General features: G+C 39.2%; 7 protein-coding genes across 22 annotated transcripts; 3 read left to right on the top strand and 4 right to left on the bottom strand.

The window, feature by feature from the left end:
- The first annotated feature begins 10,957 nt into the window (after positions 1–10,957).
- FAS (Fas cell surface death receptor) lies at positions 10,958–23,727 on the top strand. The gene is made up of 9 exons (XM_050305453.1): positions 10,958–11,206; positions 16,913–17,066; positions 17,625–17,759; positions 19,751–19,859; positions 20,349–20,413; positions 20,776–20,853; positions 20,997–21,070; positions 21,550–21,574; positions 22,389–23,727. The coding sequence occupies exons 1-9, from the start codon at positions 11,177–11,179 to the stop codon at positions 22,805–22,807; spliced, it is 1,089 nt and encodes a 362-aa protein (XP_050161410.1). The 5' UTR covers positions 10,958–11,176; the 3' UTR covers positions 22,808–23,727.
- Positions 23,728–85,576: 61,849 nt separating this feature from the next.
- Positions 85,577–88,744, bottom strand: CH25H (cholesterol 25-hydroxylase). Its single transcript, XM_050338752.1, has one exon. It carries the CDS (start codon positions 86,960–86,962, stop codon positions 86,138–86,140), a length of 825 nt encoding a protein of 274 aa, XP_050194709.1. The 5' UTR covers positions 86,963–88,744; the 3' UTR covers positions 85,577–86,137.
- Positions 88,745–92,014: 3,270 nt separating this feature from the next.
- On the bottom strand, positions 92,015–105,596 carry LOC126653260 (putative lysosomal acid lipase/cholesteryl ester hydrolase). Its single transcript, XM_050340811.1, has 9 exons — positions 105,398–105,596; positions 103,751–103,871; positions 99,781–99,979; positions 99,325–99,434; positions 98,530–98,666; positions 96,962–97,108; positions 95,677–95,748; positions 94,576–94,647; positions 92,015–93,934 (listed from the first exon to the last, which is right to left on the bottom strand). The coding sequence occupies exons 1-9, from the start codon at positions 105,500–105,502 to the stop codon at positions 93,701–93,703; spliced, it is 1,197 nt and encodes a 398-aa protein (XP_050196768.1). The 5' UTR covers positions 105,503–105,596; the 3' UTR covers positions 92,015–93,700.
- Positions 105,597–110,275: 4,679 nt separating this feature from the next.
- On the top strand, positions 110,276–114,506 carry LOC126651765 (interferon-induced protein with tetratricopeptide repeats 5-like). Its single transcript, XM_050338030.1, is given in 3 exon segments — positions 110,276–110,323; positions 110,325–110,359; positions 112,600–114,506. Coding segments are annotated over 3 exon segments (1,518 nt in total). The 3' UTR covers positions 114,035–114,506.
- Positions 114,507–118,404: 3,898 nt separating this feature from the next.
- SLC16A12 (solute carrier family 16 member 12) lies at positions 118,405–158,086 on the bottom strand. Of its 8 annotated transcripts, none has more exons than XM_050338043.1 (10): positions 157,511–158,086; positions 152,203–152,382; positions 151,556–151,649; positions 150,793–151,013; positions 128,485–128,693; positions 126,450–126,553; positions 125,284–125,427; positions 122,310–122,901; positions 120,981–121,240; positions 118,405–120,303 (listed from the first exon to the last, which is right to left on the bottom strand). In XM_050338043.1, the coding sequence occupies exons 5-10, from the start codon at positions 128,592–128,594 to the stop codon at positions 120,041–120,043; spliced, it is 1,473 nt and encodes a 490-aa protein (XP_050194000.1). In that variant the 5' UTR covers positions 128,595–128,693; positions 150,793–151,013; positions 151,556–151,649; positions 152,203–152,382; positions 157,511–158,086; the 3' UTR covers positions 118,405–120,040. The 8 variants fall into 8 exon arrangements, with proteins under 8 accessions (XP_050194000.1, XP_050194027.1, XP_050194043.1 ...); XM_050338070.1 differs by having other exon boundaries at positions 150,797–151,013; XM_050338086.1 differs by lacking the exon at positions 150,793–151,013.
- A 4,679-nt stretch (positions 158,087–162,765) lies between these two features.
- Positions 162,766–205,046, bottom strand: PANK1 (pantothenate kinase 1). 8 transcript variants are annotated; one of them, XM_050334611.1, is made up of 10 exons: positions 204,921–205,045; positions 203,360–203,478; positions 198,435–198,565; positions 193,635–193,747; positions 179,660–180,012; positions 172,602–172,855; positions 170,184–170,360; positions 169,655–169,778; positions 164,885–165,010; positions 162,766–164,253 (listed from the first exon to the last, which is right to left on the bottom strand). In XM_050334611.1, the coding sequence occupies exons 5-10, from the start codon at positions 179,993–179,995 to the stop codon at positions 164,194–164,196; spliced, it is 1,077 nt and encodes a 358-aa protein (XP_050190568.1). In that variant the 5' UTR covers positions 179,996–180,012; positions 193,635–193,747; positions 198,435–198,565; positions 203,360–203,478; positions 204,921–205,045; the 3' UTR covers positions 162,766–164,193. The 8 variants fall into 8 exon arrangements, with proteins under 8 accessions (XP_050190568.1, XP_050190589.1, XP_050190573.1 ...); XM_050334632.1 differs by lacking the exon at positions 179,660–180,012 and having other exon boundaries at positions 204,921–205,046; XM_050334616.1 differs by lacking the exons at positions 203,360–203,478; positions 204,921–205,045 and having other exon boundaries at positions 198,435–198,981.
- Positions 205,043–243,246, top strand: KIF20B (kinesin family member 20B). 2 transcript variants are annotated; one of them, XM_050334578.1, is made up of 33 exons: positions 205,043–205,320; positions 207,643–207,799; positions 208,286–208,372; positions 208,541–208,657; positions 208,857–208,995; positions 211,107–211,291; positions 213,306–213,354; positions 214,047–214,241; positions 215,253–215,364; positions 215,793–215,864; positions 216,316–216,462; positions 218,236–218,398; positions 219,404–219,664; positions 220,409–220,548; positions 221,166–221,316; positions 222,199–222,424; positions 223,005–223,066; positions 223,263–223,382; positions 224,892–225,057; positions 228,078–229,263; positions 229,629–229,767; positions 230,855–230,977; positions 231,377–231,437; positions 232,044–232,169; positions 232,410–232,546; positions 233,527–233,682; positions 234,744–234,920; positions 235,478–235,642; positions 238,468–238,671; positions 239,056–239,133; positions 239,885–240,032; positions 241,348–241,490; positions 243,020–243,246. In XM_050334578.1, the coding sequence occupies exons 2-33, from the start codon at positions 207,644–207,646 to the stop codon at positions 243,095–243,097; spliced, it is 5,469 nt and encodes a 1,822-aa protein (XP_050190535.1). In that variant the 5' UTR covers positions 205,043–205,320; position 207,643; the 3' UTR covers positions 243,098–243,246. The 2 variants fall into 2 exon arrangements, with proteins under 2 accessions (XP_050190535.1, XP_050190541.1); XM_050334584.1 differs by lacking the exon at positions 239,056–239,133.
- The last annotated feature ends 41,895 nt before the right edge of the window (positions 243,247–285,141 follow it).

Raw genomic sequence — 285,141 nt, 5'->3', positions numbered from 1 at the left:
GATGTTCAAGAGCTAGAGGAGCCAGTGTTTGCCTCCTGGGCCTCTTGGTGGTGATGAAGAATGCTAGTTCACAACCTTCCTTCACCTTCTTGACAAGGTATCTTTCTCCATGGTAATGTGGTAGTTATCCTTCATTCAAAATCAAAGGAACACATTCGAAGTAAAAATGAGATAATGGCTCTCTCCTCATTCCTTCTTAGATAAATAAACAGAACATAAGTACAAGCCCTGCTGGGTCAGGCTGATATCCATATAGCTCAGTGTCCCGTCTCTCAGATTTCCTGACAGCAGATCTCAGGAAAGAAATAGGACTTCTACAGTGGTGATTTTTTTCCTATCACCTTTCTCCTTTCATATATACAGCAGAAAGGTTTTTTGAGACAGGAGTTTGTACCTATGTCTTCATGTATAATAGATGCAGACAGATTTTTCCACCATACATTTGCATAATTTTAAACACATAATTTTGAAAGTCCTTGACAATTTTTTTTTTTTTTTTTGGTAGAAATAAGCTGTACATTTTGTCTGCAAGGCATCATCCACAATTCACACTCCAGCTGGTACAGACATACCTAATATTAGAAAGAAAACGTCAAAGACATCAGAAACATAGTCAAAGGAACACTGTCTATACCAAGAGCTGCAAATCCACCAGAGATCCTGGATAAGCCCTCAGGCCACTGGCCAAGGCCAAGCTCTGCCCCACTGTGCAAACTATCAGCAGCACCTCAGTAGCTTGTTCTCAGTTCATGATGGCATATCTGTCTGAAATTACACTGTAGATAAGGCTTCACAATAATGTTACATTGGCACATCTCCCAAGAGTTACAGGAGAACAGCTTCCCCTAGACAATTATCAGAACCTCTTCAGTAACATGCTATCTAAATTTGTCAAAATGTAAATGAAATCTTCCCACTGTGGAAGACACGTCCTGTACTTCTAAGGAAGTCAGACCTACACTACATGTGCGTGGGACAGGCAGAGCACAGGGCTCCTTCCTCCACAATGACTTCCAAGCTCCCCAACCAACACATTCCCAGACTGACAGCAACAAGGAGACCACTTCCCAGCATATTTTTGCAATAACAGTTTTCCTGTTATTATTTCACCAAGAGCAAAGTTTCAAGGTGAGCTTGCACAATATAACAAATCAGATGGTTCCCATGAGAGAAATTTGTTGGAATCGAGTTTCATGGGGCTGTTACAGATCAAACCTGTGGGCTCTGCATGCCTACCTATATCACAAGGCCTCACAAACTCAATGCCTGTATCAGCTAATTTGGCTGGCCCTCCAGCAAACCATAAGGAAAAGGACCTCTACAAGGTCATCTCTTTCACTAGCAAATTTAATAATTAGCTGGAGTGCCAGAGTTTAACTTTTTGTAATCAACACATCTTCTTTGCCCATAGGCTCTGGATTATGACAAACTGCAGAGTCACTCTCACCACAAATGTCACCAAGCCGGTACCTGCCTCTCCCAAGGGGTTCATCTCTGGTCTCCAGCCTCTTTTTCCTGGCACCTGGGTTAGAGCACTCGGAGCAGTTAGGTGTCGCTGCTGGGCAGGACAAGGAGATATGGCCCTGCTGCAGCTTCCTCATCTTCTGTATGAGTCACTCAGCACAACCTGCAAACAACTGAGAGCACAGCTGAATTATTTTTTTTTAAATCTACATAAGAATGATTGTATCACAGTGAAGGAATGAGCATTAAGTGGCAATAAAAACAAGAACGCACAAAATATACAAGCGGAAATCTACCACCTGTGTGACTAAAGTGAACATATCCTTTTAAAAATACCTTAAGATAAAAAGGAAACCTATTTTTGGAAGTGGGATGCCATTATAGGAAAGTATATGTTGTTATGTGCAAGAGTAAAAAGTACTGTGGCAAATGCAAACATATTTAATAAACGTGCATTTTCTGTACCAGGAGAGAAAAAAAAAAAAAAAAGGCCAGAAGTCAATTCAAAGAATTGCAAAACTGTTTGTGGCTTTTTTTTTTTTAATTTAAAATCTACTGCAAGACGGTGCTATAAGAGCAGTAAAGTTGGGTATGCACATTGCAGCAGGTATGAACAGCTTGCATCCACACAGGTGTTCCAAAGAACAGGCCAAAGTGCCTCTAGAACAATTAACACTTATTTTCATTAGCCCTTGAAAATGCTTGAGGGGTTTTCCCCAGAAAGAAAGGCAGTTCAACAAAAATTTCAAGCATGTAATGAAAAGAAGTAGCTAACTACAAACTTGCAGATGAACACACCACTCTAAGTCAACCTATCAGAGCTGCCAATACAGAATTCAAATAATAAAAAATAAAATGAGACAATATAATAAACGTTGATGAATTAGGCTTTATAAAAATGGCTTATTGTTAACCTTCCTTAGAGGAATATTATAAACACATTTGTAAAAGCCCACCAAAGTCTTTTATTTTCTAAAGCATTAAATAATTACAAATAAAGCAAATGCAGATCCAACATATGCAGAGTAGCAAGAGAACTGTCCCTTAAGCTGAAGCCTTTCAGCACAGCACAGGGAAATCACTGCTGAGTGAGTGTGTTTCTGTGGAACCTTCCCTACCTATCACTGGCCTTCATCAGTGATCTAAACAATAACATAAGTTACAGAAAAAGTCACAGATAAAATGTGTTTTTATAATTTGCTACAACCTACACTATAGATCTAAGATAAAACAGAGCTCTCCCCAACAGAATCCTGCTTATAATATGAAGCCTTGAGAAGACTCTTTGCATCTCTCATCTGTACAAAAGGATCCCTGCCCCTCCTTACTCCCATAGAACTTTTGCTCAGTGTCATATTGATTAATGAAAACAAGGTGAAGACAAACACACCTTGCAAAGTGGTGCCTAACACTGCAGCCTGCAGGAAGAACAGGACTTCACCGGTGCTCTACTCTGCCTCATGAGCAGTGTCACCCTGCCTCTGTCACACCTTCCTGCACACATCCTGGCTGCTGCTTGGGCCTGGAAGACCATCCTGCTACCTAGTATGGTGCCCCAAAAGACTGACAGCTGACAATTGTTAGTCACTTAGCCAGGAGGAACTTAGCACACAGCTATTATTCATGTTCTAACATATTCAGCTTATAAACCACTCCCCAAACAACGCTAAAGGCTCACAAGAAAACTGAAGCAGGCAGGTTTTTGGTTTTTGCTTTGGAGATGCATCTTGGTTCATAAGGTAGTTTCTTCTTCCTCTTTCTTACAGGCAGTTGTAAGAACTATGGAAAAGTTCAGATAACATGCTATTTTTGTTTAATAATTTGGTTGGTTTTCTGAAAGTGTACTAACGCTTTCCAGTCAAACTCAGGGTTTTCTTTTCCTCTTCCACAAAATGTGTTTTACATGCCCAGCTTTAACTGTTTGATCAAATTCCCCGTCAGGCAAAATAACAGTTTTGTTCTTTCCGTTTTATGACTGTAAGGAAGACTTAGATACACAATTCTGAAACAAACATAACCATCTTTCAGAAATACAGAAAAACTCAGAATTTGGCAAAGCTGTTCCTCATTCTAGCCCGCTTCAAGACCAATTGTTGTACCACTGGTGTCATGGGGTATGAAAACTGTCAGGACTCAAGTCTAATCTGTCTATAGCTCAGTGGGAGATTTCTGCAACCTCAACTGCTTTTTGATCCATTTCTTAATCTGGACAAGATCATATATACTGTCCAGTATTACACACACCCATACAGTGTTTCCATAGGGATTGGTACAGATACAGCTCTCCATTCCACAGACAGAAAGCTAACATTTCCAAGTACCTTCAGGAAGAAAATACTAAAGCCTGCTGATTCATATTCTGTTCTTCCTATGAGTCAGTAACAGCACTGAAAGAAAAAAAAAAGGTAAAGTCTCAGAATTACAGTTTCTAGCATATTGTCAGTCCTGTAAGTACTTCCCAAGTTTCTCTCTCTCTCGGTTCCTTGCTAGTAACTTGTTGAAAAGATGTAGTAACTCCTTTCACTGCTGCAAAATACTTTTGTCCAAGGATCTTGAAAATGCCTGGATAGTTTCCACATCAGGATACCAGAACTACACAACTCTTCCAGTTTCTTAATTAGAGCCTGTTACTTACTGTATTGTATTTAGCTCTCTCTGGAAATTCATTTACAAGGTCAAATGCTCAGACCTCTTCAAAACAATATAAATCATTTCCCTGCACACTGATTAGTCTCTGCTACACAGCATGAACACATTGTTTAATACAAGGAGAAAATTACGCAACTAGCAGATCTTCCGCATAAATACATTCCCCTTTCTGAATTGCTTTTAAATAAAATAGTGTTGGTAGAGTGCCACTTGAACTGCAAATGGCCAGGCCTTCTCAGAAAAATGGGTTGGGAGAAACAGGCGACAACTACACTTGAGAAAAAGGTCTAACATCTGTCTTCTTTTATTCTGCATACACAATATAAACTACTGTTTGTGTAAGGGCTAAACCTTCCCTATTGCCTATATTTTAGTAAATTATAGTTGTTCTTCTGTAAATTATTTTTGTAAGATCCTGTTTTTCAGTAGGCCCCCTGAAAAGAAAACATGCAGGTTTTCTACCAGGTCACTCAGGAATAGTGGAACAGTAGCTGGGAGGGCAAGGAACAAATTCCACGTATCAACAGCCTTTCACTGCACCAAGATGAGACACCCATGCCGTGTGGTTATTGCAGGGCAGACTGGGCTACCCCTTCAGCAAGTTGATGAAGAAGGGATTGGCGGCCAGCACTGCCTTCCAGAAAGAGGGAAGTCCCCAGATCTCAATATAGCATATCTTTACATATGCTTTGTGCATGTGTAGTGAAATCTTACCATCAAACAAGACAACATCAAAATAACCACTGGTCTCAAGTAAAACCATGGTTCACTGAAGTGATGAAATGAAAGCTAAGAATTCAGTCCAAAAACCTCTACTTACTTCAAGAAGGTAAGACAATCTCCCTATATTATTACAGCAAGTGGATGTGAGTCCCTCTTCATTTCTCACATGAAACTGAGGAACCGCTCTCCTCTCAGCTCGCTACCTCCAGGCAGAGAGGCTTCTGAGCATCCCTGAGCTGGGAGAAACACATGGGAAACCTGTGGCTGTTAAAGCTGTGGCCTGCACTGGCACTAGACTCTCCTGTCTATCCCAGGGAACCAGAAATGCACATTCTGCTGTCCGTCCCCCTTCAGTCCCTCATCCAGTTTCCTATTCCTGCATCTGAGCTGGCTGACAGCAGGAGAGGCAGCTACTGTGCAGTGTGAAAAGGCTACCTCTTTTAAAATACTTGTCTTCCAGAAGTGTTTGATAAATGATTCAGCTGAAAAATATCACAAATATCTTATCTGGGAATTTAGCAGACTGCTTCAGACAGAAAACATGAATGTATCCCTTCTTATTATGACCACCCTTAGAGACACACAGCTTTCTAAGCCTATTACTTAACTGCTGATGAGAACCACTGACAGAAAACAACCAACTGCATCTTGAAAGAAACATGAATCAGTCTGTATTATATACTCAATTAATTTGCTACAGTTCATAAAAGCTTACTACGCAGTGGGCTGTGCAGCTGAACAGAGAAGATGACTCACTCCCGTAGCTGCATAAGCTACCCAGGCCTCTCTGCTGTTTGTGCAGATGTGTGGTAGAAATGGGTGAGTAGGTGAAGGCAGGGAACAGCCATAGCCCCTCACCTCCAAACTTTGTTCCTATCACAACAACCTCTCTCTACCAGGATTTAGCTGTTAAACATCTACCTGAAGTTCAAGCCCTGGTTCAAAGCACACAAGCAGTGCCCAGGAGATAAACATTCAGAGCAAGATCATGGCATCCTGTTCTCGCTCTGAAGAATGTTTGATGTCACAGAGGATGCTGAACTACATCTGAGATATCAGTGGGAGGGATAAAACTTTTCACATCAGTGTCATGTCCCCACCACCCCCAAAGAATTTCAAAGGTTAAGCGATATCAAAAGAAACCAAAACAAGACTGTTTGGAGTCTCAGCCACAAGGCTTTGCTTTATCTAGTTTCACTCATCAGACGATATCCCAGAAAGAGAAGCATGACAGTGCAAAGCAAAACAGTGGAACTGAATCCCAAAGACATAATATTTCTTACAATCTCAGAAACTACACTATGCTAAGATCCTTTAAAATGTATCCTTTAGCTTCTCCTCCCCACTACCTTAAATAAAATGTGTCTTAGTTTACTTTCAAATTATAATGAGAACTGTTTTCCTTGAAGGGTAGCTGTTTGGGTGTCACTTATTCAACATCAGAAATAAAGTCACCTGGTACACCTGTTACTGTCATCTTCAGATTAGATGTTAAAAGCAGACCTAAAGATCTCCTTTTACTCACATTTACCTTTTAACTCCGGACATTTCTCTACAGATCTTCCTTCTCTCATCCTTGGTACAAGGATTCAGTCTTGGATTTAACTCACAAATTAAAAAAGCAGTGCTCTGCCCAGGCAGTGCCTGAAGGGAAAAGGTTTGAACACTTCCTCACCCTTGGAGAACATCTAGCATCCCTAGCACATTATCTCAAAATCTTTTACAGCTCATCTATTACATGTTTAACAGTTAGCATTTGCTGTACATCAAGCTTCAAAAGTCCAAAGCATAATCTTAGCAATAGCATCCTTCAAAAAACAACTGAGACCAATTAGCTTGAAAAAAGAGAGAACACCAGCCAGCCTCTGAAGCTAAGCTGCCTGCTGCAAGATCTGGAGACAGAGCTCTGCAAAACAATTAAAAGAGATGCATTTACAGTCTATAAAGTCACATAGTCAAATTTGAGTGAGCTCACTTAAGTGAGCCCATGTGATGTGCAAAATACTTGCTAAATAATGCAGCATTCAGTATCTCAGCACTCCCTGGTACAGTGCACACACAGAGGACTGGGACGGGATGGTCCCATGGCTAAAATAAAGTCAATAATCAACTCTAAGATAGAAACACATCTACATTTATGGTAAGGTTATAGTGATTGGCTGTAGGAGCCACCAGGCATACAGCCAATTTGCTTTTCCAGTCTAAGGAAATGCTCGGTTTGTTTGAAAAAAAATTTTTTTTTCCTCTGCTGTGAAGAATGCGTTGACGTCATCTGAACTGGGTCTGTTGAACAAAAGCATGGGTCCAGAGTTGTGTCAGGAAGTTGAATTATGAGAAAAAGGACATCCGTCTTTTTCAGCTTTCTTTTAGAGGGCCAGGGACTATGCCCAGTTCTCCTTTATCACCTTCTCCAGAGAAGAAATGCTAAAGGGGAAAAGGTACTTGCTACAAGTTTCAGTTTCCACTGTTTTGTTCTAGTTTGGTTATTTTTGTTTCCACTCTGTTTTCTTGCTTGTGTGGGATTTTCTTTTTAGATAAACACTAGCATCTATGGCTCCGCAGGCGGGTGTATCAGACCTCTCTTATTTTTAAAATAAACATGCTGCGTGTCAGAACTTCCTGATCTGATTTGATGTAACACCATGCGGCACCCTCATGAAAAAGCCCACAGGGTCTTCACAAACCTCTCGGCTCACACCCCACTTTCCCACTTCTATGCTGTCATATCAGCTTCTCCACACACAAAACAGGGTGTTTGGTCTACCTCATCATCTGACCAAGAACCTTTCAGTATACCACAAACCCAGATGATTCTAACTGTAATGAAAAAAGGGAGAAGGGTAACCTCCAATTGTCAGAATGTGGCCACACCAAAATGCAACACAGAAGCCAATAGTTACAGTGGTTACAAATCTTTTCTGGTCTACTAGACCTTAGAGCAGAGTGCAGCTGATGGCTGGAGCAAGGTCACTGTTTTAATGTTTCAAAGAAGATCTGGAAAACAGTAAAACCATTATAAAACTACACTGAGTAAGAACGGAGTATTTAAGGACTGATGCCACTCCAGTCATTTCCCAATAATATAGGCTGGTGTTTGAGATGAGAGTCACATAACAGATGAGGTTTGAATCAAGGATGAAGGAGATGCAACAGAGCTGCACAAGTAATGGGTTGCTCACTCTAGTACTTAAACAGAGGGAGGGGAGAGGCAAAACAGAAAAGCAAACTAAACCAAAAGGCCAACAGAAAGTGTAACAAACAAATAAGCAAAATAAAACAAAAACCTTGGGTCCAATTATTAAGTGTTTGAGCTTTATCTTCCTTCTCTTTAAACTTCAGGGTATTCAGAAAACATGAATCACATAACAAAATGTATAATTTTAAGTATCTCTAAAATGTACATTCTGCATTCTCTATTATTTTCCTCCCTTTCCAGCCAAATCAAGTTGCCCAAATACAAAAGTTGTGTACCCTAATCCACATTTTAAGGCAAACTTATTATCTACTAAAAGACAAGGGAATAAGTCCATATATACAAGAAAAGAAAAAGCAAAGTTTACAGGAAGATAAATGTAGTAGGGATTCTCCACATTAATTATATTAAGGTATCTCAGTGTAAGTCTTCTGTTCAATAGTAATCTTCTAATGCATATTTTAGTCAAAGAAGAATTTAAGTTTGACATAACTACTTTGGTTAAATTATACTACATTAATCTAATTGTCCAGTCTTAATACAAAAGAAGTGCTAAAAATTACCAATATGCCAAAACAAATCTAAACAAAATATTAAAAAAGAAAAATTAAAAAAATAAAAATCTGTAACAATTTAACAGAGAAGCAAGTAGTAGAAAGCAAGTCAGATCTTATGCTTCCTCCCCTGTTATTTTCCTTCTGGAATATAAAACTGGATTCAACATTCTGAGATGAGATCAATACAATGCAAAGGGCTCTGGGCCCTCAGTTACATTTTATTGCACCTTGACAATTTTTTATTCACCTGGAGAGACTACTTAAGTTAACCCTCTCAAAAACTTAGCAATTCACAATATCATAATACCCCAACAGAGTTAGTTTCTCTAGGTGCAAGTAAGTTTCTGGAGAGGAAAGAAAAGGTTTGATGTCAGTTAAGGCATGAATACAGATCCCAACTTAGTAACTCTAATAGTCAGAATAATGTGATCATGTGTATTCAGAATTATTCCTTGGGTGTTTTTGTAGCTATCTTGAACATAATTTCCTATGGCCAGTGTACATATGTGGATATAGGACAACAATAACAAGGAAAAAGCAAAACAACAACAAAAACAACAAATCCAACCAGCACGGTAAAATAAAATGAAACAAAAATACAAAATTTCATTTTAATTCCAGGACCTCGCATTTTTAAAGGTGGAATTGCAAAAGAGCTAAAAAGTGTGTGTTAACTATTCCTCGGGATGCAACTCGTCCCCGCCTGATCCCTCTTCCGCGCGTTAGGAGAGGCGCAAGGCCATCTGCTGGCAAGAGAAATACCGCAACGCCTGCACTGCCTAACATGCCTCTGCTGACACCCGAATTAAGCTTTAGATGAAGGCTGAGTAAAGACAAAAGTCAACGATACAACTTTTACCAGCTGCTGCAAACCAATGAACACAGAAAAGAGCAAAACACTGACCTTCTAATGCTCACTGATACCAGCTCAGGATAGTCTAACGACAACCAAAAAAAATCCTCCAAACGCATTTCTCTTTCTTCATTATATATATATAAAACCCTCTAAGAGCTACGTAAGGTATGACTGCAAGCCACATTCAGGCACTGCTGTTTTGACATGAATGTGGTGGCTTCTCAAATGTCTCTCAAAACTGCCTATGAAGACAAAAAAACTCCACCACAAAACAGCTACATGCACACAGTCATCACACCCCCGGGGGGGCAGGGAGGAGTGCAAACCACATGCACCTAAGAGACATTAGCTACATTAGCGGAAGATATTGGATAATTAGGGCAGAGGACATATCGAGGTGTTACCCAACACTAAGCAATGCCCGCTGAGGGCCCAGCCGCGTTTGGTTTTGCTTTTAGGACAAAACATGATCCCCCGAGTGATGAATTTGGAAATAATTTTACCAAGCTTTCTGCTGCAGCAACCATTCAGATACAGACAACATTGCTTGCAGTCCCTACTCCACCCCTACTCACACTCAAACTTCCGCTAAAAGTAGCAGCATAAGTACACACTGATTTGGCTTTGCCCAGTAAGAGCTACAAACATGTAACCCAGGCACTACACCCAAGAGAGGTGCCTCTCGTTCTTTATATTCCACGCTGCCACTGGGAAGGCAAAAAGTTGATGGTTCAAGGATACTCCAAAGGCAGCATCTCTAAAAGTGTGTCAGCAGTACATTTCAGTTTATCCGGAAGTGGTTAAAAAGCCCGAAATATTTAAAACAGCAGCTATTTTTTGGTGTTATGAACCCAGCTTATCTGTATGGCAGCTAAGACCCATACCAGCAGAAAAGCTGAAGAGTTTCTGAAAATCTGAGTCATAAACCACTGAAAAATGGTGTTTAAAATGAAAACGCTAGCTCGATTGCAACCATGTCTTCCCAAGGCAACAGCATCATGTCAAAACCTGAAAGATTAAAATACATATCAATAACTCACAATGTCACGTTATTTCTAACTCTGCAAAGGAGGCCAGACTACCAGCATTTCAAACCACTGAAATGCTTGCATGAAAAACACAAGTGACTAGAAAGCTACAAAATGTCACAGGCTTGAGCAAGTCTTTCAACACGACAGCAAAGGGTAGCTGGTTTAGCCTGTTCTGAGAGACTGCTCCACTCCTAGTGATTCGGGACTCCCTGCCCCAAGCCTGTCCTTTATCAATACCGCAAAAGCGGAGTTCCTGCCCTCGGTGGAGAGGAAATTGCTTTCCCCAGCAGCTAGGACATGAAGTAAACTCCTCAATTCCCAGCCCAAAGTCCGTTGGCTTCGTCACGTCGGGGCTGTGCTTGGCATTCGCAGGCTGCCGAGTGGGTGTGCCTGACGAACAGCCGCGATCCCCGCGGAGCTCAGGACAGCCGCCGTGCCCTCGCTCCGTGTGACCGCGGGGCCGTGCCCACGGGCTCATCCGCCGGAGGGGACCCTGCCCGGGGCCGCTTCACCGCGCCGGGCACCTGCGGGGGAGCGACAGCGCTCCCCGGTACCGCTGCCAGCCCCCCCCGCGCCGGGGCCGGGCCGGGCGCTATTTGCCAGGGGATGGGAGGAGCCCGGTGGGCAGGGCTCGCTGCCCTGCCGGGACGGGCGGGCTGTGCTCTCTGCCGGAAGGTGCGGGGCAGCGCTGGGCAGCGCTGGGATGGCTCGGGGGCTCCTTCCCATGCTCCTCGTAAGTGTCCGTGCGGGCAGCGGGCCGGGCGGCGGGGCGGTGTCGGGGCGGGCTGCTCGGCGGCGGGACCAGCCCGGGCGGGGGCAGCGGGGCCGGGCGGGGTCGCGGCACAGCCGGGCGATAAGCGCTGCCCGGGTGCTGCTCGCCGCACGCAGCGACAGGCTTCTTGCCAAGATTCCAGCTGATTAGTTTAGGCCATGTTTTAAAGGGAAAAAGAAACTCCCCACTTTCAGGTTCAGGCACTTTATGATGTTACAGCCACTTCTGAGGGTGCAGGGCGAGGGGAAGTGGGTGTTGGAGAAAAGCGGACGGAAGAAAAGGGGGATGGATGCAGGTGGCTGTCGGGGACACCGGGTCGTGTGCTGGACGTGGGAGGACCCCGGGACAGCTGTGGCTGGCCTCGCTCCGCAGCTATCAGTGCTGTGCGGAGACGCTGGAAGGCAGGTCGAGCGTCCCGCACCGCCAGCACGGTGAGACCCGGCACCTGCCCGTGCTGAAACCACGATGGTGGGAGCTGTCTTGCACTGCACCTCGGAGCATCCGCAACACAGCAATCTGGTAAAGCAACATAAAAGCGAATAGCCGTGGGGGAGGAGTCTGAACCACTATGACAGTGGCCCAGGAAAAACTAGAGGAATAGTCCAAGCCCGGCGGCATGGTGTGCAGCATTTACTGGAAGCAGTGGGGCAGGGCCTTCCCCTCTTGCCTGAATCATCCCTTGTGCACACAGTATGTGTCCCTGCAGCTTCAGAGCTTTAGTCTCATGTCTCACTTTCATTGGTTCAGTTACCTTCACAAACACCCATTTTGAAGGGCTACTGTCAACAAGAAAGGTAAGGAGGTGTGTCAGTGCCCAGCCCAGGGATCTCCACTAGTGCAGGTGCCTTAGCCCAAAGAGCTGTAGTGGCAACAAGCTCCAGGACAGGAGACTTAGGGACACATGGATGCCCTGGCTCAGCCTGCACTCTGCTAGAGCCACCCGCAGGCAGTCCTGCTCCTGGAGCCTGGAGGTGGGATAGTGGAGATGAGGCAGGTGACAGTGAGCCCTGCTGCAAAGCAGAGCCTCCACCTGCCTGGAAGTGTGGATGCAGTACACATTGCTTCCCCAGTCCCAATTTTCACTTGTTCCAGAGACAATTCACTGCAGCTGACATTTAAAGTCTCTTCACAGTGTGGTTACACTGCTAGCAAATGCAGTTTGCCTTGCGGTTTGTTGGGTTAAAATCAAGTCTTAATGTATAAACCATTCAGATTCTGATCTGATTTACTATATAACAGGTAATAAACTATCTAAAATGTTTCAGAAAGTTCTATCCATGCCCCTGCACAAATCACCAGAGCATAGTTATATACAAAGAAGGATTTTCATCTGCTGGCAGAAGGGTGTATTATCTGTTCCTCTACAGGAGCAGCAAACCACTGGCAGAACTATCAGTTTGGCTTGCTGTGTTGTAACCATTCAGAATATGTATTAAGGTTAAAAGTACTTTCTATCTTATCTCATTGCTCCCAAAGAATATATAATTTATATTCCTATTTTCCAGTTGTTTCCATATTTCAGTACCCCTTAGAAAGACCATAACACTACTAAATACATTTTTTTTTTTGTAATTAGCATGTTGTTCCACTTGTTCCACTGCTTATGAATCAGTAAACCTGATCAGGCACGTTGTTTTGGTTAAACCAGAACATGAAAGCAGTTTGTTGAATGAGACCTCAATTTTGCAAGGAGCTCTATGCTGCACTAAAGTCACAGGGATAGTCGTGCAAAAACAGCAATGTTCTGTGTAGTTGGAAAAATCTAAGTGCTCCTTGTAAAGAAAACCACAAAACTACGTACTACTCAGAGACACTCTAAAGGAACAGAACTAAAAGAACTCCGAAGAAAGTGAAGTGTTATGTAAATATTTTATCTGGAATATTTTTCATCTGATATGACTACAGAGCAGGAAGTTTTCTGGAAATTCAGAAGACAAACCTTTGAAAACAGGCCTCCTACATTACAGTGCTGATGCTTCTTTCTTATTTTATGGGAAACTAATACACACATTTACACGTACATGCATAAACAGCCATAAAATAATAGGATGACGCAGGATTCAAGTGAAAAGTATAAGGGCCCCAATTCTGAAAACATGTCTGGACATGTTCCCACAGCTAACTGCCTTTATCTTTGTGGTAACTCACTGAGAAAAGAGAAAGTCACAATAAGAAAACCTTATTATTTACAAAAGCAAAAAAGGAAACAGTTGCTAAAGTTCTATGCTGTCAAGCTCTTATTCATCCTTAACCACAACATCACAGTGAGTTGAGAGCTTTTAATATTATTCCAGCTCTCCCAAATTGTATTTACTTGGTGTTCAATAGTACAGTACTCCTGAAAAACAAAATTAAAAACCAAAACCCAACAAAATAACAAACCATACAACTCTCAGCCCCAATGTATTGCTGTAATTTGCACATGAATTAGCTGAGATGTGAAATAGTAATGAATTGAATTTGGACAGTGATTTTTTTAAGAAACCGGACAGTAGCTGAGGCTTCTTGCTTTCACAGGCCCTGAACACGTGCCTTTTCAAAACTTCAGAAGCTCAGGATGCTTCTAATGGTGGAGAAATACCAACTTTCATTGCTGGGCTCCAGAAAATCGAACTGGTTTCTTTTTGTCCTTCCCGTAAAAGATTTTAGAATGTGCAATACTATTTTTAGAGGTTATTTTGGTGCTAACTATGAACTGCAGCCTTGGTGGGATAAAAAATAAAGAGTTGGAGGGAAAATGATACTGGAGATTTTGGAAGCAGAAATTACTTGTCATAGCAAAAGAATTGGAGTAGAGAATCTTCTTAACAATACTCCTTGACTGAAATTATTCTTTGAAAAAGCTATCCTGAAAGAGTTAATACAAGGGAGATTAATTACAGAGAAAAGTATATTAAGATGGAGCTAACTCTAGCAACCCAATTTCCACTAGGCAAAAAAAAAAAAAAAAAAAACCACAAGAAAAATCTCCTCCCCTTTTTTTTAGCACTTAGAAAGCCCCTGGTGAGCTCGTGCACCTTACTCTATGTAACAAATGTGTAGTGGAAAAAAAAACGCCACCAAGTTCTGAAGGCATCATCCTTCTCGTTCACTGGCATCTATGGGTTAGAAAGGAGAGAAGTGGTTTCCTAAAAATAAAAGGTATTGTAAAGGTAACAGGAGAAAGCAGAGACAATTTTTTTTCTCATTTGTAAAGTTTTAAAAAGTCCTGTATGCAAATTAAACATTCACAGACTTAGAAAGATGGGATTACATGCTTATAAACTATGTCTGCAGAAGCTTTTCAGTTGAAGTGGGTTGACATGTTACGAAGAATACTCTGATAAAGGAAGAATTGGAGGCCTGAAAATCCCAAAATGACATGAATATTCAAAGAAACTAAAGTTCTTGCCACTCTGCCCTCAGAATGCAGATGAAAACAGGTTTTATAAGTCTCCTTAGCACATAGCTGTTGGGGAAAGCATTTTGGAGGACTCAGTTGGAATAAAGGAGAGGGAGCAGGTAGAAAACTCTCTTCATTGCCTGGGCAATGCAAATGGAAAGAAACCAGAAAATCTGGGCTCACATGATAATTTTTATGGATTCTGTTGAGGTTAGGTGTCCCTGACTGATTGAACTTCTTCCCATTGACTGCTAAGTCAGTGTTCAATCTAAGTCTTCAGTTTAGATATGAAAATTACTTTTTTTTTTTTTTAGGTTAAGATGAGAGACTTAAAAGAGAGCCTCTGTGAGTCATTTTAGGCTGAGAACACCCAGCTGCTGCTTGAGTGTACAGGTCACGAAAAAGCACCTATCATCCCTGCCTGTATAAAAGCCCCTAAAGTGCTTCCCTTCTGATATTAGTGTTACCGCTCACTGACAACAAAAAAAGCAACTAAGGTGTGTACAGGAAGCGAAATGACTATTGACTGTTTTTTTTTTTTCCTATAAGAAACACTGAAATTTTTATACACAAAGTGGATTGTCTTTAAGCAGGTGAGAAAAGGAGAAAAAATGTTTGAAAAAATTAGGGTGTTGCCTTGAAAAAAATCTTCACAGTTTTATTGTTATTCCTTCTATAGAATGCCGTTGTAAGATGCCTCTGCAAGCAGAACCAATATAGGTGTTTGGTGCTGCTTTAGTGTCAGATTCTGAGAAGTGACCCCCACTTCTTGTAAGTGTACCAGGAAGTTCATCTCTGTGAGCAAGAGCAGAGGGCTTCCATCTAAAAGTTTATGACTCTGTAGCCCTTCACTGTACCAACATAGCTCACTTGCATAAGGGCATAAACAAGAGGCAGAGAGGTTTGTTTATGTGAGGTAAGATGTGTCTCTGCACACATCGTGTTTGCAGGCATTTGGTAAACACACCAAAAAAATCAGCTAAGTTTTGCTGATATTAGTAATTTAGAGACATGTTTCTTTCTTTCATTATATCCCATTTCCTGCATGACTTTCTGGACATTTTCTTCATACTGCTTTAGGGAAAGCCAAACCAGAAAGGTTGTACGGCCCTGGCTACATTTTAGTAATTATTTTTTAATTGGACTTTCTAACCCAGTATTTAGTAAGACAGTTCTCCCAGGCTAAAGGAAAACAAATCACACTAATTTGACACATCCAATTGAAAGCTCCTGTTAAGGCCTAACATTGGCTTTAAACTTTTGACAGCATTAAACTGGGATTCAGAGAAGAACTCCCTGAAAGCTTTGACAGCAAAGGAAGAGAGAGCATTGATCAGAGGAAGTGATGGGCTGAGCATCTATACCCACGATTTCTCAAGTACTAAACTGCTCTTTTAGCTGTTGAAGCTTCTCCTCCAGGTGCACAGAAAGGTCTTCTTAATTTCAACCTAACAAATAATATTATAAACATTTTTAAACAGATGGGTGCCAAGGAAATAAAATGCTTTCCACCTTCCCGTCTCTCAATAGACTAGAGGATCAAAAGAAGTGGCTACTTTTAGAAGTGCAAACAATGCTCATATTGCTTCCATCAGTTATGCAACAGATAACACTTCCTTCACTTGAGAGCCCAGTTTGATATCCAAATCCATTTTTCAGTAAGTTAACATAAAGAGTGTTCTGAATCTAACTAATGGTCAGCATCCAAGCAGTACACAGCTCCCTTATACAGATATCTCATATTTAGTGCATGCAGAGTATATACAGAATTCCCCAGAAACTATTGCTGAGAGGAAGGCAAACTATAGCAGATTATCCTTTTCATTTTCCCATCTTACTCCAAAAAAAAAAAAAAAAAAAAAATGGAATGGTTTGACCTTTGGTCCACAGTGCTTTGTTATTATCATGAAAAGAGGCAGAGCAGGGACTATTAATAAGGCTCCTACTGACTAGTAAGAGAAAAAAAACACAAACAAACAAACAAACCCAAGCAGTATGCAATTGAACTTGTCATTGCATTCAGAGAAGTTCAGAGAAATGGATCAGTTGTAAATTAATTTGAAAGGAGTGCCTGTAGAGGTAGGTTTCATGGCTTTTAGTCTAGTATGTGTTCTCATTGTCCATTACATCATCTAAAGTAATGAACAGTTTTAATAAACAGGTGCATATCAATATGTTTAGCTATAGAGTTTAGCTATATAACACTTCTGATGTGACTGCTAGTATTAAAACACACCTATAGTCCTTGATAGCTTTTTGTCTAATTTGCTGTTCTTCTCCTCTAGGTGGCTGTCTTAATTATTGAAGCACAGTGCAAAAATGATACTGAAGATCTAATGCACATAGATTACAACAGAAGGATCATTGCCAGGAGGGAAATTAATTGTAAACAGGATGAATACAATTTAGATGGTCAGTGTTGTAAGAAATGTAAAAGTGGTGAGTATCATTGTAAGATTGTATTTGAGAAGTCATTAACAGCAGAAACCATAGCATGGACAATTGCTTTGTGCTGGGATAAGTGGCATGAGGTGGTTTCCTAGATGCAGTTCTTCATTCTAGCTGTATCTTTCTTTGTTACCAGACATCAACCACTTCAAAAGTATTGAGCTCAGTGCACCAATAATTTCTCACTACAGATAGTAGTTCTCAGATAACGTGGTTGTTACAAAAGAGACAAGAATTACATGTATTTGAAAGAGGTTAAAAAAGTGAAAACACGCGTGCTTTTGCCGACAAGATTCCGTATATTCATGGTTGTTCCAATTTTGCATGTACAGTTTTGTCTGGTGAGTTCTCCTTCAGTCCTAAATTGAAGAAAAAGGGGGAATAATCAGGTCTTACATATACTACGTTCCTGAAGTACACATACATATGCATAAAGAATATAGATTCCATATTTAGAATCAAAAAGTGTTAGGGAATAAAAATAGAATTTTGATGAAAGTCTTATAACTGGTGGCTTCTGTCCATATTCTTGTTTTTCTTTCTCTACAGGTTTTGTTAAAAATATCACCTGCCCAACAGATATTAGCAAACACTGTGCTCAGTGTGAAAGTGGAAAGGAGTACATAGATCACCTCAATGATTTGACTGAGTGTAGGAGATGCTCTTCGTGCGACAGCGTATTTGGTATGTCTGTAGAAATGGCAACTAGTAATGACTCTTCTGTGATACAGGATCTCACTGAAAAGTCTCCACAATCCCTGAATAATGAGTAGCATGCAGATTCAAAACTTTTAGTGATAGAACGTGAATGATTTCACAAGAAAGTAATGTTTATCCTCCAGTTCCCATTCATCAAGCACAAAGTAGGAAGAAGAATAGTCGGTCCATTATTTATCCTTATATCTGCCTTTGCTTAGCCACAGTCAAAGTCCTTGCAAAGCAGAAGCCATACGAACTGGTTAGAGGCCAGGAAGAGAAGCCCTCCCTCTTCTTCGCTTTCTATTTAAAAAGGGCATGTGAGAAGCAATGATGGGAGAATTCCCAATGGTTTGTTTTGTAGTCTTCCATGTAATCAATTATATTATTTAAAATTGCTGGAGCGGATGGATTGTTGTCTTTTATACATTCAAGATGCTGTGTCGGACATAGGGTCAAATTACGAGACTACCAGGCATGCCTTACTGGATCAGACCAGTGGCCCACCTACCCCAGTATTCTGCATTCAGCAGTGGAGGCAAGAGGTGCTATTTAGAAATAACACAAGCACTTTCCACTTTCTATTGTCTGTTCCCTGCAAAGTCTATCAGCATCCACAATTGTGGGAAAGGATGTTAGAAGATCCATTCCTACCTGGTCATTTTAGTGTCTATTTATGAGCCCTTTGTGCATGAACCTGCTGGGCGACACCAGGTTCCAGAAATTCACTTCCCGTTGCATAAATACTCATCACAGTTGTTTTTTTTTTCGAAATCCATTAAGCTTACTTCCTACCAATTCTACCAGGTGTCCTCTAGATCTAGTGTACCAGGATTTAGGAAATGATAGTTCTTCATTCCTCATATACAAAATCAAGTTTAGCGAGTGGAGAGGCAGCTCTTAATTCCAGTATGGTTGTATTCAGATCACCTGCTGGAATATCAATCTCCAGTGCTCTCCTCTTCCTGTAAGACCTCAATATGGATAGAAAATTTTCCTCTCATTTACTACTATAAATAAGCATTTTTGCATGGGTAATGAAGTTGACTAGAGCTAAACAACTCAGTATTTTGTACAGTGCCACAAAGGACTGAAGGGATTTAAACTGAAGGGAGGAAAAGGGTAGTGGGATGGCTAGTCACAATGTTCCATGATCAATAATGTAGTTGAAGAAAAGTCAGTAGAAAAACTTAGGCAAGAGGAAAATTACCACTGAAGTTCCATGAGAACCATTCTTAGGATTATTCATGTTTACTATTTTCATGAGTTGCTTCAGCACTGGTTTCACAACTTCATCAAATTTTTAAATACAACATGGTTTCCCATTAGAGGGAATATAGCCCATTCAGGGCACTGAATGTAGTAATTAAATTTTTTTTTTCTGGTTTTATATGCCTAAGAAAATAGTTTTCATAGTAGGTATATACTTACAGTAATTTTTAATGCAGAAATATTTTTTCATAGATAGAGATGCATTATCATATACACTGAGGATAGGAGAAAATTAATTCATTTGTTTTGATATTTATGCAGAATATTTCTTAAGAATATGTTAGCTAAAAAGAGAGAGTGGAATTCCTCATCACTGGAGGTCCTCAAGAAAAGATAAAACTTGTTGTCTGTAATGGAAAGTAAATAACCCATCTTCAACATTAAGTGAGGAGATGGGTTATGTGTTTTTTTGAGTTTCCTTCTGTCTTTACACTTCTGAATGGGAAAAAGAAGTTGGGATTTAGCAGAATGAGTTCTCTTCTGGCAGGAACTTTATCGTGGGATCAGTTTTCTGAGCTCTCGGCCAGCAGAGGTCACTCTGCCAGCTCTGAATTCCCAGGGCTCAGGCAGCCCAGCTCCTCATAAAAGCTGTGTATGCTTGTTCTAAAGTTAAGCCTCGCCAGTGCCAGTAGAGCTAACAGCACTTATGATCTCGTGAGCAGAAACATGCTTTTTCAAACTAATACACTTTGAGAAATTTATTTTAGGTTTGGAGGTGGTAAAGAGCTGTACCCCAGAAGAGAACACAGAATGTGCCTGTGTAAAGAACCATTTTTGCAGTTCTGTAGCATGTACGGAGTGCAGTGCATGTACCGTGTAAGTTCATGCCTTCATCAGTACATATGAAATTGTTAATATAATATGTTATCACACTTTTTCCCAGCTATTTTTAAGACAGAGGCTAAGGTAGTCTATCACCTAAGGGAAAGCATGCTAGTTTTCCTTTGCATGTAAGACAGAGTAGTTCAGTCAGCTCAATTTGCATCCACAGAGGTTTTCCAAAGGGATGCAGAAAAACTTACATGTCCACCAAGACTGTATATAATTTTCAAAACAGGTAATAAAATAGCTTTCCAGTTGTCCTTGTGTGCCCTACTGTTACATTCAGAAAATAATTACACACCTCCCCCACCTTTCCATGCTATTTTCATACCTTTCGTTTTAACTTCTAAACTCCAAGACTTTGATGTATGAAATATTTAGCTAATAAAAAGTGTTAGAAGATAGTGATTTGTTCTTTTGACTATTTATAAAGAGAGAAAAAAAATCCCATAATAATTTTTGTTTATGTTTTCCGTTATGCAGATGTGAAAGTGGCGTGATTGAAAAACAATGTACTTCAACTTCAGACACTGTGTGTGGAATAAAAGGTACCGTTTTAAAACCAAACAAGGTCTAGTATCTGCTGTATTTTGAGAGGCTATTGCAATTGTAGTTTCTACACACTGGTCTGCAGTGAATTGTGACAGCTAAGGGCACGATACCTCCTGGACCCTGTACTGACCTGCGGAGTATGATTTTCCCTTCATCATGGTGCAGATGTAGGAGCTATTAATCCTTTTCAGGGGCAACTCATGATTAACTTAGTCTTTAACTAAGAGGTAGCTTTTGCCATTAGGAAACAACAGGAAGGTTTTTCAAATCTCACACAGTCTTGTTTAAAATTTAGAGTGTGTTGCTATATTGAATTTCTTGAGTTAACTTTCATGTGAATTTTCCAATGTTCCAACAGAAACAGGAATGCCGCTGTGGCTCATTGCTTTGCTAGTTGTGCTAGCACTACTAGCAATAGTTGGACCAGTGTTCTGGTGTAAGTGATTTCCTATTCCTTATTCCTATCATACTCTCAATAAGATATTCAGCTGCTTCCTCAGATGTAATTTTATATTTGTGAAGTCTAATGGATAGATATACTGTCCTTGATTTTAAAAATGCCCTTTTTTTTTGTTTCAGGGAAGAGAAAACAGAAGGGTCCTACAACCAAAGATAACCTAAGTGCAGTAGTATTCAAAGTAGAGCCTTCTTGTGTAAGTACTGTGTAGATCACAAAAAACTCAGCTTTATGCAAGGAACTCTGTTCCATTTCAATTACATTGGGACTCCCCAAGTGTGTGTGTGTGCCTCCCTTCAGTGACATTAATGAAGTAAATTTCACCATGAGAACTCTTTTAGGAGTAGTAAGAAAACCCTTTATTATCTCTTCAGGATTTGTTGGCATGCCTCCTAAGTTATGTGGCCAAGATCAAAACTTCATAAATTATCAGGCCTCCACTGACCCAGGGTATCTGTGCCCATGCATAATTTTAGGCAATAGCAATTGTGAGCTGATTCTCCAAGCTTACTCAAGTCAAAAGAGGTCTCTCTGTCTGATCTGATTCCATCAAAAATAAGATGGGGGAATAATGGACAAAACTAAAAGAAAATTAAAGAAGTGTCATGAAACGTATTTATCCTTTGTGTTTACAAAATGTGTTTCTACTCATTTCTCTCTTCCCTCTCTTTTCAGGAGAGTGTACCTCTGATAGACACAGGTAAGAGACAAGTAATTTCTCAAAATTCAGTAGGAAAAAAAAAGAGATACAGATATGTAAATCCTATGCTAAAAAAAAAAGAGCATTTTTGTGTAGACTGCTCCTGTCCAGACCTGTCATTCTAGCACAACAGTGAACACTTACTAGAGAAACACCGGCTCATATTGTGCTCATTAAGGCATTTAGTGGTATCATGAAAGTTTTGCCTCGGGAGGAATTTCTGTTGTATAGGAAGCAGTTACTCATTGTCAGCAGGTGAATTTCAGTTCTGCATGGGGACATGGGCAGAAAAACTAGGAGAAAGCAAGATGCATTTCTAGAATCATGGATAATTACGATAAGGGAGTAGTCCCACACACAACAGTGAGATTGCAGAATCACAAACCTACATTATGTTCAAGGGCACAGTAGTAATACACAATAGGAAAAGAACATAAGCTCCAAAACCGTATCACAGCAAGAGACCTGTCCTGTTCCAGGACCTCTCCCAACACTATTTTGAGAAAAACAAGGACATGAGGGGTGACCAGACTTCAGTGATAGGGACAGAATAGGTTACAGAGGGAACTGATATTCTAAGTGATATAAAGCAATGTGGATGCAACCCTAAATCTTTGAAGTACGTAGCATTTGGTAGGAACATGGAAAGGAAGACCTGATATGTATTGTAAAAAATTACATATAAAACATACTGAATCATGAATACCTGAAACTTAATCTGGTTGGGATAGGAGAAGTATCAGCTCTGAGTGCAGGTGATAAAACCCCGTAAGATATAAGTAGCAAGTGCATTAATTTTGTTTTATGCTCCCAGATGCTGACCTGAGCAGTCATATTGCTGGTATTGTGGAGGAGATGACATTCCAACAAGTCTTGACATTTATTCGTCATCACCGTGTACCAGAACCTGCCATAGATCAAGCTATTCGGGACTGTCCTGGTGATACATCTGAACAGAAGATTAGGCTGTTTCGAACCTGGTATCAACGTCATGGGATAAAAGGAGCCTATGGAACCCTAGTAAGCAGTCTAAGACAGTTAAAAATGTGTGCTGCAGCTGATAAAATCGAGGAAAAACTGAAGGCGGCTGTTTCCAGCTGTCAGGAGGGGAGACAGTCTCATAATGGTGACACTGAGCAAAGCAAAACCTGCACTCAGGAAGATAGAAATTCTTACAATGATAGTGCTGAGCAAAGTAAAACATATGCTGGTAGTTTGGAAGAGACAGCATAGAGTAACTTGAAAATTATTTCTAATTTAAAATAGTAGTTTTCTAATAATATAAGTAACAAAGCTTTAAAATGGCATTTTCATTGATTTCCTGATTGACTCAAGGAAGTTACTACAGGAACAAGGAAGAATTATGATTTTTGTAGCAATATCTTTCCTTTAAAAAAAGTTTTGGCTTTTTTTGGTTGGTAAGAACTGGAAGTTTTATGACTTGTGCACTAAAAGGTACAATATAAGACTGCAGCTATAGGATTCTCTACAAGAAGAAAAAAGTAGTCATTATTTGAAGAAAAGGTAGTGTTTAAATGTATGGTTCTGCATTACTTAATCAATGTAATGCTTTGCTTACATTAGAAGTGTGGGATGTTGTATTTCTTGAAGTGAAAACTCAGGTGTTATGAGTCTACAAAGTGTACCAGGAAGAACACTTGAAAAAAAAGAAGTTACCTATTATACCCCTGATTAATTTGGAATAGGTGTTGCTGTGTAGATTCTATGCTGTTGCAAACAGGATGTCTACCTTGTATAAAAGCACCTCTCTTTGTGTGTTGTATATGTGTATGTATATACGTGCAAGTTTTCTATTCAAAAGCTCCCAATTCTAAGTAAAAATTATTATTTATGATGTTGTCTGCAATGTTTGTAAGCCTGTTCTAATGTTAAAACCCTTCAAAGAAGTAGGAGCTGAAACAGCACAACAGAACCATGATTTTTGGAAGGCAGCCTGCAGAAGGTATGAAGTTTTTCTAATGCAGAAATTGGTACAGTAAAAACATCTTTATAGTTAAAAAAAAAAAATCTGCATAATGCATAACTTCTGTCTTTCTTATTGTGCAACATAAAGATGTCACATTTGGGTTTTCTTTTACTCAGTTTAGTGAATCACAAAAAAAGGAGATCACTCTCATAAAAAATCCACCTCAACTTTCTTCCATTCCAAAGCGCAGAGGACTCAGCTCCTAAATTCAAAGAACAAGTATAGTGCTGGCAGCTTTGCCCTGAGGCCTTTCCCTCTCACACACCTATTTGTGCAAAGTCTCCCAAAATCTTTCAAGAGAAGAGGAGACCTTGCTGGAAAGGTTTGATTTTTCCAGGTCCCACAGTAGGAAAGATGACTTTCTTTGTCTCTGCCATCAGTCATCTGGAGAAAATCTCCAGCCAGTATCAAGACTCAGCCAAAGTGGGAGGACACCTGCCTGGGCTTGCTCCCACCTGCCAACCAGTGCAGGGGTGTGTGGAATAGGGTCCCATGGCTGCTACCTGGTCCCAGGGCCTGGAGAGGCAGGGCAGGACTGGGTGCAGGATGCCAGGGGCTAGCAATCAACCCCTGGCAATGATGGGTGCCCACAGCCATGTGGCATTCCTCCCAAAGGCCACTTTGCTGGAAGTGGGATTCCTAGGAAGGCAGTACATAGCCCTTGAGAACTTCAAGCTTCTGCAGTCAGATAGCCCTGCACCAGATCTGTGCACTCATGCACTGATTAAGACTTAGCATTGTATAAATGACTTGTGTCTCTGCACAGGTTTGACATGCTGTGATGTTGTGTTGCTCCTTGCTGTGTTTTGTCCAGGCTCCACATATAGAGGAGAATAAAATACCTGCCTTTCAGAAAAGCAGCACAGCAGTGGTGTAGGCTGTGCCATCTTTCCTAGGATGCAATTGTGTAGAAGCATAGGGAGGGAGGGAGGAAGGGAGGGAAGAGGGAAAGGAAAGGAGAGGGAAAAGGAAAAGGAAAGGGGAAGGGGAAGGGAAGGGAGAAGGCTCCATGCTCTCAACAAGCCCTGGTAGACAGGCTGCTCCCTGTACCATGTCCCACCCAGGAAAGCATGAATGTAGCTTAAAGGTATGTTGGCACGTGCTTGACTTGAACTTTGGCTTCTGGCTTTATGTCTTAAGAGTGAGGCACCTGGTGAGCAGAAATGAAGGTAGTCCACCTCTCGTGGTTTCAGTGGTTCAGTATAATCAATCTGAACTGTGTAGATCTTAAAATGGAAGCACCAAACCTTGTAAATTTGTGACAGTGAAATAAAATGAGAATTTTTTCTTTCATCACACCGGAATTCCCCAACCTCAGTATAACAAGGATGGTTAAAAAAAAGTCCCTGAGCAATGAGTCACATTTTCTTTAGGAGATGTCTGCTGAACTCAAGACTGCCATTAACTCTAGTGGTTAGCACACATCATAATTTTTTCCCCTACCTGGAACACAGTGCATCAAATAATACGATTGATATATTGTGCAGTTGTTTTTACAAAGGAGGGCATATGTGTCTACATTGCAGTCAGCCATGCAGGGTAGATTTTGATCACACTTGAAGTACCTGGACGAGGGACTGAAAGCGATTTAGTTCTGCTGATCTGCAGTAAAACAAACAGCTTTCCACTGTCTCCAGTTTCTGACATGATTTTTAAACTAGGGCTGCATAGGCAAAAAAACCCTAAACCAAATCTCTCCTGTTTTATGGAAACTCAGTATCAGAAAAGCAAGTGAAAACTGAAACAGAAGCTTGCCCAGGGAATGACTTGTCACGTTTTTAAAAGCAGATTACAAAGGAGAAGCTCCCTCTTCAGGAATCCAAGACTTTTCAAAACAATTGCATTTGTTATTTAAATAGGAAAACCAAAACAATTGTTATTTACAAATAATTACAATAGAAGAACAGGAACGTAGGAAAAAAAGGCCAGAGATATGATCTTACTTCGATTCCTTGCAAATTGAAAGTGACCACAAGTGTGAGGGGTCTGTTCAGAAATTCCATGGGCTGTTTTGCTGTGCACACCCACTCCAGCTGCTCCCCCATGCTGTAAATTGTAGAATAGTTCCTGCTGCCCTGCAAGCGAACCAAATACCAGCCAGATGACAGAAACAAGATCAGTATTACAGTGTGGTACCAGCAGAACCCAGGAAGTATACAGGACCGCAGCAATATGAAATAAATTATTTTCAAAGTTATTCTGCAGGCTGCCAGTTCTTGAAAAGATATGTCTGAAAAATGAAGTGCTGAGACTCTGTGCAAAGACTGTGAAGCGCTTCTGTACAGATAGTATGACAAGCATATTAAAGTGTGAGAGAGCCATGAGGCTTATTTCCTGTATGGAGAAGAGAAAAGGAAAACAATACTGACAAATTCATGAGAAGAACAAAACTGTATTGGGAAAAGTTTTCTTGTTTTGTGGGAAGATATAACCTCAAAACTCACATCCCCATTTTACTGTTTGTCCAATACTTTGGTTCTGGACTTGAAAGGGAAGCTTGCATTCCTGCTATCCCACTGCTAGGAAGAGCAAAAATACCCACCATGTGTATCTAGCCTCTAGTGCAGAGTTGTGGTTGAGAATCATGAGGGATGTGGGAACAGTCACAAAACAATGTACAGTCAGTGTTTTCTGAATAGCTTTTTGGTGGCTTTTGTTCAAGTTCTTTTCCAAACTAAAAGGAAGATTTTAAGGCTTTTAGAGTTCTAGAGAGCCCTTTTTTGTCACTTTCCACAGAGCTCTCTTGCTCCCCCAATAAATCTGCAACTATGACAAAGTGCTATTTATTTTCAACCTAGTGGGGAATCGGCAAAAAATGTCTGTGATCAAAGGAGTGCTGGAAGGAAGGTCCTGAACAAACACAGGAAAGGAATTAATGATGAAAAGCAATGGCAGGAGGAAGCCAAAGGTGCATTCCCTGGAGGGACAGCACTGAGCATTCCACACCCCAGAGGAATACAGGACACAGAGGTCACTGACCCTGCCTCCAATACACCTTCCCACAGTGGTGTCCATAGACTGGCTGCCTACAGGAGAGGATAAAGCTACCTGTGTATGTGTGTCATTGGGATATGAACAAGAACTGATGAGACAGAAGTACCCAGTTTCATTTCCTGCATAGTTATCCTACAGTCAGCAATGGGATTAATATATTCTCTAGACTACAAGTGTCTGAAGATATCTCTGGGATAGCTGAAGCTGCAGGGAAACACTATGAAACTCCTCGAATCACTGTGATGCACAGTGAGACCCCTGGCATGCCAGTCTCCATCCCTGCTGGGGCTGGCTCTGCTCTGGCACCTCTGCTTTGCTGGGTGGGGATCACAGCTGTCACTGCAGCTCATGGGAAGGATGGCCATGATCTGGGCTACATCAAGGGGTCTTGAGGTTCAGGGTCTAAGACGTGAGGACAACACCTACTCCTGAAATCTGGGGGGTTGGGGGGCCAACTAAATTTGTACCTCACAGCGTCCCCTCATTTATCCAAGAATGGATAGTGGTCACTAAAGAGTTCCGTATTTTCAAACCTCTCAATCAAATCTCTTCAGATTCTAATTCCGTTAAACTTGTTTAAACAATAGCTCTGGGGGCTGGTGGTTTTGGGGCGCAGGGTGCAGCAGGCAGAGCCTGCCTCGCCGTTGGCGGAGCTCACCAAGCGCTGCAGGCTGCCTTTGCCTGTCCCCGCTGGCAGGTGGCACCCTGTCCCCGTGTGTCCCCAGGCTGCCCCCGGGCTGGCTTAGCAGGGACGGACCGCCTGCCAGAGCTCCCTCCCTGTCGCTGCCTCCCCCGGCTCCTTCCCAGGCCCGCGGGCTGGCTGGCTCTCGGGGGATGAATTATTCTCACGGGGAAACGAGCTCGCACACGAAGCGAGCCGCAGACTGGCTTGACAAGAGAACGAAGCCTTGCTCTGGTAGAGCTCAGCCTGTCGTCGTGCTGAGCCAGTGCCAGCTCTAATTTTACATGGAATTCCTCAAGTCATATTCCAGAAGACTTAAAATGACACCTACAATGTCATAAAATGCTGCTTTTGTAACACTCCTCACATTTGAGGATGAGCACCGCCTGACTCCCTTCAACTAGTCCTAGGATTAGGCGGCTCAAGAAAGTCCCACGCTGCAATGCCAAACTCCACTGCAGCATCACTAGTTTTAAATTTAATACCACATGGAAAAACTGTGTCATAATAACACATCCCGGCTGCAAACTGAGCTCTGAAATCTGGAATTGGCACTGTGACTGAAGTACGTGCAACAGTACCTGTGCCAACATGAACAGGCATTGCAGTAAAATTTTAATAAATATTCACAAAAAACCCAAGTCAGCTGAGACTTAGACGTTCATTTTGATTCTTACTTCCGCAACTGACAAAATACCAATCAAAGGTAGGTGTTAGCTGTGGTTGTGAGAGTCTAGGAAAGACAGAATGGCTGTCCTGAAATTTGGCCCTCTGAAAGGCAGTCTTTGTGTCACCATAATCAAGTGAAAAAACAACTGGTGAAGCTGGGGGAAGAGAAGGGGTGGGTGGTAACAGCTTAGAGGCTTCCTGGAGGAACTGGTTTATAAATGATACCCTTAATTGCTACAACATGCTATTGTCCTCTTTCTCTTCCAGGCTCATAAGTTAGCCTATCATTTTAAATAACTATACATTAAATGCAGTTTTGACTTCTGTTTTAGCTACAGATATGTTGGGAATAGCCACCTCAGGAAGTTTGTTGCCAATTTTTTTTTTAATCTCACAAAATCTATGGCTGTTGCTCCCATCAGAAAAACTGGAGTGAGTGCTTGAAAATACATAATCCTGTACCACGAGACATCAGAGGTTGCAAAGTACTCCATACATTGTGGGCTTTTTTTCTTAGCTCTGTTTATGTATCTTTAGCAAACAGTAAATTGGCAACTGGCAGTGCAAGGTACACAGCTCCTTTACTGAGATGCCTCTCCTGAGAAAGCACCTTATTGTAGGAGCTTTATTCAGATCTCCCTACAGCACTCAAAAGCCTTTCTCTGACATCAGACACATTGGTGTAAGGAACTTCCAAAGAGCAATCCATAAAGATACTGTGAGAAAAACAATGAGCAGTGTTACTCAGTGCAACCTAAGTAGTAATAATAGGTTACATGGACAGGTACTCACAGGCACCCTTAGGGATCCTGGGGTAAGCAGTTTGATGAACAGTTACACCAACAGGTACTTCCAAGGATTCCTGAGCTGTGGCACCACTGCAAGGTACTTAGGGCCCAACACCTATGGACCACAGGACAGAGTTAGATTCACCTGGTGACTTAGGGAATAGCAACAAGACGCATTGAAAATTTGCAGGGTTGTATGTCCTCTTATCAGTGCTTGCCTTTACAGTTTTAAGATTCTATTAACCTCCTGTCAGTGCAACCTTTTAAGCTCTCTTTTTATTTGTAAATGAAAACAGATGAGTAAATCCACAAGCTGAAATTGGGGGGCTAGGCACAAGATAAAAGATCTGTTCTGTGCAAGGGCTGGAGTCAAGAGTCCAGTCTTTCAGAGACCAGCTTCCTTCTCCCTCATCCAAATGCACTCCTACATACATCACAATAAAAATGCACAGATCTTCCAGGAAATGCAGTTTTTAACATCCCCTAACTTATCCAAGTATAAACTAAATACCAACAGAAAATGCAAAAGCATTTCTCAAAAAGAAATACTGTTTTCCTACTTTCTTCTCTCAGTCGTGGACTCATTTCAAAGAAAGATAGTCATCTATTGACTTTTTTTCTTAAATAGAAGAAATGGTTCTTCCAAATGTAACTGAAAATATTGCTGTTTAAATTAAGTCGATACATTATGTTTGGACAGTATCCAGATCCAGAAAATTTTAGCAAAGCAAGTGTTAGAAGCTGTAAGTAGTTCAAAATAGGACTTCAAGTGAAATCCTGCTCTACTTGGATTCAAGTTAGCTATTAGGATTGAAGAGGTAAACTATAATCAGAAAGCAAGGAGAATTCTTCTTTTCTAGGCAGCCTTCCACTTGAGGAATCTAATCAGTTATCAGCCTATGCCCTCTACTTAACAAATCTGGGCAGACAACCGTAGTATGGACAGGTCCATGGGGTATCCATGACAGAGTCAAAAAGCAAAACAGACTTCTAAAATCTAAAAATACTAGAACAGCCTTCTTAGAGCTAAAGGCATGACTTAAAATGAAATTATGCCTATCTTTTTGGTGTCTTGCCACACTATCAAACACAGAAATGCAAGTTCCTCTTTCTTCCACTCCGAACTCATACTCATGTGGTAGATGTTAACATTGACATGAGCTGTGGCAGAACTTGGCTGGAATAACCCTCTCTGGTCTGGAGCAGAAAGTTGCATGCGAGTCTCCCACCTTCCAGAAGCACAAGTCTGGGCTATTTGAGGACATCTCTTTCCTCATCACTCTGTTGAACCTGTTCCACTTCAATATTCATTGCTGTGTAAGTTTGAGCTTGATTCTCTCTGTTCCAGGGTACATCTAAATTATTAGGTTAGTCCCATTAGTTATCTGGTGGACCAATGCCACTGGAAAGGCAAACAAGGAATTGTCATTTGTGAACCCAGTAAATGCACAGGGGCTCAGCACTGAGAACTCACTTATAGACACTGGCATCTACTGAGATATTAGATACATAAATGCTTCTGTGGGACTAATTTGGGTTAGATTGCAGCAGTTCACAAGAATAAAAAAATGTGCTGTGAAGATGGTTTTACACTATAAAGTTATTTACTTAGTCACACCACACTGTCCTTTGGGAATTTTTTTTGTATTGTTCTTTTTTCCTAATAAGGTATCTGGGACTTTCTTTTTTGAAGATACAGTACTGTTTATAATATCAAACAGGAAATTAAGTCTTCCCACTAAGGTGAAACCCAGGAATTTTTCCAGTTGAACAATGGACTCCAGAGAGAGTTCCTATTTAGATAAGCAAGGGCTGGAAATTCCAGCCACCTTAAAATAGATGAACAAAAGTCTTTCTACTTTAAAAGCTACTGGTTACTTTCTGAGACTCTAAGACTAGAAGGGACTTTGAAAGGTCATTTATGCCAGTCCTTTGTCCTGCCAGTCCTTTGCCCTAAGGCAGGATTAACTAAATGTTTTTATCCTATTTCAGAGATGGAGACTCCAAAATTCCCTAGGTCATTTATACTGATATTTCACAACCTCTACTCTTTAGAAGTCTGTCTTAATATCAAAATTAACTCGGTGCATTTCCAGGCTTCTACATCTTGCCATACACACTATGACGTGGAGAAGAGATTTCTCCCTCCCTTTTTAAAACAGCAACCTGTTCCATACTTGAACATCATTACCATGCTTTTTTTCTCTCCCCCCCCCCTTTTTTTTTCTCCTTTAGACTACACAGCACCAGTTTGTCCAGCCTTTCTTTGAGAGCCACATCTTGTGCACAATGACAAGCACACAAAAACGAAAGGAACATTTTTTCCCCCTTTTTCACGTGATCACATTAGCATGATTAAGCATGCTAATTCAGTTACCCTTGAATTTCCCTATGGTTATCTACCTCTGAAACGTACTAATTAGTCTCCAAAGTAAAAGTATACTTTTAGATGTACACATTTCTGTGTACTTTGCAACCCACAGATAAAAACAGATTCTCCCTCATGTGGCAGGATACAGGATTAGGGGTATATAATGTCTAATCCAGGATTCTTTTTGAAAATCTTATACTCAATTATTTTAATTCAATCCTTCTAGTTCTCCTGTTTTCATTACCACCTCATGCAAGGAAGCAGAATTTATGCAGATAGTGCTTTAGTTCCCTAAATACTTGGCAAAAATGTAACACCTGAAATTAATTTCCTTGGCTCCTAACCAGGCACGTTTTGCTAGTGTGAAGGTATTTTGCACATGACCAGGTTTGCTGTCACAACCAGACCTTGGCCTATTCTGGTTCTTTTTTTCACTATCCTCTAAATGGTGCTCTGTGAGAAGCCCATTGAGTTGGGCTCTGTACAAAATTGTTGGGTATTACAATGATCTGGATTTCATTTCCGGAGAAAATGTTGTTTTCATCAGGATGAAGTTTGTATTCACCTAGTTAAGCTATATGATATAAAAGAGCTCTGTGCATCTGTTTCCTTTATTGTGCTTTCGTGCTAAGGGTCTGTTAAGGAATTCTCTCTTTCCTGACTCATCCTTATTGTAACAAGGCCACAAATATTCAGTTTATTTCTTTAAATAAGAGACACCTTTTCTTTAAATAAGACACCTTTTTCTGTTACTGTGTCAGGTCCTAAATAAATTTCTTAACTTTTTATGGGATCATTAAATCACTGGAAATGTTAGGATTTATCTCTTTAAAACTACAAGAACAAGACTTTAATATTTCATGCTAACCAGAGTCCTTTAACCCCTGCCCCTTGCTGTCACAGTTTAGTTGCTTTACCCATTTTCTCAATATTTAGTTACAAGATATAGCCAGACCATTACCAGGGAAATTACTGTAATTGTGACCCATCAAAAATTAGTTTTTTCCTGGAATTAGTCTTTAAAATTTAATTTCAACTTAGCTCTTATCCTCCTTGTGACTGTAGCTCTTTCTGAATCATTGTAGTGGCTTTCTGAATCAACCCTTTTTCCACTGTTGGGACATTGCAGGCAGTCAGAGAAAGTTCTGATTCATTGTTTTAAGACATAACTCTTGGTGTGCTCTACCTTGGCTGCTGTCCCTACAGGGCAGCCAACACTCCATGCTCTACCACACATCATTACTCTGTGGGCAACAGATAACAGTACATGAGACAGAAGAACAGATGAAATCTTTAGATTCCAAACTAAATTTTCCTCTTGAATATCAGTAAAAAATGGTTAACCTCCTGGGAAAGAACCCTAAGCACAACACAAATTCAGGCATTCATTCAGAGCAGGTTTTAGGATGTGTGTAGATAGAAACTCCATCAAGAACACTGCTCAGTGCCAGAGGAAATTCTTTTTAAAATACGTTATTGCTAAAATAAAATCTGAAATTAAATTAGATAATTGGATATTGATAATACTAAATGCATTAAACCAAGCAAGGAAATAATTATTTGTATCCCCAATTCAAAGGCATAACTTTATATATAAACATATAAATATATAATGGGTTATGAGAACACGTGCAATAATTTAGTTGAACAAAATAATAGTGAGAAACAGACATCATGTGCCCTAAATCCTACATATCCATGTGTCCTGCATGCCATCCATTACTGCTGGGATTCCTTTCACATCAGGGGTTGTCAACATCATTGGTGTATAGATCACACAACTAAGATCCTACAGATGTGATTATTTTGTAGTCCATCACTGCCCTGAAGACCAGTTTTCAGATGACAGCAGTGAACCAGTTTATTACCAGTTTAAGTTAGGATTTCAAATAATTTTTAGACCTTGAACCTATTAGCTATTTGGATCTACATCCTTAGAGATGCTACATGACTTACAGCTTGGAGGGAAGCTCTATGATCCAAACTGGGCACCGGCTCTTTTGGACCTTTCCCTACACGAGCAGACAGACTTGCTGCATTCTGATGAAGTGAGAAGGAAAAGAAAAAGAAATACGGAAAATGTGTAGCAGAAAGCCCATTTGAACATAAATAAAGTAAACAGCATGTGCCACACAACAGATAAATGTTTGGAAGAACACACTGCTAGAGGGCTGCCAGCGGTCACATAGCTAAAACACTTCCAGGATCTGGGACATCAGTCACTGTGTTTATCACAAGCCAAAACAGAGGCAGATTCAGCAAACCAGTCAAGCACTGAACATGACCAACACCTAAAAAGTCATTCTGAGGCCTCACAGGTGTATTGCCACTTATGATATAATAGTATCTGACAGACGTTGATCTCAGCAGCCTCTCTGCACACCCACTAACCTGCCAAAGCTGGTTAGTGGCATCTGAACATCCATGTTAAAATACACAGAGCACTCCTTGTTATGCACTGTAATTGCAGACATATAGATATGTCATATTTTGTCCTTTACGTGCAATCATTTTAGGGGCCATAGTGGTACAGATGTTCAGAATATAAGCAACAGATGTCAAAATTCACTTTCATCTTCAAAAAATATGTGGTTTTTTTCCATCTGCATATCTGTTACTTTTAGTTATGCCAGATAACAAAAAACTAGGGGCACCTTCAGAATGAAAGCAACAAAGCAACAAAGACAGTGTACACCACAATGGTGCAAACACCTTCATTGGTAGCACAACAGCAACATAATGCTTTCCTGCCTCCCCTTGGGATTAGCAGCACTGGTGACAGCCATGCAGACAAATGGCAAGTTTCTCTCCGAGTATTCAAAACTGCATTATCATAGAGCAGATATAGGATAAACTATAAATAAAATAAACTGTAAATACTTGATAGGAACCCAAGTAGTAATCACAACTGATTGCATATTGGATGCAAGCAGAAACCTAAGATGAAGCAGGAAAGGACTTGGCAAGAAACCAAGCCGAGAAGAAGACATACAGGAGAGGGGAGTTCCAACACATGCCCAAAAGAGGTCTATATTTTCCTGGGAACACAATCTGCTTAGAGATTGGAAGTGCTGACTAAACTGAAACAGGAATTTGTGAAGGTGCCACACTACAACCCCACCCCACTCCAGAACCACAAATTCATTTCTCCTTGACATCAGAGCCAGACAATAGCACTTTGACCTCCAGGAGAGTCTCCTCTACATCTACACTGCTACCTTCTGCAAGGAGAGTATAAGGATTGACTTGAGCATCATGGTGTTTGGCTCCATGCAGCTAAGAGGCAGATATCAGGATCTCAGGGCCTTGGCAAGTACCCAGAGCAGTACTCTAGCTGCAGGTACCATCAGGCTTATTCTGCACTAAGGCAGACTTTTCAGTATCCTAATCATGGCAGCACTACATGCACCAGTCTCATTACACTTTAGTATATCTAGGGAGGCTCCATCTTGAGTGCCAAGAGGGTGAAGAGGAGTAGTTACCCTGCCAGGAGAAATTAGGGACAAGTAGGTCATCTGGAGAGCAAAGCAGGTTCGGTGTGAGTACCTAGCAGCTTTGAAATGTGGCAGAAAATTGTAGATATTGGTGAAGGCTCCATATGCTGGTATCTGGTCCATGGTAAAATGAAGACTTTATGAGGAGAAAACCATAGGTAAATAGGTAACTTACTTATATTAAAAAAATGAAACTGTAAATTAAAGGAAGAAGGTAAGGGATGCTACCAAAGCACAAAAGACCCCCAGGTCTTATGGCTGCCTGCATATTAATTTGCCACTTTTTCTGCCTTGGCCTGACCAATGTCAGTATAAGGTGTTTCCCATGCCATAGCTGTAGGTAACACAGCTAAACACAGCTCATTTTGGATATGTAGCTACAATCAAAGAAAGTGCTTCCTTGTTTTCAATTGTCACTAAATCAAGTCTAAGCCTGTTAGAAGAGTCCCTTGGAAATTAACAGATTGAATTTTCCTCACATTTAGATGGCTGACAAAACTCATTCATTTCCACAGAATTACTTCTAATTTTTACCAATGTAAGTTAGAGTGGAATTGCAAGAGGGTGATGTGTCCTTACTGCAGGATTCAGACTAGACCTTCCAGACAGCTGGTCTGGAAGGCTGCCTGTCACATTGTGCAATGGCTGCAGAAACTTTCAGTTCCATCCATGTGTGGAAAGAATAAAAATAGAGAACTGAAGAAGAGTCTGGTTTTGAGATGTGTAGGAAAAAGCCCAAACCAAGGGCTATGGTGTGTTTGCATTATGGTAAATCACAGTAAGAGGACTTACTATTACCTAATATAGAGGAAGAAAGGAAAAGGAGCTATAATACATACAAGTTCAATGCTTAATAAGATGTTGATTCAAAATAATTCTGGGACCTAAATTTAAATAGAAAGGTATATTTGGGGTTTGCTTTTATTAACTGGATAAAAATCAAGATTCAGTTTTGGCATTTTCAAGTAAAAAAAAAAAAAAGTGAAATAACATAAAGGTTTAACTGTCTTTCAGAAAGCTAGGCTGTTGCAGCAGCTGCAGCCATACCACTTCAAGTGGAATATAAAACTTTTGTGTGACAAGCAATGTGACAGTGGCTCCACATAGGCTACATCTGCAAAAATGTGGTTTTCCTCCTTCACTGTTAAATAAAGGTGTCAAGAATAATAATCAAACCGCATAAATAGCCACATATCTTTCTTCCTATCCATCACATTCCTATCCATTCTTAAAACTTAAGCTATCTCCTTTCTTGGGTTGTACTAAAATTTCTGTCATGGCCTCTGGCATCCTCAGCGATGAGGACAGAAATACACCAGAATATCTAAACTTTTTTGGTCAGTGCTACAAAGGGGTCATCAATTCAGTTGTACCTTAAAGCCCACAAAGTTCTATGCTAGCCTTGTGCCTTTTCCTTAAGGTGCAGTTGTCTAGTCCTCAGTTTCCTTGCCATACCTTTCTTGGGGCAGTGGGATCAATGGCCCTGTACATCACTATGTAGCACAGCAGTGCCCAGCTTGTTCCCTTAGCCCTCTACAGTAAGTTACATATGCAGCTTTTCTTTGTCACACAACTGCACATGGAACAGCACAGCCTATTTCTACAAGGACAGGGGGTCTGCTGCTGCTGCAAAAAAAAATGGATTTGCTGCACACATACAGACTGGGTGTACAATGCACACCCTGTCAGTGTGATGCTCCTTGAAAGCAGTGGAGCTACGGGGTGGTGCACCACCCAGTGAAGCGTGTGCGTGTCTGGGGAGGGCACCAGCAAGGAACAGGTTGCCACTGCCAGAGTATTTCCTGCAAGCTGCTGCCAGCCACCTTCTTCCTCAGGAATAACCTGAGAACATACAGGGACTGAGTCAAAGAATTGTTCTGGCAACAGAAACAGCTTGAACTTGGCCACCCTGAGCTCCTAGTCCCTCCAATCTGATATATACCCATCTTTTTCTAGCTTGGAAACCACCATGTCTCTTTGCCTGTCATCCCGAACTGCACAGTTCCCAGTTTTGTTCCCACAGCCTGCTAATGTATACCTGAGGCAATCAGGAAGAAGAATGTTGGATGCTTTGCCTGGTCTTGAGGGCATCTGCTTCTCACCTGGCAGTGATGCATCCTTGCCAAGGATCTTGTTCTGTGCAGAAACTTTCCACTGATCATGTAAGACTGCCCCTGGAAGAAGAGGAATTTTATCAGTCTTTCCTTGAGGTTCTTAATTTTCTCTCCTCCATCACATGTATGTTCTAGGACAGTGACAGGGACGGAAAAGCTGTGAGCTTAGTAGAAGTGTATTTTCTACTAATCACCCAGCTTTTCTGTTCTAGTTAGCAGAAGGAATCGGAAGTCCTTTCAGGACTTGATCCTGCTTGCAGTGCTGGATTCTTCTCATAGCATTCACCCTTACCAACTGAAATAGCCCACATTTCAAGCACCTTTGTGGAGCATTTCAAGATATTTGCTGTTCCACTGTGACAAGCTAGTGTGCCTCTTTGCTCTCTTCCCCCAGGGAAAGGCAGTGACACTCCGTGCATGGCAAATTTACCATGACATATGCCACCATGCATCTCCTAAAAAACACTTCACAAAAAGAGCTTATTCCCAATGCTGTTATCCAGAGTGAAAGAAGAAGAGTGGAGAAGAAACTATAGGCTATTTCCATAGTGTTATAACTACCTTGTTTCCTGCCTTCTCAGTACAGAACTCTTAAGACTGCTTTACTGTGTGGGAGCAACAAGGCTAGCACCAGTGAGATGGAAAAAAAGACATATCCAGGACATGTCTGTGAAGGAGCTAAAGTTTATGGCATCAGCTGAAATAAGGACAGAGAAAGCATGCTGAAACAGAGAAAGCATGAAACAGAGATGAGAGCAAATTATTTGAGTGAACAACAAAAGAAGATGACTGATTGTGCCATGTTTCTGTGCCAGTAGCTAACAGAGATGCTGTAGAAATGGATATGCCTGCAAGAAGGAGGAGCAGCTATACCCCTTGACTGGGGCAGTTCTAGAGCATGTAGACCTCTCTGCCATCCTGACCAAAAGCTCTGCAATGCTGTGTGTTCTCGTTTTGCCAACAAGATGTAGAGTGTTCACCCATTAAGCAGCAGCATCAGACATGTTTATTCTCCTTCCGTCATTATTTCATGAAGGGGAAGATATGGATTTCAGCCCAAGCTCCTCCATTGCTCATCTGACCCACCAGTTCAACTTCCTCTTCCTTAAAAAGATGCAGGAAGGATTTTCCACCTCTGTCCCTTAAAAAACCAAGCATCTGGTCAGTCTAACCAGAGCTAGCTCAGTGCTGCTATCTTCCCACTCTACCACTTCTCACTTCCCCTCTGGAACAGCATTTTATAATTGTCTCTGTTCCACAGAGCTGGTGGTAAAGCCTCTTCCGCCCCCAGATATTCCACTTGATATGACCAAAAAGGAAAGAGAAGATGTCTCACGTGGAATCACTGTATGAACATCTCATGTGATGTTTCTTCCTCCAAACTTAGAATGGCATACTGGCTACAGTTTCCGGGAGTGTTTACATGGAAGTGGTTTGGTTTTGCCTGCCTGCTTAGTTGTCATTTGCTTGCACTGTTTATCTGTTTTCTCCACTCTAGATACTCATACTAAGCAAAATTTTGTTGTAGTGGTGTACAGATCCTTTTCTGACCACTATAAAATCATGCACATGCTGCATCCCCTTCCTCTCCAGTCTGGGCTCTCCTAAAGTCAGGTGCAAATCTGAACATTAATACATCGTGGCACAGGGTCATCTCAGTGTTACAGGAAGGTGGGGGTTTTTTTGTTTGCTTTTGGGCTTTTTGGGTTTTTTGGTGTTTTATTTGGTTTTGTTTTTTTAAACTGGCCTTGGATAAGGACATTCAAAATCAGGGAATGGTTGTTTTATTTCTTCCCACCCACTAAGCAAGACTTCTTTCATTTTCTTGCAGGGTGTGCCAGCTCCCTGCCCCAGATGCTGCCAGAGCCCCCGGCATGGCAAACCCTACAAAGGCTGCTTGTCATGAAGGTGCTGGCACTGATGGGCCTCCAGCTCTGGCTCAGTGACTCAGCAAGCAGCTGCCAACAGAACAGATGCAGTTTCCCTCAAGGCCCTCTAGCTTTCCTTGCCTTAGGCCTGGTGTTGTCCTCCCACCATAAACTGGGGTACCAAGACCTCCCCAAGATCACAGGCAGAAGCTGCATGTCTGAAAGCACAGCTTTTCACCACACAGACCCAGAGAGACTGTGGCTGCCAGCTGGGCAGTGGATCTACATCTGTACATAGAACACAGAAGAACAAAACTATGTAGACATCACTGAAAAAAAAAAAATCAGCAATTACAGAAGTAATTACTGATATGCAAGTTTTAATCTCATATGCAGTTTGAGTTCACGGTGAAATCAATGAGATTTCCCCACCAATCAAGAGAAGAAAAAAATCCCCAAACCAACTCAAAGTTTTCAAGATTCAGAAAAATCTTAATTCCCAGCTGGTTAAATGGGAGAAGTTGTGCTGAATTCAATACATCCACACTGATGCATAAGAAAACTTTCTGCCCATATTGCTTAAATCTGTGGGGTGAGACCTATCTAAATCATTGAGATCTAAATGTAAATTTGTTCTCCGGCCACTGATGAGAACATTCTAGTTCTCAGTGCCAACTCTTAACAGATCTCCAGATCAAACCCAGTGATCACTACAAAAGCTGCAACAAGCATTCATTCACAGGCGGTTGGACTTTCACAATGTAGAGATGTTTTCCTACCTCAGAAACTCAAAACCAACTTTTGGTAACACATTAAAGTCAGAAATTTTCTTTGATGATTAATTTGACAATTCATCTTGTCATAACAAGAGAACTCTCATAAGGATTAAGAACAGTCCCTGAGGGTGGTAAATAAACCAGCCAAACAACAAAAAGACCAAACATAATCCTTGTTAAAAAATTAGTCCCATCTGAAATTCTGTGTCTGTTTAATGCTAATAAGAAAACTATTAGAACATTTGTTAAAAAGTCAGGAAACAACAGGGGCTACTCAGGAACTTTGCCATAGCAAATTAATAGATTCAAATGGAAACATGACTCGAAAGTAAGTTTTTCGTCTCAAATAAAATCACCTGACCAGGAAGTCTCATCAAAACCAAAAATGTTCTACAGCCTAAAACAACCACCCAGGCGAGTCTGATCCTGCACACACAGAACACAATGAGAGCAATTCTAGTAGGTTCCCTGGAAGTATATCAAACCTACCCTGACTAATTATAAGTACAAATAAAACTTTTTTAGTGAAGAACAATTGTTTGAACAGGATGCATTAAATTTTACAAATTTTCACAAAACATTCAAAAGCCTGTAGAAAGGAAATTTTTATCTCTCCTCACCAAAACAAAAATAATTCCCAGTTTTGCACCTATGAGGATTCCCTTGGCACTCATTGCTTGGAGCACACCCGAAGAAATACCCAAGTTTACTTTTGGACCATAAATCACTCACCATTTACATAAGCACTCAATTTTACTGAGTTATAGTCAAGTCTCCTCCAGCTCCCAGAACATGAATAGGGCTTACACAGCCCACAGCCCAGAATTTTACCTTTAGACCTTCCTGAAGCTATTGTGCAGCCAAGATCATTTGAATGTCTGCAAATGTTCATGCATGTAACAGGGTGCTCACACTTGGCAGGGTCTTTAACTTGCATTGTTTCCTTCTTAAAATTTTGTTTCAGCAAGTTGCTCTGGAAAGAACATTCAAATTAGAAGAAGAACCACAAATATTTTTCTTCTAAGGTGCCCTTAATGCCATCTAACTTAACTTGCAACAGCATCAATGATGTTATATAAGGGTGATAAACCCTCCTATTTGCCAGCAGAAAATTCATTAGGCATAAGGTATTTTCCTAACCACCAAATTGTGAAACTTCTCCTCAATTTCTATTCAGCCTCTTTGAAGAGGATGTGCCTGTGGTGTTGGCAGGTTGTTGCTCTGTGTGCTATTCCTGGTCTGTGAAGCTTTCCATGGATCTGTTGTGCATATAAATGCACATTTACAAGGAACTATAGAGAAGGAATCAGATGATACAAAGTCACTCAAAAAATTGGTGGAATAGGAAACAATTTCTACGTACCACATTGCCTTTTCGATTACTGCCATCAGGAAAGTTCTAACCAGTGTTTCACTTTTACTAATCTCATGCAAATTAAGCAACACAGAGGATTGGAACACGTTATGAAGAGAAGCCAGCAGAGTCCTGTGAATTCAGAGTTGTCACAAGGGCTAGACTAGAGTTATATAACAGAATGGAGTCTGGATTTTTCCACTTTACCCAAATTAAATCCAGTTAAATACTAGCAATGTACTCTTTAATCTCAAAGGAAAACATCAAGAGCTAAGAAGGAGCAGACATTGAGAATGGCTGCGCTCATGCTGCTCATGAAGGACCCGATCCTGTGGCTGCATTCCCAAGGCAAGGGTTTCTGGGGATGAAGAAATTCCATGAATTGACCTTTAATTTCTTGATTTCTGGAAAGAGACAGAGGCAAAAGCCAGCAGACTTGTCCAGCTCTAACTTTCCTCTTCTTTATAGCAACAAGGGTTTAAGTGTTCCTTCCCTCCTGCAGATGAAAGCTCCACAGTACTTGGAGGCCTCCCCAGAAGCAGAAAGACACAATACCCTGTGCCATTTGGATAGTTGGGGCACTGCTTCTGCAGCCCAAAGCAGTGACTTACTCAAGGGGTTTATGACAAAGACTACTTGCCATTGTCACAAGCAGGCAGTTCACAAGTGCCACTGTCTGCTGAGGTGGAGAAAGCTCTCCAAAGCAGGTTTTGTACAAACTAGAGAACACCCCACCATCATTTCCTCTACTCCCCTCTGCCTCCCTTTCCTGCCATCACAGGGCAGTAAAACTGCCATTTTCAACCTGAAGTTTTATGTGATCACTCCCATAGTGTATGAAAGTCTCTTTGTCTTTCATGTTATTGCCTCATTTTCCCAATAGCTTTACATGTTCTGGCCAGCCTCAAGCAAATCTGACAATAGGATACCAGCCACAGCAAAAGCTTTCTCCAGGTTACAGAAAAACAGATGGGGAGGCAGATTTTGTAGTGAAGAAAGGGCTACACTGGGGATGCCACTGTAATTAAATACTGGGGAATACAGGTACGAGCCATGACTCCACAATACTGGCATGCCATTAACTCTGCTGCTTGTGCAACACTTCGTCAGTCATGCCCACAGGAACATTCACTCCTTTGGATATTTATCAGGGGAAAGTGGGTATGTCACCAGTACAGGAAGTCAAAATCAGTTCTTTACAAAACCATGTTTTCACACCTGGAGCAATTTGCTGTCCTTAAGACTATGAAGGCAGGCAAAGGCTGGGTGGAAAGTTACTGGGAAAAGGAAGAAAGTAGATAGCTGACAACTCTATTAGTCACTAACATAATTCTGTTTAGACAAAGATTACCAAAATATAACAAAAGTAATTGGTAAAAAATAAAGCTAGTTCTGGAAGTGCTTACTTATGAAGCAGCTTATATAAACACAGAACTTTCTCAAACATTAATTTAATGGAGATTATACAATTTTCAGGGCAGTATAAGTTTCTTATGCAAGCAGAAGATTGTTCTAGACTTCTCTGTTTTAAACATGACAGCATTAGGGAAAGACTTAGACAAAGGCTAATACAAGATCAAAGAAATCTTGAATTGCACTCTGTAGAAAATTTCTACTTGTCAGGCTCCTGTTTCATGCTACTGGAGCTTCCACTGCCAGTTGGATCATCATTACTGTTTTTGCTAAGAGATGCAGACACGAGAGGCACAGCCCCAGTAACACCTTACTGAGCAGCAGTTTATGACATGGATGCAGTATATACCAAGACAGACAGCCCTCACTAGCCCTCTGGGGACACTTTTCTTTGTTCACATTGCCTGGACCCATCTGCTCTTGTCCTGGGCAAGAACAGGTGCTGTATTAAGCAAGTCTGCAAAAAGGCAGTTGTGGAACCTTCTTTCTCCATTGCATCAGACTCCCCTAGTACTTGGATCTCATCAGTCCATCCTACTCACACAAGAGGTCCAGGCTGAGGATCACAGTACCACTATAGCTACAGTGAAACCACTCCTGTTACAGAAGAGCAGCATTCGCTTTCGCCCAGACATGCTACATTACTGGGTCAGCACAATTCTGGACTGTTCAGTAAGTGCCAACAACCTCAAAAGACAGCCCAGGCAGAGAACTGCAGTACTTTAAACAAATTAGTAGAATAAAGAGTCAATGGGGAGAAAATTACAGGTTTTGTTTTCTCATTTCAGGAGTGCTACAATCTCAGACAAAGCTGGATGACCACTAGTGGCTAATCTCTAGCCACAGAGCCCAGGCACAGAGACTTGACTGGAAGCCACTTCTCTTGGACCATGATGTGGACTGAGTATTCTGTGTCTGCCTGAATCAGAAGCACATGACAAATGCACATAAGCATCACACAAAAGCAGAGTAATACTGGGCAAGACAGTGCTGAAGGTTGATGTAGTGCAGTGATAAGATCACCCCTACAGCAGTGACCTCCTACCTCTCCAAGACTTGTAGTTATCTCTGTCCCATGCAACCAGCCCCTCCAGCACACACATAACAGGACAACGCATAACAGGACCCATGATGTGGCAGACCAAGAGCGGACTGCAAAACATACCTTGTGTCTAATCATCCATGATTTAATCCAGTACTGTCACTCAGCAATCTTTCTGTATTGCATTCTGCCTAACACTGAAGGAAGCCAAAAGACAACAACATATTTCTCTCTGCACAGAGGCTGCAGAAGCTTAGCCAAGCCAAGATTCATGCTGCAAGGCTTGCTGCAGCATTCCTTGGTAATTCTTGGTAGGAGGCTAAAGGAGAACATTACTTTCACAATGATAAGTTACAAATAATGACTAGCTCTGACATTTCTTGCTGTTTTAGCCTTCTGTTTCTCGGGTCATTTACTTTCTTGGGAAGCAACTTTTCCAAGCAAACTGCTCCAAAATCCCCATAAGGGAACAAACCTTATATCAGAAAATCAGTGATACAACACATCCCTAAGTCATGCCAGCACAAAACCAATACTTTTCAAATTATCTTCATATGATCCAGTTACAACCACACCTTAAACTGTCTCAAAACTTTTCAACTGACAGATTTGCCATGGAGACATTTTAAGTGCTCCTAAGAGCATGTCTCACCGATGTCTGGACCTACCTCCACATGGTATGCAGATCCTATCACATCTTCTTCCAGTTACTCTTTCTCAACTTCTTCAAGACAATTAACCATTTAGTGAGTGTTCTCTTTATCCCTCCAGGAACTGAGTTGCAAATCAGATCATGGTATTTTATGATGGTTCAACCTGCATTAACAGGCAGGAATTCCAAAAAAGAATGCTTAGGTTTGCCAGGAATACTACCACAGTCATCAGAACAGTCACTGTCCTTCTTCTGTGACTCTTCTGCCCTTCAAGCATAGCTTTCAAAGCCATGGAGCCTCTATCACAGGATATTTCTGCTTGATGACCTCTTTTGGTCAAGTAGAAGGGCTTGTTCCTCGATGTCAGCCAGTTTTGGAAGGGTATTTGTATTGTCTCAGTTCTCTGATACAACACAATACAGTAGATGGATGACCAAACCGAGGGTATTTAAGTAATGAATGGGTCAATATTATCTCCTAAGGTTGTTACCAGAACATTATCACAGCATACTTACCCAACTTTTGCCATTTTGAGATGTAGAGATTGGCAACTTGTGATAGTTGCACCCAGTTAATTTTTTACTTTTTTTAAACATAATTCTGGGGCAATGAGAGGATCTAGGTAGGAAGAAGAGTTAGCAAAAAGGTATTCCACCTTTTATGTTCCCCTTTGGCATTCAAGTGCTAAGTCGACAGATTGTTTAGCTACTAAACATGTAAGTAATTTATTTCAGTGAATGTGTAAGGGCTTAAGTTCCTTTGTTTGACTCAGCTGAGCTTTTTAAAACAGACCAATCTCATTATTTTACCAAATGCTACAAGAATAAGGGTACAAGACTAAGTGGCAGTGAAGCACAGGAAGGAAAGGCAATGACAGAAGGGCGGGTAAAGTTTATAACTAACTAGAGTCTTAGCAAAGCAAAGAAAGATGGTGCAGAATGTGACACATGGATCGAAACCAAACATTATAGTTGTTAAAGTAAGAACCTAAAAGTTTAGAAATTATCAGTCTGGCTCATCTGCATGTGGGCAGCAGGAAGGGCTTTGCAATCCTTGCTGTCCAAGCATGCACACCAGCACTGAGCTGCACACTGATGAGTTTCCAGTATATCCCAGGCCACCCCTAATCCACAAAGCTTACAAGGATTCAACCACTTATAGGCTGGTGAATGCACCAGAGAAAGCTGGCAGCCGTTGAGATCAGGCCATGTCTCAGCTCATCAGTTCCCTAAACAGATGGATGAGGAAAGCCTTCCTGCTGGTTAAAACCTTAAATTCTGAGTCACTTTAAACCTATACTAAAGACTAAAGATAAAATGCAGGTAAAAGACCATTTGTTCATCACACCTAAGAAAGACGTAAATTTGTAGATTTTACAGAAATTACTGAGGAAATCAGAAAATTCTTGTCCTGATATTCAGATTATTTGGTTTTCACACATGTTTAAAGTATACTGGCCTTGACTGAGACCAGACGTGACCAGCCAGTTCAAGATGATCATTAGTTTAGGATGACTGTCCCCCACAATCTTTAAAACATGCTATACCACACTCATGACATAAGTTCTACACCAAAATTTTTCACAGGCTGGTGGAAAACACCCAGCCTCTCAGGATGCAGAGATAAGGTTTAAAGACAGAGAAAGTGAAAGAATCGGAAGGAAAAAAAAAAAAAAAAGGTATGTTTTTTCTTCTTCCAACTGCAGCCTTACATCTTCATCCTCACTCCTGTGTCTTTTCCCTCCCCACCACCTGGTCTGACTCTTGACTCCCAAGCACTCAAATCAAGCATAGGGAACCACCTCACAATCACTTGCCCTTATGAGTCAGAAAGGACTGAACATGCTCAGCCACAAGAGACCTTCAGAAAATTTTGATCTTCATTTTGAGAAGCTAGTGCTTGTGATGTTTTTCATTAGAAAAGTAACATACTTCTTACAGAGTCAAAGGTCACCATCCTCTTCTGGTAGTTGAGGCTAATGCATAAGGGCAAGAGACCACCTCAAGGAAGGTATCATCAGAATAGTTTTAGCATTGCAAAAAAACTCAGTATCAATCCCTAATGTTAACTTCTCCCTTTTGTTGTCTATTATTGGACTTATTCCACTATCGTTAACTATTCTGTTTTATACTCCTAAACTTGAGGAATGATTGACACTGAAGTATTTGAAGCAGATTTTGTGCAGTGACTCTCATGGGACTGGCTCAGATTTTTTAATTTTTATGGTTTACACCAAAAACAAAGTTGTCCTTTGCAGTGTTGCACAGTATGGCAAAAAGATCATGTATCCAATGTAAAGCTGTGTACAAAGTTACAGAATTTTGGATGTCATTTCTGGCCACACTCTTGCTTTCTTTTGTTAATAGTATGTCATGCTTCTTTGCATAGATATGTGTACATTTTATGAATATATTCTTGCTAATGTACAATTTCTTTCGGTGTGTGGTCTGCAGAGATGAGCTGTTGAAGTCTGGCCTCCATGCAAGCTGTAAAAGCTTCCTGTCAGATAGCAACTATCATAGTAAATGGTCAACTACACAGTCCCTTTTGGCATCAAAGGGTAGTGCCCTAATAGTTTCCTTAAAAGAAATCTGAAGACATTTCCAGCTTTCAACAGAGACTGTTTACGGTATTTGAGTATGAGGAAGGTCAAACAGACTACACTTAGCATTGCTGAGAACTGAAATTTTTTTGAGGAAAATCAAGAAAGGTCACTTTAAAAAAGCAGCTGAAAGATTCCAATTTCTTTACTACATTGGTAACAAAATGAGGTTTCAGAAACACTCATGAGAGAGAACAGGGAATTTCCCAAGATTTCAGGACTTTTTGTCTATCTGTAACTCTGTTCATATTTAAAAGCAAGTACAAATTAGGTAACAGAAGGGAGACAGCTATCTTATATATCATTAGCCAGTAGTGCATTTTGAGCTGAGTAAGATTATAAATGCAGAGAAACAGAAGAAAGCTGCAAAATCCAGCCAGTAGAGAAAATAGCTTAAATTCACTGGAGATCATTGCTTCAATATTTTCAAGTTATATAAAATCTGTGTGCTTAGATCATATTAGTACTCATGTAATACAGCTGGGCTGTTGTCCAACCCACTTGAACTTTCCTTATCTGAAATAGAACTACTAAGTTTCCTGGTTTACTATTAATTCTATTTATAGTCTGTACATGCTTTCTTTTTACACAGAGACAGAGAAGGAGCAGTTCACCAGGAACTGAATAGAGTGAGTGCCCAGAGGATGAAAGCAGAGAGGTAAACGCATGGACAAAGTAGGGAGTGGGGTTTTCTAGCACTGTTCAGGTTAACAGTGAGCTGCTGACAGGGCAGAAAGATGCTCCACACAGCATTTGACAGATCTGTGCCACTGGCCTTAACCAGCAACATGCTTCTGGGTTTTTCCCAGGACTGTACAGAATTGAGCAACAGGAGAACCCTGTTAAGATATATCTGTTAACACTCCCTGTGTTCGGTCAGAATCCGCAATCCATATGGATCCTAATGGATTTCTCTGAACTGCTCTTTCTGATGATGATGACTGAAAACCCACCAGAGAATCATATTCCAGTCTTACATTATCCTTAATGCTCATATGTCTTCCTAGCACATTACATTACTCTAATATCTAACCAAATCTTCCCTTATTGCAGTTAAAACTCATTATTTCGATCCTACTTATAGTAGGTACAGAGAAAAAAAAAAATCTACTTCTTCTACCTTTGAAGGAGCCCTTTGAGGACCAGAATGTCTCCCCTTACTCTTCCTTTTTGATTAAGCAACTTATCTGCCAGGTTTTTTCCATCTTTCCTCGTAGACCATGTATCCTGTAAAACTCCTTATTGCTATTCCTCTTCTCTGAACTATCTCCAATCTGCTGCAGCTAACATTTTGGTAATGTCAAGTGGAAAAGCTTGATGTTCCCTGCAAGATAAGTTTTGTTTATATGACCCAGCACTGTTGATGCATTTTCACCCACTCAATCCTTTTTTCTGCCACTTAACCGCTGATTCCCCACAAAAATGTGTGACAGATGACTTGATCTGTTTTAAAAACACATCCTATTTTTATCAGACCATTTCTTCAATTTATCAATATCATTTTGAATTGTACTGACCTTCAATTTACTGAAGATATTATCAGACACAAGACATGCTCATGAAGCATCTGATTCTTCCACTTCATTCATGATTTATCTACATCATGTTTCCCTGATTTGCTTATCTGAACAACATCAAAAGCCTCAGTAAAATCACAAACATTTGAAACCTACTCTTTCCTGCATGATCACAAGGCCAGTTACAGTGCGCCTTAGAAAGGAAATAGATTCATCTGCTTCGAAATCCTTTCCTAGTTTATTATGATGTGAATTTAAACTAAGCTGATGAGTCTTAGCCTTCAGTTCTTCTTTCCCGCTACTCACTGATACGGAGAAAATACAAAAAGTGTCTGAGCAGAAGACACAAGTGTGTATTCAGCTCAGCTCAGCAGAATTTTGCAGAAGTTGCTGAAGTCATCACTATACTGGGAGATACCAGAAAAAAAATATTACAGGATTAAAAGTAACACTATGATCAGTTTATTGCAGTAACATGGGATCTTCTGGAAGGTCAGAGTCTTCTTCCCAGGCAAGTAGCAAATAGCTGGTGTTCAAAGGGAAATACTAGAAAGCATAATCAAAAGTGCATGAAAATTATTAAAACAATGTAAAGAATTGGTTTAAACTGTAGTCTAGAAGTGAGCATTACATCTTGTCATTTCCAGGAAAAGAGAAAAACCTACTTTAACTTGTTCACATATTTCTGGCAAGAAAAAGTTAAATCAAATTTCCAAATTTCTTTTTAATTAAAATAGCCTGAAAATTCTGAGTGAATACTCAAAAAAACCCAAAAAAACCCAAACCAAAACAAACAGGAAAGCCCAAACCAAAAACATACCCCCAAAAAGAAAAAAAAAGGAGCAAGTACCTTTGTCTCTTAAACAAGATAATTATTTACTAATTAGGCCTGTTCAGAAAAGTGATTATAATTGGCTGAGTATGATCTCTTCCAACTATCTAAAAATGTGCTTCAGACATTACAGCTAGCATGATGATGACAGGTCTTTTTCCACACAGTAAATCCTTCTGTAGTTTTCTAGTGTTCTGACACGGAACATTTTCATCCACTAGATCTCATGAAATCATTGAAGCTAATCAATTGAAAGATCAGTTAACTTATTGATAGAATCAGTAAAGTTGGAGAAGACCTAGGAAGATCATCTACTCCAGCCCCCTGCTCAGGACAGGGACAGCTTTGAAGTCAGACCAAGTTGCTAATGGCCTTGTCCAGTCAAGTTCTGAAAATCTCTAGTTCATATTATATTCCAGAAGTTATCCACCATGGAAGCCTTTCTTGAGGAGTGCTGCTGCAGTTTGCCATATCGGTTGACTTTACCACATGTACTGCCTGTGGTACAGCCTTGGTCCTTTCACACTAGACATGGCCAAAGCCAGCGATGCAGCATCACCACTCTGTACCACATACATTTTATATTTTATTCAAATACACACTCTTAAAGCAAGTGCTACCAGCATATATTACATGGAATGGTTAAGTGGCAACCAATTAATCTGAGGCACTTTTTTCTCCCATGATGTCTTTGTGCTTACAGAATCACCTATAAAAATCTTCCAAAACTTTTTAGAACTACAGTTCCACAAGTTTATGGTATTATTTAGTGTAGGAAGAAATCTTTTGGGGACTAATATAGAATAAGGAAGGAGGATTCGGCATCAGCAAGATATTTGAAAAGATTCACATTTTTTTGTGATCAGAAAGAAGAAGTTGCCTGTCAAATAACCATGCTGTATGGAGCTATGCAAATTGCCCTGTGGTGCACGGATAAGTTCTGGCACACCTCACTGGTGGAATGGAAAGTATGAATGCCTCCAAATGCTGACACACAGAACACGTAGGAGTGCAAAACAATTATAATTCACTTAGTGAAAGCCCACAGGCCTACTTCAGTTCCAACCACCTGACATCACCTAGTATAAACAAGTCTAATACAAGTAGGTCTTCCGGCTGTGGCACAGCTGGAGGAGTGTAGGCACGTAACTATTCTCATTACCAAAATTTCCTTTCACCTATTCAGCTTCAATGGGAATCCCTTATAAATCGAGAGGAATGCTCCCATATTCTTTCCCATGTGTTAGGGCACACAGGTTGGCATAATGCTCAGAGCTCTTGGATTTAATTTACTTCAACTCTTTTCTCAGTCAATCACTTTTAAAGAGGGAGAACCTGATGCATAAGGAAAACTTACAGTTTTTCTGTACATGTTTATTGCAAAAAAATTATGAATTGAAATATACTTTTCTAATCTCACAACTATTTTCAGCCAGTTTGTCTTGTGTACTACAGACTCATAGCAAAAAACAGAAACACTTCAAATAAAGTTAAAATAAAAAAGGAAGAAAATTACAAAAGAAATATCAAAGTTTGAAACTATTATTTTAATTCAGACTCCTTTGAGAAACAATTCTATTTTTAATACGTTTCATCCCTGTTTGATTCTGTCACCATTTTACATGCTGAAAGACAAACAAACACCCTGGAAATAAAACACGTGATCTACCACAAAGTAAATATTCTGGTGGATGTGTTTCCTGGGAGAAAAAGGAAGTTACAGCTTGCTTCAGCTAGTTCAATTCCCACGTGCAGTCATGCTAATTTTTCTTCTTATGTAAAAAAATCAATTCATTCTCACCACTGAACATTCCTGCTATTACTGAAACCAAAAATACATCTATGAGATGCAATGAAGCATCAGCTAAGCTTGCCAAGGCCCAGCTTCCCCTAAAGAGTAAAATGAACTGGCTGATCCTGCTTCCATCAATCCACGTCTGCTTTTTTGCTCTTGTTGTTCCCATGAGCCTGGTTAGATGGATGCACACTGGAACCCTTGGACAGAGTTCTCTTATAACTTTGCCAGTGCTTTCTGGCTGACAAAATATCCCTTATTTCCCCATCCATAGCATTATCCTACAAGTGTTGCAATCATCTTACTTCTCAGTTCATATTTGCCATTTCAGTGCCATCATGTACCAAAGTAAGATTCCCTTCCTGAAAAAGCAGCACTGGCTTTTCCTGTAGATATCAAAGTGTTATTTCAAGATGGTAGGTGGATGCTCCACCCCCAAAATTATCCCAAAATTCACTCCAAATTTTTTTGCCACACACTAGTTCACAGCTGCAGACAATCTCACACAGATACAAGAACTACCAAAGCCTAGGTCAAGTGACAGTTATACAACTTGAGGCCAGTTCTAGGACAATTCAGTTTTCCCCAAAAGATATTCTATTATTATGTCAGGTGGTCTTGTTTGGCCCCCATTTATCTCATCTACCATTAAAGTGATGCTATGTGAATGACATAAAAGAAGAAACTTCATGATCATTGCTACAGATTTCCTTGAAATGCCTCAGCTTTCCCTGCCATACAAATATATGTTTTGCAACATGAATAAGGGGCTTAGAACAAACAAGCTCCACCTAGAGAGGCAGTATGGAAATGAAGAATTGGTCTCAAGATCACCCAAAGTGTTTGACTGCTCTGGGTCTGGCCAGCTCAGGCAGAACATAGACAGAAAGTCTTTGACCATTTGAACAAAGATGCCCACAGGAACCATCTAAGGAATGAAGAAACTGCAAAACTGCTCTGAAGAGAAAGGTAGAAAAGGAATTAAAGAAGTTTCAGGACAAAAAAACCCAACCAGCCAAATGAAAAAAAAAACAATATGGTATGATATTAGTTTATTGGACAAAACCTGTAAGGATTGTATGTGTTTTACCTGTAAAAGTTGAGAGAAGAGGAAGAAAGACCTAAAGGCTTAATGTTAGACACAAAATCTGACACCTGAGAAGTGGTTTGAGCTCCTGAATGCAGGTATCAGATGCACTGCTGGTGAACACTCCTCTAAGGAGAAATGCTGGATTGCTAATACTTAACATGAGGAAACATCTCATTAATAATATGAGAATAAACACTTACCCTGACTCCAAAAGATAGCTCTCTGCTGTGTACATTGCCCTTACTCAGCTCTCACCAAAAAAGGAAACTTTTAGTAGTTTAACAAAGGTTTGAACATCGAAAGAGACAACTTAATGACTCACCAAACACGCTGAGATCCCAAAGAAAAGAGCATGTCCCTAGAGGAAACATCTGGATAGATAAAGGGCTTTTTACCTTGTTTGGTTCTGGGAAACATAATCTTTTAAGCCTAGCTTCTTCCCATAAGTGCTCAAAAGTGTTAGTGGAAGACTAGTTTTCACAAGAAGTACTGATTTAGTTATATTTGTTGAAGAAAATAAATATACTTATTACAATAAGTGAGTGACATGGAGAATCCGTTAGAGATAAACATATTCAAGGGAAATTTTTCTTCATTATCAGAATTAGTTAATCTTAAAAATATATGGTGTTGGGGTTTATACAGTGAAAATTCAAACCAAATTAATAGCATTTTCTAAATCTCAATACTTGCCAAATTGCAGTGTTTCAGCTCTGACTTCAATAAAAGATGGAAAAAACAGCTGTGAGCAGGCTGAATCTTTGAAGACTACAAATTAAGCAAATACACACAAAGTTCTCTGACATCATAGTGTTAGCTTCTCAAATGAAATAGAATTTGGCCTTTACTTACAGCTGCCCCAAATGTTGTTTACACTAGGCTGATCACTCTGCAACCATTTTCTGAGATTAGATCCCACTGATTTTGCTATTTCTCACAAAGCAATCCTACTAACATTTTGGTTCTCCCTGCTGACACTAGGAGATGTCCACTGCTGTCAGTGGAACTGATTGGCACATCAGGGCAGCACCAGGTCCACTTTTGTAGTCATATCAATGAGCACCACTATAGAAAAAAAGTCTTATTCTTACTCTCAGCTTATAAAAGGCTTTTCAGCACACTGTGATGAACAACTAACGATTTTCAGATGCCCTTCCAAGATGATACTAATGTTGATAGGAACTATTTTCTTAAAATACCTCCCTGGCTCTCCCTTTTGACTCCTGACTTTACCCTGTAAATAGCTTGAGATGGAGCATAACCACTTCAAGGACCACTTCAAACTTGAAATGTATCACCTCTACAGTGTACAGTGGAAAGGCATGCATTCAATTGAGTAGCAGAAAGTTTGGAAATGAAGCAGCTGTTCTAACAAGTTGGAAACTGTGGGTTATCCAACTGTATAATAAAAGAACAAAATGTCTGAAACAGCAGCTTTGAAATGCACAGTTGGAGTTCAAAAGTGGATTTGGCTACAACTTTCTCAAGTACTTGCTGTGATTTGGGGAAAGCTTCATCATAGAAATAAGAACATCTATGGTATATAATAAGTTAAAATGTTTAGTCACAACATAGGTCATTGTGTCATGAAGGACTAGATCAAAAAATTGTGGTTATTTACAATCCATATACTTTATAATTCAAATAAAGACATCCAATTGTCAGTAAACATTGCCTTTATAGGAAAATGCAGCAAAGTTTAGCTTTTCCTGTATTTACATAACAGTCTGTTCACGGAGGTTACTTGTTGTTACTGACTTGCCTGAAACCATTAATATTAATAAATCTTGTCTAACTTAAAAATCACGTATTAGTCTTGAATATGTCCATAGTTCTTGCAACAGCACTATCACCAGGGAACAAACATAAAGAAAATGAGCTCTGCAAGGCCCACAAGAAAATGGATACAAGATTCTGTCTGCACCGTAACATTGTAGGCACCTTTGTAAATCAGACAACATTATAGACTGGCACAACACATTTCTGAGGAAGAGTGGTATGCTGTGTCAACATGTTGTCAAGAGGAAAACAAATAGAAGAAAGAATGCTACCAAAACACACCTGAGGTCATGACCCTGAATCCAAAGCTACAGGTCTTGTATGTACCCTAAGTATCATCTGCCCTGGAATTTCCTTATGAAACAGAATAAGGCAGTAGAACAGAATAAGGCAGTAGACAAAGCATTCTGATCATAGTCAGAATGTCACCTGGAGTTCAAAGAAAGAGATCAGCTGTGTCATCTGTAACTGAGAGACTCTTAAATGGAATACTTTTGATGTGGTTAAGTAGGAAAAAATGGAACATGATAAAAATTTAAGAATAAATGTCTGCTACTAAACGTATGCTTTAGTTTTCTTCAAGACTTACTTTTGTCTATTCATTCTGATGGCCACTGATGCAGTCTGCAGAGTCCTTATGTATATTGGGTAAGTTAGTTTAAGGGTAGGGGAGATTCTTCAGGAAACAATGCACATAAATAATATCTGAACTGTTATTAAGCATATGAATACGTCTGCAGTAAGAAATTGCTAATAAAGTAGTGATAGTAATAGTAGTGGCACATTCATTACTAGAAAAATTGCAAAACCAAGCAATATTTTATCATTCAGGAAGATCTTCTAATAAGCTATTCCCTGCAGAGTTGGTTATTTTGAAGTAGATTGCTACTCCAGAAACAAGAGGGGGAAAAGCCTGCTGCTCTCACTACACCTTGCCTTTTCTTGCAAAGGAATACATGAACAAAAACATTGTTCACCCTTTATTTCATAAAGACGCATAAATTGAATGGTCTTTTGAATAGCTCCCAAAATAGAAAACTTTTATGGCATTGGGGTGTTGAGAACATCTGTTATACTTCTCTCAGAGCCAAGAATAAAAACGTTTAAAATGCAGGAACCGATCTGTATGACGAAGTGCCAAATGTCCTGTCTTTTATCCTCTGCCTAATATACCTCTAAATCAAGCTCATGGGGGTTACTTTAACATGTTCATGAAAAGCAGAAAGGTCTACTGTGACATTTAACTCATATTTTTCTCCCCAGAAGTAGAAGTAACTCTCATCTTCCAACCCCCTCAGTTTCCACTGTTCATTTGTCAGAAGTCAAAGACAAGTATGAGGTCCCAAAGCTTTTTGTCCATTACTGTTATGTCCAAATGAGGAAAGAGTAAGCCTGCAAATTCCAGCTGAAAGGCAACAGGCACCATGTCCACACAGGTAAAATTGTCACCCATAAGTGACAATAAGTGACATAAGTACTTCTCCATTATCTTAGGGGTAAGTGATGCTGAGAAACTTAATCAATGTCTGCCTTGAACTAATGTACTTGTTCCTGTGTGTGAACAGAGAAGAGCACATAAACACTCAGATTGCTGTACTGGAGATAATTACTGCAGTTTCCATCATGCGTGTTGGAATGGCCTTAAAATAGTCTGAACCACTGACTGTCCTCTCTCGTGTTCCTCCCAGCTGGCTTTCAGAATGGAAAGGCCAAAGGAGGTGATAAGGAGATGGACCAGAAAGTTTAACTGCTTGAATAATCCACAAAGTAGATTAGAAGCTCTGGCCTAACAGCTCTCCCTAATGTTTAAAAAAACCCAAACCCAACCCCAACCAAAACCAAGACCCAATACTTTATCTACAAAATTATTTTCTCTGGAATAGTTGTTGTGTTGAGGTGAAGCAGAAAAACCAGTTCTCAGTAAAGTCAATGAGAATTTTAACAGGAGTCCTGACAGAAAAGAATTTTTGCAAGTAGCCGTCTCAACACTTTTAAGGGCTGCTTGTGTGGCATATCTAATGACAAACTAAATTTCAGAAGTCTCAAGAAATGCATGAAGTTACCTGTTCAGGTTAGCCATGGTCTTTCCACAAGAGCAGGCAACCTAATTCACTGGTTTCACCGTAAGGAGATTGGAGGCTCAGTGTTGGTGTATTTTCTGAAGAAAGACCTGAGTCCTCCTTGCAGGTCACTGAAACATTTCCAAGATATAGACATTCCTCACTATTCATGGATTCCTTGGAAGTAGAGCTTTAGGCAAAAATCTGTTTAGATCAAGAAACACTGTCTTCTGTGAAGGAAGTGTTCAGCTATTACTAGTGGCAAAAGTTTTGACACAGTAAATGAAATAATTTCCAGCTCTTTCTGGAAAACAAGTCAGACAGATCCCTAATGAGATGGATGCATTCTTATGAAGGATATGCTCAGGTATAAGTTGTACAGACCTCTGCTGAAGGCATGAAGAGGTCAGGTTTCAGGCAACACACACGGCAAAGTTCACATTCTTTTCTTCCAAAAGACAGACTTTCAGTTCTAATAGATTGAAAGAGATTTCTTTCTCCTCAGTTTTTAAATAGCCTTCTAAATAGTCAGAGAATTACTTATATGGATGTAGAGATTCAGATATTTAACAAAAGAGAAAAGAAATACTTTACATAGAGCAGGTATCAAGCCCAGCTGACATGTACAGGTAACTGTGGGCTCGTCATTTGGGTGAACATGGCTCTGACAATATATTCTCAAAATATATTTTGTTGTGTTTCTTCCAGCTCTGCTGCCTGCACTCGACTGAATAAACTCCTGTGACAACTCTGTCTCTGCTTAGGGAAGAGGCCCATGTTATTTGAAGACACAATGTTAAATAAGGGATTGAAGCTATCTGTATCAAAAGAGAATTCCAGTCTGAGTTTCTTTGAATTAGGGTTGGTTTCAATAAGATCAACAATGTGCAAGGCCAGCTTTATACTAGCCATCCCTATCTGAAGTCTGAAAGCAAGTTGGAGCTGACTATTCCATCCTCCAAAGCTTAAATGTTTCTTTCCTCTGCTTGTTTTCTTTTGACCTTAGACAAACAAAAGGTCATAACTTTTTTATTTATGAATCTCCCAGAAAGAAGATGATTCATATTCGTGTCATCATGTGCTTTTCTCTGTTAGGGAGGTGATCCAGGACTTGAATCCAGCATTCAGTCATTTTGAATCCTTAACCACTTGAGATCTTTGTTCTCATTAGGGCCGCTGAAATAATTAGGCCAATCTGACCTCCCATATATCACATTTCTATACATTTTTCATAGGTTGGTGCTAAACAAGAATGTAAGTCCTCTAAGACAACCCTTAAAGTAGGTGCAGAGAACAGGAGAACTCAAGTGTGGTCACTGCTGCTTGAAATGATGGTGGCACCAGGTAGCTGGGGCTGGACAGGCTTGTGTGTGCTGGTAGCAACAAAGGGATCTCAAGGCACAGGGGAGATTGCAGGAAAGGAGACAAAAGTAAAACAGAAAAAGATAACACTGTCTTGATCCAAAATTAACTCTGCTTTTACCTTATTCTCAGAATCCCCTTACTTCCTTTTATTTCATCCCAAACTGCACTTTACTACTCCCAGCCTTCCTTTCCTTTTCCTCTTCTGCTGAATCTCCTTTTGCTACTGCTTAAAAATTGAATTTGAAAACCTCTAACTTTCTCTGCATAGGAACACTGAAATTGGTCTACCCCACTAAAAAAATTTTGGCTGACTCTGTCAACTAGGAGTTTCCCAGCATATAAAGATTTGATTAATGTGAGATTTGAAAGTCAAGTAACATTCATAATTACATTTTCAAAACAGATCTAAAAATAATAACAGAAGTTGTTATTATGTTTCCACAGCAGAAAAATTCCCTAATTTCCCATAATTATAGCTAAGTCCCATGCAGAGAGGGTATAATCAAAATAATAAACCTGTTTGGTGAAACATTCTCTTGGTAGAACTAAAACTGAACTTTTAAGCAAGATGCTTGCTCTTTCTGAAAATTGAAAGTATCAAATCTTTGAACAGGAATATGGCATGAAAATAAATTTGATGCAGTAATGTTAAGTCAGTTTTATATTGGAAATTAACATTTTCTGGAATGCAGAAAGAAGAGCCTATTCCCTGTTAATGTCAGTAAAGACTGAACCTGATTTCAGGCAAAGCTGGTACAAGCTCTCCAACATAAAGAAAACCACTAATAGAAGGTGGCTGCCCTCTCACCTGCGTAGAAATGAATTTGTGCTCTATTATATGAACTGGAAAAAAAATATTTTGCAAATATGCTTGTAACCCTGCTCATGCCCTCTCATATATAATTAATCCCCTGCCCTTACTTTTCAAAAGAACAAATCACATATGCCAAGAATGGATTTGAAATTAGAGATAGATTCTACTGCAGTATATCTAGTTAGGGTCGTTCTCACCTTTATTCAACTCACTTCAAATTATTCCTGAAAATCCTCAAAATGACTGAAAAAATCCCTTGGAGCCCCACTTCAACATCAGAATGCTACTGTCTTCCAAGAGTCTTGGTTAAAGAGATTACAATCATAAATCTTATCATCCCTGATGAGTTGCACAAGTTGGGAAACTTCCTTGTTGTTAAGGAGTTATGTCAGCTTCCATACACTGACAGCCTCTTCTTTCCCTCCCACATAGGCATATACTCACTGAATTAGTCTGCCACTTGCATAGATCCTTCTACAAGTGAAAACATATTCCTACTACTCATATCCCACAAATATGTGGAGGTTTTTTGTGCTGGTGAAATTGTGAAGTCCAAGAAATGTCAAGGCTGACAGGAAACAAACATCATAGTAAGAAAAAACTAGAACTTAAAGTGTTCTTCTGGGAAAAAAGAAACACAACACAAAACCAAATAACCATGCATTCTGAAAATTCACAGAAGGAGAAGTGAGTTACGGACATCAAGAAAACTCAGTCCAGCTCAGAACAAGCTGAGGCAACTCAGTATTCCAGAGTTAACTAAGGTCGTAGGGTTGATGTTCATGTGTGAAGCAGATTGGTTTGATCTTTGTTTAGACATCAGTCATAGTTCTCTTATATGCTATCTGGACTCTCCAGAAAATCTTGGAGATCTAAGGACTTTGAAAGCTCAAATGAAACCTGAGTTAAATTAGGTGCCCATAGTTAAAAAGGAATGATCAGATATCATCCCAACAAAATCCACCAGAGTAACAGATCTTCCCAAACCCTTCCCTTATGCCTTGTACAGCCATCTGCAAGTACCTGAAGTATGACAGGCAACATAGGTTTTCATTTCTCTCTCTGCAGGCACTACACTTTGGGACAGGTAATATAATCTTCTGGGGTCTGCTTGCTTGAAGGCTATTTTTAAACCCAAATCCCACCTTAAACCTTCCTCAGCAGACCCTGAACTCAGCACAGTCTGCACTGGCCATAGAAGCTCTCTCTTGCTGCAGTACCATAAACATTTCATCATGAAACAGCAAGGCCCTTTCTAGGCTTTGTTCTGCAGTTGACTGAGGTAGCACATGATGCTAAAGCTACCTTGCATTTTGGGGACTGGATTTAACATTTGAGAAAGCAATGAAAGCCATTTACTTCCAGAGATATCAATTTTCCTTTGTTTTTCTTCATAGGTATTATGCTTTCTCAAATGCTGTCCCTGAACTCAGTTTTATATACAAATGGCAGATATTTCAACATCTCTGAGAAACAAGTATAAGGTGTTTGTTTCCAGGTGCTTAGGATCACCCTCTACCCGAAAATATCCAACAGAAAAACATCTTTTCTGGGCCTGGGTTTCTTCAGCCACCTCTCTAACCAAAACCCTAATTTACCCATCTCCATAACCAGAGATTAAGCACTTCAGTCACTACCAGACCTAGAGAGAAAATACTTTCTGAAGCAGTCGGTCAGCTCTGTTTCTATAGTTCCCATGAGTAAATGTTCCTGACCATCTCCAACCACCTCAAACACTGAGCCTAATCCCAAAGAACAGGCTATCCCTAGCTCTAACACAGGTATCCAAGCTGGTCATTGAATTCAATGTAAGCCATTCTTTCCCACTGGTACAAGTCCAAAGCCTGTCTTTACAGAAAGTACAGGCTCTGTCCCATGGAGGCAAGACAGGCTTGAGAGAGTAAGTTATACCTGTACAGAATGGACAAAGCCCTCAAGGGTCACATAAGTAACAGCAGCAGATCCAGCTTTCAAGGGTGCCTTTTGAGAGACAAGGCAAGGGACAGGAAAAGGGTTACCTCACACCCTCATACCTCATACAACGATGTCAGTGTTAACTTCAGTCGAATGATGTAAGAATGGTGTCTTGTTCGTGGAAAAAAGGAAAAAGAAATGCTATTCAGAATTTGTATGACAATAATTTCACTTCCTCATTAAGGTTCACTTTGCTGATTACATTTTCCCCATTATATTTGCTGAGCCAAGCTTTTGTATTGCACATGAAAGAAAAGGGTTGAATGAAGGAACATGCATGCTAGGAAACTTCCTGTCAAGTCATTAATGAACAAAACCTTAAAAAACCCTACATAATTTCTGAGAATATGTTTTTTAAAGGTAATTTTTACTACTTTTTATTTCTTTGCCTGTCATAAACGGGTCAGCATAACAGGTTTTTATAACTCTCTTGATGTTTTTCAGGGGTTACTCTGTAAAACATGCCCTTGATACTTTCTGCTCTCACAAAGTCTAGCTGCTAGTAAGTTAATGCTCAGTAAGTGAATAATTCTATCAAAATAAATTTAAATATTAATATTATAAAGTAGAATATTAATATTACTACAATGAAATATTTGCATTTATAGAATTACTATTATAATTAATCTTATTGTATATTAATACATTATTTAAGATGATATAGTAAAATTATAAGTTTAATTTTAAAATAAAATTGACTATGAAATCCACACTATGCCTCATCTAGAAATGTTGAAAAAAATCTTTGTTTCTTAAGTTTTGTAATACTAACACTTTGAGTTGTCTGTAGTTCCAGACCTAAAAATAAAGTCCTAAAATATCGTTTTTGCTACAACTGAAACCAATAACCAATAAGCCAAGAACAGTGTCAAGCAAAGAAGACAATCAGCAAGAATGCTTTTTGGAGGTCAAAGAAAGCTGTTAAGAGTCCCAAAGGTATTAAAAAGTGAGTAAAATCTTTGGTTCTAAGTTTTCATGTAATTTTGATATCAAACTATTACTCTGAAGCAAGGTTTCTTTCTATACTTGAAGGACAAAACCTTCATTTGATATTAACCTCACATTAGATATTTGGGTTTGGAATGTGCTACAAGAAAAAAAGCCAATATTATTTCAGGTAATATGTTCTATTAGTTAATCCAATATTGCTGAAAAAAAAGCAGAGACTTACTCTCCAACAACTTTGGCTGGTTTAGCGAAAGATAGTACAACTTCCTACAAATGCTGTTACTTATTTCTATAATGGTTAAATTACTCTGTAGTCTTCCTGGCTTCCTTCCTTTCTTCCTGGCTAAAATTAGTTGTTCATACAACAATCCATCACCTCCATCCTTCCTGAGCCCAATAGTGACAGCAAGTTTGGATTTAAATTCTCTTCTAAACCAGTATTTCAATGTTTCTCCCTTTTGAGTGCTAGCTGTTTTCCAAGCCCATAAATATGCAATCCTTTCCACTGCTCCATTTATACCTTAGCTCTAGTAAATCATAAGATTTACAAACTCAACTCCCATCTCTAGTTTGACAATTTACAGATCCACCCCTGAACACCAGGAACTTTTGTCCCAACAAAACTTTCTTTCATACACCAAGTATCTTCTTAGGGATGTTAAGATTACATCAGTGAAGTCTGAAAAGAACTCATAATTCCCTTCCAAATACCTTCCATCTTTTTTCACAGGCACAATGGATAAGATGCACTGACATCATTAGAAGGTTCATTTCTGATTTCTGACATTGGTTTGTCCTTAAGTTCTCATAGTGAGGCTATACCTAAGTCTTGCCAGTTCTTTTCATACAACACTACCAAGATATCCTTTCTTAGCCTTTCACATATCTAAAACTTGCTCTTCAGGTAATTATCTCATCACTGTAATGTCCTTGTCCTGAAGAAAGGCATTCTTGCTCTTTTCATACATAGCCTATATGATATTTCAAAGTTAGTTTCTTCCTTCTGTCAGAACTTCTCAGTCCTCTTTGCATCTTTCCTTTGCTGTAGTACAGGAAATATAGACTATTGGTCTTCTCCAAAAGAAAATCTGTTTAAAATAAACAAAATCTGTTTATAGACATCATTTCTTATATAATATCAAGGTCAGATTACAACTTCCACTGTCAGTAATGGTTGCTGCCTAACATTACATTCTACATTTGAAACTTCTGCTGTGTTTACATCCACTTCACACTGGAAACTTGGAAGTTTCTTTCTATTAATATTTACAAAATGAAAATTACTATTCTTCAAGTACCTGATTAAAACCTTTCCCTTGTTGTGATGCTTACAGAATACTGAAAACAATTTGGAATACAATGACCACAGTTTCTCTTCATGATCATTGCTGCCCTATTGTCTCTGCACATCAGTCCTCTGGACACTCGTGTTGTTTTACACTTAAACTGCAACCTTTGTGAAGCAGGAACCTTTTACTTTGTTCTATGGTCAAAACACAATCTTCCTCTGTAAGTACATTTTTCTGACATTGCAATAATACTGGCAGAATATTCACAAATAAAATACAAACCAGAAGGTTTGTGAGCTGGAAAAGAATGAAGTCAGCTGAAGAATAATTCACAAGATATAACTCCATTTATTGAGCTTGAACTAAGTAATAGTTAGTCCCTTTGCATTGAGAAAAATTGGGGTTTTTTCCTGTCTAAATTTCTCAGAATTCCATGGCCAAGAATTTGGATGTGAGGCACAAGGAAGACTCGGAATGCAACCACATTTCTTTAGGAGCTGTTCTATGAGAGCATGGTAAGCCCCCATTTCAAAGTTGTTCATATAAGCAATTATTGATAACAAAGCAGAAGGAAAAATAGATCTGTACAGAACAGAAATAATTTTGGTACTGGAATGGGTGATAGTCTCTAAAATAAGGGGCATTCAGGAGAATTACTTCAGTTATAAAGTTCAATACCCTTTATTGTATACACATCTGAAATCTGATTAAGAGTGAGGAGAATTTTTTCTTAAATGAAAACAGCCTTTGGGGAACAGGGTTCATTTGGTTTACATTTTTTAGCTGTGACCTTACTTGTGAGACACTGTGGTTTCAGCAACTACATTATTGCTACTCTGTTATGGAAATTTTCAACTATTCAGTCTGAAAGGGCTATTTCTGCATTATTTTTATTTTTTCCAAAACCTCAAGAAAACGCTAAGATAGAGGTGATAATGAAGATCCTACTTCACACACCAGGGGCAAATTTTCTGAAACAATAATTTCAAGATAGGAAATGAGTGTGTATGACAGACACTTGCAATACTTTTAGTATCAAGAAGTGTTACAGTATGTCTTCAATACTAACATTAAGGAAGACAACACAAAGATGAAAAGGCATATCTGACAAAAAACTAGAATTGTTGATTGCATCTTTATAGCAAATAACAAATGAATCTTGGGTTTTGCCCCATGTAGATTTTAGAATGAATGCTTAATGAGGAACAAAATAAAAAAAGGATTACTAAAAAGAACTGTTTGTATTCATGAAAGAAAAATGTGTATTTCTTTTCTTAAAAAATGTTGTTTCCAAAATTCAGAATAATCTGACATACATCAGATCAAAATAGGAAAAACAGAACAGAAAGGGAAAAGGTAGTTTTGGTTACATTTTTTCATGCTATATATAACAAAGACTGAAAAACAAGTGAAGACTGGAATTACTAAGACCCCTTTAAGATTGGGAACTGGTGCAATTAAACTAGTCACATTTGCTCTGGCATGCAACACTTGGCCTGTGGTGTCCTACAAGACACGAGATTTTAAACCCCAGGAGATAGATTAGGGTTGCAGCTATGAGATCCATAAGCACTGTTTCCTGCAGGAATTCTTCCAGATTTCCTCCCCTCAAGCTTTGGTTCCATTTTTCAAGGTGCTGTTCTCATACTTAATTACACAGTTGTAATTAATTGGTGGATGAGAGGCTGGACGTGAGCTGGCACTGTGCACACACAGCCCAGAAATCTGACCGTGCCCTGGGCTGCTTCAAAAGCAGCGTGGCCAGAAGGTCAAGGGAGGTGATTCTTCCCCTCTACTCTGCTCTTGTGAGACCTCTCTTGGAATACTGTGTCCAGCTCGAGGACCCCTAATAGAAGAAGGACACAGACCTGTTGGAGGAAGTCCAAAGGAGGGCCATGAAGATGATCAGAATGCTGGAGCACCTCTTCTATGAAGACAAGCTGAGAGAGTTGGGGTTGTTTAGCCTGGAGAAAAGAAGACTCTGGGCAGAACTTACAGCAATTTCCAGTACCAAAAGGGGCTACAAGAGAGCTAGAGAGGAACTTTCTATAATGGCTTGTAGTGGCAGGACAAGGGCTAATGGTTCTAAATGAAAAGAGGATGGGTTCAGGCTACATATAAGGATAAAGGTTTTTACAGTGCGAGTGGTAAAACACTGGAACAGGTTGCACAGAGAGGTGGTAAATGCCCAATTGCTGGAAGCACTCAAAGTCAAGTTGGACAGGGTTCTAAGCAACCTGGTAGTGAAAGATGTCCCTGCTCATTGCAGAGGGGTTGGACTAGGGTTAGGGTAAGATGACCTTCAAAGGTCCCTTCCAACCTAAACCATGCTTTGATTCTATGGTGCCCCCTCTTTGATTTTCCTTAGGCTTTGCTCACCATTTACACCGACACAAACCCCCGCTCTCCTTTCTTCTATCAGGAGTTGACTTCCTGCATAGTTTCTCTGTTGGCCTATTTGTGTCTGACTTCACGATAAGCATATCACTATTTGTGGGTAACTGAAGTGTATGCCTTATTTTGATATAAACAGAACCACAAGCATCCTCCACCTACCCCTGTTTGCATTCATAAGAGGGTGAGAATAACAGTAGGACAAAGTTTGTTTTAATGAAAAGTTAGAATAAACTTGCTGCCACGGGATGCTTCATTCTGTCAAGGAGACCTGTAGCTATGTACATGTACATCGCTTCATGCTTCCCTTTTCCTGCCAATTTGGCCTATTTTTTGGACCAAAAATTTTTAATAGATTCTTCACCAACACAGGATTTTAATATAATAAAACCCTTTAAATACATTCACCTACCCAGAAGACTACACAGTGAGCTTTCTGACAGGTTGGACTGCCAAGACCCACCCCTGCCCATGGTCCCTCACCCCTCTGTACCGTCAGTGAGGGGAAGCACAGCTGGGAAGGGCCAGGGCTCTCCCCCATCACAACCAGTGCAGATGACCTGGAAAAAACCCCACACAGGCTGTGTCCAGAGGTCCTGCAAAAGGAAGAGGACACTGCCAGGTGGAAGCAGGCATAGGGTAAGCTGGAGAGAAGTGGGACAAGGGAGGAAAAGAGGACAGTTTGAACTTGTAATCTCCAGTGGTAACTGGAGATGGTAACATCTCCTATATGTGATGTTCTACTTGACTTGTCTTATTAATGGTCCACTGCATGCCAGTGGCCTAAGACCAGAAAGGCACTGAGATACACCAAGTACTGGTCACTTCTCCAAGATAAACTCCAGTCTTCTGTTAGTGGAGCCCTTATTTTGAGACATGGGTGATAATCTTAGACAAAACAAGGCAAAAAGAAAATTTAACAGCATATCAGGATTAAAGTATATGTAAAACAAGATGAAAGTTCAGGCCCTTTGCAGGTGATTCATTCAAACCCCTGTTCTGAAGAACTGCACTGATCTTGAGATCTCAGGTTCCCTGAGCTAACCAGGACCTCTCCAAGACCTGTCTATGTTAAATGTCTACACAGGAGCCACGGACTTTTTGGCTCCTTGCCTGAGATTGAAACATTCACTCTCACACACAGCGCTGTCCTCACAGCAAAGGCAGTTCCAATCTCCCCTCCCAGAACCTATTAACAATACAGTAACCTATTAAACAATAAACCCAGAACCAAATAACACAAAGAAAAGATAACACTAAAATGAAGGGAAAATTGATCTTGATTACAAAACGTACCTTCCACAGTGCAGGACAAGGAAGTAGGTAATGTTTATGTTGCCAAGGCAGCTCATTTCATGTACTGTGCTTCCCAAGGTGCTCTGATACCAACACACAAACACAAACCATGCAGAGTTGTGCTTACCACAGAGGGGCACCAGGCTGTGAAATTCTGCTCATGAAACAGCCATTCCTCACTGGTTTGGACTGCATACTCTATCTGCAAGTCCAGGCCAGAAGAACTTTTTGATACGTATGAACTACTGGGAATTTTTTCTTAAAAAAACCTCCTACAGCTTGTGCACTCAAGACTATAGCAGGAAATGTGACATAAAAGTAGCACAGTCAGTAAATACTCTAGTCAGGGTAAAAACAAGAAAGAAGAAACTGTTTAGATGTAGTTTTATGAGCTATATCTGCCCAAGTTCCCACATCAGGTTTCATGGGTTTTTGCTCATATTTTCCTATAAAAGGTATTTTCTCCTTTCACTGTAAAGAAGCTACACTGTCATCAGAGGAAGCCAACCAGACAGAGTACTTTCTCTGTAGTCAAGCTCACTCTGAAGTCAAACTGAAAAAAAATTACTTTGATAGTTTGGCTCAGTAATTTCTCCCATTTAGCTTAAAACAAAAACAGGTAATGCAAACTTACATTGTTCCTTGTGGTTGCTGAGCTGATAAAGGTCTCCACTGGGGAAATTGCCAATCTGTATAGAAAATGGCTTTATTTACAACCTGGTTTGTATGAATTGTTCAGAGTTATGTATGAATTGTATCAGAGTTATATATGTTACATATGTTATATATGAATTGCCTAAATATGTCCAAATATGTACTTTGATTTTAACCTTTACCATTGTGAGCTGCTTCTCATTTATATTTTTAATTTTCTAGTTTTGTGTTTCTGTGTGTTGTTCTGCATGAGAACTGGACCCTTTTAAATATCTGATTGGATCAAAATTCAACTCTTGTTACGTGCTTTACACTTAACAGTGCACTTCATTATCATTAAATGAAAATTATACACTCTGGGTCCAGTGCTGACCAGTAAAAAATTTCCCACTGTGAAATCAGCTTCGACTCAGAAGGTTAAATGAAACCTGACTTCCCAGACAGTGAGAGGAGATTGTCCCTCCCTAATCACCAGCCACTTAGAAATGGCAGCAAAAGAATCACCCATGGGACTGCTGAAGTGTGCTCATGTCATTGCTCTGATGAGCTCTGGTCTCCAGCACCGGAAAGGAGGAAATATGTTGCCTTATTTTATTCCCTCATGTCATTGTCCTTCCTTGTATTGTGACTAGACTAACCCACATGACACCCAGAGATGGGAGCCACCTCTCCTGGCAGTTGACTTCTGGGTCGTGAGGGATTAATTACCTGCCTGGCATCTGCAAGCCAGATGAGGGGAAATAAAAGTTTCAGTTTACCTGTGGGTGAGCAGATGTTTTTGTCTCCATACCACTACAGCTCACATGTGCTGCTAGCTCACAAGTTGATCTGTCTACAACACCAGCACATAGTTCAATCGTCAGACTTTCTCAGGGGCTTACAAGGGATTTTCTCATAAGGGAGAATTTACAAACAGTAGTGTAAACATCCCAGCTGCACAGGCCTCTGCATTTCCATCTGTCAGAACTCTAGAAGTTTCTGATGCATCTGGCAAACAAACAATCAAACTTGCAAATCCATTATAAAAGTGAACAAACTTCCAGGGCTACAAGACCTACTTCTATGCTTTGACTGAAACAAATCTTCTTGGAAATGTAACTCTTAGGTTCTAAAACATTGAAAAAAAATAAAAATTAAAAGTTTAATAAAATCACAGTAATTGCCTTTAAATGAAAACCAAGGACTGATGTATTCCCCTCTGATGTATGTTGTGGAGCTGATGCTGAGTATTACAAATACAGGTGGTTCGGACAATGTGCTTAACTCAAGAGAATTCCCTTCAAGCTTCCTGTAGAATAGACAGTTTCCTGTAACAGTATGTTTGTCTGTGAGAAGCTATCATCCTCTCAGCAGTGTGTCTGATGCAGATAAATCCTTGCTGAAGAGAAGCTGAGCCCCACTAAGCAGACAGTGAAAGAGTCATTGTGCCATTCAACACTGACTCGTCCTAGGTTTGACTGATATGTGATAAACTATAAATAGCCTACAGTACCTTTTAACACCCTAATCACTTTCACTTGTTACCTTTGTTCAGATCAAACATAGGGTAACAAAGTGTGATAAAACTAAACTTTAAAAACCCACCTTCTTTAGACTTGCAAGTGAAACCTCAGTGCTGCAAACAAACACCACACATCCTTTTTCAGATTTTGGGGATTTCACAGAAGTACATTTCATTTTGGTTTTGTTCATTACTGGGGATCAGATGGGTCAGTATAGTCCAGAACTCTCTCTTCACCTTAGGACTTGCACTGCTTTTTCTGAACTCTCTCCTCATAATCCACGATCTCTGCTTAGCTCTTCCCTCTGCTTTTCACTTTATCCTCTGTGGAAACACACTAAACACTTGTTACAAAATTAGCCTGCTCATTAGCATACATACTAAACCCTTGACATTTTCTATATTTCTATAAATCAGTATTTTAACCATAGTCTATTTTCAACATACCTGACCTCTTGTATTCCTTTATTCCATCCCTCATTCCTTTTCCTCAGTGCACAAGGCACACCCTGATAACCAGTTTCTGTCCTCTACCTCTAAGTGTTGTTATCTGTTGTCATAATTTTACCAGACAATATAGATAATGGAAGTTTTTTGGCAAGGTACAATCTAATGTACATAAAAACTGAAAAGGGAGTAACATATAACGGAAGAAGGAAATTAGTTCAAAGGCAAGCTCCTAATAAAACCACCTAAGAATGTACCATGCTAGTGTGCAAATGAACTGTAATGTACACCATGACTGTTCAATAAAGAGCTATTAAAAACCTCCTGTAAAATAAGAGCTGAAATGCAACTGTTTACTTTTATCCAGACATGCTTAACTCTTAATCTAAATCAATCCCCTATTTTTCCCCTTGTGCTTTCCATAGCTAGCAACCACTTCCCTGATTAACCCCATGTAAACACTCCAGCTGACCAGTCATATAACATTAAATGTCACAGAAATTGTTTGCTTCCACACTGCAAACTGGCAGCTTCAGTAAAGCTAACTAGAAGTACAAAATTAATTACTGAACTTCTGCTTTTGACAAAAAAAGATGAAACTTTCAGTAAGTAGCTCACCAAATGGCTGATTTAGGCTCAAAAACTGTGAAGGGATAAATGAAGTTCAAATGTCTGTTGAGAAGTGTTCCCACAAAAGCAAAAAAATTTATTATGTTAGCATCTTCAATACAGTTTTTAATTCCTCTTATTCTCCTGTCTCCTCACTTGTAGCTATGCCTTTGTCTACCCAAAACCAAGGGCAGAGACTTGGAGACTGGTATCTCTTTAAGCCTTCAGGTTTAGCCCACAGCTAAATCACAGCAGTTGTTTTTAAGACATTTCCTGCCCCAGCCAGCCAAGCCAAAAATCCTATCCATGTTCTCATCATGTCAAGTATTGCAACATCCTTTTCTTGGGAGTTACCAAGCAATGTCTTGTCTTGCTTAAATTCACCTCAAAAGCAACTCAAAAGATCAACTTTCATCTGTTCTCCATCACATTCTTTCCTTGTTGGCCCCCACACAAAACTGAAGCTCTTTATCCTACCTTTCAAGGCCTTCATTATTTCTGCCTATCTGTCTAGCTGTCTGTATAATAATTAGCTCCCAGCACCATTCAATCTATTCATCACCTCTGTTCATCACAGGAAGGCACCTCTTGCAAAGGAGTTAGACGGAAGCAAGAGCCTTTTACTATCCTTTGTTAAGGATGTACAACCCTTTTTCCATGGTATACTGATAAGAAACTCCCTCTCTTCCCTCCTTCCCACTGCTTGGACCTTTCTGTTATCCCATGCTCTACACCCAGTGCGTACACTGTGATGGAGGGGGTGTGAGAAGGGGAAGGAAGGATGTTGTAGGCACCATATGTTTACACAGTTCCAGCCACAACAGAAGTCTTCATCCATCAGTGCAGTTCCTGGACGCTATAACAATAAACAAACAGCAATAGCACGTCCAGCAGACAGGCTTCTAGATCCAGGCTGCGTATGCTGAATCCCTCTCCAGCACAGCACAAATTTCACAGCTGCTCTCCTTCCAGCTTCATTCCCCTGAAGAAGATGCTCCTGGTGCTCCCGACACTCAGCTCTACTGCCCCTCATCACACAGGACCTGCCAAAGTTGTAAAAAAGCTCCCTGGGCAGCTGGAGGCTTGGAACAGACCTCTGCACTGATGCACCCCAGTTGTTGGCAGGGCCCCTTCCTGGCTGAGTGGGTGTCAGGAGCTCCTGTGCTTGTGGTGAAGAAGGGAAAGCATGACAGCAGCCCCACAGTGATTCACAGCTTCCCAGGAAGCACTTTCCTGTTGAGATGACTGTGCTCACTGCCTTACCCACTCTCCATGACTGACTGCAGACAAGTTCAAAGGGTCAGCGATCCCTCAGCAGACACTGAGGGAAGGCAACCCCCAGAGCCAACTTCAACTACATCACCAAAGAGAGGGAAGCATGGTGCCACCACATCACATTGCAATGGGAGCCAGAAGAAGGGGGTCAGGACTCCTTTCAGGCAGTATCAACTGCCAGTTTTGTTACTCCACACAGAACATTATCAAGGTTTAAAAAAAAGTTTGTCTCTCTGCTAGCTGAAAGTAACATAGAAGCCTCTGCACTTGGGAGGGGGTCCTGCTGGAGTTCATTGTTCCTCTTCCAATTGAGAAGGCTGAGCACAGGTAAGGATGAGAAATACTGGGAGGGGGCAGAAGAAAACTGGAGAAAATTCAGAAGCCAACCATCTCCCCTGGGAAGCAGCAGTGCCTGACACAGAACAACACTCTATGGGCTGCTTCAGGCCCGTATGGAAACAGAGGAAACCATGTAATCCTGGAGGCTTGCAGGAAATTGTAGCGATCACCTAGTCCAGCAGCTCCCGGCAGGGGATTGCACTGACAGACCTCAGGGAGCTCTTGTCTCTGTGCCAACCTCAGAGAGCTCAGGGCCTGAGTTGAAGTCAAATGTTTGTAGTAACTGAAACGGAAGGCACCTTGAACAGGTCTGAACACAACTCATGAATGCCCATAGTGCCACAATCAAAGGGGCTGGGGAGACCTCTACCTTACACACATTTGTTCCTCCACCCTCACTATTGGCTGCAAAGCCAAGCAGCCCCTTCATCTGTGTGCAAGAATAAAAAGACTAAGTGCCAAAAGTCATTTGCACAATGAAGACATTGTGTCACAGACTCCTTCATTATCTGTGCTGCTCGTGAAGGAACAATATCAAAAGCCTCGGTATGGGAAGCATTTGAGTTGACATTCAAACACAAATAGCTTTGCTCTATTAGACTTTCTGCCACCAGAAGTGATTACATCAGTCAGAATTTGCATACACTCTGACCTAGATTTTCAGAAGCCCATAAAGAAGATGGTTATTCTAATCCACTTTCACAGGTATGTATTTACTAAGGATTTGTTGTTCTAATTGCTGAAAAATAAAAGAAGTATTAAAAATCAACATATACATATAGTGGGTTGAGAGTTGGACTTTGGGTGAGGATGAAAATAATCCAAATAGGGAGTGGGAGTAGTAGAATTCTTTTTTTTCCACAGAAATGTCTGGGCATTTATATTTTATATCACTGTTTGAATATCAGCAGGAATGTTGTAAGCTGATCGATCCAACAAAGTCAGTTAATTTCCTGGTCCTGCTGCTAGGTTTGTTATTAGCCAGTGTCAACTAATGTTTTGGCAATGAGTCATCTCATACTTAGTAATGAGTCCTTCTTCCTTGTCATTATTTCTAAGTTTGCCCAAAAAGCAGAGTACAATGTATACCTTACAGAAGCCTTCTGCTGCTTCTTTTGGAAAGTTATCTGGCAGACCTGGGCCTTATGGCAGGTGCTATCAGAGATCTATAGTTATCTTACAATGACTTATGCAACAATACATTAGTGTGGAGCCATAAAAAGCCATATTTCTTATAACATGAAGATTGAAAAGTATCAAAAGTTCTCAAATAAGTAATAAGTCAGAATTTTATGGTAGCAAAGAACTCACAGTTTTTAGTGGAGAGGGCAAATGAGATGATGGTGCTGGTCTATTTTATTTAACAACTTTTAGTATCCTCCTTTAAGTTTTTAAAATACAAGAGGAATGTTTCTAATTAAACTGAGTTGGCAGGGAATTCATCTCTAAGTGAGAAAATGCACTATAAGCACTCAAAAATTACCTGCTGTTGCAATCTATTTTCATTTTCCTTCTTGTGAGTGTCCATGTCACAAGAAGAAGTTATCTTAGGCAATTTAGCAATAAGTGATTCTAAACAACTGCTGCAAGCCTCCTCCCCAGCCTCACTGGGGATACAGCAGTTCACTTTAAGCCATCTTTCTCCTCCATAAACTGCATTGAATTGCCCTGCTATTCAACCTCCTTTTCTTCTGCACCATGCTCAGTTCTACTCCCTGTTCAATATTTCATTCAGTGCCACATTCCCCACTACTCAGCTGGTTTCCCAATCAATAGAAAACATCAGGATTTTGTCTCTTTCCTCCTTAAGGAAAACAATAGCATCTAAAGCTACATAATCTTCCTTCACAGAGGCTTGCTTTTCTTTTTTTTTTTTTTTTTTTTCTTTCTTTTATTTTTGTTTGGGGGGTGGGTTATTTTTGCTTGTAAAGAAAATAAAAGACAATGAGGTTAGAACATAGTGTCTTCCTTCAGTCTCACATCTAAAACATGAGGAAGAATTCATTCATTAGGAATCTCAGCTCTGCTTCTGACCATGCTTTTTGCAGAAAGCAGTGTCTCAGGATGCTGAACTCTGTGTGACTTTTAAGCTCTTTGAAATACAGGCCACCCTTCACTTCAGCCCATTTCCAGCATGCTGAAGTCCTACATCTCTAATCCAGCCCTGCCCAGCATGTTACTGGGAGTTTCTTTGCTCAGTCTCAGCCTCGTTCGTGCGATCCACAGTTAAGGATCACACTGGCCTTCAGAAAAGAACAGAGCTCAACAAAAGAGCTTTGTAGACCAAACTCATACAAGCTTTAGTGGCCTCTTCAGTAAAGAACCAACAATTAGCTTCAATTCTGAATTATATGTGATATTTTCTATGGGATCCAGCACCTATGGTTATGACTCCTGTCAAGTTAGAAGACATACAATCAGAACAGATTAAGCAAGCAGGAATGAAATTGCTTTGTATGTGGCAAAATAATTCTTGGGTATAAAAAAACCCCACAGCAATTAGGGTGAAAAAACCTCAGAGTGTCTGTAAAATAAACACGCAGGGATGATTCAGCTGCAAAATGCAGAATGACCAACTGCTTTTAAGAGTAGCAGTCTGAGGGTTTTGCTCTCACTGACAGAAAACAGAAGCAGCATTTACAGGCTTTCCTTTTAGATAATTTGCAAAGATAAAGAAAGTCTCAAGTGAAATGAGCACCCAGCAGTAGAAATGTCACTATTTTCAGTGTCTGCTTTATGTAAATTTAATCTACAAATTTTGCAAAGCACCTTCAAAATTGACTGCAATTTTCATTCCCTCCTGATATCAAATCCTGCATCCAAATAAATTAAAGGATTAAAATATGCAATAAACCATAATATACATTGTCAGTAGTCCAATGAGGAAGAGTTTACGAGGTTTAGATGAAATATTTGTAATAATTTACAAAAAAAAAAGTCTTGTGTGCATTCCTAGATAAGTGAGAGTAAAGAAATGCAAAGAAAGAAAGGAAAATGGGATTTTTTTAGTTGAAATATGAGAACATATCCTCCAGAAATGATGTCACACATCAGATCATCACATAGGACCTAGGTGATTTTTTTCAGAATAAAACTAAATTTTTATTTGCTGAAAAGATGCATACTTGGATTATAAAAAACAATTAGGAAATCTAATCTAGGTGGGGCTAGAAATCAATTTTTTAAAGTAACACTCCTATATGATTCCTTTCTATTTTTCAAAATTAAATGCTTTTAATTTTTTCCAAATTAAACAAGAATTTTGAATTAATATAATCATTTAAAATACCAAGAAATAGGTTATGTATTTTTCTTTCTTAAAAATGAAACGTAAAATATCCTACTTGGTTTGATTCCAAATTACTGTTTTTCCAAGTGATGCAATTCAAGTCTCAGATAGCTGTGATTTTGACGTTATGTGTGCAGCAGTTTCTGGACAGCTCTGCACATCTGGGTACCTTTCCTGTGTGGCCCCCAGAGGAGGGAGGCCAAGATTCTGCCCCTGCAGAGGCAGGCAGGGACAGCAGAGCACTGTGTTCTGCTCCAGGCCTGATCCTGTGTCCCTTGGGAGCTCCTCTGCTGCTGTGAAGCTGTCTCATGCAGAGACACCACGAGCTATGCCCACACTGTGCTGTGAGTTCAGGAGCTTGAGATAACAAATGGAAGAAGTCAAGGAGGAGAACAAGAGTTTGAGGGTAGAGGAAGAGTCTGTGGAACCAACTAGGAGCAATGTGGAGATGGTATAGGAGAACTTTACATGATGGGATAACATTAAAGAAGATAGGGGAAAAACTCAAACCAAAACAAAGCCCTAAAAGATATTTTTAGCAACTACTTTTGAAACAAAGTGCCAGAGTTTTGCATGCCAATGAAGTCATAACATTGTCTCAGTTTTCACTTCAGAACAAGCTTTACATAGATGTAATTTATCTAAATTCTTAGACAAATTTGATTTATCTAATTCCTTGCAGAATATTTGCATGTCATTAAGCGAATATACTCCAGCATTAATCAGTTTTAATCTCTTAGTCCTCAGCTCACCTAACTAGGAAAGGAGCAAAGAGACAGACTCTCTGTTTCTGCAACCTTATAAAAAAAAGAGGTCAAACTGGATGCTAGGCATATTTCGTGCTCAAACTGCAGCTTCACTGCTTAGATAGAAAGTAAGTCCATCACTAGGTAACCACTTGTGAGTTCCTTTCTTTTCACTCTTTTATTTACACCTCTTGATTTTCCTACACAAGTCACATGTTCTTCATTACAATTCTGGACCATCATAGCAGCAGAAGCACTCAACCCTCTTCGAAGTTCAATTTACACTTTCCTTTCCACCCATGGCCAACCTGCACCCTGTAAAGTAAAACAGATGTAGGCAATACAAGCAGTGGATCTATGCAGAATATATTCAACTAAGATTTAGCAATACAAGCAGTGGATCTATGCAGAATATATTCAACTAAGATTTAGCATTTGTGTTGCTCATTATTTCCAGTAATTAACATTTTCAATCAAATGAAGTCTAGTCACCTAATGGCCTCAGTACAGTTTGAAATTTGCTTCAGTTGTGCAGATCTCCAAGAAAATATTTTATGATCCCAATTTTCAGACAGAAAGTTCCAAAATTATATTACCTATACAAAAATTAAAAAGTATAAATTCACGAGTGAGCCTTTTTCTTAAACTAGACTGACAAGGGTTAACAAGACTATTCCCAAAATCCTGATAGATTAAAATCTTTGGCACACATTATCATATTGTCCTCAGTGTATGATTAAAAGAGTTGTGAACTAGCATCACTTCTGTCTGCTCTCAATTTTCATTCCCTACAAAGGAGGCCCAGTAATAAAGTTGACCAAGAACCCGAAAGCTTTTGAAGGCAAAATTAGCATTCCAGAGTGACGTAGCAATGAAAAGAAGGTTGGGGGGGGAAAAACAACTAATAGAGAGAGAACTGTAAGTACAAAAATATCAATATTCAATGTAGAGTAATCCTCCTTACTGTAAAGGCAGAGATAGTCATTCTCAGCCAGTGTTTGAAGTAGTTATTTCGACAGATTTTGTTCTACTACCTTTTCAGTGCTGCTTGAGGTCTAACCAGGATTTCACATGGACAGGAAACTCCCCATTTGCCACAAGAAAATTCTGCTCTCTCTGTTCTTAAAGACTGTTATTCCCCTTTTGCATTACAAAGTTGAGAAAACCCCAGAAAACATTTCAGATCCTTGTATTTTTGAGTAAGATTTTTCCCCCACCCTTCCATATTCAGATGGTAATTTCGGTTCATGGGAAGCATTGAATAAAAGGAAGTACTGATGAAGACTTCAGCAAAGGGGAGGTTTAATCTTCATTTAATCTTCATCTTGACAGGCTGCAAGCCAAAACCAAGCTTCTACCTGGCGGAAAGGATTAGGGCCCACTCAGTTGTTTTTTTTTTTCCCTCTCATTCTTTCTATTCCAGATGCAAAACAACTTACACCAGCCAGGATGACACAACTTAGATCAATGCAACACCTGCAGGCGAGGCAAAGTGCTTTTAAAGTATTGCCCAAGCAAAGTAAGGCAGCTTGTTTCAACCAATCTCCAAAAGAGGAAGCATCTCTGGAACTGGTGACATGATGCTTTAGACAGCTGTCACTTGGTCAAGCTGACAGCAAAATGCTAAAGGGAAACTAAATTAAGAAAAAAAAAAAGGGAAAGAAAAAGAAAAAGAAAAAGAAAAAGAAAAAGAAAAAGAAAAAGAAAAAGAAAAAGAAAAAGAAAAAGAAAAAGAAAAAGAAAAAGAAAAAGAAAAAGAAAAAGAAAAAGAAAAAGAAAAAGAAAAAGAAAAGAGAAAAAGAAAAAGAAAAAGAAAAGAAAAGAAAAAGAAAAGAAAAAGAAAAAGAAAAGAAAAGAAAAGAAAAAGAAAGAAAAAAGTAAAAAGAAAAAGAAAAGAAAAAGAAAAAGAAAAGAAAAAGAAAAGAAAAAGAAAAGAAAAGAAAAAGAAAAAGAAAAAGAAAAAGAAAAAGAAAAAGAAAAAGAAAAAAAAAAAGGGAAAGAAAAAGAAAAAGAAAAAGAAAAAAGCTTGAGTGTTTTCATTTTCAGATAGGCTACAGGACTTGTTCCCACTCTGAGAATGTACTAAGGAATGTAGGAGCAGGAGAAGGGGAAGGGAAGTATGAGAAAAGAACTGAAACTACCTTGTGCAAGGGAGGCTTTCTAGAGGTGGGGATGCAGAACTGCAGGGAGAACTGGGCTGGATTAGGTGAGGGCTGGTTTTGTCAGAGTGTGGGATTCACAGATTCTTGAACAATCGGGTGTGGAAGGGAGACGACAGCATGTATTAGCACAGTCAAAGAGTCTGGAGGCCAGGGTACTCCATCTGGGACAGATCAATGTGTTTGGATCTAGAGAACGGTTTCCTGTAAGGAGAAAGAACCATATGACCTGAATCTACACATAGCTTCCTGATTAGTCTACTCAGTTTTCAAAGACAAATAAAAGAAATTTGTAATTTCTAAGAAAATTCTTTACATTGATTTCATGTCCACTTAATATGGAGTACCTTTGTTGTCACAAAAGGTTATTTAATTTGATACTTAATGTCTCTACTCCCAGAATTTATAATCGTTTACATAAGTGTAATGCAATCTTGGGTCTTAAGTTCATCTAAACTAGATAAATTAAAAGAGAAGTGATTGACCTAGGAAAAAAGTATACAGTAATGATATCAGAAGCAGTTTTTGGTCAGAGATGCTTAAAAACACAGCATATTACATATCTGTGCAATTAAATCACATTTCTGTGCCTTCACTTAGAGCTGCTACCATTCTGTAGTAAAACATTCTTGTCTACAATTATCAGTCCTAAAATAACGTGGGCTCTGAAGCTAGTTACCTACTAGGATTTACTCCATGCTTCCTACCACTCAGTTTTCTCTGTGGTCAGTCTGACATCGTTCTGTCTCCCACACAACTGACCAAGAGCAAAAAGAGGTCATGGCTCTGGCGTTCACTTTTCTGTGAAGAAGCAGGACAGTGCTGAGCCATCATAGGTCTCTTCTGCAGAAACGCCCAGTTGGGATCACGAGTTGGCTCCTGATTTTATCACTGTTTTCAGTGAAAAAAAAAAGGGGCGTAGTTCAGATCAAAGAAAGTGCTTGAGAGTTGTAAATCCTTGTTTCCCGTGTATTATTGACTTTGTGAGTTACACACTACAACCACAAAAACCACAGAACCTCTGCCCAGTCCTTCTTGACAGAGCAGTATCTCCAGCTACCTCCACATTTTCTATACTGCCCCACAAAACCGTCGCTCCTCTCCCATGTCCCCAAAGCTCACCCCACACACACACCCCCCAAAGCTTGTTTCTCACTTGGCCTGAAGCTAAGGAACAGCCCAGGCTGCAATTAATCCAAAGCCACATGGATTGTGCAGGGCTGTCAGACCACTCTCACACAGAGTGAACCAGGGTTGCTTCCTCCCTAAATGGGTTGTTAAAATGATCTAAATATCTCTTGCTTCTGCCTAGTTAGTCATTTCCATAAAATGTAAGAGCACTTACTATCTTGGGACCTCTCCTGCTCTGCCCCATTCTGTTGTGTAACAAGCCCAGAAATTCCTGGAAGACTTTGACGTTTGTTCAATTGCGTAACTGCTGTTTCCTTCTGAAACTCAGCAAAAAACAACATTATCATCACCATGAAAGTTTCAGCTGTCTTGTTCCCTGTCAGCATGTCTTTACCCGGAAGAAAAACCCTTAGGTTGCTCCTGAGATTGAGCATGCATGTCCACATCCTGTATGAATGCCCATCACTGCTCCCTCATGGTCCTTTTGGGAGGTGTTTGTCTTTAACTAACTACCAGCCATGACTCTGGTTTATTGTCATCTCCAGCTTTCTTACACCATACCTTATCTACCATAGTTTTATAGATAGATAGACAGCAGATATAGATATACCAAAAGAAAAAAGCAATGGGGCATTTACACACACGCACACATATATATATTATATTTCTATATTTGTATATAGAAATAAAATTTATATATATATATATGCACTGCCATGAGCCATATCACCTACTGCTGGACAATCACTAATAATCTCATCCTGGAATTCCCACTCAAGCAGAATGAAAATTCAGTTATACCCTGAGAGCCACTGGCATAGGTAGTTAGACAAAACACCAGCTACCTTTCTGTGACTTGCATCTAAGCTTTGCCTTGAATCCTATGCTGGTTTTCTTATGCTGCTGTGAGGAATTTTGGCATTGAAAGGCAGAAGTACCATAAGTACACAGCTGTAACAGCATAATTATTAGAGACCACTGGATTTTACACCACTGTTCATGTGTATCGCAACAAGCAAAAAAACCTTCTAAATCTCGGTCCTTGCCACAGCCAGCTAGAAGCTTAGTATCTGCTATATCTACATTAAATAATCAAGATTTGTAATAACAATACTGGGAAATAAAAAAAAAAAAACAACACAACAAACATTACTTGTTTTGTTTGAGTGTTAGTGCTTTGTATATAACACATAACCATAAGCTTTTCAGGTATCTCAAAGGGTCAGTCAAATTTAGATATCTGTATTGAGGAAGTTTTGACTAAATCCTTCTAACAAAAAAGCTAATATAGTTTCACAAAATACACGTTGCAGATTTCTTCATCTTGGTTCAAAACTTCACTGTAGCCACCAGGAATAAGTAATTTCTGCATGCAGAAGGTCCATACTATGACTTTAGCCTCCTGGGGAACAAGTCTTTTCCTCTGAGTTTATATAGCTCCTGGCACCTAGAATTTGATCAGGGTTTCACAGTAATATTATAAATAAACAAGAGTAATCAAATCAGTGCTAACTGCAAATATTAGCAACCATCAGTATTACTGACTTCTAGAAACAGTACTGATGCTAGTACATAAGCACTAACTTATCCCATTACCATTAGATTCAGAAGTCGAAAAGAAAAGCAGTGAAGCAGCAAGCTGAAGTTCAATAGACAAAGGAAACAGGGAGTCAGCTTGTTGTGCTGCTATGGCTGAGTGCATGTGCCTTTCCACATGTTACATGCTCTGCTCTTTTGTTCTCTGTCCATAGCTTTCAGAGTGCTCGTCTGCTAGCTGTGCCAAGTGCAGAGGGAAATGGAATTCCTTCTTCTAAAAAAATGGTTCAATTAGTCAAGATACAGATCTAAGTCACAAAAAGAGAAAAAAATGCATACAGCATATTGGCTAAACTATGCAATTAATCTCAAGAAAGAAAAGGAAGCAGAGATGCAGGCTTAGAGCCCAGGTTTAACAGGGGTGGAAGGGGAGTTTTAGTTAAGAACACAGCATCAGGAATTTCTAGAAAGCAGATAAAATAGTAAACTCTCAATCACGGTACTTGCAAAAGAGTGTTGCTACACAGACTAGTTATGTGCCAGCCAGCTGCAAGCTCCAAGACAGATTTTGCTTCAGCTTTCTGGTTTAGGAAATAGGCCTGCTACTTAATACGAAATGGAGATGTCATAAACTGGAAAAGCAATTCTCCACAAGCGAGTCACAAGAAACACCAGACAGTGCTGAATCCAGGATGAGCCATGGTTGTGGGAACAGAGGAAAGACACTGGAAACAATCAAATCCACAGAACAAGTAATTTCATAATCTTTTGCTTTCCTCACCACAATAGTAGCAAAGTTACAAAGCCATTATTAGCTTTGCATTAGCCCTGATCACGCTGGAACTGTGGCTGACAAGAAACTTTGACACCCTCAAGCACTGCATCCTGCAGCTCTACGTCAGCATGGCCCTACTGACCCAACATTCACAGCCTCCCCAGAGCCCCTTCCCCTCACACACCATCAGAATGCTCTGCTTCCTCCCCAGAGGACCTAGCACTTGATTTACACCCAGGGAAGAGACTGCACATGGGAGTATTTGAGCCTCCTCCTGCCACCAGCATACCTGCACAGCAATAAAGTCCAACGTGAGTTCAGGTCACTTCAGTGATCACACTGAGCCAAACCAAGACCTCCCTGGGCTAGGATTCAGGAGGGGAGAGTCTTCCTTCCTGCTCCTTTGAGCTGAGATGAGCTGGGCTAAAGTGAGCTCTAGAGAGGCAGGTGGGAAGGTAGTAGGAGGCTCTCCCACTCCCAGGGGAAAAGACTTTGAGAGAAAACACCTGAAAGGCAAGCCATCCTGCCTGGAGCTGAGTAGAAGAGGAAAAGGGGCAGAGGAAGTGCTTGGCTTCTCACACATAGTTTTCTAGGACAGGTTATGAGGCATAAGCCTCAATTTGCAGCAGGACCTGTGCATGCAACGTGTTATAGGTTCATACCTGGGAGTGATCATCTGACTGCCCAAGGGATTAAACATGGCAAACCTGGCAAAGCAGCTAGCAGGACTTGGCCAGTGTCCTTAGAGGAGGTTCTCAACAGCTGCTCAGGAGAATTATTTTGGGGTTACCAGGAAAAGAGAATACCAGTGCAGAAGATTGTAAGGATAAAAAGAGAGGGAAGGTAGCTGGTAGGCATTTGGTTCTTCTGTAAGATCAACTGAATAGGCCACCTCTCATCCTGCACATTTTGTAAGCTGTAAGTGCCAAAGGAGCATTCTTGTGCAGAATTAAATCATTCCAGCGCTTAACACATATGTATTTCCCATGCTCATTTGTCTTGATAGCTTGACAAATTCCATTGTCTCAGCTATTAAGACCAGGAAGTTTTGTAAATAAATCCCTTAAAAGGGCTGTACAATTACCCATGTTCTTAAGGGTATAATTTTCCACAGCTACTATGAATGACTGAAGAGGTGTGTAAACAGACATAAACACAATTTTGAGCAATGCTTTTCATAATCTTTGGATAAAAGGGTACATCTCACTCACCTTAAAAACAAATTTTCTATAGCTCATCCTAGGCTTTGGACTACTTAATCCCTGAATTGTTTGCTGCTTTGTTCTGAGGACAAATAAAAGTACCTGTCATCTAAACTCTCCCTGGAAGTATAGGTAGCACATCCTTCCATATCCCCCTAAATCATATACCTGTACTATTGAAGTCTCTCTTGATAGACTGAAATCTTTCAGAAGAAAAATCTGAAAAGAAGGATTAAAAATTCAACATCATTTTCCACAGCTAAAGAGCCCTCTGCATTGGTCCTGTTTCCTTTAAAGCCTGGAATGCTTAGCTGGTTGGTTTGGGGGGTTGGGGCTTTTTTTCTGCAAGCAACTTCAAATTTCCATGAATCAGAAACACATTTGAGTTTTGGAAAACAATTGTTTGGCAGTTACTTTTACAAGAAGACCATTCTGTACACACAGCTCCAGACTGTGCTACAAAGACCTTTCAGGTTGGATTGTACTGAGCAATGCAGGACCAGTGTAAATATTTGAGCACACAATGCCAGCGTCTTTGACGCAGTTTATGTGAGTAAATGTGATAGTCGGTTTGCACTGATTAGTTTCTCCTCCAAGGAAATCTGTGAGTAAATCCAGAGGGTGTTCATATTTTGAGACTGTTGAAGACAGCTGATTTTTTTCAGCTACAGAACCATAACTGGTTCAGAAAGGGTTGCATGGATGTAGGCAGGTAATGCAGAAGCTTAATACTTGTGCATGAAAGCAAGATTAAGTAAAACTGCTGAAGTGACTGCTCAGTCCACTAAGATAAAGCCACATCAAAGAGTTATTCACTCCTTCCAATGATATGAAGGGGCAACAGATGACAATTAAGTGTTCAGTCATTACAAATTACTTCAAAACTAATTTAGAGATAGCATAGCCCAAAGAGATGCTATTTTTTCCATGTAATGCAGATAACACTAAATTATTTAGTGACACAAGTCACTAAATCTATTATTGATACAATTTTTCAAAAACATAAAAAAAAATCAAAAGAAATCATACTTGCAGACTGTAGACTGTGTTGGTTTCCCCCTGTAAAGTACTTGCACTTGCTCAACATGAGGGAGAATCAAGCCTTTGCCAGAGCTGAATATTGACTCAGCATGGCTATAAACATCATACACTCACTCCAAAGCACCTGTGGAGTCCACTTTCCAGTGGTGCTGAGAATACACCCACTAAGTAAAAACCTGTCCCTTTGCAGTGGCAGATACTGTTATCTCAAAATTGCCCAAGTGGATATCACTTGAAAGGTAATTTCAGCCTGAATTTCAGGAGAATTATAGTACTAATTGCCAGTGAGAATTTGGGAACTCCTGCAATTCATAAGGTCAGACAAAGAGTTAACCATGTGCCTAAGAACTAAGACACACTTGCAAAGAGAAATGCATAAAAATCTTATTTCTTTGAGATTTATTACATTTTAAGACATAAAGTCAACAATAGCAGCATAAAAAAAAATCTCATTTTATAGCTTCAAGGGTCTCTGCAAACATCCTCCATTTACTCACAAATGACCACAAGTTTAGCTTTCTGCGGATTAAATAGGAAGTCTGTGTGGCACATCGTGTCACATCATAATGAGGAAGGAAGCTAGGAGAATTTTGGAACAGAAGAGAGAAAGTTGGTTTTGGTTTTCTTACATAAACCCTTACAAGTGAGTGTCATGCCTTTCCATTTGTCTGGTCAAAACTTGCGGTAAAGACCATGGGGAAATGCAAATACAGGAAGTAACATCCGTAAAATACTCTTTTCAAATCTCAGCACTATCAATACACAGAACTTGCTGTCCTCTCACATTCGTGGCACAGTATATGCTGAACTTTCAATGAAAACAGGAAGAAAACCAACCCTTATTTGCTTTATCTTCAGTATATGTTTTTGTCTACATTTTGCTTTTCATTGAATTGCAAAGGCCAGAAGTTACATGTTTATTTGGGTCTTCTTTGCGTCATGAGTTTTTCTCATACACCCAGCTAAACCTAGACTATAGTTTACTGTTACAGAAAGCACTTCAAAGTATACACAATATGAAAATGGATTCAATCCCTCAGAGTTTAGAACTTAAGTTACCTTTAAAAGCATTGGAGAAATAGGGACAAGGTAGGATTATGTCTGTCATGATGCCGAAGTAGAGATGCTTTTAGCATGGAAGTCAAAAAAGTCATTTCAGACATATATTAGCCAAATTTTTATTTGACAACCTTTTTTTTTTTTTTTTTTTACTATTCCAAATTATTGCAATAACAAGCCTTTGGCTAGAGTTTAGGTACAGATATAACCTGGGGGAAATTCCATATTTGAGGAAATGCATTCTTGGTGTGTCTGAAGTCACACAACTGTTGAGGATGTGAGGGAGAGAGGAGTAGGCATGATCATCATGTAGTACCTTGTCAGTTTGATCCTCCTCAGTGCTGTTACGCTGCACAGCCAATGCCAAACAAGACTATCATTTCATTTGACTTGATAAGAGCAAGCACAGTTTTGCCTGCAGCTGACTAGAACTCTTTCCAGGAGTAAAGTACTTATTGTATCAACTCTTAGGCTTAATATAAAAAGCAGAATAATGCAATACTCCCCTTGGATTCCGTTACAACCTTTCTTGTGGGTTTTGCTCATAGGCTTCCTACAGCAACATAGCAAAGTACCAGTTAGCCTTAACCTTGCTTACTTAGAGAGTCAATAGCACATGAAACAGACTGTTATAAAGTACAGTTACAATATATGGCATAAGGTATAACTCACTGAAGCCACAGATTATCCTCATCAGATGCTCAGTATTTGCCAAGATGAATTAAATGGGATTTCTAGAACTGAAAGGATAATTTTGGGATACCTCAAAATGGCTGAACAGCTCAAAGAAATCAGAAAATGTATTTTGCCTCGTGTTTTTGGCAGAAAAGAAGGAATACTTCCCTCTCTTGTAAGGTTACAATCATCAGAAATCCTGGGAATTCTTTCTTACAGCTGAATGGATAAATGGCAAAGATTCCAGTTTTGCACTCTTTTAAGTCTCAGTTTTTGCTCTCAGTATGTGTCATGTTCTTACCAGGGAAAAGAGAGGTTGCTCTTCCATGATATCCAGAGAGCAGAGGGAGTAGTTAAGTACTAAGATTGCAGCATTTTGTACTGTTTATGAAGATGCTTATGAAAATTATTTCCTGTTATCAAAAAGACACAGTGTCCAAAAATGACGTTCCTTTTATAAGTTCACATCACTGGAATACTAAGGGTTCTCTCTTCTCCTGAACAAACAGCCTCTGTAAGGTCACACAACCCTCTAGACATAGCATAAGGGCATTTTTGGACGATGATGTGTAAGTGTTCTTTACACACTTTCTACATTATTTGCACTTTCTCTGTTTCCATCATTACTCTGAGAAGTTTATTAGTAATACAGGATAGATGACTATAAGCATTAAAATGTTACGTAGGAGGCATTAGAAGTCCATGTTTATCTCTGCTGAACGAGACATTGAAGACTTGCTTATCTCTTCATGCTTAATTTTTCCAGTGTGACTTCTGTGAGACTGTATTTTTATCTTCTGTTCTAGCAACATGTAGTCATTTTGTTCTATGGTTTAGGATCCTGCAAGGTTTGATTCTATTCCTCTGAAATCTGGTTGAAAGAATCACTTACTTTGTAGAAACCCTGTTTATATTCCTTGGTAGGTTTTTGCATGCATGCAAGTAACAATTAATTGATGTGATTGTGAAGGACCAATGCTCCCTTTTATTTAGGGACTGCCTAATGTTTTGCTTTCACACCATAAATTTAGTGAAAATTACTCAAGGTTCTCGAAAATGTAATAATAAAATTTCACCACAGCTTCTTAAACTGCATTCTTCAATATTACATTTCTACAAAATTAGAAACTATTTTAAAATAACGTGACTCTGGAGAAAAGGTAAATGGTTTGATTTTTAAATAATATTACAATATTTTAATAATAAAAGTCTGCAGCTCTGAAATTGAAGTGGATGTCAGTCTCTTTTCCCAGGTAACAAGGGAAAGGACAAGAGGAAATGGCTTTAAGTTGTGGCAGGGCAGGTTTAGATTAAATATTAAGAAAAATTTCTTCACCAAAAGCATTGTCAAGCATTGGAACAGGCTGCCCAGGGAAGTGGCTCACTAACCATCCCTGGAGATATTTAAAGAATGTGTAAATGTGCCACTCAGGGACATGGTTTAGTGGTGCACTTGGCAGAGTTAGGGTAATGGTTGGACTAGATCTTAGAGGTCTTTTCCAATCTAAACAATTCTAGAATTCTAATAAACGACACCTATGCAAAAGGAATCATATCTGTTCCTAATATGAATAGAGGAATGAATAAAATGAAACATAATATGATTTTAAAAGAATGACCATATTTATTTTCTATTAAAAACAGACAGTATATCAAGGTTGAAAATATAAATATAAAAATTATTGCACAGTTAGCCAACTACCCTGGTTTGGCAGCAATATTTTACAACATCATTGCGCAGTAATATGCTCTGGCAGATTAAACTCTACAAAAATCCATGATGTGTACCTTTTCTGTTTACATCATAAATCATCCTACAACAGTAGATAATTGTTCTGGCGTATGTATAAAACATCATACAGTAATATGATACATGCTTTATGAAAGCTGGAAAGAAGGAAAAAAAGAGAGAATGTCTCTTAATGCTTCCCTTAAACCTTTGACTCAAATTTAAGCAACAGATATTCACCTCCCCATTTGCAGTCATTTAACACAGGCAGTTCCAAGTACACATACAAATACACATATATTAAGAGGATCTGTTATAAATAGCTATTGTTTTAACAGGCAGATTCAAATATACAATCTTCTGTATATCTTTAAAAAAATAATGTCTGTCTAAACTGTCCCAGTTCAGTCTATAAAAAATAAGAGTTCATCCATTCTTAATTAGAATGTGACTTGGTGAATGTCCCGAAGAGTTTGTCCCAGTGGGTGAAGTAAGGAGCATAGTTTGATTTGAACTTCAGATGATGGAGATCATGATGGGGTGCTCCTCCATACAAACCAAAAGGTACAAGTCGGTGAGTTGACCACGGAAGGTCATATCCTGAATGGTCCTCCACTGACAAAAATATGTTTACAAGGAAGAAAATCATTTCTGTCAAAGGATGGCATCCGAGGAGCAGCGGGTTAATAGCAGCAAAAAATCCCAGTGAGAGTAACTCCCATACGCTGGAATACTGTGTAGTAAGGGCAAACGTCGACACATGCTTGTGATGCACCTTGTGGAAGGTCTTGTAGAGCCAAGGCACCTTGTGATGAAGCAAATGCCACAGGAAGTATTCAAAATCAAACAGCAGCAGGCAAACTGTTACTTGCAGCAGGACCTCAGGCAGCTCTGGAGCAATCACTGGCAGATTCATTGGTCTCCAGTACCAGTGGAGAAATGTCACTGGGAAGATCAACACAACGTGGTGATAAACGCTTTGAATGATGCAAGGCACCATCATTCCAAGTGTTGGATAGTTCTGTGGCTGGATTTTGTATTTTCTCAAGTTTGGTAGTTTAACGCTTAAGAAGTCCAGTGCAATATATGGAAGACAGAAAGCCATGTATGCTGTAAAAGAAAACAGCACTGGAAAAAATGGTGACTTGATCAATAGCTCCTTTGCTGTGACAAAGTCCCAAAGAGACTGTAGGCACAGTCTGTCCTGCTGTCCCTCCATCGTGTAGTGGAGCAGCACTCTGTCTGGCAGGCTGCAGTTCATGCTGATTGCAGTCTGAGAGGGCTGTTAATCCCGCAGCCTTTATCTGCTCAAGAAGTAGCTCCGCCCCATCAGAAATCCTCCTTACATAGTAACGCGCCGCTTTAAAGAGGAAGTTCCCTTTTCTGTATACAGAGGTGATATAATGCATTACAATCTCAGAGCACAATCAGCTGGTCAAAGTAATCACAGAGCTCTACAAGAGACTCGCAAAGTAGGAAACACAAGCAGAAGTGCAGAACTCTTAATAGTGGAACTCAAAGGAAGAGCGTTGGAACATTTTCCACTCCACTTAGTGCAAACACTTGAAAAATTGCTGTCTCTTACTAATTTTAAACTGTGTCATCATCCTTCGTTATCTTTTTGCCTTTATAGGTAAGGAAATACAAATAGCTTTTTCTTTTCTTTTTATGTGACTGCTACCTAAGATGTATGGGGTACCTAAACACCTGGTCTGACTTGTGGATATGTGGTCAGTAATGGATGAGTGCAAATATAGGTTTTCTTAATGATCCCTTGGTTATACAACAGGCTTAGTTAAAACCTTAAGGAAACCTACACTATGCTTCCAGTCTAAATGTGGTGGCTGTGACTTGTTTCCACCTACTTTTGAGGCCATGTTCTCCTTTATGCACTTGTACTTGACATGGAAAAATTCTAGAGCAGATGCAAAACTGAGCCAATAACTTTTGCAGAACAAAATATCTCCCTGCTTTGGAGAACAATACAAGGTAACATCTCACTATGCTTCAAGACAGATACTTAGTGACAAGTATTATTGCATGATTACAATATTCACTCCACATCTCAACAGGTCTTTGAGCAAGATGATATGGAAATCATCCTTTACGCGAGCATCAAACTAATGCAAGCAATTAAAAGGTGTGCCAGTTAGACCTATATCCTTTAAAGGATCTTCCTGTGACCACAGGCAAGCACATCACAGACAAAAGCTAGCAGGCTTGACTCCCAACATCTCTAATTTGCTAAAAATATTTTAGGGGTAAATGATGGAGGTTTTGATTTAACCACTAAGACATCACTTCTTTTGTGCTTTTAGAAAAAGAACAACAAAGCTTTGAACACTTAGGGAAACAAAGCTTGCCACCAGCTTCCTATGAACTCACTTCTTTTGTAGGTACAGCATTTATTCTACTGCTGGAAATGAGCTCAACTTCCTGGATGACTTTATTAGCTTGTTCAGATGATTTTAGTTCTTTGCTAATCAGAAAAGAAATCTGATGGGGGAAATGGGAGACAGAATTTCCTTGCTTCTCAATAATTAAGAATGATTAATTAGCATTAATTAGCTTTTCTGAATATGCATGAACTTGTAACACTTGTTTGCTTTCAGTCTCAACAATTTTCTCTTCAACAGATTCTGCTCTTAAGGAAGATTTTGCCCTCTCCTTAGGCTTCAAGGAGTTTGCTGAAATAGTAACATTACCTGTGCTATTATTCAGGCAATCAGAATTTCTTTGTTGGAGACAGGTCTACCTGTCCCATATACATTTTGGAAATAAATTTAGATTCTTTGCTGTTTTGAGACTGGTTTTTTTTAATTAATTCAGACTGTTAATTGTAGTGAAATTAAAACCCAGTAAGAGACATCAATCTAACAGATGAGAATCTATATCCAGGAACTTCATTTCAATCTTCTGACTGTATTTTTTCTTAATCTCTATTTCACAATAAGGACATGAAAAATGCATTTGTAACACAATCATCACCTGAGTCTGAGAATAGTCATGTGATTTCTATTGATTTATATAGCTACAATCAGAATTTAGTCTCCCAGATGGGATACGTGATTCTCTATTTTATTAGAATTATGAAGGGACTAAACTTATTCTATACTGTATTCCAAATCTGCCTAAAGGGAGATTGACAGTAATTGTTCAACCATCTTAAAGACAGTCCTCTGTCTAATCCCTACAACCCTGTGAAGCCTCAGGTTTTAGAACCATTGCTGCCTACAAGCTAAATTTTAAAGAATAGGCATTTTGCCTGCAGTTTAGGTCATAGAAAAATATTCGGAGATCCCTTAAGGAAAAATAACGGAGTTCTGCAGTCCTGTTACTAATCTATCCTGCAACACAAATCCCAAGCAGGGGGCAAGAGAGCAGCACTTACCTGGGAGGCTGGCGCCGCCCAGAGCCGGGTCCGCACCGTGCCCGGAGCCGCGGGAATAGGCTTCGCCGTGGGAATGGGCTCCGCGGGAATGGGCTCAGCCCGGCCCACCCCTCACCGAGCGGCTGCGCTCGGGAGAATGAATCCTCACAAACCCTCATCCTCCAGAAACCGTGTCCAAGGCGTTTGGCTCAGCCACTAAAACGCACTTGCGACACATCTCCGGTACGGTCACTTCAGTCTCTCGGTCAGCGCAAGGTACAACGGGAAGAAAAGACCAACTGCGCACAAATCCTAATTCAGCAACACAAGCCCAGCTTTTTTCATTCAACTTACAATGCTGCCAAACTTTCCCATGTGTTACAAGAATCTAAATGGTTCTCTCAAAAGCTCAAGGCTCCTGCTACAGAGTTTAGGTTGAAGGGCACATAGTTTGGAATGAGGCCCCACAAAGGGTCTTAAATAGATTCCACATGAGCACAAAACGCAAGCACCTACCCCAGGCTGCACTGTTAGGTACAAGCTATAAAGTAAACAGTCAAATACTGCCGTGGGTAGGAAAATGAGGAGAAGTTAGCAGAAAACTAGAATCAACATACTGAAATTAATACAGTAACAGAGGGGAAAATCCTTTTCTTTCCACCTCTTCTCCCTCCCTGTATGGTAGGACTGTTGCTGTACCAGAAGTACGGCAACATCCCAGTGCATGCTGAGCCTTCTAGCGGGAAAAGGGTGCTGGGGAAGAGGGATGGTAGGTCCTCGCTCAGGACCAGTACCAGGGAAGCAGGACAGTCACTAGAGCAGAGGAAGGCAGCGGCAGCCCCTGCTGTCGTTTTAGAGGGAATCGTTACCGTGCTGGGCGCACCCGGTGAGTCCGAGGTGCTCACACCGTGACTCACCTGATCCCGGGGCCGGAGCTCGGGACGCTCCCATCGCGGAGCGGCTCCGGGGGCGGGTCCCGCGGCCCCCCCGCGGCCGCCCTGCCGCACCAGCGCCCCCCAGCGCCGCCCCGCCGCAAACGCACCCCCACCGCTCCCCTTCGGCCAGCGCCGGGACACGCTCCTTCGGTCACGTTTTCAGCGGTAACAAACCCTGCACTGCTTTGCAGCAGGACAAAACGCTGACAGGCACGGCCTTATAGGTGCACGGGGTTGCGGGGAAAGAGGAGCTTGGCGTATTTACCACTTCTAAGCTTTTTCATGGGTTGGACTCAATGATCTTGGAGGTCTTTTCCAACCTAAATGATTCTATGATTCTAACCTATGGTCTCCTTCTATTTAGTTATTCTGTATATTCAAGTGAAGGATCTAGATACAAAGAAGGGACATGAAACTCCTCACATCCCAGGCCAGAAGCTTGAAACCCGAGCCCATGGGGATCCTGAGAATTTGAGGACGAAGAACAAGCATTCCCCTTCAGTTTTGATTAAAAACTGTAGCCTAAACACAAAGTATTTTTCTTAACAGAACTAACCCATTTTCTTTATCAAATTCCTAATCTCCACCTCCCCAACTTAACTCTGTTTTACCATCTCTTCTTATGCTAGGGGCACTTCTGCATTGCTCGAGTTGATGCATATAAACTTCTGTCAGTGTTATCACTAGCCATGGAATCACTAACTAGCATAAAAATGCTCTGCCTGTAACTAGTGCATCCTTCAGTACACTCCATTAACATGCACACACTCTACCATCTTAGGCCTTCTGCATGAAATGAACAGTGTGAATGTACTTGCAGATGACTACAAAAAAATTCTTTACAAGTTCCAAGCACAAACATGAGGACAAAATCACGTGTCTTTACACCTGTGTTAGCCTCATAGGTCCAATTGTTGTACATCTCTACGTCAAAGCCCTGGATTGTGTATTATCTTCAGATGCACACAGGTCTTTGAGTCTGACAATGCATCAGCTGAACAGGGACTACTTTCTTCTGGCTTTCCAGCAAAGTTTGACCATGTCACTAAATGCTGAGACCAATCAGATGAAGGTGTCCGATGCCCTCTGTTAAGCTAATGCACTTTTATATTATCCAAAGCTGATCTCCAGCCAACCTTCAACATTATATATATACACAGACCTGTAACACACAGATGTTTATAAAACAGGCACTAAGTATGTAAGATCTGCTTAGAAAAATGTACCATCCATCGCTGCTGATTCTTATTAGATCAAGCTTCTCAATCTTCTCCTCTGTGTTCAAGGTGTCTTATTTTGCACATTTCTTTCCACTGACACCTCTGCAATCTTATGCCGCACAGTGCTTGAAACTTCAGTGAGCCAGGGAGAGCCCAGCAGCTCACATTTTCACAACCATCCCTGCTCCAGGGAGTGACAGAAGCTCCACAATGGCTTTTATTTCCAGGTACATGTAGGATTTAATACACTCCACTGTCTTGACTGTACAACTATAGTATTCAGAATGTACAGAAGGGTACAGACTCAGAATATTTATTACTGAAGGGGACAAAGGTCAAAAGCTGGTTCAGGTGTGCCATGGCAAAGATTAGTTCCTTGACTTACTGTGTGGTTATATGCTATTTATGAGATTACCACACAGTCTGTTAAGCAATCCAATTACTGAAGGTTTAAGAATATGATACAAGAAGCTTTTCATCCTGTCAGTGGTTTGAAAGAAGCCTCACCTGGAGGCTTAAAAAATTAATCTGTCTCGTGAACAATTATTTACAAGTAGTGCCTTACTTAAAGTCTTCCAGAACAACAAGAACAGCCTTTTAGGTTTGGTTTAGGGAAAAATTCTTTCAAAGAAAAAGTAAAATTAGGCTTACTTGGCTATTTTACTTTTTTATTGTGCTTGTTTTATGGACGAAAAGCTGTGAAAAACACACTTTGCTTTCTGGATTCTGTCCCAAAGATTCACATGCATTCACGAAGCAGGAAGTGAAACACGCCACACCACTGCAAATGCCAAGCAGATCTCATGTTTATTGAAATACCTCAAGCTTAACAAACATGATGCACATGGTTCTTGCCATAACACATACTCTCACAACTGCTAAGTTAGCCACCTTGGATTCCTACAGAAGCTTCCTTTCAGCACAGCAAGGTGAAGCAAATCTAGCTGATACAAATATAAAGCAAACTTAGAGGTCCTGCTAGGAATTGCAACCAAGATATCCTGAACCAGTGAATCACTTTTTCCTTAAACAACACGTGACATCTCCCTGAGTCTGAGTTAGTAATAAAATAAATCGAAACAAATAAGCCCTAATTTATGGCTTATGTATATTTTTGCCTTTTTTTTCCTTTTTTTTCCTTTTTTTTTTTTTAAAAAAAGCGTGGTTCAGTTTAAAATGCACAATTTCCTATACCGTGTAGAAAGGCTCTTTATCCTGTTGGAATTACTGACAGAAATCTGGGTTGAATTCAACCATGGCACAGAAATCACCTGCACTGAGGCAAACAGCTCTGGAGATTTTTCATTTGGCATGGAACTTACAGGCATCTCAGAGAAGCAAAAGTCCTCTGCATAGTCAATAGAAAGACCTCCAAAGTAAGAACTCTGAGGCAGATGTGAATCCTCTTCCCCATTAAATGGGGGCTTAGCCCCAGTTTGAAGTGGAAACTGAGACAAATGGAACTGCTGTTAATACTGTCAGACTTCTCCAGGCTGTTGTACAGTTCTTCAACACACTGGTGGGGAGCACCACATAAACAGTTAAGAAGTAAATTGATCTTCAAAGCAGCACATGATTAAGGGGGAAAGTCCACACAAATGAAGCCACTCAAACTGTGGAATTAATGCTTTGGCTCTTCTCCCACCATTAGTTTACTGGGAGAGCTTGTTTTCTAGTTAGTGGTCAGTGCAAAATGCAAGTATATGTTACATCATTCTCCTTGAAAGCCACGACCTATTGACAAAGTTAACTGAAAGTGGTTTTCTTTGAACCACTACCCTTGTTCCAGTAATCTGTGAGGGCAAATAATGACCTGTATCCATAGCTGGTATGTGAAACATGAAAGGGACACCATTAAATCAAGAAAATGCAGCAATGAATCAGTCCCAAAATAGGAATTTTAACTGACAGTTGTCATCTCTCGCTTCATGATAGTTCTTCTGGGCAGCATTGAAAATGCAAGTAATCTGATGTAGCTAGCTTTCATGTGATGGCTAAAATAATAACACAGCCAAAAGTTACTAAGTGCTTTGTAAAGTGCCAGCACCAAATGGGTCAATGTAGTACACAGAGTACTCATGAAAGGTACTGAGAAATAACAACATACTGGGAAAGGACAGTGTTTTATGCACAATGAAATACTTGTTGTTTTAATTTTCAAGCATCTGATGTGCTGAACGGACTAACTTGTCTTTCAGACATGTCACTAAATTCATGTGCAAGTGACATACTCCTTTTGTGCTACGTCCTACTGCTGTGTTTTGAGTACCATGCCACTGTGTGCAAAATCAGCAGAATATTACGAGGAGAGAGAAATAATACTGAAAAACATCAATGAAATATGAATCCAATTCACTAGTCATTGCTGGCATTTTAAAAATGCATCATACTAAACAATGTAGCATTACTGCCAGAAAAGTGTATTTTTCAAAAAAAAGGCAAATTCTTGTAATACTCTGAAATACTATGCCAGTTTAGAGATGCTTCCTAATCATGTTAATTATTTCATTGTACATGCGGTAAGGTGCATCAAGGCCCCAGATGAAATCCAAATGTTCCCATTCTGGAATATTTTTATGGTAAACCAAATCTGTGATCTGAGTGAGCAGCATAGCAATATCTTTTGGGTCTGCCAGCCAGTCCTGTCCACCAGTCCACACTGCAGTTGGCACAGTCATCTCTTTTATTTTGTAGAAAGGGGGAGTAGACTGAGAAGGAGGAAAGGGAAAACAAAAGCATTAGAAACAGAAAATCTTTTGTATGATTCTACTCTGCAGTGTAACACAGCAGTAACTGCAAGGACGTGCCAGATTCTCATTTTCTCTTTTGGGCAGCTAGAGATGGAGGTGGAGTCCCAACTCAACCAAAAATGTAACTGCAAGTGTCCTGCAATATTACAGCATGCCTAGCAGTAAAGACATGGTTTGAGGAGTTTACAAGACAGTAGGGTAGCAGAAGTCTCAGAGAAGGCATCCTGTTCAAGGTATTGCATGCAGCAAGTTAGAAACAAAAATGCATGAAGGTTAAACAAGCTAAAGACAAGCAATACACATGAACTGACAGTTTATGCCTAATGATGAGAAGTGCAGGGGATCTCACGATTTAGCCTGGTAGGACTCCCCCTCAAGAAACAGTATGCCTCCATACTTCATATCCAAGGATGAGCTCCATATGGAACTAGGGCTACCTCAGAGCTCTACAGAACTTTCCTTTTTTTTTTTAAGTCAGATCTCCAATTTGGTTACTGGGTAACACAAATGGCTCTTTAGCATAAACACAGTACTGAGAGAAGTGCCCAAGGACTATTTTTTTATGATGCTGAAGAATTATATCTGTAAAAGGTGTCTACCTGGTTGTAGTGAGCCATATTTGCAGCCTTGCTTCCCCAGTCATAAGCTTTGAGTTCCCCAGTTTTCACAGCCTAGAAATAAACAAATACACAAAGAACTGCAGCATTACCACAAGAATTACCACGTGTAGGTTGTGTGGACAACTGGCAATGGCAACCAACACAAACAACAGTGGAATGCCAAGTATTAAAAACGACAAGTTTTTGCTTTTGTCACTGCTTTGCCCAATGTCAAAGGAGTGGGAAACACTAACATTCAATACCATTAGACTTTGTTCCTTAAGATTCCAAACTCTCTCATAGCAATGGTAGCAAAGATTACGGAAAACAGTTCAGTGTACCCAAAGCCAGGATGTGGCAACTCCATGCTTACTTCTGATACATTTACCTTGCTGTCTAAATGTGTATTAACACAGCACAGAGATTTCTTAGAAAGTCTGCTCTGCATGATTCACCATCTATTTTTGAGAAACAGATGTCTATATAACAGGGATCTGGAAAAAAAACCCAAATCTTCACAGATTTCTTTCTGAGGCAAGAGTTGAACAGCCTTGTACAGCAAAACACACTGCTTCTGATTAGGTGACCAAGTCCAGCTACAAGATCACATTGATGACTGTTTCATTTGCCAGCCTGCTGAGCAAGCTTCAGGCACAACAGCATCATAGGCATTAAACTGTGCATTGAGATGAAATTCAAAATATACTAATAAAACATAAAATGAAGCCAAACAGAATAGAATAGAAAACCTCCTGCTTTTCACTGGCTAAACATATAGCTTATAACAGGGTTTGCTGAAAGGGAAACAAATATTTGTTACAGCATCTCTGCGAGTTAAGTTATTCTACTGTATTTTTTTTGTTGGCCTGAAGTTCTTAGAGTTAGCATATTTTCAAAGAAATAGGGAAGAGGGGTGAACCACCCTAAGTCCTTACCATGAAAGCAGACAACATCTGCTGTTCTGACAACTGTCACTTCCAAATTTCACTTAGGCTATGCTGCATATATATTTTGGGTATTTTATTCCATTTAAATATCATAGGCATCAATATTCTACAAACAAGCTAGAGTCATGGGCATTTCACGTTCTGCAAACTCTACCTGGCTCCAGTGGATCATGTTTTGGACAGATGTTCCCGCAGGGCAATGTGTTGAATACACATCCACTCGGCTCTGCAACAAGATAATTAACATGTTTTATTCCTCATAGTGCATCAGTTCTACTCATTGTTGCTTCCTGAACAACTAATAGAAACTATTCCATTCCTCTTAAAACTGTTATAAACAAAAGTTAAGTGGAACCACAAATACAAATGAGATAAAAGGTTCAGACGTTTGGGGAATTACCGATAAATAACCACAGAACACTAAAGCTGATAATGATATCCCTTAAGTTTTTATATATTTAGAAAAGAGAGTGCAGGTATTGTAAGAACTGGGAGCACATTAACTAATATTTAGATGGACCTTCAGAAAAAAAACTTTTGCTACTCTACATTTCAACTAATAGCTGTCAGTCCAAAGTGATTCAGAACTTCATACACTTTTTATTTAGAAGTGCTGAATAGCACAGGGAAACTTAAATCCCAGCAGAAAAAAATATTATCAACCATTACAACCATGAAAACTGTATATGTTGGGCAAGGAAACATCAAAAAACTGGACTGTTTACCTTGATAAAGATGTATATGAATACATCTATATAAATAGACAAAAATGTACATTTTTGCACACAGAGTGATTAAAAAAATATAATTATCTCACTCCAATAAAAAAATTCCCTGCCTTCATCTACCTGTGGTTAAACTGGTATCAGTTTTTACTGATTTCAGGGAGCTGGAAACACTTTAAGAAGCAATATGAAAAAAAAAAATGCAGTCTCATGCCACTTGCTGTTAACCAGCTTTTAGATAACAAAACAAGTTCTGTAACCAATTCCTTTGAAACTAGAGATGCAGATGAAGCCATCAGCAGGGTCACAAACTGGTCCCAGAGAAAGTAATTGCACACATTCACCACGAGACCAGAAAACTTGAACAGTACTCTTAAAAACAGTTGAAAACTATATCTTTATTCCTTACTTCTTTGCAAAAGGAGGCACATACTTGCCCCATCATATTAATTATTTTCTCTGATACCCTTCCCCAAAAGATCTAAAATAATGTATTTTAGTTTTCAAGTAACATTTTAAAAAGTTAATTCTATCCATCCCAACTGGGGAACTAATCTATACCAAGGAAAGACATTCATCCAAACTCAGTATGACGAAGGCAGCATTAGTGGTTTTCTAATTACACTAAAGGTCCATCAGTAGAGTGACACACAGTCAATACTGTGTTAGAGTTCACCATAACTTGGCTATTAAAAAAAAGTCACTAGAACACACCATATTCAAGTTTCTCTCATTAAAACCGCATAGAAGAAAGAATAAGTTGCCACAAAGGTCATCAAGAATTCTGTGGGTGCAAACATGAGTAGCAAGCCACTTCAGCACAGAATTCTCCGGGAGGAACTGCTTCTTTCCAAACATGTCCTGCAAAATAACAAACACATAGGACAAACATGTAATTGCACAGAATGACATGTTTTCAGGTTTTACACTACAACTTTCCTGATGTAATGATTTCCATTTGCACTGGTGACAGGTGTGTCCTACGAAAATTATTTGTCTCCTTATCAGCCTTGTTTACAGTCCCATGGGAACGTCACAGTTAATGCTTCTGCTACAAAGTGTGCAGTCCATTAACTCCACAAAAAGTAAATGGGAACTGCTAATATCCCAAACCTGACCTCAAATTCAATTAAAATTTAAATTCAGTATTTTATGGGAACATTGTACAGCTTCTTCTCATCAGAATTGTTTAGGGCTAAAGTATATTAAGCTGTGTCTGCTAATGTTAAATGGCTTTTGTACTTGCAACTTCCTCTCTTCAACCCATGAGAGAAAAACAAGTTGCATGAGATGCAGTGACCCCTTCCTCTTGATGGGTATTTTTAAAAATATTTTTAAATGGCCCAGTGAGAACTTCCTTAAAAGTGACAGCTCTTTAAAGATATGACTGACCCACGAGTTCGTCACTTTGAGGTACCCCATGCACTCCATTTTTTTGCAAGTCACCATGAGAATCAAGTTTCTCAGCACAACAGGAACATCTGCACAGGGCACTGATCAGCCATTACTCTCATTTGGTAAAGTTCATTATGCAAGGAACAGGAGATCACAATTGTTAGTGTCCCTTTTATGTTAACTGCCTTTGGAGCAGGGAACTAATAATGCAGACAGCACATTAAATCAGTACAAGGTACATCAAAGGAGGGTTTATGTCACAGAACAAACAACTCTGTGTGGGAATCTCCATGGGTGGTGGCAAGAAAGTGATGGTTAAAAATGACACACAGCAGGGTGTTCACAATGTCTGGCTTCAGGCACTTACTGCAGCCTGCCCTTGATGTTAATGGGTAAAAGGTAAACTCCTCCAGAGGATGATTCACAGCATCTAAATAAAGCTGCTGCTCTTAATCACCCTCTGAAGGATCATCTTCCCATACTAGATGGTTAATTGTGAAACAAATCTGTTACACTGCATGACAATTCAGAAGTATTCTATATAAACATATCATATGACTCTTCTAAAACAGAGGAACTATTTAATTAATGGTGATTTTGGTAGCTTAAATTCTAGAAAAATGTTAATGGAAAAACATATTTTTATTCCATCTATTAAGTTGTAATTGTAAAATATTACTTTAAACAGATGCAAATTGTCTCACTAGACAGTAATAAAGCCAGAGAAGCCACTGCTGACTTCAAAAGCACCATTATGGTAAAACTGACTCAGAATTCTTGTCATGTTACTCTCTAATCCACAGCTATTAACATTCTTTGCTATGCTATTTTCAATTAGAAAGGGGCATAGCTCATTTGGCTTAAAACATTTACACTCAAATACAAACCTTGAGTAGCAGGTCAGGAAACACTCCCAATTTTACCAGAGGACTAGTGGCAAACTTGACTGTAGCTACTGGTGCCAAGGCAAAGAACATTTTGATTTTCTTAGCCAGCTGTGGCAAAGTTGAAAAAGCAGCGAAAGCTGTAAACAATGTAGGAACAATTAACAAACCTCACTGACACAAGTTAGATGAGATTTTTACCTGGCAGGAATTCTACAAAAATCTATGAACAAGTCTGCCAAAGTATTTTTAGATTAATAGTTTGATTGTAGTATCTAGGATCAATTCAGATAATGTAAATTAATCTAGTTAGTACAAAACCCAAATTAAATGCACCAATTCAGAAGGATTGTTTTCTTCCAAAAAGCAAATTAATGCTTACTCACCCAACATGTCTAACTCTTTCTATTAGACGGTCTAAAGCACAGTCTTTTATTAGAAGGTCTAAAGCACATTTGAAGGTCTTACACACAGCAAAATATTCTGGAAATGGGAATCTTAATTCTATGTGTCTCATGAGTCTAATTTTATTATACACAGCTCATCAATTCCTTTTAATAGAAGCCATTCTGCTGCCTACCCATGACCTCAATTTATCATTTCAACATCCTTACACTTTAAAGTAAATACAAAAGGTTAAGTATTTTCATTTTAATGCTGATGAATATCCCAGGAAGCAGTTAAAACCCAGAAGCAGTAGATTTCAAAAGCCCTACTTTTTCATCTTTAAACCACATCTGTGGAACTTGATACCACTTCACACACAGTATATTCTAACAAATGCATCTCTTCACATACCCATTGTGGTGCCTTGTGAATGGCCAATGTAAAATACTTGTTCCTGGCCAGTTTTTGCCAAAATGAAGTCCACTGAGGCTGGAATGTCATACTTAGCCATTTCATCAAAGCTACAAAGCAAAGACAGAAAGTCAGTTTTGTAAGTAAAGTGATCAGTAAGTAAAGAGGATGTGTAAGTAAAGAGGAACAGCTGCACAGAGCGTCCCTGCACTGTGGATCAGTTGTCAGGACATAAAGAAACATTTCCTTTGGGTGAGGCAAAACACTGGTTTTTGAGTCTTCACACCAAGCACTGGTGAAAGACATTAATGTTCTACTGACTGCTTGTGAATCTCAGCACACTGCACTGACCACATAACTCCCCTTTACTGCCCCTACATATGTGACAGCACGTGTAACAAGAAAAAAATATCTTGTACCTTTACAATGTGATTGAAGATAGCAAGACAAGGATACCTGAAAACCCAGAATTCTTCCTGTTTCACTGTGAAGTGTGTATGTTTCCTGGACCAGGTGTTCCCTCTGCTGTTTCCCAGCCATACATCATAGCCAGCATCTGCCAGCATAAAGCCAAGGCTGTTGTAATCTAAGTTTGTGATCCAGTTGCTGGCATCTGCAAGCAAACCGTGCTGCAGAAACACAGCAGGCCTTGGACCTGAAAAATAAAGCATTTATCATAGCTTCCTGTTCATTTGGAATTGAATACCTAAGAGTAATTCAAGTAAGCCACTGAAAGTCTGTTTTAGACTTGCACTTTGAGTATTTAATTTACTTGATTTCATCTACTAAGACTAGGAATTTGTATAATAGTCATAATGCTATGAAATCACATGCTTGTTCACAAAAAGCTACTTTTTATCATTAAGGATTTTAAACTAGCAGCTTGTTAGTTTCCTAACCTGAAGCTCAAAACAAATATGCATGAAGCAAACAGGAGAAAAGCAGGAGCTACAAGAAAAACACAGGCAGCCCTCACAACTGTTTCAAGCTCACAAAGCCAAATGGCCCAAACACAGAGGCTGTTAAACTACTTAGGACCTTCTCCTGCTCTCCTGCACGTGGGGAAGGCATTCCCACATATGTGCTACTGAGATCTTTGTTTTCCAGTTGAGACAATGCCAAACAAGTCCGCTGAGCTATGGAAATCTCTGCAACTGCTACTGACATTATCTCAATGCAACTCCGATAACAAAAGCTCTGGCAGAACCTGAAGAGCAGTACAATAGCCAAAAAAAAAAAAAAAATCTGTGTTTCAAAGGACTTTCTCCCCTTGATTCAAGTAGTTATAAAATACACAGCTAAGATTCATCTAGAAGGTAGAAAGAGCCTCTGTTGACTTCCCCATCCTGAAAAGGCAAATAACACCTTCACGTGGAACACAGATCAAAAAACTGAAGGTTTCTGCTTCTACATAAGGAAAATAAATTAACATCTAATCCTTTAGGAGAAGCGACCTTCCGAAAATACAACAACTTGTCTCTATTCCTCATAGTGATACATGTGGTTTGGGTTTTACTTCTGCTTTAATAACTGAAATCAGATAACATGATAAATTTATCTCAGTACCAGAGATTACACAGGAATTTACATCCTCCAATGACACATCGCTCTTCTACAATACAGAATCACACAATGCTTCCTCCATTGATAATTTAGACTTGGATCTGTCAGCAGAAACAGGCAAATCAAAACTATTTCATTTACCTATACCCTCCATTCCAGGTCACGTCCATAAATATTTGCTACAAGTTCCAAAATGCAGATTAGCAATATTCCCCTTTTCTGGTAATCTTTATACTTGTGATGGGCAACCTTTTGAGTGCCTGCTTCTCCCATTTTGTTAGAAAAGCTCACATGGCATCCTGTGAAAAAAATAGAGCAAATCTCCAGCTGTGCCAAACTGGTCCTGGAGACAGTACCCTTCAACACAACTGCTTATTCTGCTGCAGTAATATTAATTGATAGTAGTAGGATTTTCAAGCCTTACATTGAATTTGTTTCCCTTTTAGTTTGATATCTTTTTTCCTTTTATTAAACTTATATCAACCAGCTTCCGATTTTTTGAAGAACAGGCTTTCCTCAAGCTGCTATTGCATGTTTCACAACACTGGATGGGGAAGACCATTTAACTGCTTTAACGCTTTAATTCTGTTCTCCTGTTAACCTCCAGTTCCTCCCAGTTCCTTTTTCACTTTACTAAGTAGTCAGCAGATCTCCACGTGAATTGCACAATCATATGACAAAGTGACTTGGATGATAATTATTACTTTCTTTCACCTGTGATCTCAAACATCCCAGAGGGGGAATAAAAAAGGCAGGTCCTTAAACTACCCTTTCTGCATAGAACATTTTGTTCTCTTCACTATAAACCCAAGAATTTGAAGACAGACTTATTTTCATGCCCTTCTTACCCATACTATGCAGTTGCTTTAGGTTTTTTGTTAATATTAAAACCAAAAATCATTCATGTTTTGCTTTTATGTTCTCTGGACATTTCTCTTCTTTTTTTTTTTTCTCCTGAAGAACTGTGGGTTTTGTTCCAAAACATCATGTGATACATAATTCCAAGGGATCCTATTCACATTATGCAGGTATTGCAAAAGAAAAATACATCATATATACGCTAAGTCAGCAGTAACACATCATTGGTATCTTTCTGAGAAAAGATACCGAGTCTATAAAAACTGAAGATCAACATGAACTTTGAAATCTTCATTCTCCCAGGCGCTCATACTTCCACAAATGTGCCCAGTAATCCTTGGTTTTAAAATTAAAGCGCTCTGCAAAACATGAACTTGGGGTCGAGGGTGCGGCAAGGGGAATGTGGAGAATTCCCAGAGGTCAGGAAACTTCTGTTTGCTTATGTCATCAATGAAGGATTCAACAAAATCAACAGGTACAAAGGCAGCCTGTCTGTTTCCTGTGGGCTTCTCTAAGTACAAAGACACCTGCCAGGTTTGATGGGCCTCATCCACGCACTGATCTTTACACGCCCCTTGTGAGACACAAGGGACAGTGCAAACATCCTAACCCACACCAAACCAACAGATAAGGTCAAGAAGACTGCTGGTTGGCCTTTGACAGGGGAAAGGGTTTTTCCACAGCTCTTGTTCACACCAAGGCTGTAGGACAATCACTGATTCCTTTTGTGAGTTCCATGATTTTACCTCTAATCCCAGTTTCTTTCAGTCCAAAGCATTCTAAGGCAGTGCTTAGAATATGTACAGTTTCTATTCAAATGGGTTGCTGTTGTAGAAATGTCTGTATGAATGTTTACCAAACTCAGCCACTTATTCACACACTGTTAATGCCACATGCAGTGTATGAGGATAGCAAGTCAAAGGGTACGTTTCTCTCCTCTTCCACATCCACTTGTCTCATTTTTAAAGCATTTCATCATCCAGTCCTCGCTAAAACCTTTGCCCATATCGCTCCCTTATAAGTTTGAGCTTACATTCCTCGTATCCTTTCTCTCCCCTGCCTCCTCCTGTACACCCCCTGCATCTCTTCCATGGTTGTACACCAGCTTTCTCAGTAGTCCTTACACCTTGTAACAGCACTCTGGTAGCACGTGCCAATGCTCTCCCCAGGCCCCATCAAATCACATCCATTAAACAACCTGGTTGGGAGTTTCTGACATCAACTACCTCTTACACATTGCAAACCCTAATTTGCAATATATTTTTAAACATTTTGTACTTAAGATATTCTGAAGCAACTTTATCCTTTTCTTTTTTAACCTAATTAAGCAGCTGTGTGAAATATGACACCCCAGAAGTATGCAGTATTGGTCTGGCTTGTATCTTACTATAAAGGAAGCTTCAGAGAGGTTAAATTTAAGAAACAAATTCCTTTTTTATGCAAAAATCAAGCAGTAATTATTCTGTGAACATTCTAGTGAGAACTCTTGCAGTTTAGTTATACTGCACCAAATGAGGTACATGACTTGGCCCTACTTCTGAAAACAATCACGCATTTTAAACGAACTTACTTGTTAAAAGGAAACATTTTTAGAAATGAGGGTTGAAATAACCCATCAATGTTACAACCAATATCTTTTTAAGAGACTTTATGACTTTTAAAACCCCAACAAATCTAAACTCTTATTTTTCACTTGCCAAGAAAGAAAAAAAAATAAATAAAATCAACCAACCATGAACAGCTTTGTATGAATGACACAAAAAGATAATGCCAGAAAAACATAGCTTTTTAAACCCTTTTTCCTTCCTTTACTCAAGCCATTGTACAAGTGCCTAATCTACTTTGGCCACAACAGTCACCAATAAAATATTCTAATTGCATAGGTATTCAAATTGCATAGGCCATGTAGTCTTTAATCACTTTCTGGATCACAGGAGCCAAAGTTTTATAAATCGATTGAGCTTTTTCACTACTTCCCATTTTTCCAAATGGACAGAAATCTTACCTTTGCTTCCCTCATGGCCTTTTCTTCCATAAGGAATTCTATTAATGGAAAGGATATACCCATCTTCTGTCGTCACTTCATACTCCTCACTAGGATATCCCCTGAAGGTGATAATTTCGCTCTGAGGAAAGAAAAGAAATCATCTTGGAGCCAGACTGTCAGGCTCCTCAGTCCAGGAACATATGCAAAGTACTCTGGATTTCTTCTAAAGAGAGCAATTCGAAATTAAAGGATGTGGCAGGAATGTGCAATACCACCTGCCCATTCAGTGCAGGCAGGTTTTCTTAATGAGACTTACCCCAGGACAGAGTCAGGAACCAGCCAGCACACAGACCTTATCCCAGGAATCTGGGAGGACTCCTTAGCCTGTCCCCAGCCACACAGTGCTCACAGGAAGAAAGAAGTGTTGAAAAGGAGACTATGGTAACAGGACAAAACACTGAGATGCAAATTTGGCAGACAAAATTTGAAATTGTCTACTCTAAAGTAAACAAGTATCTTCTGGTAATAAACAACTGAGGGCAAAAAAAACTCGCTGGCACCACTGTAGCATATGGAAGGAGAGAAGGATGTGCTGTTTCTTACTTTCTCCTCAAGCTTTATGTCTGTTGCAGAGCTTTTAAGTGACTTTGTTGACAAACCAAACAAGAAAATAACAATAAAAATCTCTACACTCATTTAAGCCTATAATTTCATTATAAGGTTTATCTCCCATCTCTTATGTCTTGGGGCTTTATGTTATTTCATTTTGATGCAACTCAGTTAGGGAAGTGAGCTTGCTATTTAATTGGTTTTATGACACCAACCATGTCTTGAGATAATGCAAGAAATGCAAGACATGATCAGAGTTCTGCTCACAGACTGCTGCACAAGGAGGAGGAGAATTTAATTAAGCATACTATTCCTTTTAAACACATCTTTCATTATCCACAGTGACATTAACATTCCAAAATGATTTTAAGGCTAACTTCTATTCAAATGCTATTAGCCTTAGACTAAATTATTATTTTCAGTTCTTGAAAGTGTATTTGCATGATCCAAGCACTTCTGTTCTTAAAGACCTCGAGCATTTCTAGCTTAAAGTATCTCCTCACACATGTGAAAAAAACCTGAGGTTTAGATGGGGCAGAGGAAAGAGCAACTAATACCAGTTACCAACAGCTCCCAACAGCAAATACGTTCACGAGTTGGCTACTGCAGCAGAAGGAGAATGAAGTTAAGAGAGTAAATGCCGAATGGGGAAAAAAGCAGTTTTGGGTAAGAACACGAAACCGTGGCGCTGAGAGCACAAGTGTGAACATCCGCCTTTCTAGCAGTTAAGAAAGAATGTCCGGACTCTGGCAAAAAAACACAGATCTGCGTCAGACAATATGTAAGAGAAAGATTCGCCACAGACAACAGGGGACAGAGAAGAACCTGAAAGGAGTAGAGGAGAAGAGAAAGAGGAGGTGTAAGCAGCGGGTGCGAGCAGCTGCAGCCCAGGGCTGACCGTGCACAGGTGGCTGGAGCCTCCGGGGCTCTCTCCGCGGCTGCCGAGGTCGCGCAGAGCCCTCTGCCCCGCTCCTCGCCCCGGCACAGCCCCGGTACCGCCCGCGGCCGCGCCCGCTCACAAGGCTCGAGCACTTTTCCCCGCGCCGCGCCACTCACGATGTTCATGTTCGTTTCGGGGTCCACATTCCTCCTCCCTGCGGCGAACGCGCCCGAGCCGGCGATGCTCTGCAGCAGGAGAGCGGCGACCACCAGGCCCGGCATCCTGGTCCTGCGAGAACGATCCGGGACGCCGCGGGGAAGCAGAATCCGACACGGCTAAGAGCGGGGCCGGCCGGGGATTATGAGCCGCCCCTCCGGGACAGGGGCGGGGGCAGCGGCGCGGCCCGCGGGGCGAGGGCGGGAGGCCGCCCTAGCGGCGGAGCGAGCGCGGCGGGGCCGGGCGGGGCGTGTCCCGCACGCCGGCGGTGCCTTGGGCGGAGAGGGGCGGCCGCAGCCCCGCCGGGACCGCCCAGTCCCCGCTGCCGGCGCGGGGAGCGCCCGGCGGGAGGAGGCGCCGGGCCGGCCGCCGCTCGGCCCAGCGGCGCGGCCTATGGGCGGCGGGGCCCGCCCGCACCGCCCGCCCGGCCTTGAGCCGCCCGAGCCGGCGTGATTCAGCGTTTCTCCAGCGACACCGCCTGCATCCCCCCGCCTTCCCCAGGGTTCCCTTTTCAGGAGCCGCTCAGCCTCCGGAGCGGCGCCCGTGGACTTGCTTCCCAGCCCTCCTCGTCTTCTGCATCTGCCCGTCCTCCGGAGCCTGCAGAGCCTTCACGGAGCCGCCGTGCGAGGCTGTGCGGTGTGTTCCTGACGGCCCGCAGCTGGCTCCGGGCAGAAAGCGACAGCAGCAGCGAGGAGAGAGGGAGGGGATGAGCCGCGCCCGCCGCGGGCTCTCCCTTTGTCCGCAGGGAGCATCCCGGGGATGCCTCCCCAGCGTGCCGGACACCGCGCATCGGCAGCCGCCGGTCCTTCCGAAGGACTGTACAGCATTGCCAGCAATCACTGCCATTCTTACACAAACAGATCGCTCGTCCGTCATCTCTGAGCACTGTCTAAACACAGCAAGCCTAATACAAACGGGCTTAAGTTACATGCAGGCACGCAGTTACAGCAGGGTTGTCATCACTGCTTCCTGCAAACCTGAGGCAATTAATTGGCAGGCACTGCAGCGCATAGCTCTAATTTCCCAGAGAAGCGTGTCTGTGGTCAGGGAATATGTGACTGGGCTTGAAAAAACTTGGACCAAATTCAATCCTTTAATATAAATATTCATGTTATTAGGCCAGGCCCACAGTAATATCCATAGAATAATACAGAAACCTGATACTAAACACACAGTGGTAGAGGAGGAGGGTGTCAGGAACTGAAATATTTCTGTTTATTTAGAAAGCATTAAGATTTTAATCGAAAAATCATTGGAATTTTCATAGCATCCCCTTGTTTTGGTATGTGGATATGTCAGTAGATACAAATGACGCTGTGATCCTTTGCTTTCCTGGATCTCATTTCTTAGGATTGTTTGGTTTTAAAGAAGTTGGGTAAAAAAAATATTGTTCGGCAATTCACTTGGGTTGTTATGTCAAATTACAGAGTATTTTTCCTTCCTAGGGGAAAACTCAAATTATAAAATGTCACTACTGCTGCTTTCAAATGTAGTAATTATATATTAACCTAGGCTACACTGAAACCTGCATAATACAGGATATTTAAAGTGATCCTATATTTTATATCATTTATACCATTTAATGGTATCATTCACTTACATTATTCTAATAATGAAAATTTCAGGCCACTGTTTGGCTGGGCTAATGATACAAGGGGGAAATTCTTTGTCAGCATGTATATTTTTCTGCTCCTAGGAAATGTCCAGATAGGAGTTTTCTCCCACAAAATATGTAGATATTTTTAAAGCCATTTCCTATTCCTGTGTATGTACAGAACACTCAAGTAAAAAAAAAAAGTCTTTGTACAAAATATGCATGCAGTTGTTGTTCCCCACCCACTTCTGGACACGTGGTTTCCAATAAGAAGCTTCTGCAGTTGCTATGCAATGCAGCTTTTCCTGGTCAGCCCAGCTACAGCTTTCCCTGAAATCAAAGCAATAGGGATGTAGGAGGATTTCTGAATTTTCCTGTGCAGTGCACACCAAGTTACAAAGATGGCTGCAGAAACTGTTCTGTTACTCTATTTTAAACACTTTCCTGCATTTAATTTATTTAAGAGGCATTTGTGTCAGACCAAAGCATACAGATGCAACTAAATTTATTAAAAACAAGGAAACTGAAGCAAATTTTTGCATTCCAGGTGGAAGACTGCTGCATTTTCCCATATGTACCAAGCAATATACCAAAGAAAACAGACACCTGGGTCAGAAGGAGAGACCAGAAATCCAGAAATACTTAGCAGCATAATGAATCATTGGTGTCCATATTTGATTTTGGCATTGCAGAAACCTTATAAATACATTTTTCTACAACTACCTGCAACCTTTATTTTCCATAAAATACATGAATTTGTGTAGATACTCTAATCCATTTTCCTTCTCAATTCACTGCCTCTTTTCATCACTTATCAAATACCTGGTTGCTAGAACCTTGAACGTTATTCAGAATAGTAGCTGTACTAACCTTTTTCTTAAGCTCCAAAACATCAACTCCAACAAGACCTCCACGCAGTCACTTAAATGAGAAACAAAGAGGGGGGTGTGGGTGTGGGTGTATGTGGGGGGTGTGTGTTACAAAGCCTCTCTAGATTCTTATAGAAACCAGAAGTTCTAAGTAAGACTGATTTGCTGGGTTTTTTTAAAAGAAGGGCAAAGAAGAAGAGGGAAAGAAGGGAAAGGAAGGGGAAGACGGAAAGGCAAAAAACAGCCTTGTCCTGGAGAGTCACTGCCTCCCAGAAATTCACTCCATGCAACTGAAACTCACCACACTGCCAGGAGCTGTCCCCAAAAAGCAGTTCCCCAGTGGCTGCCCCAGCTTCCCCCCAAACAGCCCAGGGTCGATGGAGCCAGCTGGACAGAGCCACAGCCTGGCCAAATCCAGAGGATAAGTGCAGCTTACCACCAGATCCAGAGGTTCCCTCTGCCTTACATACTTGGGAGGACAGGGATATGGACTGTTCATACCACAGAAGATAAAGTTTTGGAAGCCAGAATCTACAACTCTCAAAAACATACAAATTGGCAGTCAGAGGTTTTATAAATTTATAAATAAAAACATGAATACCATTAATTCTTGTCTGTAGTTGCAGAGATTGAGCATGATGGCAGAAGCAGCAGTTCTGAGCTGATAATGAGGTTTGATATTAAGTGATTTTTGTCTTGTTAGGACAGAGGGACAACCCGTGCATCCTTCACTAAAAACCTCACAAAATTAGGTGAACTGACACTGTCATATACCAAGAGCAATGAGAAGTCACTTGAGGCAGCCTTATATGCATTTTTATTTGCTTATGCCTACAAAACAGGGCAGAGGGAACACCTCAAGGATGGCTTCAAGAATTAAACGTTTTTTAACAAGATGCTCTCATGTTTAAAAATTGAATGGATTGAAGAATGGAGAGAGGTTCTGTGATATTTATGGGTAAAGATGAAGTAAATCTCATATGGATAAAGACAAGATTTGTTTTGTTACTACAACGTAAACCTTAGTCTACAATAAATAAGTAGTATATTGCATAGTAATAAATGGTCTAGGAATTATCATTAGTCTGGATCTAATTATTAGAAAAAAGAAGCAGTAATAATGCAGTTAAAGTACTTATTTACAGAACAAAGTCACAATAATAGTAATATTATGGTTAAAATTGTTACAGACACACATGTGTGCATGGACACTTCTTAGTTTCAATTCCTTCCCCTCGAGGTTGCTCCTCTGGGCATTTAGATCAGTAGTTTGAGGCTGCTGGAGGGAATAACAACAAAGTTATCAGGTAGTGATGCTGATGGTGTTGTGGTTTCTTCTTCCTATCACCAGGTCCACTTTGAGTCATTTTTCTATTTTTGTTAACACACTTTTGCCCTTTTCTTTTTCTTCACTGGTCTGCAGCCTTAGCTAACATCTGAATTTACTATATATAGTGCCATTTATGTATGTTGGGTACTGTTTCTTGGATCTCTTTATCACTCCCAAGATCAATTTTACAAAGCCAGTCTGCATTTTTTATTTTTTTTAAACTAAGCATCAATGAGTTGTTCATATCCATAGATACTCCAGTCGCCAAGCTGTGCCCTTCTCTTTGTTACAGTGTGTTACCCTATAACACAGCATTGCTGTTGCTCCCAACAGGCCACAAGCTTTGCACTGAGTTTGCATGGCCTCGGGACTGACCTTGTCACTGACCCATCAGTGACTTTGTTTTGCTTGGCACAACTGTGACAGCAGTTTCTTGAATTGACTGCCTATATCTAACTTGATTTACTAAAGGTTAACTCTGGATTTATGTAAAGAGCAGCGACAAACAGTTCCTGCAGGTGGGATGAGATATTTAGTAGTCTTAGATGATGACATAGTGCAAAGAAACACAGGCATGGTACAACAACAGAGACCTTGTGATGTTGAGGCACAGGATGAAGGAGTGCAGGCAGGGGCAATAAGGGGTTGTTATGTGCATGACCCAACACCAATAAAATAGGAGCCTTAAGCGTGATGTAGGTGTGCAAAGGTGCAGAGGTAAGAGAGGGAAATGACCCTTCCCTAGCCTGTATATGATAACCAGGTCAGCCCATACTAGACTGAAATACTCCCCCATCATAGATGCCACTGCCTTTGAACAGAGTAAACTCTGGGAGCACTAGGAGCTTTTGCCACATTTTCCACAACACAAAGTATCATATGGTACAGAGCCAGGCTGAAAAAGAGCAGCTTATTGATGCAGCAGTTTCAATTCTCCCACTGCAGGCTGTTCTGCTTCTTTGGCAGACTCGGAGAAAAGCTGAAGTTTCACTTTCTGTTTCCCATGAAATTGGTCACAGACCACATGAGAGCTGAATTCTATAAAATGAGAAGCATAACAACAGTGAGCAGCACTCCTTCAGCTTTGAAGTTACCTGAAGACAAGTGAGCAGAGAAGGAATACCATGAGGTAAGATAGCAACCTAGTCCCTGCAAGATGCTTTTTCTCTATGCCACAGGAAAGTAATGCTTATTATTTATAAAAATGTAAGCAGTGAGGGACTTTGAGCATCAAAACAACAGAAAATATTTTACAGAATATTTACTAGAAGAATCAAAATAAAATAAGGATGCTTTTGGATATTGTCATGTTATTGCTTCTCCAACAAGGTTCAGTTTCTGTAAACAGAACAAAGTTAGAAAGGCTGTGTGCATGCAGTTCAGGGATGAAAGCCAGGTTGGTGCCTAGCCAGAGGGGTCTAATCTGTATCTCAAACCTGGGTTTGTGACATTCATGAATATTCATTTTCCACAAATCTCTTTTCATTCGTTAGTCTCCACTGTTGTTTTCAGCCATGGACACTGTCATGATTCTCAGGTGAGGCAATAAAAAATGTCATACATTTCATTTTGAATTGAACAGGACTATTTAAAGGCTTCAAGCTATTCCTGCTGATTTGGGAGCCAATACCTGTTCTGTGAAATTCAACTGTAGCCAAAGCTTTCTAACAAGATATGATGATAATGGGAACTTACTTTCACTTCCCCTTCATCCCAGAAGAACTGTAATTACCTCACATACAGCCTTCTAATTAGGAACTGTTATTAATACCAATCAAAACATCAGTTAGGTAGAGGAAATCATTTGAGAAATGCAAAGAAGTTTGTAAGACAAACTTATGCATTAACAGCCACTGTAAGCACTGTTAATGACCTTCTTCCAGTCAGTACCTCTGTGTCAGATGGTTTGGGTGGAAACATGTCCTTCCTTCCTATTGTCCCAGAACCTGTAAGAATTGCTTCCCAATTCCCCCTTGGTTTGCCTCCTCATAATTTTGCAATCTTTCCACTCACTTTTTTTACTCAAAAGACATGATTGGTCAGGTGAGCAGCGGCACTCACTGTGCCACACAGGCTGTTAGAAACACTAGGTTTTATAGGAGGGACAGCAGAGAAGCCTTTTGGGGACAGAAGGACTTGACTGAGAAGCCTCAGTAATAAAGTTGTATGTGATTCCTTCTTTAAGGGAGAGCCCAAATGGACTAAAATGTCATCTTCTCTGTGTTGTAAAGTTGTGTCCTTGATAGAATGTGTGATAAAAGCCAGTCTGTGCAGCCACACAGAGGCATATGCAGGTAATGGCAGGAGGGGAAATCCAAGTAACACCCTGCCCTGGGTGCTTCCAGGCCTGATGAAGAGCCATCAGCCCACCCCCAGACACAGGAGTGGCACAGAGGTACAAGGGCAGGTGAGGGCTCCTCAATGCCTCAGTCAGGGACATGAGCCACCACCCAGCCCTTCTAGGGCTGCCCCACGGGCTGGGGGGACACCCAGCATCACCAGGGGTCTACAGGAGGGCTTTACAGTTTAAATTGCCTAGGGATATGGGACACATTATGGGATGTGAGGAAAAGCATTAGGAGATTGCATGAGACTTATTATGGGATGTTTAGGGAGGGGACCAAAGGCAGGGAATTAAGGGATCTGGGTGATTTGGGAAGAAAAAACTGTTGAAAAATAGAAAGGGAATGTTCTGGTTTCACCTGGGATGAAAATTAATTTTTTCTCAGTAGCTGGTACAGTGCTGTGTTTTGGATTCAGTATGAGAATAATGTGGACAACACATTCTGTTTTGTTTGTTGCTAAGTCATGTTTATGCTAGTCAAGGACTTTTTTGTATCTCATGTTCTGCCAGTGAGGAGCAGCACAAAAATGCTGGGAGGGAGCATAGGTGGGACAGGTGACTCAAACTGGCCAAAGGGATATTCTACACCATAGAATATCATGCTCAGTATATAAACTGGGAGAGTCACCTGGAAGAGGATCTGACTGGGGTGTGGGGATGGAGTCTGGCATCAGGCAGCAGGTGATGAGCAATTGTATTGTACATCACTTGTTTTTCTTTGAGATTTATTTTTCCCTTTTAATTTTTTACTGTTATTATTAGATGTTGTTTCAATTATTAAACTGTTCTTACCTTAACCTATAAGTTTCCCTTTTGATTCTTCTCCCCATTCCACCAAGGTGGGGGTGGGGATGAGTGAGCAGCAGCACAGTGCTTAGTTCCCAGCTGAGCTTAAACCTCAGCGAGGATAAAGGGGTATCATTTGAAGTGTTGTGGACTAGGGGCCTTTAAAGTATATCATGCCTGGTTTAAAAACAAGAATAGCAAAAAACAAATCAAGTGTGTTTTTCTTTGATTTCTTCTAGTACCATTTACAAGGATTCCTTGAAGACTTCCTTGCTGCAGTTGCAATGTCATTTTACATGGACTTTACTGAAGCAGGATGTAGATCTTGATCCCCTAGAGGAAACAATAGTCGATCACATCAAATTTTTTGGAGAATCTAACATCGCATATTATAATCTACTATCCTACATATGTCACCTAAAGAACTCAAATGACAAAGCCCTGAGAAATCTCCAAAAAGCTGAAGAAATTGTTCAAAAATGTCATCCAGATGAAATTGCCAGGAGAAGTCTTGTTACCTGGGGGAACTATGCCTGGATCTATTACCACATGGAGAGATATGAAGAAGCTCAAACTTATGTAAGCAAAGTGGAAAACAGCTGCAAAAAGCTTTCAAGTACTGCTGATGGGAAGGCAAGGTTTCCAGAGGTCTACGCTGAGCAAGGATGGGCATTATTAAGTTTTGGGGGGAAATACTTTGAGAGAGCAAAGAATTGCTTTGAAAATGCTCTAAAGGATGAGCCAAATAACCCAGATTTTAATGCTGGCTATGCAACAGCACTGTATCGCTTGGAAGATTTTGCTTACAGATGTGGTGAAGACACAAGCCCATCCATTGAGGCCTTGAAGCGGGCAGTGGAACTGAAGCCAGAGGATACTTGTGTTATGGCATTACTTGCATTAAAACTTCAGGACTTAAAACAAGTTGATGAAGGGGAGTGGTACATTGAAGAAGCTATGAAAAAAACCCCTGATCTGCCTTATTGCCTGCGATACGCTGCTAAATTTTACAGAAGGAAAGGAGAACTGTGTAAGGCAGTGAATATTTTGGAAAAGGCCCTAGCACTGACACCAAATTCTGGCTTTTTGCATCACCAGCTAGGAATCTGCTACAGAAAAAAAGTATTTGAATGGAAAAAAACAGGAAATCCACCTCAAGACGAAGTGGAGAGGCTCATCAAACTTGCCATTTCTCATTTTAAATTTGTGGCAGACCAAAAGCCAAAATTTGTTGCTGCCTGTACGGACCTAGCAAACATGTATGCACTAGGCAAGAGGTATGAAGAAGCAGAAAAGATATTTCAGGAACTGCTTCAGAGAAATGATCTAACCTGTCATGAAAAACAAGAGCTCTACTTCAATTATGGCAATTTTCAGCGTTGGCACATGAGGTCAGAATCGAAAGCCATTGAGTATTACACAGAAGGGCTGAAAATTAAAAAAGAATCCTTTGGAAGAAGTAAGTGCAGTGAAGCTGTGCAGTCGTTGTTAAGACAAAAATTTGAGAGAGGTTCAAGAGATGCAACATATTTTGGTACACTTGGACTCGTTCATAAGCTAAATGGTCAGAAACAAGAAGCAATTGAATGCTATGAAAAAGCCATTGCTTTGGATCACAATAGTGAAGAGTATCAGAATGCATTATTTGAGCTACAACTTTCTATCTCAAGCTAAAGCTCACAAAAATCCTTTACACCCAAAAAACTCCAAACCCAAGGACATTTCAACAGAGTCTCTGAACTTTTTTCGTTGTTTGGTTGGTTGGGTTTTGTCTTAAGGTAGACTTTATGACCAGATGAAACACGGGTGGTATCACTTTCCAATGATAATGATGATTGTTCATTTGTTCATTTGCTAACAGAGAGCATGCTTAGATAACTACATAATGTAATGTATAATATATAATAATAGCTATACAATAATAGCTCATCTAATTTAGTCTTCAATACTAATGGGTATAAATGATGATCAGTAGAATACAGAACTTTTAAGCTGAAAATGAAATAGTACCTTCTACTGAGAAAAAGATAAGGAAATCATATGGCAGTATTTTTTCTAGATATTTGAAAGGCATGCTTAAACAGAAATGGAATTTCTGATGCTTTTTCAACTATTTCAAAAAATACCTTTGTAGAAAAAACTTTTGTTGAAGGCTTGTTCAGTTTACTAACTTGTATGCTGTTTAATTATGAAAAATATTAAAAAAGCACTGTTTGAGTAGTTCACTGTAAAACTTACAAAATGTTTATTATTGTTTCAAACTACTAAACAGCATTAAATCCATCAACTATTGCTTCTGGTATCTCTCTGCTGACCAGTCTTCATGTTAGTAGAGTAGGTAAGAGGAAAATGGTCATTTGAAAAAGTAACAGGGATAGAGTTTTGGCAGGATATGAAAGACTCAGTAGATAGCCCCATTTATTTTTCCTGGAGTCTCAGCAAAACTGGCTTCAGAGGCGTTGTACCAAAGAATCAAAAAACAGCACAAAACAGCATCTGTCTCATTTACCCAAAACCACACTATCAGGAGCCACTACAACAAACATCTGGAGAGAAAGGAAAAGCAGTCTTTGAGCTGCCAGAGATGGTTATCTGTGGTTGTGAAACGAGCCAGGGATAGCAAGCACACACAAGAAATAAACTGAACTGGGCATGGAGGGCAGAGCACAGCTGGAGAGAAGAGTTGCATGAGCACCAGAGAGCAGGGCAGCAGAACACAAGGGGCATGTGGAAAATGGGGTGGGTGCCCCCAGAGTCTAGTGAATGGGATAAAGTGCTGACAGAATGGATGGACAAGGTGATTGTCTTCAGATATTTAACTAAACGTCAATATTCTTTACAGCAGCCCAACCTAAATCCACAGTAGTGTGCCTTCGTAGGATAGACCATGGTGCTCAGGGAAAACTAATGCTGTAATTCCAAATCACTTCTGAGCCCTAGCCAGTAGTGTAGCATGAAGCAAACTGGTGACAGAGCCCATGTCAGGAGGAATGTGCACTTTAGTTCCCAGCCATCCTGCAGTATTCCTGCCCTACAACAGCACCCCTGTATAGACAGAATGAAAGCACAGTGATGGATCAGAAAACATGAATAAACCTCTTCCTTCTCAGCTCTCCCTCAGAGAATGTTTCCTAATATGAGCGAAAGTGATCAGGAGCTTAACAGTGCACATAATACAATCACACCTTCTTCATAAGAAAGGGCTGGGGAAAAATTCATCCTTGTTTCCCAGCCACCTGCCAACTTCTCTCTTACAAAGGCAGCCCTACCTAGGAAAGGAGTGGTGAGGAGAGAGAAAAGGAAGGACTGGGAGCAGGACTGACAGACCACTCCTGGAAGCTGACAGGAAGAACAGTGGGGTTGAAGTCAGGAACTAGTGACTACCTATGGTGATGTGCTCAGCTATGTGGGTAAAAGGGTATGTTAGGTGATCTCACTGCCTTTCTCAATCTTGAGCGTTTCTAAGCTCAGCATCATTGCTATCCAAACTCTACTGAGGGTATAGAGGGTGGAGGACAGCAGGGAACGATTTGAGGAAGAAGTGGTGGCAATCTGTTCTCCTTTCCACATGCTGCCACCAGGACCTCACCTGGAAAAAGAACCTTGCAAAAAAAAAGGATAAGCTATAAATTATTTGGAAAAGAAAAAGTGAGCTGAATTTTTGTGAAGAGTCAGAGTGGTTCAATCTTCTGCACAGCTAATAAAACGACTGTGGGGCATAGTGATGCACGAAGTGTATTTGTTGTGCCTCACCTTCTTTGGACTCTGAAGGACTGAGCTGGACCGCCGTAGCATCTGGGGATGCTCTGTATTAACAGCCTTCGGTGTGTCTTGTAAATGAGGTGAAACGTTATCTCCCACAGGGTGGTGCTGCTGCACTGCCTGGCATGGCAATAAGGGGAAGAGGCTGAGCTTGAGCTTCGGGAGGTGGACAAAATGAAAGACAGTTTGGAGCATCCAAGTCCATTGGGCAAAACCAGAACCACACAAAAGGTGACCACCTCTCTATTCACACCCAAGTATGAATTTATCACTGGAGCCTATGCTAGTGGTGCAGGGAAAAAATGACTCTAGATAACCCTTCAGGAAGTGTTAATTTATGAATCAAAACCACCTTCTAAATTAGATAAAAATTCTACTGAAATATACCAGAATAGTCACTTAGAAGGCACTGTTTATTGAGGCAATCCCAACTAGGACTTTGCTATGCTAACTGTGAAGTACTGTTACAACTTAATTTAAACAAGCTCTTTCTTCTCACATAAATTTGTAACACTTTAGAAAGCAAACAAGGAATTATTGTGGCAATATAAAATATATTCTCCATATAGTAGCACAAACAGACTTTGTTTTTCAAAAGATAAATTATTATCCAAGTTGGCAGGAATGTTTCAGGAATGTTTTTCTCAGAAAAAAAAAGAGCAATTCTTCAGTGGAAGGTACTTTTCCAATGCTGTTTTCACACAATTTTTAAATGTACAATTTATTAAATGTTCCAGATTATCACTAGAACATAAATAATTTCATAAATTCTAGAATATAAATAATTTCAAAAGAGTTATTACTACCCCAATTCAGACTTCATGGAATGGAAACGGATGGGATAACTTCAGCAGCTGTAAGCAGTACTTACGCTGAATATCCATCCACTGCACAGAACAGAGCATTATTCCAGGCAGGATTCATCTGAGGTAGAATCTTTCTGTTTCTGTCTTGGACAGATCTTACCCCAGTCAAGTCAAACCACACTATCATGGGAAGTGCAGTGCTTCATCCAAGCTCATATCCATCGGTACTTGTATCCATCAGGGCTGATAGGAACACAGAATTACATGATCATTAAGGTTGAAAAGACCACTAAGATCATTGAACATGTAGTGTTAGGCTGGCAAATTGCTCACAGCTATCCCAGCTATCTCAGTTTACTGCTGCACTGTGCCACGCCCGGAAATATCCTCCTTGAAGGACAGCCTGAATATTATCGTGTCTGAAAAAAATATTACAGATACAATAAATCATTCTTTAAAAATATTGTAAGCCAGAGACTTATATAATACGTTGCCTGAAATATTTCATGTGGTAGGATAAAGGTGAACTATTCAGCTTGGGTTGTGTGGATTAGGAGGTAGAAATCTAGTGTAAGGTTTCACCAGCCTGGATTGCATTCCCAATTCTTCTGCTTGCAGGTTGTTATGCTTCCTTCTGTTTCTTAGTGGGGACATTCATGACAGGGCTGATATTTCACAGTGTGTTTTATGCACAGAAGGCATCATTTCAGCATATAAGCTTTTCTCCACTGACTTAAGTCAGAGCAGAAACAGCGTTAGGAAACCCTGAAAGAATTCTACCATTTTCTACAAAAGGTCTGTGTATAAAACCAGTTGAATATTTGTTGCTAAATAAGACATTTGAAACAAGAAGTACTACTTTAAACACATAAAGAGAAAAGCCTATGAAAAAAATATCTTGAAATAAAAAACTTTAAAATGCTACTAATGTATTGCACAGTATAGCTAACTATGATAAAAATGCATATCATGTTATTCCAACAGGCTTTTACAATATGCAGCTCTGACATGAACAACTAGTGACTTGTTATGATGTGGTACCCTGGATACCAGTAAATTTTTGTAAAGTAAATAGCAGTGGTTATAACTTTTTTAAAATTACTTATATTCTTTGTAGATCATACTATTCCCCACTTCTTTAATATTAAAATATTGCATTAAGATCTAAAACATTATCTTCATCAGTATTAATTAATAAAACCTCTTTATTTTTTTCCAAATTATTTTTCCTAACTCACTGAGAAAAATTCATGGATAATTTTTGTCCATTTTTTTAATGAATATATGTTAAAAACAGTATTAGGAACCAGGACTCAATTTTCATGCAGAGCTGAAGAAAGGTTATGTCATTATCTTTAAGCAGTTCTTCCACTTCCATCTCTTATTCTGTGGTCTGTGCACATATATCATACTACTACACTCTGACTACACTTCTGAAGCAGGGCAGCGAGAAATGTTTTATTTAATCACAGACAATTGAAGTCAAACAATTTTAATATTTTATATTTGAAATATGCTTGAATAATAAAACTACATGCTATTCATATATATATATGTTAAAAAAGACATTACACCCCTATGGCTGTACTCTTGATCTAAATCAACTCGGTGAACATCAATCTATGTTGCCTTCCCTTCCGAGGCACAGGGTGGAAAAGGACACCATGAACAGCCACTGAAAATACACTGCAGATGATTAACAAATCTACTAGGTCAGTGTTAATGAAAATTATTTGGACTCTGATCAATTTGTTAATGAACAGAACACAGCTTTATACAGCATCAAAACACTGAAATTATTTGTATAGTGGAATGTGAGGTTCCTCCATTGCTGAAAACATTTTCAGTCTGGAAATGTAGAAACAAACCATTATTTATTAGATCATCAGATCAGTAATTTAACCCATGATCTACATTCAGTCCCTAGCTCCTGTGAAGCAGCCAGCTTTAGTAAATTCCTCACACAAGCAGCAGGAAACCAGCACCAAGTTCCAGCTGTTGTGTTCTGGCCATCAAAGACAAGTGACCTAACACCTCTTCAGATGGCACAAACCACTAAATTGCAGCACCTGAAGATACAGCTCCTGGGGCTGAAAGGGGACACACTTGCCACTGCAATACACAGCACAATCCTCTTTACTCATAGCCTAGAGAAGGAGCATTCTCTCAGTCGTCTGGTTGCATGGACACTAAAGTTCTCCAACAGCTGCTGATTTTACAAGAGGAATGGACTCCGAAAACACACGAGCCTCTCCTCTGGTCTCCTGGGCTGCCTTTAATGCAGCTAAAGCAGGTTTGTCTATCAGCATGCCTAGTCCCCTGGCACAAATTTACTCCTCTTCAGATGGCAGAGCTGCCACAGTACCTCTTCTACCCTCCAAGATAGAAACCCATATTTGAGATGTCAATGTTTAGAAATTCAAGCTTTAAAGATATCCAGGAGGAAAAAAATTTTTTTTCTGTAGATGGCTTGGGAAAGTAGGTCTAAAACCATATTTGAAATTAAATTAAATTGCAATGTATGTACAAAGTTCAGGCACATTGTAAAAATTAAAGCTGCTCCAGAGATACTTTCAGCATAAATCACAGTTTTCTGCCAAATTAAAAAAAAAAAAAAAAGGCTTTGGCATTCAAAACAGTTATTTGCAAAGAGTTTAATGCAGACTGATAAGTGTGGAGGTTTTGGTGTTGTGTGTGATTAATCCATTGAAACATACTAAACCACAGCATCAAAAAGCTTGACAAATCAAAAAGTCATTATAATATTTTTTAAATAATGTAAATGTTATTGTTCAGTTTTGGTGACTGATTACTTTATAGTTTTCTGTTGAGTACAGCCAATTATTGATCACCTGTGGAGTGGACACTGCATTTCAAATAAATCTGTGAACATTTGTATCTACAGACTATTTTCATTCTAGCTTTCTTCTATTACTGCATTAACTTGGTATGACTGTTGCTGGATGTAGATTTTAGTCAACTAAAGTATGACAGAAAAATCTAATTGAAAGATGCCTTGTTTCACAGGACTAGTATCTTCAGCAGCGTTAACACTACGGAGCCACCTCTGTCTCAGTCTCGGCTGTGTCGTACTGAATCTTAGTGGCACTTGTCACCTGTTGCTGCATCTGTTTGTGTCTGCAGCCAAAAATTCAACATCCTTTTGGTCTAATTCTGCTGTGACAGAATAAGCTATTGCTCCATTTGTCCACATGTGCTGTTTCATGCCTGTGTCACTAGTGAGCGACCGCAAACGTGTTCTTTTGATTTTCTTTGCCAGTCTTGCAAAGCACAATAGTGTTGAACTAAATATCATAGAAAATCCACACAGGAGGAATGATGCAGTATAGCTGCCAGTTGTGTCCACCAGCCAACCTGTAGGAAATAAAAAAAAAAGGGTTTTTAAAGATCCACCAGTATTCTGATAATTTCCAAATCCTGTGACCAATGGGGTTTCCTGAACTTATCAACCTGTAAACTTATATGATACCACATATAAATACAATCAAACAATATAGTTTTACATCACCATCACTATATTTTTCCCTCCTGGGGCAGGGAGGGATTTGTCCTCAGCAGGAAGTAAGATTTTTATGGGCTTTTGTTTGGAGCCTGAAATCTCAAATCCATGAGAAAAGGCACAATAGTACTAAAGATAAGGACTCCACACCAAAAAAAATTTAAAAAAACCTTGGAATTAAACTCCCTTTAGGTTACATTTTCAAAATCTCACAATTTTAAAGTGAAATATTTTGCTCCTTTTACTTGTGCAATTTCTAAACTATGAAGTGGTGATGTAAGAGCTCTTAGAAGCTCATTCCATACGGGTTTTGTTTTCAAATTTCATCTCACTCTATATGTAGAAATTAACCCATCAAGACAGGGATGGGAGATCTAAAGACTCACGAAGATCTCGGAGCATGTTATTTCTCTACTCAGAGGCTACCTCCACATTTAGTGCGCATTTGCTGTCCTTCCTCTCCTGTTACATCACACTAACAGGTAACTCTGAAGTACTGATAAGATTACAGGAAAGTCGTTTGGGAGCTGACCTGCCACAGGCGGGCTCACTAGATACGGTATGGCATGCAGGAAATACACAACGCCCAATGCTGATGATAACGAGGAAGTTCCCACTACATCTGCCGTCACGACAGGGATCAGCGTTACATAGGCTCCATCAAAGTAGCCAAAGGTAAATGAGAAAGGCACAAGCAAGGGGAAGTTTTGGAGAACTGGCAGGAAAAGACAACAAAGGCCATCCATTCCCACAGCAAAGAGGTAGCAAAAGTACCGATGCTTCTTCAGACACCTGCAAATTTCAAAACAGAAAAGAAAAATATTATCACTGAACACAGCATCTCAGTTCCTATGTCCTGGCATCCAGTGCTTCAGTCTCTCTCTTATATAGCTCAAATTTAAGTCCATTTTCTTACAAAGTCTTCAAGATTAAAAACTTGGCACTGATGAGCCCAGATAGGAAAAGCTGCCCACCTACAGCTGCAGAAACATCTGGCAAGCAGCAGTCCATGCTGTCTGCAGTGCTCTTCAGAATGCTCCTACTGAGGAAAGCCATCCTGCTGTCAGAATTTTGCAGTCCTCTGAAGTTTCAATGTATAAGGCAGTATTTCACTGGGCTTTGCATTCCAGCTCAGCAAGGTCTTCCAGTAGTATACATAAAATATTGCAGTATACCTCTCTTAGCTGTCACTCTTCCAATCAGCCCTTAAACATGAGTTAGCATGAGCTAAGCAAGATGTCAATTCCCTTCCTTCCTGTTCCACAAAACCAGTAATTGATTTTTCCCACAAACTGAAGAAGCACAAAGAATACAATACATCTTTTAGAATCAAAATCCCTGTTAATTTAGCCAAAATCTACTGATTTACAGTTGCTGTAACTGATGTTTACACTGATGTTTGAAGTGAGCTGAGTTCACAAAGCATGGTGAGTTCTTACATACTGGAAAATGTACAATTTTCAGTCAGTCCTTCCGAATATGTGCCTGACAGTGTTGGGCCAGACTCTTGGCCCTCTTCCATAACTTCTGTGCCTCCCAGCAGCACAAAAGAGATGGAAAGTCAGAGGCAGCAGGGTGAAACCCTCTAGGAAATAGATACAAAAAGTCATGCTCAACATACCTCAGGTAGGGGGTTGCATTTCCACTGTCAAATGCACAAACATAATTTCTTCAGGAAAAAAGATCTTAAACAAGCAGAACTGAGTAAACTCAGAAGAGACGAAAACATTAAATAGTAACCATTTCTGAAAGTTAAGACTGTATGCTGTGGGATTTTTTTTTTTAAGTTGCACATGCTACTTCACTTGCATCCAGGTTCCCACCAGCTAAAGCTTACACTTGCTTAGTTATAATCCCTTACCTTCTGTCTGTTAGCCATCCAAAGGTGACATTACCAATGATGTCTACGACACCAAGTATGGACATGAGGAAGGCAGCCTGGTGATGACTCACTCCAACACTCAAAGCGTAAGGCACTAGGTAGACAAAAAGGGGGCTACAGCCATATGCCATAAATAAAACTGACACTGCCAGCACCATGAAGCCTGGCATCAGTAAAAAGTCATATTCCTTCCATGAACAGTAGCATAAACATTCACGAGACCACACTTTGATTAAAGGTGAATAGACGGGCATTTGCTTTAAGTCTTGTTTCTCTGTTTCAGAGACGTGATCCTGTTCAAGAAACTCAGGAACAGTTTTACGGTCCTCCTTAAGAGAAATGGGCCGCATCAAGGCACCACAGACACAGAGGTTTAAAACAAACCCTCCCAGGATGAGTAAAGCTCCTCGCCAGGAAAACTGCTCAATTAAGAGCTGGACTACAGGGGCCAGGATGAAGGTACCAATTCCACTTCCTGACATGGCTATTCCATACGCCAGTGCTTTTCTTTTGTTGAAGTATTTGCCCACCATCGCAATGGCTGGAGAATAACAAAGTGCAAACCCAAGTCCTAGAAGAGAAAGCACAGTGCAGATGGTTTAGTACTAAGCATGACATATGGAACATATTAAATTAAACCACATAGCGTATTTTCATTAGCACAAATGATTAGGAAGTTTTTCTGATTCTGTATCATGCAGCCCTGTGATAAGGAACTAGGATGACTTTTCTTCCAGTGGCAGAGTCACTGTCCTGACAAACCTAACTGATGAGCACTACACGATAATAAGGTTCAGAAAAAACTGATAGGGTTCACTTAATAACAAGTATAATCACTAAACATCAGAGAAATTCTGTGTCAGCCTCTCCTGCATGTAAGATGACGTCTTGCCCCAGGGTCTGCACCAATATTGGCACTGGACACACTGTCCTGATGAGGCACCACTTTTTGTTTCGGTCTGTTGCAACCCTGAACATTAATTTTCAGGTCTCTGAAACATAGTACAAAGAGTCTGGCTCTGTTACTAATATTCTACAAAAACCCCTTCTTGGTCAGCTAAACAAACTCCATGCAACAGCTGCTTGGAGTCTTGACCATTTTAAATCCCTGCCTACAAGTAAAGTGGGGAGAAAAGCCTCAGAAAGCAAAGCCAGATCCAGTTGAGTAAACAAATAAGATTCATCTCTTGGACTGAGAAAAAGATTGTGGTCTCTGTTGCAGAACCAGAGAGCAGATTTTAATCATCAAGTGGTTGCTCTAACACTAAAACTGAATTTTCTGAATCAGTCATAGAAATGAGTTCCTGACTAGGGTTTTGGAGCATGTCCTACATTGAGGGTAAAACAGACCCCACTGCCAACAGCAGAGATAATCACCCAGTGCCGTAACCAGCTTGCCGTGTCCTCCTCAAAGGCCACACTGTGTAGGACAGGCACTAAACCTGCCAGGGTGGAATAAGTGGATTAGAGGGACTCTGGGCGGCGGGTGCCTGGTCTGGCACCCCTCAGGAGGCGAGGCGATAAGCAGGGCACAAAGCTGAGGTTGGACTTGTACAGGCACCAGAGCCAGAGGAAAAGCCCTGAGCTAGAGAACGTCACTTGAGAGTTGTGAAAATCATACTCTATTTGGTGTACGTGCCATTTATTTTTTTAGTGAGTTGGCAGGGAGAAACATCCCAAAAAAAGTGAATCAATGTCCTGTGAAAAGTGCAAAGGCAAAGTTTAGGGCTGAAAACATTTTCATACCTCTTAGGAGGAACTCTGTTACTTATTGGCACTCCCCTGTCTCATTTCTGCTTCACTCTTCACCGTTTCAACTGTTGTAACTTTTATGGATTTAGATATTCACCCGTTATGGTCCCACCTCCTCTCTGGGTTGGGGGCACCAACTCTAGCCTTTCCCAACAGTTCATCTTTCTACCAATCAGTCCCCACATACTAGAAATTCATTGCTTGTCGAATTGCTTGTCTCTACAACTCCATATAGAGTAGTACAAAGTGCAACTGCTTTTCCACCTCAGTATTCACAGCAGTTCCCAGTAACGAAGCCTCAGAGGCATTAGCATGGTATGTGGCAGTCCCTCAACTTACAAGAAGCCTTTTTATTTGTTATGAACACATTTGTCAAAGATTAACATTGTAATACAGGAGTGACATGCACTACAATAAGGATTTTTTTTTTTTTTAAACAAATAAGCTGTTGGCAGCATGTGAACTGCAGTAATTCCACCAACTCATTACTAAACAGCAGGGGACCAAGTACAAGGTCTTATATCACCGTGGCTACCAGGTCAGTATTAATGAGGAAGGAATGTCAGTGTGACCACGGGCCCCTCTCAAGTTCATCTGTGCACAACAAACACGCACAGATAGGAAAGAGCAAAGATATTTATTATCACCATACCTGAACACAAATGGAAGAGCTGCTACAACAATTCTACCAACCAGAAATTCTTTTATTTTTCAAATGGAATGTAATGCAGACAAAAATCAGATGCACACTGACCCAGGTATTCACCCAGTGATCTTCCTCCTCTTACTTACTCCTATGTTTTGATTTAAACTTTTCTTTCCTAAATATGCAAATATTTTGGGGCAGTCTAGAATTCCTAGTATAACAAACTCCTCTCAAATTACAGGTAAAAAATGAAACCTTTTTATGTATATCACCTGCAACAGCAGTTCTTCTTGACCTCCCATAATTTCAGAACTTTATCCATAGTCCTCTCTCTAAGAGGAGTTAGAGTTGCTTTTGCAGGGTGCTGAATTTGGGTTACATGAGACTCAGTGTGTGCTGAAGCTCTCACAGCAGCAGCCAAAGCCTCTCTTTTACAATGAAGGGAACAGGTCTGAGTATCTCTGTTAGACCAGTGGGGTGTCAATATGACATGAAGAGATCAGCCATCATGTGTTGCATTCCTGGCAGCAACAAAGGGTATGAAATGCATCCTACCTGTAAGGACTCCTAATGATAAGTAGAGATGTTCCAGACTGGTGGCGAATGAACTCAGAATTAGTCCAGAAGATGCAAGCAGCCCTCCTAGCATGATACCAACTTGGCAGGAGACATGATTACTGATTAAACTCCCAAGTGGGGCTTCAAAGAAACAAACAAAGCTGGTAGTTAATGGCAGGTCCTCACACACAGTGCATTTCAACAGTCACAAAGCAAAAGTAAGCAGGAGGCAAACAGGAGAAAATGGTGATAGCAGTTACACAGAGTGATCTTCCAACATTCCCCCTATTGCAATGGTATGAACATCAAAAACAATTGGAAAAAAAACTTCTAAAAACAATTTTCCTGGAAGTCACAATAAACCTGAAATTTACAGTAGCTTTCTCAGCAGTCATTTTCATAGATCAAAGTCATTACAGGACACAGTCTGAAGTGCTGGGGTCAAGAGAGGCCACAGCAACAGCCCACACTGTTCATTATTCCACACTTACAATACTCTAACCTTCTCCCACCTGGAATTTGCACTTCAGTCCTCAGTAACTTCACATGTTTCCCAGACATACCCTGGCTGACACAGGTCAGTTGCTATGTCTCATTCCAGCTGGGTCCCCCTGCCTTTCTAGCAATTCTCATGGATTAACCCTCTTCCGCAGGACTAGGGCATGGATTTTCACCTAGCTGTATAGCTTGAAAGCAAACCCATGAGAAATGTGGAACAATTGCTGCATTTATACTGTCACCAAATCTTCTTTTAGGGGAGAAGACTATTTGTAAATATAAATGTGTGGTAAAAGGAAGATGACTGTGACTTGATCTGGAGGCAAGATGTACATCCTGTGCTAAGTCTCAAATATGACTCCAACCAAAAGGCAAAAGAAATGTGCTCAGTTAAGAGCTCTCTAACACGACATGTCCCACAAGACCTCGACAAAAGTACATTTCTGAAAACTTAGATCACTGAATAAGTTCTGCTTCTTTTCTTCAATATGAAGACACTCCCTTCCTGCACAACTATGCTGATGGAAGCAGCTTGGATATACCATGCCCCAGAGAGCCCACAGTATCACTCTTTCCCAGCTGACTCCACCAACGTGTGAATATACTAAAACCAGACGGAACGGATGAAAAAGCAACCACATTAGGCCTGAAAGGGTAATACACACCACAGAGCATTGTAGCACAGTCGACAATGGAGTGGATCCAAGCAGTTCTGGCATAATCCTGCCCAAAGTATGCCTGGAACTCCACAAAAAATATGGAGATGCACCTAGGACATAAAATATGAACATCAATTTGTTGAACATGGGACATTTGCTCACAGAAAACACGGGTCTCACTCTTCAGGTATAAAAAGCAGCCACTTGAAGGTCTTCTCCAGCTCCCAGAAAAATCAAATCTGTGTTTTGCCTATATGCCAATGAGATGGAGAAATGTTTAAACAGTTTCTAAGGGATACTGGCAGAGAAGATCTACCTTAATGAATGAGGGACACGACATGGAATATGAGAACAATCCTTGCTTTGCATTGGCAACAATTGAATCAAAAACTGGTGTCCAACTATTATCTCAACAGTGGGATTAGACAATTAGGCTGATGTAGAGCCTAATTCAGACATATAGCTACTCCAGAGAGATTACAAATATTATAATGCCACATGTTTCTTGCTGGGGTGTCTGCCTCTAGAGTTTTTATACCTCACAGTATTTTAAACTTAAATGAAGTTGTAATTATCATCAGTTATATATATCTCATACTGTGATGTTGCTTCCCTGGAACATAAAGCCCTAGCTTTCTACTTCTTCACTGACCTGGTTGCTCGCTATTCTACACCTGCACAAACTGGCTAATGTAGTACCTATAGAGCAAACACTACCAACGTGTTCATGGAGGGACAAGTGCAAAGCAAATCCTGACAAACAGAGAATCAAAACACAGCAGGAGCCTGTGGACCTTCCAATATTTTAATGAAAGGCTTCCAAGAGATGTTACTTTGCTCTGCTTAACAAGTGTTACTGTTCTACCTGTCTCTGCAGGGGAACAGATTAAAAGCTGCACAGTTTCATCCTCATTCCTGGATCAACAAGAGATGCCTTTTCATCCTCTTTTTCCCTCCAGCAAATCAATGAATGACCACTTTCTTCAGCTTTTTTTCTTGCACATACTTCATTCTTCTATATAGTCTACTGTGTGCCAGCCATTAGATCATTTCTTGGATGTAACACATTCCATACATTAAAAAATAATTAAATCCACTAGGAATTCTCTACTGCTGTTATGAAATTGATATATTTGCATCCATTAAGTAACACTGTATCAGTGTTTCTATGCCTCTTTTATGTTTTTAAGTACAAGACCTTAGGTTTTATATCCCTAAACCTGGCAGCTTTATTTTAAAAGAAATATGAACTTTAGGTAGGAAACACTGTATTTACATTATACTGACTGTCCAACAAGACACTGATTCAGTGTTCCTCACTTACCAGGGTGCTTATCTCTCTGCCTAATATAGCTTAAATGTCCATGTTCACACACAGCAGGCTCCTCTGTCTCCAGCCGATATCAAAGTCACTGTGGAAGTAATCTCATCCCACATTGCATTATGTTTATGCAAGGCAGAAATCTATTCCTGTTCTTTCTATTTTCGAGAAATATTTTCTGCATATTTTGGATACCAGAAGGGTATAGAGAGGGGTTTCTTCTCCAGGGCAGAACAGCACCTGAAATACTTGCAGGAGGAGAAGGGGCTATTTATGTGTTTTTCAGAGAGACTCAGGAAGCCAATTCACTGGGACTAGCAAAAATGAGCATGGCTGTGGGGTCAGAGGAATACAGTGAACCCAAAGTGACCCTACATGATTCCTCCCTCCCCAGCCAAACCACCAGAGCCTGAAATAGCTCTACCTGCTCCACATCTTGATTCTGTAAGAAATCAAGCAGAGGGTGCTGAAAGCTAGAGCAGCTGTCAGAAGAGGCAAGACTAAAACCAGAGGTCTCATAATCCCTCAGCCATCCCTACAGTTTCAAGGGTTTCAGGAAGCCTTTAAAAATGTAGCAAGAGTTTGTACCTAACCAGAATAACCCTGGCAGCTGTGGGACATCAGGGGAGATCTCAAACCCTCCTTCTAAGGTAAAAGAAAAAAAGGAAAAAGATATAATGGCACAAACAGGTCAGCAAGACAAGCATCAGTTGCCTTTACCTTGTCACGGCCCTGGTGCAGATAGTGACAAGGAAGCAGCCAGCAACAATCATCCATCCCCAGCCTCCATCAGGAGGGCCAATGTGCCGGGCCCGCTGGGATGAGGCCATGGTGATTCCTCCCTCCTCCTGGCCTCAGTGGCAAGGGTTGACTCCAGCCAGCATGCCAGGCATGGACCGGGGCTGCTCGGCACATGGGTCACTGGTCATCTGAGGAGAGAGAGAAGAAACAGGCAGAGAGGGAGTCAGGGCATGTTGTACATGCTGTAACCTGCACACTGGGCAGGACATACTGCTTCGGCTCTACTGCACAAAAGTGAGAGATTTCTTCCAAATACAGTTTATGAAAATTTGTTGGAAACAAGAGGGCCATCAGAATTCGGCCCTGTCTCTGGTACCATGCTTTTCATGGTAATTTGCCCAGCAGTTATATCCTAGTACATGATACCCTATTCCCCCCTACATGTCCCAGCACATAACATGTAAGTAACACACTCTACCACTGCCAGTCACCCATCTACCTTCAGCAGGCTCCCCCTGCTCATGCCAGTCCCTGGCCTGAACTGTACTTTCAGTTGCAGTCTCCACACAAACCATCTACTTAGTGCAAAAGTTTTGTTTGAGAGAATACATTTTTCACCTTTTTTACTAAAAGGGAATATTCACTGCAAAATCATAGCACATCTGATGATAAAATGACTTCCTTATTTCACAAGCCAAAACCCAGATGAAGGCTGTGATCAGCAGGACACAGCAACTTCATTTTCTGAGCATGAACAATTCATCAAAGGTTAGAGCTAACCCATGCCCTTCTTCTATCCACTTAAATCAAAGTAGTGTCTGCATCCAGGCCGTAAAGTAGTCTCTAAATACACACTGGGTTCTGTAGGACACTGCAGGAGACCAAATGACACCCACGGGACCCTAGATGAGTAACTGAGTCATGTGCATTGGGCTAGATTTGCCAACACTTTGGGTGTCACCAGCAGCACGGGACCAACAGCCCTTATTCCCTCTGCACCAGTGACTGTATGGCAGGGCTTGATCGAGGGGTCTGAGACACCCCAATTCTCTCAGTGCAGGAACATGCAGTGCTGGCTGTCAGTGGTTGATTTCAGACCACATTTTTGCCATCATCAACAAGCCCTTAGCCCCTGGGCGGATCAAAGATTTATAAGACATAAGTAAACTATCTGGGATACCTTTCAGTTTTTCTTGGAGAGAAAGCTCAAATAGCTTCTACATCACCTAACTATGACAGATACTAAATATGCAACATTCCTACTGACAAGAACCACAGGCTTCACAGGAAATGTGTCCTGTTACAGCATGTCAGAGGCCTGCAGAGCCACTCAAAAGGGCAATTCAAGAAAGCATCTATATGGCTAATAATATGCATTCTTGGTTCTTGCAGCTACTCAGAGAGGTGATAGCCAAGGCTTGACTTTGTAAAGCCCAGAGATCCCTGACCCAAAACAGCAAGGCATCTCAGAGCCAACCCTAAATATCACCACAACTGAACCTTTGAGAAATATTCGTCAATGGCCTTCCTATCAGAAGCTGCACCTCAAAGCCATTACAAAATTATTTTAAGAAAACATACACAGATTGCCAAATTCAAAGATGAGTGAAGTAGGAGAAAACAGATATGGCAAAATAAACAAAACCCACAACATGTTGAAAGCTTAGCTGAAATCCTACTAGGCTGTAAATAATACCCTGTAACAACACTGTACCAAGAGAGTCAGTGGACTCCTTAAAAAAAAAAAAACAAACAACTGAGGTAGTGTTTTGCTTGTAAATGAATAAAAAATTTTATTCTAATCTACCTGCTTGGTTTTCAAAGCCCAAGAATTGCACCTGATCATACAGGGTAGGATCAAGCCCTATGTGTCAACACAACTCAGTCCATAAATGTTAAAAGCTGAAAAACCTAGTGCAACTTACAGGAGTTAAGTCCAAAAGTCAGGGGCTGTGCTGTCACATGAGGCATCTGAACTGCCACGGGAAGTGAACAGCAAAGAAAACCATTCGTAACCTCTCAACAAAACGTGTGCTCATCAACGTTTTTGAGCTGTGACTCAAGCTAACCATGTTTGAAACAATATGCTTGAAAAATATCAGTGAATAAAAATATCCACAAAAGATGCCAAAACTGTATTATACTGCCATCCAGTTACACAATCTCAACCAGCTAACATTAAATATCTGTTCCAGGTCTTTGTGTACTCCTCAAGTACCATTCACTTCTCCCTCTGTTTTAGTCCGTCTGTATCACACATTTTACATTAGGCCAAAACTGTTGTATGGTATTTGGAACTAAAAATTACCGTCCTATTTTCTCTCTTCATGTAATAGGCTTTGCTAATATTTATTTGTAATTAAATATTTCTATGAAGCTTTCTAATTATTCAGAGCCCAAAGAAATGCCCATTACAAGCATCAGAACATGTACTAATGCTGTTTTAGTGTTCTCTTCTCCTCCATTGTCACAAACATCTGTTTCATCGTAAGTTAAATTGTATTATAAAGCCTTTGCAAGGTCTGTGTTATTCTCTGTGTTTATATGGAGTCTAGCACAATAGTGATTTTCACTTCAGCCTGAAGTGCTATTACAATACAACCCACACCAGTGAACCAGAAGAGAGCTCAGGTATGATAAAAACTCATTTGAGTTTTGCTTCTCACTTCCGTGGCTCTTTGGAGAGATGTTTAGTACTCTGCTCTGCCTGATTATGGAAACCATTCCCTCTTTGTATGAAGAATAGGCCACATCTCAGATGGGACACATGAAATAGCAAAGTTCAGATTACGTATCAATGGTCACAGTAGTTCACAAAGATCAAACAAGAATTCATGGCTGGGATTGCAAGAGCTTTTGTAAGGAAAAAAAAAGTGGTATCTCATGGATAAAGGCTCCTAAGTGAGTTTAAAAAGTCCCAGCTGGATGCAGTCTTTCCAAGTTCATTCCTACAGCTGATAAGAAAAATCACACAAAGCAACTTAAACCCAAATGGGTTTATGATTTCAAACCTCATCTTCAAGGCATTCAATCACTAGGACTTCGGTACATAAAGGATCAATGAAACCTCTGGAATGGAGACCAGGATGCTTTGTCATTTCTGACATAATCTTCTAACACACAGCAAAAAATAGCAATGGCACCTGACAGAGCTTTCTGAGAAGACTCTGCAAGTGCCCACATGACCAGCAGGACATCACCACCCTCTTCACAAGCCTTGAACTTAACATTTCAAGCAAAAAGTCACATTTTTTTTTTACCTTACATAATTTGCTTCAGGGCAAACATACAGCAGTGACACTGTGTACCTGCACCCTCCTTTCCTCCCCATTATACTCTGAAACAAACTTCTGACACAAACAAATTGAGGAAAAAAGGGACAACAGACTGGCTAATGCAGTAAAATGAGAAAGCATGTTTGTAGATAAGTATAGCACTACTCACAAAATCTGAGGGAGGCTGAAAATGTCTGCAGTCAGAATTTAGAGGATGCCAGACACATGACATAGAAGACACACCTTGTGTATTTGCCTTCCAGCCCACATGGCTAATTTGTAAACACACCATATTTCTCATGTGCAGATTCCACCCAGATGACAGACAATTTTGTGGGGTTTATGTTAGGTTTCGAGTAAGCTGACATGAACTAATGACTGATTTTTTATTTTTAACTGATAGAGTCAATTATACATCCCTTTCCATACCGCTTCAAGCAACAACTGCCTTATGAAATATGTGCCAGCACTGGATCAACAAGTTATCTGATGGCTAAGGCAGTGGTTACATGATTCTTCATGTTGGATCAGTGAATGACCAGATCATCAAGCAGCACAGTTTGATGCAAACAACCACCACATCCCTGTCTGCTTAGATGGAAAACAAAATTCAACACTTTTGTGAGTGTATGTGTCTAACCTAGCCACAAAAAAACCCCGCTGCTATCTAATCTAGCATGAAGCCCTGATTTGGCAGTGAGGTCTGCCATTAACTTATCCTGCCAAATTCACTTGAACAAGCAGAGCCAGTACCAGTGCTTTGCACCATGTGGCTACCACATTTTGCACCTAATACTAACAGCCTCAAAGGTGGATTTATTGCATTATTGCAAGTTTAATATGTTATGTTCAAATACCTGGATGACTGAATAGCCCATAAGAATCCACAAGAGCCACCTGAATTAACAGGGCACTCATAAAGTTCAAATAATTTAGCCCAAGGATTTCCTGTCAATCACAAATAATGTAATTAGGTGGAGTTTGTATAAGCATGTGAAACACCACAAAGGGAACCTGAGCAATTCAGACATACCTCTGCAGCACTTTTGCAGAGTCTTGGCAAGGCTAAGCTTCTTATTTTGGATCTCAGCAGTATCCTTCTTTGCCCCTTCTAGAGGAATGAAGGGTTTTTTTCAAGTTCTGATTATTGTGGGTGGAGGAGTAACTTCCAGGAATGCCAGAAGGGATAACAGTAACCATTCAATAAGCAGAAATATACACAAAATTTTCAGAGGAGTCAACAATCTCCACAGGAAGAGCCCTAACTAATTTTAATGCACAAATAGCAGTAGCTGGGCACTGTGGCCTCTGCCTGGATCTCTCACCCAACTTCCCAGGCAAGCTTCAGATGGGGATTGAGGCTCTAGTTAGCATTTTAGCTGTACATTAACGTGCTTGGGAAGAATTTGATGACATATCAGGCTGAGCAAACATAGATTAGCTATTTGCTTACATGGTTACTTGCTGTTATTTTCCCAGAACCCTGCCTCCCAACATACATACAAACAGCAAACATTTAATGAGGTTACAAGCAACTGAAAACAACAATATTATAAGAAATGCCTGGCCAAGATAGAAATAGGCCACTCAGCCTCCCTATAGCAGATCAATGCAAATCTCAACTCCTTGACTTCCCTCTCACTTCAAGGAGTACTGTGCCTTTCACAGCCACTAAACTAATAGGCAAGTTAAATAATTACCTTTCCTCCTGCTGCACATGTCTGAAAGCACTTATTACATCAACCTGACAATTTCATTCTGAGGTTAGAAAACTTCATTTGCTTACTGTTTTCTAATTATTTTTATCATGGATAGACCCAATTGTGAACTCTGCAAATGAAGCTGAACGAGCAGAAAGCATACTTTGCCTGAGCAATCACGTCCTCCCCCTTCCCAATCCTCAGTTTTCTCTCATGTTGCATCTTTTTCTTAACCTTTCTGGTACAGGATAAGACTCTTTTTGCATGTGAGGCCTGATGCCCTCTGGCAGTGCTGGCTGCTATTATAACACATCTCACATGCATGAAAAGATCCTGCAACTTGAGACAGGTAAAAAAAAGGGTTAAAAGACAATCTCATGAAAGATTTGCAACATTTGCTAGATAATTTTCACTAAAGCATTAAAATTGTGCTTTGCTGTGAGTTCAAAGAAGATGCAAGTGGGGAGAAGATGGCAACATACTCTGCTGATCCCTAAGAAAGCCTTAGTTACCCAATGTGCCCTGACAGCTCACTAAACATTGACTCTGTTTCCCCAAAATAATACATTAGGGTTAATATGGCAGGATAAATAACATATCAGTTACTTCAGCAGCTGCTGAGAACCCTGGAAAGAAAACAAGTGCTCCTGAGAGTATCTCCCTTACTCGGTCTGCTCAGTGAGCAGAAAGGGCAGGTAAGTTTACTGAAAAGGCATGGCTATAACCTTGCACCTCATCACGAGGTCTCTTTTTGCTGGGGAAAGGAGCACAGAAATCCACAGCAGCCTAGCAACTGGTCAGCACAGCAACAGGAGCCACTGACCTTTTAAACACAGCTTGCAGCTAGCAAAGAGCTCCCTGCCCCCTCTGCCCCCCCTCCTTCCACTATAAAGGTTTTCTTCTTTAATTCAAAAACCATATCACAACAGGGTGAAGCTGCAAATCATTGTATGACAAAGGACAGAGGACAACAGGTACAGTCAGGCTGGCCTGCCTGGGTACCAGGGGTTGGTTTTTTCCTACCTTGTTCACCTGCTCCATTTACACCGTTGATATACCTGGGCAGCTCCATCATCTCAAGAAATACCATTTCACCTGTCAGACAGTTTGGATGGTTTTTTGAAAATGCTCCATTTGTAGAGGGATACAGCTTCAGCCAGAGGAACAGGGAGAAGGTCAGGTTTGTATCACAGCTGCCCCATAGCAAGAGCACACAGATCTCAGAACATACGGGGGTCTCACCCCACTGCTTTCTGCTTCTTCACACTGTTCTGACTACACAAAATCAAAATGGTTGTGTTAAGATGCCTTTGTGATTTCTGTCAGAACTGCATTGAAGGATTTTGTGCAGTTTATCCCAAAGGAGCTGGCCCAAATACGTATACCAGCATAAATAAGCACAGAATCCAACACTTATTTTTACCTGTTTGATAATACAGAGATGTACATGACAGAAGAACGAGAAGGAAACTTACCTAGAATTTTCTTTCTGGAAGAGTGAGATATATACATATACATATACTGTATGTAACATTTGCTACCTTTACAGTGGAAATGGGTTGGGTGAGGCCTGAGAAACTTCTGACAGTGTCTGTGTCCAGAATGCCAGGACACACTCCCAGAACAGGTTCATTGTCACCAATGAATTTATTTTGTATTTTTGTTGTGAACAACAACACACGCAGATTTCAAAGTCACTTTAAGAACATTCGTGCAGATGAATTTTATGAAGAACAAGTATAAAGCAATTTAAGCATAGCTGGAGAAAATTCATTAATGCTTAGAGTGAAAGGTAACATAATTGCATATATTTACTACATTTAACCTATGCACCTAGCTCTAGGGTAGTTTTAATAACTTCATATATTTACTCTATTAACATAGCTCTAGGATAGATCTCTTCTTCTCAGTTTTCTTGTTCCTAAGATTGCACCAAATATTGCTACATTTATTTATGTTGACCTCTGGCTTTAATACTCTCTTGCTTTCTGTTCCCTTTACTCTGACTACTGCATCTTTAATTAAATAAAAAATAAAAGAAGAAAGGAATTATGAATAAAATAATAAAAAAAGAGGGGCACAGAATGAGTAGCAAAGACAGAAGAGGAGGAGAGAAAAAAGGAAAAACTAGCTAGCAAAGAGATGTATGTTCTATGTGACAATGGAGGGTAAGATGTTTATAAGATTAAATACTTTACAGATTATGAAAGAGTTAATTTCTTTTGCACGTCTTGAAGGATCGAGGATGACCAGATCTGATCACTGACCAGTGTCCTCCCCAGAAGCTTGCTAACCCCCTCCTACAGTAGAGCACATTTAAAAGGGACACAGTATGTGATACAAGCACAGAAGATGCAGACAGCTGCAAACCTTCTATCAACTGGACTGTTAAGAAAAAAAGAAGCACTTTCTTTTTTTTTCTGTTTGGAAAAAAGGAGACACTTTTTCATCCTCTTTTTGCTTCCCTGTGCTCCCACCCTAGCAATTGCATACCATGGTAGGCACTACAGTCAGCAGTCAGGTAGGCAGCTAAATCCGAAATTGTGTACAGCTCTTGGGATGCAAAGGCTATTTCTAATCTAATATATTTTCTCCAATAAACAGCTGCCCCATTCTGCACTGGGGGTTAGCTATTTAACTCAAAAAGAACAGCTTGGTTTGATTTCAGCAGAGACTGTTTATCAAGAGTTGCATGATTATGACTTTGACTTTTTTATAGCAACCCAAGAGGTCCTTTCCAACCCTATGTTCCTAAATAAAAACAACTCTATTGAGCATCTTAAGGCTGCTACTCTATACTCTCAGCTTTCTTCTCTGTTTAAAGTAGTGTCTGTTCAGTCTCTAGACAAAATCAAAGTTTATGCTTTTCTGAGAAGAATGGCAGATGCGTCCACAGAAATCTTCCTTGTGTGAGCAAGTAACCTTGTGGATTATCCACATCTATATAAGCAGGGTACACGTTCAGCTTCTCAACTTCCATAAATTCTGTCTCTCTCCAGCACTGTTACAAATGGTTAAAAACAATAACTACTTACCTGAAACTTCATTGAGGGAATTTTACCAGATTCAGAGTAAACAAACAAACAAACACATAATAAAAATCTCAAAACAAAACCAAAACCCAACCTGACTTTTAATTGCTGCCATAGCACCAAGACAAGAAGAACATTAAGACAAGTTGTAGTAAGTGCTTCACCCTTTCCCCCTTTTTTTGTAACATTCCTGAAAAAATGTGCATGTTTTATTTTGAAAATCTTTAACCACTTTTATACTTTTAAGGGGGGGGTTCCCTATGATTCCAAATAAGAGCAACATTAATAACCTATTTGTATTGTAGTAGTACTTTGGAGATTCTAATCAGGAAGCAGTGTCACAGTGCTGGGCACCATACAAACATCTAAATAAACTTGCCCTCCATCCAAGACATCTCAAGATAGAGAAGATTAATTGTATGATAGCCCAGCTTATTAACCCCTATCACTACACTGAACAGCAAATGTTCTTTATTTGCTTCAGTTTATGCATATGAGGGAGGTGGCTGGTGGAGAATATAGACTGAAAAGAGCATAGATGTGGGAACAGGAAAAGCAATCTGGAAAGTGAAGGGATGTTAAACAGCTGGTAGAGAAGGGAGGTGCCAGAGAGGGGCACAGGTGACTGAGGAGACAAAACAGGGGCAAAAGTTCAGAAGACTCCCTTTTACCCAAGAGTAGAAATATTCAGAGCTGAAACATGAAAAAGATTGTAAACATAAGGGCTGTGGAGCAGCACATTACCTGCTCCTCCCTGAGCAGTGAGTCTCTGGGAAGGGATGAGCCATGCTTGCCTCCCACAACAATCGCTTTGCCACAGTGGCTTCCTAATTTGTCAAATTTGCCAGGAATTTCTAAACCAAACAGTATAGCTGGAGCCACAGCAGAAGTAGCTACTGTCTGCTGGGTCAGTAGTGAGAAATGTAATATTAACTTCCCTTGTCTCTCAAACCATTGTAGAAGGCTTACAGAAATCCAATGGCCTGACAGAAAGTGTCTACACAATAAGGTTAAGCAAATCATAATGGAAACCTCTTGACCCTTTTACATAGTTTCTGGCTAGGTTAATCCTTAAATAATGTAGTTTAACTATAGAGGGTAAAAAAAATGTGAAGGAATATTTTTCCAGAGAAAGATTGTCTTTAACTTACTTAACTCCATCTGAAAATGTGCATTTTTGCTCGATATTCTGAAAGGTTTTTAAACTAACAAGCACAGGACTCACCATTTCATTTTTCACTGTGATAAAAATAACAGAGAGCAGATAATTTTCCTTGAGTACATGACTGTTACCGAAATCCAAGCTGGCACTGTCAGCGTGCACACCCTTAGGAAGGTTATGGTCACGCATGTTCCACCAAACACGTATTTTCTCCCTGAAAGGTGAACTCACTATTTGAATAACTGATAGCCAACAACCAGGCTGCTAGGACAGGAGAATGGTACCATCACAATCTCCATTTTAACATCGTTGTTCCCCTTCCAGCAAATAAGTGAGAATAACCAAAAATGCTTACAAAAAATATCAGGAAAACTTTTGGGGAGGAAAGAGTCATTCCTGCTGTCCAATAACTTCAGTTACACAAGACAAGATTTTAAAATTTCAGTTGAGGGACTGTTGATGACATTATCTTATGATGCCAATATACAGATGTATCTGATGACACATAGAGAACTTTCTGATGTTTGTTATTTTTTCTAATATCTCTCCTTGTTTCAGTATTTCTACATTTTCCTAATTTTAAACAGGTGGTGGGTAGGCAGTGGTTGTGGAAAGGTTTTTTGTTTGTTTATTTATAATTACATTCTATTTATCTGTTACTTTTGAGTTTTATAACATACCATTAATGATTAAACATTTTGTCCAACCTTCTCATTTATGTTGTGTGACAGTACAATCATTTTTCCAAGCCATTCCTATCTGTTTGAGGATCTGTGCACTTCTCTGGATCCTTGAAGAAATGTTAACATCTGACCATAATTGTTTGGAAATTCTGAAAAAGCTTTTTATTCAAAGCATCTTCAGCTGACACTTTTCCCAAGTCTGGTATATTACTTTTTCTATCTTCAGGAAAATCTTGCCCTGGGAAAGTACACCACTGCAAAGCTTCCATGGAACATGTGAGAACGGGACATTTTTTTCTCAGACAATTACTCAATCAGTCTATGGAATCACTACTCTGCTTCTTTTACTGATTCTGCACCCCAGATTCTAATTTAGTGATAAGGATCCAAAAATCAATATCACTTAGGTTAGCTGGAGATGACCTGGTAAAGGATATACCAAGCAAACGCTCTTCTGATCCCTCCAGAGAAAATGAGGATGTTATCAGGCTCACCAGGAGTGCTCAGGCATCAAGAGTGCAGCTGTGCCTGGATAAAACTGAGGGGCTACTGACTATGGAGACACATCTCCCTGCACATACCTGGAAGTGCCAAAGCCCACCCAAAAGCTGTGGCTGCTGCCAGCTTCTTTGTCTCGTCTCTGATAAGAAAGGAATGGTGATGGACACCATGTCCAGCAAACATCCTCAGTGAGGAGTCCCAGCCTAGGGAAGCACCGGCAACCATTCTGCAGTGTCCTGGGAGAGGTGCCACCCAGTGCGCAGGCACTCGCTTGGCAGAGGAAATCCAGGAAATCAGGAGGCAAGCCAATGGGAAACTGGTACAACCCCACCTAGAAAATCTCAGTGATGAACCTACAGAATATGTACCTGTACTTGGAGCTCTTTCACAGTTATCATCTTTTTAGCCCTTCTGTTTATGGAAAAGCCTTGTTCAAGTTTTGCAAAACTAATTTGGTTTATAGTGTTCTCAATGTTCCTGTCTGGGTTTTAGTAAGATAAGGAATTGTACTTAAACAAAGACATCTTTTCCCCACCTTGTCGATGAGTTCAGAGCCCAGGTGGCATTGTTGGGTTTTTAACAATTCACACAGAAAAATATTCTTCACGGTTAATTTTCAAGATGTGAATCTTACACAAGTGCTTTCTAAAGGGAAAAGAGACGACTGTTTTAGAAAACATATTCTGTACCTACAGAACAACCTATCCAGAAGATTGCCTCTATTTATCTGATGATGTAGGGCTGCTGTTAGTGCCAATTCATCACCTTCTTCAATATGCAATATTTGTTTGCAAAAACTAATCAGGCGTGGAAAGGCAAGACAGGCTATTTCCTTTGGTTCACACAAGCTTATGTTCTGAAATAAAGCTATTAGGATACTTAATGCCATGCATGCTCTTCTAATGGACAATATGCACCATATGATAGCAAACTCTCACTGCGGCTGTTATTTTTCTTGGGAGGTTTTCAGCTCAACACCCTGAACTCCATAAAAATAAGAGAGTCCTACTATCATGTCAAAGGCACAATTAATTTCCCCATTAATAATATTAATATATAATTCATTGTATATACAATGGTGCATTTATGTAATCCCCAGCAATAATTGAAGAGAAATCTCTAAATACTGGAAAGACAACTGTTAAAGACAAAATCCAGGACATCTGCCATTTCCTGAAGTAGACTTCCAAAAGCAACTACTGATCAGTGTTACTTTAGAGGGTTAGGTATTTCTGAGAAGTCATTGCCCAAATCACATTTACTTTATTAAAAAAGCATAACATCATATCATAAAGCTATAGGTGCATTCCAATGAACCTATCTCTGCACAAGTAGGCTCATATATGCGTCCCTGTACAGAATCTTCAGAAAGTAACAAAAGGGAAACCACTAAGCTGGGAAGGAAACATTAAATACTAAAATGAAAGACAAGGAAACAGATGGAAGTCAAGAGGAAAAACTCTTAGCATGCTGTACAAAATAAGTCTCTGATCAGGAAGAATGTATTTGACGGTACGCACATCATGAAAACATACATCTACTCACAAGTAACAGTTTGTCTTGGTGAAATCACACGCTGAAAGTTAACAATCAACCAACGCATCTTGGGCAGATCAGCACATTCTTCATGCTCAGTCTTCCATTCAGCCTCACCAACCCATCCATGTTTCAACTACATCCTGGCTTAATAGCTTATTTTAGTTTTTAGGAAAGCTTTAAAGCTTTGAGGAAAGAGCCTCAGGTTCCCTTTGCTGAGTGAGTACTGGTGCAGCTGCTTGATTACATCATTTTCAGAAATGCTCAGTGGGAACTTTCCATCTTACTTAAGGGTGTACTCCTGCTAGTTAGCATTGCAGCCCAGAAATATAGTTTCTCAATTTTATGTTAAAGACCATTTCTTTCTGTAGATAATGTTTCTGTTTTGGTAAGTGAAATGTGGAAAAAAAAAATCTACCTATTCCATTAAGTATGTTTTACCTTTGCTTTCCAGATTTCTATTTTGATTCTTTAAAAGTTAATCTCCATTTTCATTTTCTCTGGTGTTTCCATATGGATCCTCAGCTTGTATCCTCTAAGGTCCATAGACACACAGAACTGTCAGCAAGCAGAATATTACAGTAAGTGTTCAAACATGTCTATGATGGAGATGTAACTGGAGAGAATACTTGAAAAAATATCTGACCACAAGAAGCTTGGGATCAGTTTAACTCATAAAAACCCTGAGAACAAGGGCTTTGCAGCAAAGGACCCAAGGGTGCCTCTGGAAGGAAAACTAACTTTTAAGTAGCAAGGGCCAAAATTTTACTGAAGAGAAGTTTGAGTTACATTAGGAGTAATGAGACAGTATGTAGAAAAACAGGAAACCACTTTCCCCAGATTGTATCACGTTTTGTCTTGAATTCTCTTCAACATCTACACTGCAAAGGCAGAGAGCTATAAAAGGAGGAAAAGAGCCCATATGAAGCAGCAAGACAGGACATTAGTCATCTTGTTAAATGTTAGACAGTAATGATAAGAGAGCCCATAAAAGGTGAAATTTTAAAGAATTCGAAAATGGAAAAAAGAAAGAGGCTGATGCTATCTAAGAAAAATAACGTAAAAATTTATGTAAGAACTGGTTATAAAAGCATTGATAAAAATGCTCCATTTCTTCTTCCTATTAAACCCAGTCTTAATTACAGCAGCTGAGCATTTACAATGACAGAACCAGCACAGCCTGCCAAATGCCCATAGAACACCCAAACACTCCTATCAGAAACTCTCAAATGGAAACACTTCAGAAGCAAACTCCACAGGGTCTTGTTTTTCATGTGATCCTGCAGACCAACTGCTGGCCATTTATCACAGCATCTTGAACCACTGCATTGGAAAGTTTATAAAAACAAAAACCTGGCTAAGAAATTTCAGGAATAGATTGTAGAACTTAGTGTAGGCTTTCAACCTGGTACCATGCTCCCAGAGGAGTTATAAGGAAGCTTTTTTTAAAAAAAAAGTTGTGCTGGTTTCTCATTCTCAGCTTCCTTATTAACGTTACCAGTCAAGGAGCTGTCGTGAAGAAATGCATTTGCTGTTTAGAGTGGACAGTCATATGAATCATATGGTTTGTTCAAAGTCTTACCACATGTCAACTTGAGAATAAAACACCAAGAGACTTAAAAGGAGGACTCACAAGTTATCCTCTTATCCTGTTATTCCAGCCAACCTTGTAATTGTCTCTTAACTAGATCTCATTATCAATAATCCTTTTAGTGGGATCAGTTTCACTTTAAATAGCTTATTACATGAATGACAGAAGGAGAAAGAATAATTCAAGAATTATCAGACAACAAAAATTATTTCTAAGAACAATGTTCATATATTGATACACAGAGGATGATATTCCTTAAAAATCTTCTCTCCTTGAAATTAAGTTTTTTCTGTAAAAGTGAACAGACTCTAGTGATTTTTTCAAGAACATCTTCTATTTACAAACAAAATTCATCCCACCTAGGGAATAAACTCTAACAATTATGATAGCATTATTTGAATTACATCTTCTGAATTACCTGAAAGTGTAACTTGGAGTATACTGAAGAAGAGTTGTTACAGGGAACTCTTGGTTCACTCAGGAGTTCATCAAAACCTTAATAACAAAAGCATAATCTTGATCTCATACTAAAAGTGATAAAAAAATCCTAAAGTCAAATTAAATTACTATCTGTTTCTCAGCTAAGAAACCTCTCACTGAACTAGGTTTCCATTTCCAATTAAATACCACCTGTGTATCTTGGTACCCTGAAAAACACTGGAAAGATGTCAGTAGTAATGCCTGCCTATGAACTTACCTGAACAAATCTCTATTGCACACTTCAAATTCTGCATTGTTAGACAATTTTTCTTCTTGAGTGGGCATTTCATATTAGGACAGGCAGTATCTGATAAATTTTAAACTACTACAAAGTTTCAAATTCACCTGAAACAAAAAAAGAATCCCAACCAACTTTTACTCAGTCCTCAAGTGCCACCTCATTTCCTTTTCCTCCTTCACAGCCACCCTAAAATACTCTTGTATCACACAGTGTCCTGTCTGTCACTCCCTTCACATCCTCTGGGCTTTTTCCAATTTTTCCCTGCACAGATTTTATTTGGTGCATTGGTGCCAACTGCACAGTCCTTCCCTTCCAGAAGGCATTGATACACTGACAGCATCAATTACATGCTGGCTATATTCTCTAGGAGCAATAAGAATAATTTTTTCGTTGTTTTCAAGTGCCAAGTTTTCACAACTGTCACCCAAGATCTACTTTCTTATTTGGTTAAAACTGCCTACTAAATACCTCTGCAAAATACCTCTGCTGATGTGCCCAAGATGCAAGAGCGCTCATGTGAAACACTTCATTATTCCATTCTTTCTGGCACACAAGCAGAGCTTGGAAACTCTGATGAGTGCCATTTTACCATCAGTCATGTGTGGGAGGATTCTGTGTAGCATGTACCATAAGCAAAAGGCAGAATTACATCATATGGGTTGCAACCCCTCAGAGATTACTCTCCACTCCATTAAGTTCATTAAAAATAGACCAGCTGTGTGGGATAATTCTATTTATTCTTTCCAACCTGGTACTCCATCAGGCTAAATTAAATGGACACTGATGGAAGGAACTCTGACCACAAACAAGAGATGAAACACTGGCTTCCTGAAGAGCAGAGGATGGTAGATCAGGCAGGGGATGAGCCACAGTTCATTCAAATTTCCCATTCTCTCTTGCACTGCTTTGCTCTATTACCCTGCATACTCTGCATCTTCATCCCTAAGCTAACCAGGAGGGTAACTATTCGAAGCTTTGGATCTGTGCTGTGCATCACTGAGTTTCTAAGGGTACAGAAATAACTATTTGCTTCTAAAGGGAACTGGCTCTGTCTGGGATTCACAGGGAGGTCTCTGCTACAATGCCTTTTTGCCCTGCCACTCTGCATCACAGCCACATGCCAACATACAATAATAAAAATTAAACTTGACCAATTTAATTGTTCTCCAATTGCATCCTGTTTTGACTGTTGAGATTTTCACATCTTTAAGGTGGAAGGCAGGTCCTTCAATACATAATGACACAAATTGCATTTCTTGCTGAGAGTTTGAGGGTCCTTTCTGATCAGCTGTGATGCCGCACTCAGTGCATTCTTTATCCAATACTAGTTTCTCTGCTGTCATTCAATTGTATTTCATGACAGCTCCATTTCTCAAATTAAATATTTGGGCCACTTTTAATACAAAATATCAGATGCACAGAGAAATAGTCTTAACTACTTTAGATGAGGAAACAGAAAACAATAATTCTATACTTAATAATGAAAACAGCTTTCATACAAAATGCTCCAGCTTTGATATCCCTCAAGTGAAGAAACAACCTGGTCTTTGTATTGACTCAGTCCTTTCAAGAGGGAAAGTACTGTTCCTCTCAGCTGGCTCTTCTTGCTCAGCTGATTTCCATTCTAATATTCTCCCTGTCCACAGGAGAACTTTTTCAATCCCTTCAAAAAATGCACTTTGGCTTGCTGCTGCCAGTACCACGCTATAGCTGCCCCAAGGACCATTCAGACTAAGTAAATAAAGAAACGTTATTGCAGAAGTTTAGAAAGAGAGAAAAAGGGAGTCAACAAGCATACAAGAGGGCACTTCATGAAGAAGCTTCCCAAATACCTCTGGTCTTTAGCTGAAACAAGTAGTGTTGGCTTGTTAGATTAAGCAGGTCAGGTAGTGTAGCTTTCAAGCTTTTATGGAAAAAAGTGAAACTTAAGGAGATGTTTGCACGAAAGCAGGGTTGCCAAGATATGCAATCAAGAGAGAGAGAACTCTCCAGGAACATGTGGCAGCACACGACAAGATCGTGGTGAGAACAGATAGGCAGTGGCTTGTTATCCAAACTGACAGGATTGTAACTAGAAGGTTGCAATGTTTAAAAAAAAAAAAAAAAAAAAAAAGAATGTGAACTACCAGAAATGTTGCATGTTGCTGCTAATGAGAAGTGTAACAACATCAGCACATTCAAACAGCAATAGCACATCAAATAGATTCTTTAAGGGCCAGCTCACGGCAGTTAGCCCATATGATGAAAAGGGAAGTCTCTATTCCCACCAAGTTCAGTGCTGCAACACATTCTAAAAGCAACTATGGATATTTATTGAACACTGACACTGAGGCACAGCTGTACAGGCAAGGCTGAGTGTGATGTCCCTGGCCCAGAAAGTTTCAAGCTCAGTAGCTGAGAGACTGGATGCAGCATTTTAATGACAGAAAGGTGAAGCTGGTACATGCCTTGAACATGGAACCATTTTGGTTTTGACTCTTCCTATTTCAACTCTTCCTTTCCCTGTTCTTTTAGCGACTTTTATGGGAAAATAAAGGTGATGAGCTTGAAGGGCTCATCAGGGGGCTCTGGAGGAGAGGAATAAACACAAAGTCAAGAAATGACCAAACCAAGTACTCTGGTACCTTGGGGAATGCACAGGAGTAATGCAAACATGGAGTCCATAGCCCATTGCAGGATCAGCAAATGAACACAGAACAGAGAGGAGGAGCCAGGACAGTGACCACAAACAAGCAGCACAGGCCTGTACTACCACCTTCTCAACTGTGCACCAGCCAGCAGGTTGCATGAACAAGTTCTAAATACCCCTCTGTCAAAAAATCTTGATATTGTCAAACATGACAACTTGAAAAGACAAGCCCTAAAACAGACAGGAGGAGGAGAAGGTATTTGACTATGTCTACAGACTAAATTATTAACTTTTGTGTGGTTTTCAAGAAGCTCTCAAAGCCACCCAAGTTTATGATGCATTTACAATGAACACTCTGAGACGTGACTTATTAAGTACTGTAACAGCCCCCAAAACACTGTGACCATCAGGAAAACCATTTGAATCAGGAGAAACTTGTTAATTAAGAAACTCAACAGCAGCACAGGCTCTGAGAAACCCCTGAAGAGGCAGAAGAAAGATCCCACTTCCCACATTAACATTTCACATCTGGGGAAATATGAATCATCCCATCATCACTGGGAGAAATCCAGAAATTGCAGAAAGGAAGGAAGCTTTGAGTTAAGGGGAGGGGGGGAGGAAGTGAAAGGTGGGAAACTTCCTTTCTTGAACAAAAGGAGAGAAAGAGGTCAGCACTGTCCTGCTGAGGACTGAAGATGAGGAGCTGAGTTCCCAACTTCAGAAATACTTTTAGGTTCTATTCAGAAAAGGGGATGCAGGAGTTTGGTGATTCCTAGCTAAAACATCATCTCTGGTTTTGTACTCAAAACTTGCCTCTAGGATCTTCTGCAATGGCTGGGAAATTACTTTGATTTTTTAAATATCCCAATAAAATGTTTTCTTTTTCTATTTGTCTCCTATCAGGAACTTTGCTTCTGACTTTTTAATGAAGAACTGAAATTTCTTTTACCATATTTTCATCTGCACTCTTACCTAATCCTTTAAATGAATTTAAGAGAAGCTTCCAAACATGAGGTACATTGCTACCCCAGAAAAAATTAAGTATAAATGGTGTGTGTAGGCAAGTACACTGGCAAACTGTGATAGCTGAGGAATCCCAGAAGTTTGATTATGCCTCTTGGCAAGATATGGATATAATTTTGATGGTATTACCAAATGGCAGGACCAGAGGAGACATTTCTCCTGACAAGGGACAGGTCAGCTCTCACTTAGCAGAAGAAAAATCTGTAATTCCCAGGCACCCACAGATTGCACAAAAAGCTTGGAGAGTTGGAAGGAAAAGGGTGACAAATTGTTTCTCCATAAATTATCTGCTAATAAGTTAAAAAAAATGATAATGTGCATTATAAATAAAAAGCCACATATGGTCTAGGACTGCCCATTATCATTATTTCTGGACCCTTATGACAATCCTCTAGCAGCAACTAATGTACTTACCACTCAAAAAGCATTCAAGGGCAATATTCCCCAGAAACTGAATAGATTCTGGGGAAGCAGAAAAGGTAAAAAAATATTATTTAATAGTAAAAAGCCTGGATTATCTCAGATGCCTTGTTTTTTACATTAATTTTTAATCCTATTCACTTAAATGCATTAGCAACTTGCCGGTTGATGCAAAATGTAAGCCTATGTAACCCTGGTGCATATAAGTGTGGGTGTACACCCCCCACATAAATAAGACATAAAACACACATAAAAAAATACAGCTGCTTCATTCTTCTCTGTTATTTACATAATGCTCTGAGACAGCACTTACATTAAAGCCCACAAAATCATCTTACAATAAAACATCAGAAATGGAAAAAAAGAGACCAACAATCCTTCTACAGAAAACAGGTGATATTGTCTAATCACAAACACTGAAGACTACTTCATTTACTGCCTTCTCACTCCATTATCCCATCAAATGAAACAAGGAGAAACTAATAAATATCACATCTAAACCAAATACCAACAAAAAGTGCTGCTCCATTTGTTTCAAGTCCCAAGGAAAAGCAGCAAGAATATCCTGGATAACCTATAGTTCTCCAACACTGAACTGCAGCTGAGAAACAACTATTCAGTAGCGTTTGTGCTATATGCAAAGGAACCAACAGAGTTTTACTAATGAAGACTAAGATCAACCCCACTCACTAATAAAATATATTGTCACATCCCCTCGAGCCAGTTCTACAATTCCCAGCTGCTGCAGGCTCTGGGGAAGAAATCTGCCACAAATTGCTGGCTAATCTTAACAACTAATAAGTTATCTTGCTGCTGAAATGCGGATCTGTTGCCTCAGGGGCCTGCACAGCTTAAAATGCTGTGCAGACAAAAGTGATGGATTTTGCTTTTACAGTGTAAGGAAAGATACTGTAAGTGCCTTCTGGCTATCCCTGAATTCTGTGGGCTCCTGAGCTGTGCTACCACGGTGTCTATGACCATGCCAGAGAAGTGTCACCTGAGCAGCTGGGCACACAGCACCACCCACCTTACAGTACTGAAAACGGAGAATGCTTCTTGCAAAAACAGGAGGATGAGGAACCTGAACAACAAAGATTTCATATTTGGAAGATCATAGCTTGCCCTGTATGTAGGTATATCCAGAATCCTACAAGCCTAAGAGAGACAAGGAGCCAATCCAATAAAAGACAGTCTTCACATGGGTATCTTCATCCAGAGCAGCTGACCCGGCGTACAGTCCTGTTGGCAACAGCTCTTCCACATCCCACACCACAGCAAGTTCAGACAGCTTCCAGAGAGGAAAACAGAGCTATCTTTGCAGTTCAATAAGCTGAATAGGAAACACCTTCATTTTCAGTAACAAAAAACTGAGTTATTAGCTTGGATGTCTACAGTTTTGGTTTTTAGAAACTGTACCTTTCCAAATCTCTCCATACTGCAGGCTGGGAGCCCACCTCCTGCAGGCAAGCTGTAGCTTGCAGTTTTACTGCTTACAGTCACATCAATGAATGTCAATTAATACAAGCAACAATATAGCTCATAAATTATGTATTTGGCTCTCATAAGGCTGCTGGCAAGAAACACCTTTCCTCTTAGAAAAAAATGATAAAATTAAGATTTTTACTTTTTAATCTGTTTTTTTTAAAAATCTACATGAAACTCTACAGATAATCCAAACTGCAGTTGTAGTGACCCACCACAGGACAATCAGTAAAGGTAAGATATTTTTCTTAACTTCTATATAGTTTCTTGGTTTAGGTTGGAAGAAAAAAGGCCTTTGTTTTTTCTCTGTTGAATAAAGACCATCATAGAAAGTAATTAGTCCTTCAAGTTCTGCGAACAAGAGAGCGTACCACCATTCTCTAAATATGCACACGTGCTACATAGACAATGTGCTGTGAGTGATTTCTTACTCGCTACAATAGGATCATGACAGAAACAAATTATCTAAAGTAGGAATGAAAACAAGTCCTAAAACAATGCACAAAAGCATCAATGCTTTCCAGACTAAAATAAATAGCAGATTATAGCAAGCTTACACTCCACTGACTTCTCAGTCTCACCATACCAATTAAAAATGCTATTCGCCTCATCATTTCTGTCATTCATAATTTCACAGGTCTACACTACATTCAAAAGTATATTTAACATTTTATATACATCTAAAAGAGAGTACAGGTGACAATTATGCTCTAGGACCAGAGGCACTCTTTTAGGGGTGGTTCAATCTTCCCCTTTAGAATTTTAGGTATTCACCTATCCAGGTAAATATGATCTGATTAATAACATAGCCTGATGATGTCTAGGTCTATTTTCCAGAAAAATGGTCTTTTGAAATGCTCATACTAGAAGAGAGAGTAGTATAGAGAATGTATCCTGAAGTTACACTCACAGATATACATCACAAAAGTAAAATCATTAGGTGAAAACTCAGAATTACAATGGAAACATAGAATCAGATCTTTGTGTATACAGCCAACTGCATGTGCACACGACTGAGATATCTGAGCATTCAGCTGTGTTTTGCAGGCAACTGCCTTAACCACATGTCATCTACCACTAACCACAATTTGATAAGCAATTACTTCTTTCAGCAGCAGTGATGCCAGCAGAAACAGCCCTTACCTCCTGCTCCCTGCCACACGTTCCCTCCTTCCCGGTCACCTTCTCAGCCCTGACACAGCAGCCACACGGTCAGACAATTCAGAGTTAAAAGTAATTGATAAAAAGGAAGAAAAGGTGCTTTTGAGCCCACTGCAGTTCCCCCAATGCAATTCACCACCAGCCCCACAAATGGTTGTACTAGCACAGCTCAGAGGGTGGCAGGGGGCTGCTTACGCTAGCACGGTTCTCTCAGGAAACACATGCCAAATTTGTCCCTCGGGAAGCAATTGTGTTTGCACCAAAACATCTGAAAAATCTTCCCCCTCTGTGCCCTGTCTGTAGGACCTTGGCCTGAGAATACAGATCTGGAAGGGATCCCTGGGGCTGTCCTAGTCCCCTTCCTCACAGTTGCAGACAAGAACCAACTCAGCAAATCCAGTCAGGAGACATCCTGTAGCAAGCCACTTGTCAGGTAAACAGTGTACAGCCTGAAGCTGAAGTGAATGTGCATGCTGGGGGAAAAAGAAAGTTCCTGAGGTTTCTCCTGTTTATATATCAGTTGAATTGATTCTGACAAAACTCTGTAAAATGAAATTACACACTGTGCTATATTATCTTTCATTGTCACTTTCCAGCTTGAGGTTAAGGCAGAAGTTAACAATTGAATTTTAAAGGGATTAACATGGAAACCCCTAAGCCCAGAGAAACCTTCCATTAAAACAGAACTGCAAAAGATGGAAAAGTAAAAACCAAAAATAATACAACTGAAAAAATATGAACCAAAACCACATAATGACCTATATATAGCTAAAAAAAACAGATGTGAAAAGGCAATAACAGCTAATGATATGAGGTGAGCAATAACATGGCCCTAACTCAGGCATAATAGGATCACTCTGAGCAAATTGCAATCCTGTTTCACTTCATTAAGTTCCAAGTTATCCTCCAATTTCCCAGCACTAACGGAAACGTTTCCTCATTGCCACTGCAGGAGCAGACTAACAACAACAAACATACTCACTGCCCCAACCAGCTTGTTAACTTAATGAAATCATTTCAGTCAGAAATCACACAAACCCAACCTCATCCCAAATACCTAATTAATTACTTACTCCCAGAGATATTAAACAGAACAAATCAATAAATGAATGGCAAATTATCAGAAAATTCTAAATAAGGATAATACTCGTATTTCTGGGCAGTTTTTTTTTTCATTGGATAGTTTCCCTGAACTTAGCCTGTGAACACAAAATTTCCTGCAAGGCATGCCAACAATACCATTTAGCCTGAGCCAATTACTGCACACCTGGCTAAGTCCTACAACGGACTAAGAATTCTCCTGGAAATGAACTATAATAATATCCCAGAAGAAATATCAAGGCCATTCAGGATAAGGATCACTGTGATTACCTACTTCCGCAGCTGACTATTCCTGGGGAAGGCCACAAGCCAGCTCTCTAGCCTGTCACTGAGCAGTCTGAGCCTGGGTTTTTGGAGCTCTTCTGGGAACCTCTCGCACACACACACACAGCCGTGGGGATCCCGCTGACAGCCGCGAGTCCGCACGCACGGGGATGGCGATGAGGAAAAGCACAGCCTCTCGCACCCGCCTCTGAACAGGTACACTTATCCTGTTTATGCAACAGAAATAAAAGATGATTGAGTTTCCTCATACCTCTAGCAACTTGAAACGCTGTTTATTCTTTAACTGACCAGCATCTCACCTTACCAACATCTCTTTATATATATATATATATGTATCCACGTAGATACAGTTTCTTAATTTAACAGTGGCATTTAAAGTGATTTTCATTTATTTCCCAATGTTTCCGCAGTTCTAAGGCAGGGCACGGGAGCGGCCAGGCTGAAGCCCTGCCGGAGCGCTGCCGTCCGCGCTGCCCGCCCCGCTCCGCGCCCCCGGACCGCGCTCCCCCGCGGGGTCGCTCCCCGTCTCCCTCCTCGCTTTTCCCGGGACGAGCCCCGCGGCCCCGCACAGCCCCTACCTGCAGGCTGCGGCGCCGGCAGGAGCCCCGGTGCTGCCTGGGGGGCGGCGGCTCCGCGGGCGCGGGGCGGGTGGTGCCGGCGCGGCGGTGACCGCGGCCCCCAGCGCAGCGGGCGGAGAAGGGCTCGGGCTCGGCTCAGCCCGCACCCCACAGCTTCCTTGGCCGCCCACCTGACCGACCGGGTCCCCTCCCCGGTGGGCTCTGCCGGGCGCTTCCCCTCGCCCGGTCCGTCAAGGTGCCATCGGAGTCGCTCCTTCGTGGTACCTTCAGCGACAAGAAAAGCGAAAAGCGCGTCTCACCAGTGCCACGGGTGCTTTCATCGCATTAGGAGGGCTTTCCCGCCCCCCCCCCCCACCCAATCGAGGCAAAGTCTGTACTGGGATTTGTGGATCAGTGCTCTCAGGCATTTCATAAAGTATTTTTAACCTGTTGCAAAGTCAGGCTACACTCGAGAGTGGAAATAACACCAAAACTTCAGCACAGGGATGGCCCTCTGTCACATACACCAACCCTGCATGCCCCATACGCCATTAGGAGTCATGCTGCCATCACTTGCTAGTCTTTAAATTTTCAAACTCAGTTCAAAACCCCAGACCAGGGGAAGGACTCACAGAGATTTGGACCCTAGACTCTTGGAACAAGTTTCAAATTCCAGCAGCCTTCTGTTTATCCAAGAAAGATAAACTAAGTGGCTTGCTGAATACTGCATGTGTTTTCAGGCAAGATCTGGAAAACAGCAGGTCTTTGCTCAGAAAGGACATTAAACATCCTGTGACACTTTCCATGAGAACTAAGATAAAACTGGATCTTTTCCTACCCTTCCCAAACACTGTTGCCGACAAGAGCTGCTCGGTTCTTGTTGTTCCCCCAGGACTTTGCTGACTTTCAGTGCTGCTTATAAAGAGCAAGTGCAAAGCTCCCAGGAGTGTGCAAGCAGAGCACTTGGAGAGTGACAGGGAGGCGTGTGTTATGCTTGTCTTCAGCATAAGTTCAAAATCTGTCAAGGTAAAGGAGCATACATGATTTCAGTAAGCATGGCAGCTTTGGGGTGGATTATTAATTGGAAAAGGCTTCCCTTACCAGGTGACAGAGCTACTCTGTGCAGTACAGCCACACAAGACAGCTAGGAGAGACTGATACTTCCCCTTCTTCTGCACACCATGGGATGCTGGGCAGCCCACACCATCTATGCACATCTTCCCTAGCGCAAGTACATCCCTCCTGCAGCATGGCAGCTCACAACAGCTCAAGAGAAAAGAGGCTACTTTTCCCCACCATCTATGTGGGTAACAAAACCTTGTCCTTGAATGAGAAAAAAGTGCATCTCTTTCGGTGAGTTTTGGGGTTTTTTTTCCTCTTTTTTATATATTTTTTAATATATATATATATTTTGGAAAGATTTTTAATCTTACCTGGATTAAACTATGCTTCACGTTGAAAGATTTTGTCAAAATACACCACTAATGTAGTTGCAATGTGCTTTATTGGAACTGTGTAACACTGCAAGATAACAGCTCTGAACAACATGTGCATTGAGCTACTGGTCAAGAGACTGGGGATCTCAACAACCCAGCAAACTTCCTCTGCAAATCTGGTTGGCAGCATCTCAGTGACAACTCCCCATCAGCAGTGGGAATGACAGTGGTTATCTGTGTTGGCAGCTGACCCTTTGACGCCTGGGTCAACAACAGGTGATGCGTCTCTGAGGTGTGGAAAGGATATTGCCAGAGTGCCACAGAACCCTGTGTATTTTACACACCCAGGATATCCAGAGACACAGGAACACCACTCACACCCTGCTGACCTGCCGTTGGCACTACAACAACTTTAAAACACTTTTGTGCTGTTTAATTTTTATATAAATTAATTTTAAGCACTGACGTATCATAAGCTAAGATATCGCCAAAACAACATCCATGACTTCATTTGGTTCTTGGAGCAACACTCTAACAGTAATAGAAATACAAGGTTTTGGGTTACATGCATGTTTTACACATTTGTGATAGGCTTCCTTTTGTCACTGCTAGAAACAGCTCCTTCTCATGCAAGTTTCAGCTGCTGACACCAGATAAATGACCCATTGCATGGCTCCATTTAGCAGTTTGACAAGCAACAGAATAGGACTCACCTGTAATAGCCCTAATCTCTCCAAAGTTGCAGGACTGTGCATGCTGCTTTTTCTAGAACTGCTGTAATCAAGATATGAAAGGAGCACATGCCCTCACCTGGAGTGCCTGACCAGGCAAAGAAAACAGAGTCAGGAAAGGACTTGTTTTGGTTTGGTTCCTATGCAAACAAGAGTAATACTTTTGCACTCTTTCATATTTTGCAGAACACAAAAATAAACAAAGTATAATACTATAGAATTTAACAGGTAAAATAAGTGGTTTTGTAGTTTGGAGGATGGTTAGATGCCATGGTACAGTTGATGAATGGCCTTCTTATGCAATGTCTTAAGTTGAACCTTTATATACAAATATCTGTTGTAAACTGAAAACCTCATTACCCTCCTTACATTGCCCTCTTCTCCCATCTCCCTGTTACAGCCAGCCAAAATACAGGTGTATGCTGTGATGGCATGCTCAGAGCAACATTTCCGGTTCTGGTCACGAACATTTGGATCTACAACCTTTGGCATTCAATACTCAAGGGAACACAGGTTCCATGGCATCTCTGGAAATGAAGCCAAAGATAGGAGAAACTATAGTCCCTATGGTTCCCTCAATCACCCCTCTGCAGCTACAGTCCAAATATTGCTGACTCTAAGGGAAGAAGGTAAAGTGCCCACCACTTATGAGCAGAGGCTCCTTTCTGGAGGTCAAGGCAAGCTCTGCTTCTTACTGACATAAAGGGCTTCAGAAAGGGATCAAGAGACTGTGATGAAATCCTTAAAATATGTGGTTGTAAAAGTCATATATGTAATGTGGGATAGACAATTATTATTCCATGGCCTCCTTGCTTTTTCATGGACGCTAGCAATTCCTGGAACATAAGACCCATCATATGGCATCAGACTTAAAAATCCATTTAAAATCAGCAAGTTTCTAAGAACACTCAAAACTACATGTGGGTTTATCTTACAACCTATTGAGTACATCATCTTCCAGCATCTTTGGAAATTTTGGCGGAAGTATCCTCTCTTTCTTCATATAAAATAAGTATAGACAGATCAATACTTAATATTAGCTGAACAAGATGACAGTTTGTCTCCTTTTAGTGATTACAAGCTTCCACATTTCAAACCTCCTGCCTTGCTGCTGTTAATCTGGGGTAACTCTTGTGGCATGCCAATGAAGTCCTTGGTCCAAGCACACACAGTAAACTTTTTAGACACATTTAAATGCATGTATTCTACAAAGATCTAAACTCCAGTTAGTCAGTGCAACAATGTTTCACTGAAAAAGAAAGATTCATCTCTACAATTGTCCTATGGAAACATGGTTTAAAAAACTTTTGGCTGGACAGGAGCTTTAAAAAAACCTCATATGTCAAATGACTTGCTTTTGGCAACCTGATAGGCTTCCTGCTAGCAGGCTTTTTCTTTGGTGGAAAAAGTGAAATGAAATGTAGACATTTTAAAATTCCCCATCAGAAGAAAAACTTAAGTAGATGTTGGAATTTTTCACAGTATGGGAATAATAAATTTGAATTAGTTGTACTTGGAAGCAAGCCTTTGTGCAGCTATTCCAATCTCTCTCCTATATTCACTTGACTGTGGACCAGAAGTTTGGGCTACTTTAATCCATACCGGAATCTGACACCAAATATAGGCTGTAATGTTGTTCCAGTCCGAGGAGACCTAACCATTTCCATTTTCATAGCATTATGTTTTTATTCTTCCTGCTGGATGATGAGACTTGCTGTGCTCTGCAGAAGGGACGGTGTTAGCAGCTTATGCTGCTCATCATCAACACCCTTGCCGGTACAAACTCTGAGGAAATGAACGAGCTAAAGAAGGCTGAAGTGGGGATCAGAGTCTGAGGGTAGTGCAGGGGGTCTTTCTCCTGTTCTCCAAACCAGCACATGATACCAAGTAAAAGAAGATGGTGAGCCACCACCAAGTCTTCAAACCTCCACAACACAGAAAACCAGTCATTCGGCGATAACGGGCTGTACCTCAGACAAAACTCTGGCTGGTGTTTGCCGACTGCTGGGGCTTTCAGTGAGAGCTCCTCATCCAACCCAGAGTATGCTGTGCGCCTGGACATGTTTTTGTTCCAGTTCATCTATAAAATGCACAGCTTAACACCTAAGACTACTTTCAATTCAGTTTTTACTACCTAATTGTTGTAGTTGTTGTGTTCACAGGCTAAGGGAGGAGTTTCTTTGCTTTAAACTTTAGTACATTCCTTTAAATAAAATATCCTCATTGATAGTATCTACAGCAAACATTTACAGAGTTAACAAACATAGAAACTACTGTCATTCCACACAGAAACTTAAAAGATTTCTGTTTTATTTGGAGATGTACCAGATTATTTCCAGGGGCACTTATGCAACACAAAATCTTACAGATAATTTTTTTTTTCACCCTGTGCTTGTGCAAGGTGGTTTTTTTCCCCCCCATTCATTTGCTTTTTTCTCTCCAAGTTAAGCATGTACAGACAGAGGCCTAAACCAGAGCAAGCTGAAAGTACATCAGAAACTTGCTCTGCACAGCAAGATATTTTGGTAAATATTACATGGGTTATCCATAGCCTTGCATTTTGCTATCAACCATGTGGCTGCAAAGCCAGTCACACTGCCACCCTTCTGATACGGCAAGGGCTCAGTTTCCTCTTTCCATGGGGCAGTGCCTGAGCACGGTGCTTCATGGGTTCCCAGTGGCCTTTTCAGTATGGCAAGACATGTTTAGTATGACGTGACAAGTACATTTGTGAGTCAGGCTTCCATCGGGAGCTGTGGGGTTCTCAGAGGGCATGGGTGCAGGCTGGCTTGCAGCTGTGCTCACCCACACAGGCACCACATTGTCTTCAGGAGGGGCAGGAGCTGAAATCAGGCTGGTGATGCTGGTAGGTGGGAAAAACAGCATCAGAGCATGGCCCCTCTTTGTGCCACTGACAGTATGAGAGTGTTTGACGCATCACCCCTTCAAGGGCAAGCAGGTCAGCACAAATCAACAAACCAACCAGCCTACCTTCTCCCCAGGCTCTCCTGCTGTAAAACCACCTAGATACTGTACAAGGTCTGTGGATTTGGCCATGGGCCTGCACAGCATGAGAGACCTCTTCTGCACACGCATTCACCCAAGCATGCTTTTAGGTAGCCTGAGTAAAGGCATCCTGCACTACTCTTGAGGGATGAACTCATGTCTGTGCAAAGGCTTGAAGCCTCATCTTACCTTCTCAAGACTTGAAATTTAAAACAGTAAGGAAACGTAGGATGTTATTATCTACCATTTAATTGCTCTAAGACTAATTCTTTATGACAGGTGACAGACAGAAGCTCGTTTCCTTATCGACAGATTTCTGATTCAAGCCTGAGTAATATTTTATTAAAGCTTGTTTGTTTTTTTCAAAAAGTTCTCTGATGTTTATTTGGCTTGCCTTTTTTCTGTGTGTGTGTGTGTCCCAAATTTCCCCTCACTGAGTTTCCAGTCAAACACCACTACCTTCCTAGCACAGCAGGGAAAGAGGAATGGTCAGGGACTGAAAGGGAACTGACTATAAATGACCTACTTTCCTCCACTTGGTCTGCAAGGTAAATAGTTAGAAAAGGAAAATCCAGTTCTTTAACTCTTGTGAATAAAGATATTTCAATTACCTAACAATCTCCATACATAGGACAGACAATTGTGCCTTATGCCAGTAGTCAAGGGACTCCACAGAGTGGTATTAGTAACAGCTCTTTTGCTCCTAGCCTGATTAAAGGGGCTTAGAAGTCCAGGGTTGGAATCTGAGAACCTTACAGTAATGGGTATAAAATGAAATTTTAAACAAATTCCCATAATACTTTGAAGCAGACATTCATGGAAATCTGACAAAGACGATTTTATAACCCTTTCAAGTAGGAGAGTTGGAACAGAGAGATATGTTGCATGGCAGCTTAAAAAAATCAAGCTCCTAATAGAGGAGAAAAAGACCAGATATTGAAAAAAAAGTCTTCCTGAGTAAAACTAAGCTGACCTTGATGATTCTTCCCATGAATAAAAAGTGAATTAATTTGCAGGAGTTGGTGCCTCTTCTGCCTAATTTTTTTTCTGGATGCAATTTCTCATGTGATGAGAGCAAGGAGTGAAGTTCAGTTCCTGAATGTTTTCTGCCCTACCTGTAAAAGAGCAAATGTAGTGTGAAGTGGGTTATGGGTCAACCAGCAGCCATCAGCAGAAAGCAGCTTTAGTTTCCCTTGCACTGCTCTTCCCCCTTCCAAGAGGCAAGCTACTGATGCAAAGGGAGCTGCCATGCTGCACAGGCAAATCTGCTGGAGAGAAGTCTTCAAACCTCATACATCTGAAGAGAACAGATAACTTACTTTTTAAGCTAAAACACTGTGACAAACACTGGGAAATTCTGGGAGTGTTTTTGGCTTATCTTGCAAATATTTCTGGATTTTTTTGTGTGTAGCATTTTGTAGCCAAGTGCAATATGCTGAAAGCTAGCTGGGTAACAGCATGCTTAGGACATAGGAACAGCATGTTTTTGTTTACTTATTCAAATAGCAATAGGGGTGAAGTTGCTCTAAAAACAAAACAATTCCACTGAAAGGAACTTTTAAATTTTTTTAAATTACATTCAGAATTTTGTGATTCATTTAGCCAGTCACCTTTAAAAATGATAAATTAATTTGTTCATTTAGTGTGTTTTTTTAATTAATATGCATTATTTTACAGTTAATTTTTAAAACCATAACAAGAGTAAGAAAAATTTTCAAACACAAGAGAGCATTCTCACTGTTCAAATAGATTACAATAAAATAAGTTTTTATTTCAACCTCCAGGTGAAGCCTATCCAGCCTTCTTAGAGGAGAAACCTCTCATAGATTCAGTTGCCTTGTCTATATTACACTGTTGCACTTCACAAAACAGATATTAATGGACACATTTACTGTGCTGCTTCCACTGCCTCCTTCTGACCATCAGGATATCGATGGGGTAATGCCAGTGGGAGGAAAAAGGGGGCAGATTCAGCAGAGTAGATAACAGTACTACTATCTCAACTCAGTGTTACATTTGCCAGTTGGTAATAATTTACTGACTTACACAAGAATATTTCAATTGCAGTCTCCCAACTGATGCAGCTGTTATGAAAGCTTGTAGGAAAGAACATTTTGATCAGCGTGTCTTTCATATGGGCTTGAGGCATTAATTTCCTCATCCTTACTGACACACACATCCAACCTAGCATCTGCATCAGAAACTCCTACAAGCTGAGACCAGTTGTTTTATTTTTGTGCAGCTGGCTAACATATGAATGGAAAACAAAACCATTTGTAAAGTGGTTAGCTGAGATTACATCCTCATGGATGGGCATAAATGGAGAACTCAGTAACAGAGGTAAACTCAACTCCGTACATGCATTGCTAAGGCTGCTTTGGTACATCAGCATTTATTAAAGGGCTACTCCTGATTTGATCTAAATTCCCAGATTCGCTCAAACTTTTAAGAAAAAGAGATGGATGGGTCACCCATCCAAAATTCTGGAAAAGTGAAGCTTGGAAACCTGAGGCTGGAAGTGCCCTGATCATCACAACAAAATAAGTAAAACCACTTAAAAACAGGGAGTGACATATTAAGTGCAACATGATGCCATTTGAAGCTGTTTGTCCTCCTTCATTGCTTTAAATCATACCTATTACTTGGTGCTTTCATAGTTGCAACAGGTTGTTTAGAAATAAACCAGGCAGGACCAAAGAACTCTGCCCTGGCATGATCAATGGCTGCACCCCCCTGACATTTGTGAGCAGCTTGGGGCACACTGCAGGAGGCTGCTGAACCCCCTGCCACTACCAGCCACTTTGCAGAGCTCTGCACAACGGAGCAAACTGCTGGAGGCCAGCAGAAAAGAGTTGTGCTTCTGCCAATGTCATAGCACTGGTTTTGATGTAAAAGAAGAAGAAAGAAATCTCTATCATGTGGAGGCAGTACATCCCCTGCTGTGTGTCTCACATGCTGAAACAAGCAATGTTTGAGACCAGGCTTATTGCCCATATGAGAGAACATCTGCATCTCAGTAGAGACTTAATGCTTCAGCACAGGTCGCTGGGTACTCCAGGGGTGCTGCAGCCAAGTAGTAACCATGCAATGCTCTAGCTCACGACCACCCACCCTTCCTTCACCCTCTGAATTAGGGCACCTCTGCCATTCTGTCAAATCACCTGCCCTCCCCATCTACACCACCATTCTCTCACAGGTTGCACTAACAAAGAGCTCGTTAATTACTCACCCTGCAGGGCCCTTCCTATCTCGTTCATGTCACCCCAGAAACTTCTACAGATGCTGCTGCTTTGTCCCTTTTCCAGGCTCAACAGCTTCCCCTCTTGGGAACTTCAGCTTTTCTTACTCATTTCTCTTCCATCGCTCCCAGCACCAGTATCTCTTGTTTGAGGCAAATCTCGATTCCCAAGGCAGCTGACAGATTCTCCAAACTTTTAGAATCAGAACCACAATTTTTACTTTGCTTTTTCTGGTTTTGGTTTTTTTTTGTTTTGTTTTGTTTTGTTTGGTGGGTTTTTTGGTTGTTGTTTGTTTTGGGGGTTTTTGTTCCTGTAGTTCTGTGGGGTTTGTTTGTTGTTTTGGTTTGGTTTTGTGTTTTTTGGGGGGAGGGAGGTGGTAGGAGAGGTTTGAAGGACTCCCTTCTTGCACAGTCTCTACATCTCTTTTTCTCCAAACACACTAATAATCACACAAAGTTGCAATTAGCACCAGCAAATCTTAAAGAATCAGAAACTGGATTCAGTTTTTAAGTTTAAACAAGCATTTATTTTCCAGAACATCCTAGAGATCAGATGTTCTCTATCTTTCAGGTGTCTGAGAGGTAGCAAGACACAAAATGGACTGTGATCTTTTTCATAGCCTGTATTTCATTTATTCCCAAATTCAAAGACACCTTGTACTTTAAAAAAGAGATCCCAGTAGAACTCCTCATCCAACTGGAAACAATCATGTATGTTTATTTGGTCATCAGTTCAACCCCATATGGTTCTCCCCTCTCTAAAGTTCTGCTGTGTCCTGCCAAAAATCACTTGCAAGTATCTTGTGACAGTCTAATGGGGATAGAAGTGCTGATAACAGTGAAACCCCAGGACAGCTTTGCTGAGGTTGGAATGCATTGCAAGCACCCCACTTGCCCTAGAAGTCAGATTCTTGTACTGCCCCTATGCTACCCTTCTCTGACAAATGTGATCAAGTAAATACTCTCAGTTGTTCCTTACACTTCAGCCAGCATTAGAGACTTTCCCCCAACACTTTAGTCCAAAAACTACTTTGAAACACAGACCCTTCTTCCTACTGGGACATAATTAGACTTTTTGTCAAAACCATTAAAAATCTGGGGTTTGCAGTGGCAGTAGGTAATGAGGAGAGTAGCATGTGATTCAAGAAGAACCAATGGTCAAGTCCTGAAGAAGCAGATCTTGGCACAAGCCATCAGAATTGAGAGGAAGTAGTCCCACTCACTCTGCTCCAACTTACCTTAATGATTACCTTACCATGTTTCAGAAAGAGAAGCTGATTAACACATGGCCTGGCTTGTTAAGAGGTCTCATCAATTTATACCGAAACAAGTATTTTCAATACATACTAAATCTGCAAACTCACTGATCTCCCTTAGGGTAGTCTGCTTCTTCACTGTCACCATTCCTAAAACAGAAGTGATCCGAGGATCATTTCTAGGTTCTCAATAATACTTGTTGATAGAGCTGCAATTGAGCTTTGCTTGCACAAATTTCCAGTTTGTATCAGTTATACTAGAGGTTCATTTCTGTAGCTGAGCAAGACTGTTTTCAGACTCTTTAGATACCTCTGGATGATGAAGAGAGTCAAAGAATACTCTCAACAGATGACTGCAGACAGCAGTCTGGATACCAAACACAATCAGAAAAGTTCAAGACAACAGCAATGCTTTTAGAACTGCCCAAAGTGTTCCCATATGGCAAAAATACTGTAACAGTGCTAGAAATCGACCTCCCTGTCATTCCTCCATTACTTTACTTATGGAAGGAAAACAAAACTTGGGATAAGTGGAGGAAGGCAGTTTGAAGGTAAACAAGCAAGTTACAGTACTAGCAGATTCATATGATGGTGCTGGTAGGGACAGAGAAAAAAGGAGTCAGTTGTAGATTTCAAGGCAACAGAGAAATAGTTTTGTAGTGGGCTTTTCTCCCTCAGGAAAGTAAGAACTGAACTAACATTTTCCTCTAATTTCTCCTACTTCAGACGTTCCATAACTCTATCCTATTAATTTAGTTTGGTAACCTTTTCCCCAACCAAGTGTACTCATTTGTGTAGTATACAATTCAAAGTATTTTCCCATTCTTTTAACAATACCAGTTCACATATTAAGCATTTTAAATTTTAAAATCAGTATTTTCAAGTTAAAGTTTTATTTTGTGCTTCTCTTAGAACTGCTGTGATCAATTTACCTGACAGTCCCTGGAATCTTACAGCTAACTTCATGGCTACCAGGGTTGTTCTTTCCTTCTTTAACCACACAGCCTCAATCTGTGCATCTTCATAGTCCTTATATATTTTCCTGGATGGCTTGCTACCGTTTCTTTTTTGTGGGGTTTTGTGGGTTTTTTTTGAGTAGAGGATTTAATCCTAATGGAACTGCTATTTCATATTTGTTTACTTAATGTTATATTCTTCCTTCACACAACTCTAAATGCTAAGAATGCATAAACACCTATGTGACAGATATTCCCATATCAAATTCCCTTCAAAAATAGATCAGGGAGAAAAAGTTGGGAGCCCTCCCTGAAAAAAAACAACCAGGCATGTTTACATCGTCGATGTCATGCTTCCCTCTACCGTTTGCCATAAGAAGTGCAGTTACCTCTTAACATTCTGAAGTCTTCCTTAAAAAAAATAAAACAATGTACAAATGAATCTTTATTTGCAGTTAAAATTTAGCAAATAAGCTTAATGAAAGGTTTCTTTATTAAAAAAATAGAGGCACTGTGCAGAACTATCTTCACTTATCTCAAGCTTGATATTACAGGAAATATCAACTACAACATGCTAAAATATTGTCTCATCTTTTGGTTTACACTCTTTTAAAGTCAACTTCAAGAAGGCAAAAGGTTTCAAAGGCTAAAGTAATGTAATTAAGAGTAAAGACATGTCAAGAACAAAAAAATTATCATGGCAATAACTAGTCACGTGTGTCATAAAAAAAGTGTTAGGTATTTCACATCATTGCTTTCAATAAATGAATTCCACAGATACATTAAAACTGTCAAAACAGTAGTGGTCTTTATTTCCATTAGACAAGTTAACACTTCAGTTAATATCACCTTTTTTCAGCATTCGGGAGATACGGAAAAAAATTACTTAGAAAAGTGAAATAACCCCCCTTCCAAAAATATACTGGATAATACATGTGTCTGAATTTTATACTGTCCCTCTGATGATCCTTTACATTATGTGACATCATATACAGTCTTGCAAGACAAACTGTTCTTCAGCCTCTTCAGTCCTCAAGGTGTCTAAGAAAAGCAAGTTTACACATGCTCTGCAGCAACCTAAGTACACAGATTTCAAAGGGGTCTCAATTCAACTTGAAAAAAAAAATCTAGAGAGGTCCACAAATCAAAAAAGGTAGAAAATACTGCATTGGAGTAAACATTCAAATTTTAGTGCCCTGGAGGAAAAGTTCACATTAACTTAAAAGCAGAAAATAGATTAGTCAGTACTTTTCTAATTTTAGTAACTGGGCTTTGAATAATGCAGTTATCAGTTGTTTTCAATTAAGAACAAGTTAAAACTTGCAGACTACAGAAAAACAAATGAAAACAATCTCCCTTTACTATGTAATGCCAAGTATGTACCATATAAATAATATCTCTACTACAGAACTCTTCAGATCAGAGCTTTTCAACAGAAACAGGATTTCATTTTAGTGTTAATTCAACAATTAAACTTTTAGTTCACATCTTGTTTAAGATTTTTATTGTAGAGAAGAATTAATCCTGCAAAACCAGTTGGCAGTCTGTTCCTGTTGCAATTCACGACTACCAAAAAGTTACAATCTTAAACCCCCTACCCCTGCCAAGCCTTCTCATAGTCCTGCCAAGAAACACATTTAGCCACAGAAGGCTTGTAAATTTATTTTTTTGGGGTGCTAAATAAAAAAGTGTCTCATCTAATGAGGAAAGGAAAGGTAAAAAAAAAAAAATCAATGACTAGTTTTCACAGTAAAATGCATCAGCTTTGTAGTTTCATTTGAAACCAAGAACAAATCATGAAACGTCATGAAAATAAGATTAAAAAATCTCCTAGAGTGATTACTAAATGAAGTTAAAATTACCACACTAATCAGTAAACCCCAGAAGAAAAGCAGATGCCTCATATCACAGGTCCTACATTAAACAGTATCAATTTTTTAAAATAAATCCATACAATCTGTATGTTTGGCCACTTTGCACATTTTTTTCCTCTAAAAAATACAGTGTACAGAAAAAAAATCCTCATAATTCCCAGTATGAATTCTGAATTATAAGGTCAAAACCCAAGAAGTTAAAGATTAGCTAAAAGGATTTAAAATTATTTACAAATCCAGCAGGTAGAACTACCATAATGGCTTTGTTTCCATCCTTGTAGTGGCTTTCACTTCTTATCCAGCAGCATCTGCAGTAGGAAGCTCTTCAGACATCACTGATCATCTGTCATTTTAAGCAATTCTAGAAGAGCCCCAACAGCTCCAAAATAACCCTTTGAACAAAGGCAAAAGCAAACCAAACCCAATCAAATTCCAAAATAAGACATAGGCATGAACATATAAAGTCTTCAGTTCTGTTAAGGCAATTAAAAGACCTTTTTTATAAGATCAGCCCTGCTGTGCCAAGTATTTGCTCCATCTCATTATGATTTAATAAGATCTTCTTTAGGTACAAGAAAGGGCCTGATACTGAAAAAAATCCTACACAGTTCTCCAAAAATGTCAAAAAGAAATTACAGAACCATTATAACGGTGCCATATTGAGGCAGGATGGTTTCCATTATGAGCCCATCCATCTGGTAGTCACCTCAAAATTATGCCTACAAAAATTAATTATACTTGAGGTTTATGTAGAAGCCAATGGTACAAACATTGTTGGTACCAGGGTCAGAGAGCAAAAATCAGAGACAGGCAATGTTTAACAACGCATACCGCGAGATTAGTGATCAAGCCAAGAAGTTTACAAGCAGTATTTTCAAATGAATTTGCAAACTAAATTGCATTTATGCAGAACTTGGCTTCTGCATTCACTTCAAAGCAATGGCACTGGATTTCTCCCCTTTTAACAAATAAAGAACAAGATTTTTGTACTTACAAATAAAAGTTCCACACGTATTTCCTTACCTCATGTTCCAAAAACAGAGCTTTCAGCTGTCCTTTGGACCAATAATCCATAGCATATGCTAGCACCTTCATAGAAATCATATTAATTCTGAGAAAGTTGCCCACAAATACCACCTTGTCGATGTTCTGTAAAATTGAAATTGAAAAACAGACCAGAAGAATTATAGTCAGCTAAATTATTTGCCTCATTCAACATGTACCTCTGGCTCTACTATAAAGTTAAATGGGAATTTTGGATTACATTTAAATTCTCCAGACTGAAAAGTCAAAAACTAATTACAACTACTAACTGCTAAGTAGAGGTGTTGCAAAGGCAGGGAGGAGGTGCAGTTTTATTTCCAAGTGAGAGGCCATTATTACAGATGATCAAGTATGTGCTTAAGAGCTCAGGACCTTCCCAACATGAATCAGATTATGAGGGTTTTGGTGGTTTTTTTAATTGTATATGGCTGCGCTGAAGACATCTTTGCCCCCTGCATGGTAAATGAAGCAACTTTCCAGTGATCACTATGATTATTAAATCCAGATGGAGAACCTCTGAAGGGTATCTGAGAAGGATTACATTAGAGATGGGAAGAACCATCTTTCATTATCTGTAATCTGGACTGTAGCTCCATTTTCAAAAAGCAAGTGAAATGTGGCTGACATAATACTTGATATGAATGGCATTGCTTTGTTTCAAAGCTCACTTGAACGCAGTTTTCATTCAGGAAATTAAGATTTTTGAATCATCAGCACTAAGCTTCCAGTGAGAAAGGCATGGGTTATCCTTTCCTGTATGTACATCACTGCAGTAAGCAATGGTTCTGTCTGGTGTTTAAGCAATGCCCACAACAACTATCTCACCAAGCCCAGTTCTGCCTGATATGCACAAAAATGAACTTGCATTTTGCATTGGTGTACCATGATGTTCACCACACACTAGAATTGGTACAGAAGATTCAGTAGGAGGTCAAATCCTGGAGACAGAAGCTTTTACAGGAATCCTGAAGTACCCTAGAAATGGATCTTCAAGAGTCCTCTGTAGAAAATTACCAGAAAACTTTTGTGCAGGGGCTGGAATTACCAAGGGTTACCTCTCTACATTCTTACAGCTCTATAAAGCCAAACACTTGGCTCTGCAGCAATTCCTTTGCTACAGACCACAGTTCTATCGTGCCCAGTACTGTGCATGTGGCATCCCACAGAGAACATCCTCACTGGAATACTCAGTGTCGGAGAGCGAGACACCCAGATGCAGTAACTCATTTATCAGTTGCCGGTGACTGAGTTACATGTCTGATTGCCCAACACCAATCAAACACATCAACACAGACTTTATTTAATTTATGACTGAAAATAAGAACATCTCAAATTTCAAAAGGCTGCTATTAAACATGGCCAAGAGAACCTTGCATCCTTTGACAAGGCCGTTTTGCCTCTGAAGTAATTTCTGATAAAGGAGGGATAAACACACAACATTTCCTATAATGCAATACCATAAAATTGATTAGAATCTACATTTCAGTTTCACATTCATATTATTCTTTTCTGTGTATAACCACAAAGCTATTGTTAGCAGAAACTGAAGGAAACAGTATCTAACACAGAGTATAAAAATTACTGTAAATTTTGAATCTAAGAATACTAGTCATATCTACTAGAATAGCAGAGAGTATATCAACATAAAAAATTAATGTCAATTTTATTTTCCAAATTTTTTTTATAAGATTAAAAATTGTATTAATGATAAAAAGTTTCCTGGATTTTTTGAACTGAACTAAAAAAACAGCATTTTTCAGGAGTCAGAAAATGAAGAAATGCTACTTTTATCTTTTAAGGGAGTCTTGTCAGTTTACTTCTAAATTGTGTCCACTGCTGAAGCTTTCAAAGCTGAAAGACAGAAGTCTTAAACTGATGAAGAAATGGTGATGACATCCTTAAGCTAATCAAACTACAACATCCTAGAAAAGACATGTACTCTTGCACTCTGTGGGTCTCAATAAATTGTTCAAATACCCTGTAGTAGAAAGCTACAGTATAGCTTCAGTGTAGTGTATTCACATATTTGCCAATATAATTGAATAGGGAAATCTATACCAATAATGCAATAAGAAACCCCACACATACTTTTGCAAGAAGTCTTATTCAGATTCAACTTACATGTTCTGCTAGTAAGAAAAGTATAAACCAGGGCATTGGTTTCCTTTATGCAGTTCTGCCGTGCCTAGGACAGACCACTTCAAATGATGTGTAGCCAAATGGTTCCAGACTACAGAATTTTTCAACCCCACTGCCAATTTTGCGCAAGCAAATTTGCTTTGAAGTTCTTCAGACAGAATATTTCATTTATTCCCCAGCCTCATTTTTTCCTGCCCATATGCAAGTCATTTTCAACACAATATTAAAGCTGCAATCATTGGGAAAAATTTATCAAAACTCATGCTTCAGGGCATAAATTGATTCTGTTAACCTAAAAGTGAGCTTCACCATAACCCTAATCTAATACATACAAGCTCCATAAAAGAATATCATATTCAGCTGTTTTGAAGCTCTTATTTGGGGATTTCATTCATCAACCTTGCTGTAAGTCAGTCATGTCTCCCAAAGGCATTTAGGTGTCTAGATTATTTAGCAGAATGGTAGTATTAGTTTTTTCCCCAAGAGCAAACTAGCTGAAGATTAGCTTACTTGCAATGATACTGCATGTCTGATTTTTCTTTTTAATAGCATGTGAAGCTACTAAAAGAAGTTTTCATTCTCTAAAACTACAAAATAATGTAGTTCAAGTGTTCGATAAATTCTACTTTGATGCTGTGAAATAAAGAATACTTAACATATCAGTTCACATTCCTCCACAAAATTCTATGGATCATGTCCAGTTTTTAAGTAAGCCTGTCCACAAAACAAAGATGTTAGGAACTTTTCCATGATGACTCAGAAGTATTAGTTTCATTAGTAGCCTATTTCCTCCTGTGAATGCATCGCATGTGGCTCCCTGCTGCAACTCTCCATGCTTTGATAGCCCTGTACAATGCTGCTTGAACTCCATGCCACAAGGCAACACTGTAAAGAAGCTGAAAGCAAAGAGAACATTGAAAGAGAATCATCCTGACTGAAAGAGTTGCCAAAAAAAAAAAACCCAAAATCACTCACACACACACCACCTATGTCTGAAGCCACTTTTCACAATGAAAGAAGGTTATCAGTGGCATTTGATAGGGGCATACACTAAAACTTGTGCTGTTCAACACATCTTAGAAGTGGTCCAGAGAGCAATGAGCAACAAACATAACTGGCATACAAAGTTAGTCAAAGAAGAACAAAAAATTAAACAGCATAGCAATGCTGAAGAGACCAATGACTAAAGAAAAAGTGGTAGATGAAGTTTATAGTAAAAAAATGAAATTACACAAATGAAAGGGGCTAAGACAGAAACACTTGAGTATTCAGACAATGAAAGGCTCCAGATTAGCTACTTTAAGACAAGACTGTGGAGGGACGGTGGACGGTTCCTTAAAATTGAGTTCCATGCTCACAAAAATGAAATACTAAGAACTGTTAGTACAGGAACTCAGAACACAAAATTTATCAATATGCCATCACAAATTCATTGAGCAACAACACCCTGAATACCACATGAAGATCTGATCATTCAGTCCTAAAATTAGAACAACAAGAAGATTAAAAAGACAAACTGAAGCAGTGAAAAAAAGAGACAGTGTCTTCCATAAGAAAGAAGATTAAGTATTAGGACCTTCTGTCTTGGAAAGAGCCCAGGGGAGATGTGGCAAATATTTATTAAAAATAAAATCAAAACCCCCACCCACCAAAACCACTAGTGATTAATTATTTCCTATTTCTCATAAAGCCAAAAGCTAGATGGGACCCAATAAAGTAACCAGATGGCAGTTTGGTACATTTCTTGGTTTTGTTTTATTGGGGTTTTTTGGGGCTCTGTGGATGTGTCAATGATTAAAAGTATTAAAAAGAAGCTATTTCTTCTACTGACAGAGTGGTGTTCAGCTAAAAGACCTGTCTTAAAAAAATTATATAAATTAATTCAGAGCAGATAAAAGAGATTAGTTATCACACAACAGTAAAGGATGCAATCTGCAGATAAAAACAAGGGCCTCTGTGTTTGGTTTTGTGGTGGGGTTTTTGTGTGTGAGTTTGTTTTTTTGGTTTTTTTTGTTTTAACTGCTAGAAGTTGGAAAGGTGTAGGAATGGAACAATCCATCCATAATTATCATTCCTAAAGAAAAGAATGTAATGAGCATCTGATAGGAGTTTGAGGCAGGATAATGCCTCAAGTGTATTTTTCTTCTTTTTGACCTAATGCAATGGTTCCTATAACTACCAAAATATTTAACACAATACACAATTTGAACCTGTCATGCTATGGAAACAACTCAAACAAAGAAGTGTTCAAAATAAAATTTGTCCAGGTATAGTAAAACCTGTTAATAACAACAAGGTAATTGAGAGTAATAATTTATATTACAAAGGTGTTAATATCTATGTATTACAGCTTGAGGGCAACTGAACAGCTCTAGGCTGAAGCTCAGTGCTTCAAAGAGATCTTTACAGTTAACTTTTCTCCCCTCTTGGCTAGCTTTGAAGCTCCAAGTAACTTTCACTTTGCCTCAAAGCATACACATAAGTCACACGTCATTAAACATATGCATATTTACCAAGGCCAGTAACACACCTACTATGCCAGCAATTTTGCATTCTGGTAATCTCACTGTGTTGTTTCTAAAGGTTTTAAGCTCATGGTGAATAACTTACCTCATTCAATGCACACATGCGAGCAATAGACCCTATGTTGTTGGTGATGGTGACCAAAGTAGCTCTGGCCAAGTCCTCTTTACTGATGGAATCTCTCTTTTCTTTACTCATCATATGACCAAAGCTGTGTGAGGAAGATGATGTCTTTTAATATGAGACATTTAAGAGTGCTAAAAGCCCTTAAAATGTTGTAATTTAATAAGCTTTGCTTGGACTTGATATCCACTGATTTGTGACAGATTTGAAACGTGAAAAGTGATCTCATTAGAAAGGTAGAACAATAAGTAAGGACACTTCTAAAATAACTGTAATTTAAATGGAAGGAAAATTCATCAAGTATTGCTTATACCTGTTTAAAAAAAAAAAAAAAAAAAAGAGCACGAAGTAGGTGAGAGATCTAAGGACAAACTACATGATTCATCGAGTGACCACACAGACATAGTGCAGAGTTCAGGGATTATGCACTCAGTTTAGCATGCACAGGAAGTTTCCCAAGGGACTCCTTAAAAACAGCTCAGTTAACACATACCTTGATGCTACAGCAGACCCCTGAAGGCCAAACCGCTCATAGTCTCCTCCATAAATATCTTTCACCAGCTTATCCACATTGGTGCTGTCTCCTTTCGCGGCCATTTCTAGCGCTTCTTCAAACGTCTCGCAGCCAGTGAGCAGACAGCACAGGCCCAGGAACGTTCCTCCTCCAAGACTGAAAAAGCACAGTCCCTTCAGACCAGCAGCTCGAGCCAGCTTTTACCACAACTCTTCAGACTCCCACTTGCAACAAGGTCTACGGAGCTACCAGCTGTGTCTTGCAACTCCTTCCTTAGAGGAGTGAAGACAGACACCCTAAACTGAGTTTCTGTTTAACTTAGGTGTCATCCAGTGCGGTTTTAACTGAGCTATTCTTAAGTCTTTAATACTTAAATAGGAGAAATTATACTAAATAAAGGGTTAGCTAAGAATAAAGTCCAATCCAACACCACAGATACCACTTTGCTATTTGTAGCACTCTTAACGATTTTCCTTGTGCAAGAATAATTAGCCAGGAGAGCACTCAAATCAGTTATGAAAGAATAAACAGTGAACAAAGTTAAATATCTATACAGGGGCAGGCAGCCAAGACAGATCTAGCCAGTGGCAGGAAGCCACTGGTTGGTTCCTGTTCAAAGCAAGGCTAGTATCAGTCCTGAATGTTCCTTCCCTGCAAGAACTCTGAGCAAGGAGCAGTCACTTTAGTTCTTGTAAAGGCTCAAGTACAATATTTACTGACTATATAAATTTAGCAGGGAGGATTTAGCTGTGCATAACAGGTTGCTAACCAGTTAAAATTTTCCTTTGGACTCTTCAGTTTTAACAGACATGAACTTCAGCTTACTAACCTCTACATCCTTCCTCATTCTTTCTTAGCCCCTGAGAAAGTTAGCTTATTTGCACTGACTGCAGCCACACCAACTGAAGCCACTGTAAACAAGAGGATCAGTGAGACACCACACTTGCACTTCACGAAAAAGCTCAGGAGGTCAGATAGGAACACCATTTAGTCCATGCTCTTGGACTACTGGGCTTTTCAGAACACATCTAATAGCACCATAATATACTCAGTGTCTGAACAATAGAAAGTTCTCCACATCAGCCACAAGACAGTACTGATTTCATCATTTATAACAAGTCAACAACACACTGCAGTCATGTTTTTCCTTACACAGTGAAAAGGATCAGAAGCACATCTACAGATGCCAAGACTACTGTGCTTGAAAAACCACCAGAACTGCAAGACTAATACTTCTCCCATTCAACTTGTGTCCATCTGTACTGTATACAAAAAAATGGCTCATGGCTACCATTGTGACAGATATGCTCTAGACAAGGCAACAGAAGACACATGGGCAGTCATGTGCAATATAGAGGAGAAACTTTAATATGTAGCATGTTCTGAAGAACAGAATGCAGCTTTGGAAGGAACTATAGCAACCCCAAGAAGCATCTTCAATTGTTGTTTTGAAAGGTGATTTTTTTTTTTTAGGTTTCTGTTTTGGTGGTTTGTTTGCTTTTCTTTTTACTATTACTAGATCATGAAAAACAAAGTGTATCAGTTCAGTTTGCATGTATGAGAAAAAAGTTTGATAGATTTATTAGTATTTTTGCTACGTCTCTGGATGGACACATCTGTAACTAAATACTTTCCTAAAAGTTAGCACTGTTTCCAAATCTTCCGAGCAAACTTAACCATGCTTCAGGCTGTTTTTTTGCCCTTAAGAACAAAGAGTGCATCCACTCTACAGAACTCCTGAATTCATGAACAGAGCAGGCACATCTAAATCCCTTACTGAACACATGCCAGAGACCATTTCAACTCAGCTCTACCTTACAAATCAGTTCAGACAGCACTAGCTGACCGAGGCTGAAATCACATAGACGACAAAGTAACAATGAATTCAGAAAAGCACATTCTAGTCTTTACACACTGGCATTCCTTCATTTACCAGTATAGTCCAAAGACTAGTGCAATCAGTAAGGAAACAAGGGATCTAGTGAGATTCCTGTGTCAAAATCAAGTCTACGAAGTTTTCCTATATCCTGGGCATATCCTAACTACTAAGCCCAAACATATTTAATTAATCAGACTGTCCCAGGAGATCAAAGCAGGGGAGAGAAGATTCATTTCCTGGGACAGCTTGATTTTGGTAATTCACAGCAAGAGATGGGATCTAGGTAAGAACACCAACAAGAGACTAAGGCAGATGTAAAGTTGAATGGATCAATGATTTCCCTTATGTAGACCCCACCCCAAAGGAATCCTACAATGTTTTCAGCCTTGCTACTGGCTTTTAAAAGAAATGGAAAGACAAACACAATTTGAGGCTGCACCTACTGCTCACACTGTCTAGTTCTACCTGTTCAATTACTAAAGAGAAAAGAGAATTAAAAGAAACAAAATTAAATTTACCTGGATCCTGTAACTCTCTTGTAATTGTCCTTAGAATACACAGCTAGGATGCTGACCCCTGAGCCTATGTTAACCAGCAGCATAGGATATGGATTATCAAGGCAGTAAGGCTTTTTCTGGCACTGTTCAGGATCTGTAGGATTTTCAAAGTAATAGCACTCTGGTTGGCCATTGAAACCAACAGAATCAACAAAAAGGAGGCCCTGGATTAAACAGTCCAATTCATCCAGTTTGTGGAGCTGTAGGTCAGCAATCTGAAAAACAACAAGAAGAAATTAATAAATAAATATTTCCTAGTAAAATACAACACTAAGAAGGACAAAAGGCTCTGCTGAAGCACTTTGATCACTTTAATAGTAACACATTATCCTATTTAAACAGTACAAAGATCTAAGCATGAAGTCTGAAATAAAAGCTTGCTATCTGTCTGACAACAGGTACCTCCCAGAGCAATGATGTGCTATGCAGTAATGCCATTTAGTTCCTGTGCCTTTGAGACATTCCCTGCTCCGAAAGCAGGAAATATTTCTCCCCCTTGGTATTCTGAAGCAGTAAATTTCTTTCCCCTCATTCCCAGCCCAAGAGGAGATGCAGCTTTTGGGGAGTATCTGACACATGCCTACACATCATCATTTCTCAGGATGCAAAGTGCTTTAGCTCATCATCCAACTACATTTCCCAGTAATTTAGAGAAATTTTCAATAGAAGCATTAAGGTGTGCACGTTATGTTAATATGCATTAAATATACGGTGAATTATGTTTAAAAGATGACAATTCTTTTTTAGCATGTCACCAGTAATCTGAGAGTTATTTCTTTCAATTATGATGAGCACTTCAAAATGCATAATGAAAAACACTATGTTTGGTGAAAAAACATACAACCTCCCGCCCCAAAAAAGATTGTCAGGCCTATGCCCCCAGAAAAATGTTAGTAAATATAAAATGATTGTGAAAATACAATTTTAACAGAAAATAGAAAATTAAAAAAAAGCTGACAAAGGACTTTCCCCCTGAGATTTCACAGGTCACCAAAACTGTGCTTAAGCAGACATGTCTACTTGCCATAGCATTCTATTCACTAGAATTAGAAATCACATCCCTTCTTTCTAAAAATAGAATTCAGTGACAGTCTGTAGAAAGTCTCCTTTCCAGTTTTCGGTAGAGGAGAGGGAGCAAAAAAAATTGTAAAGTTGCCCATTCAAATCCTAAGGTCACTTGCATCCTCACACGTGCAAAGCCTACCTCACCTAACTCTACTTTCTATCAAAAAAAGTGACAGAGTACTACAAACAATAGAGTTATACAGGAGAGAGCCAGTTCTAAAACATTTGCATATTGCAGGATGTTTTTATAACAGCTGATGGAGAAGACTTAAATGGGTAACTATGTCCTATTTTTAATTCTGAAGCTATATTAAATCACTGTAAAGAGGAAAGATATTTTTAGGGAACAGGCACGGCCAATAGGTTACATTCTTTTGAGCTATTTAAATCTCTCCTGTGAAGTCTTTTCTCTACTTGTACATTGGTCCAGCTTGCCGTAACTGAAAGCCAGCTCACTCTTTGGGTCTGCCTTTCTGTTCTACTTACCAGTCCTCAAATCCTGGAACCATAGAAAAGAATTAAGACCAAACAAACCAGCAGTCTCAAAGACTCAATATACATCCAGTTGTTCATAGGACAAGAGAGACAGGTGGATATAATTTCTTCTTGTTTCTGTATTTCCTCTGGTAACTTCTGCAATCCCTTCATATTTTTTTCTTTGTCAGTACATGGCTACACAAATTATAATTACAGAAATGCAGCATTAAAGACTTGAACTAGAAGCTGCTATACAAAGACAAGTCACTAGCAGATTTATGGTCCCTACTGTCAAAACCTCTGCTCCCCTGTAAGCCAAATACCTGGCTACAAGCTGCTTTTGTCTGATCCATGCTACATTTTCACAAATAGGTAAGCACTAGTCAGAGACCTTGCAAGACACAAACAAGCAATACAAATCCCAAGAGCAAAGCACATCTGGCATCAGTGCAAAAACATAGACAAAATCCTTGATTCTACAAATTCTCCAGTCAGGCCACCAATTTTGTAAGAATAGAACAAAAGAAACTAATTTGATTCTTTCTCAAGCACTACACATAGAGATTTTATTAACTCCAGGCCTCCATGTAAAAAAGACATACTAGAATTTGTTTTGCTTTTTATAGCTCTGTGCTATATTTAACAGCTGATATACTGTATGCAGAAAAGTTCTATTACTGTTTTCTTTCATGTATGAACTTCATAGCAGAATGAAAAACTATTTCCCTGTGTTGCTGCAGCAGTCTGGTTTTAATTTCTCGAAGAGCAAGACTGGCATTGGTATTCTAAGGCAATTCACCTTCATTCAGAGAACCACGAGCTCTGCAGCCATCAGACACCCAAAGCTCCAAGCAGCTTAGAGAGCTACCACTGTTCTTGCTAAAGAGAAATTAGGGGAAAGTTGCAAGAAATGTAGTAACCCGATCTTGTACAATAAGCCATGACAGAGCCAGTGTCAGAATTCAGTCCCTTTCCATGCCTGTAGAACTGCCTTTTTGCTATTCGTTTCTTTGCTCACAATGTCTCAAAGCAGCAAAACTGCAATGCAAAATAGATGTGCCCCAAACCATTGTAACTAATTTGCAAACATTTTTTTCCTGCTGGCCATCCCCTTACCTACACACATTACTTACCCTCAACTTTCAGCTGTTCAAACCTCTTCTCCTTGCAGGAACCAAAGCTTAGGTAAAAATATGCAAAAAAAAACCCCAGAAGCTGCATATCGAAGCACATTTTAATTGGGTGTTTTTCCTACAATATTTACAAAATGCATTTGCAGGTATTTCCCAGCTCTTTATAATACCTAATGTGAAGGCAGACAGCATAATGTTTAGCTTACTCTACTCTGCACTCCCATAACTATATTCAGCACAGTGTCTCTATAGAAAAGTTCTGCCAGAAAATTGTGCTATGAGAGGAACAACTGCAGAACAAAGTTGCATAGAGGAGCCTGGAGGGAAATTTATGATGGTTACAGGGAAATCATATGTGCATTTTTTTTAAGAATTATTTTTCTGCATTATAGCCAGACTGTAACTTTTTTTTAGACTGTTTTTCAAATACTAGGGAAGGGAACAAACCATTTAAGACCTCAAGAAACTCTCCAGGACCAACAAAACGAGGCATTGAGGACTTCGACCATGCTTACAAGCAGGTGCAACACACCAAGAAAGCAGCCAACATTCCCTCCCGTGACAATTCACACTGTTACATAGTTCTGGTGAGCACAGGAAAGTCTGAACCTGGATACAGTTACAAGTTCATTTGTCACTTGAACTTTCAATTAACAACATAAATGTTTTTTCCTGTAAGAAACTGTTAGGAACATAACATCTTGCAAGTTTTTAATTATCAATTACAACAGCCTCATTTACTATATCAATCTGGCTTTTATTACTTCTGGGCAACGCTCCAGGTTTTATTTCTTAGAACAGCTTACAATCTAGCTTTTCCTTCCATCTCCCTCCCATTACCTCTCCCCCACTTTCTTAAAGACATACTTTGCTTTCTTTATATTTTGATTATTTTCACTTCAACCCCCAACCCTCTTCTTTATGGAGCTGGGAAACAAACGACTCACATTCAAACAAGACAAAGTCTAATGCAAGCACATATCCAGCATTCACTGAGGCAGAAGACAAGATTCACTCTGTAATCAGCTCTGGGCAAAAAAAGCACTTGTCTGGAATCCTTTGCAGAGGTCTGCCCTCTTGCCCAGTTAGCTGTAGGGATGTCTCCTTTCTCTTGACAGGGAAGAGATGCACATTGTTTCTCCAGAGTCCCTCTCAGGAGTTTCCTAGCTTCTTCTTGAGATGGTTACAGAAGGTGTCGTGGTCACTTGATGCATTCTGTGGATGCTGCATTCAACTCCAGCCCAGTCTACACGCTACAGGCCAGCAGCTATGGCCTAAGCACAGCCTCCTCAAGCAAGAAGAGGTTTGAGTGTCTTATGATAACTTAAGTTACATAGCTTACTCATCCTACAAGACAGGATGGTGAGTTTATTTGTTTTAAGATAAATACAGTCTACAAGTCATCAGGCATTCAGTTCATACCACAAAGTCAAGCTTTAGAATCAGCTAGTATTTGGCACAAGGAAATCGCTATCCAGCAGCCAAGCTCACTTTTAAAGCATTTTTGTTACAGGTTATGGGGAAGGTCAAGGCCTGAGTTTGTGTTGGTAAGACATTTCCTTCCTTTCCTGTCCCAAATGTTCTTGACTAAGCAACTGGGGGTTTTCTGGCCCACACCCTGCTCCCACTGAAATTAGCAGTAAAATTTCTTTCAAGACAAGTCAAGTTCTGCAAATGTCTGTTTAGGAAAGGATTACAAAAATCCCACCTTTGAGCCACTGCAGTCAACAGAAATTTTGCAATAGTGCAGGTTTTAGACAAAAGTCTGAATAGTTCTTTCTTCTCTCCTCCCCCACCTATCCTTTACATTTGCTTCACAAAACTGAGGGGCAGCCTAAGAATTTGTTCCTCATTACATTAACAGTAAACTTCTGTGCAAGTAATGCACATATGCTATCATGGAGGAGTCAGAGCATAAAGAGATTCCTATCACAGATATACAAGCAAACAAGTCTAAGTACTCCTTACTTTTACAAAAGTGGTCACTTGAGTATTTACAGTACATGTTGGGGAAAGAAGGAAGGATTATCAGAATTAGGCATCAGATCCATCCATGCCTTAACATCACTGTTACCTGAATATAAAGACAGCCAGCCATAAAGACTAGTCATTCATAAAAGGAATAAGAAAGAACAACCCCCCCACAAAAAAACCAACCAACCAAACAAACAACCAAAATGAAAACCAAGTAAAAACCCCTAATCTGGAAATAGTCCTTTTGGTGAATTACTTTCTGATGGTCTCTTTAGTGAACATTAAGTATAACCATATGGTTGGTAAAATATTCCTGTGGCCTAGTTTAATGAATAGTTAGTTTTCCTATTTCTAAGGGAAGCATTCAGATGTTAAGAATGAATCACATGATTTGCCAAGCTACTGATTATTACTGCGGCAATCACCAAGCAAACCACAGAGACTTCTTCAGGTCTCCTTCCATCCTATGCTGCAGATCACAAGAGGGAGGTCAAATTGCTAAACTTAGGTAGCTTTGTAGATTTAGTTGCCTTTTTATGGCACAGAAAACAGGCTTAAGGTAAACAGAAGATGCCTCACCATTTTATCTTATTTTTTAATACACAAAAGCAACAGAGATCAAACCTATTCAACCTGTTTAGGGGTTCAGGATTAGGCAATGGAACAGGTAAGTGACAACAGGGTGTTTGCTTGTCTATTTTAAGGAGAAAAAGCTTCTGTAATCTTAGAAGGCTTCCTTCTTTGGGATTTGAATGCTGTTTTGCAAGACATTGGAGCTTCTGTCCAAAATCTATGCAATTCCAGAAGTCACACAAGCATTAAGAAATACAGTGAAAGAAAAATAATTTAAAAGCATATACATAGGGAAATAAAGGGCCAGAACAAAAGCATGTTTGTGAGATCAAACCATGAGTTTCCTAGCATTAGGTCAGATTTTTTTAATGAAAATAACAACATTCAAAAATACCTTAGTTTTTCCACATTGCTTCTAAGTAAATAAACATTTAAAGTCTCCTCCATATAAGGCATTATACAATACTGAATCCTGCAACATTAAGATTTAGACTTGGCACATGTTCTCTATTTCTGTAGGTGCATTAGAGTGATCAAATATTTGAAACAGACGTTTCACTGCTTTGAGAGAGCAGCCCTGAAGCTGTTGTCCAGTGTCAATTTACAGTCAGCAGAACACACTGAGATAGCCAGCTGCTGTTACAATGGCTAATGAAGTGTGACAATTTAAGTGCCAGTACCCAGAACACCCAGGCCTTTGAGAGGGATTAAGAAAGCAAACCTTCATGTAATGGATAGTACTTTTCTTCTGTAATTCTCTATGGATATTATAGTTTGAGCCAAGAAACATTTGCTGTAAAGGAAGGTGTGGAACTGGATAGCTGGAAAAGGTGTCCAAATCACTCAAAGTGTGAGTGCACTTCACTGATTGCATTATGCAACAAAAACCCAATAAAGGCTGGCTGGGGAGTTTTCTTAAACTACCTGCAAGTGTTGTAGCACACTGAATGTTAACCAACCCTGCAGAGATGTGGGATTTCACGCTGAAGTCCATCAGTCATTTGCTATGTGAACTCATATATTTGCTCAACAGATAGAAAAACAGCCCGAATTTCAATCATGCTTCAAGTGCTGGATTGACTATACTGCAGCTGAGACAAGACTGATCCCTCACTGTAAATTGCATATTTATGGGAAATAAAGCCAAAGCTACAGAGAGGAATGCTTAGCTATGATAGCTATCCGGTAACTTCCAGTTCAGTTCCACAGCTGTGGGAGTGAGAGACACAAAATTCCTTACAAAGTAAGCAACTGTACCTGCTATTACATGATGCAGACTCCCAGAACTGAAATCAAAAGCTAGCTGGTACTGTCATGCTTCCATACATTGTTTCTCCCCCATGCTCCACCAAGACTCTTGACTTCACTCTGCTTGAATGTTAATACAAAGGGAAGTGAACCTGAATCAAATTTCCAGGCAGTATAGCTTCATTTCTTTTCCAATAGATAATCAGTTTGCAGGTACCTTGTATAGTGTCAAGGCTTCTGTGTTGTCATAACATACCCTCAGGTTGATTATGAAGCATCTGATCACCACAGCTGTACACTAAAAAACCCCACATTTACTAAATACATCCTGCACAGTAATACCAAGCAAGTAGAATACGAATACCCTCCCCTCCTCTCGCCATGTTCTCAGCAATGCCACCAATTGACAATGTGAATTGATTCTGTTAGTCTTAACCAGTGAGGATGGACAAAAAAAAATATTATTCTCCCTACAAATTTTAATAGAAGGGCTCCCATGATGTTTTTCCAAAGTACTTCCCCTTGATCTCATATGAACTGTTGACTTACCGTTCTAAAGTCCTCCTCAAACTTGTAAGCTCCACCTCCCGTGGCACAGAGCGTAGTGTGCAAACTGGAGAAGTTCTTTTCACTACCCATCTGTATGAACCTGTGCATGGCACAGCTGGGAAAGCGGATGAAGTGCAGGTTTCCTTTGCGTCCACACATAGTCAAATTTTTCAGTTCAAGGTGGACATCACGAATGCCAGTTTTACCATAGGCTGTATTGGAGGTCAAGTATTTCCTAATGCTTTTCAGGTTTTCCACCTCCTCCTGTTCCTCCTCTGCAGTAATGTCCTTAGGTTCAAAGTAGACCAGTTTAACCAACGTTCCACCGATATCCATTCCAAACCATGGGAACGCTAAGAACAAAGGGGTTGGGAAGGGAGAAAGAGAAAGTCACTATAAATATACAGGGTAGCCATGTCACTGAAATAATTTGCTGAATGACAATTCAGTGCAGTCACAGTACCAGCCATCTGTTCCTGAAAGCTGAGGGCCACTTACATGTCCATTTCACACTCTCTAAGTTAAAGCTTCATAAAGCCTCAGTTGAGAAAACAAATGAAGAATCTCAAAATATTATTCTGTGGAGAAGCAGGTTTTAATAAAATGAAATTTTTTTTCCCCAGGAAATCATTTTACTCTTCAGTCAGCACCTCTTGACAGAGCACATTTACTGCATGTCATCCAATCAGCACCAATGGGTGAAATGAAATGAAATTGCATTTCACCCAATTGGCACTAATTCTACCAATACACTAAGGGGGGAGGAGGAACAAACAACCAAACAGAAGAAAAACATTTCTCAAGTCATGTTCCCACTGTGTAACATCTACAATTGCCTTTCCAAGCCAAGTCAGAATTTCCAGTTACAAAGCTCTGTCTGAAGAGCAGCAATACAAAACTCCCATTATGCTGGAAGCCTCCAGACTTCAACCCACCAGAACCAGCAGCTCTTGGAACTGCACCCCTTGTATACAGTAGCCAAAAGTGAGCTGGCTTTTGTTCAGTATTTACCACTGACAGACTTCTTTGACCACAGACTGATTTTCTTTGCTAGTATATCTGTTAGTCTATCATACAGCTATATAAGAAATGCCACTATTTGCTTCTCAGCATACATATATTTGCCCCAGCTGGCTTAAGTCCACCAAAGCCTTTGTTCTGTTAATGTCAAGAGAAAATTACTGTGAAGAACATGTAGACAGAAGATTCTATATGAATCAGATTGGTCTGCCTGTTCCACTTACATATGCGTGCATAGATTTTATGAAGCAATAAAAGTGATAATACAAAATCTACATACAGGCAGTGCAGAAGGAGGCAGCTTACAATGTTTCTTAGAAAAATTAAATTAAAAACACTGAGTATATGGCTAACATTTAAGATACACTTCTAAAATAGTTATACAGTCACCTCTCTCCTTTCAGGGAGAATCAGGTAGACTTGGTAGAAATGTGATTCTACCAACTAGGGCATCCCAGCTTAGTGTTGATACAAACTTGAAACCATGTCCATAACTGATTTTTCTATCAGTGAACGTAAAAGCAAACAACTTGAAGCAAAGATTTTAATAAGCACAGGAGGTACTCAGCTTCAAACTGAAAGAAGCTTTGAGTCTTTTTTTCCTTACCACAAAGGTCTCAGCATCATTCTTGTCTGGTTGAGTAATTCAAAAGTCACAATTTTTAAAACACCCTCCTTGCTCAAACCAATCCTTAAATGTCAGATATTTAATACAGTTATTTCACTCCATTGCTGTATGCCAAGTAATTGAAGCATTAGTTTCCGCTGCACTTTCCTTAAGGACAAGACAGGCATAAGGCACAGACTCCAATGAAGTAGCTCGCTCACAGTTCAGTTTTTCTAAGAGCATCTACTTTTATCTGTTGTAAGGTCTAAATTTTTTTTTTCCATGCCGTACAAGTTGCAAGACACTGAAATTAAGTCTAATTTGCAGTTTGGTAAGACACATCATCCTATGCAGATACATGAGAGCTCCCTGAAATGGGAAGAATTCAAAACAAGTGTTTTTAAAACAGGCTTTATTTTGAAGAGGAAAAATATGACAATATAGACTAACCTGTAAGTCAAACACTTTTGGAAGTACAAGGTAAATATTTATGCAAAAGCTGTCTGGTCCATACTGCACAACATTCTAATGCAGTGCAGCTCAGGATGCTAATCCCATTAGTGATTTACACAAATCTTTATTTAAGTGACTGAGAACTTTAATTACCTGTCCCCCTGGAACAGTAAGTCTCCTCCTCAGATATATCTTAACTAGGCAAGCAGGAAGCTTAATTTTAAAAGCAGCATGGTTGGACCACGCGATACAGAATCAGCCCATAGCTAAGCGTAAGCCAACTTCCGATATTTTTCATTAAGGGCATAAAATTTGCAACACTCTACCCTGCAACAACAGTTGCTTTAAAGCTGTAGAGTAGCTTTCATCTGTAAGGGAGGGAAAAAGCATTCCATCCTCCTATTCAAACACAAGACCAACAATAAACATGTCAAGTACTAACAGCTGAGATTTATTCATAAATGACTGCCAAGACATTTAATTTTATATCTTAACATTTTGAGGGGTTGTAACTAAATCATTTACAAAGTGTAAGTACTTTGGAAAGCAACTATGAAGTTATTTCAAGTCTCTATAGTTCTTGGGATAGGAACATACAATGCTTGCATTTAAAAAGCAAGCAGAAATACCAGGACACTTCTTTGTTAGCTTATTTTCTCTACGAATCTAAGTTCTTTTCATTTTGCTTGTTGTGAGCCAAATGGAGAGCTGCAGAAAGAAAGAAAATTTGCTTTTAGAACAGCAGCAGTTTTCTTCAGCATAAATAAAGAGCCCTAGCTCAGTCAGCAAAAGCAGGTATTTCAGTTATGCAGAACAGCAGCTTAGTTTTCTTCACAGCTTTTAGAACCAACTATCTGTTGGAATCACTTGCAATAAAAACACCAAGTCTCCAGGTTCCTGAAATTCACACTGAAATTCACATAACTTCTGTACAACTGGAGTGACAGTAAACACACTTCTGCATTCTAGTGATTATTTAAAAAAAATATTCATTGTACCTTTTGTTACTATCAATATGTTCCAAAACTGAAACACCATCAGTTCTTTTCAGTATCTTGAGATAATTCATCTCAGCTGGTACCTATACACTTCAGCTTTCCTGACGCCACTGAATGAGGTGCTCATGGGAGCGTGCAGGCAGATGGGAAGGTGTTCCTGGGCTTTGCTGCCTCTCTGAATACATGGAATAAGATGATTCAGAGGCCATCCAGATTATCAGAGCCCACAGCACTACAACCAGGGGGTATGAAAGAAAGAAAAGTATAGATAAGGTCTCCACAGACTTGAGGGAATGGTAGAAAAATTGTGGAGGTGGTTTTTTACTGTTTTGGGTTGTTTGTGGTTTTTGTTGGTCTGTTTCAAACTGAAAGTCCAGCATTTCATTGACAGCCTGAATAAACGTCCAGTTTCTTGAATTATAAAAAGCCAGGAAAGCAAGGAGGGGAAAGTAAAATCCATCACACACATCTTGGGCTGATGGCAGTTAGTCAAAATTGTGTGACTTACTATGAGCAAGGAAGACACTGGATATGTTGCAGAAATGCTTTCACAATCTAAAAACATTGCAGTTCTTAACTAAAATTGTCTGATGAGGCTCATGAGCTGATTTTTCACTTTTCAGGAGCAGGTATGCAACATACCTATTGAATCAATAGAAACTATTACTGTGGTGAAAACAGAACTATGCTACTGTGTTGCTACACAGCAGTAAGTCATGAAAAATAACACCATAAAATCTACTTCTAGGTCCCAGCATCAATATGATCCATGTTTTCCTAAAGGACTAGCATAAATCAAAGACTCTGCTTATCTTCTTGAGAAAATTAATTCACTTTATGTTAATAGCCTGTATGTAAGTGATAACTACTTACTGGTTTGTTACCTTGAGATAAAAATCTGTACTAGTCCAAAATATAGCTACAGAAGCATGTGACAATGCAAAGAGAAGGTATCTACAGCATTGCATAACTAGGTAATCTGATGCACACCAACAGCTGTGCTATCTGGGGCAAAGGTTCACTCATGAGAAATTCCATGACACATTTTACCTAGTTTCTGCATCAACTCTCAAGAGTATGAACCTATCAGGCTATTTCAACAAGGCATTATTACATTCAGATTTCAACACATGGGATTTTTTAAAATCTTACCATTAGCTTACAATATAAGGATATAAGGAGGGTATGTGGAAAGTAAATATCAAATCATAACACTCTCTTCACTACAAGAGCTCAGGGGAAGCAAGAATGAAAGGGAATTCCTAGATCATCAAGTAACATTTACCCCATTAAGAAGATAACCAAGGGTAATCCTGTTCATACATTTAAACAACTGCGACATAAGGTTAGCTGAATCTTTTTACTCCCCAACTCTTAGAAAGAGGTTGTGCCTGAATCCTTCTGGTTAGAACTTTCTTCTTTTTACCTGGGCCCTAGATTTATTCATGATCAACCTGCAGCAGCTTCTTCTTTGGCCAAAACTGTTTCAGCTTATACATCTCTCTTACAAGACCTGTATTACCTCAATTAAGACACAGTATCTCTATTTTCATAACAGTAATTTGAATGGGGGTATCAATACTCTGATATCTTAGTCATAAATATCTCACATTAAATATCTTAGGTTCAGCTGCTTTTCTTTCTGAGCCCACATATGTTGAAATCCTATTACTTCATTTACATTTCATTTACATTACTTGACCTTGATGGCCTAAAAACTTTTTTCATTGGATCCAGAAGAGGTGAGAGAGCCAAGAATGGTAACAGGGAAAAAAAAAATCAAGAGACCCACAAAATGGCATAGTATTCTCACAGCTTCTGAAAACTGATTTTTATTAAAAAAAGAAACTGATAATAGCTTACATATCTTTTTCAATTACTTCTTCCTGTTTTATACAGTTATAAAAATACATAAAATGGACAATTTTTTTTTATTTTGAACAAAAATAGAATATGTACATCAAAAATTATTATATCTGCTTAGTAATGGAAGTTTCTTCAAACCTTACAAAGCTAGAGCAAAATAAATCATGTACATGTATCAGGTGAAGCCTTACAGTTAATCTTCAGCAGCAAGGGCTTATTGAATGTCTAACTCCTCACCAGAAAAAAACAAAACACTAAAACACACAACCAAAACCCCAAAAACCCAAACCAAAAAACAACCAACCAACAAACAAAAAACAAACCAAACAACCAAAAACCCACCCACCAAAACACAAAACCCCACAAACAAAAAAAACCCCAAACCAACCAAACCCCAAAAAATTCAAACCCAAAAGCACAGAGCTGTTTGTTATACAGGCACAACCATCCACACATATTGACACAAAACTTATCCACACAAAACTGACACAAGTCTAATACCCCTGACAACTCATCTTGTTAAACTAGAAAAAAAACAAAGACAAGATTCTCAGCAGAAGCAGCACTAGGTGAGTCTTCTCTCACTGCAGAATTGTCAGCAAAGCACACTGGTTTCACAGGGAATCTTCCCTTCTCAGAGGGGAAAAAGACTTGGGAATATAGAATTCTACCTCACTTTCTCAGAAAGTAAAAACAATCAAGAAAACATAAGGGTTTAAAAGAATAACTGCTGCAGAAACATAGGTTTCCTTTGCTGAAATATTGGGAAATGCCAATTATCTCATTATCTTCTCCACCACACAAAGCAAACCCCACAATCTATACTGAAGTAGCACATGCCATGTGGCAACTGCACTTCATTTTGCAATGTGCCCTTAAGCACAGAACAAACATCTGCAAAGGCCAGGATTAAAAAAACCAAACAAACCAGTAAAATGGTACTATGTAGTATTCATAGATCAGGATGCAGTGGAAACCTATGCAGTAGCAGAACAATTAGAGTAATAATTCAGTGAATTTTTAAAGCTGGTGACAATATGATGTCATAATTTCCCGCACAGCTAATAATTTCAAATTTATTCTAGTAAAAAATAAACTATATAAATTAAAAAGTATATTTGAAGTATTCATGCATTTTAATAAGCAAAGAAACTGCCCACAAAATAGTTCTACAAAGCACTTCCCTCACTTGCTGTATCCATTGTCATCTCATGAAAACCCCACAACTGAAGATTCAGTTGTCATGCATCTTGGGCAATGGAGCCAGTCACCTACAACTCCGATGGGCTCTTTTTTCCCCTCAAGATGGGATGGAAAACCCAAAATCCTCATTCTTTTGCAATCAAGTGATTACATGAATATCTAAAAGCTTTATTCTTTGCTTCAAAATAGGTTTTACTATTATGGAGAGTTTGATATGCAAGTGCTGACTCTTCTTAGTTACACCAAATCAAAACATACCCTCATCCCAGTTCTGCAGGTTTTGTTCATGAATGAAAATGAAGTGAAGCTGGTTAAAGACTACAAAACCAGTTTGTGACAGAGAATGATCTGCTCACTGATATGTTAAATTTGATAGAAGACTAAATTAACTATCAAAAGGTAATGCAAGCATTACATGATTAATCAATCAGAGAACATTCTAAGGGAAAGTGGTATGTGTAGCTGAGCAAAAACATTTAAAAAGCCAGAAAAGGCTCTGGCTAATATGCAGTCCTGTGAAAGCTGCAGCTCCTCAAGGCTGTTTCTGAGTATTCTGTTCAGCTTATACAGATAAGTTTTTAAAATTCATTTCAAAACAAAGAAAAAAACCACCAGAGTAGCTGAGTGCACATTACTTCCTACTGAGTAGAAACACCTTTAAGTCTTGGCAGTGGGTAGCTGTGATTCTGACTATCCCCGACTACCCTTTTGGAACATGCTGAACTTTTAACAAAGAAGCAAAACATTTGTTGCCTTTATTTGAAGGGCTAGCAAAGTGAGAGTGCAAAGAAATTCAATACTTTTTCCATCAGATTGTTTTACTTCTAGAGTTTACTATGGAATTATTCAATACCTCCATACTTACAAGTAAGAAGTTAGCTATGATCAAGTAAGTGAAACTATTAATCAACAAATCATGTAAAATGAAGCATATTACAAATATGAGTTTTGGATTACACAGCCTTAAAACCAAGCCTGAAAATAGACAGCTAGTTCATTAACACCTCCCAAACCGACTAATTAAAAGCCACAGGAGATGTTTCTGTGAAACATATTACAAATTTAACGTGTTCGCAATATATTTTTCCCCTCAGTCAGAATAGCTTGCCCTGGGTTCCCAGATCTACTTCTTTCTTAAATCTATCAAAGTTTGGAATACGAGCACCGACTGAGCGTGCAGAGCCTTCCCACGCTCCAGAGCGCCCCGATCGCCCCCGCCGGGACGCCGGCCCGGCGTTACTTACAGTGCTGCTTGTGCACTATGAGCTTCATGAGCACGGCGAGGAGGCGGAGATGCCGGCAGGACCCTGGGTGCCGCTGGGCGAAGAGCGGCCGCCCGCCGGCCGCCCCGCGTTTGTGCGGGGCCGCCGCTCCCCGCCCGCCGCCGCCCCATTGGCGCGGGGCGGGCCCGGCCCACGCCGGAGCGGGGCCGTGCCCGGGCGCCGCCGTCGCATTGGCCGCGCGGGGCCCTCGCTCCGCCCTGCCGGCGCCCGCCGGGGGCGGGGGGCGGAACGCCCGCGGTGCGGAGCGGAGCCGGGCGGCCGCCAGCCCCGGCCGGGCGGCGCTCCGCAGGGAAGGAGGGAGGGAGGGAGGAGGAAGGAGGAGGGAGGGAGGGAGGCGGCGCGGGACCCGCCTGACACGGGGCCAGCGCCGAGCCCCGCCGGGCCGAGCTGCGGCAGCGCCGCGCCGAGGGGAGGGGTCCGGGCGGGCGCCGCTCCGCAGAGCCCCGTGGTTATCACTTACGTGGCCTGTGCCGCCGGCCCGAGTCCACCCTCCGGCGCAGCCTGCATTTCTTGGCCGGCGAGCCGTGGCTGAGCGGCGGCAGCTCCGGGCGGAGCAGCAGCGGGTGCGGCGCCTCCCCGCAGCCGCCGTTGCTCAGCGGCGGCCCCGAGGGGTGGAAGCCGTTCTGCAGCAGCCCGCCGAGCAGCGAGCAGGAGGCGGCGGCGGGCGGCGGCGGCCCCGCCGGGGCGGAGGGCTTAGCGCGGAGCCGCTCGCCCATAGCGGCCGCCTGTCCCCTTTGTGTGCCGGCTCAGCCCCGGCTGGGCGCGGCGGAGGCTCCGCTCATGCCGGTGCCCGTGCCCGCAGCCCCGCGCTGGATGCGGCGCCCGCCCCCCCCGGCGCACGGCGCACGCGTCCTGCCCGCAGCGCTGCGGAGGGGCGGCCGCCGCCCTCGCCGGGGACGCGGCGACCCCCCCACCGGGCAGCGTGCGCGCTCCCGGCGCCGCGCCCCGCACCTGCGGGCCCCGCCGGCAGCCGCGGGAGCGCGCCGGGCAGCGGGAGCGGGCGGGCACGGCCGCCCCCCGAGCTGCCCCCGGTACAACTGCGGGGTGGGCTGGCCCCGCGACCCTGCTCGGTCCCCTGGGACCGGCTGCGGTGTCATTTTCGCCTCGGCGTGCCCTGACGCACACTCGTGACTCAGGTATCTGTGTCTCGGAGGCCTCCGTGCACTCCTCGTACTCCCTAGGCACACCTCGTACCTCACACAAAGTTATTCGGCATCAACGTTCAAGTTTTTGTCTACATTATCACGTGCCAGTCAACAGCTTAAAGGGACTAGTATGACCTTGAACGAGTTTGACCTCATGCTTTTTTTTTAGTATCTTGGTTTTCCCTGAGCAGCACTGATAATCTTGTGACTGTGATTTATTCGCTGACCGCTGAGACATCCAAGTGTAAAGACACATTTTCTGAATGAAATGTACCAAATATCAAGTGGAGATAAAATGAAACTGGCTGAGCTGTACTCTGGTGTCAATGTGTATACTTGAAAAGAAACACTAATTGAATCTTTCAGTGCACGTGAAGGTCATTTCTTTATACAAACTGCCAGTCACTACATGCACAGTTGTCCTTTAAGTAAAAATAGGTCCCATAATGGCTCCTCCTCACACCTAGAATTAGTACGGGACATGGGCCCTCCACTGTAGAACACCTACCAAGAATGAAGAGCTATTATAACTGCCTACAGAAGAAATTGCTTCATGAGAGGTTACATGACATTCTTTCTACTTGTCTGCAACAAGAACATTATGTTTAGGTAACTGGAAGGAAGCAATAGAAACACATACGCACCAAGCTGGGAAAATCTTGAAGAAAGAGTGTTTGAGAACAAAGGAAAATTTTCTTCCTAAAACCCTGTAACTGATGTTCTGAAGATGATTTAAACTCTTAAAATTTTATTCATACCCTAATGCATAAGCACTTGCTGTAATTGCCAGCCTTAAAGTAATTGCACTGAAGAGGGTAGGAAGGAAGACTGGCTACACACATTTACTGCTAGAAGGAGCTGTAGTGCTTCCAAAACCGTGAAATTCTCTGAGAACTCCCTAACTTAACTAATTATTTTTAAACTATAAAGCTGAAGGGTGCTGCCTGGAATGGCACAGACCTTCATGGCAGTGCTAGGCAGCTGGCTGGGTACGCTTTGTGATCTTTACTTATCAAGTCAGACCTCTCAGGGCATGGGGAATCCTCACTGCCATTGTCCTCAGCTGCTAACAGTTGTCCCCTTCTCTGTCCCTCCACAGAAACTGACTGCACACACAGCCAGCCACATGCAGAACCTGGGACCATTCCTGGAAGTCTGTTTTTCCCTGCAATTGCTGGGAGCAGACACATGAGCAGTTACTGTATCTCAGCTGAGGAGTGGCAACTTTACCTTACTCCAAAAAAAGGAAGTGCACCTTTAATTGCACACTGAAATTTCCTTGTGGTAGGAGAGCAGTTCTTCCATTAACTCTGCAATGGAATACTGTACCTGTTTCAAGTATTGTGCCCAGTTTTAGGCTTCTAAAACACTTGTGGAATAACTAACAAAGGATTACATAAAAACATCGAGTTTTAGTCTATGAAATGAAAGATTTGAAGGGTCATTCACTTCTGGAACAGGTAGCAGCAAAGGAAATACATCACAGTTGCTGAGAAACAAGAAAATTCCTAAGTGCAGTTAGGGAAATTCACTTTACACTGGAGGCAGACATTTCCTAGCATGAAGTTAGACAATCATTAGACTTAACTGGAAGACTCAACTGTCCACTGCTGACGAGTATTTAGGAAAAGTTAAATATTTGTGAGGAACAGTCTAGGCAGAGTTGATCCAGACTTGCAGCAAGGAGAGGACATGTTTTTGAGGTTCTTTCCAATCTTTTATTTCTAATTAAATATTTCCCCAATACTTTGCTGTAAATATCGCACAATTAGGCCCCAGATAGAAGTGGACTGGACTGTGCTGCATGGAAGAAGTAGATCAGGAAATACTGTTAGGATATCATCCAAATCACTGACAAGTTCAGGGGGAGTAGAGACCAATGGCATATAACAACAAATGTCACCTCAGATTATGCTAGAGAAAATATTACAGCAGTGAAATGATAAAGACTGTCCAAATCAAGTGACAGGCTTTATATACAGGGACAGATTAATTTGTAAGAGTGCAAGTTTCCCTGTCGCGTAAACTGTCCAGCAGGAATGGATATAAACACTTTCCAAACCTTCAATTGTGGAAAGATTGTTTCAAACCAAGGTGCTGCTTTATCAAAACAATTTCCCTCTTGTACTTATGAATATCACATGAATGGATTTCTGCATTGTAAAATACCGTCTTTTTCACACTATTTTTGTTTACACTTGTTTAATTTTGGAAGGAGCTCTTAGAAGGGGCTTACATACACTTTTCAGTTTTGATTTCACAAATCTTCTGCATTGTAAACCAAGACAAAGGGAATAAGATTAGAGTCTGTTTAATGTATTATCTGGAAGGATTTAAAATTAAAGAATCTCATGTCCTTAGGTGTATACAGAATTGCTTATTTTGGGCACAGGCAAATTATAGTGTAATCCACTTGGCATTCAGGGGGAAAAAGACATGAGTCTTTTGAATTAATAAAGCTGAAACTTGGAGAAAATGAACTGTTCAGCCTAATTTGCACCAGCTGTGAGCCACAGGTAGGACCACAGCACCCAATTTTATGAACTCACTTCCTGATGTAGTGATGTGAAGAGCCCGTGCTCTTCTGCACAGGGCTAGGCTGGTGATGTGAAGGCTTTAACATTATACTTAGTATTTGAAAATTTGGAACATCATAGAAAACATAATCCAGAAGAAATATGACAGAAGTAATAATGTCACATCCTCCAAACAGAACAAAAAGAAGCAATAAACTGTCCTGAGCAGTTGGCTCAACTGCCAGAGTCTGCTGGGTTTTCACTGATATTATTTATGAGACAGCACAACTGGCTGCAAGCAGGTATTGGTTTTAAGAGGTACCGCACTCCCTTGTCTTCATACCACACATACATGTTCAGTAAGTTACTGCCCACACTCTACATCCACTTATATTACCTTCTATATACTTTATATATATTTCAATTGCTGCAAATCAAGAACTAGTTGGAACATCTCTGTCCATGAAGTTATGGCATGTATTACAAATTCAGTTTATAATGGGACAAATAAAGTAAATTTTTTCTCTTTCTTTTACTCCAACTTTCTAAACAAACCCTGTTTGCCAGTTTTCAGTCTAATTTGCAAGACAGCAATCCAGACAGAATCTAGGTACAATACTGATAAACAACATTAAGGATGATTCCAGTTCTTTCAAAATTAATGTTTACTTAGTATTGCTGTCTTTCTGAACTCGAGTAGGTGGAAACTACTTGTTTATTTTAAAATATTTCCCCATATATTTCACTGTAAACCAGCAATCTGGTGGTGAAAGGACTACAAACACATTGTATGCAGAAGAATCCAGGACATAAATGGACTCAGAACTGAGTGAACAAGTCTGCTGTACTGACTCACTGCATTTAAGACATTTTCACAGCAAACACTCCATGGATTATTTCATACTTGCCTGTGCTTCAGACACTCAGCTTTCTATCACCTTTTTTTATTTGTTTATAAACCCAGAGGGCAAGGCTGCAATTCTCTAACTCTCTGAGTCAGTTTCAACAAACTACTGACTACTTTGCACTTAAGATACTTGTCCATGGGATCAAAAGTGCTGTGGTCTAGCCTTTACAGTTTCAAAATCATTGGAACAAAAAAACTAAACAAAAAAACCCACCAAAAAAAAACCCAAACCAAAAAAACAAACAAACACCCAACACCCCAAAAAAAACCCACCTAAAAAACACAAAAAAACCAAGGAAATTACCTCACCCTTTCAGGTATGTTATCATCAGGTAACTTGGCCTGAAATTTTTTAGGAACTTATGAGGATTAGCTACTCCTTCCTCATTCCATGGGGCTTCCATAGTCTTGGTCTAAGGCTAAGCTAAAATAAGCATCGAACAAGTGCAGTCCACATGTAATTCCATTACACAAGAACAAAAAAAAAAAAAAGATCTTACAGAGCACCAGTGGTGTTACTGTAATTCAAAGCCAGCTGGCTATAAAGCTTCAGGCTATTTTGGAGAGCAGTGGTAATGAGATGCATGTACATTTCTTCTCAAACCATACAAACTGTATTATGCAATGCAAAGAGTGCAATGAAACAAACTTGTGGTACAGCTGCCTGCAGATTTACATTCAAGGGGCTACTGGCACTCTGCCATTCCTGTTTATATTCTATTCATATTACTTCCATGTTTATCCTGTTTCTACCAGGCAGGACAATCACACTAGTTTTTATTCAACTTTTCCTAATTGAAAATAAAGCAAATACAGTACAGTATAATAAATTAATATAAACTATTAAGAACATTCCTTGCAAAAAATCAGATACTGTTGATTTGTTTTAGGTATATTCACATATCACACATATCAAATGGAAAGCACCAAGTCCAGGAGTCTGTTACTTCTTCCTTCTGTTTAGAACCGGGAAAAAACACCCAAACTGTTTTGGTGTATGCAGTACCTTTGGCAGACACATGGTTTTTTAAAGCTTTTTTTCTCATAAATTGCAGTCAAACATAACTATATAATGACAAGTCATAGATGTGTAAATCAAATGGGGCAAAACAGCTCTAAAACTGTGTAAAATTCTTATCTGGAAAATGCAATGACAAAAGGGACCCAAAGGCCTCTAGTATTACTGGTGTGATCACAGGAAAGCCAGGAAGCCCTACTATGACAACAGCTAGCTAACATGAGAATTCTGCTTTCCTCAAATAGTAAGTCATCTGAGAGGGGAAACTGATTGCAGATGACAGAGGAAATGAAGGGCACAAACTGAAGGGCATAAACTTAAAGAAGACCTGTTGATGTTATGAAGAAAAACCCTGTGGAGTTGAAGCTCATCGCCCCCTCACTTTCACCAAGGGACAGAAACACAGAGAAAGACACTCTGTCTAAGCAGGAACTTTGCTCTGGCAGTCTGAACAGCCCTTACGAGACACGTTCTTTCCCTTTGATGATGAAAAACGCAGCATAGGTAGATCTCGTGGTCCAAGCGCCAAGCTTGGTGTCCAGCCAAGGCAGTTTAAATGCTACATGGAATGCTGAATGGACTAGGACACAGAATCATAGAATGGTTTGGGTTGGAAGGGACCTTAAAGACCATCTAGTTCCAACACCCCTGCCACGTAGAGGGAGGCCACTATCAGATTAGGTTACCCAGGGCCCCAGCAAATCTGGCCGTGAACACTCCCAGGAGTAGGGCATCTGCAACTTCTCTGGGCAACCTGCTCCAGTGCCTCACCATCCTCTGAGTAGAGAATTTACTCCCAACAACATCTAATCTACATTTCTCCTCTCATAGTTTAAAACTGTTCCCCCTTGTCCAATCACTATCTGCCCATGTAATAGAAATGACTTACACATCTAACAGCAACAGCCAAGACTAAGGAACAATAGTCAGAAGAGTACAGAGGCATAGTCTGGTCTTACCATCCTGCCCATCCCTGTGGCCAGACTTTGCAGCGTTCCAAGTAGTTTCTACAGTTATCCTCTGGCAGTTCTGAGATGAGGTTAGAGATTGTGGTTGCTGTCTTTCATCCCAACTGAAAAAAAAGCATGCAGCAGTCACAAAGCAGTGATAACCTTTTCCCTCTAAAGCCTTTCCTGCCAATATCTCGATGTCCAACTACACAATTACTTTAATTTACACTTACTCTCCACAACTTTAGCTGATCCGTGGCAGAGCTGTTGGTGCTCTTCTTTTATAGAAAACAAAAAAACCCAAGTGCTTCTAGACATTTCAAATAAAACTCACCAAATTAGTAACATTTAAAATCTAGTCCCTGATTATTTCTTAGGAGTACCAGCCTATGAAGATAAAGTGGCTGTTAGAGGCAAATAATCTTTTTTTCCCCCATGCCATAGTTTCTATTCTGCAAAGAGCTTTAAAAACCCCAAACAAACTGCTAATGGATTCAAACTATTAGGTATGTAAAAAAAGCTAAAAACCCCATTTCAAATACACTCTCTTTTGCCCCTATCAAATCTATCTTGTACCTAAGTATTTGGCTCAGTGTACTGCTGCTTATCTTTAACTATCAAACTTAAATATTCAAAATGTAATTGGAAAACATGCAACTTCACAACGCACTGATTGAGAAATACTGTTCATCATTATAAAAAAAACTATTGCAACAAGTGGCAGAGCATTTGTTAGAGAAAACAATGGCCTTTGCTCCTGACTGCTCCCCCACAGACAATTATCCTCATGTATTTATACATACTAGTTTTGCTTGCCTGAATGTCTTCACTTTCTTTTCAACTCAGTATTTTTATGTGATCCTTCACAATGCAATCAGGAGGGAAGCAACAGTTTTAAATCAAGCACTTTGAAAGACAGAATGGCTAACAAGTACGAAAGACTCTCTCTTCCTTATTCAGCACTGCCACATCTGAAGAGGAGAAACTGGTTCCACCATCAGGAATCAGCTGTACAGAGATTTTTCACTTGCACTGGTCTGTAGTCCCAGAGCTTAAACGCTGACATGAAATTCACATAAATATAATTACAATGAAATAGGTAACAACAGAGAACTTGACTTCCTATGCCTGTGCGTGAAAGAGGAAAAAAAGGCAACTCTTGGAACTAGCTAGACACATTGCAGACAGAGCTGGCTTACTCCTCTAACTCAGGAGGAAACACAGTGTCAACTAGAGTATTGAAAGGACATAGAGGTTTTATTTTCCTTCTTCTAAAATAGTCCAGGAATGGGAATCAGAGTTAAACAGAAACACGCCACACCTTTAGTATTTCTCCACTAGCAGGGAAGTGTATGTCTGAATGAGGATTCAAGCACATGGTTAAGTCCAGACACCACAACTCATTCAGAGTTAAAACTTTAGTACGATTATGACTGTGCTTTGTGACCTTTCTGTTTAGGTTGAAAAAACATTTAATGTGTCCTTGTGAGATGAAGCTGAAAACACAGATAATAATACTCTAATGCTAATTAGCTTTCAGGTTTTCACAAGATCAATAGAGACTATGTACACACAAAAAAGGAATACCAGAATTATAATCACAGACTTCCATCTTTTCATTACATACATGGTGAAAAAAACCCTGCAATAGAAAATAACTTTCAGGGTCTCTCCTGCATAGGAGGCAATTTGCATTTCATTGCAGGAATCTTAGCGTCACCAAAATATTTGTTTTCTTGTAACAAAACATAACTAATACAAACACACACTTGGTCTAATGGGAATTTAAGTCTCAAAGATACTATATGGGTTTTCAAAACGAGTTCTTTTAAACAATTATTAACCTGAAAGGGTCTAAGAAACATATTTGCCAAGTGCCATGGAGTGCAAAGATTTTGTATTATCTTGTCCCTGGAATACCCTGGGACATTACTTTGGCACTCAAATAGAAAGTCCTAATTATACACATTTATTGTTCTTTTCAACCCAAAATGGTAAATCAGTCTTTGACCTCATGAACACTGCTAACCAAATTGGTTGTATTTATCCTTAATTTTCTCATGGAAGTCAGATAAAGAAGCTACAGTTTCTTTTGGTGCCAGCAATGTCACACATAGAATGAGAAAACAAAACCACTGTGTATCTCCTATATAAGAGGAGACAGATACTTTCTTTTGTTTAGAAAACCCTTTTATATTCACTGAAAACAGAACTGATATAGCTAAGACATCTATCCCTCATATTTTTTGCCTGACTGCTCTAAAAGTAGTAAGCACTAACTGATTTGCTTTCTCTCCATTTATAAAATTTACTTAATATACCAAAGGTGATATTCCTCTTAAAAGGAAAGGGGGAAACAAAACAACAAACAAAAAAAAATTTAAAACAAAACAAACTAACAAAAAGATAAAAAATAAGCAGAACAAGCACATAAATCAGAAAGGTACAGCTACCCTGTCAGATAAAGCTATGGAGGGTATGAGAAAAATACCGATGCAATAGTTATAAGGCATCAGTGGTCATGGACTGCAAATAACAGAATACCCGCAAATGACATGACATTAATCTCCATTCACAGGCACAACTGCAATCTGATATAAGCTGAAAGTGATATGTGTGACCTAAAAACCTAAACCAAAAAAAGATGTCTGATTTATCACGTCCTTATTATTGTCAGTTTTCAGACCTCAGATCCTCCTAGAACAAAAGAACACATACATAAACAAAGTCATTTTTAGAGATTAATTCCTATATTTTGAGGCAAATGCAAAGAGCACCATTGATTGACACATCATGACTACTTTCATAGGAAGAGCAAAGATAAACGATCAGTGAAACATGAACCAAAAAAACCCTCAGAAAAAACATGCAAAAAAAGCATATCTTTCCTGCAGAGAGAAATCAGGCTGGAACCCTAATTTCAGTGAACTAAAAAGTCTGTGATTAAAACAAAAATCCCACAGCTCTCCACCCCTAATCACCAACCAAGTTTAGATTTGATTATAAGTAGATTGACTTCAGTCACAGTACAGAGTGATATAAGGAAAAAGGAAGTAGACATAACATAGCTCTGATTTTAAATACTTTGGAACTACGTAGTGCTCTGTACCCACAGATCTTCAGACCCTTCACAAAATGCAAATAACTGTTCCTCTTTCCTCTCATTCAAAGAAATAAAAGCAACAATGATAAAACAAAAAATAGTGAGAACTGACAAAGGAAGGACCTGCAGACAGGTCTCACCTTCAAACTGAAATCTGTATTTGGACCAGTTTGACCCAAAGTAGAAATTGAAATACTCATGCCCCTCAACTGGAAAATTTAGCAGCAGAATTCCAGAGTCATTCTCAGATTTTTAACCCGTTTGCCTAGTAGGGTCAGTGCTGAAATGGAAATATGAAATTCTGATGATTTTCAAACATAAGTCTACCTTAATTTTCTTACCAAAATTCCCACTTCTCTCACTCACAGATTTAAGAAACAGCTTCAGTTCCCCAGAAGCTGTACTTTCAGCAAAACTGGCTATTAATCTAGCAGTGCTTTAGGTAGGCTGATTAGCAGCTGAACTTACATTTCATCAGACAGAGAACAAGCTGTCTTCCATTTTTTATGGCAGGGCTCTGGAAAGACTCCTCCTTCATGCTGCTTATTGAAAACAGGATCCATTTAAATTTAAAAACAAATAAACAAACAAAACCCTTTGCTTGCAGTTTCAGCAAATTAATTCATCAGTATTATCCTCCTTTGTTGAAGTTCCTCGAGCCTATTAGAAACACACATTTTCACTTTACTGATGTTTTGCTGTTCTGCTTGTAAGATTCAGTGAACAGCTGCCTATTTATCTTTGCATGTACATCCACACAAGTTGTGTCATCTGGCCATTACCAGTGTGATCAAAGTTCCAAGCACACAGGTAACTGACCTCAAACCACAGTGTTTGAAGTCCTTGTTTGACATGATTTGTGTTACTCTCTACGTCAATAGTTATTTCATCTGTTACATTTAGTGGCCAGTCTTCGCGAGCGAAGATCCGGGGAAGGTCTTTACACCTTCCAGCCTGCGCATTGGATTTTTTAGGTGAGACACAGTGTGCGCGGAACTGAGCCCACCCTTTAATCCTAAGGTTCATCTGCCGGGGCCAAGCGAGCTTGGACGGTGGCAGCGAGGTCCTTAGGACATAGATGAGTTGCCTTTTTTTAAGGGCTAACGAGCTCCATCTGCCCGGGAGTGGCCCTGACTGGGAATCGAACCCAGGCCTCGGCGGTGACAGCGCCGCGCCCTTACCACTAGACCACCAGGGGCTCCATCTGTTACATTTACAACTAAACAAAATGATGAGAATAGAAACCACTCAACACAGCTTTCTTAAGACATTCTCCGGTCTCAGTACAGGAATAATTTCAACTATACTAGCAAATAGCCTACTTTATAAGAATAAGGCTATATAGTATCTGCAATGAACACGATTAATTTCTAATGTTGCTATAAATGTAGTATCTCAATTTAAAAATCATAGTTGAGAAACATGAACATCTCACTAAAATATGCCAGACTTTCTTCTTCATTGCTTCAGCTGAAAATCATTCAGAACTATTACAGTAAGATTGTGTTTCATATTTTCATCGCGTGATGAACACCCAACAGGGAGGCAACATGACTTCTTTAGGGAAGAGTGTATGTATAGCCAAATGAAACTGGGTTCCCAATAACCAGTGACACTGCACTTCAATATGAGTTTATGATACAGAGGAAGAAGAAGAACAAAGGCAACTGAGTGGGGTGAAAGGGGAAGATGAGTAACAGACTTACCCAATAAGAGGCCAGAAATCCCAAGTTTATAGTCTGTGTTCTCTTCCCTTTATAGGCAGGCACCGGCATTAGTTGTGGTTTCATCAGATCAGACCTGCATTGTGATAGTACCTTACAAAGGTGGAGCCAAGCTGGAGTGAGGAGGGCAGGGAAAGACAAAGACACAAAACAGAAAGAGTGGGTTAGAGGCAACAACACGGTATCATATCCATCCCAAGCAAAAATGGCATGAATCTTCCCATCATTCCCATATCAATGTTCTCAACAGTATTCAAACAATTTATTAAGAATTCTGAGGTGAAAAGTTTATTCAGAGGAATGCTCATATGATGAGGCTTTAATAAACCACCGTTCCTGGACGGAAAGAAATACATAGCACATTAGATTTTCCTGGTCCAAGTACACTGCTGAGACTCTTGGTGGACACATCTGCTTTAGACACCCAGAAGCTACACCATCCACCTAAAACTGAAAACAAGACATCAGATTAAAGAAATGTACATGTGTAATACATCCTTAAGCAGCACTTGTGGCATAATTTGCAGGGTATAGCTACATTTGTTATACCCAAAATCAAGCCTCATGTTTAGTTGTAACAGCAACAGCCAGTAGCATCTATTTCTGAGTCACTTGTCTTGGATAATTAGTTTGCCAAGAGCATGAGTCATCGAGTCAGAAATTAGAGAATGACTCATTTCTAACTTTATACTAATATTATACTTAAAAATAAAAAGGACTCCTCTCTTATCCCAAAATTGTTTAATGTTTTGGTTCTTTTCACAATGCCAAAATGTGCTTTATATAGAAAATCTGGATTAATTGTTGGAATAATTATCTTCTCTTTATAATGCCATTCACTCAGAAAGATCTTATGGTGCTTTATAAATGTGTGTGTATTTTTCAGTGCACCCACATATATGATGAAGTGTGGCAGTACTTGCCAACACTACACAAAAGCACCTGACTGAATTTGCAGTCAGATCCTGTAATTTGTTGCAACAAGAAAGGAAAATTCAGATGCACAAAACTGAATCAGTAACAGTGAAATGTTGCTGTTTACATCTTTTGGCAAAATCGGGTTCATTCTGACTACAAAGGGTCAGATCAGCCAGTACTTGGTAAAACTCTTCATTTCAGTGGGAATCTTCCAATTTCTTCAGATTTCAGCTGTGACCCAAGATTCAGTAAGGAGGGCTGACTTGTTTCCTAACTCTGCTTATTCTTGGCTCCAGCATGTTGTGACAACATGAGGCAGGGCAGCATCAAATTGAGAACAAGATGTTGAACTGCATTTGGAAATAATCTCGAACTTGGCAAGTCTGGTTATGCCCAAAGACTGCAATCCAGGCAGCCACCTGCATATTTGAGTCCTTGCTGAAGAATTGCCAAAGATGTAACTTCACACACAATTTAGTCAATCTAAGACTGCCTAACACAAGAGAAGCAGCCCTGCCCTCCTGTCCTAGCAGCACTTCTGCCTGCTCTTCTGCTGTTCCAGCATCTACCTGGCCACAGAAATCTACTTGCCGATTTGGTTGAAAATAATGGCATAAAAATGTGTTAAAAAAAATCAGCTGCTCATTAGTCCACCCTCTGAGAAGCAACCGAGACTTCAAGAGTTTTCCTCATCTTTCGTCTGCTGGTCCCCTATGGATGAACAAGACTTCTCTTCAAGGACTGCAGAGAGCACTGTTGTCCCATTGCATGGCACAAATACAGACTCTTTTTTTCAGGAGTATGATTTTGTTCTACTCAGGGCAGATGTCTAGCTTGCATCAAACTCTCTGCCTTCTGTTTTTTCTACAGGCTGGGCAATGCTCAGCCTGCAATATAGTAAAATATAAGCTTTAAAAAAAAAAAAAAGAAAAAGATGAGCTCACAACAAAACAGGAATGCCCTGAGCCATTTGCTATTGTCAAAGAACCCTTATTTTCAAGTCCTTTAAAGATAAGTCACTGGTTAAGAAATTTGTTTTCTAAATGCTCATTCCTTGTCCTTTTATCGTACTGTAGGATAACTATGTTACCGAAAACTAGACATTAATTCTGATATCTAAACTAAGAGGCTAATGAAGAAAGCAAGGTTCCTCCAGAGGGTAATTTGGATTACACTTCTATTGCTTAGCGGTGCCATGCAACACAAGTGCACTTCCAGAATAAGAGTTTAACTTAGGCCTGAATCCATTCTGAGCATTTCTCCCCACTGGCTGCACAGGAAGCTCAAGTTAAAACATCTGAAGGTCAGTGGTGTGACTTTATCACTCCAATCACATCTTCACATGAGTTAAAGCAGAAGCCCTGAGTGCCCAAAGCCATGAGGACATTCCAAGGAAGGGTACATAATGTCAGAGAACAGCACTGGTTTCTGAGGTCAAGACAGCCGGTTGACACTTGACAAGAATAAAAGAAGCTCTCTCTTGGGTGTCCGAGTCAGAAAGATGAGAAATACTACACTGAAATACTGTAATGGCTACACTGTCTGCTCCTTGGATTTAGCCCATGTAATTTGAGCAGTAAGCTTCTTGCTCTTGATCCACATCTTTTTGAAGATATATATATTTTTGAGACAATGAAGTGTCCAGTCTTTTGGCTTCTAAACAGAACTTATATACATATGTACACACACAGCCTCCTTTAGTGGAAATCTTTCAGTTTCTTCAGCTATCAGTTATATATCTGATATGTATTTAGATATATCTTGGTATCTTGGCCAGTTTCCCTATTTCAAAATTGCATTACTCTACATATGTACTGACTTCATGTTCCAATTTACTTATCTTGTTAAGTTTTTAGTAAGATGGCAGAGCAACAACTGAGAATGTAACTTGTAAGAATGTATTTGGTAAACTTTTCAGGGAATGTTCTGAGGGCTCTGAGACCATAAGACAGCTATTTAGAACCTGTATTTCAAATAACACTAAAAAAAAAAAAAAAAGAAACAATATTCTTAAAAAGTAATCCTAAGGATTAAAGCTCGAATTTCTTACACCATGAAGAATTTTCATAAGCAGCTTGGAACAAAATTAAACTTCTGAAACCTCAACTGAAATAAAACTCAAACATATGCTTCATTTTAAGGAAACTCAACCCCGAGATTTTACCTTTAAATTGTGGTTACCCATGCTGGTATTTACACAGCTCTGTGGATGATTGAGAAAGAATCAGTAACACATGGAGAGAAATAAAGTTTTACTAATAAGATTTGGAATGCATCTCCAGCCCTTAACCTGGAGCTTACACTGTCGCGCATAGCAAAGAATGGCAACAGGCCTAGTCTCAGAGCTGGAGCTAAAAAGACATTATGCAAACATTTGCAGAACTTAGGCACAGCTTTAGAAATAAAAAAAGAAAGAAGAAAAAAAGAGAGGGCATTTCAGAGAACCAAGCAAAATTTGGATGCACAGTTCAAATACCTTCATGAAATATAAGCAGCATACATGAAAAACATTTCCTGAAGTAGCCAGCGTTTCTGGACTGCATCTTCTGTATCAACAATACTATCCATTTGATGACCAAAGGATATAAAGACTTGAAATCCATAGGAAAACTCTAATGCAAGATCCAGACTATGTGAAAACCTCTTCTCTGTCCAGCACCATTGAGACATCCCTGCCCCAAAGCCACTACCTGTCCCTGGGCCAATGCCTGCCATGCCAGGGAGCACCCATGAGACTCAAGAAGCAGCTCATTGCTTAAAAGAGATGATAAAAGAAAGCATAACTACCTTGATAAAGAAAAATAAGCAAATGAACCGTCTGTGAAGTCATGAATTCATAAGATCAGCTGTGTGTGCATTAGAAATAGTATCACCCTGAAGGTAACTGATGGCAGTGGGGCAGTGAGGATACAGGATAAAATTAAAGGAAATGCACCCACCAGGCTGTGGAAATAAGAAGGATAAATAACACAAACTGCCCTGAAAGATAGGGATTAAAAAGGACTGGCATGGCAGATTACCAGGAGGATTACATAATGCACCATTTTTCTCCAAGACATCTCTGTGACAACGAACAGCAGTGCTCTTGCCAGTTGGCCCCAAACGAACCCTGCAGAAGGACTTGGCCTGCATCCAGGATGGGAAGGCAGTGCTGTCAGGGCACGGGGAACCACAGCAGAACCATGACTGATGAGAGAAAACTGAAATACTTTGTTAATTCCCTGGGGAAGGTGAGTTGAGTACAAAGGAACTGAAGCCAGTTCTGGTTTGGCTGCTGCTCAGATGTGCTGAAGGATGCTGGGCAGTGTTGATCATGTCTCTGATTACTTCTGACAGCGATGTAAAAGCAAGTTGAGAAATGCTGTCTCATAGGGCATACTCGGATGAGTAGACTATCCACAACTTTTGAATCCCATCCAAATAAAAGGCATACAAGTTTCCAAGGGTAATGGTAACAGTCATTTATAGAAATCTTTTCCGCCTGGGAGTGGCAACTTGCTACACAAGTTATAGAGAATTTAAAAAGAAACATAATCAAATTTCAGGGGTGAATGAGTTTCTGAATGCTGTTTTGGCAGCAGATATATTTTTTGCAACTGGCTGTCCTTGCACAAAACGCTTTAAGAAGAATATATTAGTGGAAAGTCATAAAGCTTACGTACATAGATGAAGTTGCTTCATCTCCCATTCCAAAGAAAGTTGGATTGGTTATGCTGACCTAATGTTTTGTTTATCATGGTTTGTGTGAGGCTAGGAACATGTTAGATTGTGGTTTAGTTTGCTCTTTCAGTATGCTGATGGTAGTCCTTTGAGATACAAGTTCAATTTAAAATTTAAAAATGTGCAGTATTATATAAATGGTTTTAGAAATCTAATATTCAAACTCAATGAAAATATTGCCAGTACCATGAGCTTTATTATTATTATGCCCCAGCTTAGCAAGAATAATTTTCTGCAGGACATAGAACCCAATCTTTTTAGGACTATACCTTGCAAAATATTCCAAGATCTTCAATTTTCCTTTCCAACAAGTAGAAGAGAACAGCTGTCAGGTTTGATTCCAGGAGCTAATTTTTCCCTTTCTTACAGAGTCATTCTCAGTCTCCTCCTGGTATGAAAAAGTTGATTTGGTATTAGGCAAGTTCAGTAGTTTTAATGCTGTTTAGGATAGAAAACCAAGATACTTTTTAAAAAGTGAGCCTAAGTTTTAAAGAATGACTTGAAGAACTTTTCAGTTTTGGTAGCAAACTATTTCAAATTTAACATTGCATCATTTTCTGCTGTTAAAACAGACCAACTCTTGCAACACGGCCTACATTCGAACTGAAATCAAGTATACATATTTTACTGATATGACATAACCTCTTTTTAAAGAAAGATAACATTTAATCCTAAAGACAACATCATCAAAGCAGTGGATACAGGATCTGTGTAGAATTATTCCTTTACAGAATTGCTTGGTGTTGCTGGTATTCGTTTCTTCAAATGAAAAACAAATGTTTGGTTTTGGCAGATACTAACTACTTTCAAGTTTCTTGTCCTTTTATTTCAATTAAAAACAGGCAGATATTCCTTATTAAAGTTCAAAGAATTTCTGTCTGATTCTGAGGGAAACTCATGGTGACTTTTGTTACCAAATCCTGTACATTCCCATGCCCTGACATTCTAGAAAACAACGATCTGATTTGTGTTATGACATTGTTTGAAAATAAAAGTGAAGGATTTCTCTCATTGTTGATTAAGATGGAACATGGGGTAAGGCTGTCGCTGGTGGGAATGGAAGGCTTAGACAAAGTTATTAAAAAGCAGATGAAAAATCTTTATCAGAATTATTTACTACACAATATAAACACTATAAATCAACTAGTAGAGTGTAATATAGTATAAAGTAGAATAGTGCACTGTGACAAAGCAATTATTGAAACAATTATATTAAACTTAGCAAAAAGAAATAATTATTAAGTAGAGAACTGATATAACTGATATAACTCACCCATACAAACACTCCTGGGAAGATCGCTTTCTCTCTACCTCCAGGAGTATCCTTGGAGGGCATTCCCAGCCAAGGGAGGAATCTCCACACCCACCCCACGAAGGGTTATGTCAGAATAACCTGACTGCATGAGAGGGGACTGGACTCTTATAGTATAAAGTGACTGACTGCTAGTCACACATTTACAGGCCAGCTATCAGCTTATCTGTTAAATCAGACTTCTAAAAGCAAAGTGTGTATTCGAAATCTGGTGAACCAGGATGGTTTTAGCATAATTAAGACCAAGACAACACCCTGGCTCCACCAGTCGATCTTGCACGATAGCTTGATCGGATTTTAGGTCTTATGAGGGTAGGTCTATCCTGCCACATAGGCATAAGCACATCCTGGATTTACAGGCGGTGTTTCCCAACTCAGCTGATCCCTGCCCTGATACACAGCATCTGCAGCTTCTTCCGTCTCACCACTGCAGTTATCCCGCTTATAACCAGACCGCAGAACGCCCCTGGAAACAGCACCGGTGTAACCACTCCGAGTGCTGACAGGTTTGAACTTACACAGGTCCTTCTGCAGCGCCTGAGGGAGGCGAGGTCCGGCCGCTGCAGGCAGGTGAGGGCAGGCCCGGCGGAGCCAGGGCGCCTTCCTGCGGCAGCCGAGATGATCCTGCTGCTGCTGCTGCTGCTGCTGCTACTATTGCCGCCGCGGCGCCGGGGCCGGGCCCGAGCCCCGGCAGGCCCGAGCCCCGGCAGCCCCGAAACCCTCACAGCCCTCTCGGAGCGTACCGACCCTGCCGGAGGGCGAACCAGGGCACTGCAGCCCCGCCCCTCCGGGACTACACCTCCCGTCGGGCCTTGCGCCCCCGCACTCCCAGGAGGCTGCGCGGCCCCGAGCGCTGCCATTGGTCGGATTCGAAAAGAAGCCGCGGCCGGCGCGGAGAGCGGAGGAGAGGAGAGGCGGGTGAGTGGGGGCGGCAGCGGCAAAGGAAAGGGAATGGGCGGGCGGGGCAGCCCCTGCGGGGCGAGGGGCTTTCGCTCGCAGGGGGAAGGCGGTGCCCGGGCAGTTTTCGGTGCCCGGGCAGTTTTCGGTGGCCGGGCAGTTTTCGGTGGCCGGGCAGTGCGTGGGTAACGCCCGGGCCGGGCCGTGCCGTGCCGTGCCGGGACAGCCCTGGCGGTTGTGTCCCGTAGGAACGGGCGAAGCCTTTGGAGCCTGGAAGTGAGAGGCTGTGTCTGCGGAGAGGAGAGTGTCCTTCTCTCAAGTGTTTTTTCTGTCAAGTGTAAGGGCTGATGCTTTAGGTTTTATGTAGGCTCCGGTGTGGTCTGGAGCTTTCTCTGTCTTGCCTTGTGCCGCCCGGCAGTGCTGTAGGCAGCGTGTGAGTGCTGTGACCACGCTTTGCTGTGTGTGCCACTGGGGATCCCCTTCTTTAATGGTGACTGCAGCTCTATTGCCGCGGTTAGTAGAGGTAGAATAACGCAGTATACACGTACTTCTTAGTGGCTGCAGCCAGGCCATGTAGTTGTTTACACCAGAATATATGAAACAAGTGCAGTGCTGTGTGACACCACGTGGAGGCGGATATATAGTCTGCACCTTGGGCTTTGTATTCTGGCAGGGGTTGAACCTCACTGCCCTGAGTGCTGGGCTATGTAAACACTTCTAGTTCCAGCTTTGTATACACAGGTTAATGTTTACTTTTTGCCTCTTACGTAAAAAGATACAGAATGAGAGCATAATCTTGACAAATCACACTTAAAGCTTATATTTAAAGCAATTAAAATGTCAGCTATCTAACAAATATATTTTTGGTAAAGAGTTGATAAGAGTTTTGCAGTGTGGCTTTGTGTAGCTGATGAATAAGACTTCAAATCGTGATAGCACAGGTACGTTTCTTTCCAGCTGCAGCTTATTCACAGGTCAGTCTTTGTTCAAGCCATGATGATATTTTGGGCCAAGTTTTTCCTGGTTTTCATACAGTTGCCTGACAAAAATTAAAAATGTAGATTAGAAGAAACAAAGCAAACATTAATGCTTAGTTTATGTATATTTTTACCTAATTTGAAGCTAGGTGACACTTGTTTAGCTGCTTAGAGGTCTCTGTCTGCCTTTTTCAGCCTATATAGAAAGATGGAGCTGTTAAGTATTTTGACACTGAAGTGCAGAGGTCTCTCAGGTTTTTTTACTAGGGAAAATGAAGATAGGATTGCTTAACAAGTAGGCAACAAATATTCTTTTTGAACAAAAGGATTTTGAACCAGCCCTGCTCTATCCATTGTTTTAATGAACACTGCATGTTCTCCATTAGTATTTAGAGAAACAATTTATATGCTCTGCTGTAACCTAGGCATGGGAATGTAGTGCTGGGAGACCATTGACTTGTTGTGTGCAAAGCTTCAAAATGCAGGAGGTCATGTGGTAGGTGTCTATTTGTTGGATTCCTTGCTGCCACAGTCTATTAGTAATTGCCCAGTGAGTTATTTTAAACTGAATCTGTAACAAAGCCTGCCATGTCACACCTGTAATATCACAGGAAAAAAAGAATAGGAGAGTAAAGTGCAGAAAAAATATACTACTATTTTAAAATAAAATGTACTCTTTAAAGGTTATATTGAAAGTTACCTATCTACTATCAACACTAAATCAATTAACTTATATTTTCTATAGCAAATTTTTACTGCTCAGATTCAGAAATGCCCAAAAATAATTAAATTATGGATTAATAAACTAATCTGCTGATCTGTAAAATAAGTAGAAAGCAATACGTTAATTTGTACTCTGGCATGAGGTTTTCTAGTGCCCCTTTAATAGCTGAAACTGTCTATTACTCTTTGGAATGTTTCTGAACTCTGTATTATGTTACATTGTGTTACCTTTATAGCATCAAGTGTTTATGAGGTCCTGCAGAGGTAACCACGACATTCTAAATGGACACTACAGTGGGATGATGAAGTTGATGTGGAAAAACATGATTAGTTTTTAGGTTATATCTTCCTTGTCAGACATGGTTATTAAACAAGTTTGTGGCGTATATGTAAGGCTTTTCCGTGGTAAACAGCTGCTGTCTGTTTAAACAAGAACGGCTCTTCTTGATTCATCATGATGCAAAGCCCTCTGCAGACCTGCTCCCCAGCTCCAGAAACTTGCTATGTAAATTATGACTAGGATGAGGCAAGCTTTCTCCTTAAAGAAATTGCAATTAACAGTTTGAAATTGTCTTCTAAGGGACATCAGAAGCTCTATGTTATATGATCAGGGAGCATAACATAGTTTTATTTTATCTTGCAGAATGGATCCAACTTTGGATAATGACAAACTTTACAGACCATCCTATATTTCTAGCATTGAGCTATCTCCAAGATCAGGACCAGTCAGTGTGGAAGATCTTAAAACAGATCTCTCCTCTGAATTTTCTTTGGTTTCTTCAAGCTCGGACACAAGTCAGGTAAGAAAGCTTAAATGTTTAGATTGCTTTGACATTTATTTTTTACAACATAAGCTTAGTCCTTTCATCAGTAAGAATAGTCAGAATTTTACAGAGAAGATGGAAAGCTTCTTTTGTATGTTTAAATTTGGAAGAGATACATAGAATTAGACAAAGTTGTCTGGCACTGCACTGATGCACTATTGGGCACACCAGTTTTCTGTGAATGAGGCTAATTGTCAGTTCATAGAATGTTTTGTGGGTGTCATTCTTTATCTCTAGTTGGACTGAATGTGGTGTGTATATTTATGTGCTACAAGATTAACTCATCACAACCAACTTCTGCAGGGACCTAAGCACTTGTAAAAAACGATGTAGTGAATTAATTTGATTCCCATGTTATCAAGTAAGTCTGTTCAAAACAACCTGATTAAATAGAGCTACCTTAACATACTAGTTGTCAAATAAAGAAAAAAAAGTCCAACTTTCCTAATTTTTTTTTTTAAGGGGAGCACTTTGGACTCCAAGGGACACATACAAGTTTGCCTGCGTATTAGGCCATTTACACCACTGGAAAGAGAAAATGGAACACAGGTGGGACATTTACTTAGTTTAAAAATACCTTAAATACCTTTAAAAATACCTTAATACCTTAAATTTGTTTTGTGGGAGATTTTGTGTGTGTGGTTTTTTTTTTTTTTCCTGTAAATGGTCTCTTTATATTTTCTTCATGCCTGCATTGCTTGTGTTTCCTTTTAATAGGACTGTGTTTCACTTGAAGACTCAACAAACATCATACTGAAGCCCCCTCACCACTATTTGAATCGACTAAGTGAAAAAGCTGCTGGACAGATGATACAGAAATTCACTTTTTCACGAGTAAATGAGTTGTCTTTAAAAGTTTTTAATTTATTCCTGGAGCACGTTGTTTAACTTATATTATTTAATACCAAACCAACTATATTTTTTGTTTTACTTTGTAGTCTTTAAGATTGTGAACAAAAAGAATTTAAAAGAACCTTTAAAAGTCTCTAATGATTGCTTAAAGAAAGTATGAATATTTCTTGGTAATACTCAGGTGTTTGGACCTGAAACAACTCAAGAAGAATTCTTTGAAGGTACCATGAAGGAACCAGTGCAAGATTTCTTAGATGGATATAATCGTCTTGTTTTTACATATGGTGTTACAAATGCTGGGAAAACTTACACTTTCCAAGGTATAAGTAAAAACAAGTTCTTGAATACACTTCTTTTTTTTTTTTTAAAGTGAAGATTACTTCTAGCAGAAATATTATAACTTTTTCCTTCATTTAAACTGCAGGCCCTGTACATTGACTTCTTTTGAATATCAGTAAATAGTCTTTGAAAGTCTCTTTCCATAACAAATATAAATGCCAACAGACAGAGCTTACATAAACACGTAGTCATATTGCTTTGTAAGGCTATAGTAATTTTAACCAGGTCTGTGAGACTTTTCTTTTTTCCTCCAAATATCTAGAAGGTCACGAATGAGGGGGAGTTGAGAAAATAATGTTCTCTATAACAAGATAGGAAAAGTATGTAAGTTGCTCTACACCAGACTAGTGTTTTCTCAAGTTTTCTTCATATTGTTATGGTTATATGTGTATTATACGCACAAATAAGAAATAATATTTGAGTCTGTTTCAGTTGTTACAGGAAGAGAATAAATGTTTTGAAACAGGTTTGATTACTTTTGTGTATTTCTGTCTTGTCATGAGTTCCTGAGCTTAACAGTATCCTCAGAGACCTTGTCTCTCGATGCTTCTATTCTGTTAAAGCTCCATATCCTTTCTGGTCAGAAGATGTCATTCTTGAGTTCTTTTTCAAAGCATTGTAACAAATAAGGTGATTTGATTCATGTGGAAACCATTTTTCCTATCATCAAGTGTTTCTCTGGATGCTATACCACTTATTTTACACAAAGAAATAGTAGAAGGACAATAAGTTTTGTGCCTTCTGAAACTGATCTTTATTGAAGTGACATTATTTTCTAAGCAATCTTCAGTTAGGTGGACCATAATTAAAGGTTACTGCCAGTACTTTCAGTTACCATTTATCTGGGGCAATAATGGGATGCTCTTTTCTGTATTAATAAATAATAGGTAAATAACAAACAAAAATTCCTGAAGTGTACAGTTCCTCCATGCTTGACTAGTTTGGAGGGTATATTGTGTGGTTTTTCAAGAATTTTTGGTTGACATCTTTTTGACTAGAAGCTTTTTCATGGTATTATATTTTTAGGACTTGGATAAAAATTGGCAGGGCAGAATGTTTGTGTACTGGGTGCCATGATTTCCTTTTCTGTTATTCCACTCTTGCATTATATGGGAGCCTGTATTCAGGCAATGGCAAAAGATTTAAGTGAAGGATGAAGCAGTTTTTTAAAATTGTTCACCAGTGACTTACTTTGTTTGTGTTAGGTTGAATTACAACTGGAATTGCTATAAATAAAAAAAAACTTGAGAGGAGATGAGATGAGGAGAAATACATGCAATTAAACAGTACTTAAGCTTAATTTGCTATTTGGTTAATAGCTTATGATTTGAGTGCCAACCACGTTTCATATAAGTTCTGACTTAGGCGACCAAGCTAGTGCTATAACTTTTAAATGTCTGAAGAACAGGAGGAATTTATCAGCCTGATAAAATCTGCTCTCCCCTTTTCTCTGGTTTAGAACTTAAGTGAACCCTTTTTAAACTTGGATTCAGAAAGATGAACTGTACACTGAGACTTTTATTTGACTCCTTTTTGTTATTCAGGTGCAAAAGTAGTATGTCCTGAGTAAAGGATCTACTTTACTCTCCCTTGGGACAGGGAAAGGAGTGAGTCTTCACAAGGCTTTTAGAAGATTTTTGTAGGGTCTGTGGAATTAATACAGGACTGCAGCTAAAAGATCAGTCATGAGTTTTGTTTCAAGACTGCTTCCTTGAGAGAGAGTGAAGGCAGCCTATGAAATACAGTTGGAAAAACTGTGAATCCTGATTAAGTGTTTGTTGCTTGTGGGGTTTTGTTTGTTTTTTTCCCTCAGGGCTAAGCTTACACAGAATACTCCAGCAGTTTTTATTTTATGCTATGCTTATCATTGGTGTAGAGCATGAACTGTTGCTGAAAGTTGAATACCTTTCAAAACACTCTAATGGCATTTCTATTACCTTGAGAATACAAAAAACTCCCACTGATTCATACCATAAGTTACCCCAAATTTCTCCTGTATACCTTAAGATTTCTTATTTTTCTGTCTTCATTTATCTGTATTGTACCTTGTTCACACTAATAATTAGGATTTTTCTTTTGTTTGTTCTTTCAGGGACAGAAGATGATGTTGGTATTCTGCCAAGGGCCTTGGATCTGTTGTTTAAAAGTATTCAAGGAAAGCTTTACACAGCAATGGATCTCAAACCCCATCGGTGTAGGGATTATATAAAGCTGACTGAAAACCAAGTGAGAGAAGAAACTGCAATTAAAAATTCACTACTTCGCCTAATAAAAGAGGTAGAGGAGCACTTTCTACACTGATGAGTAAATGCATCTTTGGATAGCTCTATGTTCTCCATTTTTCAGTGGGAAGAGACTAGCTGTACTTAGGTGTGGATGTGTGTGTTTGGTGTCAATCAGCTATTCAGGTGAGCAGTAAAGTGAACAATAGATGATGATCCCTGTTCTCCTGTGGATTTCTGTCTCATGGCTGACTACTCGATGGACATGTAAACACTGAGCTATTTATTTATTTATTTATTTATTTATTTATTTATTCCCCTTCTGTAGCTTGGGTACCTGATAATTTATCCTCTGGGCTTACTGGTGCTTAATAAGAACTGAGTACAAATAGTCTCCTTTCTATCTGTGGGGATACTAGTAGGTCTGATCCTTTAAGTAACTTACTGTTTTTCAGGGTAGTTGAAGAAATTTAACAATTTTGAGGTTGTTTTCCTCTTTCAGTTTGGCAAATATCTTCAAAGGAAGCAAAAATTTATTTGAAACAACAGAGCTATAACACTAGTTGACTTAGAGATTTGAATAAAAAATGGATTTCCGCTGGACTTTATTCTTATATTCACTGTTGATCAGTCCAGAATTACACTCCAGTTTTAGGAGTTGCCTGTAATTTTAAAGCTGTTAGTCCAAGTACAGTTATGGGGGATTTGTATTTTGTATAAGCATACCCTTTTCTTGGTTTCTTTTCATTCTGAAATGAGGGGAATAATGTAAAATAAAACTTAGCGTATGCTAAGATTTGGAACTAGAAAGGTACTATTTTGCTTTTTTTTGTTTTTAATGAAAAGAATTAAGCATCTCCCTTGTGGTATGCTACCTTATAATGGCTGTTGTGGGAAGCAATATATCTGTTACTTTGATTTTTATCCATCCAGGGTGGAAGGTAGATGGCAGCAAAATTCTTTGACTTGACTTCAGAAGTACAGGAATATGTTAAATCTAGCTCTGGCAGTCTTCAGAAAAGGCTATCGTGTGTGTTTGAGTGCACATATATATACCCTCTACTTTGTAAAACTGTGGTTATAAGAAGAATACTTAAGCTTATAAATTTGCTGGCAAACTTTGCATCTACTTCAACAGAGACAGGTTTGGGTGGGTGATTTATATGTATAAAGCTTAAATCTAAAAGTTTTGATTACATAAGTATTCCATTATTACAGGAGCACTTACAGAATCCCAACTTTATATGAAAAATACTCTTGACAGAACGCTAAAAAACTCTCACCCAAACCACACCTGTTTTTTACTTCTTGTTAGTTCTCTTAAGCATACTTGTTTTGGTAGATGAATTTCATTTCTTTAGGCTCTGTCACTGGCAAGTCTGTGCCTAGAAAAAAGCTAACTAACCAAAATTCAAGTGTATGAAGATTATAAGCTCTAGCTACACGGTTTTGGTTGGTTTACTTTTTTTTTTTTTTTTTAAAGTAGCTCAACAGGAATTTTTTTTCTAAAACCTTGACTTTATTTCAACTGTATCATTTATTTCAAGCATGTATCAGAAAGCAGTAATTTGCTTATTTAATTTTTTTAAGTGACTGAGTGTTCTACGTTTACTGCTGTTTCTGAGGGTTGACCTAGTAAGGTGTAAGATATGAAATTGTGTATTAGCAAAATACCAATAACAAAAAACTTCAGGACTCATTAGATTTACCAGTGTAAGACTAATGTGTAAACTGCAACTGGAGTCCTGCAAATCATGCTGTTAAATCACTCTGTTTCTGTGTGGGCTCCCACTCCTATAATTTTCTGTGGCTAGACTGCTGCAGATTCAACAAGCTGAAATGCTGTACACTGAGGTACGGGAAGTGTCAGGAAAGAGTAAGAACAGCCCTTTCAACAACTGTATACGGGTACATTGAACAAGACATCATGTGTAGCCAGGATCTTTCTATGGGCATGTTGCCCCCTTGCTCTCTTGCTATTGAGTAATACGATAGAACTGTTAGAAAAGCAACTTGTAGTGTATTATACTGCCAACAATATATTTTAAAGTTTCTGTTTTCTTTTGTAGGTAGACCATCAGATTAGCACAGACAGCAATGCACCTGTTGATTCTAAGGGTATGTTTTGTATAAAAGAATTGCAATTAAAGATGGCAAAGAAGCTTTCTGAACATCAATAACTGACTTCTGGCCTATGTTAATAATAAAATGACTACTTGTCAATTTTCAAGTGCCTGTGAATTGGATAATGAGCAAGTTATCTGGGCAGAAAACCTAAGGATAAAATGGTTAGGATACCTGAACAGGCATTATATGAACTGTAACTATAGCAAGGAAAAGTAGTATTACTTAAACTATGGGCCCTAGTAGTATTCTTACAGGCTTTTAGAATACTGGTATGTAATTCTATAAATATAATTCTAGCATTTTAAACACTACCAAAATACTAGGTTTGATTTAAAAAGTCAAAATGAAGTATGCTTGTCAGTTTAACTCTCTCTTAAGAGACCTGGATAACTCTTACTAAGCTGTATGTGCTTGATAGAATTAAAAAGTGGAAAAGGAAGTGGTACAGTAAGTGTCTCATGCAAATGTGTAGTTAAAGCATGTGACTTTCAAACATTTAAGAAAGGAGGTGGGAACTTGAATGCATTTTTGTGAGTTAAGGGTTTTTAAGAAGCCTAGCTGTAATATCAACTTTCAAATTTTTTTTTAAATTAACTTATAAAATTTTTTTTCAGTTATAAATTTTTTTAATGAAACTTACTTTGCTAGGTCTATATTGACTGCTAATATTTTGTATTTGGCAGATTTGGAAGATAATTCAGAAGACTCAGAACAATCTGCCACAGCTGTGAGAAATTACATCAAGTTTTCTGTCTGGGTTTCATTTTTTGAGATTTACAATGAATGTTTTTATGATCTGCTGATTCCTATATCAAATGAAAAGAAAAGGAAAACACTACGCCTTGCTCAAGACATCAAGGGATGTTCTTTTGTAAAAGGTGAATAGAACACATTGCAAATTGCCAAATGTTATTTGAAGAGTTGGTCTACCTGTAATAATGCTTCTTTCTGGATTGAAAAACTCCTTGCTGCATTCACTGTGGCACTGGAAATGCCTGCCTTTAGTGACAGTAACTGTTGAAAGCCTCCGTGCACTCCATTGCCTCTATTTCTTTGAAATAGGATAAATATTGGAAACAACTGACAAATTTGTTAGTGGTTTGCTCTTTTTCATTTTCTTAAATACTCCAGTAGTTCTTAACTGGATTTATAATTGTCTAAACAGTTTGGGGGATTTTTGTTTGGTTTTGGTATTTTCTGTAGAGAAGCAGACTTCAGAGAATATTTGAGAAAGCTCAGTCTGACTTGAAATTGCATTTTAATCTGTAATCAAACCTGTAATTCTGTTTTGGATTGCAGGAGTGTGGGGATAATAAATAACAGTTCAACATTTGTTTGAGGTTATGGGGAAAAGGAGTTTTAAACCAATTTAATTTGTTACGGATTCTTTGAACAATCAAGGCACCAATTCTAGAGTAAGGGCTTTTTTGTAGATGTTTGGCTTGATGCTTTTTCAGTTAAGTTGGTGGCCCTGAAAGATGTCCAGATGACTTCCCCTTCCTCCCTCTCCCTAACCCCCATTGTAGTGTGAAATAGAGAAGCTGTCCAGATAGAATTCTGCTTTGCTGAATATGAATATATGGCATTCTATTCATATTAGACCTTACCTTTTTGGCTTTTCAGTGCTCAGGCTAAGGTTGCTCACTTAATTTGAATGAAAGATATTTAGTGTCCTAACAGAATGAAATAATGTATATACTTGTCCTTTCTTTCCTGTGAGAGGGGGCATTGTGATTTTGTTTGTCATCATATAACTTGTGTCTGAAGCAGGTATAGTAAAAGCCTCAAGTAAAAGTAATATCCTTGCTGTGCATACATTATATTTATATATCTTAATACTTATTTTGGGAATGGTATTCTCAAAACTGTCATATTTGTTTTTCTTAAAGGTCTGCAGTGGGTTCAGATTTCTGACTCTAAAGAAGCTTTTAGACTTCTAAAACTGGGGTTGAAACACCAGAGTATTGCAAGCACAAAACTAAATCATTGCTCCAGCAGAAGGTAAGAAACATTTTGAATAGCACTGGGCATAGGGTGGTGTGTGGGAGGAAGGAGAAACTAAAGTATGGCTTATGGCTCTCAGGAAGGGAAGAGGCTTTAAGGTGGTCTAGATTTCTAGGTTTCAGTTTTGGTGTCCTTGAGCAGTATGTGACGCATAGCTTAAGACTGAATCCTTTTGGCCTAAAGCAAACAGGATTTTATCAAATACTCTATACGAAAGCACTTATCTTTATTCCATCTAAATGCCTGAGGAAAAAGCAAAATAAGTGCTACATAAACATACAAACATAAAAGTTTGTATCTGATAGGATATGCTTACATACATTGACGGTTTCAACAGCATTTTGAACAAATGTGGAGGCTAAAAATATTTTGAAATTATTGATCTACTTCATAATTTCTCTTATGATTTCAATTTCTCCTTTTAGTCACAGCATATTCACAGTTAAGGTACTAAAAATTGAAGATGTAGGAACACCACGAGTGACCCGAGTCAATGAGTAAGTTCAGAACAGTGCCTCTCTTGTGGTGAAGTTGTCGATTATTTTTTGTGTTGATGTACTGGTACTGCACTATACACCCCGTGCTCCCTGTGGGGGCTTCCTGCGTGTATAGTGGCTTCCCTACTCCCTGTGCTGCTATGGTACTTGGCCCTCTCCCTCGACCTGTCAGGTTGCAATTCTGTTCTCCATTTTGGTCCCTCTGTTCATCACAGGGTTCTACCAGCCTGCTGTACTCCTGAACTCACGTGAGTCCCCAGAAGGAACAGTTTGAGGAGGTGGGAGTGGGTGGAATAGGAAGCATGCTGAAAATATGTTTGACAGGAAATAGGGGGAAACTGGATTGGGGAAGCAACTTTGAGAAGAATGAAGAAAAGTGATCGTTCTGAAAAGTGAATCATTTGTTCATCTTGTAAGGTAAAAAAAGTGAATTTTCCTGTTCTGCTTTCAGATTGTCATTTTGTGATCTTGCTGGTTCAGAAAGATATACCAAGACCCGAAATGAAGGTGACAGATTGAAAGAGAGTGGAAATATAAATACCTCTCTCCTGACTCTAGGCAAGTGTATTAATGCACTCAAGAACTGTCAACAGTCAAAGTAAGTCCTTTTATGAATTGCAAACTGGTTGTGTTTTTTCAGTATTGCCCACATTTAAAAGCTATTGTTTAAAATATGCAATATTAACGCTTAACTTTCTTGTAGAAAAGACTTATAAACTTAGAAATTCTATACTGTAGTTTTGTTGATATACCAAAGTTATCTTTAAACTTGCCTGGTTTTGCTATTTAATTAAATCATTCAAAGTATGACATAATCCTTTAAACATGCTATCATAGATTTTAGTAATTTAACTTTCTTCTTTTGAACTTGACATATATCAAACTTTGGAATAAGTTTAAAACACCATTGTCAATAATGTCATAGAGTCAATTTTCAGCATTTCATTACTTCTTTGGGAACTGACTCCATCTTCTATATTCTTCCATTGTGACATTTCTTGTCAGCAGGATATTGCTGCACTATCATGACGGTGTACTCTTTGACAAAATTTGTCTGTTATTTCTAAACTGTAACATAATTTTAACACTCTACTCATCTAGCTAAGCAAAATGGAGACAAAAGAAAGCCTTCCCACTATTTATGCCCTAGCTTGAGGATCTAAATAAAAGTAAAACAATACAAAAAGTTAATTGTCTAAAAACTAGTAACTGTCCAGGAACTGTTTCGTGCATAGGTTCTCATTTGAAGATCTTTTTCTGTCCTAGAAGTTAAATAAACTGTTTGCTGGTTTTGATATGCCTATATGTGCTTTGCCAAATTCACTTAGTCTATAACGCTGTTCTTGGCAGCATATTTGAAGTCTATCACACATTAAGATGGAAAAGCTTTGCTAGTGTGTGTTCCTGATTAACCCTACATTTTGTGAATTTATGGGGTTTTTAACTTCCTGACCTTTCCAGATAGGAAGGATGCATTAAAACTAACAGCTGTGTAGAGGGTCATTAGTGTATTTGTAATACAGCTTTCTGATCCTAATAACGTAGAATTTTAACAATATGGAGGGAATTTTCTGAAGCACAATCTTGAAGTATTAATACAGGTACTGTGAAAGTAGAATAAGGAACATTAACTTTCTTATAATGGTTCTTGTTTCCATCATGTGGTAAAGCTATTTCTGGGCCATGTATGTATTCTGGCAGGAGTGTCACTGTCTTGCTGAGTTCTGTAGCACTGTTCATGTTACTGAATAGCTGTCATGCATCCAAAATGCATTTGGTGGCAAAGTCATGTTTTAGGAATTCCTATAAAACCTTCTATAAGTATTAAAAACTATATCACCAGCTGTTAATTTCAAGGGCACAACTTCTGATGCAGGACATGCCAAACTTCTGGGGGATTAGGGATAAAGTTCTGAAAAGTATCTCCATATGTTTGGTGTGTACTAGTCTTCTTACCTAGATAGACACTTGCTATTGTCTGTTCTCAGAGGTATGAAAGATCTCTGATAATGTTGGATACTACATGTCTAAAATTACGTAAGTACTTTATGTGGATGTGGAAAAGAAAAGCAAGAGATAAGGTATAGTTTGTGTAGTATGAGGCTTGTGTGACCTACTGTAGGCTAAATGTTGAACACTTGGTGTAAGTGCTCTCACTGATTGCATTGCTGTAGTGGATCAGAAAAAAGGTCAAGCAGCAGTCACCACAGCCACGCAGTCTCTTCACAAACAGCTCTATCTAGTTCAAAACAGTTTTAACTGATTTAAAGGCTGCTGCTTTTATAGGTATTTTCAAGTCTTCAGGCTGGATAGCTCTTACACTGCCTAGAATTTATTAAACTTCTGATCATCCCTTCTTTTGTCTTTAAAGGCTGCAGCAGCACATACCCTTTCGGGAAAGTAAGTTAACTCATTTCCTTCAAGGATTCTTCAGTGGAAAGGGAAAGGTATACATGATAGTCAACATAAGCCAATGTGCTTCAGCATATGATGAAACACTCAATGTACTAAAGTTCTCTGCCATTGCACAAAAAGTAAGTGTGTTGTCATTTATCTTGTTGCTTCATAACTTTGATTTGCTTTAAAAGAGCAGGTTCTCTCACTTTTGAGAATACTAATTTAGTTACTGGATTTCTCTGTCATGTTGCAATGATATTTCTAATTATTCCTGGTTGGACTTTCTCTCCTAGAGCTCTTGAAAAGGCCTTGTTAGGACTTTTCTTTTGTCCTTCTGAGTGTGGGGGTGGGAGCATCTCCTGCTGAAAATTTTTAATTCCTATGAAATGTTCAGCCTAACAAGACACTTATTATATTTGAAAGAAATTCCCTGAGGTCTAGGTAAATTTCTTCTGTAGTTATTACATACTCTCAAGTAGGAGTCCTTCTAGCTGTCCAATATCCTACTGCTATTTCAATTTGGAATATTGTTCACCTGAAATACTGATAAAATAGACTGAGCATCAAAGAGTTTGAAAGCTCGTCTTTATGTTCACAGAGGCTTCAGTGGGAAGGTGGAATCAGAATGAGTAGAAGTAAGTGCAGTGATATAGCTTTGGCAAAGTTGGAAGGTGAAATTATTGGGGATCAGTGCCGCAGTCTTAATGAAAGCTGTGGAAGAGTTTTGTTGGCAGTTAGATCCATGCTTTTGGAATTTGGGCAGGTTAAGTACACCACCAGAAGGAGCAAACTGTAAGGGTGATAGAGCTATTCAAGAAATAGAATTTGTAGGATGGTATTCCTGTAATCCAACTAGAAACTCAAAGTACAGGAAATTGAAAAATCTCCTGTTGCAAGTGGTGGCAACCCTCTTGGAGGTTATCCAGCTAGTGAAACTTGGTGTTTCCAGGATCAAAGGAAGGGTTAGACTACAAAGTGACAGCTTTGTACACTAGCAGGAAACTGGTGTTAAGTAGTGACTGAATAGAGGATAGGCTGGATATGCTCCAGAGAGCTATAGGAGAGTGCAAGAGATATGTCTTCAAAGTGCCGATAGAGGTTTTAAAAAATACCAATAACTTTGTTCTTTATTTTCTGCATAGGTTTTAGTTATGGATACATCTATTCTTCCCCAAGATCAGTCATTTGGACAGAAATCGGCAGGAGAATCATCACTGCTTAATGTCACTAAAATGTCAATGCCAAGGAGAAGAGCCACTGTCCTGTGGGACAGAACCTTGGAAGATGTGTTAGAAGATAATGATGAGGAGGAGGAGATGGAGGAACAGCAGAGTACGTCAGGAGAAGAAGCAGTGCAGGAAAAGGAAGAAAGTAAAGTTGTTATTGGAAAAGAAGAATATCTGGTATGTGCCAGGGCTGCTTTAAGACTTAGTGTAGTCTGCAGCCTTGAAGCAAGGTATTCTTCTCCCGGTTTCCCCATCTCTCACCCCTTCTTTCTGATCACCCTTATCCTACCTAAATACAGTGTTTAAAACTACAGGTGGATTACTTATGACTTAGTGCTTACTGTGGGAAAACTCCAGGAAATGTGTCAGGGTACAGACTGAGCAGTAAGAATTACAAGTTTGGCTTTGTCTTCTTTTGGTATCCTATGGTCAATGCACAGAAAGTATTACCTGGTTTTTAGCAATACAGAAGATTGTTCCTTTGTTATTTTATGGACAAGAAAACTCTGGAAACTGTCCTTTAAGGAACACAAGGGAAGAAAAGCAGGAGGGAACAGAGGACTAGAGACAGTTTTGTGCAGGTTTCATTAATACCACCTCAAAAATGGGTATCTGGAAAAAAAAAACCAAATTCTGTGGATCTTAAGCCTGTTTTTAAAAATAACTTCAAGAATTTTTTGTTATAAACTTAGTGTTCTTTGTAAATGCCACCTCTGTGCAAACTGTAAAAATTGCTGTGTTAGTACCAAACAGGTAGTTCAACCCACTCATGAATCCTCCTGTTTATGAATAAGCTAATAAAAGAGCTGAAAAGACTTTTGCCAGCAGGAGAGTAAAGTGTTGTAGTGTTTAAGGACCGGGAAAAATCTCACTTCTGGGAAACTTTCTTTATAAAGAACTCAATACTAATTGTAATTCTAGACACTGCTGAGTCTCATAGAAGAGCTGAAGAACAAACTTATTACTGAAAAGAAGAATAAGTTACTGCTGGAGCTAAAAGTTCGTGAAGAAGTGATACAAGAGTTTACCCAATATTTTGCTGAGCGGGAAATAGATTTCAAGTAAGCTGGCTTTAAGTGATTTTAAAGTTACTGATTAAGAAAATTAGAGTAAATTTACTTATTTCTTAAATCTCTCTTGGCTGTAAGAGACCACACTCTTCTACTAGATCTAATCTTCCACTATATTTGTTAATATACCAGCTTGTTTAGACTATGAGCTCAGGCAAAATTGTGTGTACAAAAGGCTTTGATTTTTTTCTGTGGGATGGGTAGAGGGGTGTGTGTATACAATGTGAGTAGTGTTTGTTCCTATGAAGCTCTTTCTAAGAGAAGAGCTGCCTTGATAGGTTGTCTGTTGGAGTGACATTTGCAAATTCTTTGGTTACTTTGGTCTTAGCAATACTTCAAACAGATATTCTGGCTTCAAGCAGCTTAGGAAAACCACTTTTTGTTAAGTGCTATCCATAATCTGTGTGTTTGTCTCCCTCTTGTTCTTTAGGGCTGTGTGTGGGGGAGGGAAATATGCCTCTGTTTTGATGTAGCAGCACTATTTTGTCTATTGGTTTACTGTGCCAAAATAAAGAAGGAAAGCATCTTTGTTTATAGGCAGCTGTATTTATAACTTTTTAGCATCTCATACTGGCTAGCTTTTAGCTGATTTATTTTTCCTGCTCTAGAGAGTGCCTGGATCATGAACGAGCACGGCTTGAAGAAAATGCCGAAAAACGCCTGGAAATCTTCAAGGAACTTGCAAATAGTTATACTAAAAATGCTGATGAAAAAAGTAAATTAGAAGATCAGCCTGGCAGTGAGCAACCTGGACCTCTGGTATTTTTATCTATCTACCCCAAATGTCTCTTTAACTCACTGCATGGTATTTCTTAAAAATTAGAAAGATGGTTTTGAGGAATTGCATGCAGTGTAACTGTATCTTCAGCAAGATATATTGATCCCATTTAATAAGCGGGGTTGCTGAACCTTGGGATTTAGGAATCTTTGGAGTTTTCTGCATTTCTCCAACACAAAGTGAAAATTCCTGTACACAAAGAAATTGAGGGAAAACTGCAATTATGATATAAAATGCATTGCATTAAGTGCCTATTTACAATCCTTGAAGCTGATTTCTTAGGCCCTATATCTGGACTGTACTGGAGTGATCACAGAAATTATCCATGCACTTAAGTCATAACTCGCTTTTTACCTTGAGGCTGTCTCTTGGGAGTTTGAAATCCTTTATTTTTAAAAAACAAAGAAGAAAGATATTAAGGTCAGTATTTTGAGTTAATCTAATCACATTAAGTTACTACAAAATTATTTGACTTCACAAACTTTTACAGATACATGAAAATTTCTGGTGTATTCCTTCTAAAACTGTTTGCTTGCTGTGTTCATCCAATATTCTCATTGAATTAAAAAATACTAGCTTTTATAGTAAATTTGGAGGTGATCTGTTTATGGATATATAAAGTAGATTGTAATGTTGGGTCATTAAATATTATAAAAATAAGGTAGCTATTACTGGACACTTGTGTGGGAAAGGTAGGCAGAAACTGGCAATCAAAATGCATATGAACCTTCAAAATGGTTTTGAAGTCAGAATTAATGGTACTTATATGTTTGAATTTGTAATGGTCTTCCAAATTTTCTGTAGAAATAATGGCTTTTGTATAATTACTTGCCATTTCTAAATGCATATAAATTATCTTTCAGGATGAACAAAATAGCACAGGACCAGGTACCTGCATTGATTTTGAGGGCATTATTGAGTCTCTGCAGAATGATATTACTGATATAAAACTTCAGGCAGAAGCAGCACACCAATACATTGTGTCCCTAGAAGACCCACAGCAAACTATATGTTGGCTTGAAAAACAACTGGAAAAAATTACCACTGAACTAATTGAGACCAAAGAACAGCTGGCAGAGAAAACCAAAGGTAAGCTGGGTCTAGGAGTGACATGAAAGAGACAAAAAGGAAATTACTGATTGCTGTGAAATAGAAATAACAATCTAGTTGAACAGGATTTTTGAACCAATTTTTATGTATAGCAGTGGTGATTAATTATTTTTTGTATGTTCAGGTTGAACAATTTTTCAGGCCTTGGTTATTTCATTTTTAAAACAAAACTTCAAACTATCAGTTGCAGACTTTGGAGTTGTGATGTAAAACATCCAAATTGTTGATTCCTGACTGTAATCCCTGTACTTCTCATATTTTGCTGATGTAGTGTTTTCAGGTATCCTGTGAACCATTCATGGAGGAAAAACTAGCAGTACCTCATCATGTGATTTCAGTAGAGGTCTTTTGACATGATCTGTATTTTGTATGGGTTGCAAGGCCCAATTTTCCTGTTGAAAAAACTTAAACAACTTTGAAATGTGTCCTGTAAGTAGAGGTCAACTTGAAAATAAATCTGTTGAAAAACTACTGAGGTACCAGAAGATCCAAAAGAATGAATTACTGAGTAAGCTATGTAACGACTGATTACTTGATGCAGACTTTTTTCCTGTTACAGACTTTGGAACACAGAGGATTAAATTGGACGAGTCTGCTGAGCAACTTAAAGACGCAACTGAGGTAACTTTCTCCTAAAAAAATTTTGTGCAAAATTACTTGCTTTAATACTAAGTTCCAGTAACTTAAAGTGATATTACAGTGTGCTTCTAGCTTTTTTTTTCCATATCAAACATAATTTAACTAATCTTGCTTCTAAATGTGTGATATAGTTCAATGATTTAACACCACCTGAACTCCTTTTTTTTTCTTTTCTAAGAAAATGGATATACAGAATAAAAGGATTCAAGAACTAATAGACATTGTGGAACAAAAAGATAACGTTATTATGAGACTACAAGGTTTGATGACCTGTTCAGAACAAACCATAAAAGACAATGTAAGTCTTAGACACCTCAATTTTCTTTATACAAAAAAATCTTAGCTTGTGCTTGTAACAGACTTAGCTACTTCAGGAAATTGAAATTTTCTGTAAATACTTGCTACTTGCTTGAAATAGTAGCAGGTCAATTGGCATTAAAACTAAAGCCACAACAAAATGTGGGTGTGGGTGTGAAAAGTGGGATTTTCAGAAGCAGTGATCTGAACTTATTATTAGAGAATTCTAGATCAGACTCTTAACAGCCATAAAAAAAAAAAATACAGCCCAAGTGTGAGAACTTGAACAGTGAGAATAGTGGAAATGCATCAGTGTCTGTTTTTTTGTCTGTATGAAAGATGAAGAAAAGGAGGTTTTGTTGCAGCAAAAGGCCAATTTTAAATGAAGTTAAAAACTAATAATGTGAAAAGAACAGTGATTCTGTAAATAGGCAAAACCAAAAAATCAGTGACATTCCACCCACCACCACCATGCATGCACACTTGCAAAGAAAAAGCAGTAATAGAAATATACTGAGCAGAATTTGCACTAAGAATATATAACATGGGTATCTCTGCTTTTGATATGATTAATATAACTTGAAACTGTCTAGTCTGTTGCTAGCTCCTGAATGCCAGAAGACTAACTTGACTAAATGTATACAGGCTTAAAAAAAAGATCAAAAAAATCAAAATGTGCAGTTAGGGGGTTTGAGGATTTTTTTTTTAACCTGATGTCCAGTAACCTGAAATAGCTCTGAGAACATTTTAAATGAAACATAGTCAGCGCTCTGATCCGTTTCTCTCTTCCACTAAAAACTTGAAGCTTTGACCACACTTAATCTCGTATTCTCTCTCTCTGCCCCTCAGCACCTTAACTTTTCAATAGTATGAATAATCAAAGAGTGATGAGAGTTGTAGTGACTTCTTACTATTACTCCTCCTTCTAAGAGCAAGGCTTTAACTGTCCAGTGTTTCTATGAGACTATATGGCATGAAATTTTAAGCATGACCACAATTCTCAAGTCTAATAGAGTAGTCAAATAGATACCTATGTATGGCAGAGCTGACTAAGGCTTTCAAATTGCATCAGATCTGTCATGACAAAAACGATTTGTGGCTTTGCTGAAGGACATTAAAACTCCCAGCTCTACCAACCATGATAAGAAAGTGATTGACTTGTAGAACTGACTGTTTGCCCTTTGAACAAATTGGGAATTTTGTCAGCTCTTGACATTGAAAATTATTTTCAGATGGTAAACTAACTTCTCTTACATGTAAGTCCTGTATTTTGTATTTTCCTGTTTTTTTCTTTTATTCCTGTAGAGTGCTAAATATAGTGTTTATTAGCATATGAAGTTGTACAGGCTTTTGGTTTAAGTAACTGATCTGTAACTGACTTTTTCCTCTGACAACCCCTATACACCTTACCCAGATAGTTTTGTAAAAGTATTTGTATATAAAAAACTACTAAACCTTTAAAGTTGCATAAATTGAGCACTTAAGAGTAATTGATGCTATTTTAACACAGAACAACACTCCGACTACCATTAAGAGAAAATTAGCAGAAAAGAACTTTAATGAAGTGATTGAAAGCAGCCAATTTAAGGATTGTGAGGAAACTGCACTGGAAGTGGGAAGAAAACGTTGCTTTGAAAATAAGTCTACCATGGAAGAAGAGCCTCCTACAAAGAAAGGTACAATTTCTACCATCACTCAACAGGGGGTCTTCAAAAAAAACTTGGTTACTATTCCAGAACAGATGCAAAAAGCTGTGAAGCGTAAACGTCGCGTTATGAGGAGGAGATCTGCTTTGTTAAATTGTAAACTGAAATAACTGTTGTGTAAATATAATCTGTTTTACAGAAGGTCCTATATTATTTACTCCTAAGTGCTTTAAATAAAATTTAGGTTTTAGACTCCTTCCTTTCTGATACTTTTTCTCAGCTGTGTATCTACTTGCAGACCCAGCTGTAGTTCTTAGGCAATTTCCTAACAGTGGTTTTTGCACTAAGCTTGCTATTGCTGGATTTCGGGGAAAGTGGCATCTCCTGCTCAAGTTTTTTAACATTATCTAAGCAAGCATCAAAGGTGTCAATGACTTACTGATTGTTCTACCATACAGTATGTGCTGTAAAACTTGATGTTTCATTCTGTATTCATGAGTGGGAACACACCAGCACTGGTCAAGGGGAGAGTGCTAGCAAAGGAGAAAAGCTTTCCACGTTGAAGGGAAGTAAAATTATTTTAAGTCCACAAATTATATATTTTGTATAGCTCTTATGCTTGCACCTTCAATCCTTTTGCTTTCCTTTCTTTATTTGTGAGCTTATCAGGTGAATAAAGTCTATTAATAAACAAAGGTGAGCTGTATGGGACTTGTACAAAATGGTACTTTATAAGGGCTGTCTGCCTCTACCCAGCTCAGCTTCACTTTCTCATAGAACTATGGAAAACATAGGTCAAACAAGGGTGAAAGACCTTCTCTTTCTGTAAAAGGAGAATTGTCAAATTCACATGGTCACAGAAAACTGAGGCTGCAGATGGTGAATAAACTGAATGGTGGACTATCATGCATTACAGTGTGCAGTAAAAAAATGTGGGAACACTCCTTGCAGTAGGTCAGTTTAAAGTTTATGGTGCAAAGAGTTATAGTAAAGGGAATGGGTTTACGTGAGGCTGGCTCTGCAGGGCTCCATCTTAGGCCTAGTTCTCTTCAACATCTTCCTTAATGATGTGGATGTGGGATCCAAAGCTATACTAAGTAAGTTTGCCAGTGCTAGCTCTCAACTCCCTTGAAGGCAGAGAGGCCCTGCAGAGAGATCTAGACAAAGTAGAGGGCTGGACAGTCACCAACTGTGAGAAGTTTAAAGAAGACAAGTGCTGGATTCTGCACCTGGTACAGGGCAACCCTGGATGTACATATAGACTAGGGAATGAGAGGCTGGAGAGCAGTGCTCCTTTCCATGATCCTTGGGGCTCCCTTCAGTTCAGGCTTCTATGAACAAAGCACTTCTTACTCTGGGTATTGAACTTTAATAGTTACTGCCCTAGAAGGTGGGTGAAGCAGGTAACTCTCATATTCCAGGCATGGTTAGGCAAGCCGCCAGTCGCCAGGTTCATGACTGAGAGGGTTAAGCAGTGTTGCACTCAGTTCTTCAATGTTAGGGACGTTCCATAGGAAGTGGCAGGGCCTACCAATAGTAGCAAAAGGAGGTTAAAATATTAGGTTAAGTCGTCTGATGGTGTGTGATCCAATAGGACATTTCTGATGTGAAACTTTTTCAAATAAGTGTCATTTGAAGCTAAGGACTAGTGGTTTTAACAAAGCATGTCTTAAGACACTTCAGCACTTCTCCCTCTTAGCCAAGTTTGCACAATTCCAATCCAGGAATGTGTGAGGAATATGTGGTTATTTTGTCTGATATGCTTTCCTGTGACTACACAACTGAGCTTTCAGAGAACCGTTTCCTAAATCTCAAGTTTTCAATCTTGTAGGATTTAAAAGTATGACTGTACATGCTACGGTAAAACTCTTGGTGTGGCTGATCTAGCAAGAGCCCTTGGTGTGTCTTATTAGAACATAAAAGCTACAGAAAAGCAGGAGAAAAGAAGTGTCTTGGGGACTTTAATCACTAAAGACCAAAACACTGCTGCTAATGCTTCAGCATGACTTTGTTAGCGACTCAAACTAGTGACTGTAAAACTTGTTGGATCTGTTCAGAGGATGTTTCCATGAAGCACACATGTACCTATGTGCTTGATGCTCCCAAAGTGAGATGACTGCTGAACTCCACCTTACTGTAGTTACAGTAGTCACAAGAATCCATATTATCTCCCTGTAGTACATAGTTATGATGACCTAATCCTTAGAGATAGTCAGGCTTGATTAATACTAAAATATAGCATACATGTCCCTAAAAGGACACAATTGGATTATAACACACTTGGGTGAAATACAGCTAGAGTCAGTTTTGAAGGTGATGAAATACATGTGATTTTTAGTTTTGGGAATAAATCCAGCTAATAAAACACTTATGGAAATTTGGGGTTGGGTTAATATGTTATAAGTCTTCCATGGAGAACTTTACTTGCAACATATTAGGTGTGGGCATTAATAGTTACCCTTTTATCTAGTGTAGAAACCTACTGAACAAAAAAGAGGGGAAGGTTCCAAACACTAAGCCAAAAAAAAAAAAAATCAAACAAAAGTGCTGGATTTTTGACTTTATTTTTAAAGTAGCATGATATTGAGTGTGAATAAAACTTCTCAGAAAAACATACAACATCACTGATCCTCTAAATGTAGGATGGGTAATTGCTGGTTCTATTTAAAGGAATTGTTGAATCAGTGAAGGTGGAAACTAGATATAACTGTGAATGTTATCTAGCTCATAGGTGTTATAAATACTAATAAAACTAGGTAGATTTTTCTGCTAGTGGTATAGAGTAAAGGCTGGAATAGAGCCATAACAAACTTTTTTAAGTTTTCTGCAAATTATGCCTCAAAGACCAAGAGGCATCCATTGGAAGTAAAACAGCTCAGAGGCCTTTAACTACTTCAAGATTACAAAATGCTATGAGGGTGTGGCTTTCAGACAGTGATTATTTTCTGTAGAACAATTGCTGTTTGTATTGCTAGAGACTTGCACTATTGATTTTAATCAACCTGAGCTCTGTGGACATTTTTTAATTGTTGATGTTGTTTTGTTTTTAGGAGATAAGACAGGCAGATGGGAGAGCTCTCATCATCTCAAGAGAACTGATAATTCTGAGACCTATTCAGAAATACTGGCCCTGAAGGAAAGAACTGAAACCTTGGAAGGTCAGATAGCTGCACTTGAAGAACAATGCCAAAGAGAAAAAAATACAAAAGAAGAGTTAAGTTGGCAGATAACCAGCTTGCATCTCAAACTGTCTGCTTCTGAAGAAAAGGCTTATGGTTTAAGTGAAGAACTTCAGCAATGTCAAGCTGACTATCAGGAGATTGTTTCCAAACTGGACAAACAGAAAGCTGTAAATAGGGAACAAGAAGAAAAGATTATTCAGCTAAATAACCAAGTAACAGCTGCTGAACAAAGTATAATTAATAAAGTGTCCCAAATTAAAACAATGCAGTCCCAAGTAGATGAGTTGTATAAATGTCACTTAGAGTCTTATGCTATGGATACTGATATAGTTAATCTAAAGGATTCCTTAGACCCTCAAAAAGATGAACCACAGACAGCTCAAATGAGTCCTGCATCTATGCAGTTCCAAACTGTTTCTACAGGAGATCTGGGACAGGAGAGCTCCTTTCACCGCAGTATTGAAACCATTTGGGAAGAATGCAAAATTATGATTAAGGCTTCTTCCCAAAAAAGTTGCCAGATTCAAGAACTACTTCAACAACTTGCAGACTTAAAGAAAAGACTTAATGACAGTGAGAATTACAGTAGTCAACTAAAAATAAAATTAAATGAGATTGCAAATCAAGATCATCAGTCTGTAAAGGAAAAAGATATTATGAGTCAGTTACAAGAGCAAATCCTGAAGAAAACTCAGGATTTTGAAAAACAGGCTGCAGAAGATCAGAAAGTAATTGCACAGTTTCAGGAGAAAGTTACTGGCTGTGAGGGAAAAATAAGAGATCTTGAATGTCTATCGGAAGCTAAAGATGACAGCATAAAAAAGTTAGAAGAAGTACTTAAAGAAAAAGAATCTACTATTTTAAATCTACAAAGTAGTACAGTAGCTCTCCAAGAAAAATGTACCAATTTGGACAAAAAACTGAAAGAACTGAATGAACAAGAAGCAAATCTGAAGGATGAAGTTGTGCAGTTGACGAACAGCTTGGAGAACATGAAACATGCTCTTCAGGAAAAGGAGAAAAATGAGAATGAGCAAATACAATCTATAGAATTGTAAGTAAATAGTGAGATTACTCATAGCCTTTTGAGAATAGACCTAAGTTAAAAATCCCTTAAGTCAACATCAGTTTATTTTGACATAACGCATTTTCTTTATAAAGAATTTTATAAACTTGATTAAACGAACTACTTCATTGAGAAGTTTTAATACACTACTTGAATTTTATAACAAAAGCAGTTTGTTACTTCAGGATCATATAATAAGAAATTGAAATGCAAAAGTACAATTATAAAGCTTGTCACTGATCTGCTAAAGCCAAGATTCTATTGGTGAATAAAACTGGGAAAGAGCTTGAGTTACTGTGTAAAAGCTGTTTTTTGAGGTGTGTAAGACTAATGTTATGTATTTGTAACCTAAGGCTACGTAAAGATCTTTCTGAGAGCTCTGCCCTTGTACAAAGTTTGAAGAAAGATTTGGAGAGGAAAGAGGAAGAATATACAGATTTGAAAGAGAAACTTGCTGATGCCAAGAAACAAATTCAGCAAGTACAAAAAGAGGTTGGTAACCAGAGGCAAAATGTTTCTTCTGCAGGTTTGGGCCTGGGGTTCTGTTATTAAAACTGGTTTTCACAAATCACAACTACAAAGGTTAAAAGTGATTCACAATAAGGCTATTCTGAGTGATATATTTACAGTAACATTGAATTTTAAGTTACATAGCCATTTAAGTTGTAAACTAAAGACCAGATGTTAGAACACAGATTAGTACAGATATTGAAGGGTCACATAAATTTTATTAATACCCTTGAGAAAGAGTTGTGAAAGCTATGACTAATCTGATTATGGAGAAGGATTTTATAATCTTTGTAACACCAGTAATCTTACACTGTTATTTGTGCTGACTTCAGACTTGTGGAAAAGACTGATCTCTGAGAGGAAAAAGATAGATTAATCAGAAAAGAAAACACGAACTTCTAGAGACTTTTAAATCTGATCTATGTTTCCTATTAAGGCTGGGGAGAAGAAACGAATAAATGGAATAACTCAATACTGACAATTAACACTGGTAAAAGTTATCAGACAGTAAGTTTTTTTAGAACCTCATGGGATATTGCAAAAACTTAAAATTGAAAGATTTGTAAGAGTTTGGGCCTGAAAGTTAAAGCATATTAACATTTTCACCAGCAGCCTTTCCTACTCAGCATTCAGTGTATAATCCTCTGCTTGAGAAATAGCAAGGAGTGGATAAGGTCCCATGGCAGAAAACTTGTTTTTTAAAGGACAACCAAATTGTAGCTTAATTAGGCTATTTCTTGATTTGTGGCTTGTTTGGGGTTTTTTGTGTGTTTTCAGAGTCGGGTTTTTTCTTTTATTTGGGTTTTGTGGTGGTTTTTTAAGGAGTGGGATTTTTGTTAGGTTGGTTTGGTTTGGGGTTTTTTTTCCTTCCTCTCAAATGTAATACTCTGTGGTTAAAATCCTTTCCTCAGAAGGACACACAGTATAATGCTCTACCAGACCCTGGAATTTGGCTAAGATGCTTGCAAAAATTTGACTCTTAATTAAAGTAATTGGTTATTTAGACATCTGACAGAGATTGGAGAAGGCTTATAACTAAATGTTAGTTTTGCTTGCTGTCTTGTTGCAGGTGTGTACAATGCAATCTGAGGAGAAAACCCTGAGGAAAAAAGTTAATGAACTGGAGCAAATTAAAACTCAGTTTAGTGAAGAATTGGAGTTCAAACAGCGCACAATCCTGAAACTTAAAAAGGTATTTTTTCCTAAAATTATACTTGTTCCTAATTTTTTAAACTAATCCAATAATGAGTTTTCCAAGCAGATGGAGAAAGCTTAAACAGGTTGAAGTAAAAGAGTAGTCAGCTGAAATTAGTTTTAACAGGTGAATGAAAAACATTTAAAGAAATTCTCAGGCACGACATTGCTCTATTTAAAACAATTTGACAATCTGCCTAGCAAATACATACTTAATACCTTCAAAATTTCTGAGTAGTGACACTTAGATATGTTACTCTTAATGTCTTCCTCTTCCTCTTTTTTTTTTTTTTAAGTAGCTTTAATGCTCCTTTATATTATATGAAGAACTTATTTATTTGGACTGTCTTAATGCTTTTTTCTTTTTTCTTTAATTTGCTTTCAATGTGATATTTAGGAGCAGTCAAATAATGAGAAACTGGAAGAAATCTCCAAACAGTATGAGAAAACACATAAAGGTCAGAAAAAGCCATTATTATTGCTTTTTTATTTTTTGTGTGGATTGTCAACATAATGGGTGGTCGTGTTGCTAACAAATTGGGAGAATCTTCTGTATTTATATATTAAAATACTGAGAAACTCCAACTTGGATATTAGAATCTCACAGGAAATATTTTTATTGAATCATTATTAGATACATAGTAAGCAAAGAAACAATCTCAGAATAAGAAATGTAAGCCTTGGAGAAAGTATCAGTGTTAACTTATTAAATGTTGGGATTTATTTTCCATTTTAGTTGTCCATTTTAACAAAAGCACAAACTAGCACAATATTAGTTTCTGCAGATTTGATAAACATTTAACACTTGAACAGTGGTTAAATTTCTCATAGCCATACAAGCTGTAGTCTGACATTTAACACCAAAATACACCTAAATCAAGTTGATGAGAACAGAATCACTGGACAGTTTTAGATTTGGATAGTTCAGTAGAGATGCTCTATTTCTTTCTAACGGAGCTTTTGATGTCAGGAAATGGGGAAACAACTTGTCATCAAGGCACTTTGGGAGACAATGGTGGGAACTAGGAGGAGGCTTATCTGTAAATTAATTTTGAAATTTTCAGATCTGTGTGCAAAGGAGAAAATAATTGAAGATATGCGGATGACATTAGAAGAACAAGAACAGACTCAGATTGAACAAGATCGAGTGCTTGAATCCAAATTAGAAGAGACCAACAGATTAGTTTTGGGTAATCTCTTCATGGAAAGGGAGCAGGGAGGCAAAATTATTTTTAATGTGTATTGTGATAGCTGCTTTTGATTTCTGGGTTTACTTGTTAATTGATATTTAGGCATTACTTTCATGTAACTCAACAATTTTTTTTAAAAGCTTCTGTTGTCTGTAACTTTAGTAGAAGGATGTGAACATGGTCAAATAAGTGTTCAAAACTATGTGAGTTCAGTGTGAATTCGTTTTGTATTCTGACTAGAACTGGAAGCATGGAAGCAGAAATACAGAGAGCTGAATAACCAAAGCAATAGTGACTGGCAGCAAAAGATGAGCAAAAATGAGGAGAAAACCATAAATGAAAACGAGGAATTAATGAAGCTGCAAAAAGAACTGAAGGTAAAATATAACACATAATTAATATATAGTTTTAAAACTATAACTTCCCTTTCGGAGTCTAAATTTTTTTGCATAGCTATCTTCAAAAGGTAGGGCATGATATGGCCAATTGTTACACTGGTAAAGGAAACCTCCTCTGAAAGCTGCAGTGCACCACTGCAGTGAAGTCTGGATGCAGTGTCTTTGTGATATGTGTCATCACTGATTCCCCATAACGAAGTGCATCCTTCCCTACCATGCAAGGTGTTCCTGTAGCTGGTCTCCTCTTATGGTTGTCTTGATACAGCTCCTGAAATCTGTTCCAAACATCTTTCCTGTCAGTCACTTAATCAAACTCTCTCAAGATCTTGTGCTTGCTGCATGACCTGTAAGCCCGTTCTGTAAGGCTAAGAACTTACTTCTAAATCTCCTTGGAACAGAAAGTAGACTTTCTTTCTAAGCAACTTTACAGATGCCTTCTGTCTTATGTGGTACAATGTCTGAGATTTGATTGTGATAGAGAAGGAAAAAAGGTTGCTGTGGACAGAAGTGACATTCTTAGATGTGAGCTATCTCTGCTTCCCATTCAAACTGTACTGCATTCTTTACCTTTCAGTCATGAAGCAGAGGTTAGTTTTGTAACATGTCCTTTAAGGCAGCATAAAAGATTGGGGATTTGTAAGTTAAAAGAGTCTCTTTACCATTACTTTTGGTGTAAGTTTTGTAGTGTTTATGACTTACCTGGAACATTGTGAGGAAAGAAAACACCTCTGTTCCATAAAGATTTGCCAGTCTGAATAAGAAGTGCTGAAAACTGATAAATTTTTTCAGTAGGGAATAACAAATGAGAATGTAATACTTGTATTTGGAAATATGCTGGAATAGAACTGTGCTAGTATTTCTTTTATGTATTTTGAAATTCAATGGTATTCTGAATTTTAAGTCTTTTTTTTTTATTATTATTTCTACCTATCGTATTATTTCTGGTTTCATCAAAATAGGAAAATGAGGCAAAGTATCAAGCTGATAGAAAGAAGTGGCTTGAGGAAAAAATGAAACTCATAAATCAAGTAAAAGAAGCTGAGAGTCATCTCAACAGAGAAATGAGGAAGTTTGTGGAGGATAGAGAACATCATGTAAAGCAACGAGCAGAAATTGTAAGTGACTGGATGTCTCAGCAGAGTCCTCTAGGGTAAAGCTTTAGCACAGAGCAAATCTTATGTCAAGTGTTAACAGGGTGGGCACTTGAGGTAGCTGGCCTTTGTCAGAGTTCCCTGACTTTCTCATATGGCAAAGCCTACACAAGATCTTCTCAATATGAAAAGGGAAAAGTAAGAGGATCATAAAATGAAAAAACTTTAGTACATAATGAAATTACCATGCCAGTTCCTTTCAGTCCTATACTACCACCTCACTATGAAGTCTTCAAATTTCATATTGTATGTAAAACACCAGTAAATAACCTATGCTAAAATGAATTGCTCCTTACTGAAGCTAAGGAAGCTCACTTTGGAAAATAAGGTTTCTTGCTTGGATTTTCTTAAAAAAAAAAAACCAAACCAAGAAAAACTCCAAGCAAACAATCTGTGAGACTTTAGAAGGCAGAGAAAAGGCAAGAGAGAAAGGAAGAGAAGTTGTTAGAAAAAGCATTTTGCAGATATAGAGTAAAAATACTTGATCTATCTGCTGGGATTTTGACTAGCATTGGAGTGACTGATGATTACTAAGATGCATTACTTGGTCACTGAACTCTGTTAAGGTTGTAATTTGTTAAGCATATGAAATTTTTATATGAACCTCTACAATCTAAAACTATATTTGCATCTAGAGGTAGTTAGCAATGACTTTCTGGACCAGCAATCAGTACAGGAGGATATTAGGAGCTAGAACTACTTTCACTTTATCTGTGAATTTTCTTGCCTGAGGCTTGTTACTAATAAAATCTTTGAGCAAGCAAACGTGAGTGGTGGTTCTTTAAAAAAATGTTCTCTTCACAAAGAGTATAAATATAAATACGGATTTTCTAACTGAAAATTGGTTTGCTTTTGTGTATTTGTAGTGGGACTAGTTCTGTGTGAGCTTTCTAAGATCTACATAGGCTCATAAGTTTACTAAGGCCATAAAATAGTACTAACTGTGCAAAACAAAACTATCATAACAGTTCAGATACTGTGGAGAAGTGGTCTTCTATTCTAACCTATCATTTTTCCCTCTTTAGGAAAGGCTTGCTGCACAGCTGGTAGAGAAGGATAGTAATCTTCAAAAGTGGCGTGAGGAAAGAGATGAACTAGTAGAAGCTTTGGAAGTACAGCTCAAGAGTTTGGCTTCTAGCACCGCACAAAAAGATAAAGAAATAGAAGAGCTGAAACAGGCTGCACTAAAGGCTTCAGAAGAGGTCAGTTCTCTCTGTCTTCTTCCTGTGTGACTTTTTTTTTGTTTTTGTTATCCATTAATTCTGCAATAGCAGTATAATTGCACTTGGCATTCCGGTTCTCCTTTTTGTTCTTAAACACTGTTATAAACCTTTTGCAGATAATTTAAATAAGAAAAGCTTTGTGTTTGCTTGAAACAGAATTTGTAATAGTAACTGAAATTTCAAAATATTAAATAGTTCAAATAAACACTCTGATAGCGAATTTGGACTGGATATCTGAAACAACTATCACATTTGTTGCCTTTTTCACAGCACCAAGAACTTCATAAACAACTGGGAGGTGAACCTGTCTAAATAAGCATAGTAAAATAAAGAGTTTTGCATTACATTTTCCCAGACTGTTGTAAGACTTTTCTTCACTTTACATAGGGGCATTAAATTACTGGCTTTGTATTGGATGCCTGACTGTTTTAGCCTGCAGTTATAGAACTGATATTACCAAGTAAACATAATGATGCTTGTGAAATATATTACTTTCTTCTGACAGCCCTGTGGCAATGTTTGCTTTTTTTTATTAGAGTAAGGAAACTGACATAGAAGAACTAAGAAAACAGCTGGCTGAGAAAGATGATTTTATAAAGGAATTGAAACAACACATTAACCGTGAAAGCCCTCAGTCTTTGTCAGAAGTACCTTTACCTGAAGAAGGACAAGATAAAACTGCTCAGTCTGTAAGCAAAGAGGTATGTTTGTGTAATTTATAGAAAGTATGCACTAATGATATTATGCACTAATAGTGCATAAGTATGCACTAATGATATTAACTTTTTGTTGTTTTCTCAGTATATATTTCTGTATAGTTTTGGGAATCTTCCTAAAACATTTTTGTAGTTCTTTGTACTTTAGCTGTATCTTCAGTTCTTGCTCATTTTTTTTCTCTTTCATGCTGACTCTCAGAAAATGAGTACTTTAGTTAATAGAATACTATCTCTCTATACATTATAGAACTTCTGCACATGAGGGAAAAACTAGTTAACTAACTCGAGGTTCTAGAGATTTGGAGACACAGTATTTGTAGTGTCATCTCAGTTTGAGTGTGTCAGTGTTAAGGGGATTTCAACTCAAACAACTTTGCATGATGTCACCTATGGTGTGGTGAGACGATTCTGTAATTAAAGCTACCAGCCCATGTGGGTGTTTACAAGAACAAAGCAGTATCTTGCAATCCACTTAAAACCAAAACAAAATAATATTTGACATGTACACAAGGAAAAGATCTATTTTGCTTAGTTCCTGAACAAAAATTAAAAGCCTTGTTACTGTACTGAGTCTTCTGATTCTGACTGAACCCTTGTATACATGCATCCTGAACACTATTTAATGAGGTCATTCTCCTTCTAATTGGAATTAATGTTATGTGGCTCCATTGCTAATTAATAATGAACAGGTCTGAACACAGCTGCTACAAGGTATGATTCTCCTCTTGTTGCAGAACTCGACTGAATGCTAAAATACATCTCTTCATCTCTTTACTGTCTACTGGCAAGTAGGACTGTATGGCTAGTTTCTTGCTGTTTCATCAATTCAGTTTGTGCTGTACAGATAAAGCTTGTGATGTATGAGCTCTTGGAAGGGTTGCTGCTTAATGTAGCTTTGGTAATAGCAGATAAGAGATCACCATAAAATTAGGTTTTTGGTATAAAATCAGTTACAGAGAAGATGTGTTGTGAACAGCTAGTGCTGAAGTACTTACCTTGAGCCAGTAGCAACCATACTTGATGTTATGGATAAGGAGAGTCTGCTACCATGATCATTGTGTGAGAAACTGTTATGGTGGTGTGGAAGTGAATGGGGTAAAGTTCTGGGGAGAAGTCAAATAATTCTCAGGAAAATCACAGTGGAGAGAAAGAAAAAGAGCTAAAATGGTCAAGGCAATATGTGTCCCCTGCCTTGTGAGGAGAGGCTAATAGCCTGGCACTCTGATTAGAAGAGGTTAAGGCCACTTAAGAGGTTACGGTCATGGAGCTGAGGCTTAAAAAAAGTCATGGCTGGGGGTAAACAGAAGGCAGAACTGTTCTTCCTACAATCCTGCAAGAACTGGGCAGCAGTTGCTGAAACTAATAGGAGTTTATTTTAAAACAGGTAAAATAGCGTATTTCTTTATGAAGGAGCTAGTGTTTTTCTGAAGGTAATGGAAACCAATACTGCCAGTAGGGATTAGTAAAAATTGTAAGTAGAAATCTACAAATGTATTTGTAGATGGATACTCTGAGGATTAGGCAGAGGTGTATCTGACATTTCTAATGCGAAAACTGAGAGTGCTGCAAGGGTACTGATGGAACAGATGAGAAGGTGACCAGGCTCACACATGTTATCCCTACACGGCATCTGGTTTCCATTCCTGGAGGCAGAGTATTGAACTAGATGGACTGTTGGTGAGACCCAGCAGGGCACATGATCTCATTGTGAACAGATGTTACTGTCTTAAACTGTTGTGTTTCAGCCTAGGTGTTCATTAGCTATCTGCAATTGAGCTTTTTTGCTGTAACTTTAGGAAACTCAAAATAGCTTGAGGTTTACAGTGGGGCATATTCTCAAATTACTCATTGTAAATATTTACAGTTTGTGGGAAAACAAAGCAAGGCTAGTCCTATAGCTGGAAAAAGTATTCCAGTAAGATATGATGAAGGTAAAGAGAATTATTCATAATCTCAGTGTCCTAGCAGTGCCTTCTCATTAATTGAGCTTGGTATAAAACTTTGAAAATTTTATACAGTAGCACGGATTTTGCTAAATGCACAGTAGGGAAGAAAACATGTCCTGTTGCCTGAATGATTCTCAAGTTTTATTCTGCAAATCTTTTGATGAGCGTGTCACCGGATTTAGTGGCTTTTGGTAGAAATGAAAGCTGTATAATATAATTATGTGAATAATTATATCTGACTTCAACTGTGTGCTCATGAAAACTTACCTCTCACTGATGCATGTGAAGTGGCTAATTATTAGATATGTCAGCTGGAGAAAAAATATAAATTCTTTTAAATGGGTGAGCAGTAGCAGGGCAGACTGCTTGCCAGTTGGACCTTACTTACACAATTTAACTTCTCTAGTGTAGAAGTGAAGGGAAAGCTCCCTAAAGATAAGATAGAAAGATTATACTTTTCTTGCAAAAGCTGCTATTACTGCCTTGTTCCTAAGGAGCAGCAGAGTTAAGATGCAGAAAATCATGTCGATTCTGCTACCCTCGCTGTGAAAACTGTGACTAGTTGTCTCTGCTCTTGAGGAAAATGACTCGGAAACAAAGTATCAGGTTGAGTTCAACAGGGAAAGTTCTGTGATCATAGATACAAATTTTAACTTTTTAAAATCTACCAAAAAAGTTCTAAAATAAGCGTTAAACTCTGCTGTAGATTTCTTCACTTCTGTTGTAAGTGTTCTGGAAGCTAACAGCTGGAAAATAAAAATGCTTACTTTGCAATCCACTGCAAAATGGGGGAGATATGTATTATACTATTTAACTCATAGTTATTTTAAAACTTGTTTTCTTAAAATTTCCATATACTTACAGGACCATTCAGAAATTGTCCTTGACTCTTCTGAAGTGTCCACGGAAGATGGAAAAACCAGTCGGTTCCCAAAACCAGAGATGGAAATCCAGTTCACGCCTCTGCAACCCAATAAGATGGAGGTGAAGCACCAGGGCAGCACTTCACCAGTTACAGTTAAAATGCTCAAGCCAAGAAGGAAAAGGAAGAGTGTAGAGATGAATGAGGTGTGAACTAAACCAACTGATAAAATCTGTAGTAGAGCTTTTCAATGTATTGCTCTCATCATTTACTAAAACCCTGTCTTTCTGACTTTTCACTGAAATCGTAAGGATATACGTAGGGTATATTTAAACCTTGTGCCCCCACCCAAGTGGTGGATCTCTGGCCTGTGTTGAATAAGGTCATAGAGCTCAACTGATCCAGACTCTGGACTCCTTTCCCTAATTAACACTTTACCTTTTACATTTCTCTCTCCCTGCTGGTGCACTTTCCTCCTGTCTCCAGCTCTGGTCTGTGGGATCATAGACCAGTTCTGTAGACTTGCTTCTTTTGGTTTATACAATCATTGGTATCAATTATTATTTCTTCAAATTTCCTAATTTTCTTAGGATTTTGTGAAAAGTGAGAACAAGAGAAATGCAAAACCTGCTATGGCTGATTCCCCTTCTACAAGCAACAAAAAAATGGTTTGATTTTGTTCCATTTTTGAAGTTAGTTTAGCCTTTTCTGTAAAGGTGGACTCGTTAAAGGAGCAAGTATTCTTATGGGGTGGGATCTTATCCTTATCTGTGTACTTGAATAGGATCCTTAAACACTTATGTTGCCTTTCTACTAAACTCTGTAAGCCAGCCAAATAGAGTGTCTGTGTTTGTCAAGAATGTCCTAGCTACAGTGTGCAGTGATTCAAAGGAGGGATGTTACATACTGAGTAGTCACCCAGACTAGTTTGAGCATACTATTAGAATGTGATGTTATAGACATTGCCTTTGAAGTAAAACTAAGGTTTATGTTATCTATATTTATGGCAATTGTAAAAACATTATTTTAGGCCATAGTGGAAAGCTGGGCAGATTCAGAGGTTGAGTGGTCCATCTATTTTCTTCATCAGATTCCTCTTACTTTGTTTATGATTTGTCCATCTTGTGTAATGTAATACTCTATAGCTTTGAATCTGCCTTTTTCAAAAAGGTAACTATTTGTTTCCTATGTGACTCATGTCCTTAAATGTATTCTGTGAAACTTTGGCAATTTTTTTTTGAATTCTGGGTATACAATGAGATTGTCTACATTACTTACTGTAGTGGTATCATTACTAAAATGAACAGGGATGTCAGTAGCAAAGCTTAAACTGTCAGCTTGAAAATAACATTGGAATAAAATTAAATTAAACGTTAAGTCAATTTTCAGCTTAAACAATAAACTTTTATTTCTCTGCAGATGTCAACTACTCAGTCTCTTAGAAAAGAATACCCCTTAAGAAAGCAAGAATCTACTTTAAGTAAAAGGTCAGCTAAGAAGAAAGATGGGACACTCCAGAAACTTGGCGATTTTTTCCAAAGTTCTCCTACTATTATTCACTCCAAAGGTTTGTCCAGTATAAATAAGGCTTATTCTCTGTTCTCTGGGCATTGCAGAATGACAGAGTAGGAGAGTTTGTGTTGATTGCAAGGACCAAATGGTTTTAAAGTTTAGGTTAAGTGTGAAAGGTAAACCAGGTGGAATGGAAGATATTGTGTGGGATGTGTGCACATATGTCATAAAAGCAATGATAACTCTTTGGCTCAGAATACCAGAGTTACTTTGTACTCACAGGTAAAGACAACATTAGAAATCTGCCCTGCTGCTCTAAAAAACAAGAGATGAATCCAAACTCCAAATCTTACCTTGTTCTACATGCAATACCTTGTTTCTGTGGAAACTTTCTTAATATTTTTTGATGTATGTGAGAGGGAAAGGTTGGTTCTAAGAATCTGAAAGCTAGTGCCTCATGAAAATGTTAGGAAGACTTAACAAAATTCATTAATTGCTCCATATTCAATTTCATTAAATTTAAACATAGCCTTGGTAAGGTTAACTACTAGAACTTTCTATTGAAGAATATACTTTTACTCTTTTCCACAGTAAGACATGATCTCTGGGTTACTGTGTTTAAAAAAAAAAGAATTAGCAGAAGACACAAGAAATTGCCAATGTTAAATTCTAAAAGACACTATCATTTATTTAGTTAAAACAAGGGTAATCATTATTTAATGTGGACAGTTGAAATAAGCTCCTGTACCAACTTGAAAACTTGTCTCGCATCTTTATTTATCTAATGTAAGGCAGGTTTGTCATATTGGTTCCATGAGGACAACATTTATTACCAAATTCAGACTACTCAAAATTTCATCCTTAAAATACTTGATTTGAGCAAATGAGTTCTGCTTTGTAACCTTTATTAAAATGTCCTGTACCTTTTACCTCTTTGTATAAGAGTATTGTTCGGGATTTCCTATTGCTTTCTAGTGCATATGCTCCTCTCTTTATAGAGCTAGTACTAATTTGATAAAACTACACAAATATATAGAGAAAATTGACTCTACATTGTTCTTTTGTCAGCACAAAGGACTTAAATCTGTACGATTCATAAGTCTTTAACTTCCAGTGACATCTGAATCCTGGTTGATTTTTAATGTGCTATTTAAATGTGTCCTTTAAGCTTTTGCATCTGAAGCTACAGAAAACTGCTTTCAGCTATAGAAAACTGTGGTAGTCAAATACCACTTCTGAATTTTTATGTTTGACCTTTGGACTACATCGGTTTCATTTTTAAACTATTTTAAAAAAACTTTCTTTATTCATGAATTTTGAGGCTCACAAAACCAGTAAGACATGTATTTATGACAAAATTTGTCTTGTAGCAAAGAAGCTGATTGAGACAATAAGCTCTCCCAAGTCTGCAGAACCAGAAAAAGTCAAAGAAGATGAGCTCAAGCCGAAACGAGCTAAGAGAAAGCTGTATTCAACTGACATTTCTTCCCCCCTAAATATCCCTGTTCCTTCAGTAAGTGATTACAGGTTACTGTTTTGCTCACTGTAATGTTTTTCTGTAATCTTAGTTTAAAATAAACTAGTAGGGGAACAAAACAAATCTGAAGGTTGCAAAAGAGGTTTGAAAATAACTTACTTCTTGATTCTGCCTAACCATTCCTTTTGGGCTTTTCTTCCTGCTGTTTTATGTAATTTTCTGTGTTTTCTCCCTTGTCTTCCCCCTTTGACTGCTGACTTACTGTATGGGTGATACAGTAAGTAATCCTCCACGTACTACAACTAAGATATCTGTGAATCCAAATGTAAAGATATCTCCAGTTATCTTTACATTTGGATTCATAGATATCTTAGTTGTAGTACGTGGAGGATTACTTTTTCTTGTGCTACAGTAGTTAAACCTTACTTTGTTTTGCCAGTAGCTGCAGTTCATTTAAGTGTAACATAAAGGAAGAATAGAAATAGAGACCATTAAGGGATCCATATATTTGGAATAACATGATTGAAATACTAAAGATAAAGGTGTGCATGTACAATTAATGTTGCAGGGTAAGTGAGCACCTAAAGTGATTTTGCATTCCTTTTATACCCAGCTGATATTTGGGCATAATAGCATGTGGATACATCCATGCTTTTCAAAACACAGTTTAAATAACCTTCTGGATGTGGTTAAATTGTGTTGTCCTATCTAAGCCAGTCTATAAAAAGCCTTATAAGGCCAGAGTTTGATGTATTGTTTCTGAAATCCAACTGAATGGTTTTGATAGTAACTAAAAGTGCTGAGAATTTCTTGCTCTGTTGCTTCTGAAGTATATCTCTTCATTCTCTTCAATCCTTTCTTCCCCATGCTGTGGTAAGCATTTGCCCATACTAAGATATCCTGTTGAATTACCTGTAAATTGCATGAATGAATGTGGCAGAAACCAAAATGCTGTCCATAGCAGGAAAACAAAAATTATAGAAATGCAGAGCAAAAAGAGCAAAAAACTTGGAAGTGAATGAAAAAGTGAAAGACTGAATCCTGGAAAAGTCAGAGAAAGCTATAGAAATTTAAGCTAAAAACTATGTTTTCTGGACACTTCCTGTATCACAAAATGAGTATTAGAAATTAGAAATGAATGCTGCTTTCAGATCACATTTTTCTTTGAAGTTTTGTGTTCCAGAAAAAAAAAAAAAAAGGAATTGTGTGTTTCTGGTATTTGTTGCTCATTATGATGCACTAAAACAGTTTCTCTGTCCTGGAGACCCCTGACTAAAAGGTCATAGAATTACAGAATTGTGAAGGTTGGAAAAGATTTCCAAGATCATTGAGTCCAACTGTTAACCCAGCACCACTGTGTTCACCACTAAGGCATATCCCCCGGATGGTGATTCCACCACTGGGCATCCTATTCCAATGACTGACCACCCTTTCAGCAAATAAGCAAATTTCATTCTGAAAACAGATTCTGGGGAAAACTGTGCTGTTGGTCACACACGTCTAGAAGTGTGTGTCATTTGTCTCTGAAATGCTGAATAACCATTATTAAATATCATCTTTTTCAGATCTTTGTAGAACAAAAAGAGAAGGAAAGTGATCATCTAATCATCAAGCGACGGCTACGATCAAGAATAGTAAAATAATCTTGCAAAAATGTGTTTGAATTTCCTAGCTGGGACATATTTCCAGCTGACTGTATGTAGGAAGTAGTAGATATTTAGTCATGCTTCAACATCTGTATATAGTTGTACAGAATTGTTCTGACTCCATTAAAGTTGAGACATTCAAGGAAGCTTGTGTGTGAAAGTTCTGTTTATTTGTTGTTTGGATTGATGTCTTTGGAAGTGTTCATAACTTACTCATTGTGCAGTAAGAGCTATGCCTGTCCATGTGGAATGGCTTTAGTTGGTTTTTGTTTTTTTTTTCCCAGACAGCCTGTATACCCACCATAACTTTGACTGGAAAAAAATGAGTACACATCAATACTTGTATATCTTTAAATTCTTTAAAAAGATTTAAAAAAAACTGTTGTGGGACAAAATTAAGAAATTTGCACTATGTGGAGAAATATGATGTTTTCCATTACTGGTGTGGATTTAACTGTTTTGTATTTATTTTTCTAAATTACTTAATTTAAAAGCATAATATTGTTTCTTTGGGGATTATAATGTCAAGAAATAATTATAATCTGCTACTAGAAGTGACCCACTCTTGGACATTTGACATTTTCTACTCAACTAGAACAGCTACTTCTTGATATAGAAATGTTTCAGCTTAGTGACTGAGTAAACATTTAAAACATTCTGATTCCATCAGTGTAGCATTTACTAAAGTCACAAGCACTGTATTTCGTAGGATTTTGCATTGTTTGCAGAATGGTGATCTTTTTAGAAAGAGCTGAAGTTATTTTTGACAATTGCCTGGTCTTGGCATGGATGAAACAAGACAATCTCAATAAGTTGATCATTTACTCCAACTTGTTCATGCAGCTTTCTTACTTTTATTTTCTTGAATTACTGCCAACCATACAGCCGTGTGCACGGGGGGCAAGAAGGCCAGTGGTATCCTGGCCAGAAGGACTGGGGCAGTGATCGTCCCTCTGTACTGGGCACTGTTGAGGCTGCACCTCGAGTACTGTGTTCAGTTTTGGGCCCCTTGCTACAAAAAATACATTGAGGTGCTGGAACTTGTCCAGAGAAGGGCAATGAAGCTGGTAAAGGGTCTGGAGCACAATTCTCATGAGGAGTGGCTGAGGGAGCTGGGGGTGTTTAGCCTGGAGAAAAGGAGGCTCAGGGAGGGCCTTGTTGCTCTCCACAACTACAAGGAGGTTGTAGCCAGGTGGGGGTGTCATGTTTTGTCCCAGATAACAAGGGATATGACCGAAGGAAATGGTCTCAGGTTGCACTAGGGGAGGTTAGATTAGATACTAAGGAAATATTTCTTCACTGAAAGGGTTGTCGAGGATTGGCTGCTCAGGGAAGTGTTTGAGTCACCATCCCTGGAGGTACTTGGAAGAGGTGTAGATGTGGCACTTGGGACATGGTTTAGTAGTAGACATGGCAGTGCTGGGGTAACAGTTGGACTCAAAGATCTTAAAGGTCTTTTCCAACCTTGGTGATTCTGTGATTCTAAATAACAAGTGATAAAGCATTGTAACAGTTCATTTCAGTCATTTCACTGTTTTGCCTTTTTATTTTCCAAAATTTGAATAAATTTATTTTCTGAAACTAGGACAACCTAGTTTAGTATCAATCTTTTCATACATTGAAAACTTTTGATATTTAACATAAAGTTTCCTTTTTCCAAGAGAATAAGCTTAGATCCTTGTAAATTTAATAACCTACTTAAAAAAACTTGGCCTCCCTCTTTTTGGTGTTCTGTTTTCCTACACGAGGAAGGAAACTCTTCTGCAGTATGGAATGGTTCTATTTCTGGTTTAACACCTGAACCCTGAAAAATGTACAGCAACACTGTTGTCTTTGAATAGTTCCTTTTGATCATACCACACTATGAGGGATAATTCCTAGAAAATAGCTGATGCTGCTTGTGTCAAGCTGCCCCAACTTTTGCACTGATTAAGCTTCATCTTTAAAACACTGTTCCTTGCTCAGCTTCAGCTCCTTTTTGGGGAACACTTTTTCTTCTGCCATCCTCATGGCACTCCAATTACAGAAAAAGTGAAGGCTTCTGGAAGGAAAATACACGGACGCTACTTCAGAGAGGTCAAGCTTTTATTTTTGGCTAAAGAAAGCAAAGGGGAACAGTGGCACCATTTGATCAGCTGATGAAGAGGGAGTGGAGTGACTTTCTGAAGTTAAAATGAGAAAAGAGCAGAATGTTTTTGGGATGATCTTTCAGTAACTGGACGGTTTTCTGTAGATATTGCAAGTATTTGAATGTGGTTGAAACCTGATTAGTGCTGTGAGAGAGGAAAAATAAAAATAACAAAACATATCCGTACCGGCCATTCACTTAAGAGCTGGACTCGATGATCCTTGCGGGTCACTTCCAACTTAAAATATTCTGTGATTCTGTGAAAACGTGTCCTCTTGGGTCTGTGCAAGGCCCGTTACCGTGCAAGCCTTGCCAAGGACCGCAGCCCCCGGGAGGTGGCGCCGGGACATCGCCAGCCGCGACACTGGGAATCAGCTGGGAGGGCAGGGGGCAGGAATGTTTTGCTTTGTTAAACTAACCCACTTTTGATGCCAAGCTTCATAAAGAAAATTGTTCAGAACGGGAGCTTTCAGGACTGTATTCCCTCGGCAAAATCCTAGTCCTCCAGATCTTTTTTTTTTTTCCTGTTACAACCCTGCCCACACACAGAGCAAATCGGCACAGAGCCCTGTCAGACAGGGGTTTCTTTCTCAGTTCAGGATTCTGAAAGCAAGTATTGGTTTATATGTGCTGATTTCTATTGTAACCTGTTCATCTATTGCTGCACATCAATGCTCCACAGGAGTTTTTTACTTTTTTAATGAAGATTAAATTTTCAATGGAAGTATGCTTTATTAGGCAGAACTAGAGGTCCTCTGAGACTGTAGAAAAATCATGAGTTTTTTTTAAGAAGAATTTGTTTCCAAAGTTGCTGGATTTAATATTTATAGACCTGTGTACTGATGGATAAAGTTGGACTTTTTTTCTTTCCTTTTTTTTTTTTTAAATAAGATGTGCCGGGACTTAACAACCATTATTCTGCTACAGGGGACTTAGAATGCATTTTGTGTAAGTGCTATAACATTGATTTCCCTTTGAATTACCTACAAGAGTAAGGAATATTCTCGGAAGCAAGCTTTGGCTTATTTTATGACATGAAAATGCCAGACTGTACCCTTGTTGGTGTGTACTGAGGTTTCTGTGTGCTCTCAGATTGCTGCTGAAAGATGAGTTCTGAAACTCCTACCTAGGAACAAAGACTTTTTTTTTTTTTTTTAGTTTAACTGAAAGACAAGGTTTTTCAGTTCATTGAATAACTAGAAGATTTGACTGGAATGAGCTTGCACACATTTCAATTACTTTCCAGCTTTTTAAAGTGGTTTAAAAAGGATTCCTGTTAATTATAGATGAATTGCTGATGTGATGCATCAGTGCTTGTTTCATGTCAGATTGGAGAGAAAAAAAAATTCTGGCTAAAAAAGTGGATAAAGGAGAGGTAGTAAGTGTAGATAAAATACCTCAATTCAATAAAAAGCAAGACTCTTTTAGCCCTCCTTAAAATATTCTACCTTATGAGCAGGTATACTTCATCTTGGAGACCTTATATACAGTGGATAATTCTGACTATGTTTGGAGGAAGTTGTCCAGCTATCCTTCTGTGGCCACGATTAATCAAGGAAGATTTAGATGTTCTTTCCTTATCATCTGTGGACAATATCCCTTAAATAGTATTTCTGCTCTGACACGTGTTAATGCCTCAAAGCAGCACGAAAATGATTACACAGGCTCTGTGCAAAACCCCAAATACCAATCTTCCCCTCACTGACCTTTAGAACTTTGTGTGTAGCCAGATGAGTCAGTTGAAAGGTTCTGGGCTGGCAGCATGCCTGCATGCAATCTCCTTTGGACTCAATTTCTCAAAGAATAGAAGCTGACATGAGTGACTACTTGAGTGTTTGACAGGAGCCTTAAAAGCAGCTGGTAATAGAATGATATGGGTTTATTTTCTGAAGAAGAGAAAATCACAGTATTTGTTCCTGTACGAATTAGCTTTTTCCTTGCTTGTAGACTTGTGATATCCAGGTTTGTGTTCTGGAGAAAAAGGATCGGTGAAAAAAACCAGGGAAAATATGTGCTTTAATTTAATTACCTTATTAAGTTTACTGCTTGGTGTTAACCAGACACTTCTGCATGTGGATGCCATGGTGGAAGTTAGTACTGATTTTGAGAGGGATCATAGACTCATGATCCCAGGAGAGACAGAAAGCTACTGCATGAGGAATTTATGGAAGTAGGTGCATTTGAAATTGTCCTTACCAGTTTTTTTTTAACTTGTTCCACACGTAACAGTTATAGCACTGTTTGAACTGTGTCAGAAACTGATTTTAAAAGTTTGATTTGACCTACCAAAAGAGGATGCATCAATGTTTCACTCTACAGGGAAAGGTGTGTGCTACATCTGTCCCATACTACTTGTTTTGATTTGGGTTTTCGGACAGCGTTGGAAAGGGGGGGGAAATTAATATTAACAGGGGGATAAAAGTACTTAAAAAAAAGGGAATCCAGTCAGATAAAAGCTGTTATATCCTTTTAATATTAATGTGACCTGAACAAATGTTTCTAGTAGGCAGCAGAGTACCTCAGGACCAGATTGCAAACTCAAACACTGTAACTGGAAGTGACTGTGAGGCCTTTGAAACTGACTGTGATAAACTGCAATCTGCAAATTACTTAAATTAATGTTTCCATTCCAGAAATTTAGAAGCTATTGACCATGTGACATTAGAGACAGAGGCATAGTAGGGATGGCAGTGAACAATTTGGAACAAGAGATGTTACCTGAGCTCTCACTTTTTCATAAAATACGATTATTTCACAGAAGCACTTTTTTTTTTAACAGCATTTTCAACACGAGAACAGCCTAACTGCAAGCTTCCACTGTACTAAAAACCCCACAGCAGTGTATTTACTGTACTGATCTTGTACTCTGCTGCTACAAAATTGACCTTTTATAAAATGTCACAGTTTGGTGAATCTCAGACTTAATTGTGTGCGTATTCATAATGCATAACAGGCAGGGAAAATAAGTTGCTTCACTAAAAAAAAGAGTAATTGAAACATTTAACATAGCTTTTTTATCAGTATGACACCCTCTGACATTTAGCTGCTGTGACTTAACAATAGGGTATCACAAAACTGTGGGCAATTTTTTGAGGCACCATGTTGTCACTAAGTTGCATCTGAGCTGAGGTTTTGTGAGGTGATGGGGCAAGAGAGATGTTATTACTATACAAATTCATTTCAGCACTCCTCTTTTGCTCCTAGATTTTCCTGGCAAATTAGAGTACTGGCTCCTCTCTCTAACCCTCTGGGATGCTAGTGTTCTCATCCAGAGCCAAGTTATGGGCACTGCATAGCAGTCAGCTAAGGAACAGATAAACTGTCTGGCTTGTCATTTCTGCAAAACCTCTGAGCTCCCTACTGCTCAGTGACAAGTGGAATAAAATTACCTGCACTTACTCCCAGCTATACCAGCCTTTTAGTGTTTTAGGTGATGTTATTTTCCAGTTTTTGATGAATTATTTAGACCATGTCACTGATTTTAGAGGAACTGGGATTTGACATCTAAATACAAGAGGGGGGTCTCAGGCTTTGCTCCACACACATGAGGTCACAACGTCCTCCTGTGAAACAGACTTTACAATCACAATCCAAGTGTTTCCTTATTGGAAGAAACTTTTGTGACCATCTGTGGGAACAGATAGGTTTCAGTGACAGCTGAGATACTGCTGCACAGGTTGACATCCTCCTTTCCTCACACAAGAAACTCTGTTTTATTACCATGATGATCTGGACGAGTTTTATCTGTATCTTTGTATCTGGGATTTAAGATCTTGATGAGGAAGAAACATTTGGAGAAAAGATGAAAAAGCCCATACCTTTACTCTCTGCAGAAGGAGTGCACTGCTTCTGAAATAGGGAAGTCTTTGAAAAGTGTCTTTGAAGCCATCTTATGCTTTGAGCATTGCTGGGTTTTGAAGTAAAGGCAATGATCGAATTCCTGAGGAAAGTGGTTTTATAGAGACACCTCTATGTTCATGGGTATTTGAAAAAATCACTTATTCCTCTCTTGGCAGAGAGGAACATCACTAGTCCTGATCTGATATCATTAAATGTGATGCTCATGTAGGTATATGAATAAGATGTGCTCCTCTTAGGAAAAGAACACAACTGTTCCTGTTGAACATCCCAGGAAATGCTTCATTTTTTAAAGTGTTCCTGTCTTGCTTTAACTGTGATGAGGCGCCAGGAGAAAGAGTCTACCTTATAGTCACCCATATAAGTTTTCCTCTTATGATATGTAAATCCTGAGCTCTCAGAGCACTGGGCTCTCTGCAGCCACTAAGAAACAATCTTGGACTGCTTGCTTTCCACAGTTCAAAGAATAATTTTGAAATTAGGAAAGTGATTGCAAGATGTTCTGGATGCATTTCTTTCCAAGTGATTTCACCAGCGAAAACATATTATCGAAATAGATAATTTGGAAAATCCTTGGTTTTTAAACAACAATTTCAACTGTTTTGAAATACAATTCTGCAGAAAATACTTTGAGCTTATTTTAAGTCATCTTTTTAAGCATATGATATCAATGTGTGAAATACCATGTGGTATTCATTTCCACTAGCATCTATTAATTATGTTAAGATGATCAAATAGATTCTCTCATCACTAATATTGACTGTTAAACTTCTTGCTTATGAAAAAACATCCATTAAAGTGCTGACTCCTGCAGACACTGCTTAAGCAAATTTAGAATACTGAGTTTCCAGCAGGAAATCACTTGGACAATCTCAAACAAAGAAAGTTTTCCGTGTAAATTAAACTTCATAAACATAGTCATAGCAATAAAAAATGAAATAGCAAGTACAGTCAGCCTCTCTGATTCTCGTGGAGCTTGTCAAAGAAAACCCCCAAAGTTGTATTTCACTTGAGGAGTGACTTCTGTTTGCTAACGTGATAAACATAACCGAGGAATTACTTGCTGGTGTTATCTGAAACTCATTGATGGGCAAATGCTGACAAGGTAGGTTTACTGGGGAGCTGGAGAAGCTGTTGGCAGGAGCATAAAGGTTAGACTACCTCAGGTATTTTGAACAGTTTTTCACTGATGGTTGCTCAGTCTCTGCAGTGCATCTTTGTAGCACTCCAAACAATCAAGAAAAACAAACTAATTAAGTGAAAGTGTCACGTTTCTGCCCTTAGTGATCACCACAAACCTTTGACACAAGGCAATTCTGCAAGTCTGTCCCACAACTTAGCATCAACTTTCTCTTGCTCACAGTTATGATGTCAGTGCCCTCAGGACCAGAGAAACCTCATGGTGCTCCATCAGCGGCCAGTGAGAACAAAAACCAGAAAATTAGAAATCTAAATTCCTATTTCTCCCCAGTTTGGTCTGTATTCTGTCCAAAACATTCCCTGAAAGCTGTGAATTTATCCATGAAGCTAAAAAAGGTAAGGATGTGAGGCTATAAATCTGAGATGGTATTATCTAAGTTGCCCATCAGCAAAAAGATTTTTTACAGTCAGTGGTGTAATTTTCCTGTAATAGAGATTAGCAGTGTCTGCAGGCTGTCAGGTGTCATCTCCGTTAGACAGGTACGACAAAAGCACAAAAGAACAGCACACCTCTGGAAAGGATAAAGCTAATTCTTTACTTCAACACTGGCTGCAGTCAACTTTTGTGGGAAACATTCCTCAGAAAATGTTCTACATTGCATATCTCTGTGAGATTTATTTTTCTGTTTTAAAGGACCCAAACTTCAGAAAACATCAAGGCATAAATACTTCACATTTGTTTTGATCTTGCTGACTTCAAATGCCTTTCATGCATTTTTTGTATTTTGACTGTTTCTGTAAGGTTAACAACAGAAAATTAAGGGAAAAATAGGGTGGATTATCTCCATGAAAAGTTAGGGATTACTGAGTAGAGTCAAAATGTCCTGAAGAAAGGAAAAAAAAAGGAAAAAGCTATAGGAATAAGAGACTGGAATAAGGTTGGATCAGATAATTTTCAAGAATCACATCTCTGATCTTGTCTCTACATCCATGACAGACAGTAGCCCCATCCAGTATCAAAGCCCTTCAGAACTGTAGTCCAGACTCTTCTGAAAATCTAATCCAAGAACTGACAGCTGACATAAACATTTAATGGTTGTGGATGTCAGCAGCCTGTGACTGGCTCTTGCTGGAGATTGGTTTGGAAATGACCACCAGCATCTTTCTTCCCAGAGTACTGTAATCCCACGCCTGATGCTGTGGGCTAGAAAGGGTGAGCATGGTGAGGGGTCTTGGCTCTGAGGCAATGTCTTGTCCCATGGTGCAACAGAGGCATTGTGCACTTCACAGGGGACTGGGATGGGTTTAGATGTCATTTTGGCTGTGAGAGAATAGCTTGTTGCTTTAGTGGAACTTTTGTAATCTGAGGGGAGGTTTAAATGTGTTTTCTCCAGAGACAAATATTTGCTACACAGGATGAGACTTATGTGCTTTTGAGGAAAAAGCTAACAAAGTAATTTTCATCTGTTTTTAACAATGAGATTCCAGGCTCTCCAAGGATAAAAATCAGTAAATAAAATCTATAAATGAACATAAAAATTCTCTCTATCAAAGAGATTTACTTTGTGTAAACAGGAGCACAATCTTACCATGTAGAGAGAATAAAAATCGTTGCAAGATGTGCTCCACCCTTCGTTTTCCAATGTTAGCAGATAAAACTTAAGGTAAATATTTTTTTACTAGAAAAAAGATCAGTTCTCAGGAAATGCTGTCATCAGACTCCTCTAGGACAGAGCAAGGTTATTCTACTAATTATTGTTCCAGTCCTTTCTTTTACTGATGTCAAAGTCTTTATCTACAAGATTCCACCTCACTGAACAGCTGAAGACAAGTCATGGAGCAGCATTACGAGCTTCATATTTCTGCTTTCAAACACAGAACACGGAGTGTTCTGACTGTGTATGTCTCTGGGCAGCTGCAGTGTGCTCCTCCAAAGCAAATCTTGGTTTTTCTCACCTGAGATTCAAGATGGTTCAGCTAACAGTCTGCTTCACAAAGACTATTGCAGTCAGCAGCAGAGGCACATCTGGCCAAATTTATCCAGTCTGTTGGAGGAGCAAACAGTATGAAATGTAAAGAGGATGAAAAGGCCAGAGGGAAGGAGAAATGTGGAGAGCAGTCTTTACCAGCCATGTTTCCTGTGAAAACTAACAATCCCCTCTCGTGTTACCAGACTTTTCTTAGCGTGCACCAGGTGTATTAAATATTGTATAATCAGATAGCAGAAAGAATATTATCTATTACCAAGGAAAGTTGTTATATGTTCTACCCATTATCCCTGTCCTTTCCCCTTTTGCTTCACTTAATTTTCATCTGAGTTTATTTTTCTGTCCATGTGTCTCTTTCTAGATATTTGAATTGGCTCACACTAGAATTTTGGTTAGAGTTTCACATTAAAAAGGCAATAAAATTTTTCACTCTTAATTGCTTGGTGATGTGTGGGTGTTTGTGCCCTTGGTGTCTCAGGTGTTATGGGAAGAGAGTGGGAATTATGAAAAAGAATTCTAACAGGGTGCTAAAAAGTGTACTCAGTGCAGAAATAATAAGAAATAAAGTTCATATTTCTGAAGGGCTAATGTTCTGCTGGCTTACTTGAAACAGCTGATACCCTGTAATACTGTTTCTGAGGTGGAGGTAGACAACAGCATTTGTACTTACAATCTTCAGATAAGCACTGATATATTGATAAGTCTATAGAAACACTATATACATAGGACTGAAACTATGCAAAAATGAGAACTACAGATTTTTGGTAAAGGATACCTCTGAATATGCTTCAGGCAGTAAATTGTGTGAGTACAACATTTGCACTGCCCTTCATAACTGTTTTGGGGAGAAGTCCCCCTGAATTCTTGTGATTTGCTCATTCCCTTCAGAGTGCTGAAATCTCAGACTTTATATAGTTTAAGCTTCTGCCCCTCTCAGACTCCCCGTGGAGATAATCTGAACAGTTCTATGAAAACACAGCAAGCAGTCAGCAGCTGATAGTCTCTGAATATTTATCAGTGCTGAAGGCACATTCTTGTCTCCAGGGTAAGTGAGAACTGCTAATCTTCTAGTCTTTAGCAAACTCTTTTTGGGCTCTCAGACAAATTAGTTTCTATGCATCCCGTCACTGGTCCCTCCTTAGATTTATACTGGCCATAAAAAAGAGCTTTCTCCAGCGATACCGTCACCACAGCCATGCAGAAGGAGGAAGAAATTGCGCTAAATTCTGCAGAGAAAAGCCTTTCCTTTCAATGCAGTTTTTGCTTTAGTTAAAGTATGTTGAAAGTACCAACAAAGCAAGGAAACTCCAGCTGACACTGCCTGATAACACTGGGCTCAATGGTTGCTCTCTTACAGTGTTTGGGGATGGGATAAATACACCCCTTTTTCGACCTGGTTACAGGTTTTCTTCTCCGTGGTTGTACCTACAATTATCTGGGGGGGTGGAAAGGACAGTTGAAGTGCCTTGCTATGGCCTTACTCAGAGGTTAAGCCAAGGACTGTCCATTTTACTCAAATACAGATTGTTGCTGCTTTACTCAAGCTGAGGACTTGACAGGCACACATGTTAGTGCCTGTGGAACAGTGCTCATACAGGACTGACAACTGTCTCTAATGTGGACACCTTGGTCACTTATCTTCACTCTGCATGGAAAACTACTCCAGAAAAGATCTTATGGCTCCACCTTCATCTCTACCCACTTGATCTCCCTTTTAGAAGCTTGTGTTAAACGATGTACAAACAAAACTGTGATGCAAAGCCCTACACTGGTGAAGGATTTACAGGTCACATGTGAAGCATTATTCTGCCTAGAATTCCCTTATAATCTGATGTATGCTGAGGTGTGCACCTTGGTAAATATTTTTCTCTTAGAAAACTTATAAAAAATACAGAAGAAAATCTATCTTTGAGTTTTAAAAAAAGAGAGATGAAGTGTGGTGTGGATTAGCATAATTTTTTGTATTTGGCAGCATTTGTATTTTATTTAATTGAAACCCCTTGGAAAAAAACACATGAAGCTATATTTGAAAAATCAAGGAGCATCCCAACTCTCAGCTAAACTTTCTTTTTCATAGAGTTCAGTGTCCTGATTTCCATTAATGAGTGGAAGAAAGGATTCTTGGAAAATTTTTGTGTCCAAAAGAGTTAATCTGAGGTCGTTTACAGGTAAGATTTATTGGACTTTTTTCTAAATTCAGATTTTATAAAATTTTAATTTTTTAGGATGTTTCAGCACAAAAAAAAAAAAAAAACCAAAACCACCAACAAAACCCCTAAAGTGTACATGCCTGTACAATGGGGAAAGAAAAAGGCTTTTAAACTCCAAATTCAATTATGGTCGTCAAATCTTTGCTCTGTCTGATTTGTTAGCATATTTTTACAGCTGTTCTCAGTTAAGCCAATTACTCACAAATCCTTTAAACAACCCAGTGTCATGGAGCACAGATCAAGCTCCCTCTCATTTAATTATAGCTGCTACACTATATGGTATAATTGGATCTTCAGGAGAATTTCCCTGTATGTCGTGGAGGATAGGAAAAAGCAGCCTGACCTCAAAATCAGATGCAAATGGTTAGAAAGGGGCTGTAATCATGTGCTAAGATTTCCTTTATGAGTCTGAAAATTATAGATTCTTTCCAAACTTAATGTTTTAGTTGTGTTGTTTGGTTGGGGTTTTTGTTTTTTGTTTGTTTGTTTTTGGGGAGGATGGTTTGGGGTTTTTTAACATCTAGAATTCCCATTTTATCATATTTCATTGTTTACTACTGAATTTGAGAATCCTAGAACTGAGTTGGCCTTATGTCAACAATTTCAGGTACAACTGTTGTTTTCTGGTTTTTTCCTGGAAAATTATTAAATTTGAATATACCACAGAAGAAATGAGGCTCCTAGGGGAGAGAAAAGGTAAATTGATATGATATTCCCAATGCAGAATTCTGCTGGCCCTAATGTTAGAACTATGGACACCATCTCATGGAGTGTTTGGACAGAGCTGACTACAAAGGTGTCTTGAATATCTTGTCAGTGTGATACACACAGATGTAAATGTGCAGTGAAAGGAAAAAAAAAAACTTATTTCATTCACTCCGAGGTGCCCTATTGTAAACTGTGTTTTTCTTGTCCATGTTGTCTCTATCTCTGACAGGGTCTTGGTACCGTTGGAAATGGGGCTCAGAGAATTAAGCGAAATTTCCCTTGTGTTCAGTTTAAACAGGCAAAGTACAATTCAAGCTAAACACAAATGCAAGGAACAGTAGACAGACTTTTTATGAAAATGAATGGCTGTTTGAAGGCACAAGCAGTGCATGGTTTTATCTCCATAGTGTGAAATTGGTTTTGCTGCTTTTCAGACTGTCCCTGGAGTGGTTTTGGATTTGCAGAAGATGTATCCTGTTGGTTTTGTTCTGTGTTTTCCACACTGATCCCTTAAGGATTTTAGCCCATTGCTGTGTATCCTTCTCTGAAGGGCACAGAAGGTCTGCACAGTGTCTCCTGTCAATGAGGAAATTCCCAAAATGGGTGTCATCCTCCATCCTGCTCACATCTTTCTGGGCAGGGAGGGAACATATCTTCTTCCACTGTCGCCCTGAACAGTGTAAGAGTGGAGAAGGCTGTTGCACTCTGGCTCTAACCTGAACACCAAGGAACTATCAACTCTTTTGAGGGAGTATCTGTAATGTAAACCAATTAGCATTACAGTTTTTAACACTATAATCTATCAATGATGGAGAAACATGGCAATTTACAGAAGCATTCAGCACCTTATACCTGACATCATTTGATCCGCGATTGCAAGGCAGATTCTCTCAGCAGAGGAAAAATTGCCCCTGAATTCAGTCTCTGATCAGCCTTGCAGTTTCTCTTTACAGCTGAGAAACAGTCTCCCAAAATGCGTATCAACACAGTTTGGTGCCAGAGCATGTTCTGCACCAGGTGAAGCTGCCATAGCTTGTTGATGGAGCAGCACAATATCTCTGCTGTAGTCAGTGCTCCAGCGCTGGGTTCCCATGCTCAGTGTCTCTGTGCCAAAGCCTAACTCTCCAAAGGCAGCCTGATTTCATTTCACTTGTGTAATCCCTGCTGACAAGGGGGGTTAACTTCTGATTAGTGTTAGTTACACTGATCAGCATGGTTAGGGTTAGTCACAGGAATTAAACTGTATCTTTGTGCACCAATTAGTTTTCTTTTGTCATCAACTCAAAATCATCGCTATCAGGTAAAAATTCCTTTGTTCAAGTGCCTGTAGGACTCGCAGTGTAATTTCAGTCCTAAACAGCAGTTCAAGTGGTAGCATCACTTAGATACTGAATATTTCAATGAGAGAATTTATAGATTCCCCTCGTTTATGCATTTTGCAACATCATAAGACGCCCACACACTTTATATGAGAGAACGCCCTGAGAAGGAGGCTTTCTCTTATGGACTGCAAACAGAGCTAGAGATGCTATTCAGTAATGTTTCTCAAAGGCATCACAGCAATTTCTAAGAATTGAGGGACTTCATTGTGTCACTTCACTGTGTCACAAAAACCAAACCAAACCAAAAAACCCAACAAACCACACAAAAATAAACAGTACTGTAAGAGCAAAACCCTAGGAGATACGATGTATGGACTGGCAGATCCCCAAAAGTGGCCATAAACCAACAGTATTTCCAATGAAGCTTTAAAGACTAGTGGTGCTATGACTCTAGTTTTTATTTAAAAAAAAAAAAAAGAAGTTTATTAAATCTTTTACAGTTTCAGATTTTTAACTTTCAAAGTTTCAGATTGTTGTGTTGAGAAGTAAACCACAGAGCTAAGCTGAGCCCATTCAACTGAAGTGTGTGTTAAATGCAACCAAATGCAAAGTTCAGTGTCTGGCAGCACTGCATGCACACTTACAGAAGGGAGGAATGCTTCTGGAATATAGTGTCTCTGAGTGTCTCTGCAGGGTTGCATATCAGACCCTGCATATCAGGGTTGCATATGATGATTTTAATGGCAAATGCAGGACCTGAATGTTAGGAGTGGAGAGATAAATGCAATTCAAATGGGAGACTAGGCATCATTTTTTAGATGTTTCTAGCCTATCACTCCAGGAACAGGTATACTCACTGCTTGATGTTCCCAGGCCTTTCTGGAAAGGATGTTTTAGCAAAAAAAACCACCTTAGTGGATTCAGTTAAATACTCTGGCCTCTTCTAAACACTTTCAAAGAAATCTGGGACTGAGAAGGTTTGATACCCTTATGAACCCTTCTGGCCTCAGTTCCCTTCAAACCTGAAGCAGGCAAATGGCAGAGTGCCTTTAAGAAAAGCTGTTGGTAAATGTTCCTGTTATCTGCAATGTCACCACGGCAGCCCAGTGATGAAAGTCAACATGCAGTAAATTATATGAAACCAATCACTGCAGTTCATAATACTTGAATAAACAGTAATAAACGGTTATACAATGGCTTTGTGGGTTTGGGTTTGGGTTTTTTTAATGCAGTAAATGGGCTTCAAACCCATTAGACAATATGTTAACTCAAATAATGACTTTCATTAGAAATAATGTCATGAAAAGCAACTACAAAATCCTGCTATATGTATCTATACTGTAATCTTACCATCATGAATTAAATGAATTAAAAGTTTGTGAGAACATTTAAAGATTATTTAATTCAGGAAATCAAGATGTGGTGTAACCACAGCGGAAGGTATGACTCTCTTCCCTAGTCTCATCCTGGATGCTTTTTCTTCTTAGAGCTACTGATGTGCTGTGTTCAGAGCTTGCTTTTCTGAGTAGTTATCTGTCAGTCCTTCTCAATGAGGAGTTTGTGTGGTCAAAAAGTAATTTAATGCCAATAAGACACAGATGAACCACTTTTTTTTCAAGTGTTGGTCTTTTACTGAAGACTGGCAATGAAATACCTTCATTCAAAAATAACTACTTAGAATTTACAAGACTTTACTTGGTTTTAATAAAAATATAAGAAATAGAATGAAAACCTGATTTTTGTACTAAGGAATGAAAATTGATTGACCTGCACCAATTTGAATTATATTAGGACTAGAAGCTTTCAACAGAAATTTAGTGGGCCAGTTCCTTTGGGACCAAGTGCTGAATATCTGAATGGCAAGAATTATAGCTGACTGACAATTTGCATTTCAAGAGAACCCAAGACACTGAAAGTTTCTTCTTATGCATATACAGAGATTATGAAACAACTGTGCATATTACAATGCCTATCTACCAATTCAGGCTTTGATTTTCTGTAAAGTGGGCATTAGAATTCTTCTGAGGGATAACATGAGAACTCTGTTTTAAATTAAAGTGTAAGGTGTCTCTTTTGAACCTATAAGAAAACTACAAGTTGTAGAGATGGAAAGGCTCTTCTTGTTAGCATATAATGAATGTATGGGGTAATGCTTAGAAGGGGGACAGGTGCAGATGCATGTGGGTTTTCAGCTCTTTTTCTGCATCTCCAGAGCAACATAAACTATGTATGAGATTTGGTAAGTGAAAATTAATTAGTATCAGGAAAAAGCATTTCATAGCAGATCCCTAGGCTGACTAAGAGTATGGAATACAGAGTATGGTAATATACAGTATCTCAGGCAAGCAGCAGTCACAAATAAAATAAGACTATTAAATCTCACATCAGAACAGAAGGATTTACAAACTTCTGCAACAATGATGCCAGAAACTTTAGGAAATCTCTTAGAACAAATAGTGGCATGCAGCATTTTGGCAATTCATAAGAATAAGTGATTGGTTAGAGATGTTTGCATTATGTAAGTACTGTTTTTTTACTCACAGGGAAGCGGCGAACTGTGAAAGGTTTTTGAAACACTAAAAAAAGCAAGTGCCATATCTCTGCTAAAGACATATTCTCCCTCCTCTGTGCCATACCTTGGAACACCCTGAATGTTTTTCTAATTTTGGGTTTGCTTTTAGCTTTTTCAGTGGAATCAGCATCATGAACGGACATCTGTTACCATTGCTTCTGGCAATTCACAAGCGGCAAGAGGAGACACAATACCTGCTAAGGGTTAATTGTAACCATACATATGTTACTATTAGTAGCAGCTACCCCAAACCTTAGGTCTAAAGCTGAACTTTGGTAACAAGGTGATATGAATTTCACCAGAAATCTTATTTCCTTATTCTCAGTGCACCTTCTCTGCCCTGCAGCCTATGCACTTGCAATCCACAGTGAAACATGGGTTTGGCTAGTGTACCAAAAAGATTAGGATGAGATGTGGATGTAAGCATTACAAGCTGAGACCTATGGGCATTTTTGCTCTTGAGAGAAAACATCTTGAAATGCTTAATGAAACCTAGTGGTGTCAGCTGTGTAGTTCTGGAACCTGCACTGGCTTCCCTTCCAGAGTGTGGAGAACTGGCAAGATCTTCATACTCACAACCAGCTGAGGGGATAGAAAATGGATGGTAGATGAGATTTGTTCAACTGCTCTTTTGGTTGGGAAATACTTTGAGTGGGGTTTTTTGGGGGGGCTTTTTGTTTGTTTGCTTTTAATTTAAAAATATTTTTGTTTATTCAATAGAATGTTGCATCAAAACAGGAACACAACACTTTATTTTTATGTAAAGAATAGCTCCACTGCCTTAAAGTGCAGCTTATTTAGAGACCAAGGTGTGACATTGGCATTCTGTTTATATGTTTAACAGTAGGAAATCATATAAAGGTGAAAAGGTCCCTTTAACTTCACAAATTTCTAGAGGCAAATGTAAGAGCTAGGGTCTGCTACTACTTGTAGAGCCTCAGCAGAATTATTTATTGAGATAAATTGATTGAAGGTGTGAGAGCTCATAGGGTTCTCTGCAGGGGTAATTTGATGCCTGAGGACTTGTTCAGACATTGGTGATGATACCTAATTTGGGAGTTATTACAGGCAGCTGAAGTCAATAATTAGGTAGGTCTTATAGGCTGGAAAGAACGATGTGTGCTGTGGAGGGTGGGAAAAAAAAAGACTTTGAAGAGTAGGTGCTGGTCTGTGCTACTGAGCACAAGTTTGGGGTTCTGCCTGCTGAAAGCATTGAATGAACCAGTGCAGCTTCAATTCTCTGCTAGGTAAGAGTTGGGTGCTTATTTTCTTCTTTCCATCTTTTATCAAATCTCAAGAGGTTAATACTTTTCCTCATCTGTGAAGTGTTTTTGCTATTTGTCTGGAAGGTTATTGAGGAAGACTTCTGATACAGGCTTTATCTTCTGTGGTGCAGAAAGAGATAAAAATACCAAAGATTTTTCAGATTCTCTGATCTTTATTTAGCCTGTGTTTTGTAAAACTTCGTTTCACTTCAAAGAGTGCTCTGCTTACATAAGAACTGAAGTGAATGTTTTAAAGAACAGTTATTTCTGCAGCAGTTGAAAAGACCTGGTGCTTTTTCTGGCACGTTGGGCTGTGTGTTCAGTGCTGTGGAAGTGAATACTTGACTAAGAATTCCATTAAATATGTGTTAATCTTTGGACCTTCCTAAGTGCGATATGTTGATTTTGTCTGTATTTCAGCAAGCAGATTTTCCAATAAAAGTGTAGGTAAATGTTATGGTGCTGTTAAGGCATAAAATATTTGAATGTAACCAAATACTAAACAGAACTTTTTGTTTTGCTTTTTCTCACTTAATTGTAAGCAGAAACCAGTTGTGTGGTCACTCCAGATAAAATTCAGGTGTGTTGTATTTTAATCTATAAAATGTGATCTTTTGTAGCCTTATTCTCAAGTTGTACAGTCTTTCCTACCCTCTCTCTCATCCCCCAGGTAACTTTGCAATGTTTCTATTCAGAGCACGGGGCAACTTAGGATTAAAGGATTAATTCTGTATTACTCGAAATCTCCAAGTCTTGACTATGAAGACAAAAGTCAAGCCTTTTTTGTGCCATTGGACTGTGATAGGCATAGTGCCTATTCAGTTTTTTTGTGTACTGCACAGACTTTTGCTTTCATCGCTTCTAGGATAGGGCGGGGGCTGGCAGGCTGGCCTGATGTCACACAGGTGAGCCAGAGGCAGCCAGGTAATGGGCTGCCTACACCAAAGGTGTGACCCTGAGTTTTGCTGAAGCACCTTGTGGTGAATTTGCTCATACAAAGACTGACTTAAAACAGCAAAATGTGGGGACACATTTGAAGCAAATGCTTTGCTCCTGGAGAAACATGCCTGAAACAATTGTATGAAGTGTAAATTACTTAGGGGATTGGAGGATCCATAGGTGATTATGAGTGTGGTTTTCTGTTAAGATTTCTGTCAAACCTGTTTAATTTCACCATCCCTTGGACTTTCATTGCAAGCAGCCCAAGAGAGGAGTAACAACAATTTTTCTGAAATGTGACAGTCTTAAACACTAAGTTGTTAGTCAAAACATAGGAGGTTTGCACAAAGGGTATGATTCCTCTGCCACTTCTCTCAAAAAGTGTCATAAGAACTTAATTGTAAAAGCACAAACAGCTAAGAACTGGAATAGAAAGCTTTGGCAGGTGGGAAGGAAGGGCAAATCTATCTGTGAGTCAGGTGTGTTCAATAAGCCAAGATTGCTTTCTTCAGGACTGAGTTTTGTCAGTATGAGCCCTGCCAAAGCAAAACCATGTGTTGTTTCTATTCAGACTCTGAACTTCATTAGTTGTATTTCAGTCATGACTTTCAGCAGATGGCCAAAGGAAAACTTATCTCAAATATTAAGTGGTACAAAGAGAAAGAAATACAGACGAGCCCTATAGCATGTTTCCTGAAATCCTTGCCTCCCTGTGGAGGGACAGAACTGACTCTGACAGAAGGGTGTTTTTGCCTGCAAGTTGTTTCTATCTGCATGGGGGTGCAAAAGGCTTTGTTGTTCGCTGATACCTGTCTTAACTCTGTCACTAAATGCAGTCAAGGTTGTGTAGTTGAAGCTTATGTTTATTGAAAATACTGGTTTCAGCAAAAACCAAACATCTGCAAATGATGAGGTATGCAGGGACTCATTCAACTTTACCTACACCCTCTGCAGCTGGTGGTAGCCAAAGAGGATGCCTGAGATGAATTCTGTTTGCATTGGGTGTAACTGTGCTATCAGATTAGTTGGGGTTGTATGACAGTGCTGTGAGACTTGGATAAAAGATGCTTCAGGTTCTCAGTGTTTTTTGTGCTATTGTGCTTTGCATCTGAGAAGACCCAGTTGTTTGTGTTTAAGCATCAGTTGCAAGTACTTACTGCTGAGATGTGGAGGTGAGCCTCCTGTAGATCCTCTTCAATGGTAAAAGTGGAAATCAGTGGACTTCAGATGTAATGACAGGTAATTGGGAAGCATTACTGTAAAGTGGGCTGATGGCATTGTGGGAATCAACGTGACTATGAAGGTTATTGTACATTGGCTTATTTCCATGGGTAGAGGGATCTGGGGAATAGAAATGCTCTTGAAAATTGCTTGGAGAGATCAGATTTGTGAGAGGAAAATAAGATTTTTCCCATTTCACATACTTGAGTACTGCTTAACTTGGCATCCTGGAGCAGTACTAAACATCACTTGGCAGCCTTAATTTTTAGTTAATAAAGCTGTTTAAATAAACTTTTCAGGAGAAAAAAGTACTTTTAAAAGGAAGATCTTTATAGACTTCTAAGAAAATACATGCAGTAAGTCACTGCTCTCTGTGAGGTTAAAATGCAACTGTGAAAGTTGTGATCCTTGCATCATTCTTAAATATCCCGTCTTGGCCACCCACATGGCCGGGCTTAACAGAAGTGACCAGCACCATCACATCTCCCTCTGTTGTGGCAACAGTACAGTCTTATATGATGGCTACACTGAACTGTGGTGTGAACTATGCCTGGCTGGTCCTGAGTGCTGCCTACTTATTCTCAAGGGCTGGAGAATTTCATATGTGAGAACAAAGCATTTTAGATGCAGCTGCAATTTGAGAGCTGGATGTTTGGTCTCTATAGATGTAACTTGTGTCTCTGAAATGTTAACCCGTTGTCCAAGTTGAGTTTTCTTTGGAGGTCACTGTGGTGGCATGGCAGAACTCTTCAAGGCTGAGGGGAAAGCAAAGTAATAGCAAGCAAGGAAGATTAGGAGAGTCATTGTCTTCAAACGTTACTGTGCTTGTGGTGGTATCAGTCAGCTGTTGGAATGCACCAGCTGCTGGAGAGCAGGGTAGGGAGGAAAGTGCAAACAAGCACCTTCAACCCCTGCCTCAGGTTTCCTTGTATATAGGCTTTTGGTCACTTAGGAAAGTTGTTCCTTCCTACCCCCCTTCTTGATGTGCTATGAAAACAAATGTTAAAGCCACCAGTTTATTCTCAAACAGAACTCTTACTGCTGTGGCTAGCAGTGACACTGTTATGAGAGGAAAATTCTTAACAAAAGGTCTTAAGAGAAAAAGCAGATCTGGGAGAAAAGGCTACCTAAACTCTTACTTAAAAGGCAAAACCAAACCCCAAACAAACAAAAGAAACCCACCCACAAAAACCACCAGACAAAAAACCCCAAACCACCAGAAAATAAAATCAATAAAAGTCATTCTTCAAAAACCAGTAAACAGGAACTACTGGAAAATGATTACAAGCCAGTTTCAAAACCATAATGTGCATTTGGATGGTAACAAGTAAGGTATCTTTTCAAAGAGATAAAAAGGACAAGTGTGTCTTCTTTTCATAAAGGTAAAATAAAACCACTTCAAAGGGATTGGGTAAAGAATTTAATAGTCTTTAATTTGAATGTTCTGAATAATTAACATTTAGAAATACAGCCAGACAATGAAATTGATGATCTGGGATTTAGGTTATATGCCATGATTATCCAAATGGATTGATATCACCAGAGTAGGTATGAGCCAAGTTTTTATCAATTTTTAATATCAATATGGAATTATCTGCTTCCATTTTCCACATAATTAAGGAGATCTTTCTATAAATTTATGTAGTCAAACCGTTTCTTTCACCTGGCTCCAGAAACCTACATACTGTCCAATTCATATTTTCTTCAGGTTCGCAAGGTGTTATTTAAGACCAGGTTGGAAATGAAATAGGCAAAATTAATAGGTGACAAAAAAAAATCTGATTTTCATGTTTATTGCTTGTCCATGTCAAGTCAGCTGTCCTTACTGAACTCACTAACTCACCAAACTTCCTGAAGAATTATGTCCTCACAACGTTACATGATACAATTAGCTCAGTCACTCTCATTTCTTGAGAAAATGATAGTCTGACTAATTCCTTAGTTTTTCTTGAGATTTTGACAAGTAATTTAACATCTTGTAAAGATTAATGTCTCAGAAATGTCATTTTGTTCTTTATTCCAATCTGATAACTGTTATTTTCATTTTACAGAGAGAGCAAATTAGTGAATTTCAGTTAATGCAGCAATTTGTCTTCCTGGATACAAATTTGCCTTTGAGCACTTTCTTCTTAAGCTGAAAGATTTTAGCAGTAGTAAATATTAGTGTTGAAGGAAAACAAATTCAATCATATCATATTTCTCTGCCTACAATACTCCATTACACAAGTTATGAGAGGTGGTTGATTTAACTGTTCCATTAACTCTGAAATATTTTACTGCATACCCCATTGGATTTTGAAGTTGAATGTTCCTTGTCAATCTGACAAGCTCTTGGATGCTTTTTATGGTGTGGGAATATTATTTCTTGTTTGGGATTTTCTTTGTTATCAGAGAATATAAAATATTGAGATGAACATTCACAAACTGACTTTACTTATCCAAGACATAAATCATTCAAATGTTATTCAGTGTATTGAAATAATTGTGTAAGTATTTTAACCTAGACAATAATTGCAAGTGTCTTAAAATTTGTCATTCTTAATTCATTAAATAATATTTTTGAGTTTTTTAAATCATATTTTTGAGTATAAATTGTGACATTTGCTCCTTAGGACAACACTTTACACATACATATGCACTCACACTTATAGTATGGCCTCCATTAAAGAGACCTGGATAATTTCTGAAATCCCTCATTTATTTTTACTGTCCCCGCACATGGATGAAATCCTAAATAGAAAAAGAAGCAGATGTTGCCTAGGTAACTGCACTACTCACAGCTCTGATTCTAAAGGACACCTGACCTTACTGTTGTTACATATTATTTATACTTGTAATTGACTCTTAAAGTTAACATTTACGATTTGGATTGTTTGGGGCTTTTATTAAACATTAAAGTTAGCCTGATCTCTCTGCCTATGTTCTCTCCTCTTTACCTGGATGCCCACATGTACGTTACTGTGCATGACAGGAGTGCTAATACGACTGATGCACTAAAGAAGATGTATTCAAGTGTGCTGGTGGGGTGGGAGAAGACACATCACTTTAACTTTCTGGTTATACCATACTAATGTATGCATTTAATGTACATATGGTTTTGTTTGGGATTATTAGTGAGAATTAAGCAGGTGCTCTTTTAAAATATTCTTACTAAACACAAAATTAATCTAATTAAGTTTAGGAAATGGAATTATATTGATTGCATTTACTCTTGGGATGAAGTTGCTCAGATTCATATCAGTAACCTCTTTCTGGCTGCAAATTAGTACTGTGTAAGAGCACTCATTTTTCATCTCAAGCACCAGCATCACTTGCGATAAATCTGGAGAAAAAACTATAAAGTTTATCATCTGTATGAGGTACAGGGAGCTAGAAGGCCAAGCAGCTGGTAGTAGCCAGGCAGTAAAGATCTGACATGGAGCAAGCCTGAAACTTTCTAAACGAGGAAAAACACTTAATTCAGAGTCACTGGGGTATAGGGGATCACTTTGTTTCTCCTGCTAGTGTCTTACCAAAATTTCCTGGTCCTCTACCACATCACAAGAGATGGTATATGTGCAGTAGTCTATTGAGGAACTTGTAGGTGTGCAAGGCAGGAGACGTGAGTGCCCTCAGGAAGGGCTTGGTGCTGCAGTGTGGTGTGCAGGTGCAACAGGCTGCTGGGTCTGGGATGAGGGGAAAAGCTCTGCCAGTGCTGCTGCTAAGGATTTGTTTGCTTACGCTATTTCAGCAGAACTTTATTTCCTCAGCAAAAAAATCTCATGTTGAAAGTGAGCAAGCAAGTGCATTTGGGGGAAAGATTCGCTCAGGTGAAAGTACACAACTGCTACTGTGCTTTAGAGTATTGCAACTGCTCAAATGCAAAGAGTAGGACAGCTGCTAAAATGGAGTGTGCATGTGTATATATATTTAATACCAATCAGGTGCTCCAATTTTATAATTTGAATATATAAGTCATTCAGTAGAAGCTGTTGTATTTGTGCTGGAAATGTTGGTAATTTATTTTTATAATGCATGTTACATGAATGTGGCTGATTGAAGCACACTTATCTTTCTGTGTGATTCATTTGATTATATCCTATAAGTAAACACCTGTTTAGAACCACTCAACTCTGCTTTGTCACTGTCTGAAGAGCTTCCTTATCACATATATTATGACCATTTGGGTCGCAGATAATACTGGGGGGAGTGGGGAAAGGTCTGTCAGCTATCTATCAGTTGTGTCTGAAATATAGTGAGATTTCAATAACTTTCAATGGTAGAGAATCCACCAACGTGATGTGATTCTTCCCCCTACTCCCACCGCAGCACTCTACCTTTCTGCCAAGAGGCTTGGGCTTCCATCTTTTGAGGTGTGACTGCTTTAAAATGCCTCTGGAAATTTTCTCCTTGAACATCTGTCCCCTCCTAAACTTAAACTCTTAAAATTGTGAGTTTTATCATCAATGTGTATTTCTAGTCTACAGGTCAGGCAAAAATTTCAGGTTTTCCTTGTGTTCTCTTCACCCTAAGTAAAGTTATGGTGTCTAATGATGTAAGTGTAAGCAACACTACTGAACTGTACTTCATTTACATTAATATCGTATAATATAAGGTGAAACATCATCTTGTACCTAATGTATAATAATCTCAATTTAACTGATTATGAGAATAATCATGATTTGGGGTGTTTCATGAAAACTGTTCAAGTGAAAAATAAAAACTTCCAATGGAATTGGGAGCATAGCTATCATGGTTGGCAATTTTGCCCAAGAGCAGCTTATGCAGCAACTACTCTAGCATTAAACTTAATCACCACAGAACTACAGCTGGGTCTTATTGGTTAAGTGTTTGTTTTTTTTAATTGTATGTTAGGTGGAATTTTGATCTTACTGAAATGAGTGAGGAAATAAGATCCTTTTTTTTCTTTGGGGCCGGAAATAGCTTTACCCCATGTCCTCAGGGACTTTTGCTTAAGATCTTATGCGTATTGGGAGATAGTAATGAGATGGTGAGAAGAGAAGAAACTGAAGGGCCAAGGCTGTACAGTTAGATAAAATGATGACCTTATGTCACCTATCAGTGTCCAGAACTCATTTTCCTGGATGTCTCTCTCCCCAGTATTATACTCTACTATTTCCAGGCATTCTTGCACCTAGGAGTCCTGTATGTATGAGGAAATGCTGCTGTGCCTGCCAGTAGCAAGTGTTTTTTAAAAATCCTTTGGGCTCTAGAGTCCCCTTATACCAAGGGACTTTGCAGTGATATGCATCTTCTCTTCCTGTGGAGGGTGTTCTGTATAACTGTGTAACATGTTAGCTTGACTCCAGTGCCAATTAAGAAATTTGCTATCAGAACTCTGGATTCTAGCCCCGTTGGGTAAGTGCATCTCCTTTAGCCAAGTAATTTGCTTTTGGCCTGGAATTTCTATTCTGTCTTCTCCATTTTACATCCAGTCTTTGCTGTACTGCACATTATTCACAATCCTATGTTTAATCAGTCTGAAACTAACCTTTAAATCTATTGCCAGGGAAAGGGTAGGAATGTTAGTCTCAGTTAGGAGACTGTAAATGATGAGTTATTACTACTGTACATAAATTTCATGTTATTTAAATAGCAAATGAAACTATTTGTATTACTTGTAAGGTAAAATGCTGAGGTAATTTTTTTTTTTAATCCTGTAATGACTTATGCCTTTGTTATGCTAATAAAATTAATGCTGTTCACTTCACCCTGCAAGACCCACAAGCTGAAAAGGTAACACTGTAGATATAGTTCTGACTCAGCCTGTGGCTTTCTGTCCATTTTAAGCAGGTTGGTAGGTTTGTACCTTTCTTGCTGAGCTTTATTTTCAGTTTCTTCGAGAAACAAATAGAGAGAACAACAAAAAAAAAATCCCCAAACAGCACAAAAATATCCTCCTCAAATCTCCTTTACCTCAGAGCAATTGTGTCCACCACAGTGCCCCACTTGAATGGGGCATGCTGCTCCCATGCTGCTAATGCTCCTTCAAGAGACTATGATGATGTGATGTTGTTGATGCCAGAATGTGATACTCAGCATGCAGAAATTTCAGCATTTTACCACTTTGTCAATGTTTTCCATTGTTAACCTTACCAGAAATTTTCACCACCTCTGCTTAATCCTTGTGTAGGAGATAATAGCATGAAGAGCCAACTTGCATAATTACCATCGGGTGTGAATACTCATTTATTTTGTTCTTTTAGTTTGTTCTAAAGTACTTATTAAGGGGGCTCTGTGACTCAATAAATAAGTCATAAAAGCATCACAACATAAAAACTTCCATTTTAGTACATATCTTTAAACAGTAGCAATAAAAATAAGTTATCTGTTACCTATTTTTAATAATTTTAAAGTATCAATTGCAGTGAGATAGAAGAAGGCATTTGTCATATTGCTGTTCCAGACTCTTTCTTTTCAGCTCCCTCCTACACATCTCATTATTTTAAATCTTAAATCCTTGCAGTAAGAGTTAACTCTTTGATACAGCTCTATAACTTCAAGGAATATAGACTATATCCACGAAAACCAGAAAATGAGTGCAAAATAACTAGATAGAAGAATATTATCAAAGATGAGTAAAGAAATAGTGCCAAAACTTGTGTAAGTAATCACTCTGAGAAAATAGGAAGCTATTACAGAAATTTTTATGCTTTAGACAAGTCCAGAGCCAGCTGGCTCTCAGTCTGGCAGAATTATTATGTAAATACATATAAACCAGAGTGTTATTAATAATAATAATAATAAAATCTTTCTGATGTGGTGGTCAGATGTCTAACTCTCTAATTTCCCTGATAAATTAAGGGTGCTGCTTGGGATGAGGGAAGTAATGTCTCTGTTGTAGGGAAAATGGACATATTTTTCCAAACATGTGACACAAATATTAGAGCAAAGTTTTTATTAACTTTTCTAGTTACAGAGACTATTAATAAAAAAAAAAAAAAAATCACCTGATAGATAGGAAAGTTTAAACATAAAAAAGAAAATCTTCAACCAATGTACCTCCATATACAGTAGGCATTATTTTATGTCTCAACATTTCTTCTTAAAACAGAGGTTTTCTAATATTCACCTGTCTCCCTTCAGCAAATTTGCATAACTCCTGTAAATTGGAAATGGTCACACGATTGCCATTTGGGAGTAGCACCAATGGGGGAGAGGAAGTAGCCATTTCATTTCTAAATTTTGAACAGCAGAGGCATGATAAATGTTTTGGGCAATTGCTTGGAAGAAAATTCTTTTGTCTATTTTTAGAAAAGTCCTAATTGGCTAGTTGTGCCTTTTTTTTAACCCTCAATATCCTTGGTGTCTCATTGGGATGGTCTGTGATTAAGTCATTATGTGTCTAGTAGCCCTGTTTGTGCAGAGAGTAATGAAGTTGACTGTGAAGTTGGTGCTTGTGATGTAAGTCCCAGTTGAGAAGACCTGCATTATCACAACAGAACACCATTTGCTAGTATCCCTTAAGTTAATGAGCCATGGTGAGTTTAGGCTAGGTTGTATTAGAAGCGATGTGGGAATGAACTTAAATTAAACCAAGTCTGCATTTCTAATACCTTACTATATCACTGCTTACTAATACTGCAAACATAATCCTGGTTTCACCTGTCTGCTTTTTTGTCTATCTGAAAGGCTGTGATCTGTCTTACTGTGATCTGTTTCACCTCTATGCTTGCAATCTTTTTCACATTAAATAATTTCCTTTGCCTTCTCAGTTGTTGGGTTCAGTTATCTGTCTTTCCACCTATCTCATCCTGTTTTCTTTTCTCAGTCTCTTGGTAGAGCTGGTCTTTTAACTCAGAATATTCTGTGGTTCTGTGAAACAAGCTGCTTTGATTTTTGCCATTACTAGCTCTCTTTTGCTGCATTCTGATAGCTCTGAGTAAGAGATTATTTACCTTGGTGCTTAGTTTTATGTTTCCTTAGAAACAATAATTGAAAACCCAGAATAATATGACAAACTTCGTACTTTCACCTTCTCAGTATTTATATTTAAAGTAGACCTGTAAATACATCTTTTCAGGAGACAGTGAAATTAAAATTATTTCTACTCTAATCCTTTGCTACTTTTTCTCCTGATTTTGATTGACTGTATTAAGAACCCAGTAATTCAAGAGTTCCATGAGAATCTACTCAGAGTATGTGTCAAAACCTGATAATTTAAGCCTTTCCTTAAAACTCTGCCTTCATTCTCTGTGACCAACCTAAAGAGAGATCAAAGGTCTGTGAAATCATTCTCCCTGAAGAAAATACTGATAGGGTTGTGGCTATTGTTGTCAGTTCCCTATAATGAACTTCTTTTAAGAACACAGAGGAGTATCTTTCCACTTGGTTTGTGGTGGTGTGGTTTTTTTGGTGTTTTTTGGGTTTGCTTTGTTGTTGTTGGCTTTCTTTTCCCTCAGTCCTTCATGAATAGAGGGTGATGCCATCTGTATTCCATAGGGCATCGAAAACTGGGCCTGCTTTCTGTAGTTTCTATAGTTAGTCCTACAGGTTAGATGTCCAAGCTGGTATGAGGTCTGCTGAGCCAGTAAATGCAAAAATACTGCTATTGATGGCAGCAGTAAAGTCAAGTCATCTCTCAGAATTTCTTCCAATTCTCTTTCACAGCTGAACTATTGGAGAACAGTGGATTTTAATGCTGTAAGGGAAAAGTTTGCAGCTTTATAAGTAATATATAAAGCCGTAAGCTATTGCCTACTGAAATAGTTTTCAAACCAACTGCAATGTTAGCCTGCTTTTAACAGCTATTTTGATACAGGTATTTTTTTTTTGCCCTTAACTCTGAATTTTCTAAACAATTCATGTTGAAAGATATCACATTTACCACCTCAGATGTGATATCAGATTACTACAGTCATCTGGAAAGTGTCAGACTGCACCCTCTGATTAGTCAAGCTTGATGGATCAGAATGTTTTAGCAAATGAAGTCGTTCCTTTGGAAGAGAATGGGAAACGCACTTAGGATTTTCATTATTTGTGATATCAGAAGGGAACTTGATGCTCAGGAGTTGGGAGGTGGAAAAAAATCATGCTATATACTTGTTATTGTCTTGAAAAATATTCCTTGCCAAACACTTCTCTGATTCTTATCTGGAAGTACGAAGACAAACACAGAATATTCCTGTTGCTGAAAATAACCAGCGAAATACAATAGATTTGAACAGCTGATCTGAACAAATGGTTCAACAATTGTATCCCCTTCAACAATGCAGGAAAAAGAGCTCTGGAAACATATTGGGAAAATTAGTCAAATTTATATAAGTGAATTTTAAAAACCCCAGGGATTATAGCGTGGAGACTTTTTTCTGAGACTTGATTCACTAATGCCCAGAAAGCTTAGTTTTGTGCAGTGTGTATTTTCCACCTTAGGATGTGAAGGCTAATTATGGGTTTGTCCTGGGTGGTTTTTGTTTGGTTGGTTGGTTGGTTGGTTTTGGTTTTTGTTTTTGGTTTTTTTTTTTTTTGGTGAGGTGTTTTTTTGGTTGGTGCTTTTTTGTTTGTTTGTTTGATATGTGGTGTTTTAGTGTGGTGGGGTTTAAAAAACCCTCTACAATAGCTCCTATTGATGTCAGTGAAAAGGTTGACTTAAATGGGGCTGGATGTGGCCTTTGCTCTTCCCCTGTTCGAAAAGAAAAGCTACCCATGTCTGTAATCCTTTACAGTTCACAGAATGAATATACCATAAAGTAATATCAGACAAAAAGACAAAATTATTTTAAGGAACAACTTTGGCTCAGAATTGAAGCATTTAAAAATAATCATGAGTAATACTGTTTAAAAACAAAAACCCCATAATATTTTTTTATGGAATCTACCATAATATTGTATAGTTTAAATTATAATTTTAGATACTTTTCAAATTTTAAATGCTGTCCAAGTAACTGGTCTGTGGCAAGGGAAGATCATGACAAAATCAAAAAATACTGACTTAAAACTGCTCCTTCTATTTTTCATTTCTAGAACATTTTTTTGTTATTTTTGATAATTTATATAAGTTTAATCCTCAAAATCAACCTTTTCAGTCACACTGCCCTGGAAAAAAATCTGACATCATATTTTACACTGTTTTTTAATAAGTCTTTCATTTATTCAAGTGAAAAATCATAAGTGATGGTGGATTATTTATTTATGGAGCAGAAGAAGGAAGGATCTTGAGGGATTAATTAGTAATTAAAGTTAACCTGTGTTGCCTAAATAAGATTAACTTATTCTAAGTGATTTTTTACTCTGTTGGGATTGTCTCTAAGGAGATAGGATTATAATATTGGCAAATATCACTTGTTGTTATGCTTGGATATGTGTCTGGATGCCTGGTCTGGACATGCACTATTCCACACAACTAACTGGAAAATTATTCTTCCTTTTCTGGTTCAAATGTACTTTTTATCCTGAGTCTCACTGTGGAATTAATTGATAACCTGAAACTCTATTGTGTAGGGCTACTACTGAGTGACTTTTTCGATTCAGTCAGATACAGCTGAGGCATTTGGAACACTCTTTGTTCCTCACACTTTTGACTGTGAAGAAATTGACTTATTTGTAGTTGGAGTCTCAGAGGATTTCAACATGGACATATATCTTTGACATTTTAAGGGTATATAAATGCATATATTAAAAATAACAGCAGAAATAAAACTCAGACTAATCAAAAGAAAGAAACCAATACCAAAGGAAACAGCAAAATAGTAACTGCAGATTTCAACCAAGTTTGTGCACCTTAGTAAGGTAATACTGGGAGACTCTAGTTTATTTAAAGAAAGAGAGGTAAACTTTAGGTGAAAATCTGGTCTTCCAAATCATTGTTTTGGTTCAAAAAGCAGCTTGTTACATGAGCATTTTCTGTTTACTTTATTTATATTCCAGCTTTAGTGTGTTTTGCATGAAAATGATCTGGCCTTTGCCTCTTACTCAGTTTGTGCATGAATGTGAAGAGCACTGAATCCTGATTAAGTTATAAAATTTCCCTCCTTTGAAAAGGTGGACAGTAATTCCATGTAGAATGGTGATCCATTGAAATAGGAAGCATCAAACATAAAGAATAATTTATATACCAAGAAGCAGAGCAAGTGTTATGTCCTCAGATGACTTTTTCCTGACTTGTCTGATAACTATTATTTCTGAGAAAAGTTTAATGCAGGCAAGCAGTTCTTGCTCACGGATGTGAAACTAGTTGGATTTTTCCAGTCCCTTCACAGGGAGCAGTACAATAGCAGGTTGATTGCAGGAAGAATTTTGTACCGTTCTAAACCAAGCTTTAAAATTGTCATTGAAAATACTATTATAACAGTTTCCCTTCTCTAGTCTTGTGTGTGTGTATGGATTTGAATTTTTTTATTTAATTTTATTTTTTCCTCAGCAAAGACAGTAAAACAATGTTCTGTGTTTCAGAATTAAGTGCAAACCATTCTTTATCTCTTTTTAGTATGACAGGCTATAATCTGTTTACAGTTAACAGTGAAAAGCAGGCAGTTCTTTTCTGATAAGAAAACAGTCTTCATGAGGCAAAAACTTGTGCAAACTCTAGCAAAAATAATTGTTAAATTTGCCTTTAAAATGGTTTTCAAAGATTCCTAGTTTGAGCAAACTTAACAGGCAATCAGGATGTTGTGAATAGACTTATCAGTAGACTCAGTGGCAGCTGAGTAGAGGTAGGATCCCAGAGATATGACACGAGGTGAGATTAACAGGAAATCTGGATCAGGGATTTAGCTTCTGTATGCAATCAGATTTTATAGGCAATATTTGCAGTTTTACAACCCATATGTTGATGAGCTGAAGGATTCCCAAGAGTCAAATTTTTCACTTTGATTTCACTTTGTATTTTCCTGTCTCCCCAGTTCTACCCAGTTGTATTAATTCCCCATGACTATCATACCTCTTAGCCGTATCTAGCCCTCAGTAAATGCTATTTTTGCATATGTCATTTTTTATTGTATTTGTTACTCTGTGTTCCTTTCTTCACATCCTGTTCCTCCCATATGCTTGGACTGGTAGCATTTAAATATTGTCTGCTCTTCTGTTTGTGATGACTAGCACAGTATAGTTCTGTTTGTGGTTGATGCCTAGCCACTCTTAGAATAGAAATGAAGAGTAAGAGTAAAGAGACCACAAAAAATGTGGTTTGACTTGAATAGAAGTTTACCTTAAAGAGCTACAGCGATAATTTAGTAAAGGGAATGTGAAAGGGGGAAAATGTGGTAAAATTGTACCTTTACTGTCCTGGCTACAGTCATGCCCTCTCCCTTTAAACAGAATACACCAAACTCTGCCAAAATAAATTCGCTTGTGTCTTAGATTTAAATTTTTAAACTGCTCTTCATAGTCGTGCCTTATCAGACAAATGTTTACTTATGAGCTGTTTAGTTTTCTAATATCATTTTTTGTTATTTTTTGTAAGAACACATTTTCCATGGTAGTGTAAAAATATTTTAATTGAAATTAAAATATAAAATCCCTCTTGCTTTTCCATTTTGAACTTTGGCCTGACATAACTGCAGGTTATTTCTGCTTTTGTTGGTGGGAGTTTTGTTTCTGTTCTTCTACCCCAACTGTGCAGTGCTTCACACCTCTTCAAGGTTGCACCTCTAAAACATGTATGTTCAGCCTGGAGAAAATTTTCTAAAAGCAGGAGCAGCCTTGTGAACAAAACAAATGGGCACACAAAATAGGAGATGCTTACATGTGTATGTACAGTTTGCCTGTGTTACTTTGTTTTGAGCAGCAGTGGCCTCAGTTACTTAGGGCACCATTTGCTGAGTGATAGTGTTGGTCTGTTCCAGCTGCACTGATCTCAATTCTTTTATAATTCACTGCTTTGGAGAGAAGAAAAGGCTTAGATAGTCAATTAGACAATTAATATGCCTTTTTTTTTTTTTTTTATGCCCCTCTGTAAAGGGGAACTGCAAAGGGAAGCACAACAATAGACAAGGAAGACTGCCAGCTGGCTTTCACCAGTGCCCCAGACAAATTCAGCCTGGCCTTGAAGCCTGAAATAACCTGCCTGCCTATTACCACTAGACTGTAACGTGAATATTTATATTAAAATTAGGTCAAGACCCTAGTGAGGACAAAAGACAGAAGCTCTGCCTGCTCTGTAAATATATTAAGCAAGCTTATATTTCTACTCAAATGATTTTGAAACTCTAAATTATCTATCAAAGTTCTGAGACTTGTTGATGAAATTTTGCCTTTCTCCTTTATTGTTTCTGCCATCAATCAGGAAATCCCAGATCACCGTCTGGACACCTCCCTGGGAACAGACATATAAGCTGCAGACAAATTGTGACAGAACTAGTCTCTTCCTGCAGATGATATTCTTCAAGGGCCATTTCAATAGGTTTTAGGTTTGACTCCTCAATGTGATAACAAGGCATGATTTTCAGACTAGTCCAGTTGAAACCCAAATTTCTTCTGCTCTTGACTCCTTACCTGTCTTTTCAAGGGTCAGACTGGTTCAGTGTGGAACTTTTTTTGCTTGCTTGGTCCATCCCTTGTTTTTTCTCTGAGCTTATGCCATAAAGAGGTTATAGTACAGAAGGTGTAAATGCTTTGACCCTGTGTTGAGCAGACTCCGTGCCGCAGACTATAGTGCATTTTTAGGGAAGAATTAATTAGAATTAGGCTGTGATAAAATGGGGATCTTGTACTGTGAGTTGTGCAAACACTTTTATTGAATTAAAAAGGAAAAACCATTTATCTCTTTTATCGTACTAAACTGGCTCCAATGCCAAAGAAACAATCTTGGGAATTATTCTGGAATAGTTATTTTTGGTTTCAACTGAAGCAGTTACTCTGGAATAACTATTCTGATAAAATTCCAAGTGTAGACAAGTGTTAATAAACACAAGTCTGTCATTTTGTTCACAACAAGTTGCACTTCTACAATCAGTGTTCTGTTTGCCTTCTTGGCCACTTTGTTCACTGTTGTTACTGGTGTCATCCAAAAAGGCTTTTTTATTTAATTTGCCGTGGTCTTGAGGAGACCTGTCATGCAAAGATTATGAAAACTTTCATCAATTTTTGGAAGGAAAGAGGCTTAAATCTTAATAGTGAAACTAAAAACAGAGGAGATGAACAAAAAAAACCTAACCATAAATCAGTTCAGTGACTTCATTCCTGTTAGAATCTAAGTATCCTGTCATAATTAAGGAAGCATCTGTAACTTAACATCCATGTAGCAAAATAATTATGGAAGGATTTTCTCCAGCTTAAGTGATCACAAAATGACAACAGATGGTTGAGATGGTTTTTAAAAGCTCTCTTGAAACCAAAAATGGTAATATTTTACTTCTGTGACTAATTTGTTCAGTGTCACATGTATTATTTTAAATTGCTGAGAATTGAACCTTTTGCTATTTTTCCCAGTTTTTACTTAATTGTTTTTTTCCTTACATGCAGTGTATATAAAGCCACATGAGTTTATCAGTATTGTCAAGAAACCACAGAATGGATTAGAAGGGACCTTAAAGATCACGTAGTTGCAGCACTCTGCCATGTGCAGGGACACTCTTGACTAGACCAAGTTGCTCAAAGCCCCATTGAACCTGGCCTATTAACAGAAGAGGGGAGAGAAAGCTCTCATTTTCATGAATATAGTTTGTTTATATTGTTTTTCTCCCTATTGTTCTTGATTCCATTTATCTGTGTGGGATTACTGAGGTGCTTGTTCCTGCTCTGGTGCAGATCAGTGGTGAAGCTGTTGTCTCTAGCTTTCCACACTTCAGCTTGCTTCTTTGGTCATTATTCTTTCCATCTTCCTGTCTCTTTGTGAGGTACTTTAGGACCTCTGTTGAGATAAGAACTGGGTACAAATTAGGATCTGTTCTTCCCTTTTCCTTCCCCCTTTTCCCTTCTTCCACTGCTTTGCCCTTTCCTATACCGGTCTTTCCCTGTGATTTCTCTTAGTATATGTAGGCAGAAACTTCACCTATAGTGAAAACTAGCAACTAAATTTTTGTGTCATAAAATGACTTTCAGAAGTTGCTCAGTGTTTCCACTGTTTAAGAAGGAAGTGCTGCAGGTGTTACTGCCATGACTTGGTGAAAGAACTTCCCTTCTTTATACTTTTCTTCATTATTTTTGTCTTAGAAAAATAGAGACTGTAGCAGAGGATCCATCTACTTTCCTTGTGAACATCATCTATTAGGTTTACAGGAAAAAGAAGACCTAGCTAAATTAGCCCAACTATATCAACAGCAGAACTGCTACATGATCATGACCATGTTTCTTTTTAAACACAAGCACATATAAGTTTTACTTATCTTGGACAACACTTACTTTTTTAAACTTATAGAAAGAAAATCAACTCAGCAGTTACGGCAAAAGAAGCTCCGCAATCTTTATTAATCAAGATAAATGTATGGATTTACTAAAATAGAGGAGGTTGGCAAAGCTGAATTTCAATCAAGGCAGTAATCGTAGTATATAGAGACCTCTTTTTCAGGAAGCTGATGAGTTAATCAAAATGCAAGTAATTTGCAATCTGCATAATATTTTGAAGTATTTGGTTTATGGATACTTTTAGCAAACTTCCCCTAAAACATTCACTGTGTTTGCATTTGAAAGCATGTGGTTTGTAAAAGGATTAGTGAACCAAAGCAGTGTGACGTGATTTGTCTGGTGGAAGGCAAACTGTTTCTTTGAGCCTTTGTGTAGCCTCTGTGTGGACACAACTTTTTAGCTCACAGGCCTGTGCCTGTTCTTTCACATAAAATTGTGTTCACTGTACTTGGAGTCCTTGGCTCACAGCCCTCCCGTGAGACCTCAGCAGACCCAACTGGGAAATCTGTTTAGGTCCTGTAAGTGAGTCTATGGGAATAAATTACTTTATATTCCTGTCCTCTCAACACCCCTATGTCTGTTTTGGGGTGAAGAAAAAGAAATCAAGAGCAGTCACTCAAAATGATTTTTAATGGATCTAGTTTTGTGTCATGAGCTAGTTTCATAACATGTGGGACAAATTATCTTGCTGCATTTGCAAGAAAAGTCAACTAAGATCTGTTTGTTGTGCTGGAGGAAGAGGCTGCTCTGTTTTATAATAATCCAGTAGTGAAGGTGACTACCTGACACGTGGGAGACTTGAAATCATGTTTTTCCACTGCCCGGGAGGATGCCCTACCCTCCTGTTAGACCTGTCCTCTCTTGTACAAAAAAATTAAATATTCAATGATGTGGAACAAGGGAAGAATAGCTTTTCAGCCTAACGGCAAGGATACACTCTTGAGGTAGGGCACAGAGTTTTTATTCTCTGCTCCATTAGTTTTATTACTTACTTAATTCTTTTCTCTACAGACCTTGGCTTGAATGGAGAAAAAATCCTATCTCTCATAAGACTATATTGTGTATGTTTGGAGAAGGCAAGCAAGCATAAAGGCAAAGCATTGATACTGAAATGAGATTTTGCCAGAATAGCTTATTGCATTTCTGCATTCAGGGCATTGCCAGGATAAGGAGGATGTGGGACCAAATCTAGCCAAGCAGAGGAAGCAACTGAACCTGTACCTTTATCAGTATGTGTGACTGCCTCACTCAGGGGACCTTCATGTACCTGGGGTAGCACTATACTACTGTCCTTTTCAGGAAGAGCAGCTCATGTTTCTGGGAAACTTGTCACTGGTGGTGATCACTGCAGGATTATGGTGAGTAAGTATTGGTCAAAATTGACCAATACTTATTTGCCTGTGGAGCATATAAATTTATAATACAAATATAACAGTAACATTATAATCCCTTGTATGTTTTTATCTCACTGATTCTGGTGAACTTTGTCCCTAAGTTCTCCTCGCAAGGGTTGTGGCTGCACGCAGTGGGCTCCTCCCTGCTACTGCAGCATTTTCTCATGTGCCTGGAAGTCAGGGCTGTTAATAAAGCCCATTTACTTCTCTTGTTCTCATGGTTTGTGCATCTCTGCAACAGACTTCTGTCAGGAGATTGGGTTTATGAAGCAAGACAGACTGGAATAAGGCTGTTATTTACCTTTATAGGATTTATGTTGACTTTTTTTTTAAAACTTTTTTAATGTGTCAGTGGTTGTAATACATGAGTTGTAACACATGAGTTACTTCATGTGCATTTTGTGGTTTGGACCACATAAGTTGGAAGATAATAAAGAGTATAAGTTCCCTGTTTAGCATGATGGACACTTAACAACCCAGCCAGCCTGCCTCTGAGGAGCACTATCTACTGTTGAATGCTCTTCCAAGTCCTGTGTGTAGGCACCAAATGCTCTCCTTTGCATCTGCTGTATTATTCACTAGGCAATAATTTAAATGATACATAAGTGCATATGTATATAAAATAGAAGCAAAGCATGAAAAATAGAGACAGTACTGTTGTTCTTGAAAAAATACTCCAACATCAGCTAACCAAAGACTTTTCAGAAGTGCCAACTTTTCTTTATTCAACCCCATTGTACAGATTGCTGCTTGAAGGCTTTTGAAAATTTGCTCTCTGGTGGTTCGTTCATTATGTTGTCTCCTTTCTTACTAACAATCAATTCCCATAATGCTGAGCATCACTACCAGTAAAGTGCCTGGAACCTTTGTCTACTTCTGTTGGAGAGAGTATGTGGTCAAACTCCACTATACTGTGGACAATATCAATTGTTTCCTTGCTTTGAATACTGTAATTATTTATGTATATTAGTATGGTTGGGAGAGATAGTAAAATAAGTCAAAGTTTGGGGAAACTTACATAATCCCACTAATGAATGCTGGCATTGTGAATCAAAACCTGGATTTGCCCAAGTCACCTGGGAATTTTGCCATTAAGTTCTGCCAGGCTGGAATTTCTGTCAATACTTGAAATGTGTTTGAGCCTTTTGTTTTAGTGGAGGATCTCTTCAACAAAAAACCGTATTTTAAATTCTTTTATTGAAAATTGGTGATTATTATTCTAAATATAACTAATGTCTTAAATAGAAAACTCAGTCTAATGAGCAGATAAATGAGCATGAACAGAACAGTTTATTTGGACAGTGCCATCTAGTTGTTGTAAACTGTAGCATGTTTTTCTTGTGAAATTTGATTACTATGGCAAATCACAGCTCTATAAAAAAAAACCTTCAGTGTAATTTAAGGCTGTTTTCATCCATTATCCAAACAGTTATTTCTCTGAAAAGAGACTATTAATGTAAAGCAATGACTGCCTTAATTAATTAAATTTGTGGCGCTGGCTGTACTGTGATTTTCCTGTGGTACTGTGCATTGCAAAGACTTTATTTACAATGTAAAAGGTAACCTATGAAAAGATCTAATGACTTCTTGGTTTTGCCAGAGCATCTCTCCACCTCTTCTTCCTAAATATCTCCAGTGATCTCTTTCCACCACAGTTCTCACTGATAAAAATTCACCAAACCTAATTTACTTATATTATACAGATATTCTTAATATATCTGTACCCAGACCATCAAAGGTCAGTAAACAATTTGGATTTTTCAGTCATACAGTAAGATGTCAGATATCAAAACCTTCTAAGGAATTTTTAAAGAATTTCAATGGTATTTCATGTTTCTTTGACACTTGCCTTTTTATATATCTTGTTCTTTATTTGAATATTGAGAAAATGTTTAATATAATGATCATCTTCTGCCAAAGGCTGTAGTCCTGTCTATTTGTAAAAAATGAATACTCTTACTTGTCTTGAATATAATGGCTGAGAAAGTATAGGAACACAAAAGCTATTTATTGGGAAAGTAAGCCCTGAGCTGGTAGAACAAATGTTACAGGAAATGTCAATATTAGTGAATGTATTGGAAAATTGAGGCCTCTAAATGTTACTTTCTATTTGCTATCCCACCTATAACTGAATTCTTTCTGAACTCTTGGCTTATAGTTGAGACTCCTTTTGTGACTTGTTAATTCATAAAGTGCTAGTCTGTAATCAAGATTGGTATTTGGTAACATCATTAGATTGCCTTAACTCCTCTGTCCCCTCTTTTTAAAGTGTTCATCTTATGCTTCATAAACCTCTTAATCAAAAAAGCAAAGAATAATCATCATCTATTCACTGTTTCTCATAGTGGTCTTTTTTTTCTCTACATAAGAGATTGACCAATCGTTTTCTTGGAGTGAAAACTTCAGGGTAAAAAGATTCAGCTATCATCTCTACTGTTCAAGGGAGTCATTGAACAGAACAATTTCTGGGATAATAGCTACTTAACTGAAAACTTCTTGCTCTTAAAATGAGCTCTTGGCATAACATTATAGGCTCAGAGCAGAGGACCCTGTAGTTCCCCAGGGCTGTCTCTAAGAGCAATCAGCAGTGGATATGTCAGACAGAGTGTACTACAGTCATCAGCTTTCTTCCAGCAGGTTGTAGAAGTTGTGATACATATATATGATAGAAGGCATAAAAATGGGATGACTGATGAGGTGAATCATAGAATATCCTGAGTTGGAAGGAACCCACAGGAATCATGGAAGTCCAACTTCTGACCTGGCACAGGACAGCCCCAAGAATGGCATTGTATCCTTAAGTGTTGTCCAACAGCTTTTTCAACTCAGACAGGCTTGGTGCTGTGACCACTTCCCTGGGGAGCCTGTTTCAGTGCCCTACCACCCTCTGGGTGAAGATCTTATTACTAATAGCTAAGCTAAACCTCCCCTGACATAGATTCACAGCATTCCCTTGGGTCCTATGAGCACTTGCTTTTATACCTTAGTGGTGTGGGTTTGTTTGTTTGGTAGCTGTTTTTCAGTTTGGTTTTTTGGGTTTTGTTTTTGGGTTTTTTTAAAGGAATTTGAATCACAGTTAGCATGCCAGGGAAGGAAACCCATATGCTAAGAAATTCAGTCATTATGCAAGAACTTATTAAAACAGTTTTGCAAAGGTTGAAATACTCTTCCTTGAAAACAGTGAAAGCTCTGTGTAGCAAGGCTGTTGTGTGTAAGAGAATTAGTAATTGGTCTTACCTCTTTCTCGGCCTTGTGGTCGTAGACTTTAAGGCTGAAAAAGAAGTTGTACTTAAGACACCTCACTGAGAACCAGAGTGCAGTGTGAGATGGCAGCAGGCTGCTTTACCTGAAACTGCTGTAGTGAGTTCTGCAGGAAATGTTATCTCTTCAGCCAGGAGAATTATTTGCACATGATGTGAATGACACTGAGAAAATAATCATACACTAATCTTTAATTTCTGCTCCTTAGGGGAAACAGTAAATAATAAGCAATATCGTTGTGTTCATAAAACCTCTAATGAAACTGGAGATATGCAGACAAAACTGTTATTACCATAGCTTGGTTTCCTCTGGTTGGTTTATTTGTACAAAGTAAGCCTCTGCCACTTCATTTGTGTTCGTCTTGATTTAGTGTTGCACTATTCCTGTCCCAGCAAAGAGCTCCCTATGTAATGTGATTCTGACCTTCCTGGTTCTGAAAACTTGCTTTCACAAGTATTTAATTTGTAGTGATAGTTTCTGATATTTGTTCAAGTTGCATAGTCTGAGTCGAGATGTTCTGCAGGCTTTTGGAAGATAAGGTATAAATTTTCAGTGGTATTGTCCAAGAGTGTTATAACAGATTTCTCTTGCTTTTTCTGATGAGATAAAATCTTAGCATCATTTTAAAAAAAAATGTGAAGTATAAATTTTCATTGTACACTAGGGGCAACCTAACAATGTCCAAAAGTACAAATAAAAACTATGGTTTTTTCACATGTCAAAGACCTTGCCAGTTGAAAGGTATTCACATTGGAAACTTTCTGCAGTCTTAAGCAGAACCTTTATAGGAGGACAAAAAAAAAAAAAAGCTCTATTGTCAGCTGAAGCATATGCAGAAAAATCTAGTTGCTTTACCAGAACATGCATAATAACAGCTGATGCTGTAGAGTGTGTGGGTTCCACAGAGGCATCAGTTGACAAATCCTGAATTTGATTTTGTATTTTTAGTTACTAATTGATTTATCCCACTGGGAAGTAGCTACAATGATAATTTTTCGTGTGGTTATTAAAAAATGCAGAAATGTCAAACTGTCTTACAACAGGATTCAAAACTTGTCAGTATGTTTGTTAATTTTTGGTTATTGACTTGAAGATTGCAAAGTTGTGGAGGGATTCAAGGCAGTAACTTTTTTGACATAATATTATTTCCCAGAACTGTTTTTGACAAGAAACAGAACAGTCCAGAATTTGTAATTGATCCATCCTGTGTACCCCTGTTCCAATTTCAGAAGTGGTTGCTGTTTCTAAATTATGCAGGTCCTTTTGAAAAATCTTATTTTCTATCAGGAATACCAAAAGAATAACTATATACAAGGCCATCTCTCACTCAGGAATTGAAGCTACTTCTAATCATTCTAGATGAGAAGAGACAAAGAGTCTGGAAAAAGGACTGTTCAAAGTATGAATAATTCATTTCTTGTTTTAAATGAATGAGCATTCATAGCTATATTCTAATTGACAAAATTTGTTTTCAATACAAGGCACTATGAATGGTTTGACAAAATTTATTTGCTTGTATAATGTGATGTGAGCAAGGCATGCAATTGGAGCTTGGTTTTCCACTGGATCCCAGGTGACTGTGCTGTCAGCTGGCCCTCCAGATGGCACAGAGCTCGGGATGACGACATGCTGGTTTATGAAGTGGAAAGTGTAATTACTGTGTTAACAATGCATAATGTTGGATTTACTGTTGGTACTAAAGCTAGGGAAGTTGAATAATACATCACTAAAATCTCTCTCAGGAAGAGGCAAATGCTTTAATCCATGAAGAATGGCTTCACTGGTGTCCTTAAAAATTTTCAAGTGGTTTTCAAAAGCATATTTTCTTCTTCCTTCCTATCCATCAGCTTAAGAAATGGTGCACTGTGAACAGAAGCAAAAACTCAGCCGTTCTTCAACCATTTTGTGACTTGTTTAACAGTGTCAGGTTTGAACACAGCCATCTGAGTGGCCACTGAAAGAGTGAAGGTGGCTGGTGAATGTGAAGCACAGTTCCAGCTGAGACACCTCTGAAACCCCTTGAAATTATTAATTCTGAAGTACTGACAAAATGATCCAAGACTGCAAATATGACCAGTGACTCTCTAATGAGCTTGGGTTATCCAAGGAATTTCTAAATGTTTTTCTAACCTCCTTGTCTCTTTTTAAAGTCTTCAAGTGTTATGAAGTAATGTATTACTGAGATAGTGGTGCATAATATGTCATTTATATATAATAAGTATATAAACTATGTAATTTATTTGTAACTAATTTTTATATCATATGTGCATACGATACACATATAAATATGTATAAATTTCCAACTCTCTCACTAACCTGTTTGACAAAATAATCCAATTTTTCTTCTGAGACAATTTGCAAATTATTAGCTGTTAAGAGTTTCATCACTGGTAAATTTTAGTAAGGTTGCTGTAAGTAACAGCTTCCTTAAGATTACTTGGATTCTGAAATTTTTAAAATCTTTAATTGCAGTGAATATTGTGTGTATGTAGAAGAAAATTAGGGGGAAAACCTCCAGGTTGATGGCACTGTGTTTGCACATTTTATATTTAGGGTTTAAATAGGGTAGATATTGAGAATAATAATTAGCTGTCAAAGATAACTGTGACTAACAGCTTTGTAAAGAGAATATTTGCCTAAACCTCAGAAGGCAATGTATCTTCAGTGCTAATGGAGCTGTGTAGGCCATGCTATTTTTATTTATAAATTTACTACCAGTTTTTGTCTACTTTAAGGTAAATCCTACTGTACAG

This window comes from Myiozetetes cayanensis, unplaced genomic scaffold, assembly GCF_022539395.1.
Source record: "Myiozetetes cayanensis isolate MyiCay16 unplaced genomic scaffold, myiCay2020 scf10, whole genome shotgun sequence".
In the NCBI taxonomy this organism is placed as follows: Eukaryota; Metazoa; Chordata; class Aves; order Passeriformes; family Tyrannidae; genus Myiozetetes; species Myiozetetes cayanensis.
Note: the sequence above shows the minus strand (reverse complement) of the source record. Positions and strands in the feature narration are given on the sequence as shown.

Coding starts and splice junctions, on each gene's coding strand:
- SLC16A12 (XM_050338043.1), bottom strand. CDS start 128,594: ATGGCCTCATCCCAGCGGGCCCGGCACATTGGCCCTCCTGATGGAGGC. Junction 125,428..126,449: donor CTGTGCTACAATGCTCTGTG/GTGTGTATTACC, acceptor GTTTCTTTGAAG/CCCCACTTGGGAGTTTAATC. Junction 121,241..122,309: donor GGATGGCTAACAGACAGAAG/GTAAGGGATTAT, acceptor TGAAATTTGCAG/GTGTCTGAAGAAGCATCGGT.
- CH25H (XM_050338752.1), bottom strand. CDS start 86,962: ATGAACTGCAGCCTGCCAGACAGAGTGCTGCTCCACTACACGATGGAG.
- PANK1 (XM_050334592.1), bottom strand. CDS start 187,805: ATGGGCGAGCGGCTCCGCGCTAAGCCCTCCGCCCCGGCGGGGCCGCCG. Junction 180,013..187,549: donor GGGCCGGCGGCACAGGCCAC/GTAAGTGATAAC, acceptor CTTTGTTCTTAG/CGTTCCCATGGTTTGGAATG. Junction 164,254..164,884: donor CTCTGTTTTTGGAACATGAG/GTAAGGAAATAC, acceptor CTTTGTTCAAAG/GGTTATTTTGGAGCTGTTGG.
- FAS (XM_050305453.1), top strand. CDS start 11,177: ATGGCTCGGGGGCTCCTTCCCATGCTCCTC. Junction 17,067..17,624: donor TTGTAAGAAATGTAAAAGTG/GTGAGTATCATT, acceptor CTTTCTCTACAG/GTTTTGTTAAAAATATCACC. Junction 17,760..19,750: donor TTCGTGCGACAGCGTATTTG/GTATGTCTGTAG, acceptor AATTTATTTTAG/GTTTGGAGGTGGTAAAGAGC.
- LOC126653260 (XM_050340811.1), bottom strand. CDS start 105,502: ATGCCGGGCCTGGTGGTCGCCGCTCTCCTGCTGCAGAGCATCGCCGGC. Junction 99,435..99,780: donor GAAGAATTCTGGGTTTTCAG/GTATCCTTGTCT, acceptor TTTGCTTTGTAG/CTTTGATGAAATGGCTAAGT. Junction 93,935..94,575: donor ATATGGCTCACTACAACCAG/GTAGACACCTTT, acceptor CCTCCTTCTCAG/TCTACTCCCCCTTTCTACAA.
- KIF20B (XM_050334578.1), top strand. CDS start 207,644: ATGGATCCAACTTTGGATAATGACAAACTTTACAGACCATCCTATATT. Junction 232,547..233,526: donor AGCTGCAAAAAGAACTGAAG/GTAAAATATAAC, acceptor TCATCAAAATAG/GAAAATGAGGCAAAGTATCA. Junction 240,033..241,347: donor TACTATTATTCACTCCAAAG/GTTTGTCCAGTA, acceptor TTTGTCTTGTAG/CAAAGAAGCTGATTGAGACA.